This window comes from Dysidea avara, chromosome 7 (assembly GCF_963678975.1).
Source record: "Dysidea avara chromosome 7, odDysAvar1.4, whole genome shotgun sequence".
Classification (NCBI taxonomy): Eukaryota; Metazoa; Porifera; class Demospongiae; order Dictyoceratida; family Dysideidae; genus Dysidea; species Dysidea avara.
The window spans coordinates 16,865,014-17,153,371 of record NC_089278.1 but is presented as its reverse complement, the minus strand read 5'-3'; the positions used below and the strand labels follow the sequence as shown (position 1 = coordinate 17,153,371).

Below are 288,358 nucleotides of genomic sequence, written 5' to 3'. Positions count from 1 at the left end.
TTAATATTATGTATGTAGTAGTGTATGCATGCTTGTAATAATGGTTACTGTATGTTGTGCGTCAGTTAGAATAAGATTAGTCATGTGATTGTCCATGCCGTATTCTACATAGTATCAGAAGTGTTGAATCTACAGCCCCCAGTGCCGTTTTCGTTCTCAAGAAGTGAAGAATGGTCGAAGTGGAAACGGCGGTTTGAACAATACCGTCAGGCATCCGGGCTAGTGGAAAATGATGAATGGCTACAAGTTAGCACTCTGTTGTACTGCCTAGGAGAAGAGGCTGGAGAGATCTTGGACACCACCCATATCTCCCCACAAGATAGAGCGAAATACCACAAGGTTATTGACGAATTTGATCAATATATCAAAGCGAAAGAGAGCGTTCATGTTAACTGGCTCCCTAGATGAAAACTGCCAGTAATACCACAAGCTCTGGCTAAGTTACCACATGATAACTGCTGGGGATGCAGTACAGATGCACAGGTGCAACAAGAAATAAAATTTCTCAACACAGTGGAGTTTGTTGATGCAGTGCAGAACATGAGCAATAGCTGGGTATCATTGGTGACAAAGTGACAACATTTAAGGTTGACACTGGAGCCGAAGTTACTGTGATATCAGAAGCAACATGGAACAACCTGGATCAAAGTGAGCCTTTACAACACCCAAAGGTGTCACTCTGCTGCCCAGATCACTCTCAGTTGAAAGTTATGGGTATGTTACCCTAACTATTGCCTACAAGGAAGTTTATACTACTCAACCAGTTTACATTGTGAAGAACTTGAAGAACAATCTGCTAGGGTTTCCAGCTATAAAGGCATTGAAGTTATTGTCCCACATAGAATCTGTTGATAAAAACATCCTTTCAGAGTACCCATCATTATTCTCAGGTTTGGGCACATTTACACAGGAATACAAAATCCAACTGAAACAAGATGCACAACCATTTGATTTAAGTACCCCTAGAAACATTCCTCTTGCTTTAAGGCCAAAAGAACAGATGGAATCGAAGCAAATGGAAGACCTTGGAATAATATCTCGGGTGACAGAACCCACACCATGGTGTGCAGCGATGGTAGTTGTGCCAATGGCTTCAGGGGCAGTGCGAATTTGTGTAGACATGAAACCACTGAATGAGAATGTCCTACGAGAGGTACACCCAATGCCAAAAGTTGACACCACTCTTACCCAGCTAACAGGTGCAGCAATGTTTAGTAAACTTGACGCAAATAGTGGATTTTAGCAAATCCCATTAGCTGAAGAATCTAGACTACTGACCACATTTGTCACACAATATGGACGATTTTGCTTCAACAAATTACCATTTGGTATATCAAGTGCACCCGAAGTTTTTCAGCATCAGATGAATGCTATCCTATCTGGCCTCCCTGATGTACTATGCCACATAGATGATATCCTGGTGTTAGGAACTACCCCAGCAGAACATGACAGTACGCTTAAGGCAGTGTTTGAATGAATAAAATCTACTGGAATTACTTAAAATCCTGATAAGTGTCAATTTTCCCAAACACGGATCACCTTTCTGGGTCATGTCATTGATCACCGTGGTATTTCACCAGACCCACAGAAGACATCAGCCATTCTAGCAATGAAATCACCATCCTCAGTAACAGAACTACGGAGATTTATGGGAATGGTAAACCAAATGTCAAAATTCTCACCTAACATAGCCCACATTTCCAAGCCATTGAGAGAGCTATTAAGTACCAAGAATTTATGGATATGGGAAGTCTCTCAAGCAGTCATTCAAGAAACTCAAAGAAGAAATATCCTCACTTACAGTGCTAGTACTGTATGATTCTGCAGCAAAAACTGAAGTTAGTGCAGACGCATCTACGTATGGCCTGGGAGCTGTTCTCCTCAGCAACAACAAGAGTCACAAGACCGATGGCGTCCTATTGCTTTTGCCTCATGTGCTCTAAGTGAGACAGAACTTCGGTATGCCCAAATTGAGAAGGAGGCTTTATCACTGGCATGGGCCTTGGAGAAATTCTCAGAGTATACTCTTGGAAACATGTTCAGTTAGAAAGCGACCACAAACCACTCATAATGCTTTTAGGCCAAAAGAGCCTGGATCTCCTACCCCCTCGGGTGCTACGATTTAGACTTTGTCTAATGAGATTTCACTACACAATTTGTCACGTTCCAGAGAAGTCTTTGTACACAGCAGCTACTCTGTCCAGAACACCCCTCCAAGAACACTCACAGTTGGATAGTGTTAGCTCCATGGAAACAGAGCAGTTTGTGGAAACCATCAGAGCAGTGTTACCAGCAAGTGCAGAACATTTAGAAAGATATGCACAAGTCCAAACAAGTAATAGAATTTGCTCAAAGTTAATTGAATTCTGTAAATCCGGATGGCCTACTAGAAACCAACTTAGCAGAGAACTTAAAGATTATTGGAGATTTCGAGGCAACCTTACTCTTTACAACTCTCTGCTGTTGTACCAAGCACATACTGTTGTACCTGCCAGCATGAGACAGGAGACCCTTGAGAAAATCCACCATGGTCATCAGGGCATACAACAATGTAGACTGAGAGTTGCTTCTTCTGTTTGGTGGCCAGGAATCACAAGCGCAATAGAACAACTTGTACAGTCATGCCCTACCTGCCAGAAACTGATAACACCACCTAAAGAACCTTTACTGATCACACCTTTGCCAAGTCATCCATGGGAACGGGTTGCTGCAGACCTTTTTGAGTTAAAGGGTTCCAACTATTTGCTTGTTGCAGATTACTGCTCTAGATTCACTGAAGTGCAGAAATTAACCACCACTACTTCCTCCAACATTGCAACACACTTGAAAGCCATTTTTGCAAGATTTGGAATATTGGCTACTTTAGTCACAGATAATGGTCCCCAGTTTGATTCAAAAGAAATGAAAGAATTTGCACAAGCATACGACTTTCACCATGTAACAACAAGTCCTTACTACCCTCAGGCCAATGGTCTTGCAGAAAGGATGGTAAAAACTGTGAAGAAGTTATTGGAATATTCAGCAGATGCCTACAAAGTTTACTCAGTTACAGGGCAACACCTCTACCTTGGTGTGGACTTAGCCCAGCCGAGCTGCTGATGGGGAGGAAGATAAGGACAGATGTTCCCCAAGTTAATAGTAGTTTTGTACCAAATTGGAAACACCTTGAGAACTTTAGAACATTAGATAAAAAGTAAAAACAATCACAAAAGACCAACTATGATCAACATCATCGAGTCAGAACATCATCGAGTCAAAACTCTCCCCCTTCTACCAGCAGATCAGCCAGTTTGGGTAGACACTAGAGGACAGCAAACTTCAGGACAAGTGTCACGCAGCTGGCACACCACGTTCATATATTGTTGAAACACCATCTGGAGAGCTCCGAAGAAACAGAGCACACTTACACGTCCGAACTAACTCACAACCTTTAACAGAAGAGCCTAGAGAACCTACTCCGGCAGCCACCACTTCCTCAAGACCTGTTACACGCTCACAAACAGGTACAGCCATTCATCCCCCTGAATGTTTACGATATTAAAGAGCTGAAGAGGGAGATGTGACATGAGCTATAAACAGAGTTGGGGTCGTTACACTAAAAATGTAACTAGTTACATATTACTTGTTACTTTTACGCGATGTAGCGCGCTACAGTTACATATTACTTACTGAAAAATGTAACGAGTTACATATTACTCGCTACTCTGAGGGCTGTAACTAGTAATAATACTACATATTACATTTGTTCGTTACAAACTATAAAGTAAGTCCAACCTTCTAAATACAAGCTGCCAGCCTACAACTACAAGTGACACGAGCGAGACACGTGTTTCTCTGGTGTAGTTCAGCCACAAATACGTACTTTGTTGTTGTATCTTGGCCTCAAGGGCACTCCTTATACACTACCATTCTTTGTCCATGCGTATAATGCTATCTCCGGTCTTGTCTGGACCCAAAATGCAATCAATCACGTGCCTGGGTACAATACGTCTTAAAAGGAAGTAACGCATTACATTCGTTACAATTTTCGGATGTAATATCCGCTACATATTACTCGCTACTTTGTCATGTAACGCGTTATATTACTCGTTGCTGTAAAAGTAATATTATCACATAACGTGTTACATTTGTAATGCGTTACCCCCAACTCTGGCTATAAACAGATTTGTTAATATTATGTATGTAGTAGTGTATGCGTGCTTGTAACAATGGTTACTGTATGTTGTACATCAGTTAGAATAAGATCAGTCACGTGATTGTCCACGCTGTATTCTACAATTAATGTTATTGCAATATATTAAGTAGTTACTAAATGCCTCTGTTCTATTACAGTGGTTTACTGTTCTATTAGAGTGTCTTGATCTTTTCTTACAAGCACTGACCAAGGGACCATATGGCTCCTCTGACCCATTTACACTGCCTATAACATTTGCTTTTCTGGATTGGTACACAACATGGGCACTCATATATAAATAGGAATATTAAAGTTCATGTAAGAGAGAAGTTGCCTACAAAGAGACCCAAATTAGAATATGCATCTACTGTATGGTCACCATGGAAAAATTATCTTATCCGTGATATCGAAGAAGTACAGCGTCACTCAGCTCATTATGCTTGCAATGACTATAACTAAAGTATTCCAAAAAAATAGGAATTTATAACTAAAGTAGGGACCATAGCACATCGATAAAAAGTACTGAAACAAGCTGGAGTAGTACATGATACTAAATCACAGTAAAACAATAAGAAGTGTTATATCCCTACTGTGCTCCAAGATACCATAATGGAAATGCACAGTAGGGATATAATTGTTTTACTGTGGTTTAATATTGTGCATTACTCCAGCTTGTTTCAGTACTTTTTATCGATGTGCTATGGTCTTTACTCTAGTTATAAATTCTAAATTTTTTGGAATACTTGTTTGTTAACTTTTTTTTGTAAATAATTTTATTATGATTGGTGATGCATACTGCATTTGAAATGGCGCCGCATGCCCCAGCTATATCATCTAAAAAGTGAAGTATCCATTACACTTCGTTGTCAGCTATGTTCAACCTGTTAGACAGTAGTACGAATCAAGAGCTGTTCGAAAAGCATCTCTGCAACCCACGCATACCAAAAGAAAGGGTTGGTACCGCGTGCCCCAGTTATCAAGACACATGGTAGTGTGTCGTGCGGCCCAAGAAGCCGGCGCACCACACTGTGAGTATATTAACAGGAAGAAAGAAAACAAAATTGTTACACCTATGTAGCTCTGTGATCCCTACTTCGATTAGAACCAAATTTGCTAGAGAAATGCCGGCCAGTTAGGGGTGTCCACATACCAAATTTGAAGACAATTTCTCTAGCCATTTCCGAGATACGAGCAAACAAAATTTCGTTTTAATTTCTTCTTTTTTTCCTCTTTTTCATTTCACACTTTGAAAAATCCGCCATAAAACACGAATGTGTGCTCCAATCGGGATGAAATTTGGCACACTTAAAGGGCTCATTAAGGCGGATCTCAGTACCAACTTTGGTAGGAATCCCATGAACATTCAAGGAGTTATGATCGATTATTTGCGTAAAATAAGGTCGAAGGTCTGTCACGCCCACAGGGTAAACCAATTGAAGGAATGAGCTGAAAATTGCTATGTAGGTGGAGTAGCCATCGTAGGAGTGCCTTTTTGTGGTTTGAAAAGAATCGAGATAAAGACCATCGAGATATGACACAAAACCCAACCTGTGTCACAATTATGCAATCGATTATTTTATGAAAAAAAAAACTATTAGTTTTTACGCCTACCAGGCAAACCGCTTAGAGCAATGAGCTGAAAATCGGTGTGTAACTGGAATAATCATCATAGAAAGTCCTTGGAGTAGTACAGAAGAATCGGATTACTAACCACTGAGTTATGATTCGAAAGTCAACTACGTGTAGCAAATGCGAGATCGAGATACTCTAATAGAACAGTCACCCTAATAGAGCATTCGGCTACGTTTATAACTTACTCCATTAAAGAATTATTTTACATTACAAGTTATTCTGTAGGGAGTTCAGCTACAGTTAATCTTATAGACAATTCAGCTAGAAACAAGTCGCCCTGTAGAGAGATCAGCTAGAAAAAGTCACCATGTAGAGGGTTCAGCTACAAAGAACCACCCTATAGAGAGTTCAGCTGCAAACAAATCACCCTGTAGAGAGTTCAGCTATGATCAGATCACCCTGTAGAGAGTTTAGCTACAAATAATTCACCCTGTAAAGAGATCAGCTAGAAAAAAGAATTTACCTTGTAGAGAATTCAGCTACAAAGAAACCATCACGTAGAGAGTTCAGCTGCAAACAAATCACCCTGTAGAGAGTTCAGCTAGAAGAAGTCACCTTGTAGAGAGTTCAGCTACAAAGAAACCACCATGCAAAAGACTTCAGCTGCAAACAAATCATCCTGTAGAGAATTCAGCTACAAATAAATCGCCCTGTAGAGAAATCAGTTAGAAACAACTCACCCTGTAGTCAGATCAGCTAGAAGAAGTTACCTTGTAGAGAGTTCAGTTGCAAACAAATCACCCTGTAGAGAGTTCAACTACAAACAGACAACCCTGCAGAGAGTTCAGCTAGAGTCAAGTCACCCTCTAGAGAGAATCCTGTAAAGAGTTCATCTACGTACAAGCAAACCACCCTGTAGAGAGTTCATCTACATTTCAAGTCTCCCAGTAGAGAGATCAGCTGCAAAAAAGTTATCCTGTGGGCATGTAATAAATATCTAATCCAAAACAGCCAAGCTGTAAAAAAAGGGTGCGGCCCTAAAAAAGGCTATGGTGAAAAAAGATGTGAAATCCAAGGTGGCGGCCAAGAAATGGCTGTGATGGTAAAAATTTTAATAACGACAATTCAGGTTAATTTTGGTGCCGCTTGGTCTCGGCACAAAATTCACCTGAATTGTCATTATTAAAATTTTTACCACAGTCATTTCTTGGCCGCCACCTTGGATTTCACATCTTTTTTTCACCATAGCCTTTTTGAGGGCCGCACCCTTTTTTTACAGCTTGGCTGTTTTGGATTAGATTTCACTTCTTTTTGTATTTGTATACCCCAAAGCCAGCCTACGGCTAGCTTTGGGGATTTTTTAACCTATCTTTTTTTCTTTGCCCTGTAGAGAGGTCTCTTCATAGCTGAACTTTCTACTGGGTGATTTGTTTGCAGCTGAACTCTCTACAAGATGGTTTCTTTGTAGCTGAACTCTCTACAAGGTAACTTCTTCTAGCTGATCTCTCTACAGGGCGATCTGTTTGTAGCTGAATTGTCTATAGGGTGATTTGTCTGCAGCTGAACTCTCTACATGGTGGTTTCTTTGTAACGGAACTCTGTACAAGGTGACTTCTTCTAGCTGATCTCTCTACAGGGTGAATTGTTTGTAGCTGAACTCTCTACAAGGTAACTTCTTCTAGCTGATCTCTCTACAGGGTGATTTGTTTGTAGCTGAACTGTCTAAGGGTGATTTGCTTGTAGCTGAACTCTCTACATGATAGTTTCTTAGTAGCTGAATTCTCTACAAGGTAACTTCTTCTAGTTGATGTCTCTACAGGGTAATTTGTTTGTAGCTGAACTCTCTACAGGTGATTTGTTTGCAGCTGAACTCTCTACATGATAGTTTCTTAGTAGCTGAATTCTCTACAAGGTAACTTCTTCTAGTTGATGTCTCTACAGGGTAATTTGTTTGTAGCTGAACTCTCTACAGGTGATTTGTTTGCAGCTGAACTCTCTACATGATAGTTTCTTTGTAGCTGAACTCTCTACATGGTAGCTTCTTCTAGCTGATGTCTCTACAGGGTCACTAGTTGTAGCTGAACTCTCTACATGGTGGTTTCTTTGTAAATGAACTCTATACAAGGTGACTTCTTCTAGCTGATCTTTCTACAGGGTGACTTGTTTGTAGCTGAACTCTCTACAGGTGATTTGTTTGCAGCTGAACTCTCTACATGGTGGTTTCTTTGTAACTGAATTCTCTACAAGGTGACTTCTTCTAGCTGATCTCTCTATAGGGTGATTTGTTTGTAGCTAAACTCTCCACAAGGTAATTTCTTCTAGCTGATCTCTGTACAGAGTGAATTGTCTGTAGCTTAACTCTCTACAAGGTAACTTCTTCTAGTTGATGTCTCTACAGGGTGATTTGTTTGTAGCTGAACTCTCTACAGGTGATTTGTTTGCAGCTGAACTCTCTACATGATAGTTTCTTAGTAGCTGAACTCTCTACAAGGTAACTTCTTCTTGCTGATGTCTCTACAGGGTCACTAGTTGTAGTTGAACCCTCTACATAATGGTTTCTTTGTAGCTGAACTCTCAACATGGTAACTTCTTCTAGCTAATGTCTCTACAGGGTCACTAGTTGTAATTGAACTCTCTACATAGTGGTTTCTTTGTAGCTGAACTCTCAACATGGTAACTTCTTCTAGCTAATGTCTATACAGGGTCACTAGTTGTAATGTAGCTGAACTCTCTACAGGTGATTTGTTTGTAGCTCAACTCTCTACATGATAGTTTCTTAGTAGCTGAACTCTCTACAAGGTGACTTCTTCTAGTTGAACTACATAGTTGAACTCTCTACGAGGGAACTTCTTCTAGCTTATCTCTCTACAGGGTGAATTGTTTGTAGCTGAACTCTCTACAGGGCGATTTGCTTGTAACTGATTTCTATACGGGTTACTTGTTTCTAGCTGATCTCTTGAATTCTTTTCAGGGTGACTGCTCTATTAGGATGACTGCTCTATTAGAGTATCTCGATCTCGCACTTTCTACACCAAGTTGGATTTAGTTCCGTGGCTTTAAGTCTGATTCTTCTACACCATTGAAGAGCCTTTCTAAGATGATTACTCCATCTGTACAGCGAATTCAAAGCATTACCCCAAGCAGTTTTTCTGGTAGGCGTAGCAAGTAGTCGTTTTTTATTAGCTAATCTCGATTGCATAATTGTTAGATGCTGTTGGTTTTTTTGTTGTATCTTCCTGGTTTTTAGCTCGATTTCTTTCAAATCACAAAAGGTTTGAGGTTCAATAGTTAACCTATTCTCCCACCGATTTTCAGCTTCTTCCCATACGCGGTTTACCCTGTAGGCAAGGCAACATATTGGTGTTATTTTTTGTGAATAATCGCTCATAACTCTTTGCCTGTTCATCGTATTCCAGCCAAAGTTGGTACCGAGATGCGCTTTTGTACTCCCCATTCTGTGTGCCAAATTTCAAGGCAATCAGATATGGCGTTCGCGTTTTATAGCAGTTTTTGTAAGTGTGCGAAAAGAGGAAGAAAAATAATAATAATAAGAAAAAAAACCAAGAAACTAATCCAATTTTGAAGTTGCATATCTCGGGAACGCTTGAAGTGATTTCACTCAAATTTTGAATGTGGAGTACTGAAGTTGGAGGGAGTGTCCACAGCAAAAATCGTCTTGTTTCATGAAGGCAGCACAGACCTACGGAGGTGCGAAAATTGCGTTTTCGTTCTTCCTGTCAATATACTCACGGGTGTTGCGCGCCGTCTTGGGCCGCACGACACACTACCGTGTGTCTTGATATGTATTATATATATAATTTGTACATTTACTGATAAAATCAGAATTAGTCAAAGTATTTATAAAATCTGCGTCATCTTTTCTTCTTCCTGTGGTAAAGAAAAAAAGATAGGTTAAAAAGCCCTAAAGCCGGCCATAGGCCGGCTTTGGGGTATACAAATACAAAAAGAAGTAAAATCTAATCCAAAACAGCCAAGCTTTAAAAAAAGGAGTGCAGCCCTCAAAAAGGCTATGGTGAAAAAAGATGTGAAATCCAAGGTGGCGGCCAAGAAATTACTGTGATGGTAGCTTAATGGTAAAAAATTTAATAATGACATTTCAGGTGAATTTTGTGCCAAGACCAGGTGGCACCAAATTAACATGAATTGTCGTTATTAAAATTTTTATCATTAATCTACAATCACTGCCATTTCTTGGCCGCCACCTTGGATTTCACTTCTTTTTTCACTATAGCCTTTTTTGAGGGCTGCACTCCTTTTTTTACAGCTTGGCTGGTTTGGATTAGATATCGATTATCGTCTCAGTCGTCTGAAAAGTGAAGTATCTATTATGCTTCGTTGTTGGCTATGTTCAACCCGTTACACATCAAAAACTGTTTTAAATACACCTCTGCAATCGAAGCAGCCACTATGAAAAATATGGACGATTTTTGTTACGAAGGGAAGCCATCATGTGCTACCACCAAATCGACACTTTTCGTTGTCAGCAAAGCTGAATGAAACGGAGGACACTGGTAAGTCCATGAAGAATGCATTGTATGTACTGTGGTATGCCAAAAGGCACTTCTCGGGCTGAAGCGATGTCGAACAGTGAAAAAATCAAGTCCGTAACCTTAGCCGTTATCGAGTTACGCTTGTCTGAAGGCATCAGTCAGTCAGTCAGGCCGTCAGTAGAAAATTCCGTTGAATAAAACATTTTTAAAATTCCGTAGCAACTTGTTGAAAGCGTTTCGGGTCGATCTGAAAGCTTGTTTGGGTTTAGTTTTACTTAACCAATACTTCCTCATCGTCGTCTGGGAAAATTTAGGCTGTTATTTGGGTGATGTTAGTTCGTGGGCCACGTCTACTCCTTTGTGGTCCTTACTATCGTAGTGTATGATACCTCTAGTGTAACCAAAATGATTGATGTACTCAAATGGGGAACCTTAGAAGATTGGCATGTTAAAGCTAGTTTACTTATGTTCTATAAAGTCTTTCACAACTTGGCAAGAATCCCATTTAACCAGTATGTTCAAATGTCTACTGTAACCACTACAAGCACAATAATTCTTACAAGTTGATACCAATATCCTATAGGAAAAATTCTACCAAACATTCATTTTTGTCAAGAACTGTCCTTGTGTGGAATCAACTTCTTGAAGAAATTGTGAAAAGTAATTCAACTGACTCCTTTAAGCATAAATTAGATATCTTTAAATCATTGTAATTGTGCTTCTCTTCCTGTGCACAGCTTTCACTGAGTGAAATTTGCACAGTATTGGTAAATAATAATAAATAATAATCGATAGAAAATGAGTGAAATGATGTTAAAGGTAAAAAAGTTCTGGTAGGGAAGATTAATGAGGCGCTGTCAAGTAATTTTACTGCTCATGTATTGCAGGTGTAGATGTAGTTATCAGTTATAACAACTTAATTTTTACTTCAGTGAGAATACTTGATCAGTTTCTGAAATTCTTATATAACAATGCTCATTGTACATAGTCAGTTATCTCTAGACATAATTTATTCAACATTGTTGATGCAGTTAAGGTCTGTGTATAATATTTCCTTAGCAATCTACATAGCTAGTTAAGTATAGTGCAAGGGCAACATGGGAAAATAAGAAGGCTGGGAACCCCTAAAACAGTTTGTAACTATTGGTATACTGTATTATCAATTTCTCACCAGCTTGTGGCCTTAGTATTGTTGATCCACTGATATTATACATCCATACTCCAGGTATTGCTACATTACTATCAGTAACAATGTTACTAATAGCTGGTGTATGTGATCCAGGAAGAGTCAGAAAGTTGATGTTATCTCCAGCATTGAACCCCACTTGGGTATATGATATATCATTTGTATCATGTCTGAGCCATTTTATCTCTCCATCGGCATATAACAATATTGTAAATGAATTTGTACCATCTGTAACTAGTACACACTGAAAAGTGTTGGTCTGTTGAATAAAAACATACATGGTATGGTGTTAGGTTTGTGAATAAGCATTATAAACTTATGTATAAAATACATGCAAAGAGCTTATGAAAAGACTCTAGTGAGAATGTACATAGCATTGAGTACATGTAGGTAAATTATACACTGTAGGAACTCTGTACTTAGAACATTAACAAACACACATGTACATGTACACATGTTGACAACATCTCTTTAATGTGGTTTAATGAGATGCGTCATGTCATTCTTACATGGTGCTGCAAGCAGTTGCTTCTTGATTAAACAAGATATCAGTTTAATTTTAACACACTGATTGACTCCATGGCGTTGGTGCCACTTTTGCAGATACTATTTCATTTTGAAAGTGGGACAAATTGATTTACACAAAAACATGTCATAGACAACGATGAGATGGTAGTGGTCAATAGACAAATTTCATAATAAGGCTATAATATAATAATAACTGTTACCCCTAGCGACCTGAATTTTGAATAAAATGTAGGTGACAGTATCTAAAATAACTTCTCCAAATTTTAAAAGAATAGCAGATATTATGTGTCATAAGATATGACATCTTGAGGTTTGTAGTTTTTCCATACATATCCATGTGAGGGGGCAACAGTTGCTCCTTCTGGGTAATCACTTAATTGAGGGATTTCAACATATGCAAAAACCAAAACTTCAAACAATTAATCTCAATTTTTACAGAACTTGTAGGTGCGAATGTCAACAATAACCTCTCCAAGTTTTAAATGGATAGTGTATATAGATCACAAGATGATACTTTTTAATTCCATGGTTTATGTGATTTCCCAGAAGGGGCAACTGTTGCCCCTCATTGACAATGTATGGGAAAATTACAATTTCAAAATGTGATATCTCATGACTTATATATGCTATATCCTTTTAAAACTTGGAAAGATGACTTTAGACATTGACACCTACAAATAATGTAAAATTTAGGTTGCTAGGGGCAATGGTTAATTTTTTGATTATTATGAAATTTGTCTATTAAGCAGTATTATTGACATGGGTCCTGGGTAGGTACAAGGTCAAAGTGAAAGTGTACTTTTATTTCCATGCCTAGCTGCAAACCTTAAAGCTACAAGTGTGCTGCATTTCCATACAGTGGAACCTCCCTTAATTAACACCACATGGTGGTTTTGATATATAACTGCACATAGTATCACATTCTAAGTGATCTGTAACTTCAGTCAAGCGTTTTAGTAGCTCCTAAGCCTATCCTGTAGTGGCCACGCCCTTAAGTGAATGGGAACAGGGATAACTGGTCTCTTGCGCACTATTGCACAGTTAGATGATGCAATTGCATACTTTCTGAATGTCGATAACAAGCATTGTAGACGATTCTTCAAAGTGATAATCGCACTACTAATGAAGAGAAACAGTAAGGAGAAGGATTATATAGGTTGGAGTAGCGTGTTGCTACTTTTTATGCCTCGAAACAGTGACCTCATGTCTGTATCCACATGCGCACTTGCTCAAATGCTGGAAAACTAGACTTAGTGATCATCACTTCACCTGTAAACAGGTTAGTGATGATTATTGTGTTATTATAAACAATCCTAGCCTGTAAAGTAGTGAAATTTCATGTTTGGTTTCACTCAGGCTGATTTTTGCACTTTGAAGTTATACAATGGCTTTGTGGTTGCTCTTGTGTAAACAGCAACTCGATAAATCGAATTCCTTGTTCTATAGCGAGTAAATTGATAGATAGTTTTATAGGATTACATGGTATGGTGTGTAAGTTATAGCATTTTAGAAGCAGTAAATTGGAGGCCTCTACAAATTTGAGGTTAAACAAACTCCCCAAAATAAGGACACAATAGAAAAGCCTCTATAAAAAGGACAAAGATTTTGGTTCCAACAGGTCTGACTCCATATATTTTAATCTCTGAGAGAGGAAAATCTCTGTATTACAGCAAATATAGCAGACGTTTTATTTATGGATAACATTTCACTTATATAAACATTGTTTATTATCACATGAACTCAGGGGCGTAGCTACACCTGGGCCTACACAGGCACAGGCAATCATTGCTGGTGCCTGGGTAGCAAGCCTGATGATAATGGCGCCCGCCTGAGCGCGCCCATAATTAATACACACTAAAAATATGCACTTGCATCAAAAAATCACATATACTTGAGTTTGCCAAGATTCCTCCATCAATTTAGTAAATTTCTATGTAACGCTTAGCATCACATGATAATTTTTTAAAAAGATTTGAGCGCGGGTCGAGAGTAAGAGATCTATGGTAAAACATGTACTGCAATTTGGTGAAACCACTCAGCGGACAACAGTACTGGATATAAAGTAATTGTTTTATTAAACGTCTAATGGTATAGACTGATGAAAGACGGACAGAATCCAATTCTCAGTCGGTTGTGGTGCCCGTCCTTACTGGAGGCAGGACTAAGGAGGATCCGCAGCATTGTTTATTCAAGCTTTCTCAATGTTGTTATTGTATGCTAAAAATGTTCAGTGTGTGCAAGTAGAGAAGACAGAAGAGTGAAAAAGGAGTTGATGCTGGAGTTGTCACTGATGAAGCAATAGAAGCATTATGCCAATAAAGCGCTGTATCAGGCAGACGGAAGAGTGAAAAAAGAGTCCGATATTGGAGCTGAAGGCTAAGTTTGTCCATCATTGTTTATTTTTAGCTTTAATATTATTCATGCAGTAGTATCTTAGTCTAATAAACTGCACAAACAGCAGTGTATCATAGCAGCTAGCTAGGTACATGTATTATGCACTTTTAAACAGTTTTTCGAAAGCAAATGGGTAATAAAGAGTCCACAGAGATGGACTTGCATTTCTTGCTAAATAGTTTGCATGGGGACAGCTAGACCTTGTGCCCAGGCAATCCAGAAAGCTAGCTACGTCCCTGCATGAACTCACCTCTACAGGTTGACATGCTTGTAGCTGAACTCTACAGGATGACTGAATGTTCTAAAGGGTTGCTGAACTCTCTACAGCATGATTATTTTGTTTGCAGCTGAATTCTCTATAAGGTAACTTGTTTGTAGCTGAACTCTCTACACGGTGACTGAACTCTCTAAAGGATGTTTTTTGTAGCTGAACTCTCTACAGGGTGACTTATTTGCAGCTGAACACTCTACAGGGTGACTTGTTAGCTGAACTCTCTACTAGGTGTCTTGTTTGCAACTGAACTCTTCTTGTTTGTACCTGAACTCTCTACAGGGTGACATGTTTGTAGCTGTAAGCTCAGCAACAGTAGCACAATAGAAGCTTAATGATGAACACAAAACAACACAAGGTAACACTTACAATCTACGTCATTAGGGGAAGCAATAATTAAGATACAACAACTATGCGTGAGTAATGCTATTATTTACCTCCCCCCTTTAAACACCAATACAGATCAAGTTGTTGTGCATGAAAATGAATGTATGTATTGTCAATAACCATAATAGTCAACAGGTCTTACGACTCTTCTGCTCCTAGTAGTAACTGGTTGTCCAGACTGAGGAGCTGATGGTGGCTCATCACAAGTGGCAGGAGCTGGATTTTCATCACAGTGGTATTGAAACAATGGTGGACTCCATTGTCCTTCAGGTTTTGAGCATTCAGTTCTTGGGTCTGATCTCAGAAGTGGTCTAACTATTCACATGAACCACCCGTTCATTCTTATTTTTACATCCAGGGGTCCCTTCCACTCTTTCACTATCCAGGGTCCAGTCCAACGTGGGTCCAGCTTTCCCTTAGTGAGATTATCCAGTAGTACCTCCTGTGCAACTTGTGATCTCAAGGGTCCATTACCACGATAACTCTGCTGTCTGCTAGCCATCTCCACAGTGTTAGCTTTAATTAGTTCTATTAATTCCAATAGTTATCACTGTAAATGAGAACAGTAGTCTGATGGGTCCAAGTGTGACAATTTTATCATGTCAGATGTTGGGATGTTCAGTGGTGGTGGATTAGATCCGAATAAGATCGCATATGGGGAGAGACTTGTTGTGGTATGTTTGGTTGTTCTGTAAAAGTAACAGAGAAGTTAGAGATGTTCTTCCCAGTCTTCCTCTTTCTCAACCAGACCACGCAGCAGATTCAATACGGATCTGTTCATCCGTTCCACTAGTCCATCACCCATGGGATGATATGGTGTAGTGTGAGTCTTTGTCACTCCAAATGCTTTGCAAAGTTCACTAAGCATCTGGCTCTCAAAGTGTCTGCCCTGATCAGAGTGCAGCCTTTGTGGGGGTCTGACCAGTGTGAATACTTGGTTTTTTAAGGCCTATCTTGACTGCCGTTTGATCAGATAAAGGTATGGCAAAAGGCCACTTAGAAAAGTAATCCTACACGATGAGCATGCACTGGTTGTTGTAATATGTGACCGGATTTGCGAAAAGGTACCTTTTCCACACATTTGACATACCAACAAACGAAATGATGTAACACTTGACTCCTTACACTGATTAACTTGCTGTTAGTATCAAATTGTAGCCAGATACTGTAGCCACATTCAGTGAAAATTGTAAGCATGTTTATGCCATGATCAAAATGTTATGAAGCTTTAAAGTTCAAAAAATGGGTCAAATTTTGTGTGTGAAAAAGGTACCTTTTCGCAAATCCGGTCACATATGACATAATATATGTGTGTATTACTGTGTAGCTATGTAATCAGATAGGTTGTCTCTGTAAATTACCACATAATGTAGTTAAGGTTTTGAATTAGTTTTGTAATTGTATTCACATGCTTCTAGAAGTTTCTGGACCTGTACAGAACTTTTCTGTGGTTTTGTAGGTATAAAAGCAGTTGTAACTTTTAATACTTTAGAGTAGAATTGAGTAGCTGTACACTGTGTGACACTGTTTATTGAGTTGCTGATTAAAAGCTATTTTGTAGTCAATTGTCAGGTTAATTTACAAATCTGCTAACAGGTTATGGGCCCAGACACCTGGAGTTGTTAACTGATCTGACATTGGAAGAGCGAAGTGGTTAAACTTTTATAGCAACTGAGTATTGTAGCTATTTAAGTGTTTGAGCTTTAAGTAATCGACAGGAGTTACTGGCATACGTAACTGGTTTAATTTCATTGGTATCGAGTGCTGTATCAGCTGTTAAATAAGCTGGAAATGGCAGGATCAGCGATAGATGAAAAGTGGTCAATTGAGAAACTTGACAGCTCAAACTGGACTACATGGAAATTTCAAATGCGTCACTTGCTACTCGCGAAGGGGCTCTGGGGGCATGTGGATGGTACTGAGGTACTAGCTGAGGATGCAAATGCTCAGGCACAGGCTGAATTTCGTAAAAAATCTCAGAGGGCATTTTCCACAATAGTTTTAGCTGTCAGTACGTCACAGCTGTACCTGATCACATCATGTGAGCAACCTAAAGATGCGTGGGATGTTTTGAAAAAGCATTTCGAGCGAGATACCCTAGCAAATAAACTGTTTTTGAAGAAGCGATACTTTCGAACTGAAATGAAGGAGGGTACCTCGATGGAATCCCACCTGAAGCATATGAAAGAGCTTACTGACAAGCTGGCAGCAATTGATGCTCCCATTACTGAGGAAGATCAGGTAGTTACCTTGTTAGGTAGTTTGCCCCAGAGCTATTCTACTCTCGTAACAGCCCTTGAAGCTTGAGTAGACGACATCAAGTTAGATTTCGTCCAGCAGGCATTAATACACGAAGAGCTGAAGATGAAAGGGCAGAACAACAGTGAAGAGCAGGGTGACTCTGCATTAATCGGTAAATTCAAGAAGACAGTCAAGCCACAGAATTTGAGGTGCTACCACTGTGGACAAGCAGGACACTTTCGTCGAGACTGTCCCAAAAGAAAGCAGAGAAACAACTCAGAGCACAAAGCAAAAACTGTAGTTGGGGAACCTCCTGAAGTCAAACTTGATGACCATCCACACGAAAGTGCGTTCGCTACATGTACATCAGCTGGTTCAAAGGGATTACCTCAGGTAGACAAGTGGCTGGTAGATTCAGGTGCCTCTAGTCACATGACATCAAATAAGAAGACACTGGCTAACTTTCGTGAATTTAAGAAACCTGAAAAAGTTGGCCTAGGAGATGGCCACACAGTTGATGCAATTGGAATGGGAAATGCCTATATTAGAATGCAGCTAGCAAAAGGTGAATCCAAAGAGTTTGTGATCCACAAAGTGTTATATGTTCCAAATCTTGCGTGCAACCTCTTTTCAGTGAGAGCAGCAGCATCAAAGGGCAAGTCAGTGAAGTTTATTGATGACAAATGCTGGATTTACAATAGAGCTGGGGATGTTTGTGGCATGGGCTCGCTGGTAGACAAATTGTATCATCTTGATTGCGAACTGGTTCCTTCAGAGAGTGTGTCAGTGGCATTTGAGAAAAGTCGTGTGATTGATTTATGGCATCAGAGATTAGGACACCCTGGAAAACAACGCCTTTCACTGACTGTGAACAAGCAACTTGTGAGTGGTATTAATGTTTCAAAAATGGAAGAGTTATCTTTTTGTGAAGGGTGTGTCGTAGGAAAAATACACCGTCAATCTTTTCAGCCAGTGGGAGAAATTAGATCAACTGAGAAATTACAATTGGTACACAGTGATGTGTGTGGTCCCATGTCCACAGATTCCATTGGGGGAAGAAAGTATTTTGTCACCTTTACTGATGACTACTCACGTTGTTGTTCTGTGTATTTCATAAAACACAAGTATGAAGTGTTTGAAAAGTTCAAAGAGTTTGAAACAGCTACCACTACTAGCAGTGGTCAGAGAATCAGAAGGCTACGAACTGACAATGGTGGTGAATACGTTTCAAAAGAGTTTGAGAATTATTTGAAATCAAGAGAAATTTTTCATGAGTTTACTGTCCCTCATTCACCTGAACAAAATGGGGTAGCGGAAAGAATGAATCGCACCCTAGTAGAGTCTGCTCGTAGTATGCTGTCACATGCAGGGCTTCCCAACAGTTTCTGGGCAGAAGCAATAGCCACAGCTGCATACATCAGAAACCGCATGCCAACAGCAGCAATCAGAGAAGATAAAACACCTTATGAAAAGTGGTATGGAAGAAAGCCAGATGTAAGTAATTTGAGGGTATTTGGGTGTATGGCTTATGCTCACATACCTGAATCACAGAGAAAAAAACTTGACAAGAAATCAGAGAAGCTGCGATTTGTTGGGTATAGCATACAGTCTAAGGGATACAGACTCTTTGATGAAAATCAGAAGGTGATTGTAAGACGAGATGTGGTCTTTAACGAGACAGATTTTGGTCAAGCTGAAGAGAAGCTTACTGACAAGTTTGATGTAGATGTTAGCCAAGGAGAAGCTAACACACCTGTAGTAGAACAGCAGCAGCGTCCACAGCGACAGAGAAGACCTCCTGTTAGGTATGGTCAAGACGAATATGCAGACACAGTGATGCATGAGTTTGTTCATCATGCATACAATGTCAACCAGGTTCAAGAGCCAAAATCATTAGAGGAGGCTTTAGCTACAGAACATGCCAATCAGTGGAGAGCTGCTGCAGATTCTGAGTTTGAATCACTAATGAAGAATGAGACATGGAAACTTGTGGAACTACCAAGTGACCGTAAACCAATTGGTTGTAAATGGGTATTCAAGGTCAAATACTGTAGTGATGGCAAAATTGAACGTTTCAAGGCACGTCTGGTAGCAAAAGGCTATGCTCAAAAGTATGGTATTGACTATGATGAAACATTTTCTCCTGTTGTCAGATTTTCCTCAATCAGAGCATTGTTAGCCTATGCAGTACAGAATGACCTGCTGATCCATCAAATGGACGTAGTTACAGCATTTTTGAATGGAAACCTTGAAGAAGAAATATACATGGAGCAACCTGATGGTGGAAAGAAAAATCTCGTGTGTAAGCTGCAAAAGTCCTTGTATGGGCTCAAGCAATCGCCTAGGTGCTGGAACACAGCATTTCAAGAATATATGGAAGTAATTCAGTTCAAACAAAGTACGGCAGATCCTTGTATCTATGTCAAGATGACTGATGCAATTGCCATTCTTGCTGTTTATGTGGATGATCTGATTGTAATGGCCAGTACATTAGAAGAAATGCAGCAGATCAAAAAAACCCTGAAGTCACGTTTTCAGATGAAAGATTTGGGTAAATTACATTACTGTCTGGGAATAAGTATTGAGCAGGATGAAGAAAGGAAATGTTTGTGGATACACCAAAAGCAGTACATTCTGAATATGCTGGAGAAGTATTCACTCTCCAATGCAAAGGTTGTCTCTACTCCTGCAGATGTTAGTGTTCAACTTAAGAAAGATGATGGTGTCAGCAACAAAGTTGATTCAGTTACCTACCAATCAATCATTGGAAGTTTGCTGTATGCTGCGATAGCAACTCGCCCAGACATAGCTCAAGCAGTGGGAGTAGTGGCAAAGTTTAGTTCCTCACCAAATCAATCCCACTTAACAGCTGCCAAGAGAATATTGCGATACCTTAAAGGAACTTTGAATTTAGCAATTATTAGATATCAAAAATTAGAAGATGAAGAATTGATTGGTTATACAGATGCAGATTGGGCAGGAGACTTGGACGATCGTCATTCTACAACTGGTAATATTTTCATGATGGGAGGAGGTCCAGTTAGTTGGTTGAGCAAAAAACAAGCAATTGTAGCATTATCTACATCTGAAGCTGAATATGTTGCTCTTAGTTTTGCCACCCAGGAAGTTGTATGGCTGAGGAAATTATTGATTACTGATCTCAAGTCTACTTCACAAAAACCAACCGTTTTGATGGAAGACAATCAGGGTGCCATCTCAATTGCCAAGAATCCTGTTGCACATGCTCGAACTAAGCACATTGATATTCGTTATCACTATATCCGTGAAGCTGTACAAAATGGAACTATTAACTTGTGCTTTTGTCCATCTGAGAACATGATAGCAGATCTGTTAACAAAACCATTACCAAGAGGACGTTTTACAATGTTACGTGATGCTATGGGACTAACTGAACTTTTAAGTATGTAACCTGTCGATTAAGTGGGAGTGTTGTAATATGACATAATACATGTGTGTATTACTGTGTAGCTATGTAATCAGACAGGTTGTCTCTGTAAATTACCACATAATGTAGTTAAGGTTTTGAATTAGTTTTGTAATTGTATTCACTTGCTTCTAGAAGTTTCTGGACCTGTACAGAACTTTTCTGTGGTTTTGTAGGTATAAAAGCAGTTGTAACTTTTAATACTTTAGAGTAGAATTGAGTAGCTGTACACTGTGTGACACTGTTTATTGAGTTGCTGATTAAAAGCTATTTTGTAGTCAATTGTCAGGTTAATTTGCGAATCTGCTAACACTGGTTCCCTTGGATGTCAACTGCTACCAGTTCCCATGGTTTGCTTGCTACCACTGGCTGTAGTAGGGCTGGATGGATACTTGCTGCTTTGGTGCGTTGACATGTGACACAACAGTTACGGTGGTTGTGTATGTCCTTTCCCATTCCCACCCAGTAGGCTGCTTCGGAGAGTCATGCCATTGTTCTATCAGCTCCTTGGTGTCCTGCCTGATCATGGGAATTCTTCAAGAGTTGCAGGAGTAGCTTTTCTTCTTGCATGGTTGGTGTCTTCACTTTACGGTACAGTACAGCATCGTGGAGGGTCAGCTGGGACCAGATCTGGTAATATCTTTTGAGAGGGAATTTTCTCTAGTTGTTGGTAAGTGATGATGTCTTTTTAGATGTTATCTGCTGAAGAACTGTATCAAGCACTGAGTCTGACTTCTGAATTGCTGCAATCGTTGTGTTGTCCAGTTCATTGCTAATAGCTACCACAGAGACTGGTTTGTGGGAAAGTGCATCAGCATGTTGATTATGGGATCCCTGATGGTATGCAATCGAAAAATCAAATCCTCATAACTGCAGGGCCCACCTTTCCAACTTCTGGGAGCATGCATGACTAGGTCAGTTCAACTGTAGCCACTCTAAAGGCTTGTGGTCAGTTTCAATGACAAAGTGTGCACCCACAAGATAGTAGTGTCATAGCTTGTGAGTTGTCCAGACGATGCCCAGACACTCCTTCTCAGTTGTAGAGTAGCTTCATTCTGCTTTGGTTAGTGTTCAGTTAACATATTCAATCACTGTGCCCCTGGAAGTGGAAAGGACTGCACCTAGGCCAGTGTCTGATGCATCAGTGATGAGCACAAAAGTGTCATGATGCTAGGGATAGTCAAATATGGGTGGGCTAACTAATGCATGCTTTAGTGTGTCAAAGGCTTGTTGGCGTGTGGCCTCGCACTTAAACTGGACATTTTTGCCTGTGAGCTCAATGAGGGGACCAGCTGTGTGTGCAAAATTTGGCACAAAGCGATGATAGAAATTTACCAGGCCTAGGAATGATCGAAGATCCTTGGTGGTCTTTGGGACAGGCCAAGTTGAGATAGCCTTAGTCTTCTCCGGGGAAGGAGCTACTCCCTCAACTGAGTACTCAAAGCCTCAATGGGTAGTATTGCTTTTCCCAAAGGAGCATTTAGAGCCATGGAGAGTAAAGCATGCAGCTGACAACTGACTAAGTATGGTCCCTGATGTGTGCACTCATGTCATCAGAAAAGATGATGCAGTCATCTACATAGTCATCGATACAGTCCTTGCAGTTCTGCAGAATACTGTCAAGGCCTCTCTGGTAGGTCTGTGTTGTACTCATTACATCCGTTACACCAAAAGGCATTCTGGTAAACTCCTAGAATCCATAGCCTGGCCCAGGGCAGAATGCAGTATTCTCCATTGATTATGAACGCATGAGAAACTGCCAATAGGCACTACAGAGGTCAAGTTTGGCGAATACCTTTTTGCCAGCTAACTTCTGTTGGGGGCCTTCAGCACAGGGAACTGGGTAAGAATCTTTCTTGGTGACACTGTTTAACTTTACATAGTCCACACATATCCTGATTTTCCCAGAAGGCTTATCAGCATAGTGGAATGGGATTGGGTGGGGTGGGATTTTAATAGGTGGTGCATCACTTTTGTCAATGACATGTTGTGTGGTGTTTGTGTGATCTAGCATTAGTGAAAACAGGAACTTGAACTCTTCTAGCAACAGGTGTGAGGGCTGAGTGTGCATCAATGGGCATGTCTAACGCGAATGAGCTGTTGTGTTGGGGACTGCCTGGGGACAATCATCATCCATAGTGATAGTGTGGAGCGGATGGGATATAGCTTGTGTAGGAAACAGCTGCAAGACCTCCTCTGGGTTTTGAGCTCTATGAAACGTACATTGTTCAAAGTCCAGCACATAGCCATGGCTCATTAAGAAATCACAGCCAAGAAGTACTGGTGTAGATAAGTGGTCAACTACCACAAACATGTGTCTGGCTGAAAACTTTCCCAAGCAAACTGTCACTGTGGCTACTCCACAAGGTGTGATGTCTCTACCGTCAGCATTGACTAATCTCATTGTGTGTGTGGGTGAAATAAGCATGTGATAAATATGTGCTCTTGAGATAACTGAACATGATGCTCCAGAATCAAGCAGCATTAGGAGTTGTTAAGTAGAGATGTACCAATTCAACTTTTCTGAGCTTTACTGATACTGATCCAATCTAGGAAATTTACTATCGATCTGCCAATATTGTACCGATCTGAAATCAGTTATCATATATGATGATCTTTATTTTATTTTTTATTTATTTATTAATGCTTTACAGCACAAGTGCTGAAGGTCTGTAGGACACCTGGTCCTACAGCCTGCTCAAAGACTTTATCTTGTACAGGTAGTTCTTATAGCATTTTATAATCTCAGACTAAGCTAATTGGTCAATTGTTAGCTGAATGATGATCGCAGCATTGTTACTGGAGCCAATACCAATGGTGGCATGGCCTCAATTATACCACCCAGACAATCAGCAATGACAGCACCCACAAATATTTTAATGCATGCTCCTCCAAAGACTTACCTGGAATGGGTTGTAGCAGAGACTCTAATAGTTTTGTGTATTTGATATGGTGTAGCACTATTCACTGTTTTTATGCCAAGGACCTCTGGTAAGTTCAAGGGTAAGTTTCAATATTTAAAACAGCTAACTCATGCATATTTATATGGCTTCTCATAGTTTCAATGGAAAAATGGCACTATACTTTAGCTTATTTCATAAATGTAGCAGAGAAATAATAGAAGAAGTCTAAGAAATGGTGATTAGAAAGATTGGTATCATGAATCAGTCGCTTCAACAGAAAATCGGTTCTAACTTCTAAATTGTCGAGATTGGCACCAATCCGATACTAGATCGGTACATCTCTGTTGTTAAGTGTGCCATGTGCATGTGCCACCCTGTTTGTGTACTTGTAGTATGTAAGTGTGGAAACTAGGCTTGAGCCAATTATGCTTTGAAAATTGCCTATTATGCTTTTGAGCAGTGCTTAAAATCCTGCCTATTATGCTCAAAATTATGTTCTCAAAATCAAGATTATGCTTGATTTATTAGAGTATATCTGCAATTCCTGACTGCTATGTTAGAGTAAGTGACTGCTCTATTAGAGTATCTCGATCTTATTTCTATAAAGTGTGAATAATCAGTGATTATACAACCAAGTACTAAGAATAATACGAAACGCGGTTAAAATTACGACATAAATAAATAAATAATTAATGTTTGAGAAAACTACAAGGCCTAGAGACATAAACTAACCGGGGATCAATTCGCCTGTGAACGAAGGCACAAATGTATAATCATTGCGCCCGTTCATGCCGATGACTTGACCATATGTGTAATTATATATAATGCCCAGTACCACACCCTTGCAGAGGCCACTTTACAAGTAAACAAAAAAATTACAAGTAAGTTTTTATGTTTGTAATGTCTCAAGTCTCCATGCCAGCTGCCAGTCACATAAAAAATAATAATAATATGTAATTAATTAACAATACAAGAAAACATTAAAACACATGCCACGCTCTTTACAATATAATTTGTGTTGGTGTCAGGCAATTCAATACATGCTTAATCTTTTTTTTCCTTCACCTGGCCTAGGTTCTGGCTGGCTTGGCTGTCTTCCTTTATCTGGTTAATCTGGCTTGCATACTCCTACAGTATTGTGTAGCTATCTCCTGCAATTTTTGTATACATAATTATAGTGTATCACCCGTCACTGTGCCATTGCTACACCACCAATGAACCTTATTTAGCTCTAGTTGAGTAAAAATAATAACACTGAAAGGTTTTTTGATATGAAATGCAGTAGTAATGTGCAGTGTATTCATGTTGTGTAGTATTTTTGGAACGTGCATTGCACGTTTTAATTAAAATTCTTGAAAGTCATCCTATTATGCTGGTATAATGCTTCATGCTTTTGCTAGCCTATTATGCTCGAAATTATGCCGGCATAATTGGCGCAAGCCTAGTGGAAACAGTATGTGCATTTATGTTTGTGCATGGTGCATCAACGTTGAAACCGGGTCACTACGGATGACCCACTGACCCGGATTAATTAAAGCCGAGGCGTGCGATAAGAGCTGTTTCGGTTAGTCTCGAGCGAGCGAGCGAGACTACGTTTTGAGCGTTCGATTCGTGTTGAGTAAATATTGCAACTTCAGCCTAGCTGTAGGTTGAAGACAAAAAAAAAAAAAAAAGGTCATCACCTACTGACAATAGCTACCCCTCACCATAGATACCCTCAGTTTCGTGCTACATACTGCACTTACTAATAAATGGGCGTAGCTGAGCGTATATTGGTAAGGCGATAAGTGGGCGTGGCTCACGAAAGAGCTACGCGATAGCGTTTATAAGTTTCCACGTCGTCAAACGAACAATTTCGTTTCTCACGTGATCCAATCCGGATCAGACTCGTATAATTTGTAAACCGGGTTGGACCCGGATGACCCAGAGAAAATGTGACCCGGATGACCCGACCTGGTTTCAACGCTGTGGTGCATGCATAGTTGTGTGAGCACTCACCAGCCTCCGGGGGTACCCCCTGCCTGTGGAATTCAGGCATCACATTGTCCATTTCCCTAATTCCAGCAGTCTTTGGCCACATGACCAGTCCTCCCACAATTAAAGCACTCAATCATCCTCTGTGAATGAAAGTTCCTAGCTAGGTGGCCAGGTTGACCACAACTGAAGCAGCGTCTCACTGTTTGGGATGCCGCTGAGGGCAGACAATTGTTCTGTCATCTGTAATAATGACTGTTCCAGTTGGTCACTCTCAAGTTCACAGGATGGGATTGCTGTATATCAGCTGAAGCTCTCGTGCCTTGGCAATGGTGGCTGAGTAGTTTCCCTGAGGTTGGAGCTTCAGTTGAAAGGATACGACATCCGGAAGTGAGTTTATGAGGTGGAAACGTAGCTCTGTTTTTCGGGTGGCAACTGGAAGCCTTGGTCGAGAAATTTCTCAAAGTCCCTGGCTAGCTCATTGATACTTTCTGCCCCTTCATGAAGACGCCTCTGGGACAGCTGCTCTCAGGCGGCCAAGTGGCGCTTGTCTGTGGCTGGTCCAGGATAGCTTTCTTCAGCTTTGCCATATACTACACCCACCAGGAATTGGAAACTGGCCGCTGTTTATGACACATCTATCCGCACCTCCGTTGACACCTTTCTACACGAAATAAATCTATGCTCTGCCAAGTTATCTTCCCACTGCCGATACTGTAGTCACAATAACGAAGCAGTAACAGTAAAAGAAACTTCTAAGGAAGCACTAAGTGGTTGCGAACAACGTAATTCCTGCGCGTTAAAACAACTGAAACAGTAATTAGCTATGCTGTTGACACGTGTAGTGACTTTTTTAAAATAGATTTTTTTGTTTTCAAGACTTTAGTTGAGTTTCAAATTGTGCTGGTTCGATTAACTGATGTTTTATCTATCAGGAAATGAAATGATAACTTCCACAGACCATCGATTCGTTACGCTTGAGCTAGCAAAAATTTCTAATCCCTGTGGGTGTAGCTAGAATCTATGGCTTTGCGTACGTGTCCTTGTCTTCATCGCCGAGAGATTCATAAATTGCATCGTTGGAAGGCATAGCAGTTGTTTGGCAACGTCCCACTCATTGGCAGCGGCAGAGTTCAAATTGCCTAAACCACGATCTTGCGTCATCATGCTGTAAAGGTTCAGGTAGACAAATACTATTCGCCATGTCCCGGGTTTCGGCACCAATGTAAGCTCAGCAACAGCAGCACAATAGAAGCTAATGATGACCACAAAACAACATGAGGTAACACTTACAATCTACGTCATCAGGGGGAGTAATAATCAACATACAACAACTATGCGCATGCATGACTCAATGCTATTACATAGCTAAACTCTCCACAGACTCCTTCATGGTATAGCAGGCACAGTGGCAGGCATGCCTGGCTGGTGATGACATCAATGAGGGGAAGGAGTGACAAAGTGCAGTTATTAGCCTATAGCTAGCTATAAGGGTACATCAAACCAACACTCCTACCTTGGTGTTATATTGGACAACAAACTATCATGGTCTCCACATATTAGTAATGTAGCTGCTAAGGCCAATAGAACATTAAACTTCTTGAAACGCAATCTGAATTGCTGCTCATCTAACATCAAAGCAACAGCCTACCTTACGATAGTACGACCGTCAATGGAATATTATTATTATTATTGTTAATTAGCAAAGCCCACTAGGGGCAACACGCTAATGAGCATTACAATCACATATTATATTACTTACAGCGTTCTTAAATGTTTCAAGATCTATTGTGTCGATATTAGGAATTTGAAGGGAGTTCCATTGAATAATTGTCCGAGGGAGGAAGGAGTATTTGTACACATCAACTCTTGTTTGCAATTGAGTTAGCTTGAAAGGATGTTGAGCACGGGTGGAGGACACTGGTGTTGGTGACGGTAAGCAATGATCAGGTATTGCTAGTAAGTTCCTGACAATCTTGAATAGGAAGGTGAGTCTAGCAATTGTTCTTCTGTTTTGAAGTGTAGGCCATTCAAGACTGGTTAACATGTCTGTGATGCTATCATGGTTTTGGTTAGATCTGTGCCAGGGTTTGTTCAAAACGAAACGAGCAGCGCGGTGTTGAATCATTTCTAGTTTACTAATACTAGTGTGATGATAGGGGTCCCAGATGGTTGAGCAGTATTCTAATGATGGTAAGAGCAATTGTTTGTAGACGTGTTCTTTAATTTCTGATGGTGCATTGTGGAGATTTCTTTTTAAGAATCCAAGGAGTCGATTTGCCTTGTTACAGATGTAATTGATGTGAGGATCCCATGATAATTTGTGGTGGAGACGGATTCCAAGGTAATTGTGTTCTAATACTGTAGCCAGTGGAATGTCGGACATTTTGTATGTGAAAGTACTCTTGTTATGGTGTGTTGTTATCTGTAAAATTTTACATTTGGAGATGTTGAATTCCATCATCCAGTCAGTTGCCCATCTTGTCAGTGAGTTTAAATCATCTTGAAGTATTTTATGGTCTTGTGGTGTTTTAATGGTTTTGTAAATAAGGATATCATCTGCAAAAAGACGGATCTCACTTTGGATGTTGGCAATGATGTCATTGATATAAATCAAGAATAGAACTGGTCCAAGAACAGACCCTTGGGGAACACCAGATGTTACATCACAAGTGGATGATTTAGAACCTTCTACTATAACTTGCTGTGTGCGACCATGAAGAAAGGATTCAAGCCAGTGTAATACATTCCCTCTTATTCCATAGTGCCTTAGTTTGTAGAGGAGTCTTGAGTGAGATACTTTATCAAAAGCTTTAGAAAAATCTAGTATTGCAGCATCAACTTGTAAATTTGTGTATATTTGTTTGGCAATGTCGTTGATGGTGATAAATAATTGTGACTCACAAGAGTGCTTAGACCTAAATCCGAACTGTCTGTCAGAAAGAATATTTTGATCTTCCAGATGCTTCATTATTTGACTTACTACAATGTGTTCCATTGATTTGCATATTACTGATGTTATGAGATGGGGTGATAGTTTTTTGGGTCAGATTTTTGGCCTTTCTTGAATATTGGACTGACATAGGCATGTTTCCATTGGGATGGTACAGTTCCAGTTTCTAGCGATTGTTTAAATATGTGAGTAAGCATAGGAGAAATTTCAGCTGCTGTTGTCTTTAGTACAAGTGGATGTATGGAGTCTGGACCAGGAGATTTTGATGGATCACAGTTGGTTAGAATGTTGTAAACTCCTTGTTCAGTGATTTCAAATGCTGGTAGAGATGGATGTAATGAAGCACCTTTGTCAGGAATGGTACTGCTGTCGTCATCAGTTGTGAATACAGATTTGAAATGATCATTTAAAACAGTTGCCTTTTCAATTGGGTGTATTAAAGCATTGCCATTTTCGGGATGTATAAATGTACCAATGCCATTGTTATCTTGCTTACGGGTTTTCAGGTAGTGCCAAAGAGATTTTCTGTTGTGTGATGATGATACAAGATTTGTCACATATGTTTTGTGCTGGTGTTTAAGTTTAAAGTTTACCTCTTTCTGCAGCAATTTGTATTTGGACCAATCAGTGTCACGATGATAGCGCCTGGCTCGATTATACAGTCTTTGCTTCTTTCGGATTAGCCGTTTCAAAGTGTTTGTAATAACTCTCGTCTCTTACTCAAAGACACCAGCATACAACACACAACACGTGTTCATCTGACTCATCAAAATTACAATCACGTGAGACACATTCATCTATGTATGTTTACAAACTGCGTGTGTGTTACAATAACAATTATAAGAGTATGCCTACTAATGTTACAAGTCTAATCATATTACACTTGCCCCTCCCAGAATATGCTTGTCCACAAGCATCATGGTTTATATCTCTCCGGTGGTTGTCGGTGTCTTTGAGGGTAGCATGGTACTGGAACTTCATCATCATCAGCTGCTGGTACAGTTACATGTTCAATTCCTGGTGGGGACCAATCATCTCTAGTGCCAGCATCAGCTTCATCCTCCCTCTTAGCAGAGGTGTTGGTGTTTTTCAGGCCTGGAACACAACGATGTCGCAGTCTGTTAGTATGGACAACTTTAGTACGTTTACCATCATGAATCTCTATACTTACAGGGCTTTTTACAGATTTTACAATCCATTCCCCTTCCCATCTGGGATCCAATTTGCCTGCAGTTGGTACAGAAAGCCAAACAGGCTGTCCTTGTTTAAAGTATGGTAAACTTGTATGCTGATCATAAAATGACTTTTGGCTAGCTGCTGCCTGTGTGATGTTGACATGAACAAAATCCTGTAACTCTGCTAATCTAGCTTGGAGTATAGCAGGATATGACAGAGAGTCATAGGAATGCTGGCTAAGCCCTTGGAAGTTAGGGGGATCCTTGCCATACAGTAGCATGTAGGGAGAGATGCCTGTACTGCTGTGACGTGATGTTCGGTATGCATACAACACAAGTGGTAAATGTGCTTCCCAATCACTTTGAGAAGTAACATAAGCGCGTAAAAGCTGTAACAACGTCCGGTTAAAACGTTCAACCATACCGTCCCCTTGTGGGTGGTATGGGGTGGTATGCGACTTACGAACACCAAATGCATGCAGCACTTGATTAAAAATAGTGCTTTCAAAATTGCGGCCTTGATCTGAATGTATAATCTGCGGTGGGCCATATGTGCAGAAAAAATTAATCAGAGCTGTTGTGATACGACTAGCCGTTTGGTCAGGGAGGGGTACAGCATCGACCCACTTGGTAAAATAGTCCTGTAGTACCAACAAATAACGATTATTGTTGGTTGACAACGGAACTTGTAGTATGTCGACAGCAACCATCTGCCAAGGCTGACCGATTGGAACATTCTGTAGTGGGGCACGCTGTGGCATGCTGACCTTGGATTGTTGGCACGTTAGACAATTTCTACAGTACTGGTCAACATCCTTGGCCATATTAACCCAGTAAGCTACCTTACGCAACTTCTGCAATGTTTTCTCCACCCCTTGATGGCCTGCTGTAGGAACATCATGACTGAGACGTAGTGCGTCGTGCTGGGCAGACGGGGGAAGAACAGGTACAGTAATAACTGGTTCCAGTGGCCCAGGGGAGTACTTACGGTACAGTGTACCATCTGTGATTAACAATTGCTTCCACAGTTGTTTAAATCTACGAAGTGGAGGTTGGTTCCATTTCTTATCAGATGGAATACCTGACGACTCTGAGAGCGTGTGGTATACCTGAGATACGGTGGGGTCCTTTAGTTGGGCATCTTGTAAGTGAGATAGTGAATCAGATGGCATGGAAATAGTTACAGCACATCGATTTGGTGACAAGCGTGACAACGCATCAGCATTGGTGTTAACTGATCCTTTCCGGTACACTATCTTAAAACTAAACTCTTGCATTGCTAAAGCCCAACGACACAGCATGCCTTCCATCTTTTGCTCTGAGAGCCATTGTAGGGGAGCATGGTCTGTGTAGAGTCGGAATGATCTACCCAGAAGATAGTGGCGATACTGTTTCAAAGCAAAAACAATGGCAAGGCATTCACGCTGTATTACACTATAGTTACGCTCAGCTGATGTCAGAGTGCGACTAGCATAAGCAATGACATGCCCACCTTGCTCTAAAATTGCACCCAAACCCACTGCACTAGCATCTGTCTGCAGGACAAACTCATCAGCATTAGGACCAAAACGAGGGTAAGCAAGAACAGGGGCTTGTACTAACTGCGTTTTTAAGGCTGTGAAAGCTTTGTTGCATGCTTCATCCCATGAGAATGGAATATTATTCTGAGTAAGTGAGTACAGCGGTGCTGCAATGTTAGAAAAATTGAGTATGTAGCGCCTATAATATGACGCCAGTCCCAGAAATTGGCGAACTTCCGTTGGATTAGTAGGAGATGGCCAGTCAGTAATGTCTTGGATTTTACTGGGATCAGGAGACATACCCTTGGCTGAAAACACATGCCCTAAATAACGCACACTAGGCAAGCCAATATGGCACTTGGCACCTCTAAGTGTCAATCCTGCATCTCTAATCCGTTGGAACACCATCTTTAAATGTTGGGCATGTGTAGCTACACTATCTGAATGGATCAAGATGTCATCTAAATAGATGGTGACAAACGGTAGCCCACTTAAGGTCTTGTCCATTAGCCGCTGGAATGAACTGGGAGCACCAGTCAAACCAAAGGGCATCCTACAAAACTCATATAGTCCCACACCAGGGCCTGGACAGAATGCTGTTTTTTCTCTATCCGCTGGGTTAACTGGTACTTGCCAGTAACCACTATGTAGGTCAAGCGTTGTAAAGATGGTAGACCCTACAAGCCTGTCTTGTACTTCATCTAGTAGTGGTAATGGATATGAGTCCTTGGTGGTTCGTTTATTAAGTTCTCTATAATCAACACATATCCGTATCTGGCCTGACTTTTTTGGCACAAACACTGCCGGGACCATCCAAGGGCTCTTGCTACGTGTGATGATACCTTGCTCTAGCATTGTCTCAATTTGTTGAGTTACTTCAACCCGGTATTGTGCTGGGATTCGTCTAGGTGGCACCCTTACTGGGTTGCCTGAAGTGGATATGAAGTGATATGCATCATCAGTCCTGCCTGGAGTGGTACAAAAGACTCCTTTAAACTGCTCTACAATGCATTCTAACTGGACATCATTACACTTCGGGGTATCAAACTCTAAAGGGCCCTTATAGTCAGGTATAGCACACTCATCTACAAGGTCAGTACCTGATTCATTTTGAGACTGAATCATACATAGGGAAGCTTGGTTCACATGCACTTCTTCATAAATAGGGATGACTTTGGCCAATGCAACATTATCTACTGGCATGTTTGTATTGGGAAAACCTCTACTAACAGCAAGTGGTGTACAAGTAAAGTCTAGAACCAACCCATTTTGTTGCAAAAAGTCAATTCCTAAAATTACTGGTGTAACCAAGCTTTCAACCACAACAAAATTATGCAGTATAGTAAACTCACTCAGCTGTACAGATGTCCTTATGTGTCGGAGTATTGGTAGTTGATCTCCAGAAGCTGTCACAAGGTGTATTGACTTAGCCTGTGGAGCTTCAATCACATTCTTCATGTTAGACAATAAGTCACACCACACTAGTGATACTGAAGATCCTGAATCGAGCATAATATCCACTGCAACACCACCCAGTACTCCCTTAACTATGGTAGCTTGGCATTTAACTACGGCAACAGTTACAGTCATTACATCAGCAGTGGGGCTTATGGGTGGGGACGCCTGCTGCCCTGTGCAGACGCCCCCTGCCCGTTTCCCTGATACCAACAGTTTCTTGCCAGGTGACCTGGTTGGCCACAAGAAAAACATAAACGGTTTTGCTGAGCTGGACAATCACGCTGAACATGACCTGGTTGGCCACAAATAAAACATCTTGGTCTCCTCCTTTGTTGTTGATAGCCACCTTGACGCGTTGACAAGGAAGCCATCTGTTCCGTCAGCAGTGCCACTTGGTCTCTTAATTTCTGCACCTCTGTCTGCTCCTCAGCAACATCTCTGACAGTGGAGACTGCCTGTGAATCAACCGTCATCAGCAACCTAGCACGAGTGACTGCCCCTTCAAGCGTCTTAACTTCTCCTGACGCTCGTAACTGCTTGGTTATCAGCTCCGGCAAACCAGCAACAAACTGATGTAACAATAAGGCGTCCTTTGCTTCCTTATTCATACCAGGGATAGCCATTTCGAGCAACTTCTTGAGATCATGAACAAATACAGGGATCGCTTCGCCAGGCCTCAACTTTCTTCGATGGAACTCATCCAGCGATACGAATCCCACGGGCATCATTGCGTTCTGTATTTCTTTCTTAGCAACCGTGTAATCTTTCTGTTGGTCCGCTGTAAGTTCGAGCCAAATGGCCAGTGCTTCCCCCTCCAACAACGTCGGTAACTTGATCGCTTGGTCTTCTTCCTTCCACCCATTCGTAGTCGCGCATATCTCAAACCTTTGGAACCAGTCCTTGACATCTCCGCTGGAAAAAGGCTTGGGTAGACTGATGTGACGCTCAACCATCCTCTGCTACCAGTGTAATAACTCTCGTCTCTTACTCAAAGACACCAGCATACAACACACAACACGTGTTCATCTGACTCATCAAAATTACAATCACGTGAGACACATTCATCTATGTATGTTTACAAACTGCGTGTGTGTTACAATAACAATTATAAGAGTATGCCTACTAATGTTACAAGTCTAATCATATTACATGTTAGACATCCATGGTAAGTGAGTTCTAGTACTTGATGTTTTGGTGGGAGTGTGGTCTTCAATAATTTGCTGAAGATTCTGCATAAAAAAGGTCCAGTTTTCTTCCAAGCTTGGAGATGACATGCGATTTAATTCAAAATAGGTATGAGAAAGGTTGCATAGTTTTTCTCTGATTGTGTCCCAATCTGCCAATTTGTAAAGGTAGATTGTTCGGGAAGGTTTCTTCGAAATATGATAGGGAATTTGAATGGTTGCTAATACTGCATCATGATCACTTAACCCTGGTGCTGGAGTCATCTGGGACCCATACCACCATAACAATATTCAACACAGCGGCGGAGCAAGTAGTTGATGTGAGGGGGGGCTGGGCTGACCCACACTTATTTCTATAGTTTGGTAAGGTGAGACCAAAAAAAAAAAGGTCACAACCAACTGACAAGAGCTTTCCACCTCACCAGCTACCATTTCTAGCTGCTAAACTACATAAAAATCCTTACATAGCCCGCTACACACTGACTACTTTATTAGAGTGACTGTTCTATTAGAGTATCTCGATCTTTATCACGGTTTTCAGCCGGCCCACTCCAAGATCATTCTGAGGGGGGGCTTCAGCCCCCTAGCCCCCCCCTTTCCGCCGCCTATGATTCAACAGCTAGAGAAAGTACAGCGTAGGGCAGCTAGATGGGTCCTAAATGATTTCAATCGATTCAGCTCAGTCACAGCTATGTTACAGCATCTTTCTTGGCCAAGCCTTCAGCTGAGACGTAAAATATCCAGATTACAAGCACTTTTTTAAAATTATACATCAAGATTATTCACTGTCAATTCCTCCTCATTTTATTTCAATGATAAGGTCCACCAGACTATATCACCCACATCGTTTTATTCTACCAAACTCATCCACCTATTCATACCAACAGAGCTTTTTCTCCAGATCAATTAAGGATTGGACCATCTTCCATCATTGAGAGCAACAATATTGACTCTTTTTCAGCGGAACTGCAAACATTGTATGAACTCAATAACTGTAATCTTTGTAGCTACGTTAGGGTCCGCAATCCGAAAAATCAACTTTTACAAATCGAACCCCCTACCATTGTGGGATGTTCATTGTGGTATCCCATTGCTAGATCCACCATGAAACCGGAGGCACGATTGTTGTCTTCACAGAAATATCGATTTTAGTATTTCGTGAGATACAAAAATAATTGTTTAAATTTCGTGCTCCACACAAAGAACAGGATAGAACTTGCTGCTTAGCTAGATATTATCTAGAGTTAATGTAGTTAAAAAGTACGCACAGTGATAAGCAAATGATTCACTGGGTTCCCGGTGTCACAGTGATATATGTTTCCCCGGGTAACGTGTTTCCCGCACACATACAGGGCCGGAGCCCACGGTCCGGCCGGTCCGGCATTGGCCGGACCACTTTTCAGCTACTTGAATTTGCAAAAAGATCGAGATACTCTAATAGAGCAGTCATCACATTATACTCTAATACAACAGTCATCGTGATAATAGAGCATTCAGTATACAATATCATACTCTTATTACACTGGTTCAGTCTGGTTGATCTAAGCCATTATGTCCATTTTAATTGTCTTCACATTACTTTCCAGTGAGCCATCTGCATAGAATTGCACAATAGGCTATTGATAATGCATGTTATGCATTATCAATTACAATCAAAATTGCTTCTGTATCTCAAAAGAACTAAACTGACTTTGTATAATGAAAGTAAAATTAGCTACTAGCTAATAGCAAGAGTGCTAATAGTGCTAACTCTTGCTAATAGCTATATTAAATTGAATTAATTGGTATACAGTAGCTCAAAATTACCTGGATACATTCTTGATGTTAAAAAGCAGAAAGGGACCGTGTATGTAAAATAGCTTCCAGATGCCATTTCAGAGCATGTATTTTCAAAAATTTTCCCAGGGAGCATGCCCCAGACTTCCTTAGCTTAGCATGTTAATGCATGCTGTAGCTAGCACCACAAAAAAATTACAGTAGCTAATCTGATTTAAATTTCAAATCAATAAAATGTAGTGTGCATGACTATGACCTCCATTGCAGTCCATGAATGGCCTGACCACTCAAAATCTCTGAGCTCCGGCCCTGCACACATATCCCTAGGGATCCGTGTTTCCCCGCACACATATCGCTAGGGATCCGTGTTTCCCACCAAAAGCTGTCAGTGATATGTGTTTCCCGTAGCGATTTTTAAAATATTTCACCGCACACATATCCCTAGGGATTCGTGTTTCCCCGCATATATATCACCAGGGATCCGTGTTTCCCACTAAGATATAGCCATCGTGCAGTAACTCCAAGGTCCTATGGCTAGTTGCAAACAGTACGCGATCCAACCATTCAGTAGATATATTACTGTATCTAGCTAATAGACACCCATGCATATGCTATATTTAATTAATTAATTAATTTATTTATTTAATGCTTTATGGTGAAAAGTGACACCAAAGGTCTGATGGTAACTTGCACCATCAGCCTGCCTAAATACAAAATTATCTACAATTATACAATGTTATGTTGATTAATTATAAATGTTTGAAGTTTGTGACTGGAGGTCTGGATTGATGACAGGTTCTGCAAGGACAAAGGAAGTGAAAGGTACAGGTGTTGCTCTCGTCAAAATTCGTTAGAAAGTGATTCCATAAGAATGATTTAAGCTTAGATTTGAGAGTAGAATATGATGTGTTTATATCCATTATCGGCATGGCATTCCACAAAGATGGTAACCGATGGAAATAAGAATGTCGAGCTGTGTTGTTAAGGTGTTGAGGTATCAAGAGTTTATTGCTTGCTCCAGCCCTAGTAGTAGAAGAGTTGAAACTGATAAAGTTGTTGATGTTGAACTGGTAGGTTGGTGACTTTAGTGACTTGATAGCAAACAGTATGTCCTGCAGTTCAAATATGTATATGAGGGGAAGGAGTTTCAGGTTAATTAGACGATCTTTGTAGCAGCTGGTGTAGTCATTAAGGATGTGTTTAGTGGCTCGGCGTTGGATTCTCTCAAGGTTAACAATGTCTTTCATCAAATGTGGTCGCCAGATCTGAGTACAGTAAAGTAATTGCGATCTTACCAAGGATACGTACAATCTAACCAAGGTAGTAGGTGAATGATTGCAGACAAATGTCCGTCGAATTAGACCAAGTGTTCTGTAAGCACGGGCAATGATGGTTTTATGATGTTTCTCCCAGCTCAGATCTTCAGATAGTATCACGCCAAGATCCTTGTGAGAATCTACATGAGGTATAATGGAATCAGACATTGAGTATGTTGTGTGGAATTTGCGTTTGAATGATAAGTGAATAAATTTCTTTATATTGAAATTTAAGTCATTGTCCTGTGACCAGGCGAAAAGAGCAGTAATGTTATCTTGAAGGTATTCCTTGTCAGAAACCGATTTAATGTGATTAAAACATTTGGCATCGTCTGCAAACTTTAGAAGCTGGCATTGATGGATATATGCAGACATATCATTGATATATACTAGAAACAATAACGGACCGAGGATGCTCCCCTGTGGAACACCTGAAACTACTGGTAACAAGTCAGAGTAGACATTATTAATAGAGACTCTTTGATAACGGTTAGTCAGGTAGATCTTGAACCAGGACCATAATGGGCCTGTTATTCCAATTGACCATAGCTTTTGAAGTAAAATCGCGTGTGATACTGTGTCAAAGGCCTTGCTGATGTCAAGGTAGATAACATCAGTTTGCAAAGAAGTGTTAGTGATGAAGTCAGTTAGAATTAACATCTGTTGAAGTGACTAGCTATATAGCTACTATATAAGCTAATACAATAATTATACTAGCTAGCTATACTAATAATCAGAACTATAGTCATTTAAAATAAACTTTGTTGCTCTTCTCTGGACCTGCTCAATAAGTGTGATGTCCTTGACAGGGGCGGATCTAGGATTTATAAAGGGGGGGCTAACTCAAGGTACTAATCTCTTGGGTAGAGGTGTGCAAAGCACACTTCCCAGCAAAAGCATACTGGAACTAGAGGGGCCTGGGGGCATGTCCCCCCCCCCCCAGGAAATTTTGAAAATAGATGCTAAAATACTGCAATTTGGAGACATTCCCACATAAAATTCATAATATTTTCTGCCTGTAGATTATATATACTGCCTTTAGATTATAGGTATGGCTCTCTGAAGCATTATGCTAATGGAAAAGTTTGGGTAGGTACAGACAACCAAGTACATGATGCACCTCTCTCACAATTGCACAACACTGAATAGGTGCATGTTAGAATAATAATGTTGAAAGTGGAAAATTTTGAAATTTGAACAATACAAGATAGAATCTGGGAGCATTATTTGTTAATACCTGTGTGTCAGCTATTTTGTAATTAGTGATGACTTTTGCATTAATATAAGTGGAAACTCTTTTTTGGATTAAAGGACATATTATATCTCGTACTCCACAAAGTTGCTGAGTCTAAATCATTTTGAAACAGTGAAATATCTCCAGGACTACAAACAGTATTATAAATCTTGGTGTCGTCAATGAATAGTAAAGTTTTACTGATGGTAACACAAGATGGTAAATCATTCATGTAAACGCCTCATCCTATTGTACAAGATAGTTAATCATTTATTATTGGTCCCAAATCACTGTCAGCCATCATTAAATCAAACTGCTACCAGAGCCCATCATGATCAGAAATTTAATCATATACAATCTTCAGTAAACACGTATCTCTATTCATTCCTACCCAGAACTATTCCCCATTGGAACGATCTATGTATCCCAAATCTATCTACCATTGATCTTGAAACATTTAAACAATCAACTACTCCTACTTTATAACTGTAACTTAGTACTTATTGTATTTATTGTAACTTAGCACTCACTGTAATTTAGTACTCATTGCAATTCTAGCACTTATTGTAACTTACCATGCACTTACTGTAATTTAGCACTAGTTGTAACCTAGCACCTATTGTAACTTAGTACTAATCATTATTATAACTTAAATTATAGGGACTTATGTTATTGTAACTTAAACTAGGCACTTATGTGTACGTACCTTGTACATTAGCGTAAAAACCCTGTTGGGTGTTTGCTAATCAATAAATAAATAAATAAATAAATAATAATGAAGAGTAGGGGTCCCAAAATACTCCCTTGGGGAACCCCAGATAGAACCGGCAAGGTGGTAGATAATGACTGACTGCATGCCAAAGCTGTAGCTACATTGATTAGTTATACATAGCTGCAATCACATGATTTACTCTATATAGCTAGAGATAGTATTTTATTGTATATACATGTATATACTTGTAGCTACTGTTTTATTAAACTGATGCTATAGCTACATAGCCAAATCACAGCACAGTTTAGCAGTTATAGTTGAATGCCAGTGAATGGCTTGATTTCCTCCATCAACATGTATAATTATAGTATTAGTTGTATAGGTATGGCTAGCTATGATTATTAAAAGTGCATGCGCGCCTATATGCTATAACACTACGTACGTTGCACATGACTTTATAAAGGGGAAACATATTACCCGGGGAAACACATCACTGTGACTTGTAGGTCGCTAGTGAGTTAATGATATGTGTGCGGGGAAACACGGATCCCTAGGGATATGTGTGCGGGAAACACGTTACCCGGGGAAACATATATCACTGTGACACCGGCACAGGGTTGCTTTCTCTCAAAAAGCAGAAAACGAAACACAGATTTTCGAATTCAAACTGCCCTACCAGCCAAGACAAGAAAAGCCAACTCTTCCTCATAGTGATGTGATAAGGTTGGATGCGTAGTCTGTCTATGCTGTTAGTCTGGAAAGGATCTGAGACTTCTCACCATCTGGGTGAAGAACGTCAAAATTTTCGTGCGTCATTTCAAGAGATTCTCTCAATGGTACCAAAGTGCTTTCCAGTACTTCTGATGTCACACTGGTAACTTAATTTTGTTTAGAATGATGATAAATGATGGATCAAAACGTTTGGTAGTAGTAGTAGTTGGTGTTTCTGTAATTTCATATGATGCAGTATACCAGCAGCTCACCAGGAGCTCCACCCAGCTCGAATCAAAAATGAAAGATTTTGTGTTTTTTTCGGTTTGTTTTTGGATGTTTTGCAGCATAATGGTGATGTAGGGTGATCTAGTGAAGATTTGAAGCTGCTGTGGAGCGTGAGAGGTGAAGTCAAATTTGGACGATTTTGCTGCCTCCCTTGATGCATAGCTTAGAACGAGGCGTGGAAGCCGTGGATGAAATAATAATTGACAACCGCTGCTACCAAACGTTCAGGGACATCTTTTGCCATAGTTTTAGTTTATAATTGATGATTGTTGTGGCTGCAGAAGCGCTGGAAATGGCTAGAAAGCGCGACACAATTCTTTGATGCTGCAGAAAATTTTGACGCTCGTCACCCAGATGGTGAGAAGTCTCAGATCTTTTCCAAACTAACAGCATAGACAGACTATGCACCCAACCATATCGAAATACTATGAGGAAGAGTTGGCTTCTCTTGCCCTGGGTGATAGGGCAGTTTGAATTCGAAACTTCGTATTTCTTTGTCTGTTTTTTTCAAAGAAAGCAACCCTGTGTCGGGCACCCGGCAAATCATTTACTTATTTCTGTGCGTACTTTTCAACTACAACAACTCTGGATACGATTTGGCTAAGTAGCAAGTTTCATCCGGTCCTTTGTGTGGAGCATGAAATTAAAAAAAAATTTTTTTGCATCTTGCGAGATACTGAAAACAATATTTCTGTGAAGACAACAATCGTGCCCCCGGTTTCATGGTGGATCAAGCAATGGGATACTACAATGAACATCCCACAATGGTAGGGGGATTGATTTGTAGAAGTTGATTTTTCGGATTGCGGACCCTAACTACGTAGCTAAATTCATTTTATGATTGCTTTTTTTTCCTGAGCATATCAGCTGTGCTGTCTGCTCAGTAACAATAATAATAATAATATTATAAGACATCCAGTTCTGCCCAAGCGCAACGTCGCACTCGCAACTTTGCTCGAGATTTTAAAACTCACTAAGGGGCGTGGAAACTGTTTCGCTCGCAATTCCCATGAGCAAAACAGCTGCCACGCTATCTCGCGAGCGAAACAGTTGTCATGCCCATTAATTAGCGATTTAAAAAAATCTCGAGCAAAGTAGCGCGTGCAATCGAGTGCGACATTGCGCTTGGGCAGTACCATATCACAAGTTAAGGTGGACACAATACTTATACTTATAGTGTTATATCAGCCTGAAAAGCTCTGACTTAGAATGGAGAAGGCTCTATAGTGCACTCGTGGTTAGTGTTTTAGTGTCACCACGCATGGCATACTACAGTATTTGCCATACATGTGTGCCACGCAGAATTGCTGTGTAGCAAGCACCATGTGGCTATGTGGCACATGTTGCATGGCTGCATGTTACATGTGGGGCTCACATGGAAATGTGAAGTTATAAGTGGATTGTACTGTATGGGCCTCATAAAAGTTTCTACATCAATTGAAAATTTTGATTAGCTATTATAATTTGGCCTGAGTCAAATAGCTATGCTCAAAAGTTTGCTTTCAGGAATTTCCCAAAATTTTCACCCAGTTTGCTCTTTAGTGTTCCCATTATGCTTGCATTATGCTCCTAGGTTAGCAATATTTCTAACAATTATCTCAGAACATTTTAATCAGTGAATGCTCTATTTATAGTATTTCACTACGAAGTGATTTTTCTATTAGGGAGTATTGATCTAAGGAGCTATGTACAATGCATTTGAGTCAGGGGCGGTGGAGCAGGCCAAAGAGTGAGGGGGGCCAGGCCAGCTGTAAGTTGAAGGCCAAAAAAAAAATAGGTCACAGCCTGCTGACAATGCTCTCCACCAGTTATATCTCCTTATTGATAACTACACATACGTAACTAAGTAACTTGCTACACTGCTTCTCTGAATACTATGACTGCTCTATTAGACTATCCAGATCCTGACTGTTCTATTAGAGTATCTCGATCTTTTCTTGCAAACAGTGTCCCATAAAAGTGGGGGTGGGGGGGGCATGGCCCCCCTGACCCCCCCGTCTCCACCGCCTATGATTTGAGTGCTCTATTGTAATTTGCAGTTTCCACTGACTGCTCTATTTGGGAGAATCAATCTATTTTCATGGACTTAAGCTCCATAGTTTGAAATATCTACCTAATATACTAGTATTATGTTGGCATACCACTCCAGCCTACTATGTTTTTTATTATGCTGGTATATTTGATGCAGACCTAATTATAATCAAGAGTTCATAATAAATACATATATATTATGAACTCTTGTTATAATGAATTTCTACTACCAGTAAACCACTGACTCTTGCCAAGCCAGGTCCTACACAAGGCCTGAAACCGCCATTTGAGCACTCCACACCACCCAGAAAAGACGTGTGTAAAAACCAGCCTCGTGTAGTTTGAGTAGTGCTGAGGGTCAAAACTTGTAGTACGATAGTGTAGCTATCCACTGGTGGTGTTAGTTTGATTTTGCCTGATGTGCGATTTGGATCGGTTCTGTGAAATCTGGTCACATATTAGAAATTCATATACAAAGACATGTGACAAATTTGATAGTATGTACTTATACATGGTCCTTGCCAACTGCAGGCTAACACAGTTTTGTAGCTGGAAAGCATCAGTGGGCATACAGTTGGACAGCCTTATAATGTTGGCCAGACGTGTTCTCTGCTGATTTTGCTACATATCAGCCACTAAGGAGCCAGCACAGCCCTGTAATCTGGTGTCTGGACTCCAATCGTGGTCTGCCTCCATTTTGAGGTCTATCTTTTGCCCTCCCCGCCACCCCCCAACCTCCACCCCTTTGTGAGCACTCGTGATACTACTTCGCTCGTCCAACTGCTCAGATTTTCTATCTTATTTGGCGGGAAACTGTACAAGCAGCTACAAGTACTGGAAGTGGCTTGAAAGGTAACAGATTGATGCATCTTTTGTGTAAATTTCATACGCGTGCTTGCTATCCTTGGAGAGTTATGCTGGCTTCAATTCTTTAAAACCGTTTATCTCGGAACTTCTAATGTGCGATTTGGATCGTTTTTCCAAAATCCAGTCACATATGTAGTTATACACTCTTATTTTTTTATCAGTGACTCTCAAGCATATATACATGTGCATGCACATCAGACTAATCACTGTAATATTATTTGTTACATAGGAGTACATATTACCTGATCAAATTGCTGGCTGGAATATCCAACCTGGTCCCAAGTAACGATGAATAAATGAGTGGCAGTGAAGCTTGTGATTGAAAAGAAGTTTTGTACATCAGCATTTGCTCTACTGAGGAGAGAAGAACTAGTAGTCTCACGATACCATATCCTTCCTTCCTGAGATGGTGTGGTATCTATGTCAGCCCAGAATGGTGCTACTAATGGAATGGTTCCACCAAATGGAGTTGGGTCAGAAGAGTAGGGTCCTGTTGGTGTTCCAAAACTGATAGCTCCATCAGTGTTCACCTATAAAGTACATTTGCAACTTTTATTATAGGAAGTACATAGTCTAAGGCAAGGAATTATGTGAGACATTAATTTGATTTCATGGGAACTTTTGTGTCTACAAGTTTGAATATCACAAGTACACAGAAAAATTTGGAATTTTCAACTAGAGTAGGGACCATAGCACATTGATAAAAAGTACTGAAACAAGCTGGAGTAGTGCACGATATTAAATCACAGTATCAAACAATAAAAAGTGTTATACAGTATATATCTACTAGTCCAGTAGATTTAGCTGAAAAAAGGGGTGAACCTGGAAAAATTCGAAGAAAGCTGGTTTTGATATCATTAGAAAGCAAATTGTTCATAGAATAACATATCCAAAATCCTCTAAAATCCACCTTGGGGAAATTTTCTTATGGCCAATTTAGTATTGAGGCATATGTGACTGGATTCGGGAAAGTGGATCTTCCACACATATCCAATTTACCAACTTTGACAACTCATACCTTCAGATTGGAAAACGGTATTAACTTGAAATTTGATCAGTAGTTAACACCAGAATCACGTATTAGTTGGAGAAACTTTCAGGCTGATATTCAACTTGAACACTAGGTTGTGGTTTCTCAATCGGATGCATTTGCAAACACATTTTTGCAAATCTGGTCATTTGTGACCAACAAAAATGTGTTATTCTTAAAATATTTTCTTATAAGAAACAATTTCCTTAGCACTTCTGCAACTCTCTCCCCCACATTTTGCGACACACTAATAATCCATGTTTGCAACAAGAGCATAATATTGCTACCACATGGATTTGCAGTGGAAAGCTTGCATTTATATTGTACAATATATAAGATCTCTTGGACCGGTCCCATGTCTATCATCATCGGTTGCAGCCTTAATCCTTCTAGTTTCCAGCCCCATATTAAGTTCCTTCCAATGAATAACTTGTGGCATCAGCTAAAACCATTGATCCTTGAAACTCTATCCAACTGCAAGGGTCAGCACACTTTCACAGCTTGCATGTGTATTATTTCTGATGCCACCATTTCCATGTACTTTGTTTTGTATACCTGAGACTCCTTAATGAATCAGACTGATTCCCATCAAACTCCATCTTTTTTCAACATGTGCAATTGTTGCATTATACGATCTATCATTAACTTTTCAATCGTTTGCACATCATTTAATTGCTGATTAGGCCGACTTTACCCTGTTCAAATGTTGCAAATATTGTATCACAGCCACCCTAGGCATGTGAAAAGAGGACCTATGTATGTGCCCAATAATGTCATCATTTTTCCAAAACTTCAAATGTTTTACAACCTCTGAATGAAAAGAGATATGTACTTGTCATGTTCTGCTTCCAGCGTGCACCAGTAGCACAAGAACTTCATTGTTGTCATCAGCTACAACATTCACTCTACTTCCTTCAATTGCAAAATTGAAGTGTGCATTGGACCATCAGTATGTCAGAATCTCCATGTGTGCAATCAGTGTGTAGGGCTGTCAGCATCCCCAGGTATGTTAATGTATGTGCAGGTGCAGATATTCAGTCAAGTGAATCTATGGAAGCATACAAAAGTCAGGAAGTTTTCTGCAAATGAAAAGAGCAAACATCAATTGATTGTCCAATATCTGAGAGATGATGGCCAGGTTGTGCATCAGAGTAATTTGAATGCTGACACACTGATTGTTCAATGTGCACTTCAATTTGCAATTGAAGGAAGTAAAGTGTGTTGTAGCTGATGACACTGATGTTCTTGTCCTCCTGCATGGTGCACCAGAACATAGCAAGTATATATTTTTCTTTCAGAGGTTGGGAAAAATTTGAGCATTGGAAAATCGATGACATTATTGGGCACATAGGTCCTATTGTAATGTCATAATTACATCTTCTCTTTTCGCATGCTTGCATGGAGTGGTTGTGATACAACATCTGCAACATTTGAACTGGGTAAAGTAGGCCTAATCAAGAAGAAAATGATGTGTAAATGATTGCAAGAGCAGCACACTTTCACAACTTGCACGAGCATCTACAAGTTATTCATTAGAAGGAACTTAATGACTAACTTGATCCATTCACTGTTAAAAATAGGGTGTAATCCAATCACCTTTGGGGGAGTTCTAACTGCTGTGTAAATTAAACTCCTTTGAAGGGAGTTGTAGTACTCCCCAGGGGTGCTCTAGGAGCAACTAAAAGGTGTTACAAGGGCATTGCAACACTCCCTAAGGGTGTTCTAGGAATAGCTATAAAGGTGTCACGGTACACTTTAAAGATGTTCTAGTGCTCTCCATGGTGGCATTTTGTTGAAAAGAAATGTAGGCTTGCTATAGCATTCCAGTAACCTTCATGTTGATTTCAATTTATACTCAATGACTACCAACAACAAAGCACATTAGCAGTACGCAATAATATATTTGCAACACCTTATACTTACCACATAGTTGTTTCCAAGACACTCTTATAGAAGTTAGCAAACTGTACTTATAACCTAATTTTCAATAGAAGCATCCAATTGTGGGTTTCAATATACCTAGGTGTAGGCAAACACCCTTACAGTGGCTTAGCTATTATTGGGGAGTAAAATGACATTTGTGGTGTTCAACAACACCCCAAGTGTTACAATACTCCCGTAGGGTGTTGTAAATACCATGGGTGTACATGAACACCTTTACGATGGGTGTACCTGTAACACCTCGTTTTAACAGTGTTACCATAATTATTATATAGGAAAAACTAGAAGGATCAAGGCTGTAAACAACTGATGATGACAGACATGGGACTAGCACCAGAGATCTTACTTAAATTTGTACAATATAAATGCAAGCTTTCTACTGCAAATCCATGTGGTAGCAACATTATGCTCTCATCGTAATCTTGGATTAAAGTATGTTGCAGCATGTGGCAGTTACAGGGGAGAGAGTTGCAGAAGTGACATCGAAACTGCATGTTTACAATAATTTTGACAAATATAGTTGTTCAGAAGTTACATGATAAGTACCTTTTTATTTCTATTACCAGTCTAATTTTTATTTCATACAGCTAATATTATTTGCAATGAATTTCTTATGAGACAGTATTAAGAATAATAATGCATTTTTGTTAGTCACAAATTACCAGATTTGCAAAAATGGGTCTACCAAATTTATTGAATTAAGAAACCACAACTTAGTGTACAAGGTGAATATCACCCTGAAATGTTCTCCAACTAATAAGTGATGCTGGTGCTCACTACTAGGGCCCAAACGAACTTGGATTATCAGGGTTCGAACATTCATCAACTAAAGTTCATGAATCTTTCGAACTTTTAAATGGAGCTGGTTCCTGTTCACAAATTATAAACCACAGCATATTAAATGCTAAATGCATGTCTCAAAAGTTTGTAATGCACACATGCAGTTGTACTGACTCAACAGTTTTACTGAGAAAACTTGAAATTGAATACCACAAGTAAAAATACTTGTGATTACTAGGTTTTAAATACATTTTACTACTGCTATACAGTTGATACAAGTGACTGGCACCTCATAGAAACCTTAAAACCTCATAGAGGCATGGCTTGTGACCACCACTAAACCATCAACACATAACTTAATTAAATGCCAAATACCATATGTCTAGCTTCCCCCACATCATTATGGAAAGCAGCAAGGTGGATGGCTTAACTGTATCACTATCTAATTAGTAGCTATAGTTCGAACTGTTCTACCCACATTTGAATGTTCATTCGTTCGAACAAACCTTCGAATTCACCTAAGTTCGTTTGGGCCCTACTCACTACTGATTAAATTTCAAGCCAATACCATTTTCCAATCTGCAGTTATGAGTTGTCAAAGTTGGTAAATTGGTTATGTGTAGAAGGTCCACTTTCCTGAATCCAGTCACATATGCCTCAATACTAAATTAGCCATAAAAAGTTTCCCCAACGTGGATTTTAGAGGATTTTGGATATGTTATTCTACAAAACATATTAATTTTGCTTTCTAATGATACCAAAATCAGCTTTCTTCAAATTTTTTCCGGGTCCAACCTTAATAGAGGATATGCACTGCCGAATACATTCTAATGAACACGTGATTTTTTCATACGTCATGACGGTGAACGGAATGCGAATCGATTCATTACATGGACGGTAGATCAGTTACGAGCAATTCTTACTAAGTGACATATCCTTCTGCCTAAGAAGTAGTACATCCGGCGAGAAGAAGCTTGCCCGTGGCTTTAGTGGCGAGTTCCAGTTCGAACATTCATTCACTGCCCATACTTTTATATGAGTTTTTCGTCACCTTGTGGTAATCGTTCACGACAACAGAAAGCCTGCTTGTAGCTTAAAAGGCGAGTTATACTTCGAGCCGCATTCGCTACCCAGTACTTTTATATGGAATTTTCGTAAATCTTCGATAGTCGTTCACCATCTACTTTTTTTGGAAGAGCCGCGCCGCTGATCATTTTTCGTTCGAATAATATAGCATGCATATCCTCTATTCTACTGGACTATACTGTGTGAAACAAGCTGGAGTAGTGCACGATATTAAATCACAGTAAAACAATAAGAAGTATATATCTCTACTGTGCATTTCCATTATGGTATCTTGAGCACAGTAGGGATATAACACTTCTTATTGTTTTACTGTGATTTAATATTGTGCACTACTCCAGCTTGTTTCACACAGTAGGGATGTAACACTTATTATTATTACTAGCATTGGTACCTGCCCTACGTGCAGGACCATCTCCACATTAAACATTTAATGCCAGGAAGAGGGACCAAGCATTAAACACCAGCACTGCTAATGTAGCTATGTAGGGTACATGGTGATGTCACATTTTTTAAAGAGCATGAGGTTTCCTTATGTTATTAATGATGCAAAACACTAAAGCCTTTGGTTTTTGACAGGAATGTAGTTTAATTATTCAATGCGTCTTCCCTACCAGTGACTTCAACATGCTGTATAGAACAAACGAAACCTTTGCTGCTTTACATGACAACAAATGCAGCAATAATTATTGGGAACCAAGTATAAATATCAGTGTCCTATATTTGCTGTGTAGCATGCATGTCGATAGTGCTTTAAAGTACATGATCCTTATGCAGTACATAATATAGTAAAATAATGAGCATGCAGGTCTAATTAGTTAAACTGCATGTGAGCTAAGGCAATTGTATACAGTATACCCTACATTACATACAGGTTGTGTACACATGGTACAGTTTCAGTTTCTACATTATGATGTTTACCTTGCCGACTGTCACAAAGAGAAATGAACTTGGGCATAATTTAAAGCCAACACAATTTGCAGTTATAGTTACTGCATGGCAAGCAAAGATTCAGAACTTGTCCTATGCTATGCACTTTCAGTTCTGATGTTGCAGTGACACATATACCTCTTGCCATACAAAAACCCAGTGTTGAAACACCTGCAGTGTAATTGACCATTAAGGTAATGTACGAATCTTTAGAGCGAAAGCATGTAAGCAGGATTATAGTGAAACAGTTGTGCCAGGTCAGATGCAGTTCCTTGATGTAAACTATGGATCTACATCGTTCCAGTATTATCATTTTTCAGATGCACAGTAGTGTTTTAGTGTCCAATCATGCAAGCTGCCTATTTACTACAGCAGTATTGAGGTAAATCTGAATAAACAGTTTTGCATGTCAGTGCACACCTATGTGCTTAAAACAAAGATGTAGATATTCTGGATACTGGTGAAAGAAGCTTTTGCCTACTCAAATACAACACACTGGACCAACATACAGATGGACAAACATGTTGGCAATTTGCCTGCCCTATCCCAAAAGTGCTATAAGAGTCCCTATGATGTGAGGCAGTTAAGTGCCAGTGTTGAAAAACTGAGCATAAGAGTTTGTAGACGAAGACTTCAGATAGAACAAAAAGGTGCATCAAAAAGATCCCAACAGCGAAAAAAAAAAGTTATGACCTATTGAACCCTGGCTGGTTATAATAACTTGGGGTTAAGGGAGGTGCACAAATAGCCACAGTTGTTTATCAGTGGTTTTGACAGGAATGTAGCTCAACTTTTCAGTGATCCTTCCCTACACCAGTGCCTTCATCGCCCTATAAAGAGCGAACAAAAGTACGTATTAATTAGCTACAACAACACTCGAGTTGCCAGATGATGGGCGTTTAATTTCGCTAAAGTCCCGCCTCCATACGTGCTTTGCATGCCAAGATACGATGAGCTAAAAGTCGTGTTTTAAAAAGGTGTTCACAAAAAGGTACTGAGTAGAAAGAAAAAATCTGTCAACACGTGGATTCGAACCCATGAACTCTTACACGCTAGTCAGGCGTTCTACCACTTGAACAGTATGTGCTGTGGCTTTCAAAGGAATGTTGCTCAAGTTTTCTCTACACCTTGGCCTTCTACGCGCTGTAGAGAACGAACCGAAGCACGCGTGAACTCGTGATAACAATCTTAGAGTAGGCGGATGATGAGCGATTCATTATCAGCGAAGACTGTGTCGATTCACGCCAAGTCTGGTGAGTAAGCAGCGTGACCGTCAGACAGACAGACAGACAGACGGTCAGACAGACAGACGGTCAGACAGACAGACAGCTTTTCAGCTTTATATATATAGATTATATTGTGTACTATTATAGGGTCCGCAATGCGAAAAATCGATATCCTCCAATCAACTACCTAACTATTGTCATGTGCTAGGCTAAGTGTAACTTGAATAACACCAGCGTGGCAGCCAAGTTTGTTACTTTCTTCTGGCAGAAAACGATACAAATGTCTTAAAATCACGTGATTTTTCGCTGCAGCATTTCGTAGGGTTCTTCGTATGCCACGATATTCACTCTCAACATTATTCAAGTAGTCTATCATCAACTCAAAGTATTGGTGGTTTAATTTTATTGGTCAATTTCTGGTGGAAGCACGATCTGTGCAGCTTTTTGACGACAGACAAAATGTTTCTTCCTCTGGAGCACAGGACAAGCAGAGCAGCAACTGCGCCGTGGGTCAGCAATGACCAGTACTAGGTAAAGTACCTGCATGCGGAGTATGGTTATAATTGAAGCTTGTTAGCCATCTGGCTGAGCCATCTATATGCTGAATATCGGCCAAAATTATGCGATTTTTGCGAACAAATACCAGAATGGTTGATACATCAGTGAGACAGTCTCCAACAGCAAGGATACGAAGCTTATAAACACCTAACAATACGGTTATCTCGCCCAGTAAACGCATAGAGCAGTCCAATGCATGAAATCAGGCACTCACGTGATTGATATTCAAATCTCCGAAAATACAACTATAATCTATTCCAATGACCTTAAAATCACTTGGAATCAAGTGACAATCAGTTTGTATGCGTTAGGTTCAGCATCTCGACTAGCCCAGCAGTCTAAGACTTTTCCTACGATACCATCATAGTACAAAACACACCTGCACTGGCCCAGACCACGTCTGAGTGAACAATTAACACAAATATTTACAAAAGGAGCACATTGCATGGTTCCTATTCAGAAATGAAAGCGATTTCATGGGTATTTCCGCAATTTTGCCTACCTAAACTTTTCCATTAACAAAATGCTTCAGAGAGCCATACCTATAATCTAAAGGCAGTATATAAAATATCTACAGGCGGAAAATATTATGAATTTTATGTGGAAATGTCTCCAAATTGCAGTATTTTAGTATCTATTTTTCAAAATTTCCTGGGGGGCATGCAATTTTCGACCAGAGTAGAGACCATAGCACATCAATAAAAGTACTGAAACAAGCTGGAGTAGTGCATGCATGTTATTAAATCACAGTAAAACAATAAGAAGTGTTATATCTCTACTGTGCTTTTTTATTATGGCACCTTGAGCACAGTAGGGATATAACACTTCTTATTGTTATTTTTGTGTACTTGTTATTATATAATATAGCCCATGCAAGTGGTCTGACAGGACATTAAATTCAGGTATTACTATGCACAGAAGAAATTTATATTACAAATTGGAAGCAAAAGTAATCCAGATGCTGCATAGAGAAATTGACAAATTTAAAGCAATATTGCAAAAATACTAGAATTACATAAAAATCTCCTGTATTTAACCACAATCGGTGACTGTTTATGGAACTCTGTTTGCTTTTAAAAGTCTTATTTCTGTTACTAAAAACTTTCATCCAAATGACCTAGCTATACAACCTTCACTAGCTATCTCACTAATTGCAGCTCCTATGCACTGAACTATTTTCTGCTTAGGTACAGGTATCTTTAATTCAAGTACGCTTATAAATTTCACTATGTGTGTGTGTACGTGTGCATATGTGTGTGTGCATGTATGTGTGTGCGTGTGTGCGTGTGCGTGCATGCGTGTGTGTGTGTGTGTGTGACCGACTCAGCAAAAACTTTTACACATTCCTCGAATACCATTTTCTGTTCTATAGTAACAAAGGAGTGAACAGCCAAAGTTACAGCCTTTTATGACAAATAGTCTTGGAGCTTTATGTAGCACTAGACAGTTGGAACAGTATTATAAATTCAATTTGTATTGCAACAACATGGCAAATAAATTACAGGTGTTTATTTAATTGATCACAACTCACAACTAAAACAAGCTATAAAGATGGGACTTCGCTCGATCTGTTCACCATAAAATGGCAAATCTATCATTTTCCCTGTACTTAAGAAGAAAGCCATTCCAACAAAGAAAACAGTAACAGTAAACTTTATTTCTACTGCATTGCAAATAATCGCCTATAACTCATGTGTCTTTAGCTGTACAGATATAAACAAAAATTTTCTTACTCTCCATGAACAAGCAAATCTGATGGCATAGATTAGCTTTGTTTCAGTGCACTACTAAAGTGCATAAATAGTTTATGTAGCAGAGTTACAGACCCCTTATGAGGATACAGGGCATAGCATGTACATGTGATGCTGCCCATATAGAATCACATACACATAACATTATACAGTACTTAATTTCACAACAATTTACTCAAGATTTCAAAAGAAACTGATATCGGAATTTCAACAAGATTTCAAAGAGACTGCATGAGAGCTCAAGGCAGCTGCAGACCCTCCATTCCAGTGTTCATGGAAAGTGTGCAACATGTAGTGACCACATGGTTTGTTTGCCACCCCATCCGGCATACAAGACTAAGCAAGATAATCGGATAGTTAGTTCCCTTGTTTAGATTCTAAGGCTTGGGACCTTTGTTGAGCGTGGTGGGGTAGTTCATGGTAAACAGAACCACCCAGAGAGTAGGGCCTGGGCAGGAGTCAGCTTGTTTGGGACCCCAGTCAGTGTTGAAACAGTGTAATTTTGTTGAGCCTCATTTTTGCCCATATTGTACGGGCCCCAACTTCCTACTCTGCCCCGTACTGGGCAGTCCTGATGGTTAACCTTTATTTGCATTCAGGTTGTTTATGTACCACAATATGATGACGAGTTGGTTGCAAAGTTGGTACATGTACTTGGTTCAAGGTTTGTATATTTTACTGTGCTTTGTGCTTGCTAGCTGGAATTATTTTCTGCAGTTGCCAATGGTCTGGGATCTATAAGATGCATTGTTGCATATACAATAATGTGTAACTATCTACTATTTGTTTTAATGTCAGGAGCTCATTGAGTCCGAAGGACGAGGACTCGATGATTTCCTGGTTAATATTATATACTGTGATTACTGTGCCAATGCAACACTACTGGCACATACCAGTGGCCTCTAGTTATAACAGAGTTTATTGTGATCATTCATGAATGTTATCCATCTCTTTACTGTAATTGTACCATTCCATGCACTGTAAAGGTATTATTACTACTACACAGTGTTGGGCAAGTTACTTTTAAAAGTAACTAGTTACATATTACATATTACTTGCAACTGAACTATTTAGTTACAGTTACATATTACCCATAAAATAAAGTATTAAACTATAATAATATTACATATTATATTACTTTGTGTCCACAGCCTTAAGCTGTCACGTGTGAAACTACCACCTTATCACGTGACATGATGTTGGGCAATGTACAAATCTTGGTTATAAGTAAGAAGCTGGTGAATAAGCTTCATTCAGTAGGCTTCAATACTTCGTTGTGGCTAGGCATTACTCAGTGGATTACGAACGAGATTAGTAATTTCGTTACTTGTAGTAATAATATTACGTAATATTAGACTCGTTACAGTAACTATATTATTTAGGTAACGCGTTACATCAGTAAGTAAAGTAACTTGAGTTATGTTATCTGTTTTTATAGCGTATTTCGTTATATTACTTAGGTACCGCAAAAGTAATAATATTACGTAACGCGTTACATAAGTAACGCGTTACTCCCAACACTGCTATTACATTACAAGGGGTAGCAGGGGCGTACGAAGATATTTAACTTATGGGTGCCCAGTGTTAAAGCTGAGGACCAAAAAAAAGGTCGCAATTGTACGTGACTGCTTTTTATTATTATTTTTATTTATTATTGCTTTATGGTATAAACACACCAAAGGTCTGTTGGTAACATGTACCAACAGCCGCGAAAGTACATTACATTACATTACTTATTTACCTACTTACTTACTTACTTATATACACACATACATACAGATTCTACAAGTAGTTCAGGTTTGAGGTGGGTGGACGTGACTGGTGGCATCTTGAGCAAGGACAGAGATAGTGTAATGAGCAATTGTTGTTATCTTCAAAGTTAGTTATAAAATGATCCCAGAGAAAAGTTTTTAGTTTTGATTTTAGCAGAGGAAACGGTAGATCCAAGTTAAGAATAGGCATGGCATTCCAGAGAGTTGGTAATCTATGGAAATAAGAATGTCTAAATACGTTATTTAAATGATGAGGGATGATCAATTTGTTGCTGGTGCCGGATCTAGTATTAGCTGAGCTGAAGTTGATATGATCATGAATATTGAACTGTTTAGTTTGTACCTTGATTGATTTGATTGCAAATAATATATCTTGTAACTCGAACAGGTACATCAGAGGAAGGATCCTTAGTTTTACTAGACGGGTTTTGTAACTACTGGTGTAATCATTTAATAGATACTTAGTGGCACGGCGCTGGATTTGCACAAGAGTTAAAATGTCTTTCATCAGGTGTGGACGCCATAGTTGGGTGCAATAGAGCAGCTGAGATCGAACCATTGAAACATATAATGTGACCAATGTAGAAGTAGAATGGGTAGAAGCAATAGTACGACGTATTAGTCCCAATACCTTGTATGCACGAGCAGAGATTGATTTGTAGTGTTTGTCCCAACTTAGATTCTCAGATAATATGAGCCCTAAGTCCTTGTGTGAGTCATTATGTGGTATAGTAATATCCGAAATGGTGTAGGTGGTTTCTAACGTGCATTTAAATGATAAATGTACAAATTTTGTTAGATTAAAATTCAGATCTGTCTCTCTGGACCAAGTAAATAAAGCGATGATATCTTCTTGCAGAGCGTTGTAGTCAGATATAGTACAGATGTGCATGAAACACTTGGTATCATCGGCAAATTTTAGGAGTTGGCTTTGGTGTATATATGATGTCATGTCATTTATATAAATTAGAAATAGCACGGGGCCAAGTATGCTGCCCTGGGGCACACCTGAGAGAACTGGCAGTAAATCGGAGTAACAGTTGTTGATGCAAACACGTTGATATCGATCAGTCAGATATCCCCAGAATCAAGCCCAGAGTGTACCAGTTATTCCAGCAGACCAAAGCTTGTTGAGCAAGATGGCATGAGATACGGTATCGAAGGCTTTACTGATATCGAAGTACACCACATCAGTTTGTGAGGGGCTGTTAATTATGTAGTCTAGGAAACTTAGCATTTGTTGTAAGGTTGAACAGTTTTTAGTGAAACCAAACTGAGAACAACTAATATATTTACTAATGTGAGTGATAATTTTGTTGTAGATTAGTCTTTCAAGAACTTTAGATGTGTTGGATAGGAGCGAGATGGGACGATAATTTCTTACAGAACAATGGTCGCCAGCTTTGAAGATGGGTATTACTTTGTGAATTTTCCAGCTAGAAGGTAAGGTGGCATGACGTAGTGACATGGAAAACAGATGATGTAGTGGCTCACACAGAGGTCCAGCACAGCTGTGAAGTACTTTAGGAGCAATTCTGTCAATGCCGCAAGATTTCTCAACATCTAATGAAATGAGAGCTTCGAAAACATCAGTGACAGTAATAGTTATGGAGTTTAAGGATTCATGTGTGGCTGGGTAATTGTCATGGTTTGCTGGTGAAGATGAATTGTGAAAAACAGAGTGGAAATATTGATTAAACAAATTGGCCTTGCTGGAGTCAGTGCTAGCAGATGAAGAGTCAAAGTTCATGATAGGAGGATTAGTATTAGACTTAGTGATAGATTTTAGATATTTAAATATTTTGTTGTTAGTTGGGGCAAAATTGTTTATGAGGTGAAATTCATAGTTCTGTTTGGCTGCTTTTATTTTGTCTTGAAGAGAATTCTCAAGGGAGTCAATGATATGGGTAATGTGATATGTTGGGTGCCGCTTATTTCTACGTCGAAGAGTTCTGAGACGTTTGATGCAGTGCCTTATTTCTGAATTGAACCATATGGGGTGTCGGTCTGAATGAACTTTATTTACAGGAATGAACAGTTCCATGGCTGTAATTATCTGATATTCAACAATGTGCCATATATACTCAACGTCATCACTTGAATAGCATGATGTAAAGTCAGAGCAACATAGGTAGTCATGTAAACCTTGGTAGTCACCTTTGGAATAACCAAATGTAAAGTAAGTGGTTGGCTTAGAAGACATTGTAGTACTTGTAGACAGTGAAAAGGTAATGTTGAAGTGATCTGATGGTAGTAGTGGAGTTGAATGGACTTGTAAATTGGAAATATTGTCATCTAAATTAGTAAGAACCAGGTCTAGTATGTTGCCATGATTATGGGTAGGTATGTCGATGAGCTGACTTAAACCAGTCTGGAAAACCAGATCACAAAACTGATTGGAAGGAAGAGAATGACTTGACAATGAGTCCCAGTCTATGTCTGGAAAGTTAAAATCACCAAGAATGATTAATTGATCAGAAGCATTAGATAAATTTGAAAGAAAATCGAACAGGGTTTCATAATAAGTAGCAGTACTGTTGGGAGGTACGTAAACTGTGCAAACGGTGACAGGATTAGGTAGATTCAGTATGACACATACGGCTTCCAAGTTTACAGGTGAAGTTAATTTCTGGGAGGAGATTTTGTCGTTGACTGCAATGAGGACCCCACCACCACGAGATTGACGATCATGACGAAACAGGGTATAATTGGAGGGTAGGATTTCATTATCAAATATGCTATTGGAAAGCCAAGTTTCTGTTAAGCCAATTATATCAAACCATTTAGAGTAAACTACAGATTGGAATTTCTGGAGTTTATTTACTATACTTCTTGAATTGGTATAGAAAAAAGAGAGTCATTGAGAGGTAGTAGGTGTGACAACTTCCATTGTAGAATTACTATTAGAAGTGTTTGATGCTTCAGATCTAGATTTAGGTACAAAGGTTGAATCAACTAGTTCACCATGTATTTGGTTTTTAACGTAAATTTTAGTACCACGAATTTTAATGTGTTTTTTATCAGTTCCTGAACTAATCAGGCTCCAACGTTCCTTTAATAGTAGTTGCTCTCTCAGCTTTTCTTCTTTGCTCATATCCGGTTTGACTTGTGTGCCTTCGGGGATTTTGGATCTATTGTAAAGGATAGTATTTACATCAAAAGCACGAGATAATTTCACAAGTAGAGGTGTTGGCTTTGTTCTAGTTGAATCGAACTTTCCCAGTCGGAAGCAGTCTCTAATAGACTGTTCAGTGATGTCATTATTTGCTTCCTTCAAAATGTGGACACAACAATCGATATCTGACTTAGTGCGGGCACTCCTAGGAGTGCCAGTGGGATTCTCTTTGATGCCATAAACCACGACATTGAATTTGCGATCTATGGGATTGTCAGGCACAGCTACATGTTTGTTGTTTGGTGAAGGAGTAGACTGTGATTTGCTGGTAGAAGATTCTGAAGTGATCAGTTGTGGCTCTGGAATGATATGTTGAGTGATACCAACAATTTCCTTGGGTTGGGGACTTTCAGCTTTCAAGTCTGTGACTTCTTTTTTGAGGCTATCAATGGCGGATGTAAGCTCATGTAGTTGCTGCTCTTGAATGGCTAGGCGACAGTGGGGACAGTAGAATGGATCATCTCCATCTTGGTAGACTTTATAAAGTGTTTGTGAGAGACCGGCACACTGCCTGTGAATCCAGGCGTTGCAAGTACTTTCACAGTATATGGCCTCTTGTCCTTCTGCATCTTTTGTGGCATCTATGATAGGGTCCGAACAGATTGGACAGATCGTTGCATCAGAATCACCAGGTGAGTTTGGCGGTGGTCGCTTCCTCTTAGAACGTGGGGTTGTTGTCATTTTGCCGCCTCAATCTAAATAAAGAACACCATGAAGAAAAAACGAACCTGAAATCACAGTGACTAACCTTAGGTGGTACCGTTATTAATAACATGCCACGATACAACAGCGTCTCAACGTAGTGGCGCAGAACACGAGAGGAAACAGTCCTGAGCAAAAACAGCATAAACGTTTCCCACAATCGAAAGTTTCATGCATTTATTAGTGTTTGCGAAGTTTTTGATTGTGGGACTGGTATGGCATGGCCTCGTCGAGTTCTCAAGTCGACAGAAATGAAGTGGACATTGTTTTCGGTGCTTTAAATGCGAAGCTACAAACCAAGAACTTGTCTAGTGGCTCTAGCCGCTGTATTTCTTTTGACGGAAAGATTTCCACACCTTGTGAATTCGATGGTAAATCATCATCTAGAAACTGGAAATCTTCGATTCGCTGCTGTGGAAAACCGTTGTTAAGTTCTATTGAAATGTGTGAGACTTCTGATGGCAAGAAACGTTGTCGATTTGTCACTGCTAATTCCGAGGCTACTTCACAGCTCCCCTCACAGCTGCAGCTCCCCTCCCCTCACAGCTCACCTCACAGCTCCCCTCCCCTCACAGCTCACCTCACAGCTCCCCTCCCCTCACAGCTCCCCTCCCCCTCCCCTGCAGCTCCCCTCACAGCTGCAGCTCCCCTCCCCTCCCCTCACAGCTCCCCTCCCCTCCCCTCACAGCTCCCCTCCCCTCACAGCTCCCCTCACAGCTACAGCTCCCCTCCCCTCACAGCTCCCCTCACAGCGACCTCACAGCTGCAGGTCGCTGAGGCCCATATGTAAGATAATTTGTTTTTGTTTATTATGTACTGTTTTATCTAACAGTCCTGCCGTCCACTTCACAGCTCCCTGGCGGGAACTCTTCTCAATTGTTGATTTCTTCCTCTGCCCCAGTATCCGCTGGAGAAAGCTCGCCTAATCTACCAAGCTTACCTGATTTTCCACGTGCTTCAGATGCAATATTCACTTGGGGTTCCATGGACTCACAAAGTTTCTGTCATGCTTTGGAAGCAACCTATCAAGAAGTTGTTCATTAGAGAAGTAACTGTTTTAAAATTCCTAATGGAAATGTCATCAAAAACTTTGTATTAGAGCTTGCTAGATTGTTTCGTACTGCTGGAGAAAGGTCTGCCCTAGAAGGTATTGCTTTAAAGGCAGCCTTTACTTGGTTCTTCAGAAGCCTTCTCGATCTTCAAAGAATAAAGATCATATCTCGTGTATTGAAAGACGTTTGAAGTTGTGGTTGGATGGCAATCTGAATGATTTAGTACTAGAGGGGTGAGCTATTCAACAAAGACTCAGTAATAAACAGCCATGTTCCAATTGTTCTGATCCAGATGGTAGATTAGCTTACTCTTTTGCCAAGCTTATGTTTAATGGAAAAACCAAGCATGCCTTGGACATACTTTCTGGACAGGGAAAGGGTAGGCTACTCCACTTGTCTGAAGTTATTGACGCTAAAGAAAACACAACAGTACGCGAGATGTGCTTGAAAATAAACACCCTTCTGCTGCTCCACTTTACCCTGAATGTTTGGATACTAATACTGATTCCGCTTTGGTATATCACCCAGTTATTTTTGAAGCCTTGGATGGTTCTGTAATTCGTGCAGCCGCTCTTCGTACCTCAGGATCTGCAGGACCTTCTGGTCTGGATGCTTATGGCTGGAGATGTTTGTGTTCATCCTTCAAATCTTCCTCTGCTGAACTCTGCTGTTCCATTGCTATTTTAGCTCGTCATCTGTGTACATCATTTGTCGATCCTGAAATTGTTTTGCCACTTGTGTCGTGTAGACTTATTGCTTTGGATAAAAATCCTGGTGTCCGCCCTATTGGTGTAGGAGAGGTAGTTAGACGTATTATTGCCAAGGCTGTTCTGTCAATTATTGGATCTGATATTCAGCGTGCTGCTGGTCCTCTACAGCTTTGTGCTGGCCAAACTTGTGGTGTTGAAGCTGCAATCCATTCCATGAGGTCCATTTTTGATGATGAGAAATCTGAAGGTTTTTTACTTGTTGATGCCGGTAATGCTTTTAATTCATTTAACAGGGCAGTAGCATTGCAAAACATCCAGTATACATGCCCTGCTTTTTTGACCATTCTAATCAACACATATCGTTTTCCAGCACCATTATATGTTGATGGTGATGTTATTTATTCCAATGAAGGGACTACTCAAGGGAACCCCATTGCTATGCCTTTTTACGCCTTGTCTACAATACCTCTTATTCGTAGATTACCTAACAATGTTACTCAGGCATGGTATGCAGATGATGCAAGTGCTTGTGGTAAAGTTTCACATCTGCATATGTAGTGGGACCAGCTTTCATTACTTGGACCACATTTTGGCTATTTTCCTAATGCATCTAAGACTTGGCTTGTTGTCAAAGAACAGTACCTGGAACATGCTCAATTGCTTTTTGCCAATACTTGTGTCAATGTAACCACAGGCGGACGGCCTCATCTCGGGGCTGCTATTGGATCTACTGCTTTTGTTGCACAGTATGTTTCTAATAAAATCACCACTTGGATTAGTGAATTAAAGTTGTTATCATCTTTTGCCATCGCCCAGCCCCATGCGGCTTACTCTGCCTTTACACATGGACTAGTCAGTAAATGGTTATTCATTGCTCGTACTATACCTAATGTTGATGATCTTTTTCACCCACTTGAGGATTGTATTAGACACACAGGGGCGGATCTAGAATTTATAAAAGGGGGGGGCTAACTCAAGGTACTAATCTCTAGGGTAGAGGTGTACAAAGCACATGCTTTGCATGCTGGAACTAGGGGGGTCTGGGGGCATGCCCCCCAGGAAAATTTTGAAAAATAGATGCTAAAATACTGCAATTTGAAGACGTTTCTACGTAAAATTCATAATATTTTCGGCCTGTAGATATTTTATATACTGCCTTTAGATTATAGGTATGGCTCTCTGAAGCATTTTGCTAATGGAAAAGTTTGGGTAGGTACAGACAACCAAGTACATGATGCACCCCTCTCACAATTGCACAACACTGAATAGGTGCATGTTAGAATAATAATGTTGAAAGTTGAAAATTTTGAAATTTGAACAATACAACATTGAATCTGAGAGCATTTTCAATGGAAATTGTGTACCTGAATTAAGCATTGCCATACATATTAACTACACAAGTAGATGAATGAAGCCCTTTAAACAAACCAATGCACTTCATTGTATGTATAGGTGCAGGCAGATTTGGAAAAATTCCATAACAGAACCAACTACATGTTTCCAGTGAATGTTCTATTAGAGTAGTTAGCTGACTGCTCTATTAGAGTATCTCGATCTTGTACACCTCCAATGCTGATTCGGGTCCTTGTTGCATAAACTTTAGCATAAATCCACTGATAATACCTTGGAAAGATGTTTATAAGGTGGTTTTATGAGTATTTGTATTATTAGTGATCATATAATTATGCTAAGACAAAATTTCATTATATTACTCAGCGTATTGATCAAGTAAAGCTTAATATGAAGGGGGGGCTTCAGCCCCCAAAGCCCACTCCCCCCCCTGGATCCGCCCCTGACACAGCTTCATTCCTGCAGTAACTGGCCATCTACCACCCAGTGATTTAGATAGAGACTTTTTGGCTCTTCCCACTAGGATTGGTGGCATGGGTTGGGTATTATCAACCCTATCAGAATGTGTGCTTTTGAGTTTACCGCCTCTAACAAAGTTACCAAGCCTCTGCAATCCCTTCCGTTATCTCAAACCAGCACTTTCTCAAGTGATATTCGTGGTGAACAACTTTTAATAAAAAAATTAAATATATCATGGGTATTGCATGAAATTTTCCATGACAACTTCTAACAAAGCATCTTTACTAGAAGGGGCTACAACTAGTCTAAAGAGATCAATTGAACTAGCTTCTGAAAAGGGAGCTTCAAATTGGTTATCTATTCTGCCTTTGCAGGAGCACAATTTTTCTCTTCACAAAACTGCCTTCCACGACGCTGTTGCGCTCAGATATGGATGAGATCCTGCCAGGCTTCCTCAACATTGCGCCTGTGGAACTAAGCTCACGTTTGAATATTCCTTTACTTGTCCCAAGGTTGACTTCCCTTCAATCCGTCACAACGAGATCCGTGACTTAACAGCAACCTTACTTACTGAGGTCTGCCATGAGGTGGATGTTGAACCTATTACTGGTGAGCAGTTCACCTTAGCCTCATCAAACATCGAAGATGGTGCTCGACTAGATATTTCAGCCAATGGTTTTTGGGGTGGCCGTTGTGAGAAAACTTACATTGATGTTAAAGTCTTTAACCCACACGCTCCTAGTAATTGTACCACCAGTGCCAGTGCCATTTAGCTACAGAAAACATAAATTGTGTAAGAAGCGTTCATACGAAGCTCGCATACGTGAAGTTGAACAGAGTTCCTTTACTCCTTTAATCTTTTCAGCCACAGAAGGAATGGCTAACGAAGCAACCATGTTTTACAGACGCCTTGTTTCCTTGCTATCAGATAAATGGGATTCAAATTATGCTGCTGTAATGGGGTGTATCCGGTGCTGCTTTTCTTTTTCACTTCTGAGGTCAGCAATTAGATGTCCGAGGGGTTCTAGATCCTCAAAGGGCTCCTTTGGCCACTCTTTAGGATCAGCACCAATTGACCTCATTCAAGTAGAGTCAAGACTCCCATTAATTAAGCAGTAACTCTTTTTTGCAATTTTTCCTCCTTTCTTTGTACATTTAACTTGTTGTTTCTTGTTTACTATAGAGTACGTACTGGTATTATGGGACAGCAGGGGTTATGGGACACCTTGACGAATCACCACGATTTTTGCATCAATTACCCTCCATGATGAAGTAAACATACCATGTAAATATGGGCTAAATTAAGTTGCAGTACATATGATTTATCGCAAAATTTAGCCTAACTGCAATCAGTTAAATTCTGAACGCTGCACATTTTCGCACTACTATGTACACTAATACTAGCTAGCTCCATTTTCTGCTAGAATGAGTACTCTAAGAACCTTCAGATGTGAGAAATGCCAAAATTTTACCTGTTTGGTTGGTTAAAATTCACCTCACTAACCTCTGTTGGTAGCATAGCTTGCAGAATAAAGGGGGCGTGGCTTAAAACTTTTCCAATGTTCAACATCATAAGTGAGTTGAAACTGATATTAGAATATGTTTCACTCATGAATTGATGCAGTAAAACGTTTTTAAAGTCAAGTGTTTCATAATTGTTGTAAGTGTCCCATAATTGGTTAATTGACTGTATTTTGTTTATTCAGCATTTCTTGCTGGTAGACCATGATTTTGAAAAATTTACTACACCAATAAATAGAGCAATAGTGACTGTAACTACATTCCAAGTTTCAATGCTTTGGGTGATTTACTTTTGTTTTTACGAAGTGTTGAATGCAGGTGTCTCATAACCCATCCAAAGTCCCATAATTGGGTCATTGACCATGCCATGCTCTATTGTCTACTTTGCTGCTCTAAACAATAATTATTATGATTAAATACCACCCAAAGATATTAGGGTAGATACACTACACGCACCAAAAATTTGGAGGTCAACAACTATTTCCTTCCGTAATAGCATGTGGTTGCATTTTGGTGTCTCATATATGCAGCATCTACTCTACACTATAAAAAAGTATATATATAAAATATTTTTTAAATTTATTACAGCCATTGACTGCTCTATTAGAGTATCTCGATCTTTTCAGTAATATATAGTACAGTGTGCTGACACCCATTAGTTATGCAACTGGAAATATTTATGGGTGCCCAAGCACCCATGGCACCCATGGCATCCATGCTTCCTACGCCCTTGAGTAACCACAATCAATAGTCTTGTAGAACCATCTGCGACCGGGATCAAAGTTTTTTGATCGCAGAACATATACCGTGATAGCTTGATTTCGCCTGAAAATGAGTCTTGATAATCAATACGTATTTTCGTAAATTCTCACTTTGTTTTCAAGCTAGATTAATCACTATACTTTCTATCACATCTTGATTGCTTGATTCAGTGCAAATTTAACTCCTGATTGCTTGGTTTCATTTTGATCCCAGTCGCAGATGGTTATACAAGGCTATTCGTAGTGACTACGCTGTTAAAAATGAAGAGTATATATTTATTTATTTATTTGATTTAATGTACAAAGAACTCAATCATGAGTGTGTAAATGTACATCTGTGTATAATTTAGTCTGAAAGTTATCAACATTTTCAACAGCAACAAGTAACCACCACTCTGAAGAGTTCCCAGTGTAGAGAAGATTTAACACCCCTGACTCTGAAGAGAATAACTATTGCTCTGAAGAGTAAGTGACACTACCTGCAGAGCATGTGTTACTCCTTCAGAGTAATGGTTACTTTCCAGGGGTGTTAAATCCTCCCTATTATGGGAACTCTTTAAGAGTTATGGCTACTCTTCATTTTAACGCTGTACCCCTTGCATTACTATTATTTACAACATCGGCCGACTGCTGCCCACAATTCCATCAAGCCCGAATCGCAATAAATGCGAAGCGTACTATTGTAGAGTAACGCTTATTATTATTATTGTTACTGAGCAGACAGCACAGCTGATATGCTCAGGAAAAAAAAAACAATCATAAAATGAATTTAGCTACGTAGTTACAAAGATTACAGTTATTGAGTTCCATACAATGTTTGCAGTTCCGCTGAAAAAGAGTCAATATTGTTGCTTTCAATGATGGAAGATGGTAAGTTGTTCCAATCCTTAATTGATCTGGAGAAAAAGCTCTGTTGGTATGAATAGGTGGATGAGTTTGGTAGAATAAAACGATGTGGGTGATATAGTCTGGTGGATCTTGTCATTGAAATAAAATGAGGAGGAATTGACAGTGAATAATCTTGATGTATAATTTTAAAAAGTGACTGACTTATTTATTTATTTTCCAAAAATGTGCAGCCTCAGTTTGAGGATTAACGCACATATGAAACATGCATACAAAATGTTTTACAATATGATTGATTATGGGATTACTGATTGGTAGGGGAAAGCAATAATAATTTCAGTTGGTACTTAAAATTTTGTAATGATTGTTGTTGGATTAGGTCAGGTGGGAGTGAATTCCACAGTCTAATTGATCTAGGGAGAATGAATTACTGTACTGATTGGTCCTTGCATAGATATGATGAAGTCTTTGATCATGTCCTCTGGTGTTAGAAGTGACAGGGATTAAATCAACTGGGGATATATCAATGAGATTGTGAACAATTTTGTAGAGGAGGGTGATACTAGATACTTGTCTGCGGTGTTCTAAGCTGGGAATGTTAAGGTCAATGAGCATGTTAGTTACGCTGCTGAAATGCGAGAAGTCAGCCATAATGAATCTGGCAGATTGCCTCTGTACTCGTTCAAGCCTATCAATGTCTCTTCTTATGTGAGGGGACCAGACAGGATTGGCGTATTCTAAGATTGGTCTTATCATGGCATTATAGCATTTCAATTTGATTTGAGTTGGGCAGGACTTAAGATTTCTCTGTAGGAATGCTTTGACTGATAGAGCTTTGGATGTGATGTTAGTAATGTGTGTGGACCAAGACAAGTCATTGGTGATTGTAACTCCTAAATATTTAGTAGATGAAACTTCTTGGATAGAGATGTCATTAATGGTGTAGTTGTATGTGATCGGATTGTGTTTACGAGTGATTCTCATGAATACACTTTTATCAGGATTAAAAAACATACCAGATCTAGTGCCCCATTGTGATAAGGAGTTGAGATCATTTTGAAGTGATAAACAGTCGGATGTAGAGTGAATAACAGTATAAAGTATGGTATCGTCAGCATACAGACCAATGTTGGCATTGATTGATAATGGGAGGTCATTAATATAACATAAAAATAATAGAGGGGCTAAGATTGTTCCTTGGGGGACACCCGAGTTAACTGCATGTGACTCACTGGTTGAACCGTCAAGAGTTACTTGTTGATGCCTACCGATGAGGAAGTTTTGTAGCCATGTTAGTAGTTCCCCTCTAATACCATAGTAGGATAATTTGTTACATAAACGGTGATGGGGGACTTTATCAAATGCCTTAGATAAATCTAGAAAAATGATGTCAATTTGAAATTCAGAGTCAAGAGATTTAGAAATGTTGTTTACGGTAGTAATAAGTTGTGATTCACATGATCTTCTAAGTCGGAAACCATGTTGTTAGTCGCAGAGGATATTTATTGATTCTAGGTGAGAGAAGAGATGAGTGTGAATAAGGCGCTCCATGATCTTGCAGCTGATACTGGTTAGCGATATTGGTCTGTAATTGGATGCAAGTGTTTTGTCTCCTTTTTCGAATACAGGTACAATATTAGCACTTTTCCAGTCCATGGGAAGTTCTCCTTGATGAAGTGATGAATTGATGATCAGAGTTAGTACTGGAGCAATTTCTTGAGAGGCTAATTGTAATAAGTGTGATGGGATTTTGTCTGGTCCTGGTGCTTTATGAACATCCAAAGTTGTTAGGAGCTGGGAGACATCAGCATAAGTAATGGAAATAGGTTGTATATCAAGATAAGGGCTTTCATCTGGTGTGAGAGTACACTGGGTGTCTTCGGTGGTAAACACTGAGCTAAAATAATCGTTGAGGATATTAGCTTTGTGGGTGGAATCAGTGATGGTATGACCATTATGTGACAGTGGGGGTATTCCAACGTGATCCAATTTTTGCTTTTTGATATATGACCATAGTTTTTTTGAATTAGCTGTGGAACTAGAGTCAATGAGCTTCAAAAAGTAGTCATTATAGGCTTGACGGCATTCTTTTTGAGCTAAATTTTTGAGAGTTTTATAATATTGCCAGGCGGCAGGTGAGCGTGTTCGGCGGTACTGAGCATAAGCTCGCTTCTTTTGTCTACAAATTCTTTTAATGTAGGTGGTGATCCATGGTCGGTTTGATGCCTTGTTCGAAGATAACTTGCTAGGAACCAAAGTGTCCAGACAGAAGTGACAAGCAGATTTAAAGTCAGTCCACAACTGGTTGATTGGTATGTCAGTGGTGTTGGAATGCAGATATTCATTGCTAAAGTCATAAAAGAAGTTTCTTATTAAGCTAGAGTCTGCTCTATTCCACAGGTAAATTTTTCTTCTTGGTTGTTTTTGCACAAAGATACTAATGTTGGATTCAGTCAGTACAGCTTCGTGGTCAGAAATGCCAGCTATAGGTGTACAATAATTAATTAAAGAGGGTCTATTGGTTAAAAAGATATCTAGTGTGTTGCTTAATCTGGTTGGGAAGTCAACAGTCTGAGTGAGTCCAAAAGTATTCACAAAATCCAAAAATGTGCTATTTACTGATAGAGGGTAGTTGGAACCAATTATATCCAGTTTATATCAGGGAGGTTGAAGTCGCCGGCAATCCAGATGATATCATTCGGAGAGGATAAGATAATGCTTTCAAGTGTACTGCATATGGCTTCTATATAGTCAATAGATCGGTTTGGAGGCCTATAGACACAGCAAGCGATTAGTGATTGTGTGTTAGATAACTTTATTTTACAGGTGATTACTTCCTGGGTGCCAGAGTAAGGAATTTCGTGTGAGACTATGGTGTTATGACAGGCTATGAAGACACCACCATAACCATCCTCTCTATCACGTCGATATATATTGAAATTGGGAGGGAATACTTCGGCATTGTGTACAGAAGGAGATAACCATGATTCACAACCAAAGATTAAGTCAGGATGAATTTGATTTACAAGGACAGCAAATAGATCTTTCTTGGGGTAAATACTTTGACAATTAATCGTGAGACACTTCAGGGAATTAGCCTTATGATTACATGATGCTGTTTGATGAGGTAGTCATTGAGAGGAAGACTGGTGCTCCATAGAATCAGGAGCAGTACTATTGGTAGGAGTACTTGTCGGTAGGTTGCTAGAGGATTGAATGTATTTGAAATCGATAACTTTACCATGTAGGAGCTTGTTGACAAAGATTTGACTGTTGCGAATTTTTATGGCCTTGCGATCTACTCCCTGTTGGATCAGGTTCCAGCGTTCATGCAGCAATATTGCTTCAGTCTTCCTTTCTTCTGGAGTCATATCACTTTTAATTACAATAGGGTGTTTAACTTTGTCTCTGCTAGATAGAACAGTGTTTGTATCAAGTACACGTAAAAATTTAACTAGTAATGGTCTTGGACGGTTATTAGACGTAGAAAATTTACCCAGTCGGTGAATATCATTGATTGAAGAGTCACGTATGCTGGAGTCAATAGTTGTAAGAACAGGAAGGACTTTTTCTAGTTCAAGTTTGGATCTATTAGCTCTTGGTGTTCTAGGAGGACACTCATCTATGCCGTAAATGACAACGTTAAGGTTTCGATCAGTGGGTCTGGCTTTCATATTGGATAAATTTGCAGGTTGGACTCTGGCTTCTGGTGGATTGTTACATGTGTTAATTGTAGTCTGCTCTGAGGCAGTCTGTTGCATTGTAGATGTTATATTAGCAGAAGATTGTAGTAAGGTGATTGTTTCCGTCAGTGAACTGAATAATGCTGGCATTTAGATCTTTGATAATATTGGCTAATTTACATATTTCTCTATTTTGACTTGCCAACATACATTGAGAGCATAAATACTGCACATCAGACTCACCTAACTTGTCGAAAGCTGAGCGGGTGACGCCTGCACATTTCCTGTGAATCCACCCTTGGCAGTCACCCTCGCAGAAAACAGCTTCGTCGCCCTCACAGTTCTCACTAGGTTCTAGGATCGGTTCATCACATACAATACAGTCAGCTTCACTGTTTTTGACGTTTTACGTTTTCCTTTTGGGCGGGGAGGTTCCCGGTGCTTGTAATCTGGATATTTTATACGTCTCAGCTGAAGGCTTGGCCAAGAAAGATGCTGTAACATAGCTGTGACTGAGCTGAATCGATTGAAATCATTTAGGACCCATCTAGCTGCTCTACGCTGTACTTTCTCTAGCTGTTGAATATTGTTATGGTGGTATGGGTCCCAGATGACTGCAGCGTATTCCATTGACGGCCGTACTATCGTAAGGTAGGCTGTTGCTTTGATGTTAGACGAGCAGCAACTCAGATTGCGTTTCAAGAAGTTTAATATTCTATTGGCCTTAGCAGCTATAATACTAATATGTGGAGACTATGATAGTTTGTTGTCCAATATAACACCAAGGTAGGAGTGTTGGTTTTATGTACCCAAGTTGTGGCTGTTTAGCTTGTAGTTGAAAATGATTGGTGATAATGATCTGGTAAACCGCATAATAGTACATTTGGTTACATTGAATCTTAATTGCCACTTAGTTGCCCATTCGTGTAGTTGATCAAGATCATGCTGAAGTTGAATGGCATCCTCCTTGGTGGTGATAATTCTGTAAAGTAAACAGTCATCAGCAAATAACCGTAGTGGCAAATTTACATGTTCTGTTAAATCATTAATGTATAGAAGAAACATCAAAGGGCCGAGGACCGTCCCTTGAGGGACTCCTGAGTGAACAGCTATCGAGTCAGAAAAAGTACCGTCCAAAGCTACTTGCTGTGACCTTCTGGTCAGCCAAGTATTGACCCACTGACAGATGTGATCGTTGATACCATAGTGTCTTAATTTAACAAATAGTCTTTGATGTGGGACACTATCAAACGCTTTAGCAAAGCCAAGGAGAATGACATCGGTTTGTTTCTGTTGGTCTAGAGCACGCTTACCGGATACCTATACCAAATTTTGATGGTCTATGGTGCATAATTTTGAAGTTATTTAGCAAGAAAGGAGACCGTGTGGCTAGTCCTCCGTATTACACTAATCCAGGGGCGTAGCCAGCCAATATTTGATGGTTGGGCATAACATCAACTTAACTATACACACAAGAAACACGCTCACTTTCACGTGACACTTTATCAAAGAAAAATATGAAAAGTGTATGCACACAAGGCCTACAGCTACCTATGCTATAGTGTAAACAAATGTTGCTTGTATGTGCAATGCTTTTCAAGAAAACGCCACATAGCCCCAAATGAAGGCCGGGGGCACTAATTTATGAACTATAATGAGTCAATAGATAATCACAAATATCAGCATGCCAAGAAAGCTTCGTCCCAGACTTATAGCAAGCGAGTATGTAAGTGCAATATATGTACAAAATTAATTAATATTAAGTAAGTAAGTAAAAGAGTCAATTGAAGTAGCGTTAACTATTTCAGTTGGTAATTTGTTCCATAATGCAATGGTGGCTGGGAAAAAGCTAAACTTGTATGGATCAATCCGTGTAAAGGGTACAGTAAGTTTGTAATCATGGCCTCTAGTAATTCCTGGATTGTAGTGATATAGTTAGGTAGTTTTAAGTCTATTATATGGTGGGTAATCTTATACATCATTTGTAATCTGAGAGTATCTCTACGGCTGTGCAGGCTGTTCCATCTTAGTGTATTTATCATCTCAGTAACACTACTCGTATATCGGTAATCGCCATTTACAAATCTTGCTGCTCGTCGTTGTACCGATTCCAGTTTATCGATGTTACATTTAGCATTGGGGGCCCAGGAACAAGCAGCATATTCTAAAATTGGTCGAACATACATCAGATAAGCATCAGATTTCATTTCACATTTACATGATTGAAGACAAGTTCCTCTTTAAGAAAGCTAGAGCACTGTTTGCTTTTTTACACACCGAGTCAATATGCTTGTTAAAATTTAGCTTGGAATCGATGACAATTCCCAAATATTTAGCTTCATTTACATTTTCAAGAATGTGCCTTTACTGTTATCTAGAAGATAGAAGAGTACATTTTCCCGTTTTCTTTCATCAGCAGTAAGTTAGGCTATATGGTATTTTCCTTATTATTTATTATTTTTATTATTTATTATTAACACTTTACAGTGACCAGCACTGAAGGTCTACAGCAACATGTGCTGCAGCCTTAGGATTACCTAACCTAATTTCAAGGACTTAGACTTAATGACTAGTCCAAAAAATACGCTTGACAAAAAATACGCTTATCAAAAAATACGCTTATCAAAAAAATACACTTAACAAAAAATACGCTTATCAAATAATACGCTTATCAAAAAATACGCTTGACAAGTCCACTGAAACGAAATCTTTTGCTGCCAGCACCATCCGCAATGAATCCTACTGACGATTATCACCAACTGTAACTTAGAGGTACATGCAGTACCACGCTTCGACTCCATTTTAAATTTCGAATTTAAACCGCGCCAAGGAGCGTGGCACGTGCGTCTACATGAAGTGTAATTATAGGGACTTTTCAAGGGATTTCCGCGCAATGGATCACGTGATACACCATCTATCTCGATCCCTTCTTCGAAGTCAATGGTTCAACATGAGGTACACGTTTACGCTTTACAGTATTAAAGTAGGGTTGTTTTGTGTGCTGCTGTGAATCCTCGCGTGAATCTTAAGCTACTTGTGATGGTTGGGCAATAGTTTGTGATGGTTGGACAAGAAACTGTGATGGTTGGGCAAATTCCCGCCCATGCCCACCCTTGACTACGCCATTGCAGTAATCACGCAATGGCCGGCAGCTGAATTTACCAGAGTTCTGACAAGCTAATGGTTTTAAGGCGTGAATAATGTTAGTTGGATCAATAACAGTTGCTGGGCGGTCTGACAGAGCTTGTTCTATTAGTCCACTGAGACGCTTCGCTGTGGTCCGTATGGATTTCCGAATTTGTTCGCGCTTTACAACAAACATGCTGTCCAATTAACTTTGTACTGCTTCCCTTAATCGGTTCAGCGCCACCTTAAAACGTGTATCATATATCGCTTCCTAATAGCTTTCGATGAATTAGAAACAATCGGTTAGTTTATAATTGGCTAGCCAGACTGACTCATACTCCATGCAAAACTCTGTTATAATGCCGTGGTATGGCTGTTATTGTTATTGTTATTATCTACTTTACCAGTTAGGCACTGGAGAGTGTACACAGAAGGCAGAAGTATGATCCCCAACCTGGGTGCTTGGGGATCATGTGCACGCTCATTGGGTTCCCGGGTAATGGAACAGTCCGGTAATGTAGGACCACCCAATTTTGATTCAGAAGGTTGCCATTGATGTTCAACGTGGCAATGCTGCTTCTGTAATGGCAACAATACCATCATCCCAGGACTGGGCAGAGTTTGCCTCTCTACCCACTGTTTAAGTGTTTATTATTATTATCTTTCATAACTAGACATTGGGTGGCCTGCAGTTCGAATCCTGGGGTAGGAGGGATTTTTTCCTTTCTTTGGCCCTTTTCTGTTTCACCTTATTGTTAGCTAGGTTAAGTAATCATTTAAAGTCTCCATTTCTTGTTAGGTTAAGTAATCCAAAGGCTGCAGCACATGTTACGGTCAGACCTTCAGTGCTGGTCACTGTAAAGTACTACTACTACTAATAATAATAATAACAACAACAACTGTAAAAAAAAAGAGCCTGAAACGTACCATAGCTGGATATCCACCCAGGTAGGGTCCACAATCCGAAAAATCTACTTTTACAAATCGATCCCCCTACCATTGTGGGATGTTCATTGTAGTATCCCATTGCTAGCGAGATCCACCATGAAACCGGAGGCATGAATGTTGTCTTCACAGAAATATTGATTTTAGTTATCGTGAGATGCGAAAATTATTTTTAAAATTTCGTGCTCCACACAAAGAACATGCAGGATAAAACTTGCTACTTAGCTAGATATTATCTAGAGTTATTGTAGTTAAAAATTACGCACAATAATAAGCAAATGATTTGCTGGGTTCCCGGCCAGTACAGGGTTGCTTTCTTTCAAAAAGCAGAAAACGAGACATGAAATTTTGAATTCAAACTACCCTACCAGCCAAGACAAGAAAAGTCAACTCTTCCTCATTGTGATTGGATGCAGTCTTTTTTTTTTTTTTGGAGAGTACAATAATAATTTATATCAATAATACTAGAAAAGGTCTTCACGATGCATAGTCTGTCTATGCTGTTAGTCTGGAAAGGATCTACGATTTTTCACCATCTGCACTACCAGATACAGTGCATGAAATTTCCATGAAGATAACCATGAAATACCCATGAAAATATCTATGGTTTATCCCATGAATTTTAACATTTCATGGGTACTGCACCCATGAAATCTCTGCAATGCGATGAAATCACCATGCATAATCTGACCAATAGATGTATTTCATGGCCCATGAAACAACCCATGGTATAACATGAATCAACTTTCATGGTACATTTTATAGGGGAGATTTAACATTTCATGGAAAAATCATAGACGTTTCATGGCATACTTCTCAGGTAGTGAGCTGGGTGACAAGTGTCAAAATTTTCATGCGTCATTTCAAGGGATTCTCTCAATGGTGCCAATGTCCTTTCCAGTACTTCTGATGCCACACTAGTCACTTAATTTTGTTTAGAATGATGATAAATGATGATTCAAAACATTTGGTAGTAGTAGCAGTTGGTGTTTCTTTGATTTCATACAATGCAGTAAAGGGGTTTGGGCAAGGAGGCTACTATTTTCTACAACAGTCTGGCAGATCTATTATCACAGAAATACAATACCTCTTACAACCAGACACTCTCCTGGATGTGCTGTGCTTTATCATTTTCACTATTATGTTCTGCTGTACTGGCCATTGGTGGGAGCTGAAAGCTGCAGTCAACAGAGCTTCCTGCATGCTGTCTCCACTGAACTGCATTTAGTGGAGAGCCGTATTCTTATTGATTAGAACAATTGTGATTTTGTTTTTATGTGTTATTAAAACATGTTCTATTATTGGATCCCAGATGGCTGAGCAGTATTCTAATGATGGTAAGAGCAATTGTTTGTAGACGTGTTCTTTAATTTCTGATGGTGCATTGTGGAGATTTCTTTTTAAGAATCCAAGGAGTCGATTTGCCTTGTTACAGATGTAATTGATGTGAGGATCCCATGATAGTTTGTGGTGGAGACGGATTCCAAGGTAATTGTGTTCTAATACTGTAGCCAGTGGAATGTTGGACGTTTTGTATGTGAAAGTACTCTTGTTATGGTGTGTTGTTATATGTAAAATGTTACATTTGGAGATATTGAATTCCATCATCCAGTCAGTTGCCCATCTTGTTTGTGAGTTTAAATCATCTTGAAGTATTTTATGGTCTTGTGGTATTTTAATGGTTTTGCAAATAAGAATATCATCTGCAAAAAGACGGATCTCACTTTGGATGTTGGCAATGATGTCATTGATATAAATCAAGAATAGAACTGGTCCAAGAACAGACCCTTGGGGAACACCAGATGTTACAACACAAATAAATGATTAAGAACCTTCTACTATAACTTGTTGTGTGCGACCATGAAGAAAGGATTCAAGCCAGTGTAATACATTCCCTCTTATTCCATGGTGCCTTAGTTTGTAGAGGAGTCTTAAGTGAGATACTTTATCAAAAGCTTTAGAAAAATCTAGTATTGCAGCATCGACTTGTAAATTTGTGTCTATTTGTTTGGCAATGTCGTTGATGGTGATAAATAATTGTGACTCACAAGAATGCTTATACCTAAATCCGAACTGTCCGTCAGAAAGAATATTTTGATCTTCCAGATGTTTCATTATTTGATTTACTATGATGTGTTCCATTGATTTACATATTACTGATATTAATGAGATGGGGTGATAGTTTTACTGATAGTTTTGGCAATGTCGTTGATGCATATTACTGATATTAATGAGCTAGGGTTGGCCCGGCTTGGCCGGGACGCTCGCTTCGCTCGCTCCAACCCTAGCTCGCCTCGAACTCACCCAAAAACTTACCTTCATACAACTAGTGTGTTTGATACTAGAGTTATAGGTTACACTTCCCAACAAACGACCGGCTAAATAAATATTTGCACCGTGACCGGTGACCGGCTAAATATCCACTTCGTAAAGTTATAGCTGCACATAGCTACAAGCCTACATACGTGATACAAAACATTAGCTACATGATCGAAGCTTTAGCTATATAGCTACAACAGTTCTCTAAGCTAGCTATCAAGCAAACAAGGGCCCAACAGAGAATGCTAGTAGAGTAGAGGCTGGTATTATGGGACAGGGGGTAATATGGGTCACATAGCTTAAAACAATTGTAGTGGGTTAAATCCTGCAGATTCAGGAGTAAAGAGATAGTACCCAGGGGCGGATCTAGGATTTATAAAAGGGGGGGGCTACCTCAAGGTCTAATCTCTTGGGTAGAGGTGTGCAAAGCACACTTCCCAGCATGCAAAGCATGCTGGAACTAGGGGGGTCTGGGGGCATGCTCCCCCAGGAAAATTTTGAAAAATAGTTGCTAAAATACTGCAATTTGGAGACATTTCCACATAAAATTCATAATATTTTCTGTAGATATTTTATATACTGCCTTTAGATTATAGGTATGGCTCTCTGAAGCATTTTGCTCATGGAATAGCTTGGGTAGGTACAGACAACCAAGTACATGATGCACCCCTCTCACAATTGCGCAACACTGAATAGGTGCATGCTAGAATAATAATGTTGAAAGTGGAAAATTTTGAAATTTGAACAATACAAGATTGAATCTGAGAGCATTTTCAATGGAAATGGTGTACCTGAATTAAGTATTGCCATACATATTAACTACACAAGTAGATGAATGAAGCCCTTTAAACAGACCAATGCACTGCATTGTATGTATAGGTGCAGGCAGATTTGGAAAAATTCCATAACAGAACCAATTACATGTTTCCAGTGAATGTTCTATTAGAGTAGTTAGCTGACTGCTCTATTAGAGTATCTCGATCTTGTACACCTCCAATGCTGATCCAGGTCCTTGTTGCATAAACTTTAGCATAAATCCACTGATAATACCTTGGGAAGATGCTTATAAGGTGGTTTTATGAGTATTTGTATTATTAGTGATCATATAATTATGCTAAGACAAAATTTCATTATAATACTCGGCATATTGATCAAGTAAAGCCTAAATATGAAGGGGGGGGCTTCAGCCCCCAAAGCCCCCCCCCCCCCCCCCCCCTGGATCCGCCCCTGGTACCTATTCAGATCATCACAAATAGTGATTATAAGTCAACCACAATACTAATTAGGGAATAATATAGCTCCTAAAATTTGCTATATCATAATGGAGGACTGTCAATGATTGTCTTTGTACCACTCACTATGCAGTAAAGAGTACGAAGATGTGAAGTGCATGTACTAAGTCAACTAATCTACTTTGACTGTCTACAGTGTCCCTGCTACCTCTTACATATGAAATTTACCATGATCAAATACGAAATAGTCAACTTGCAAGCACAGCGTCTCATAATACCCCCATATGTCTCATAATACACACCCCCACCAGTGTTCCAGAAAAATGATTAAACAGACCACCAAAATTAATGGTATGAAAATTTTGAAAGTTTAGGATAATATAGTTTATGAGCATACCTTTCCCTATTAATATTGTGAAATACCAGGGTTACAGTTTAAGGTAATAGCAATGCTTTGAAGTTAAGTGTCTCATAACTACCACCACTACTCTATACATTACAGAAAAATATACACTGTAAATGCCGAAATATTAAGGCAGGTTATATAGAGCCGGCACCGGTTACACTGTTTTGCCGGCTATTTTGCCGGCAGTGGAGGGTATAATACTTAGAATGTTATGTGCATTAAAAAAAACTTGCACAAAAAACCTAAGAAATCGAAAAAGAAAAGTTGTCTAAGCGGGGTCTCGAACCCGGGCATCCGTACTCATAAGCAATGTTTGTAACGATTATACCACCGGTGCTGCAGCTCCTCATATCCTTTAGTTTCTACCTTATAAACATCCGACTGAAGTGATTTCTATATAATTATAACAAGAGTGAAGAAGAAACCGAAGCTGAACCTTAGCCTACCCCTAACGCTAAGGAACTACTTTTCGCATCCCCTAAAGTTGAATGCTCGGGGCAACCTACTAGACGCGTGCCCTAAAGTTGAATGCTCGGGGAAACCCACTAGACGCGTGCCCTAAAGTCGAATGCTCGGGGCATATTGGACGCGTACCAACTCTAGCTCGCCTAGACACAACTGGTTTGTTTGATAGTCCAGCAAATGATGGACTTGTGCCGGTAAAATAGCCGATCACGTTCGTAACCGGTGCCGGTACTATATCCACTTTGAAATATTAATGTCATACAAAATTGCCACAGGAGTCATACAAAATGGCCTACAGTGTAGTACGTGCATGTAGCTAGTTAATCCTTTAAAATTTTCAGTGTACCATAACCTCTGCATGGTAGCAACGTATTTGATCAGTGCACCAAGAAGCTAAAAGCCATGCTTTAAATGTGCAGCTGTAATGTCCCAACTTACATAAAATACTGATTGCTGCTGGTTGAAGAAATGATACACTCCTTGCACGTTGATAGCTGGTGAAGTGGTGGTATCTCCTTTAGGAACTTGTCTGCTAAACTCTATAGTTCCATTACCAAATGGATAAAACTGGTTTAATGGTATACACAGAGAGATCTTAAGGATGCTTAATGCAATCCAAATAGATGTCTTCATTGCTACATATACAGATTGTATATAACTGATCCAGATTTTGTACTTTTTATCTGTATAGCTAGTGTTGCAGCCATACAGTGTAGTAACATTGCATACATTCTTGGTCAACGTATAAGGATAATCATAAGAAGCACTAGAGGCATGTATATATGCACTTAGATATCTGGTACGTAACTTTAGCTATATATACACACAAGTTTTATCAACACTATACTTGTATATGATAAATTTCTACCGCATACTAATGTGTACCATTGAGCATCAGATTATAGAAACTGAAAGTAGTACCACTGAAACATGAAAATGGCTATATAGCTATGTATATAGCTTGCTATACCAATGAAAATCATGCATCCAGCAGGCACTGCATGACATCAACAGGTAGCAATTTAAAGTTGTTTTACTCATGAGCTGAAATAGTGGAGTTACTCACTTGGAGTTACTACAAAGAATGTCAGTGGTCAGTGTAGTTAGACTTTTGGTGTTGGTATAGGGCGTATAGCTAGTACACGCCTTCTCATCAACAGGGCCGCCCAGAGAAATTAAGGGGCCCAGGGCAAAGAGGTAAAGTGGGGCCCTTCACCCAAGTTGTAAGGTGAAGACCAAAAAAAAAAAAGGTCACAACCTGCTGGTAATGACATTAACTACCCATCACCAACCATATCTCCTTATCTATAAGCTTGCTACACTCCTCCTCTGAAGAATACTGTGACTGCTCTATTAGAGTATTTAGATCTGACTGCTCTATTAGAGTATATCGATCTTTTAAACAGGTATTCAGGGGGCCCTTCATGGGGCCTTCCTGGGGCCCCTTTCAGGCTGGGGCCCGGGGCAAAATGCCCCAGTTGCCCCCCCCCCTGTGGGCGGCCCTGCTCATCAACTCCACCCATGCAATTATACATGCACACAATATACAAGTCCATCTTACTCTTTATACATTTATCAAGGCACACGGTAGCGTGTCGTTCTGCCCAAGAAGCCAGCGCACCACATCGTGAGTATAAAAACGCGCCTTTGTAGCTCCGTGATCCCTCATCCGATTGGAACCAGTTTCACTGCAGAGGTGTCCGCCAGGTAGACCACCCACATACCAAATTAGAAAGAAATCGCCTTGACCTTTTCCGAGATATGATATTACCAGACATTTAGTACATTTTTTGGTCGTGTGCATTAGTGTAGGCAACCTTTGTAAAATATTCAAATAATACAATCACTTTTGAATGCAATACTTTTAAAGCAATGCATATGTTGGAATAAATGTCTAATGATTGAAACCAACACATTCCAAAGGGCTTGAAGCCAGTTAGTCCCTAACCACAATATTATCTTAAACTAACCTCAAAATTTTCTTCCACTTAGTACACTTCAAAGCCATACTGTGTATGTAGGTGCGTGCATGGTTTAATCATGGCACATTTATACCTACAGTTTTAACCACATCAAAGGGATACTTGAAATAACTGTTTGTGTGCTTTAACTTTCTCAGTTAAGGAACATTCTGTCTGTTTGTTTCTTTGTTTCTTTTTTCCAATTTCTGTTGTAATTTACAAGTACATGTTCCTTTATAGCCTGCAGCTCGTCTATACAAAACCATTCATCAGGAAGCCACAAGTCACCTACTAGGTCTAAACTGACGATTGTTTATAATGACCTGCAGTTCGATTCCTGGAGTTGGAGGGATTTTTTTCCTTACTTTGGCCCCTTTTCTGTTACACCTTTTCAGCTTTAAGTCACTAAGTCTAAGTCCTTGAAATTAGGTTAGGTAATCCTAAGGCTGCAGCACATGTTGCTGCAGACCTTCAGTGCTGGTCACTGTAAAGCATTAATACAATAATACAATAATACAATAATACAATGTGCATGCATGTGTGCGTGTTATTGCATTTTTAAATTAATTGAGTTGATTTGACTATAATGTAGTCTGTATCACAACACGTACGCCATAAGTGTCTTGTCCAGTAGAAGCTGGTCTATAACATCATACTTCAGTCATTTTGCTTTGTTATTATCGCTAGCGTAGCTAGTCAAGCAATCACACCAACAATTAAAGATAGGTTGTACAAAGCAATGGTTAAGCCAATTATAGAGTATGCAGCTGCTGTCTGGGCACCTCATACTAAGAGGGATATTGATATGATTGAGAGAACACAACGACAAGCAGCTAGATTTGTGACCAGCAACTACTCCCGTTACGCTAGTGTCACGCAAATGCTTACAAACCTTAATTGGCCTACACTTGCACGATGCAGAGATGAACTGAAAGCCATAATGATGTTTAAAATAAGTAACCACCTTGTTGCCATCCCAGTAAATCTGTTTCTGACACCCATATCCACTGTACATAGTACCAGAGGTCGTAATATGTACCACATAGACGGCTATTAAACAAACTAAAGCACTATGGAATTACTGGTAACCATGTTAAATGGATAGAGCAATGGCTGACTAAAAGAAACCAACAAGTAATTCTAGAAAATCATGTGTCAAGTAAACTACCCGTAAAGTCTGGAGTTCCACGAGGAACCGTATTGGGACCTCTCATGTTTTTGATGTACATTAATGAGATTGATGAAAATATTTCCTCAACTGTTCGGCTATTTGCTGATGATTGTATTATGTATAGGATAATTGATTCCTTAGAAGATTCATTGTGCCTTCAAAGAGACCTCAGTACCATTCTTAACTGGACTAAAATGTGGCAGATGCAATTGAACATTGACAAATGTGTAGTATTAAGGTGTACAAGATCAACATCTTCCATTAATTATGACTATAATTTAAATGACGAAACTCTTCAAGTAACAGAACAACATCGATACCTGGGACTTATTTTTCATGAAAGCATGCAATGGTCGCATCATATTCAAGCTATGTGCATTAAAGCAAACAGATCCTTAAATTTTCTTCGGCACAACTTAAGTAAATGTAGTAGTAATGTCAAGCAAAATGCCTACATTACATAAGACCATTGTTAGAGTATGCAGCTTGTGTCTGGGACCCTTATCATGAATACTTAATATATGACATAGAAAAATCCAACGACGTGCTGTAAGATGGGTCCTTTCTGATTTTAGTTGGTACAGTAGTGTGACAGATATGTTGAACTTCCTTGAATGGCCAACCCTACAAGAGAGAAGACACATTAATAGGTTAAGCCAATTTCACAAAATTGTTCATCAGCTTACTCCTTCCATACAGCTACCATCTTATTTCTTACCAACTCAGTATCCAACTAGACAGCTTCATCAACATCGATTTATCATCCCAGTCAGTTCCACTGTATCATATCAGAAAAGTTTCTTTCCGAATACTTTAAGAGAATGGAACACTTTACCTAACAACTTTATTGAAGAGCAATCCACAGAAATTTTTACCAACCACCTTTAGGGATCTGCAATACATATCGATACGGAAATATATCGATACAGCAAATAAGTATCATGATACGATACTGTACTTAGAAAATATCGATATATCGAAGTTTTCGAACAGAACAGTCCGTGATTGCTATATTACTGTAACAGTGATCTAGATACTCTCTATTTTAATACCTGTGCTATAAAATGGAACGTTGCGAGAAGCCATACAAATACGCATGTATAAGTGCTGCTGTTATAAAATATTCTTACCCGGGTCTTATAAAAGCAGTAGATGTTACACTTTAAGTATAAAGAACTGTACCACTAAGCAGTAAACAAATCCGCTATATACTAGTCATCTAGACAACTCATCAAAATGCGGAGTAATCCGGACAGCCTTTGTGGGAGCATGTGTTAAAATGTTTGTGGTAGCTAATTGTCTGGGTAGTGTAATAGAGGTAGGTATCCAGGTAGAGATGTGCTTTTTAACAGCAATTCTGTTTTCCATACTAAAAATCATATCAGAACACACTATAGCTATTTGTCACATCAGTATATTAAATTTTTCTTTTTAATTGAGTATATATGTAATGCTGTTTTTGTTCTTTTGTTTTTTGTTACCCTTGCCATGCCCACTTGTGGAGCTTATATTGCCCTATTTGTGGTAGCATGTGTCCGAGGATATAATTATACTGTTACTGTATTTTTCATCAATAAAACTGATGGTTTTCTCTCTCTGTAGTTTATCAGCATTCACTGAATAAAGACATTTGTATGCTTATTAGCTAATATGCCAGTCATAACTAGCCAAGACAACTTCATTATAGTATTGTGATACAGTATCGTATCGAACAGCTTATTGATGGTGATACGTGATACACAAAATGCATTGTATCGCAGAACACTAACCACAACAGGTAAAAATCAACATAGTGTTGCACTATATCATAAAGGAGACCTCCAGTCAATTAGAAATGATCTTGTAACCTTTAGTAATAATTTTCTGAACAGTGATCCTCAATCTAGATCTGTCGATCAACTATGGCAGGAATTCAAGGAGGCAGTTGACAAAGCAGTTATTGATCATGTTCCACACAAAGTTAACAACTCGCGTAATAGACTACCATGGGTAAATAGGCAAATTAAAGCAGACATGAAAGTACGAAAGCGATTATACAACAAAGCTAAAAGAAGTAGGTTGTAACATGATTGGGATGCTTACCGTAAAATGAAGAACTCCATAAACACTAGATTGAAAGAAGCACATAACAACTACTATAAATGACTGTTTGATAACTCCTTTAGTGGCAACCAACGACAATTTTGGAAATACATCAGAGCTAAGCGTCAAGACAAACCTGATATACCTGCACTATTTGTAGACGATCAACCAATTCATAGTGCAAAGGATAAAGCTAATGCTTTGAATAGTCACTTTAAATCAGTTTTTACAGAAGAAAACTTGTCAACAATACCAACTATGGATAATCATACTGATGTACCCAACATGCCTGATATATCTATTTCTCAAGCTGGAATATACCAATTACTTACATCACTTGATGAACACAAGGCCAGTGGACCAGACCGTATATCACCTTGCATCTTAAAGCACTGTGCAGATGAAATAACACCAATACTACATATAATTTTTACTCAATCTCTATCTACAAGTCTTACCAAATGACTGGCTAAAAGCTAATGTATGTCCTGTACATAACAAGGGTAGTCGTAGTAATGTTGCTAATTATCGTCCTATTTCATTAACCTCCATTTGTGCTAAAGTCATGGAGCATATCATATATCACTCAATCATGAGCCACCTAAATCAGAACAACATATTAATTGAAAATCAGCATGGATTCAGAGCAAACCATTCATGTGTAACTCAACTCATCACACTAACTGAAGATATATCCTTTGCTTTAGATCACCAAAAAACAAATAGACATCATCCTATTAGACTTTTCCAAAGCATTTGACACAGTGCCACACCAGCGACTACTGATTAAATTAAGGTTCTATGGAATTAGTGGTAATAGTTATAATTGGATCCAAACTTGGCTTACTCACCGTTCCCAGTGTGTTGTGTTAGATAGTGAATCCTCGAGTCCAGTACCAGTGCTTTCTGGAGTACCACAAGGCACAGTGCTCGGACCATTAATGTTTCTGTTGTACATTAATGACATTACTAAAGATATCAACTCACCACTCCGCTTGTTTGCTGATGATTGCCTACTTTACAGAGTTATTAACAGTGCAGAAGACGCCAACATGCTTCAAGAAGACCTGAATAGGTTATCAGAATGGGCAAACACCTGGCAACTTAGATTCAATGTTAGTAAATGTACTGTCGTACGTTGTACAAGATCTTTGACATCATTCAATCACGTCTATACCCTCAATAATTGTATCTTAAGTCTATCTGATCAACATACTTACTTGGGAGTAATCCTTAATACATCACTATCTTGGTCACCACACATTTCTAGTATTGTTACTAAAGCATCTAAAACACTTAATTTTCTGAAACGCAATTTAAACAAATGCTCAAAACAAGTTAAAGAATCTGCTTATCTAACAATGGTCAGGCCACAACTGGAATATGCATCTGACGTCTGGGACCCTCACCAAACTGGAGATATTGCAGAGCTAGAAAAAGTACAACGAAGAGCAGCACGTTGGGTAATGAATGATTATGGTAGACTTAGTTCTGTCTCCTCAATGTTAAATCAGCTATCATGGCCAACTCTCCAGACTCGCCGCAAATTATCTCGACTACAAACATTACACAAAGTTTTTTAACAACAGATATCACTTACAATTCCTCCATACTACCTACCAACATCACGATCCACGAGACAGTACCATCCACTGCACTACATCTTACCACATGTATCTACCACAGCACACCAAAATAGTTATTTTTCAAAAACAATTAATGATTGGAACTCTTTACCAGTAGATCTTATTGAAGTTGCAGATGCTGACATTTTTAGAACCGGACTACAATCATTATTGTAATTGTGTTGCATGTATTTGGGCAAATCTGAGCACACCGGCAGGGCTGACTGCTCAGTAATAATAATAATCATAATAATCACCTTGTCATCACACAATAAATAGTTTTATGTATGCATGTATGTGTTAAATGTTTTTTTTTGTTGTTTGTAATTATCTGGGTCAATTATCAGCTATGCTGTCTCGACCCAGTATATAATCATAATCATAATCATAATCATAATCATAATCATAATCATAATATGAGATTTATGCAACCAATGACACGGATTGATTCTTATATGTTAGGGTCCGCAACGTGAAAAATGAAATTGCAAGAAACGAATCCCCGACTATCGTAGTATGTTACCCTTAGTGCCACATCACTAATACTACCCTTGGTTTGGAACTGAGTTCCCTTGTTGGAGCAACACGCGGATTTTAATTTATCACGTGATTGATTTTTATTCCATGCGCTCCAAGGAAGACGTCCAAAGCTCCCAGATTCTGAGTGTGATATCAAGTGTTGTTGGCCTACCAAACCATGCATAGAAGTGAGTAAAACTTTGCTTGTGTTTTTCAAGGAGACTGATTTTCTGCGGATGTGTCGAGAAATTTTTTCGTTCGATGTGCTCTACCAGCCAAGAGAAGAGAAGCCAATCTTATCACATAAGATAGTAATGAAGTTGGATGTATAAGTATTCTACACACCAAGTTTGAAAGAGCTGCGACCTTTCTAACCATCTGGCTGGCAGAGATGAAATTTTCCGTGCAATAATCTTCAATGATTTTGGTGGGTTGCTTCCTTCCTACTGTTACAAACTGTCTTCCTAGGAGCGATAAATCAGGGGAAGATCCAGAAGAACATCTGAGGTTTCTAAGAAGTGGTGAAATCCTTGACTTTTAAAGTTAAAAGGTCATTGGAAGCTAGATTGATTTCTAAACTTGAAGCATACGGTGTGCGTGGAAACTTGTCCCTGTGGTTATCCAATTTTCTCACAAATCGTTTTCAGAGAGTAGTGGTTAATGGGCTCAGTCAGATTGGGTTGATGTTCAGAGTGGAGTACCTCAAGGTTCAGTCTTGGTTCCCTTGTTATTTATACTGTATGTCAACGATGTGCCTGACCTCATTGAGAGTAATTTGAAGATGTTTGCAGATGACACCAAGATATACTCGGTCATTAAATCTTTTCATGACAGCCTTAAACTACAACATGATATCAACAAGTTAATGCAATGGTCAAGTGTTTGGTTGCTTAGATTTAACGCAGCCAAATGCAAAGTATTATTATTATTAATTAGCAAAGCCCACCAGGGGCAACACGCTAATGTGCATTACAAATCACAAATTGTTTAGCTTATCTATAATGTTCTTAAAAGTGTCAAGGTTAATTGTGTTAATGTTGTCAATTTTCAAGTTATTCCAATCAATAATTGTTCTTGGCAGAAAAGAATACTTATATAAATTAATTCTGGATTGCAGCTGTGCAAATTTGAGGGGATTATTGGCACGAGTATATGATACAGGGGTTGGCTGGGGTAAACAGTGGTTTGGTAGCACCAGTAAGTTTCTTACAATCTTGAATAATAATATAAGTCTAGCATTCCTTCTCCTACTTTTTAAACTTGGCCATTGAAGGTAATTAAGCATATCTGTAATACTGTGTTGTTGACTGGATCTGTGCCATGGTTTATTAAGAACAAATCTTGCAGCTCGGTGTTGGATCATTTCTAATTTGCTAACTGTTGTTTGGTGATAAGGATCCCAGATGGCTGAGCAGTATTCAATAGAAGGTAACAATAATTGTTTGTATAAGTGTTCTTTGATTTGTATTGGGGCATTATATAAATTCCTTTTCAGAAATCCAAGAAGACGGTTTGCCTTTCCACAAATATAGTTAACATGAGGTTCCCATGATAGTGTATGATGGAGGCGGATACCAAGATAGGTGTGCTCTGATACAATATTCAATGGAATATTAGACATTTTATATGTAAAAGTGCTTTTACTGTGGTGGGTTGTAAATTGTAAAATATTGCATTTGGGAATGTTAAATTCCATCAGCCAGTTGCTAGCCCATTGTGTTAAGGAATCTAAGTCATTTTGCAGTATTCTGTGATCGTTGAGCGTAGCTATAGTTTTAAAGAGTAGAATGTCGTCAGCAAATAATCTAATTTCACTCTTGATGTTTGTTACAATATCGTTAATGTAAATCAGGAACAACACACGGAACCTTGTGGAACACCAGATGTAACTTGACATGTAGAAGATCTAGAGCCTTCTAAGTAATGCAGATTGGTAACTCTCTTCCTGCATCATACACCATGTACGATGGCACTACAAATGTATCTACTGACCTAGAACTAGTCAACGAGGAGAAGGACCTTGGAGTGTGGTGCACAAGTGATCTCAAGCCATCTCTACACTGCCAAAAAGCTGCAGTCAAGGCTACACAGGTTCTTGGGCTTATTAGGCGATCTTTTAAAATTGACTCTACTAATATGTTTATATTTCTGTAGCTATAAGATGTATGTTCGACCGCATTTGGAATATTGTGTGCAATCTTGGAGTCCGTACTTGGCCAGAGACATCGACACCCTTGAAAAGGTTCAGAGACGTGCAACTAAACACCTTCGCGGATTAGCCCACTTGAATTATGAAAGCCGTCTTGAAATTCTGGATCTCTATTCTCTGTATTGCAGACGTCAAAGGGGTGATATGATTGAAACATATAAGATACTTAAACGACATTATGACTTAGACCCATCTACATTTTTTACTTTATATACTGCTACCACCAGGGGCCATTCTCTTAAGCTTTTTAAAGAAAGATCAAGATTACTTGTTAGGCAGAACTTTTTTACAAATAGAATAGTCAATCTATGGAACTTCTTACCTGACTTTATCATTTCAGCACCAACAGTTGCAACCTTCAAGCTGCGCTTGGATAATTTTTGGAAGCAATCTAGATATGGGCACCTTCAAAGGCCTGCGGCCTAGCCTGGCAAGTTAGCTTGCCTTGGCATCTACAAGCCCATTAAATAATAATAATAATAATACTCTAATAGAACATTCAGTATTCTATTCGAAAACAACAGAAAGGTAGAGAAGATACAACGAAGGGCTACTCGTCTCATCCCACAACTTCAAGACAAATCTTACTCAGAGAGGTTGACACAACTAGATTTGCCATCTTTTCATTATAGACGTTTGGGAAGTGATCTAATATTTCTTTTCAAAATTCTTAACAATTATTTCACCACCGATTTTACTGATATATATACGTACTCAAGATCTATTACCAGGGGGCATCAATTCAAATTGTTTAAGGAACGCTCAAGACTATTATGTAGATCTAATTACTTTATCAATAGAATCACCAACAATTGGAATAGTTTGCCTAATTATGTTGTAAATAGTTCTTCGATTAACACTTTTAAATCATTATTAGATAGTCATTTAATTGATTCAAGATTTATTTTTGTATAAGTTATTTAATTGATTCAAGAGTTATTTTTGTATAATTACTGCATTGATCGGGTATGCAGGCTGTGCCTTTACCCGTATTTAATCATAATCATAATCATAATCATAATCGAACAACCATGTTGTCACTACATTTACCATCTGCTTTTGGTTGTGTCAATTGAACAGCTGTATAGATTGCTTGGAAAGTGTGCATTTTATGGACATTTAAATCTTGAGATTTTAAGATGCAAGCAATGCAGATGCTGGAGAGTCTAATAGTATTTGAAATCCATTCATTTGCTATGAAGTAATCATTTTGTATCAGCTAGAGCACTCTATTGCAGGACCAGCTCAGGTAACCTCACATTTTACATACTTGGTTTTCTAACAATAATAATTATGTATCTTGTGCAACTGCCTAAACAAATAACAACTCAGTAATGTAGGATTAGCCATAATACCCTAATGCTGCTGTGTATATGGCCTATGAGTTTGTGAAATTATTGATTCATGACTAAGATAGAGGTAAAGCTTCAACAGTTTTATCTGTCAATGTGATCGGTCTATTAGAGTAGTCTATTACTTTATAGGTGTAGTAGACCAATAGATTACACACGTTTTTACAGTGTCGTTTATCATGTTTTGCACAGGTAGTGAAAATAGGGCAGGGAACTACAAAGTCATGGTCCCCCAGTTTTGGCGGTCAATTCTTGTAGCAAAAGATCAATGTGCTCTTAATCATTCTAATAGAGCAATCACAACTGTTAGTAGCTGCTTAATTTTTAAAGTGAAAATGGCCACCCAAAGTACTGTCTCAGAGCCCTGGGGCATGCATCCAGATGGAATTACATTCAATTGCAAGTACTTGATAATTAAATGTAAGGAGATGTGCATGGTTGAATAATTCCTTGAACACGTTAGTACATTTTTATTGTCCAAAGAATGCATTTAACCTGTTGTATTGATTTCTGCTTGTCACAGGTCCATATACATTTGACTGCTGTGTGGAATGACACCCGTTCAAAATAACAAACTTATCTTAAAAATACTCATCAATCTGCAATGTTATCTGCTTTAATAAAGCCAAATTTCTGTTCATCTAGATCTATTAATTTTGCATCTCTGCCTATGTCATTGTTTCCCTTACCATATCAATGATTGTTTGTTCCATTGATTGTTGAATGCACGCAGCTATAAGAAGCTGTCATCAAAGTTAATAAATGCATGGCTAGAGCAGACTAAAAGCATTACAAATCATTTGGGGTTCAATTCAGCTAACTAGTTTGTAAAGAAGTAATTGGCTATAAGCTTGCACAATATTTTGAATATTGATGGATAAGAAACTGATGGTTGAGTTTATGTGACCTGATTTATTTAAGCATAATATGGTCATGTACATGTATAATTTGTTTATTGTCTGCCATGGTATTGTACTGTAAACTATATCTAATCAAAAACAGCCAAGCTGTAAAAAAAGGTGCGGCCCCCAAAAAGGCCATGGTGAAAAAAGATGTGAAATCCAAGGTGGCGGCCAAGAAATGGCTGTGATGGTAGGTTAATGGTTACATTTTAATAACGACAATTCAGGTGAATTTGGTGCCAAGACCAAGCGGCACAAAATTCACCTGAATTGTCGTTATTAAAATGTAACCATTAACCTACCATCACAGCCATTTCTTGGCCGCCACCTTGGACTTCACATCTTTTTTCACCATGGCCTTTTTGGGGGCCGCACCTTTTTTTACAGCTTGGCTGTTTTTGATTAGATATCACTTCTTTTTGTATTTGTATACTGCAAAGCCGGCCTATGGCTGGCTTTGGGGCTTTTTTAACCCATGTGTTTTTTTCTTTACCACAGGAAGAAGAAAAGAACTTAAAGAAGATTTTTAATGCTTCAATTGTTTTTGATTTTATTAGTAATTATACAAATTATATACATATGTTTATTACATGCCCATTATTCCCCACAGGATATTTTTTTGCAGTTGATCTCTCTACTGGGTGACTTGAAATGTAGCTGAACTATATACAGGATGGTTTCTTTGTAGTTGAACTCTCTACAAGGTGACCTCTTCTAGCTGGTCTCTCTACAGGGTGATTTGTTTCTAGCTGAACTCTCTACAGGTGATTTGTTTGCAGCTAAACTCTCTACATGGTGGTTTGTTTGTAGCAGAACCCTCTACATGATGGTTTCTTTGTAGCTGAACTCTCCATAAGGTGACTTCGTCTAGCTGAACTCTCTACAGGGTGATTTTTTTGTAGCTGAACTCTCTACAGGGTGATTTGTTTGCAGCTGAACTCTCTACATGATGGTTCCTTTGTAGCTGAACTCTCTACAAGGTGACTTTGTCCAGCTGATCTCTCTACGGGGTGATTTGTTTCTAGCTGAACTCTCTGCAGGTGATTTGTTTGCAGCTAAACTCTCTACATGGTGGTTTCTTTGTAGCAGAACTCTCTACATGATGGTTTCTTTGTAGCTGAACTCTCCATAAGGTGACTTCGTCTAGCTGAACTCTCTACAGGGTGATTTTTTTGTAGCTGAACTCTCTACAGGGTGATTTGTTTGCAGCTGAACTCTCTACATGATGGTTCCTTTGTAGCTGAACTCTCTACAAGGTGACTTTGTCCAGCTGATCTCTCTACGGGGTGATTTGTTTCTAGCTGAACTCTCTGCAGGTGATTTGTTTGCAGCTGAACTCTCTACATGATGGTTCCTTTGTAGCTGAACTCTCTACAAGGTGACTTTGTCCAGCTGATCTCTCTACGGGGTGATTTGTTTCTAGCTGAACTCTCTGCAGGTGATTTGTTTGCAGCTAAACTCTCTACATGGTGGTTTCTTTGTAGCTGAACTCCCTACATGATGGTTTCTTTGTAGCTGAACTCTCTACAAGGTAACTTCTTCTCTACAGGGTGATTTGTTGTAGTTGAATTCTCTACAAGGTGGTTTGTTTGAGGCTGAACTCTCTACATGGCGGTTTCTTTGTAGCTGAACTCTCTACAGAGTGATTTGTTTGCAGCTGAACTCTCTACATAATGGTTTCTTTGTAACTGAACACTCTACAAGGTGACTTCTTCTAGCTGATCTTTCTACAGGGTGAATTGTTGTAGCTGAACTATCTACAAGGTAACTTCTTCTAGCTGATCTCTCTACAGGGTGATTTGTTTGTAACCGAACTCTCTGCATGATGGTTTCTTTGTAGCTGAACTCTCTACAAGGTGACTTCTTCTAGCTGATCCCTCTACAGGGGGATTTACTTGTAGCTGAACTCTCTACAAGTGATTTATTTGCAGCTGAACTCTTTATGTGGTGGTTTCTTTGTAGCTGAACTCTCTACAAGGTGACCTCTTCTAGCTGATCTCTCTACAGGGTGATTTGTTTCTAGCTGAACTCTCTACAGGTGATTTTTTGCAGCTAAGCACTCTACATGGTGGTTTCTTTGTAGCTGAACTCTGTACATGATGGTTTCTTTGTAGCTGAACTCTTTACAAGGTGACTTCTTCTAGCTGAACTCTCTATGGGGTAATTTCTTTGTAGCTGAACTCTCTATATGATGGTTTCTTTGTAACTGAACTCTCTACAAGGAAACTTCTTCTAGCTGATCTTTCTACTGGGTGATTTGTTTGCAGCTGAAATCTCTACATGGTGGTTTCTTTGTTGCTGAACTCTCTACAAGGTGAATTCTTCTACCTGATCTCTCTACAGGGTAATTTGTTTGTAACTGAACTCTGTACAAGTGCGTTTTTGTGGGTGATCTCACTGCAGGTTGATTTGTTTGCAGCTGAACTCACTAAAGGGTGATTTTGCTTGTAGCTGAACTCCTTGCATTGTGTCTAGTTTCTAGCTGATCTCTCTACAGTGTGATTTGTTTGTAGCTGATCTCTCTACAAGTTGATTTGTGTGTAGCTGATCTCTCTGCAGGTTGATTAATTTGTAGCCGATCTCTCTACAAGGTAATTTGTTTGTAACTGAACTGTCTATAAGGTGATTTATTTGTAGCTGATCTCTCTTTTTACAGGTTGATTTGTTTTAGCTGAACTCTCTACAGGGTGATTTACTTGTAGCTAAACCCCTTACATTGTGTCTAGTTTCTAGCTGATCTCTCTACAGGGTGATTTGTGTGTGGCTGATCTTTCTACAGGTTGATTTGTTTGTAGCCAATCTCTCTACAAGGTAATTTGTTTGTAGCTGAACTCTGTACAAGGTGCTTTTTTGTAGGTGATCTCACTGCAGGTTGATTGTTTTGTAGCTGAACTCACTAAAGGGTGATTTGCTTGTAGCTGAACGCCTTACATTGTGTCTAGTTTCTAGCTGATCTCTCTACAGGGTGATTTGTTTGTAGCTAATCTCTCTACAAGTTGATTTGAGTGTAGCTGATCTCTCTGCAGGTTGATTAATTTGTAGCCGATCTCTCTACAAGGTAATTTGTTTGTAGCTGAACTCTCTATAAGGTGATTCGTTTGCAGCTGAACTCTCTACATGGTGGTTTCTTTGTTGCTGAACTCTCTACAGGGTGTTTTGCTTGTAGCTGAACTCTCTACAGGGTGATTTGTTTCTAGCTGATCTCTCTACAGGGTGATTTTTGTAGCTGACCTCTCTTCAGGGTGATTTTTTTCTAGCTGATTGCTCTACAGGTTGATTTGTTTGTAGATGAACTCTCTACAGGGTAATTTGCTTGTAGCTGAACTCCTTACTTTGTGTCTAGTTTGTAGCTGATCTCTCTACAGGGTGATTTGTTTGTAGCTGATCTCTATACAAGTTGATTTGTGTGTAGCTGATCTCTCTGCAGGGTGATTTGTTTGTAGTCAATCTCTCTACAAGGTAATTTGTTTGTAGCTGAGCTATCTATATGGTGATTTGTATGTAGCTGATCTCTCTGCAGATTGATTTGTTTTAGCTGAACTCTCTACAGGGTGATTCGTTTCTAGCTTATCTCTCTACAGGTTGATTTGTGTGTAACTGATCTCTCTACAAGCTGATTTGTTTGTAGCTGATCACTCTGCAGGTTGATTTGTTTCTAGATGATCTCTCTACAGGTTGATTTGTTTGTAGCTGAGCTCTCTGCAAAGTGTTTTGTTTGTAGTTGATCTCTCTACAAGGTGATTTTTTGTAACTGACCTCTCTTCAGGGTGATTTGTTTCTAGCTGATATCTCTACAGGGTGATTTTTTGTAGCTGACCTCTCTTCAGGGTGATTTGTTTCTAGCTGATCGCTCTACAGGTTGGTTTGTTTGTAGCTGAACTCTCTACAGGGTGATTTGCTTGTAGCTGAACTCCTTACATTGTGTCTAGTTTGTAACTGATCTCTCTACAGGGTGATTTGTTTGTAGCTGATCTCTATACAAGTTGAATTGTGTGTAGCTGATCTCTCTGCAGGTTGATTTGTTTGTAGCCGATCTCTCTACAAGGTAATTTGTTTGTAGCTGAACTATCTAAAAGGTGATTTGTTTGTAGCTGATCTCTCTGCAGGTTGATTTGTTTTAGCTGAACTCTCTACAGGGTGATTTACTTGTAGCTAAACCCCTTACATTGTGTCTAGTTTCTAGCTGATCTCTCTACAGGGTGATTTGTGTGTGGCTGATCTTTCTACAGGTTGATTTGTTTGTAGCCAATCTCTCTACAAGGTAATTTGTTTGTAGCTGAACTCTGTACAAGGTGCTTTTTTGTAGGTGATCTCACTGCAGGTTGATTGTTTTGTAGCTGAACTCACTAAAGGGTGATTTGCTTGTAGCTGAATGCCTTACATTGTGTCTAGTTTCTAGCTGATCTCTCTACAGGGTGATTTGTTTGTAGCTGATCTCTATACAAGTTGAATTGTGTGTAGCTAATCTCTCTGCAGGTTGATTTGTTTGTAGCCGATCTCTCTACAAGGTAATTTGTTTGTAGCTGAACTATCTAAAAGGTGATTTGTTTGTAGCTGATCTCTCTGCAGGTTGATTTGTTTTAGCTGAACTCTCTACAGGGTGATTTATTTGTAGCTGAACTCCTTACATTGTGTGTAGTTTGTAGCTGATGTCTCTACAGGGTGATTTTTTGTAGCTGAACTCTCTACAGGGTGATTTGTTTCTAGCTTATCTCTCTACAGGTAGATTTGTTCATTGCTGATCGCTCTAAAGGTTGATTTGTTGCAGCTGAACACCCTGCAAAGTGTTTTGTTTGTAGCTGATCACTCTAAAGGGTAATTTGTTTGTAGCTGAACTCTCTCCACAGTGACTTGTGTGTAGCTGAATTCTGTGTAACTGAATTCTCTAGAGAGTGACTTAATTGTAGCTGAATTCTCTACACAGTGCATGACTTGTTTATAGCTGAACTTTCTTCAGTGTGACTTGTAATGTTCTGAATCTCTATAGTGATATATTTGCATAACTCTCCACATGGTGACTGTCTTCTTGCTGAACTGTCTATAAGATTAACTGTTTGCAGCTGAACTCCCTACAGAATAACTTGTGATGTAATAAAATTCTATAATGGAATAAATAAATTAGCCGAATGCTCTATTAGGGTGACTGTTCTATTAGAGTATCTCGATCTCGCATTTGCTACACGGAGTTGGCTTTCGAATCATAACTCAGTGGTTTGTAATCCGATTCTTCTGTACTACTGCAAGGACTTTCTATGAAGATTATTCCAGCTATACACCGATTTTCAGCTCATTGCTCTAAGCGGTTTGCCTAGTAGGCGTGAAAACTAATACTTTTTTATTCATAAAAATCGATCGCGTAATTGTGACACAGGTTGGGTTTTGTGTCATATCTCCGTGGTCTTTATCTCGATTCCTTTCAAACCACCAAAAGGCACTCCTACGATGGTTACTCCATCTACATAGCAATTTTCAACTCATTCCATGAAGCGGTTTACCCTGTAGGCGTGACAACAAATCGATCTTGTTTTACGCGAATAATCGGTCATAACTCCTGAACCATTCATCGGATTTGTACCAAATTTGATGCTAGGATTCGCCTTTGGACTCCCTTTCTGTGTGCTAAATTTCAAGGCGATCGGAGTACGCGTTTGCTTGTTATAGCAATTTTTGCAAGTGTGCGAAAAGACGAAGAAGAAGAAGAAGAAAAAAAACGAAACTTTGGCAGCTTGTATCTCGGAAATGGCTTGAGCGATTTCCTTCAAATTTGGAATGTAGACTCCCTTGGCTGGCGGGCAACTGTGTAGCAAATTTGGTTCCAATCAGATAAGTGATCACTGAGATACAAATGTGTGAAAATGACGTTTTCGTTCTTCCTGTAAATATACTCACGGGTGTGGCGCGCCAGCTTCTTGGGCCACACGACACACTACCGTGTGTCTTGATGTGCGTAATGTAATAGACTAATCACACAGTTTGTTCTTGAAGTGACCTAGCATGCGGGTAGGTTAATATATGGTACGCCTCACTATATAGCCCAATAGGATGTTGGAAATGGATGCAGGAGCTGGAATAAGAAATGAAAGACCTGGCGGTTTGTCTACTTCTTGAGTACAATACAACTACTGATGAAGGAATCATTGCAGTGATAAACATGCTTACTTATGCTAAATTTAGTATGTGCTTATTGTTCTACACTTGAAAGTTGTTAACACAACTTTATGGTAAAACGGTCTATTCCTCAGGGGTGGCAGAGAAGGGGCTGTAGCTCCTGTGAAAAAAATTATGGGGGCTTAGCCTCCCTAAAATTATCTGTAACTGTGATGGAGAGCTTAGCCCAATAGCATCAATACTTTGAGATACTCTAATAGAGCAGTCACGGTATTCTTAGAGGAGCAGTGTAGCAAGCTACGTATGTAGTTATAAATAAGGAGATATAGTCTAGTTGGTGGAGGGCAACTATTGCCAGCAAGTAGTGACCTTTTTTTGGTCTTCAACTTACAGCTAGACCATGGCATCATCAATCTAGACCCCAACCCCCCCTAAATAAAGGTGTCTTGTCTGCCCTTGCTATTCCTGCATTAAAATCATACTGCCAATCATTCCATGAATTATCATTAGATTGACAGCTGTCATGGACGATTCAGTTTTGGTAACTACTTTCCAAAGTAATGTGAGTGAGATGATGAGTGTGTAACATAGAAATGCAACACATAGAAATGCAACACTTAGAGTGTTCTGGTCCTAGCATGAGATCAACTACATGGTAGGGGTCTGGGATTCCATCCTAGAAGACTTGTGCTTTAACACTTTGATTGAGAGTACTAATGACAAAATGGAAATTGTAATGCTATAAATTAATACTGTGCAACTTTTTAAAGGAGCTACATACCACATTGTTTCAAATCAAACTATATAGCTAGATGTACTCCTACAAATTATAACTAAGTGCGTTTGGATAAAAATGTAACTACACATGTCAACAATTAGTAAAAGCTATAGCAGCAATTTTAACATGTGTATTGCAGGATGTCTGGGATGCCATCCCTGGAAGACTACTTGTACAAAAATCACCCAACCACACTGCATGAGGATGTCAAAGTGTACAATATGCACCTCAAACATTGCAGATTATACATAGTTGTGCTCTTCAGTGTGATTTGAAGCCATAGCCTTTGCCCTAAACATTGAAAAAGTTGCTAGCTAGCTAGATTATGCAGGATTATTGACATACATACATACACAAAGCCTTTGATCTGTATCTATATTGTTTATACAATAATATTATAATGACTGTGCAACTTTTATTAACTAAGCAACTTGTCTACAGCTGTTCAATTGACACAACCAAGATATCAAATGTAGTGACTACATGGTTGTTCTAATAGAGTGAATGTTCTATTAGAGTAATAGCTTGCAATGGCCTTTTAACTTTAAAAGTCAAGGATTTTACCACTTCTTAGCAACCTCAGATATTCTTCTGGATCTTCCCCTGATTTAACGCTCCTAGGAAGACAGTTTGTAACAGTAGGAAGGAGGCAACCCACCAAAATCATTGAAGATCATTGCACGGAAAATTTCATCTCTGCCAGCCAGATGGTTAGAAATGTCGCAGCTCTTTCAAACTCGGTGTGTAGAATACTTATACATCCAACTTCATTACCATCTTATGTGATAGGATTGGCTTCTCTTCTCTTGGCTAGTAGAGCGCCTCGAACGAAAATATTTCTCTACCCATCAGCAGAAAATCAGCCTATGTGGAAAACACGGGCACACTTTTACTCACTTCTATGCATGGTTTGGTAGGCCAACAACACTTGAAATCACACTCAGAATCTGGGAGCTCTGGGCGTCATCTTTGGAGCGCACGAAATAAAGATCAATCACGTGGTCTATTAAAATCCGCGTGTCTATTCAACAAGGGAACGCAGTTTCAAACCAAGGGTGGTATTAGTGATGGGGCACTAAGGGTAACATACTACGATAGTCGGGGATTTGTTTCTTGCAACTTCATATTTCACGTTGCGGAAGTGTTGAAACCATCATGATAAATCGGGGGGTCCGCCACTTTCTCGAAGGGCGTACGAGATTTCGAAATCACAGTGATTTCTCTGAAATCAATGATTTCATTAGTGATTTCATGATTTCAATTGTGATTTCGTGATTTCAATTTTGATTTTGTGATTTCCGTGATTTCACCATTGTTGACTCTCATGGAGCTAGAATAGGTCCAGAAACTTCGTCATCAGTAAACTGGATGGTAAAAGTTATATCTTCACTAGAGTCTAGTTCGTAAGCAAAGATGCTGGGGCCAAAGCCGTCTGGCTGAGATGATTCCAGGCACCAGTAGCGGTGATGGTTTGTGGTTGTGGTCGTACGGTAGTGCTGATGATTAACAGGCAAGCTAACAGTGTAAAGAGGCTGTCGAAAAATGAATAGAAGCCGTCCCAGAACTTCGTGCATAAGTTATATTCTAACAATTAAGGGTAAAAAAATAATAGGCGTGGATCAAGGAATGCCGCACTGGCCTAGTTATAGCTAGCCGCCGGAATTTTTATGAGGCAATCCACGACTTATCTGCAGCCTATCAATACCATTATCCTCTTAGCCACACAATGTTCAACTAGACACCATTACCCTTACCACTTCATCCAGGTACTTAGCTACATGAACCGGCATTCCTTCTTTCCAAGAGCTGTCATCGACTGGAATAATTTGCCAACTTCAGTGATTGAGTCAGAAAGCATTATCATATAGCTCCTACATACTTGTGCTGTAAAGTAAAAATGGTATAGGCAATGTTAGGCATTGTCGAGTATCGTCTTTACCGGTAGATATAATAAAGCAGTAGAGTAAGCTACCTTTTCTCGGACAACCTCTATAGTCGGACGCAATAACTCAACGATTCTTGTACACAAGCTTTTATGTTTCGTACTGTGGAAACTTTAGGCTATGCCCAGCCTGTTACTGTAATATAAGGATACTGGATATAAGCATCACTGAACTACAACAAAACTGATTGGCTGTCCGAAAATATCTATACTCGGAAAATTCGATATATTCTCGGATGGGGAGTACTACCCCTTTACAATTAACATTATAAACTTACTACTACTTCCCCTTGGTTCATCTATCCTTGGGTTACTACTATACCACAATCGATTTATTTTCGCACAATGCACGGAAAGTTATCAACGTAATACGTGACCGTGTATTCTCGGACATGAGTTCACCTTGATGCGCATGCGTTATTTTTAAATTCTTTAGCGCGGGAAGTTATTTGTTACAATAGATACAATTTATCTTCTTTGTTATCTATTTTTGTGATTACTGACAGACTAGGAGGCGTAAGGTGAGCCTTATGCGAGATATTTGTATACGTTACGTGCAAGTGTGTACACTTACCAGACTGTTTTGGTGGCCTGAATGTGATCTATAATATCATATGGATATGTTAAACATGCGTCTCTTACTTAGGGTGGTTGCCAATTGATTTATAATGTCGCAGTGCACAATCCCTCCTCTTAATCAACGGGTGTTTCGTTCTGGTCACAGTTCAAACAAGTTGCTACACCAAGGAACATTACAAAGACCTTTAAAATTTAAACAGTGGTGTACTGAGTCTATGGACAAAGCCATCAATGCTGTACTCAATGAAGGTATGAGCATAAGACGTGCAGCTGAGCATTATGGAGTTCCAAAGTCAACTTTGGGAGACAGGATTAGTGGAAGAGTGCTGCCAGGTTCCACTAGTGGACCAAGTCGTATACTCAATGATGAAGAAGAAGAGGAGTTAGTCATTTTTCTACGTCGCTGTGCCTCTGTTGGTTTCTCCAAATCTCGGAAAGAGCTTTTGGCACTTGTTCAAGCAATTGCAGAACAAAAAGGAACTCAGCACTTGGTAACTGAAGGATGGTGGAATTCCTTTATTAAGAGGCATCCTGATGTTACACTCAGAGCTCCAGTGCCTTTGTCCCAAGCAAGAGCAAGGGCTACTGATGAAGAAGTAATGGATCATTACTTTGATCTACTGGAAGCCACATTCCAACAGTATAATTTGCTGGGAAAACCAGGACAAATTTTTAATTTAGATGAAAGTGGGTTTCCTTTGAATCCAAAACCACCAAAGGGTGTGTTTGATAAGGGGATAAAAAATCCGACTGCATATTGCACTGGAGACAAAGCACAGATCACTGTATTAGCTTGTGTGAATGCTATAGGGAATAGCCTACCACCAATGGTAATATTTGATCGACAAACATTTCCTATTGAGCTAGCCACTGGAGAAATTCCTGGTACAATCTATGGATTTTCTCAGAGTGGATGGATTGACCAAGATTTATTTGACAAATGGTTTGACAACCATTTTTTGCATTATGCACCCGCTGCAAGACCTATTCTCTTACTCATGGATGGCCATTCTTCCCATTACCACCCTGGAACAATACGTAAAGCAGCTGAAAACAAAGTTGTTCTTTTTGTATTGCCTCCTAACACAACTCACCTCACACAACCTCTAGACAAAGGATGTTTTGGACCATTGAAAGCAAAATGGTCAGAAGTGTGTCATGGTTATATGGCCAAAAACCCAGGAAAAGTTGTAAATCGATTTGTCTTTTGTCAATTACTTCATGAAGCCTGGACAGGTGCTATGACATCCTTGAATATTAAGGCTGGCTTTAGAACCACAGGGATATATCCCCTTGACAGAAATGCTGTTGCTGTTAAAGTTAGAAAGCCTATTGCAGCTACTGATATTTCAAAAACTGGTTTGCCCTTCATTCCTTTGTGTAGCCCATTACCTCAGGCAAAGGGTTTAGAGGTTTCCACTAAGCTACCTGCATTCACTCAAGAACAATTGCAAAGATTCGAGAAGAGATTTGAAGCTGAGAGTGAGCCAGATGAGGAGTACAAGCGATGGATGGATTTATATCACCCACAAACCAGCAGAAAGCCACCTATAGAGTCCAATACTGCACCCTCACTTGTTTCATTCTCCATTCCAGCTTCAACCAGTGTTTTACAAAAGCAGTTATCAGAAGCAGCTTCTACATCTTTACCAAAAACAAGGCCTAAAATTAAAGCTGCTGCATATGGCCGAGTCCTGACCAGTGCTGAAAATCTAAAGATTATTGAAGAACAGCAAAAGGAGAAAGAGTTGAAAAAGAATCAAAAGCAGAAAGGAAAGAAATCACCTAATGAAGACATCGCAATGGACACATGTACAGCTAGCAGCAAGACACCAAATTTGCTAGGTATGAAATATGCATAATTAATGTTATTATACAGTAGTTCATACATGACGACTAATTAGCTTGCCTGTGTAATTATGCTGTGATGCATGTGCTTGCGGCCCAATTAATGATATAAGTTTATAATTATATATACATACAGTGAACCTCAGATATCCGAACCCCTTGGGACCAGGGGTGGTCCATAAGTCTGAAAAGTCCATATCTTTGAAACTGTATATAAATAACCTTAAAGGACATTTTTAAAATGTCAGTATTATCAACTACCCTAATAGAACAGTCGCTACTCTAATAGAGCAGTCATTTCCACACTTCGGTTAACCGAGAATCTGGATAAGTGGGGTCCAGATAACTGAGGTTTCACTGTAGTTACATAGTTGCTATATATACTGTACTGTGCATATTTTCTGTATACTGTACAATGTTGTTGCTTGCATAGCTACATGATGGTTATTTTGCACTTTAATTAATTCTCAGAAGCTGGTCAATCACCATCCTTCTCCAGTGAAGAACTTAAGAAGTTTAAAAGAAGATACGAAAATGGTTTTGACCTACAACATGATGAACGCTACAACCTTTGGTTGAAGCATTTCCTTAGTTCAAGCACAGTTGGAGTTGTAGCAGGTTAGTGCACCAGTATGATTTTAATAATGTTGTGACATTTTACATCATGTAGGTGGAAGTAAGAAGGTTGAAAAATCTTGTAAGCTATCAAAGTGTGATCATCCACGATCAACCACTTGGGTACAATGTGAGAGGTGCAAAGAGTGGAAACACTGCATCTGTGCTGGAGTAAAGCATACTCTAGCTAAAAAGCTCAAGTTTTCATACATCTGTACTGGTTGTAACTAGCTATCTGTGTAGCTACTGAGCTTTATGTATATCAGTAACTATCTATCTTGGTTTTATAGACACTTTTTACTTTAAAACACTTTTTATTATCACTTTATTACTTATAACTACCTATCAAACCTATTTTCAAGCTTTATGCAGTTACTTTTCAAGTGTCCGATAATATACCCTCCGTGTACTTCGTTGTCATTTCCGTTACATTACTACAAAATTATTTTGGTTTTAATATAAGTTTAGCTGGAGGGCAAGACTATAACATGGCACTAACAGCAGAAGTCTGCTATTCCATTAGCAGGATTGTGGATGATTGTCCGAGAATAGGTCAAATCGTCCGATGATAGATAATTTCGGATGGTCACTTTAGATGGCTCTCATTCCGTGATAATGAAACAAATAAGGATAAATTTTCAAGGTCTGTAGGGACTTGGCCCAATAAGTGTGTAACACAAAAGGGATCGAAATTGGGTGGGTAGTTTAAGAGAACGAGCGTCCGAGAATAGAGGTTGTCCGAGAATAGATAGCTTACTCTACTGTTGTTATCTTGTGTATTTTTTCCTTGGAGCATTACTCACGTCCCCTTGGCACATCGGCATGCCCAGCAATAATAATAATAAAAGTAGCTGATGGTGATACATGTGATTAATTAAGTATATTGGAATTGGTTACTATTACATGGTTGCGTGTCATCAGTGGGTCCACATGATTTCAGTTACACTTTTATCACTGAGTTATGATGAATTTAAAACAGTATCTTTGGTAGGAGATAGACTTGGACTCAATCAGTAATGATTAGGTAATGAAAAAAGTGTAAAATTATTTACAAAAATAGATAACAAACAAGTACACAGAAAAGTTAAGCACAAAAGAATACAAAGACTAGCAAATTACAAACTACCACACTAATTACAATAAACTAAACTACTTACAAGCTACACCTACTTAACTACATTATAAAACCTAAACAAAATCTATAATGTCCTCCGAGCATAGTGTCGAGGACCATTTTGGCATTGTATTTCCATAAAGTCACTGATTAGGTAATCAGTGTTCTCCGTAAAATTTGTGTGCTATGCACTGTTAGCTCCAATGCATCCTGCATTATCATTTCTTCAGATAATATAATGCAAACCAGTATGATGCATTGCCAGCAATGAACATACCTGCAAAATTTAGCAGAACTTATAAACCTTATCTGATCAATATGTGATGTATTTAATCTGCATGAAGCTGACTTATATGCAGAAAGATAGCTACTTGTATGTATTACCTACCAGTTTTATAATACACAATAGATTAAATCACACCTGAAAGTTGACATAAACAATATCTCTGCTAACATCAGTAACGTGCACATCCCTTCCTTCACAATGGTATTGAAAACTGGAATGGCTCTCTGTTAACAACCCTGATCTCATTTCATATTGACTAACAACCACAGTGGCAGGAAACACCTAAGTACACAGTCAACTGATCTGGATACATCCATGGTCTTCATTGTGTATGCCAGGATTGTTTTATATGAAATGTTTGCTTGCGAGTTATGTAAAGATGTTTAGTGGGTCAGCTGAACAAGCAGAATCATATTATGTGAGCTAATCTTTGAAAAGTTACACCTAGTAGCTAGTTACTAACCAGTACTGACATACATATTTTCTAGACAAGCTGCATAATTATTTGTCCCGAAGCTAATGCTGGGAACTACTTTCTTTGCAAAAGTGTGCTTATAGTTTGCAGCCCTTCTACATGGTTTACCCGTTTCATCATTAACCCATGCAGTCACTATGATGTACCGTCACTTGTGGCTGCGAGTAGAGCCTAAATTGCTAGTTAAAACTGAATAAGATTCCGAGATGGATTCTCAGATCACTCGTGTGGCTCCAGCATAGATTTTAGAGGCGCTTACGCGCCTCTAAAATCTATGGCTCCAGTGATGGAAGCTTTTGACTCTGCTTTTGACCATTAGTGGACTCAGCTTGGGCTGTAAAATTCTAGAGATTGGCAGCCGAACCAGTGCCAGATCAAGTGATTCGGGCCTTAAATCACTTCTGTTATGTTCCAATTAATAATATCGCGTAATTCAATGTGTCCGTAATTTACGGAAATATACGGAGTTTTACGATTTTCGTTTTCAAAAGTGTGATTTCTGATTTCTTTTGAGTGTGTGATTTCATGATTTCAAATGTGATTTCTGACGAAGCGTACGAGATTTCAAGAGTGTCGGACCCCTCGTGATAAATGAGACATGTATAGAGTAGTGGTGGTAGTTATGAGACACTTAACTTCAAAGCATTGCTATTACCTTAAACTGTAACCCTGGTATTTCACAATACAAATAGGGAAAGGTAAGCCCATAAACTATATTATCCTAAAATTTCAAAAATTTTCATCACATTTGGTGGTCTGTTTAATCATTTTTCTGGAACACTGTAGGTGTGTGTATTATGAGACATATGGGGGTATTATGAGACGCTGTGCTTGCAAGTTGACTATTTCGTATTTGATTATGGTAAATTTCATATGTAAAAGGTAGCAGGGACACTGTAGACAGTCAAAGTAGATTAGTTGACTTAGTACATGCACTTCACATCTTCGTATTCTTTACTGCATAGTGAGTGGTACAAAGACAATCATTGACAGTCCTCCATTATGATATAACAAATTTTAGGAGCTATATTATTCCCTAATTAGTATTGTGGTTGACTTATAATCACTATCTGTGATGATCTGAATAGGTACTATCTCTTTACTCCTGAATCTGCAGGATTTAACCCACTACACTTGTTTTAAGCTATGTGACCCATATTACCCCCTGTCCCATAATACCAGCCTCTACTCTATCCCTATATATGTACTCCTTTTTCCCTTCGGCAATCAAAATCTGGAATGATCTACCCCAAAATGTGATTGACTCCAATGATATTGATCAGTTCAATCAAAAACTAGCAATTATTTAATTTGTATACTTGTATGTTGTGACCTGTGGACTATACTCTAATAGAGGTCTGCACAGTATTACCAATAATAATAATAATAATAATAATAATAATTTTTGGTCCAAATTTACACCAGATTTAACCTCAGATGGGTAAATTCTCAAAAAATCTTCTATGGGGGCATGCCCTCAGATCCTCTAGATGAGAGCATGCTAAAGCATGCTCTAGGTTTTGCACTGTGTACGTGCTCAAAACTCCTTAGTTTAAAACAACACCCATCATAATTTGCTGATTTTATTACAAGCATTTTTCTAGCTCGATGTAAGTGATCTTAATATAACCTGAAAAGTAGACTATCTCATTTGGCGCCAGTTTCAGCTAGCTACTACTTTCGTAGCTTACTTGCGGGAGAAAACAGAACACCTATAATTAGTTGGATTGAGCTTTCTAAGTAACCTTGTAGAGAGTTCAGCTACAAAGAAACCCTTCTGTAAAGAGCTCAGCTGCAAACAAATCACCTATACAGAACTCAGCTACAAACAAATCACCCTGTAGAGAGATCAGCTAGAAGAAGTTATCTTGTAGATAGTTCAGCTACAAAAAAATCACCCTGTAGAGAGATCAGCTAGAAGAAGTTACCTTGTAGAGAGTTCAGCTACAAAGAAACCATCATTTAGAGAGTTCAGCTACAAACAAATCTCCCTGTAGAGAGATCAGCTAGAAGAAGTTACCTTGTAGAGAGTTCAGCTACAAACAAATCACCCTGTAGAAAGATCAGCTAGAAAAAGTCACCTTGTAGAAAGTTCAGTTACAAAGAAACCACCATGTAGAGAGTTCAGCTACAAAGAAACCATTCTGTAAAGAGCTCAGCTGCAAACAAATCACCTATACAGAATTCAGCTACAAACAAATCACCCTGAGAGAGCTCAGCTAGAAGAAGTTACCTTGTAGAGAGTTCAGTTACAAAGAAACCGCCATGTAGAGAGCTGAGCTATAAACTAGTGACCTGGTAGAGACATCAGCTAGAAAAGTTACCTTGTAGAGAGTTCAGCTACAAAGAAACCATTCTGTAAAGAGCTCAGCTGCAAACAAATCACCTGTACAGAATTCAGCTACAAACAAATCACCCTGTAGAGAGATCAGCTAGAAGAAGTTACCTTGTAGATAGTTCAGCTACAAGCAAATCTCCCTGTAGAGAGATCAGCTAGAAGAAATTACCTTGTAGAGAGTTCAGCTACAAAGAAACCACCATGTAGAGAGTTCAGCTGCAAAGAAATCACCCTGTAGAAAATTCAGCCACAAATAAATTGCCCTGTAGAAGGATCAGTTAGAAGAAGTTACCTTGTAGAGAGTTCAGCTACAAAGAAATCACCATGTAGAGAGTTCAGTTGCAAAGAAATCACCCTGTAGAAAATTCAGCCACAAACAAATTGCCCTGTAGAAAGATCAGTTAGAAGAAGTTACCTTGTAGAGAGTTCAGCTACAAAGAAACCACCATTTAGAGAGTTCAGCTGCAAAGAAATCACCCTGTAGAAAATTCAGCCACAAACAAATTGCCCTGTAGAAAGATCAGTTAGAAGAAGTTACCTTGTAGAGAGTTCAGCTACAAAGAAACTACCATGTAGAGAGTTCAGCTGCAAAGAAATCACCCTGTAGAAAATTCAGCCACAAACAAATTGCCCTGTAGAAAGATCAGTTAGAAGAAGTTACCTTGTAGAGAGTTCAGCTACAAAGAAACCATTCTGTAAAGAGCTCAGCTGCAAACAAATCACCTGTACAGAATTCAGCTACAGACAAATCACTCTGTAGAGAGATCAGCTAGAAGAAGCTACCTTGTAGAGAGTTCAGCTACAAAGAAACCACCATGTAGAGAGTTCAGCTGCAAAGAAGCCACCATGTAGAGAGTTCAGCTGCAAAGAAATCACCCTGCATAAAATTCTGCCACAAACAAATTGCCCTGTAGAAGGATCAGTTAGAAGAAGTTACCTTGTAGAGAATTCAGCTACAAAGAAACCATTCTGTAAAGAGCTCAGCTGCAAACAAATCACCATGTATAGAATTCAGCTACAAACAAATCACCCTGTAGAGAGATCAGCTAGAAGAAGTTACCTTGTAGATCGTTCAGCTACAAACAATTCACCCTGTAGAGAGAGCATCTAGAAGAAGTCACCTTGTAGAGTGTTCAGTTACAAAGAAACCACCATGGAGATTTCTGTAATCAATATATGTATTATATATATATATATATATGTATAATTTGTACATTTACTGATAAGTACATCTACTTCATCTTTTCTTCTTCCTGTGGTAAAGAAAAAAGATAGGTTAAAAAAGTCCCAAAGCCGGCCATAGGCCGGCTTTGGGGTATACAAATATAAAAAGAAATCAAATCTAATCCCAAACAGCCAAGCTGTAAAAAAACAGTGCGGCCCTCAAGAAGGCTATGGTAAAAAAAGATGTGAAATCCAAGGTGGCGGCCAAGAAATGGCTGTGATGGTAGGTTAATGGTAAAAATTTTAATAACGACAATTCAGGTGAATTTTTGTGCCGCTTGGTCATGGCACAAAATTCACCTGAATTGTCGTTATTAAAATTTTTACCATTAACCTACCATCACAGCCATTTCTTGGCCGCCACCTTGGATTTCATATCTTTTTTCACCATAGCCTTTTTGAGGGCCGCACACTTTTTTTACAGCTTGGCTGTTTTGGATTGGATATTATTACCCGCTCGAAAAAAGCTGCCCAAAACAGGGCAAATTTTGGGTATCAGAAATGTATACACCCACTCAGTGATAGCTAGTAAATAGATGAATAATTGGTGCAAATTTTGTTTGCATAGCTGTAGGCACTGGGAAGTTATTACACAATGATTACTTTAAATCGCCATATCTCCTAATCAAACTTTGTGCATCGAAGCCTTGTTTTGTCAAATTCAATCATATTTATAGCACAAGACATGACAAAACTCCAGAGATTGAAACACAAGAAGCTGGTAGAGGAACTTAAGAAAAGAAAACAACACGGTGAAGTGAACCTAATTATCATCAAAAATGGCACAATTATGAAAAGACAGCCTAGACAACAGCCGGAAATTTTATCTGAACCATTCCCACCAATAAAACAGCGTAGTCTGACTGATCTTGCTGATCAGTGTATCTAATATAGAAAGTGTTAAAGTTCAATTAGATTTACCCTTGTCTCCCATTGATTCTAATCTAACAACTGACAGTAATCATAATCCTCACTACACCAATTGTATGTAACTTCAGAAATGTCTCACCCACTCTTAACACAAGCAATAATAATGATAACATTGCATTGACAATTGCTGTTATAAACTGCCAAAGTATTCATGCAAAAAAACCACTCTTTGATAACTTTGTTTCTGTCTACAAACCTGATATTATTGTAGGAACAGAATCTTGGTTCAGTTGGTTGAGGTCAGACATACAGAACAGTGAAAATGTTTTGCGATGATTACCAAGTATTTAGACGTGATAGAAGTGATGGCCGGTCTTGGAGGTGTCTTTCTAGCCTGCAATAAAATTTACTCATGGAAAGAAACTACCCTTGTGAACTTATAGCTTCTGAACTGGAATTATCTCGAAGTGAGTCTTTAATAGTAGTATCAGTGTATAGAGCACCTAACACAGACTTAAGATACCTAGAATTAATGTGTCACTGCTTAAATGACTTAACCGATAAAAATCCTAATACTGTGATATGGTTTGCTGGAGATGTGAATCTTCCAAACATCAACTAGTCAAATTGTTCAGTGTCGGGGAACAACTATCCTTCTTCTTACTGTAATATCATCCTTGACATGTTTTGTGATGCTGGTTTGACTCAGTTGGTTGATTTCCCTACAAACACCCTTGACATTTTTGCCACTAACCAACCAAATTTAGTTAACAAATGTATACCTCTGCCAGGAATAAGTGACCATGACGTAGTTTATATTGAATCATCTGTCTATATGCCTCCAGCTAAAAGGAAACAATTGTTGAGGTCAAAAGTCAACATGAATGATCTGAAAGATTTGATTAATAACTTTACTAGGACATTTCTAAGCAAGTATTCACCAGGTTCATCAATAGAACAGATGTGGGAAGAGTTTAAAGCTATTTGTTTGGAATGTGTTAACTTAATACCATCCAGGTTAATTACTAATAGATATAACAAGCCCTGGATAACAGCAAACAGCAAACAATATATTAGAAAGAAGAAGCGATTGTATAACCGTGCTCGCACGTCTGGCTCTACCGAAGACTGGAATGCTTACCGTACAGCTAAAAGGGCAGCCCAATGTGAATGTTGAAAAGCACATAATAATTATTTAACAAGCTTGATAAATCCACAATCAAATCATCCAAATAAAAAAAACTATTTTCATACATCAAAAGTCAGCAAAAAGACTGTAATGGAACTCCTACCTTGGAGGTAAACAGTTAAGTTGTTACTAATAATTTGGCAAAGGCTGAAGAGTTAAACAAGTATGTTAGTTCTATCTTTACCAGAGAAGACAATAATTGCCCACCTATTGCTGATGCCAATTTTTCCTCTGAATTAAGAAGCCTGAACATTTCTGTCGAAGGAGTTGAGTACCTCCTTTCTAACATAGAACCACACAAATCTAGTGGACCAGACCAGATCCCTGGTAGACTCTTAAAGCTAATGTCAAGTGAAATTGCCCCATCACTTTCTCTAATTTACCAAGCTTCCCTTGAACAGAGTGTCCTTCCACAAGACTGGAAAAATGCCCTCGTGGTACCAATCTTTAAGAAGGGAAGTCATGCTCACCCCTCTAACTACAGACCAATTTCCTTAACATGTAAGATACTCGAACATATAATTTCCACCGGTATTTATCAACATCTAGAAGAAAATCTTATTATATGCTGACAGCAACATGGCTTCCGTAAGCAGCGCTTAATAAACCCAACTGATATCAACTGTACACGACTTTGCGACTACTTTGAATAATGGTGGAGAGATACATGCAATTCTGCTGGACTTGTCAAAGACTTTCGACACCGTTCCTCACAATAAGTTATCTCATAAACTGTCCTCATATGGTATATGTGGCCAATTGTTAAATTGGATCAATGCCTTTTTAACTGATAGAAAGCAGCAAGTTGTACTAAATGGAGAAACCAGTCAACCACAATCAGTAATATCAGGAGTCCCACAGGGTTCTGTCCTGGGACCGCTACTCTTTTTGTGCTACATTAATGATATCCCAACAGTAGTTAAATCTAAGATCAAGTTATATGCTGATGATGCTTTATTATACAGGTATATTAATTCAGAGGAAGACATTACTATTTTACAACAAGTCATTATCTCAGTGGGCCAAGAAATGGCAAATGAACTTTAATCCAAGCAAATGCGAGTGTTTAAGAATATCAAACAAGTCTAACTTACCCAACCTTGCATATCACATAGACTATACTAATATCCAACAAGTTAAACATACTAAATACCTCGGAGTCACCATAGACCAAAAACTGAACTGTCATGAACACATCAACAACGTTGTCAAGAAGGGAAATTCTGTGATTGGTTTTTTGCAACGAAACTTAACAAACTGTCCAATTGCTGTAAAATCATCATGCTATCAAACTTATTTACGACCAGTTTTAGGGTATGCATCAGTGGTATGGTCACCACATTACCAGACAGACACCGACAGACTAGAGATGGTGCAAAGATGATCAGTAAGATTTGTTTTAAATAAGAAAGACAGATACGCTAGTGTGACTAAAGTGATGGAATCTTTGGGATGGCCTAGTTTGCAAAGCAGAAGAACAATGCAAAACTGATAATGTTTTACAAAATAATTAATGATATTGTTGATGTTGACATTGATGACAATATATTAGTACCAGTAACATGTCACTATACACGTGGTCACCTCATGAAGCTGTGCTCAAGAGTGGACACATACAAATATTCATATATGCCATCATCGATTAAACTTTGGAATACCTAGCCAGGAGATGTTATCAATCAAAACTCAGTGGAAAATTTTCAAGCCAACTTGCACACACACACATGCACACACTTGAAATTAACTGACAACAAATAATGTTAATATACATTCACACACAATCATAATTGTGATTCAGATATGTACGATTATACTCCACTTATGGAGGTATGTACATTAAATCTATATTATTATTATTATTATTATTTATTTATTATTACTGTGAAAACTTCGCAAGCGAAGACTATACACAGGGAGGAAAAACACGTATACATTCCAAATTAATATTGTTCAATAGAGTTAATTTCTTTGGGTAAATTGTTCCACATCCTACAGGCATTAGGTCCAAGTAAATACTGGTATGTGTCAGTTCTTGCAAATGGAACTGGAATATTATTTGCGTGTGCTCTTGTTGTGATGGTAGATTCTGCTGTTGTGGTGTTAAACGAGGTGATGTCAATAAGTGGGATACATGTTAAATTGTGGATGATCTTAAAAAGGAGGCACAAATGAGAGTTATGTCTACGAGTTTCAAGTTGTTGCCAACCAAGTTAGTGGATCATAGTTGATACACTATACTATGCTAGGCCATTTGTTTCAAAATGTTTATTTGATTCAATTATTTGGTATATTTAGTGAATTATTTGGTATATTCAATAAATTATTTGGTATATTCAATGAATTATTTGGTAGCTGTGTGCAGTGAATTATTTGGTAACAGTAGCGGATCTTGAAATTTTCAGAGAGGGGTAACCGGTTTCAGATTTCACTCAACTTCAGCCTAGCTGTAAGTCAAAGACCAAAAAAAAGTCACAACCTGCTCTTGATGCTCTTGAACGCCGTATTTGTTATTTCAAAGGCAAAAGTTGAAGTTTCGCCAGTAGAAAGTCCTATAACACACTATGTATAACTCGTGGTGATTTTATCACCCACACGACAAGTCGTCAATAAATTTGGGCGTGCGCTATTCTCAGAGGGGTTTCAGCTGAAACTATTGCAACCCCCCTGTAACCGCCACTGTAGTATGTGCAATGAATTATTTGGTATGTGCATTATGTGCATTGTGCAATGAATTATTCAATAAATTATTTGGTATGTACAATGGGTATGCGCAATGAATTATTTGGCCCGTTTGTACAACAAATTATTTAATATGTTAAATAAATTAGTTTGGTATATTAAATGAATTATTTGATATATTCAATTTTATAGTGTTTTATTTTTACATAATAATAATAGACCTATGTGGTATCGTTATCACAACCAGTAGCTATGTTAGACAGGCTGATCACGAGAGTCGCGAGAGCAGAGCTTTCTGTTAGTTGCTTTAAGTTTAAGATGATGGATGGTGGGCAAGCTGAGGTGAGGTTTTGTATGTAAGCGTACATGGGTGGCGTAATCTGTTCACCACTCCCCGATTTACGGCAGCTAGGAGCCTAGGTCGGATGAATTAACTTACCGTTACTGGCGTTGTCACCCATGATGTTGAGTGCCGAGTGCATGCACGTGTACGGTCTCATGGTCTAGGATTGATGAATAACATGTCTGGGGTGATTATGTCGGGTGCAAAATTCGCTGCCTGTCACAGCCATCCAGCTCACACGGCTATACCTGTGCACGGGAACCCGGCGGCTAGATTATTTCTGAGGTAGCTAGCTAGGTGGCTATAGCCAAAACAATATTATTATACCATGTCAATCAAAGAATTTGATATTTACAAGGTTTTCAGGTAGCTAATCCATTAAAAAATGAAAGTGGTTACTGAACCTATTTTCCCGTCTAGTGGTTTCCCCGAGCATAGTAGCATTAGCGTTAGGGTTAGGCTTGGGTTCAGCTTTGGTTTCTTCTTCACCTTTAGGTTACGTTCTTCTTATTCTATACAGTGGCGGATCTAGAGATTTTCAGAGGGGGTTTCAGATTCCACTCAACTTCAGCCTAGCTGAAAGTTGAAGACCATAAAAAAGAAAAGAAAAGAAAAGAAAAAAGGTCACAACCTGTTATTGAATGCCATAATTGCGATTTCAAAGGCAAAAGTATGGAGTTATGCCAGTAGAAAGTCCTTCTATAACACACAATGTATGACTCGTGGCGATTTTACCACCCACACGATAAGTCGTCAATAAAGTTGGGGCGCACGCTATTTTCAGAGGGGATTTCAGCTGAAACCATTGCAACCCCCCTGTATTCGCCACTGCTATATAGTGAGACTAGCTACTACGTAAGTAACATTTATAAGGTAGAAAAGTAGGGGTAGTTATCGGAGAAGCGTGATAGCTCAGGTTCTAAAGGCAGGAGCAACTCGTCGGGATCACCACGTTGACGACTGATAGAATTAAAGCACGTGACATACACTAGAGTACAAGCACACATACGCACGTATTCTAACTAAAGTACATTACTTAATTATATCTAATCCAAAACAGCCAAGCTGTAAAAAAAGTGTACGGCCCTCAAAAAGGCTATGGTGAAAAAAGATGTGAAATCCAAGGTGGCGGCCAAGAAATGGCTATGATGGTAGGCTAATGGTAAATATTTTAATAACGACAATTCAGGTGAATTATTGTGCCGCTTGGTCTTGGCACCAAATTCACCTGAATTGTTGTTATTAAAATTTTTACCATTAACCTACCATCACAGTCATTTCTTGGCCACCACCTTGGATTTCACATCTTTTTTCACCATAGCCTTTTTGAGGGCCGCACACTTTTTTACAGCTTGGCTGTTTTGGATTAGATTTCACTTCTTTTTGTATTTTTATACCCCAAAGCCGGCCTATGGCCAGCTTTGGGGCTTTTTAAACCTATCTTTTTTTTCTTTTCCACAGGAAGAAGAAAAGATGAAGCAGATGAATACTTTAAATATTTCTGATTGTATCAATAAATGTACAAATTATATATATAATACATATATTTATTACAGAACTCTACATGGTGGTTTCTTTGTAACTGAACACTCTGCAAGGTGACTTCTTCTAACTGCTCTCTCTACAGGGTGAATTGTTTGTAGCTGAACGATCTACAAGGTAACTTCTTCTAGCTGATCTCTCTACAGGGTGATTTGTTTGTAGCTGAACTATCTACAAGGTAACTTCTTTTAGCTGATCTCTCTACAGGATCACTGTTTCTAGCTGATCTCTCTACAGGGTAAATTGTTTCTAGCTGAACTCTCTACAGGGTGATTTGTTTGTAGCTGAACTCTCTACAAGGTAACTTCTTTTAGCTGATCACTCTACAGGATCACTTGTTTGTAGCTGAATTCTGTACAGGTGATTTGTTTGCAGCTGAACTCTCAACATGATGGTTTCTTTGTAGTTGAACTCTCTACAAGGTAACTTCTTCTAGCTGATCTCTCTACAGAGTGATTTGTTTGTAGCTGAATTCTTTACAGGGTGATTTGTTTGCAGCTGAACTCTCTACATGATGGTTTCTTTGTAGTTGAACTCTCTACAAGGTAACTTCTTCTAGCTGATCTCTCTACAGGGTGATTTGTTTGTAGCTGAATTCTTTACAGGGTGATTTGTTTGCAGCTGAACTCTCTACATGGTGGTTTCATTGTAGTTGAACTCTCTACAAGGTAACTTCTTCTAGCTGATCTCTGTAATTTGTTTGTAGCTGAACTCTCTACAGGTGATTTGTTCATGGCTAAACTCTCTACATGATGGTTTCTTTGTAGCTGAACTCTCTACAAGGTAACTTCTTCTAGGTGATCTCTCTACAGGGCGATTTGTTTGTAGCTGAATTTTTTACAGGGTGATTTGTTTGCAGCTGAACTCTCTACATGGTGGTTTCTTTGTAGCTGAACTATCTACAAGGTAACTTCTTCTAGCTGAGCTCTCTACAGGGTGATTTGTTTGTAGCTGAATTCTGTTTAGGTGATTTGTTTGCAGCTGAGTTCTTTACAGAATGGTTTCTTTGTAACTGAACTCTCTACAAGGTAACTTCTTCTAACTGAGCTCTGTACAGGGCGAATTGTTTGAGCTGGACTATCTACAAGGTAATTTCTTCTAGCTGATCTCTCTACAAGATGATTTATTTGTAGCTGAATTCTGTACAGGTGATTTGTTTGCAGCTGAGCTCTTTACAGAATGGTTTCTTTGTAGCTGAATTGTCTACAAGGTAACTTCTTCTAGCTGATCTTTCTACAGGGTGATTTATTTGTAGCTGAACTATCTACAAGGTAACTTCTTCTAGCTGATCTTTCTACAGGGTGATTTGTTTGTAGCTGAACTATCTACAAGGTAACTTCTTCTAGCTGATCTTTCTACAGGGTGATTTGTTTGTAGCTGAATTCTGTACAGGTGATTTGTTTGCAGCTGAGCTCTTTACAGAATGGTTTCTTTGTAGCTGAATTGTCTACAAGGTAACTTCTTCTAGCTGATCTTTCTACAGGGTGATTTATTTGTAGCTGAACTATCTACAAGGTAACTTCTTCTAGCTGATCTTTCTACAGGGTGATTTGTTTGTAGCTGAATTCTGTACAGGTGATTTGTTTGCAGCTGAGCTCTTTACAGAATGGTTTCTTTGTAGCTGAATTGTCTACAAGGTAACTTCTTCTAGCTGATCTTTCTACAGGGTGATTTATTTGTAGCTGAACTATCTACAAGGTAACTTCTTCTAGCTGATCTCTCTACAGGATGATTTATTTGTAGCTGAATTCTGTACAGGTGATTTGTTTGCAGCTAAGCTCTTTACAGAATGGTTTCTTTGTAGCTGAATTGTCTACAAGGTAACTTCTTCTAGCTGATCTTTCTACAGGGTGATTTATTTGTAGCTGAACTATCTACAAGGTAACTTCTTCTAGCTGATCTTTCTACAGGGTGATTTGTTTGTAGCTGAACTCTCTTCAAGGTGACTTCTTCTAGCTGATCTTTCTACAGGGTGATTTGTTTGTAGCTGAACTATCTACAAGGTAACTTCTTCTAGCTGATCTTTCTACAGGGTGATTTGTTTGTAGCTGAATTCTGTATAGGTGATTTATTTGCAGCTGAGCGCTTTACAGAATGGTTTCTTTGTAGCTGAATTTTCTACAAGGTAACTTCTTCTAGCTGATGTCTCTACAGGGTCACTAGTTTGTAGCTGAACTCTCTACAAGGTAACTTCTTCTAGCTGATCTTTCTACAGGGTGATTTGTTTGTAGCTGAACTCTCTACAAGAAAACTTCTTCTAACTGATCTCTGAACAGGGTGAATTGTTTGTAGCTGAACTCTCTACAAGGTAACTTCTACTAGCTGATGTCTCTACAAGGTCACTAGTTTGTAGCTGAACTCTCTACATGGTGGTTTCTTTGTAACTGAACTCTCTACAAGGTGACTTCTTCTAGTTGATCTTTCTACAGGGTGATTTGTTTGTAGCTGAACTATCTATAAGGTAACTTCTTCTAGCTGATCTCTCTACAGGGTGATTTGTTTGTAGCTGAATTCTGTATAGGTGATTTATTTGCAGCTGAGCGCTTTACAGAATGGTTTCTTAGTAGCTGAATTTTCTACAAGGTAACTTCTTCTAGCTGATGTCTCTACAGGGTCACTAGTTTGTAGCTGAACTCTCTACAAGGTAACTTCTTCTAGCTGATCTTTCTACAGGGTGATTTGTTTGTAGCTGAACTCTCTACAAGAAAACTTCTTCTAACTGATCTCTGAACAGGGTGAATTGTTTGTAGCTGAACTCTCTACAAGGTAACTTCTACTAGCTGATGTCTCTACAAGGTCACTAGTTTGTAGCTGAACTCTCTACATGGTGGTTTCTTTGTAACTGAACTCTCTACAAGGTGACTTCTTCTAGTTGATCTTTCTACAGGGTGATTTGTTTGTAGCTGAACTATCTATAAGGTAACTTCTTCTAGCTGATCTTTCTACAGGGTGATTTGTTTGTAACTGAATTCTGTATAGGTGATTTGTTTGCAGCTGAGCTCTTTACAGAATGGTTTCTTTGTAGCTGAATTTTCTTCTTGTAACTGATGTCTCTACAGGGTCACTAGTTTGTAGCTGAATTCTCTACATGGTGATTTCTTTGTAACTGAACTCTCTACAAGTTAACTTCTTCTAGCTGGTCTTTCTACAGGGTGATTTGTTTGTAGCTGAACTCTCTACAAGGAAACTTCTTCTAACTGATCTCTGAACAGGGTGAATTGTTTGTAGCTGAACTCTCTACAAGGTAACTTCTACTAGCTGATGTCTCTACAAGGTCACTAGTTTACAGCTGAACTCTCTACATGATGGTTTCTTTGTAGTTGAACTCTCTACAAGGTGACTTCTTCTAGCTGATCTTTCTACAGGGTGATTAGTTTGTAGCTGAATTTTTTACAGGGTGATTTGTTTGCAGCTGAACTCTCTAAATGGTGATTTCTTTGTGGCTGAACTCTCTACAAGGTGACTTCGTCTAGTTGATCTTTCTACAGGGTGATTTGTTTGTAGCTGAACTATCTACAAGGTAACTTCTTCTAGCTGATCTCTCTACAGGGTGATTTGTTTGTAGCTGAATTCTGTATAGGTGATTTGTTTGCAGCTGAGCTCTTTACAAAATGGTTTCTTTGTAGCTGAATTTTCTACAAGGTAACTTCTTCTAGCTGATGTCTCTACAGGATCACTAATTTGTAGCTGAATTCTCTACATGGTGGTTTATTTGTAACTAAACTGTCTACAAGGTAACTTCTTCTAGCTGATCTTTCTACAGGGTGATTTGTTTGTAGCTGAACTCTCTACAAGAAAACTTCTTCTAACTGATCTCTGAACAGGGTGAATTGTTTGTAGCAGAACTCTCTACAAGGTAACTTCTACTAGCTGATGTCTCTACAAGGTCACTAGGTTGTAGCTGAACTCTCTACATGGTGGTTTCTTTGTAACTGAATTCTCTACAAGGTTACTTCTTCTAGCTGATCTTTCTACAGGGTGATTTGTTTTTAGCTGAGGAAACTTCTTCTAGCTGATCTCTCTACAGGGAGATTTGTTTGTAGCTGAACTCTCTATAGGTGATTTGTTTGCAACTGAACTCTCTACATGATGGTTTCTTTGTTGCTGAACTCTCTACACGGTTGTTTCTTTGTAGCTGAACTCTACAAGGTGATTTCTTCTAGCTGATCTTTCTACAGGGTGGATTGTTTGTAGCTGATCTCTCTACAGGGTGACTTGTTTGTAGCTGATCTCTATACAGGTTACTTGTTTCTAGCTGATCTCTTGAATTTTCTTCAGGGTGACTGCTCTATTAGGGTGACTGCTCTATTAGAGTATCTTGATCTTGCTACACCAAGTTGGATTTCGTGTTATAACTCCGTGGCTTTAAGTCTGATTCTTCTTCACCATTGAAGAGCCTTTCTAAGATGATTACTCCATCTGTATAGTGATTTTCAAAGCATTACCACAAGCGGTTTTTCTGGTAGGCGTGACAAGTAGTCGTTTTTTATTAGCTAATCTTGATTGCGTAATTGTTACACACTGTTGGTTTTTTCGTTGTATCTTCCTGGTTTTTAGCTCGATTTCTTTCAAACCACAATAGGTTTTAGGTTCCATAGTTAACCTATTCACCCACCGATTTTCAGCTTCTTCCCATACGCGGTTTACCCTGTAGGTGTGACAACATATTGGTGTTATTTTTCGCTCATAATCGCTCATAACTCTTTGTCTGTTCATCGTATTCCAGCGAAAGTTGGTATCGAGATGCGCCTTTATACCCCCTTCAGGGGCGGATCTAGGATTTATAAAAGGGGGGGGGGCTAACTCAAGGTACTAATCTCTTGGGTAGAGGTGTACAAAGCACACTTCCCAGCATGCGAAGCATGCTGGAACTAGGGGGGTCTGGGGGCATGCCCCCCCAGGAAAATTTTGAAAAATAGATGCTAAAATACTGCAATTTAGAGACATTTCCACATAAAATTCATACCTGTAGATATTTTATATACTGCCTTTAGATTATAGGTATGGCTCTCTGAAGCATTTTGCTAATGGAAAAGTTTGGGTAGGTACAGACAACCAAGTACATGATGTACAATTGCACAACACTGAATAGGTGCATGTTAGAATAAGAATGTTGAAAGTGGAAAATTTTGAAACTTGAACAATACAAGATTGAATCTGAGAGCATTTTCTATGAAAATTGTGTACCTGAATTAAGTATTGCCATACATATTAACTACACAAGTATAGATGCATGAATGAAGCCCTTTAAACAGACCAATGCACTTCATTGTATGTATAAGTGTAGGCAGATTTGGAAAAATTCCATAACAGAACCAACTACATGTTTCCAGTGAATGTTCTATTAGAGTAGTTAGCTGACTGCTCTATTAGAGTATCTCGATCTTGTACACCTCCAATGCTGATCCGGGTCCTTGTTGCATAAACTTTAGCATAAATCCGCTGATAATACCTTGGAAAGATGTTTATAAGGTGGTTTTATGAGTATTTGTATTATTAGTGATCATATAATTATGCTAAGACAAAATTTCATTATAATACTCAGCACATTGATCAAGTAAAGCCTAAATATGAAGGGGGGGCTTCAGCCCCCAAAGCCCCCCCCCCCCCCCCCCCCCCTGGATCCGCCCCTGCCCTTCTGTGTGCCAAATTTCAAGGCAATCGGATATGGCATTCGCGTTTTATAGCAGTTTTTGTAAGTGTGCGACAAGAGGAAGAAAAATAAGAAGAACCTATTTGAAGTCGAATATCTCGGGAACGCTTGGAGCGATTTCGCTCAAATTTGGAATGTGGAGTACTGAAGTTGGAGGGCATGTCCACAGCAAACATCGTCTTGTTTCATCAAGGAAGCACAGAGCTACGGAGGTGCGAAAATTGCATTTTCTTTCGTCCTGTCAATATACTCACTGGTGTTGCGCGCCGGCTTCTTGGGCCGCACGACACACTACCGTGTGTCTCTTGATTCTAAATATAGTTCACAGTTGTAGACACCCTCCGGGGGCGGGCCAAGTACACGATTCCACTCCTTCATCTTCTGGATTGCCTTAGAAGCAGCTGCTCTTACTGAACGTGTACGAACTGTGTTAGTGTCAGCTGTCTTCTGCGTATCTTCATTGGCTACATTGTCGGTTGATAGTTCAACATCTTCTGGAGCAGTGGGGTCATTGTGCTTCTCATCCTGTACTTCTAATGGGTACAACTTGGCAACCGGTCTAGTTGTTGTGTGAGTGCTTGTCCTGATGTGTGCAGCCCTAACTTGATCATCATTTCCCTTGATGAGATCTTCAACTATGGCTAGTCTCCACTGTAGCCTTGGTTTGTTGTCTTCATGTACAGTCACTACATCTCCTTTGTTTATCATTTGCCTGCTCTGCCTAGTCATCTTGTAGAATTCTCGTAATGAAGTTAGGTACTCTTTCTTCCATCGTGAAGAGAAATGTCCAATCAATTGTGAGAGTTTGTCAACACTTTTCCTGAAGTCCATACCATCAACATAACTTGGGTTATTGATTTCCTCTTGATCTTTGAGGGGATGAAGAACTTGCTGTATTCTTCTACCATAAAGTAGGTGGGACGGTGTTAATGGTTGAGGATCTTGCAAGTCGGAATTCACATAAGTGAGTGGCCTATCATTTAACATGCTCTCGATTTCTACAATGACTGTCTGTAGTTGTTGGAGGGAAATGAATGTTTGGCCAAGTGTCTTCCTGATAGCTTGTTTTGTCAATCCTATTAAACGTTCCCAAAAACCCCCATACCAGGGAGCTCGTTTTGGAGTCAACTCCTTGACGTCCCATGGTTTCCTTGATGTCATTTGACTCCAACATTGTCTTCAATTCCTCAGCAGCAGCGAGGTAAGTGGAGGCGTTATCAGATAGGATAATAGATGGAAGTGATCTTCGACTGGAAAACCTTCCGAAAGCTAATAGAAAGGTTTTGGTGGATAGATCTGTGATGATCTCCAAGTGGATTGCTCTTGTACTCGCACAAGTGAAAAGACAGAATAATGTAAGCTTTGCACTCACCAATAGGCTCCTTAACATGAAGTGTCCCAGTAAAATTCACCCCTGTTACAGCAAATGGTGTGGCTGATCCAACACGGGTCTTGGGGAGTGGTGGTAAATCAGGAGTCCTGTAAGGTTTCCCCATTGCTCTGGCACATGCAACACATCTCAAAATACTTCTGACCCACTGTCTAATGGTGGGGATCCAATAAACCTGTCATATTGCCATCATAGTAATAGCTGTTCCACCATGGTGCAGCTTCTTATGTGTTTCTTGAATGATCATGGTTGTTAACAGATGTCTAGGGGGTAGCAAGTGGGGAAATTTGGTGCACTGGTCCAAGGAGCATTATAGATCCTTCCACCACATCTGATCAGGTTGTCTTGATCCAAGTACAAACGAAGTTGCCTCACTAGATTGGGACATGAACCCTGTTTCTTTAGTAACTATGCAAGCTCAGTTGAATAGCTGGTGGACTGACTGCTAGAGATCCAAAGTTTCCTGGCACAGTTCAGTTCTGTTGCAGTCAGTGGACCATTAAGCAGTGGTTGCTGTTTACGTGAATTGTGAATGTATCTAAGTACATATGCTGTGACAGCTACCAATTTACCAACGGAACTATAACGTGTAATGTTGACAACATTATGAATACCTGCTACATTTCCATCACTGTCCTGTGTTGTTGAGGGTGTGTTCTCACAGTCATCATCATCTTCTACCAATTGTAGTAGAGCATTAGTTGGTACCCATTGTGGCCAGTCTTCTCTGGATAGCAGCCATGGGGGCCGTGTAATCATAACTCTGATGAAAAAAGCTGTTGGGTGGAGATTCCCCTAGTCAGAAGATCGGCAGGGTATTCACCAGATGATATAAAGGACCATGAATTAGCTGGGAATGCTCCAATAATCTCTGTGACACGGTGTGAAATGAATGGCTTGGATGATTGTGTGACTTGTATATCCAGTGGAGAACAATTTGGCTGTCTGTCCACATGTGAATATGGCTAGAGGAATCATCAGGTTGAAGATGAATGGCTGATTTGATAAATTGCATGAGCCTTGTAGCCATAACAGCTGCCATCAATTCTAATCTGGGGAGGGTGACAGTTTTGATTGGAGCAACATGACACTTTGACATGACTAGTGAAACCTCTTGGTTTTGGCAAATATACACAACAGCATCGTATGCCTTAGTGCTGGAATCTGAAAAGGCATATAGATGGCAAGTAGATGTGACTGGTGTAGAGAGGTAAGTTCTTGGAATGGTAAACTGTGGTAGTTTCATTACGTCGGGAAGAATACTGAGCCAAGCATCTGTGATCTCTTTGGAGAGAGGTTCGTCCCATGTAAACTTGGTCTGCCAGATCTCTTGAAGCAGAATTTTGGCTCTTACAGACACAGGTGTCACAAAGCCCAAGGGATCAAATATCTGTGATGAGGTTGTAGGACATCCCTCTTTGTGACAAAGGTGTTAGCTGGTGAGAGTAACCTTGGAGCAAGTGATAATGTGTCAGTGGTAGTGTTCCATCTGAATCCCAGTAGTCCTATAGTTGGGTTAGGACCATCTGTTTTGTCCCTTGCTGTGATTGTTCGGAGACAGCGGCTATTGGATGACCACAAACGGAGATTAAAGTTGGCCTGGCTCATAAGTTCTCGAGACTGTTTGTAATAGACTTGTAACTCATCCTCTGTATTGCTGCCAGACAACATGTTGTCAACATACATGTTTTACTTCATATTTTCTGTGACTGGGGAGGAACTTTTACTTAGATGTAAGTCAAGCACTGCTGCGAGCATAAAAGGTGAACTAGATGATCCAAACGGAACAACTGTAAAGCGGTAGGTAACAAATTCGTCTGTAGAGTTCTCTGATCTAAGTGTCCATAAAAATCTGGTAAAATTCCTGTCATCAGGATGCAGCTTTACATGCAGGAATGCCTTTTCGATGTCTATGGCAAGAGCAAAGGTATGACAATGAAAACGTATCAGTATGGCACATAAGTTGTTTAGAAATGGAGGTTCAGCAATTAAACAATCATTGAGACTAGCTGACTTACCATTGCCACGACAGCTACAGTCATAAACAATACGAATGGGCGTTGTGGCAGAGTCCTTCTTGACTGCACGATGGGGTAGATAATGAGTATTTTCAGTGGTGTCATTGTCATTAACTCTTTCAATAAAACCTCTCTTCTCTTGGTCCTTGATAATGTTGTCATATATGTTTAGGAGATCCGGTGTTTGCTTAAGTTTCTGCAGTAATGCAGTTGTTCGTTTCTTACAAATTGTGGATGTTTGAGGGTAAAAGGGTTTGTCCTCTTTCCAAGGAAATCTTGCTACGTACATGCCCTGAGGTGTCTGTGTGATTGAAGATTGCTGATAAGTGCGAAGAAAGGTAGAATCCACAGTTTGTTTGGCGGCATCTGTACCAACAGATTCAATGGACCAGAACTTCTCAAGATTGGGCTCTTCAGGCATTACTGTGGAAGCCATCTGTAGTAAAATAGAAGTGGCTGTCTGTGAGAGTGAGTATGGCAGTGGCCCCGATAAGAGATAGCCTAGTTTAGACTTCTGAGCTGTGGGACCATCTCCTCTGATGATGGTGTCTTGGACAAATTCCCAGTAATAGTCAGTCCCAATCAAGATTGATATAGTGAAATTCTTATCAGAGCTACCAGATGAGCTAACTTGAGTCCACTCAAATGTGGTATAGTGCTAACAGACACAGGGGCGTAGCCAGGATTTTTTGAAGGGGGGTTCCAGCAACAGCATTGAGTTACCAGAAGCAGGGGTCTGGGGGCACAGCCTCCAGCCGCTGAGAGACTTTCAATATTTTAATGAATCAAATCTCAGCAAATTGCTATATTTTATGCAAAAAGTACATTAATTATGATGCATATAAGTCCCCCGCGATGAAGGTAGTACTAGATAAAGCCACCTAGTGGAAACAGACAGCATAACACATATATAGAGACACATAGTAATCTGTAAGTGATAGTTATCTCACTGTGGTATAAGAGCCATGAATCTACTGATACAAATTGAATGACTTACAATCAAAACAATATAACTATACAAATATTCTTAGCATGAATTCATTTTGCATAACACAAGTGATAAATTACTGGAGCTCTATATCTTTAAACACTGCACACCAAAGCTATAGTAGGATAAGGTCATGCTAAGTTTTGCATTTAATGTTAGAATGTCTGAAAAACTTCATATGGACATGGATATATTTACATACATGTTCTATTAGAGTATACCTGACTGCTCTATTAGAGTATATACCTGACTGCTCTATTAGAGTATATCGATCTTTTTAACAAGTTTTGAAGAGGCCTAGGGCTCATGTTACCTCTGTAAATCCTTCCCTGAGATATGAATGCAAGCTCTATCAATTGTTGTGCTGTGCTATATTACTCACTCATGTTGTCCTGCCACATTAAATGGTGTGTTAGGATCCTGCTTGCAGAAGTCTAAATTTTACAGGGGGTTCCTGAACCTCCCGGAACCCCCTCCCTACGCCCCTGAGACATGGGGACAGCATTCTGGATGGGTGCAGCAACTGTTGGTACAATGAGTACCGATATAGAAATCAGTTCTCCGGTGATAGTTTCAATCTCCGCAGTCGTAACTCTGAGCTTCTGGTGTAATCTGGACGTGCTGCCAAATGATGCCAATGAAATATCTGTTGTACTAGTGAATGATATGCCTAATTCTTTAACCAACTCTGTAGATATAAAGGAACGTTGAGCTTCTTCATCAAAAAGAATATTTTCCTTTGTCTTGTTGTTCCCAGCAATAATAGGAGCAACTGCGGTTTTAAGTAGGCAAGTAGTTGCTGACTGTGGTGTTGTAGAAGGAGATATCAGTGTAAGAAACCCTGTAACATCTGTTGAAGAGTTGGGTGCTGGTGGCTTATCAGCTGTCTTGTCATGAGTAGGTCCTCAGGGTTGTGCTTCACTGTTACACAAGGTGGTGTGGTGTTTCTTCTTGCATTTCTTGCACCGAAATCTTGACTGGCACTGTGATATTTTGTGATGTGCCAAACTGTTAAAGCACAGGTCTTCCCTCTTGACAATCTCGAGCCGCTATTCCTGTCACAGCACCACAATATTGAAGAAGTGTGATAGCTCAGGTTCTAAAGGCAGGAGCGACTCGTCAGGATCACCACGTTGACGACTGATAGAATTTAAAGCATAGTAGTTCTGAATGGTGTAACTAGTGAGCAGTGTGAAGTTACCTCTGGCGTACCGCATGGTACAGTACTTGGCCCTTTACTATTTACTTGTTTTATTAACGACCTACCAGCTCTAGTGAACTCTCAGATACGACTCTACGCAGATGATATACTTATTTTTAGACCGATTTATTCAAATGAAGACACTTTAGTATTGCAGAGAGACCTTGATGCCATAGTGAGGTGGAGTGAAGACTGGCAAATGTTTTTCAACCTTAGCAAATGTGTACACCTCAAGATCACTAACAGGATATTAACAACTAACTCAACATATTTTCTGAAACAACATCAAATTTGTAGATCTACCAGTGCCACTTACCTGGGAGTAACAATAGATGAACACCTGAAATGGACAAACCATATCCAACATGTTACCTGTAAAGCAAACTCAGCCAATGCCTTTTTGCGACGTAATATTAGCTCTTGCACTCAACAAACTAAGAAGCTGTGTTATCTAGCAATGGTACGTCCTATCTTAGAGTATGCATCAACTGTCTGGTCTCCATACACTAACAGTAGCATCTACAAGTTAGAAATGGTCCAACGAAGAGCTGCAAGGTTTATTACAAACAATTATTCACCCTGGGCTAGTGTAACTGAGATACTAGATCACCTGAATCTACCAACTCTTGAACAGCGACGGAACGATTTGAAGCTAATTATGATGTATAAAATGGTGCATAGACAAGTTCACATCGATAATGGAACCTATTTAATCCCAACAGCAAGCCAAACACGAGGTCACGATCAACGATTTTTGCAGCCACACTCCAGAATTGATTCTTACCTTTACTCTTTTTACCCCTCTACAATTAAATTATGGAATAACCTATCTAGCAGTACTGTGGAATCACCTACCTTAAAACACATTTAAACAATGTATTAATTATAGCTAAGTATAATCACTACAATTTATTCTTAATTTAATCTGTTGTACTATATACTCCATATGGAGGTTTCTGTACAGTAAACAAATAATAATAACACTAGAGTACAAGCACACATACGCACGTGTTCTAACTAAAGCACATTACGTAATCATATTCTAAATATAGTTCACAGTAGGGCTGGGCGGTATTGAAATTTTACTATCACGATATATCATAAGAAAAATATCACGATATTACTAATTATCACGATATTTTCATATTTTGACAGATGCTCTACTATGAAACTATAAACCTACCTACACAAGTGATAAAACCTGCAGCAACATGAATGGATGTGCAAATTTACATGTACATGGCATGTACCATTCATTGAAGTATACATGGAGATATATAGACATTAGGTAGACCTACAATTAAGCATGGAGAGGATGTGTCATATACACCCAAGTGCATGAGATAAATTCAGGAGTTCTGCAGATTCCCATACATGACTAAAAGACTGCTAACTGTAACAATAAAAGCTCATACTCAGTTTTGCATCACCCAAGCACATTTTATTATAATGCTGCAATGTGTAGAAATATTCTTTCCTTAATAAAAATCTAAATAATAGAATCCTTTTAGTATATAGCTACTTTCATATTTGCATGAATGCTCTATTAGAGTTACTTGACTGCTCTATTAGAGTATATAGGTGACTGCTCTATTAGAGTATTTTGATCTTTCCTGGAGCTAAAACAGCAGCACCATGTTAGCTAATTCGAATATTATTGGATAACACCGCGGTAATCACGATATCGTGATAATATCGTTTCTAAGAATTTTTGACGATACTGGTATCGTTACATCAGAATATCGCGGTTTTACGATATAACCGAGATACCGCCCACCCCTACATTGCGGAATTAATTTTTGTACTTAGATGAGGGGTGTATACTGTGATTTGGGACCTAGAGAGGTGTAATCTATGTATAAATAGGTTGACAACAATTTCAGGGTGTTCTTTAAGTTCCACAGTATTCTAGCTAGGTTAGCAAAGTATTCGGTTCTGCCAGACTAGTACAAAGTGTCAAGTATTTGAACCTGGTAATTACACAGTAAATATACAGGACAATTCAATTTATTTCCTTGCATACAGAATGTTGGGAGATTGCTGAAGAGCCTGGACTCATATGATATCAAAGAGGCTGACATATGTACCAGATTAGTATATAGTGTAACCTGGTAATTGCACTGTTGAATGCGCCATCTCCATTATTATCAGTAGCTTTCAAGTTGGTAACAAGTCGCACTCACAGAGAAGTTCCCAAGTTGTAGCTACAGAAACAGATCGAGGTAGTGGGCAAGGCAAACACTGGGTGGAAGTCCTAGTTATAAAGTAGCTCACCAGCCACTGTAAGACTCATCTTCATTGGTTCTTTCAAGTTAGTAACAAGTCTCACTTTACTGCCACCTACAATTGGTGAGCCCAGCAGGTACTAGTCTTCTCCTGTCTTGGAAGAATACTTGACTTGGTACAAGCGACGAACCCCACTTCTTCTGCTGCTTTGCAGCTTTGGTACCATGCCAATTGGAGAGCATTAACTTTATAGGTATGTATTATAAATATTACATTACAGAGGCACCTGGGATTGGACTACTCAAAACCATTAAAAAAATGGATTTAATTGATTTATTTATCTTTAAATTTATTATTGCTTTACAATACCAGATGCAAGATTACAGAATTAAAATAGCTATGTACAAAAATAGTGTGGTGGTGTTGAGGGTCAGATGGCAACATGTGTCAACTGCCCAAACTAATTACTTATAACACTAGTACTGAACTACTGTACATGTAGACAACATACAAAGGCACTTACTTAGCAGCATAATTGTGGTTCAAAGTGTAACTTCTTCCACAAACAATAACTTTAAAAAGTACTGCCTAGGCATAATATCCATCATAATATGTGACTGGGCCTGCGAAAATAGGGCATGTGGGCACATAAAAATTGCCTACTTTTTCAAAGTGTGATGTGTCATAACTTTGTATTCCACGCCTCTGTAGCCATGAAATTTTCAGCACTTATTAAACATTTAGTTGGCTTTACAATACAAGTTACAGAATGAAAATATTCTATCCCAGTACTGAGATACGTATGACATGTTATGTGATGGAGTGTAGTTTGTGCCCACATGCCCTATTTTTGCAGGCCCGGTCACAATTATGAATGCACTGTGAGAGTCTAAAAGAAGCATGACAATTGTAGGGAAGGAGATCTAGTTGGCATCTTCACGAAAAATCTGCCAAAATTCTAGTTACTGCTTATACTAGCACTTTGCAACATAAATAAAGGACTTATCGCAATCATTGGGCGAGCCTGAGAAATATATATATATACATACCACTACATAAATATTATAATTTTAAGGTAATAGGTTAAAAACATGAGGAGTTATGATTAGTCAAACTTGGAAAGGCTTATATATAATATAAGACTCCTTTTTTGCAGATCTGGTCACATATATACAGCTTCCAATACTGCAATGGTTTGTAGAGGTTCCATCAAAGTTTTTGTTAGTGTATACTTGTTTGAATAATTTGTATACATAAATGATGAAGTACAAAAAAAGGGAATCAAAATTGATAAATATATACTTATCTACAGCTACAACAATACTGTCATAAATGACCAAACACACAGCAAAGCAAAATAATTACAAACTTCTTTCTTCTTGCTTGAAAGAATAACCTTTGTATTCATTGGACTGGGCTTCTAGAAATCCATCAACACCATCAACTGTAAACATGCAAATGATACGCACTCACCTGTATCATTTTGCAGCTCATTGCTCATCACAACAAGTGGGTTTAGGTACTCATTACAAATGACACCTTCAGCCATAGATGAAAATTCATCACTACTTTTGCCATTACCTAATTTGTATAAAATTAGTCAATATACACTGTAACTGCAAAATGTGTAACATAATGTCAAAGTATTGTCATTCACACCAAATGCAAGCATTGAGAACATGAAGGGATTTGACCAGTGTAATCAAATTGATTATATCCCTTGCAAAATGTTTGTCTATATTCCTTTCCTCTGCCATTCAAGTCCTATAGCTAGCTTCTAAGGGAGTCATTTAGTACTATGTGATATTGGTCTAAATCACCTGACTACCTTAGGGAGCAAGAAATTTCCTCTTTCCTAATACAGTAATTGACATGCTGATTGGTGTGGCAACACCCCGAGTGGTGTGCACTCGGCATATTCTAGCAGTGCACACCCCGGGGTGCAATCATCACTCAATGGCGGATCCAGGATGGGGCATTTGGGGCAAATTCCCCCCCCCCCCCCTCCTCACCTTGAGGAACCATACTTCTGAGTAAAATACTAAACTTTATGTCAGACCAAGATCAGCTTATAAATTCACGAAAATATGCACATTTTACTACTAGCATTTATTACAAATTCACCTGAAACCAAAGCGAATCAAAGTCTAACTAAGGCCATACCTATTTGATGTTATGTTGCGAGGGCCCGACCGACTGCATTTTTCTTCAAATGAAAATCACGTGTGCGGATCACGTGTACTTAATTAAAGACAACACATCATCAGCACCCTCGTGATATAGTCAAAAAGGGACCATTGAAGATCGTCCAATGCTCTAAAATTGTAGAATACGATGGGAAAGCTCTTTTGGAGATATCTGATGTTACTAGAAGAGTATGAAACCTAGATTTTTAACTGTGTATGTACTATTAGGGACCCATACCACCTAAAAGACATAAATAAAATAGAAATGATACAACATAGAGCAGCTAGATTTGTCCTGAATCGACCATGGAGAAGGAATATGCGAGATAGTATAACTGAAATGCTAACATCATTAGAATGGCCACCACTCCAATTAAGGAGAAAATGTGCAAGATTAACTCTTTTATACAAGATTATCCACAACCTAACCGAAATACCTAACAGCTACTTACCAACATTATCACCTGTCACCATTACAAGATCTAATCATGAACAAAAATTCCTACACTATCATACATCAATAGACCAACTATAAATACTCATTTTTTCCAAGAACAATACCAGAATGGAATGGATTACCACAAGACATCATCAACCAACAAACTATTGACAGCTTCAAACAATTATTATACAATCACTTTTGATTTTAATGTACATTAGCACTTATGCCCCAGGCGGGCTCTGCTAATTAAACAATATAATAATAATAATATTATTAGTCTCGCGTAGCCAGGCCGCTTTTTTCCGTATATTGGGTGGGGAAAAAAGGGTCTGGTGCAACTCCAATAGCTGTTTACTTCTGAGCCATCCCCACATTGCAGGGACGCTAATTGAATAACAAAGGAGGTGCCATGACATCAGTAAACTATGAAGTATTCCTACACTCCTGCTCCGGTTGTAAGTCTTGTTACACGATGAGGATTAACTTTCAAGACGCTATAAAAGAGACATCGGAGCAAATCAAGATTCGTTTAAAGGATAAACAGATCTCTAGTTAACTTACTGACGTCATGGCACCTCCTTTGTGACCAATGTTATTCAATTAGCGTCCCCGGAATGTGGGGATGGCTCAGAAGTAAACAGCTATTGGAGTTGCACCAGACCCTTTTTTCCCCACCCAATATACGGAAAAAAGCGGTCTGGCCACGCGAGACTATACTATTATAGCTACATTCATTATTGCATTTTGTATGCTTGTGTTTAAAATTTTTATCATTTTCATTTCAAACCGACCTACCTACCCAAATTTAAAGGAATTTTGCCCGCACAACATAAGATCAAATAGGTATGGCCTAATTATGAAATTGTCACCCGGCACCTTTGTGCGTACTAAGCGCCTCTAAAAACAATTATCATGTTGCTGTTGTTTAAGACATTCAGAGCCTTGAAACAGCTTTTAAGACTTCACAACCATCTACAAAGGCCAAAATAGTAAAAATCAATGGTGAGATACTACTAAGAAGTGTATTATTTGCTGCTTCAAAAATGCATCAACTAACAAGAGAATCTTGGTCTCCCCAACCACCTACAACTCGGCCTGTTTGTGCCCCTCCCCTTGCCTGGTCCTGGATCCGCCCCTGTCACTTACCATGTATTTAATATGCATGCATACAAAATACACATGACTATATAATATTTTCCTAGCTATACACACCACCCTTCCACTGCACCTAGCTCTATGTATCACCTACTTTTGCCCTAATTCTAACCACAATAACATTTTCCACAAAGCCATAAAGTGTACACAACAACACCAAAAAAACAAGCACTCATGCAAATACCACATAACATTGCACAACTGCCATAAAATATACATAACAGCACAAAACACAAACAACATTCATACAGATATCTATACACAAGTACTTTGGGGAAGGGCAACTGAGGAAATTGCTGGAATAACTTTCGATAACTTTTGCACAAGCCACGCATGCAGATAAGCATTGTGGATATGGCACAATTCATAACTGGATTTACAGTTGACCATGAAGCAAATAGGTCTTCCAATCAGTACAAGATTGCAGCAATGCACCCTATATGTATAGCAACACTACACTGTTAAAAATGGGGTGTTCCAGTACACCCTAATGGGGGAGTTCTATATGCACTTACACCTTTAGGGTGTATTATTGTATGCTTCTGAGGTGTTTAGTAAAATGGGTGTTCATGGAAGCACAAATGGGGTGTTAGGTTACACCCGGGTGCTAATTGTTGTGATAATATGTGACATGACAGTAAATACTAAGTAAAAGTGAAGTATACTTACCTTTTGGCACTTATTGCAGTTTTATGTGACAAAACTTGTAAATAAGTATCTAAAACCCACAATCGAAGTGATGCTTGGTGGTTAGGTTTTAAATACAAATTGAAAACCATACATAGAGTAAGAAAACAATTCAAGTAAGTGTGTTATGTATGTGTTACAATGTTATTACTGTAGAGTTATAGTGCCATACACAAACATACATGTTCATACTTGATACAGGCAGGTCCTATTGCACCATAGGTGAATCTATTGTAATTCATTTCTTTTAAAAATAATGAAACACCCATGGGTGTTTTATTCACACCATTAAAGGGTGTAAGTGAAACACCTACTGAGGGTCTTGATTGTAACAGCACTTATAACACCCTGAGGGGTGTTCATGGAAGAACCCATTTTTAACAGTGTACATGATAGTAGCAACCAATGAATAATCATATTAATTAAATTTAGTGTAATTGATTTGGTTTGGCCATGCACAGATAATTAGCACTTCATTCATCTGCTCTCGGTCCTCAGTTGCCATTTAACTATATATGTTTCAATATCAGTAATTGGACACTCAACAACCAAACAAACAATGTAACTAAGTAATACATACAAAAGGTTCAATCTTTATACGTGGACAACCATAGAAAGTGCATACAACAATATATATACTGGCACATATACTTAATGCATGGTTTCAGGTGGGAGGGAGGGAAAAAAGTTTTCTGTCCATGAAGACGCCATGCACTATGGTATGATCTTGTGAACTTAAACCTGTCAAGCCAGTTTATTATATGTGACTGGATTTGCAAAAAGGTACCTTTTCTACACATCAAGACACACGTTAGTGTGTCGTGCGGCCCAAGAAGCCGGCGCGTAACACCCGTGAGTATATTGACAGGAAGAAAGAAAACGCAACTTTCGCACCTCCGTAGCTCTGTGCTGCCTTGATGAAACAAGACGATTTTTGCTGTGGACACTCCCTCCACCTACAGTACTCCACATTCCAAATTTGAGCGACATCGCTTCAAGCTTTCCCGAGATATGCGACTTCAAACATTGGCTTAGTTTCTTCGTTTTTTTTTCTTCTTATTTTTTCTTCCTCTTTTCGCACACTTACAAAAACTGCTATAAAACGCGAACGCTATATCCGATTGCCTTGAAAGTTGGCACACAGAAGGGGGGTATAAAGGCACATCTCTGTACCAACTTTGGCTAGGATACGATAAACAGGAAAAGAGTTATGAGCGATTATGAGCGAAAAATAACACCAATATGTTGTCACGCCTACAGGGTAAACCGCGTATGGGAAGAAGCTGAAACTCGGTGGGTGAATAGGTTAACTATTGAACCTAAAAACTTTTGTGGTTTGAAAGAAATCGAGCTAAAAACCAGGAAGATACAACGAAAAAACCAACAGTGTGTAACAATTACGCAATCGAGATTAGCTAATAAAAAACGACTGCTTGCCACGCCTACTAGATAAACCGCTAGGGCGAATGCTTTGAAAATCGCTGTATAGACGGGTTTAGCGGGAAGGCGTGGTCACCCTACGTCACGTAAAAAATCACGTGAATTATCGATCCGCCATTTTTGTAGGGCAAAAGCTCTGAAAGGTTCTGTGAAAAGCAGTGGAGTTATAGATGGCTAGTAGCAGGCAGAAGTTGTCTACTTATTTTGTGTCGCTTAAATATTCAGAAAGAAAGCGCTATTTAGAAAAATTGGAGATTAATGGTCATGAACTTGATGACCCGTTTGCTATAGATGAGGAGCAGTGGTCCGAGGATTTGACCAAGTGGCCAGAATTGGAGTTTGGTAACTTATACACTTATCTAATCAAAAGCAAGGGGGTGTACACGCAGGAGAACTTAGATGCTTACAAATCCTTAGAAGCATACAACTATTATTACAACCAACATGTACGAACTGTTTATCACTATGATGCAGGACAGGGATGGAGTGTACTAAAAGCAAAGGTAAACTCCAGTCAGAATTCAGCAGACAATCCTCATGAGGCATGGATAATAGTAAAAACTCAAACAGGATATGTTCGGAATGGGCACTGCAAATGTAAAGCTGGGTAAGTTGTTCAACATGTAGCAACTGTGTAGTTTGATTAAATAATCATCACAGGCTTGGAGAAGTTTGCAGTCATGTAGCTGCCATCTTATTCAAAATGGAGGCTGCTAACCGGTTGGGATATACAAGACCATCCAGAACGTCTTTACCATGCGAATGGAACCGGAATTTCAAAACTAGTGTAAGTTTAGCCATCTATTTTATTGAATTTCTTTTTCATTTACAGTGTTGTTTTGTTATACCAAATGTAGGTTACCCCTAAAGAAATTCAGTGTATAAATTTCACTAAGCCAATTTATAAAAGAGGACTAGGGGGTACAGAGGATTCAGAAGTTCCAGCAGTGAAGAGGAGAGCAGAGAGTGGTCCACATGAAGCCCCTGTGATTTTTTCTGATAAGCTGTACACTGAATTGTTTGACTTAATACCGGGTGCTTGTTTGTTTACTATAATTGAACCTGCATCTCAAAGTGATGACATGGAACTGGGATCACAGCAAGATCAATGTTGTGAAGGACGTACTTCAGAGCATAATGAGCAGCAACAAGGTGGGAAAGTTGAGGAGCATACAGGAGAGCAAAATAATCAGCATGACAGGATACAAGACAGAGAAGAGGATGACCAGCAATTTACAGGTGGAAATGAGGAACAACGCAGAGGACAGGATACGGACCTACAAGATGGGGAGAACATAGAAGATTCTACACTACTACAGTCATCAGATTTTTGCTCTCTTCAATGTGAGGAATCACTGCTACCGTTACCATTACCGGAATATTTTAAGGAAGCTTCCCACACTATTAATGAGATAGACACCCTTAGTACTGCTGAACAGTTATTTTACTCTTTAGTTCTATCTGAAGATGACTGTTCAAGAATTGAATCTTGTACCCGAGACCAAAGAAATTCTGATGAGTGGTATCGGCAGAGACAAGGCAGGTTAACTGCATCAGACTTCCATAAAATTTATGCGATGCAAAAGCAGACTAACCCTACTACTGTTGTGAGGCGGCTACTCTCTAAACCAAATATTAGCCATATACCTGCTATACGATGGGGAGTTGATCATGAAGATTTAGCCAGGCAAGACTATATTAAGGAGATGTCAACTGCACACATTAACTTTAAATGTGTAAATGCTGGGCTCATGGTAAACCATCTGTACCCTCACTTAGGTGCCAGTCCAGATGGGTTTGTCCAATGTGATTGCTGTCCGGGGAAGGGATTACTGGAAATTAAATTCCCATTTACAGCCAAAGATTCACATCCTAATGATCTTAGAGGAAAACCGCGATCGTGTTTAGGAGTAAATGGTGTCATAACTTCCCATGCATATTATACACAAATTCAAGGCCAGCTTGTCATTGCAGATAGGCAATATTGTGACTTGGTAGTATGGACTACTCAAGGAATTACAATGGAAAGGGTTTTACCGGATGTTAATTTCACTGAGAAGCTACTTACAAAGCTAACTACTTTCTATGTTAACAACATAATACAGGAATTGGTAACTGAGCATCCATTGGAGGATACTATCATAGCAAATTCACCCCCTAGTACTGAATCACCACTGTACTGTTTTTGCCAAAAGGAAGAATCTGGCAAGATGATTATGTGTGAAGGCAGTCACTGTCCATACACTTGGTTCCACTTTCCATGTGTAGGGATTAAACGTACACCAAAAGGATCATGGTTTTGTTCTGACTGTAAAAATAGTTAGGTCATTGTGCAAATGTGATATGGATGTCATGTTGTGTATGTAATAATATTATGTGCTTTAAATATTTGCTCACAAAATAAGTGTACAGTATACTTAGCTTAAAGGGTACAAAGTGCAATATGTAATTATACTAATGGTGGTTGTAGATTGCATAGTGCAGCAACTACTACTAAAATCTTGTCAATAGTAGCATAGTCTTCCTCCTGAGATATCTTTAATAGTGAGATGGGAAAGACGTTTTGTAAAATCTTGTAACATTTCATTCGTCCAATGGCTCTTTCCACATGAATTCTTACATTGGATAGCTTTCGAGACGTTTCTACTTCCCTTTGGGACAATTGTGGCTTTCCCTTAGTGAATGCTGGGATGGCAAGTGAAGCTCCTCTTAGTCCTAAATCCTCTGCAATATCAAACCCTCTGTCAGCAAGAACCAAATCACCATGGACAATTTTATCAAGAAATCCAAATTTAGAAGTGATCATTTTATCCGATACACGTCCACCCCAACATTTTGAGATGAATATAATAGCTCCTGTTAGACTCACGGCAACAAAAAATTTTGCCGTGTTGTGACTTTTGTAACTAGAATAAGTTTCACTTCTAGCTGACAGGGAACTTGCTCTCTCTATAAATATCTCTGAGCAGTCAATTATGCAGGTTGCTCTTGGATAAAGTGGCTTGAAGCAGCTTGGTAAAGTTTTCCTTATCATTTGCCGATCAGGCCATACTATTAGCTGGCGTAATTCCCGTGCCATTATATCAATCCATTCATGAAAAATTTGTGACACTCTTCCTGTAGAAATGCCAAATCTGTATGACAATTCCTTATTGGGGACTGCTGTTCTCAATTTTGTCAAAACCAATAACAAATTGTCCTTGCTTGACAGATTTCCATGATTAGAGTTGATTTTTTTAAATGCTGAAGTTAACAGGTTTGATAGAGATTCGAACAATGCATATGATGACAGCCCTGTAAAGTAATGCATTTGCTCATCATCATTCATCAGCTTTGCGGCTGGAGAAAGTGTAGCTTCCTTCAAACTAGCCTGTAATTGTGAAATAAAGTTTTCTTGCAATGTAATGGTTTGCATCTGGGTCTGTAGAGCAGAACTAACACTTGTTTCAACATGCTGCTGTTTTGCATTAAGAAGAAAACTTAGATTTGCTATTAACTCCTGCTGTGACAAAATAGTTTGCTCCATACCTTCCAGTTTTTGCAGGAGCTCATTGTTACCTTCACATTCAATACCATTTTGGTCACCATCACTCACTGCCTGTTCACAAACTTGTGCAGAACTGTTAGGATCATGATTTTCTATCTCACTTTCTTCTTCTCTTGCAGAATTCATTTCCATTGGCTGGTCAGTCTGTTCAGTTACCAGAGGCACAGAAGCAGTCTTTCGCTTAGCACCAACACCCTTCTGTCGCTTTGCAGCATACTGACGCTCACGTCGCTGCATTAATCGTTTACAACGAGATAAATTTCTACTAATAGTAGCTGTTGCTTTTCCAGAATAGACAAAAACAGAAGGGACAAAATCTGGATCATTTCTTAGCTTCACTGGCTTTCCTATGTGATAGAAAAAATTCAGACTAATAGAAGTTTTAACAAATTGCTGTTGCTGTGTGCAAAAAAAACACTAAAGTTACCTGATATGAAGTGAGTTCCACAAAGCCTCGAATGTTTATTCGGCTCCCAAAACTTTCTCTTCAGTGCTCGAGTCCACAAATGTCTTCTTTCAGCATCCTTCGGGAACCTGAACATCTTAATACCATACTTTTTGCTTGCTCGCTTTGTACAGCCAATGGCACTGCAACTGGACGGCATTCTCGACACTAACAACCTTCACCGTCTTGCCCTACAAAAATGGCGGATCAATAATTCACGTGATTTTTTACGTGACGTAAGGTGACCACGCCTTCCCGCTAAGCCCGTCTATAGAAGGAGTAATCATCTTAGAAAGGCTCTTCAATGGTGTAGAAGAATCAGACTTAAAGCCACGGAGTTATAACACGAAATCCAACTTGGTGCAGCAAGTGCGAGATCGAGATACTCTAATAGAGCAGTCATCCTAATAGAGCAGTCACCCTGAAGAGAATTCAAGAGATCAGCTAGAAACAAGTAACCTGTATAGAGATCAGCTAGAAACAAGTCACCCTGTAGAGAGATCAGCTACAAACAATTCACCCTGTAGAGAGATCAGCTACAAAGAAACCATCATGTAGAGAGTTCAGCTGCAAACAAAACACCTGTAGAGAGTTCAGCTACAAACAAATCTCCCTGTAGAGAGATCAGCTAGAAGAAGTTTCCTTGTAGAGAGTTCAGCTACAAACAAATCTCCCTGTAGAGAGATCAGCTAGAAGAAGTCACCTTGCAGAGAGTTCAGTTACAAAGAAACCATCATGTAGAAAGTTCAGCTACAAACTAGTGACCTTGTAGAGACATCAGCTAAAAGAAGTTACCTTATAGAGAGTTCAGCTACAGAGAAACTATCATGTAGAGAGTTCAGCCTCAAACAAATCACCTGTAGAGAGTTCAGCTACAAACAAATCTCCCTGTAGAGACATCAGCTAAAAGAAGTTATCTTATAGAGAGTTCAGCTACAGAGAAACTATCATGTAGAGGGTTCAGCTGCAAGCAAAACACCTGTAGAGAGTTCAGCTACAAACAAATCTCTCTGTAGAGAGATCAGCTAGAAGAAGTTTCCTTGTAGAGAGTTCAGCTACAAACAAATCACCCTGTAGAAAGATCAGCTAGAAGAAGTCACCTTGTAGAGAGTTCAGTTACAAAGAAACCACCATATAGAGAGTTCAGCTACAAACTAGTGACCTCGTAGAGACATCAGTTACCTTGTAGAGAGTTCTGCTACAAAGAAACCATCATATAGAGAGTTCAGCTGCAAACAAATCACCTGTAGAGAATTCAGCTACAAACAAGTCTCCCTGTAGAGAGATCAGCTAGAAGAAGATTCCTTGTAGAGAGTTCAGCTACAAACAAATCACCCTGTAGAAAGATCAGCTAGAAGAAGTCACCTTGTAGAGAGTTCAGTTACAAAGAAACCACCATATAGAGAGTAAAGCTACAAACTAGTGATCTTGTAGAGACATCAGTTACCTTGTAGAGAGTTCTGCTACAAAGACACCATCATGTAGAGAGTTCAGCTGCAAGCAAATCACCTGTAGAGAATTCAGCTACAAACAAGTCTCCCTGTAGAGAGATCAGCTAGAAGAAGTTTCCTTGTAGAGAGTTCAGCTACAAACAAATCACCCTGTAGAAAGATCAGCTAGACGAAGTTACCTTGTGGAGAGTTCAGTTACAAAGAAATCATCATGTAGAGAGTTCAGCTGCAAACAAATCACCTGTAGAGAGTTCAGCTACAAACAAATCTCCCTGTAGAGAGACCAGCTAGATGAAGTTACCTTGTAGAGAGTTCAGCTACAAAGAAACCATCATGTAGAGAGTTCAGCTGCAAACAAATCACCTGTAGAGAGTTCAGCTACAAAGAAACCATCATGTAGAGAGTTCAGCTACAAACAAATCTCCCTGTAGAGAGATCAGCTAGAAGAAGTTACCTTGTAGAGAGATCAGTTACAAAGAAACCATCATGTAGAGAGTTCAGCTACAAACTAGTGACCTTGTAGAGACATCAGCTAAAATAAATTACCTTGTACAGAGTTCAGCTACAAAGAACCATCATGTAGAGAGTTCAGCTGCAAACAAATCACCTGTAGAGAGTTCAGCTACAAACAAATCACCCTGCAGAAAGATCAGCTAGAAGGAGTCACCTTGTAGAGAGTTCAGTTACAAAGAAACCATCATGTAGAGAGTTCAGCTACAAACTAGTGACCTTGTAGAGACATCAGCTACAAAGGAACCATCATGTAGAGAGTTCAGCTGCAAACAAAACACCTGTAGAGAGTTCAGCTACAAACAAATCTCCCTGTAGAGAGATCAGCTAGAAGAAGATTCCTTGTAGAGAGTTCAGCTACAAACAAATCACCCTGCAGAAAGATCAGCTAGAAGGAGTCACCTTGTAGAGAGTTCAGTTACAAAGAAACCATCATGTAGAGAGTTCAGCTACAAACTAGTGATCTTGCAGAGACATCAGCTAAAATAAATTACCTTGTACAGTGTTCAGCTACAAAGAACCATCATGTAGAGAGTTCAGCTGCAAACAAATCACCTGTAGAGAGTTCAGCTACAAACAAATCTCCCTGTAGAGAGAACAGCTAGAAGAAGTTAACTTGTAGAGAGTTCGGCTACAAAGAAACCATCATTTAGAGAGTTCAGCTTCAAACAAATCACCTTGTAGAGAGTTCAGCTACAAACAAATCTCTCTGTAGAGAGATCAGCTAGAAGAAGTTACCTTGTAGAGAGTTCAGCTACAAACAAATCACCCTGTAGAAAGATTAGCTAGAAGAAGTCACCTTGTAGAAAGTTCAGTTACAAAGAAACCACCATGTAGAGAGTTCAGCTACAAACTAGTGACCTCGTAGAGACATCAGCTAGAAAAGTTACCTTGTAGAGAATTCAGCTACAAAGAAACCATTCTGTAAAGAGCTCAGCTGCAAACAAATCACCTGTACAGAATTCAGCTACAAACAAATCACCCTGTAGAGAGGTCAGCTAGAAGAAATTACCTTGCAGATAGTTCAGCTACAAAGAAACCACCATGTAGAAAGTTCAGCTGCAAAGAAATCACCCTGTAGAAAATTCAGCCACAAACAAATTGCCCTGTAGAAAGATCAGTTAGAAGAAGTTACCTTGTAGAGAGTTCAGCTACAAAGAAACCATTCTGTAAAGAGCTCAGCTGCAAACAAATCACCTGTACAGAATTCAGCTACAAACAAATCACCCTGTAGAGAGATCAGCTAGAAGAAGTTACCTTGTAGATCGTTCAGCTACAAACAATTCACCCTGTAGAGAGAGCATCTAGAAGAAGTCACCTTGTAGAGTGTTCAGTTACAAAGAAACCACCATGGAGATTTCTGTAATCAATATATGTATTATATATATAATTTGTACATTTACTGATAAAATATTTAAAGTACATCTACTTCATCTTTTCTTCTTCCTGTGGTAAAAAAAAAGATAGGTTAAAAAAGTCCCATAGGCCGGCTTTGGGGTATACAAATACAAAAAGAAATGAAATCTAATCCAAAACAGCCAAGCTGTAAAAACAGTGTGCGGCCCTCAAAAAGGCTATGGTGAAAAAAGATGTGAAATCCAAAGGTGGCGGCCAAGAAATGGCTGTGATGGTAGGTTAATGGTAAAAATTTTAATAACGACAATTCAGGTGAATTTTTGTGCCGCTTGGTCTTGGCACAAAATTCACCTGAATTGTCATTATTAAAAATTTTACCATTAACCTACCATCACAGCCATTTCTTGGCCGCCACCTTTGGATTTCACATCTTTTTTCACCATAGCCTTTTTGAGGGCCGCACACTTTTTTTACAGCTTGGCTGTTTTGGATTAGATTTTATATACCAGCAAACAAAATGATGTAATACTTGAGTCCTTATACTGGTTAACTTGCTTTTAGTATCAAAATGCAGCCAGATACTATAGCTACACCCATGGTAAATTTCAGGCAAATATATACCATGATTAAAAAGTTATGAAGTTTCAAAGTTCAAAAAATGGGTCAAAATTTGTGTGTGAAAAAGGTACCTTTTCGCAAATCCGGTCACATATAGTGAATCATTATGACATCATCACGTTTCACATATCCTACAGCATGGGTTCATGTTTTACGTGAAACAAGTGCATTGATTTCAGTTCGTGGTGCTAGCACTGGGCTACTTTGCTAATGTAGAATGCTGCTCTAGTAGACTTTGCAGTTATCTCATGGATTCTGTGTTGCTGAATTTAACTTACTTTACCTGAAAGGCTAGTTTATCACTAAAGGATACTGGCTTCATTTACTGTGGTATGGTACATAGGTTTGCACTGTATCTATTCTACGCCCACACCAAGGCATGTTAATTTCAATTTATTCCATTGCAATAAATTACATTTTTGACCTTTTATAATTATAGAGAGATAGGACAATATGTTTGACAAGTGCATAGCAAAATGTTTACATTTGCCAATTTTCTCTTCACTTATCTCTGGTAGTTGCTGAATTGGTACAATTGCATGATTGTTACCTACAACATTGTCATCACTGGGTGATAATCATCTCATTAGTGCTTGATAATGCTAAAGGATACAAGACATAAAGACAAAGATTAGTATTATGGAGTATACATGTTATATACAGTACATACATATATTCAAATCTTAACAAGTAGTCAAGTGTACTCTGACTTACACACTATATTCTGATGGGCAAGACCACAAATAATCAGAGTAAGTTATCATATTTTAATTGTGGTAAATTTGCATAGTTTATGTTTGACATTTGTCAGACTTATTTTTACCACATTTATGGTATATAATTTCCTTCTTTTTAATCAGGCATGTCACTACAGTCAACCTCAAGCCAATGGTGGGAATATGCCTGGTCCCCTTAAATTATTTTCCAAAAAAAAAAGCATGTGTGTGTATGTTTGTATATTCACTCTGTACCCATCAGTGTTGAAACCGGGTCGGGAAACGAAATTGTTCGTTTGACGACGTGGAACTTATAAACGCTATCGCGTAGCTCTTTCGTGAGCCACGCCCACTTACCGCGTTACCAACAACGGCTCAACCACGCCCATTTATTAGTAACTGCAGTATGTAGCACGAAACTGAGGGTATCTATGGTGAGGGGTAGCTATTGTCAGTAGGCGGTGACCTTTTTTTTTTGGTCTTCAACCTAGAAGTTGCAATTCCTAAGTGGAACCCCCCTTTATAAAAGTCTGGATCCGCCCCTGTTTACTCAACACGAATTCAACGCTCAAAACGTAGTCTCGCTCGCTCGCTCGAGACTAGCCGGAACATAGCTCTTATCGCACGCCTCGGCTTTAATTAATCCGGGTCAATCCGGGTCAAATCCGGGTCAGTGGGTCATCCGGGTCAGCAGTAGTGACCCGGTTTCAACGCTGGTACCCATGTGAGCAAAATGTTTTATAGAATCAGTATTACAGGTTAAAGTGGAGTGTTCCATATTTATGCAATCATCTAGATCCTATTATACCTTCTGATGTGCACTGAAGTAGGGTCTGGGTGACAAGACTAGAGCAGCCCCGAGGCTTTCTTTAGCAAATTCATGTAAGAAAACATGATAGACAGATTATAAAACAGTTGAGAAGATACTCTTGTGTGTAATGTGGTATACAATGGCTTTTTTCAAGTTACACTTCTTTAGCTGGTAGTACATAGCAACATAAATAACAAATTGCAAATGACTTATGAATTATTAAATACAGTCATTGCAATATTTATAAATCAAAACAATAGCTATCTGCTGTTCTAAGTGTGAGAGATTTTCATATAATTATGATGAATCCCGTAGCTACATACATGTCATTAATAAGTTCTCTACTAATGTTGTGTTCATGACAATAATGGTTTAAACAGACTGAAACACTATTGCCCTCATTGTCATTACCAGAGGTACTCTGATGGACACCAAACCTGTAAAATTTCATGTATAATACACAAGCATTGTGTGTCAGCTTTATTACTATACTGCCAATACACTATATTAATGTACTATTATTTTGCTAATAAACTTTTAAAGTACTGTTTGATTTTATCATTGCAAGAACTCATATAGTGCATAAGTGTTGTGCAATGTCATAAAAAAATTAGTAAACGATTCAACAGTTCCTATTCCTATGATTGCAGCTGACGAATTGCTCCATTTTAGAATGGTGAAGTGTCTGGAAAGAAGCTGTGTTTGTAAGTACTAATTCTTGAAAATCTATGTTCATGACCTCTAGTGCTGGTATTGTATGTTATATAGCTTCATAAATGTAGCTCAACTAAGTTGTGTAGGATCTTAAATAGCATTGTTAACTTCAATATGTTCTTTCTGTGATGTAGTGTTTTCCATTTCAAATTGTATTACATAGCAGTAACACTACTATAGGTTGAAAAGTTTGACATGCCAAATCTGGCTGCCAAATGTTGGATAACTTCAATTTTGTTGATGTTTCTCTGGGTGTAGGGAGCCCATGCCATCACAGTATATTCTAGGATAGTCTTACATAGGATTGATAGGCATCTGTATAAAGTACTATTAGCTTTTTACAAATAATGTTGATGTGTTTATTAAATGATAGTAGACAGGTACCTGCAAGCACTTGTACTAGTGCCTACTTAGTGAACAATATTCTTCATGAAACATACTTATAATTACTTATGTGCTTGATAATAGGCTAAACTGCTAAACTTACTGGTAAGTATGGAATTATTCTTCCTAGTTGTATTAAAACTTGTACTCAAAGTACCCACTTTACTCTGTATATTGAACATATGAAAGAACAAGAGATTTGATTTGTTTAACTCACAATTGCAGCGGATGACTTGGATGCATCTTGTTTTTTACATTTCTTAACAAATTTGAAGAACTATAAATATATGGAACAAAGAGATAGAGATATTAATGCTGTGTTACATTGTGATGCACTACATGTTTATTCTAAAGTATATAACATACAGTTAATGCTAGTGGAAGCAAAAATATCACTAGATTGTACAAAATCAATGGTACCTCAACTCAAATATACATTCATACTAAAATTACAAACTGGTCCATAATTACAATGATTATACCCCACCTTAGATTTTTAAAATCATTCAAGAACCTGTAGCTGCTTTCTACAGTAGCATGTTGCATAAAACTATTTATTCCATGGTCACTTTTGGCATAGTGGTCAACAATTTCAGGAAATCAGAAACAATATTGACACCTAGGTCCACCACTAACATCTATTGACATTACAAAAAAGCCTCAGTGTTATTTCCTTATGTTCGATCCTGGCCTCCTGTTTGTAAATGATTTTTACAGTAGAGCTGAGCGATAATGCAACTATCATAATCATGACTGATAGTAGCTTTTATCCCCATACAAAATCAGCTTGGCTGTACAATAAGGGTACATCCACAAAAGTAACTGTCAATGAAAGAGCTGATATCTGGTGAAGCCAAGAATAAATGTCAACTAACTATATTTTACAAAAACCTAACATTGGTACTTTACCATTGACTTGTGTAGTCTTGTTGCATTCCTAATTAATTCCTTTTAAATTCTAATTGGGTAAGCAATTTGGCTGCCTTTTTCAATAGTCAGTGTAGAGAAAAAAAATACAACCAAGCCAATTAAAGAAAAAGGAATTAGTTAGGAATGCAGCAAGACTGCACAAGTGAATGGTAAAGGACCAATGTTAGAATTCTGTAAAATATAATTAGTTGTATTATTGGCTGCACCAAATATCAGTTGTTACCAGCCACTTTTACTTTCGTGGATGCACCATTTTTTATAGCCAGGCTGTTTTTGCATGGGAAAATCACTCATTTTGTGAGCATCAGATACTACCAATGAGGTAAGGTAGCTTATAATTATAATGTTACAGGTCAAACTTTATTACTTGTGTAATAACAGTAAGCATTCCAATTAATGGTGAAAGTGCTTGGTAGGCATGAGGTTATTATTCTCCCATTATTCTTTTGAGCAGTGCTTAAGAAACACCCATTATTCCTAAACTTATGCTATAGCCAATGATAATAGTTTATTGCTGTGTATTAGACAATTTACACTGATGCTTCAGCTTCAAATATTTTTCTATTCTTTTAGCTGGTTCCTATTTGATTTCAATGTGACTGTTTTATTAGAGAAGTAATACTGTGTGACTGTCATATTGGAATTTCTGACTATTCAATTAGAGAGTGTCTCAATTTTTTTAAACAGAATTCTGTAATCTGCTTATTTTTCCACTGTTAAAGCTTTATAATCACCTCAAAATGTTAGCTGATTCCCACACATACGTATTATCCCCAAAATTACGCTGGCATAATCCCAGTGCTTGGATAGGCTATAGTGCTGTATGTCATAGGTTTCCAAAAGTTGTTTTCTAGTATAGCTATATCATCGAGTCAATCAAGGCTGCTGCTTTGGTAAAAGAAAGACAATGAGCTTAAATGAAGATAATTAGTACAATAAAGATCAAGATACTCTATTAAAGCAGTCATTCATGCCTTATAGCAGTCATTCATGCCTTTTTGCCTACCCATGCTATTATTTGATTTGATCAACATACTACATGCTTATATAGCAGCTACAATTTACAGATGATGAACAGACACTGGGCTCATTTAAATGCTGGATCAAAGACTCTTATAGGAAATAAATACTGATGCTTGTATACAAATAAATACATTACATATATTAGACATTTATACAACTGACTCTACACACTGAGCATGCTGTGGAATTTACCATCAAACTATTGGAGAAAACAGGAGTACAGAGTTTTCATTTCTACATAAATTATTTTACTGTGAAAATATCTGACTACTAACCCATTTACCATGTTAACTTGGAGCCATTAGTTATTCCATGTAAGTTTGCAATTTAATGATGTGCTGAGTTAGCATATTCAGGTGATAGGTGATAAACAACTAAAGGTGTTTGTAACAATAAGACCATTTGCACTAATAAGTAGAAACAAACCATTACTTCATACTTGTTTACAAAATTGTCATGCATTGCCAGAGATACTTGTGTTCAGAAAAATACAAGAATCAAAGGGAAACAGAAAGGTACAGTATAAATAATTTAGATACTTTAAAAATATACCACAAAAAATTACAATGAATTACAATGCATGTTATCTCACCACTATTACATATTTACGTACCTGCTCATTTCTGATGACATAGAATAACATGATCAGTACTCCCTATTAATAAGATGTCCACACACTGTCCTTATGATATAGCTATTACCTGAAGGGAATTTAGTATTGTAAATATCCATGCAAACACTATAGTGTCTTCATTCACAGCCAGTAGTCCAAATACCCAAGTAGTGGTAGCAATAGTATAGTTGCCTTGACTAATGTTCTGTATATTAGATGAATTTCAATGATAAAGTAGCGTAAGCAATCAATTATCGACACGCTTATTACCACAGGACGTACCTTCGTGTTCAGTCGTCCTTTACGCATCCTTTTCGGCAGGATTATTTGACCTGACATCGTCTTCAAGTATCCCAAATCTGCTGTCCATCATCGCCTTCCTTGAGCAGTAATGGCTAAATAATGTCTCAGCCAAAATAATCAGTTACCAACACCTTGTCTTGATTAACGGAAGCTCATAAGGCTTACGTTTCAGTTACCGGAACCTGGTATTGCAACGGCTATTATGCTTTACCCGAATCCGCAAAAAAATCTGAAAAAATCCCACATAATTTTAAAGTTATAACCGACATTCAAACAAAAATTTGAGCCTGGGCATTACGTAACACACGAGTTATGATTTTTTTTTAAAATACGCATGCAAAAAATGGTTATTAAATGACTTAGTAAATCAATATAATCTGTGTTAAACAAGTCAGTTGGATGATCTACAGTGAGCAATGTGGACAGAAGAGCTCTCTGCCATATTTATCATACAGAATATCGTTCATACAAACTTCATGTAGCCACCTGTTGCAAGCACATTGTACCCAATCTTTGACTTCATCATCACCTTGAAATGGTTCAAAACACACACAGCATGTGTTATGACTTTCATTTGTCGCAATATCAGAGGAGCTCTCAGACACTGAAAGGGTAGAGGAGGCTGCTTCATCAGCAGCACTTACTCTTGGAAACTTTGCTGCAAGTGGAGGTGGTTCATTCTCACTGTTCCTTTTTTTACCTCGCTGTTGACTGATTCGTCCTGTAACATTCCTCTCTGCCTTCTTAGCAGCTGCTAGGGCCTTCTTTTCTGCAACCAGTGCTTTCTTTTCTGCAGCCAAAATCTTCTTTTTTCTCTGTTCTTCTTCTTTAGCCTTTTCCCTTTGTTCTCTTTCTATTTTCTTCCTTTTTTTTCCTCCTCTTGCTGCTTTCGTTTCTCTTCACGCTCTTTAAGGATAGAAACACACTTTTCACTTGTCAAGACCCTAGCTCCTGAAATTCTTACAGCAGTCTCTGTTTTCTGTGGCTTAGCATCTGCACTAAATACTTTGATATATACCTCAAGTTGTGAGATTGGTCTCCAGTGGCGTTTTTGTCATCTCTCTCTACTACAGTGTTCTCTGTTCTGTCTGCTATTAACGTAGCTCTTAGCTCACTCTCTACTTCAGTGTTCTCTGTTTCATCTGCTGTTAACGTGGCTCTTAAATCACCTTCTCCTCCATTGTTCTCTGTTACATCTGCTGATACCGTGGCTCTTATTTCACCTTCTCCTCTATTGTTCTCTGTTACATCTGCTGATGGTGTGGCTCTTATTTCACCTTCTCCTCCATTGTTTTCTGTTTCATCTGCTGATAATGTGGCTCTTGGTACACTTTCAACTTCATTGTTCTCTGATTTGTCTGCTGTCAACTCAGGGTCACCGACAGCAACTGGAGAAGCTACAGGGATATCACAAAAGGCATCTGCTAAATTCATAGCATCTGTCTCACCATTACCATTGTATATGTCAGCAAATGTCTCTGAGTGGTTTACTTTCAGCCATTCAATATATTCTTTATCATGTAAATTGTACCCTCCTCCAAGCCTTCGCTGGTAATGTGACAGTGTTTCTGGTGATATGCTGGATAAGGTACCAATGTGTTGCTGAATTTCTCCATTGCTAGTGTGATCACTTGTTGCTACAGTATTCACCTGTTGCAGGCTAGCCTCAGGATTAACAACAATCAATGGCATTCGGGTTAAACTGATACACACCACATTTTCGAAACCCAGAGCATGTCGTGGCTGGATTCATTGTCTTACCCCAGGCTTCATTGAGCAACCCTGAAAATCGGTATTTTGTTATAGCCAGACTAGGATTTGACTGAGTAAAATGATGGCATACCTGCTGCCAATTCTGCTTGAGTGATTTGAAAACACTCGCATCTAGGGGCTGGCTTTCATGCGTGGTGTGTGGTGGCAAGCTATTCCTTAGCATATTCTATTAGTTATGGTTGATAGTGGGAACTATGCCCATCCAGAAGCAAGAGAATGGGTTGAACACCAACAGCATGAATAAGGAAATGCTCTACAAGCCAGCTTCGGAAAAGTTCTGAATCCACCCTACTTTTAGTGCTTAATCCATACGTAGTCCCAACCACTTCATCTTTCCTCCATTCCATGTTTAGTCGCTCCACGTCAAATATCACAAAAGGTGGAATGCATTGACCACTAGCACTGACACACGCAATCACAGTGATTTGACTTTTATTTCCACTGGTTCTGTATCTCACTTTCTTTTGTCCTCGTTTGGCAACTACTTTAGGAGCATGACCATCTAAGGCTATGCCTGTTTCATCAACATTGTAAATTCTTCCTGGTGAATTGAGCAGTCCATTTTCTGTGAGCACATCCTTCAACAAGGAAAAATGATCAGTTATAACTTCACTGTTCAAGCAGTTCATTCTCACATTGGCTGTGGGATCGCCTTTACGGTATAATAGATGCGGCTGCCGTTGCAAAAACCTTTGAAACCATCCATGTGATACTTCTGGTGTATTCTTCTTCCCTTTGTCAACAGCTACACTCCCTGCAAATGGCTGCAATGTACCGTATTTCTTTTCTGGTCTTTCCATACCCAGCCTGTGCTACCTCCACCAAAAAGTTTGCAAACTCGCCCTCTTCAACTGCTGACAGCAATGGCTTGGGCCCTGGTTTGTCACCATGGCTTACTTTCCCTGAAATTCTGTCATACAAAGTGGATTTTGGGACACCATGCTTCTTAGCAGCTCGTAAAATAGGGGTGTTCTCATCAGTCACTGCCTTCATTGCAGCCTCCATATCCTTGTCTGTCCATTGTTTACGCTTTTTACCACAAATCTCAGTGTTGACAGCTGGAGGTGCTGATTTCGTTCATGGCAATACCAGAAATTTGAGGTCATGGGCCTACTGATTAAAAATTAAATTGACATAGTGTTGGATTGGCAATACATCTCAAATAGCGGTGTACAATGTCCGCTCTGTAGTGAAGGTAATGAAATATGTATAAATAGAGGCTAAATGACCCATTTGGTAGGATTGAAGTCCGTCTACATGTGGCAATTAATACAGACTATGGTTCAGTAGGCCCAAATGTATGGGTTTAACATACAATAAACTCACCCTACGAAGTCGGTTGAATCTGTATGTATTAAACCAATCATTTTCACCTTATTATTAACGCGTAGGCTAAAACCTTCGCTAAATACAGCCATCTACTTGTGGTTCCAGGCCGTCCCATAAATGTCCAGCGATGCTCCAACAAATTAGAAACTGCTTCAGTCTTGACGTATTGCCTACGTCATTCGTCATTAATAGGCAAATCCAGCACTGACCTTACTTAGAAAGCTCAATCCAACTAATTATAGGTGTTCTGTTTTCTCCAGCAAGTAAACTACGAAAGTAGTAGCTAGCTGAAACTGGCGCCAAATGAGATAGTCTAAGGTAAATGAGGGTAATTCCGGACACTCTAGTAAAATCGCTCTAACACTGCACTCACAACGAATTAAGACAAACTCTAGGCATCGTTTTAAAGCCTATCTCATGGTGCATCTGCAGTACAAATTTCGTTTCGATACAATCTACTGTTGAGGAGTTATGAGCCGAAATTTAACATCATGTAAAAATGCAACATGCGGCTAATTCCGGACACTTCGAACAACAAGCAAGTAGCGCCTTCCACAGCAGGGGCGGATCCAGGGGGGGGGGGGGGCTTTGGGGGCTGAAGCCCCCCCCTTCACTTTTAGGCTCTACTTGATCAATATGCTTAGTATTATAATGAAATTTTGTCTTAGCATAATTATATGATCACTAATAATACAAATACTCATAAAACCACCTTATAAACATCTTTCCAAGGTATTATCAGTGGATTTATGCTAAAGTTTATGCAACAAAGATCCGGATCAGTATTGGAGGTGTACAAGGTCGAGATACTCTAATAGAGCAGTCAGCTAACTACTCTAATAAAACATTCACTGGAAGCATATAGTTACTTCTGTTATGGATTTTTTCCAAATCTGCCTGCACCTATACATACACTGAAGTGCAGTGGTCTGTTTAAAGGGCTTCATTCATCTACTTGTGTAGTTAATATGTATGGCAATACTTAATTCAGGTACACAATTTCCATTGAAAAGGCTCTCAGATTCAATCTTATATTGTTCAAATTTCAAAATTTTCCACTTTCAGCATTAATATTCTAACATGCACCTATTCAGTGTTGTGCAATTGTGAGAGGGTGCATCATGTACTTGGTTGTCTGTACCTACCCAAACTTTTCCATTAACAAAATGCTTCAGAGAGCCATACCTATAATCTAAAGGCAGTATATAAAATATCTACAGGCAGAAAATATTATGAATTTTATGTGGAAATGTCTCCAAATTGCAGTATTTTAGCATCTATTTTTCAAAAATTTCCTGGGGGGGCATGCCCCCAGACCCCCCTAGTTCCAGCATGCTTCGCATGCTGGGAAGCTTTGCACACCTCTACCCAAGAGATTAGTACCTTGAGTTAGCCCCCCCCTTTTATAAATCCTAGATCCGCCCCTGCACAGGTTATACCAATCCTCTTTGAAGTATGGAGACTAAAGTGCCACTCATCTGCAGCTTATAAATCAAGTGGAAAGTTCATACCCTTTGGGAGAAAGCAGCAGTGCGTGTTTAAAAATTTTATGTAATTCGACAAAATTAATATTTCCTTTGTATTTCAACCGAGCAGCTGCTGAAAAATCGACTGCCACTCCGCCTGTGCTGCATGGATTCTTATGATTTTTAGTATGCAATTAGCCGAGAGTATGATCTTCATGTAAACATTTCAAAATAGAAAATATGAGCTTGGGCTGCCTGGTTAGATAAACATTTTCCAAGTTTTTGAACAAAACTACGCATGATTGCGCTACAAATACGTGACAATCTTCAAGGTGGAATAACGGATTCGCTTCAATTATGGTTTGTAGATAGGCCATAGGACACTGCATTAGCATACCAAATTATAGGCTCAGGGATTCTACCATTGTTGAGAACGATCCAAGTGTCCGGAATTAGCCGCTGTCCGGAATTACCCGCACTTACCTTACTTTTCAGGGTATATTAAAATCACGTACATCGAACCCTAGAAAATGCTTGTAATAAAATCAGCAGATTATGATGGGTGTTGTTTTAAACTAAGGAGTTTTGAGCATGCACGTGCACGGTGCAAAACCTAGAGCATGCTTTAGCATGCTCTCGTCTAGGGGGGTCTGAAGGCATGCCCCCACAGAAGATTTTTTGAGAATTTACCCATCTAAGGTTAAATCTGGTGTAAATTTGGGCCAAAAATTGCTCGACTAGTTATGCTAGCGATAATAACAAAGCAAAACGACTGAAGTATGATGTGATAGACCAGCTTCCTACAAGACAAGACACTTATGGATGGCATACGCGTTGTAATACAGACTACATTATAGTCAATCAACTCAATTAATTTAAAAATGCAATAACACGCACACATGCATGCACATTATAAACAATCATCAGTTTAGTCGGTGACTTGTGGCTTCCGGATGAATGGTTTTGTATAGACGAGCTGCAAGCTATAAAGGAACATGTACTTGTAAATTACAACAGAAATTGAAAAAAACAAACAAAGAAACAAACAGTTAATATCTCACACAATGTTCCTTAACTGAGAAAGTTAAAGCACACAAACAGTTATTTCGAGTATCCCTTTGATGTGGTTAACACTCTAATTTATGAGGTGTGAATGTGCCATGATTAAACCATGCACACACAGACACACAGACACACACACAGACGCACACACACACTACATACACAGTATGGCTTTGAAGTGTACTAAGTGGAAGCAAATTTTGAGGTTAGTGCAAGATAATATTGTGGTTAGGGACTAAATGGCTTCAAACCCTTTGGAATGTGTTGGTTTCAATCATTAGACATTTATTCCAACATATGCATAGCTTTAAAAACATCTCATTCAAAAGTGATTGTATTATATGAATATTTTACACAGGTTATCTACACTAATGCATACGACCAAAATATGTACTAAATTTCTGGTATTGGTCAGACCTTCAGTGCCGGGTGTCCGGAATTAGCCGCATGTAGTATTTTAACGCGCTGTTAAATTTCCGCTCATAACTCCTCAGCAGTTGATTGTATTGAAGCGAAATTTGTACTGCAGATGTACCATAAGATAGGCTTTAAAAAGATTCCAAGAGTTTGTGCTAACTCGTTGTGAGTGTGCTGTTAGAGCGATTTTATCAAAGAGCGTCCGGAATTACCCTCATTTACCTTATATCCCTGCTGGCTATAGTGGTGAAGCGGCAGCGTGGTGGACAATTCCTACAATGGCAGTGATCAAAAACAGCTCTAGATGAGTAAGTATTAGACTAAAATGATAACTTGTACGATAGGTTTAGCCGTATTAGCTAAATTGTTTATTGTGTATTGTGGCCTGCAAATGATTCAACTTTGATGTTGCTGTGTAGGCACCAGCCTATTATGCTGGCATAATTTTGAACATAATAGGTGCTTGAAAGCATCAAGCATAATGCTAGTATAATAGGCAAAATAATTGTCATACTGTACGCAAAAATGCATGCCACAGAAAAAGGTTGACTTACAATAATAGAACAGTTGATGCCACTGATATGGCATTAAGTAGTTATCTGACACCACTGTTAGTATAGTTTACAATGCAGCCAAATTCCAAGTACTTTTTACATTTAACCAGTTGTTCATAAGCCAAAGCTTATCATTATCCATAGAAAGTAACAAAACATTGGAATTGTGGCAAAAATTTTGAGCGTAATCATTAGCATAATAGGCAAAATTTTTGAGCACTGCAGCATAGCATAATAGGCAAAATTAAAAAGCATAATAGGCTGGTGTCTATTGCTGTGTACCAAGAGTTCATAATATATATATTATGAACTCTTGTGTGTACGTATTACATATTTTATAACCTGTTATCTCAGCTTATGGCGGATGACAAGTGGACACAGTTCATCAGCCATCAATGGTAAGAGTATGCATCGTCTGCTCTTATGATTTTGTATATTATCTCTTCAGAGGTACAGTTTCTTGTTGGAACTCTTAGTTCTACAGGTTGTCAGTGTACAACATCTGCAGTGTTAGTTTCCTTCAATGGCAGCTGCTTCCTCTAAAGAATCTGGTAACGACTATATGTGGACAGTTTTGTTCTTTTTTCACAGAGTTGTTCAACCTCATCTTCTAATTACTTGCAGCTGTAAGTCCATTAAGCCTGACTGTGTTTCTATTCATTTTCTTTTCAATAGGGTAGGAATTACAGGCTTAGTCTCAGTTCTAGGAGATTCTTCTTATTGCTAACATCTGTAAGTAAGTACACTGAGGGTGTACAGTATACAATTTATATTTACCTTCATTTAGGTTTGTGGAAACTGGTCTCATTTCTTCTGGGAACCGGTCTCATTTCTTTATGTTTTCCTCTACTTTTTATCAACAGCTGACGGCTGCTACCTCATGTACGTCTGGCACTGTAAATGAGTTGAGTGCTTTCAAGAACTTGTTCCATCTTGTTTGTCCTTATTTCACTAACCATGCTCGTATTGCTAACAAAAGTTCGTCCACTGAGTGTATGCAAATATTATATTTAGTCTTGTTTCAATTGTACTTAGTGATTACAAGATTCTTGGACTTGGTTGTCAGTGTACCAGATGCTTCTTGTGAGCTTACGTAACAGACATAAAAATGGCCACATGGTAGGAGTATTTTTGCGTGTTTTGGGCATGGGCGAATGTCAGATGAAGATTTTTGAATGGTTATATATCAGCCGAGAGCGAATATATCAAACTCTAATTAGCAGGTATGCTGATACATTAGCCAAAAGAATAGGGATTTAACATAAATCAATACTTGAATGTACTTATTTTAACACTTTATAATCATACCTGCTAGTTATAGCTTGATATTCATTGTTCTTGGCTGAGATATGACCGTTCAAAAATCTTTGTCTGATATTATCCCAACAAAGTCACATACTACGTAAGTGGCCGTTTTATGTCTGGTTAGACTCACTGATAAGTGTTAAGTACACCAAGTAATCCAGAATATGAATTATATTTGCCTCCATTTAGGGTTGTGAAACCTGGTGTTATCAGACTTGTCTTAGTTCTACATGGATTGTCAGTCTCAGACTCGGTCTTAGGTTTACAAGATTGTTACAAACTGTAAGTATGATGATTGTTCAGTATACGCATTATATTTACCATCTTTAATAGAGTTGTGGGACCTAGTCGCTGTTCTACATGGCAATACTAGGTTTCCACACAAGGTCTCAGTTTTATGAGATTCTTATTGTTACAAACTGTAAGTCCAACAATTGTCCAGAATGCACATTATATTTACATCTTTGTATTAGATGACTAACAGATTGTCATAGAGTGTTCTACATGGTGATGAACATGGTGATAATACAGGTAATTAGTAATGGAACTTGTGAATTGTATTTACTGTCTTACCTGCTGCAGTTGGATAAAGACTGATAAATGACAAAATTGATCATGATTTGATACTGTCATGGCCAAGGAGACATTGATTTTACTAGCTGTATCTATTGTGGTTTTAACATATTTAGGCTTGAGCCAATTATGCTTTGAAAATTGCCTATTATGCTTTTGAGCAGTGCTCAAAAATCCAGCCTATTATGCTCAAAATTATGTTCTCAAAATCAAGATTATGCTTGAAAGCTGATTGTTTTATTAGAGTACATCTGCATTCCTGACTATTAGAGTAAGAGACTGCTCTATTAGAGTATCTTGATCTTACTTCCATAAAGTGTGAATATTCAGTCAAGAAATAGTAAAAATAATAACACTGCAAGGTTTTTGATATGAAATGCAGTAATAATTTGCAGTGTGTTCATGTTGTGCAGTATTTGTGGTGCGCGCATTGCGCATTTTAATTAAAATACTTTAAAATCGTCCTATTATGCTGGCATAATGCTTGATGCTTTTGCTAGCCTATTATGCTCGAAATTATGTCGGCATAATTGGCGCAAGCCTAAACATATTTACAGAATTAAATTAATTACAAATATAATTATAGAAATTATTTAATTAAGGTAGCCACAGATTATAGGAAAGTAAAAAAAGTACAGTAGCATAGTAGCCAATATATGGTTGAAATAGGCTTATTATAGTCTGATAATACACTGCACTATACTAGTGATTTAATCTCTAATATATGGCTGTCTTAAATGTATTCAATAAGCTTGTTATAGTAAAGTCCTATAATCTAATAATATACACTGTACTATTTCATTCTAATACTAACATAATAAGACTGTTATAGACCTTATTATTCTGAGCTTTTTTCACAGTGATTGTTTGTCACAAGGCTTTTAATTAATAAAATTAATCTACGACTGTGTTTCACCATGCTTGTTAATTCTTTTAGCAGTCACAGCATGCTTGCACTGAAACGGACTCTATGAGTACTGACTATAGTCCCTGAAATTGCCTGAATATGTTTTTGGGCAGAAATTGGATATGGACATAAAAAGAAGCCAATGGCCTATTATCTTAGTTAATTAATATTGTAATTGTCCTTGTCCATTAATAAATAGTCAACCCTCAAACTGCATACCTACTATATACTCTTGTGCATGAAACATTGTTGTCTGTTTTGTTTGTACATATATAGCTATTGAGCGTTTTTAAATGTAATTGTATTCATACTATTGTGTTTTGTTTTGTACCTTGTGTAATTATCCTTTGTCTTTGCAATGTGTCTGCCTTTGGGTTTTTGTAATGTATGTTGAGGCAAGTTCAAGTAGGCTTTACCTTTTGGTGCCACCCTGTCATGTTGACATATCAGATAAAGTCTTTTATTGAAATCTAAAGTGTAATTTATTACTGAATGTCATGCTTGGAAAAATGTGTAGAATACAGTACACATGCTCCCAGGTGCTAAAGTTTACTAGCACCATTGCAGATATCAGATTCAATTTCATGGAGCATGAGATATTAGTCATGCGTGCATGAGATATTGTCATGTGACCGGATCTGCGAAAAGAGGTCTTATGGCCTTTCCAATTGCATGTAGCTACCTGGCAACTCTGATCATGACTTGTGCATGAATACAAATACAAGCTTGAAAATTGGTCACATTGTACCCTAACATACCACTATAATCTTAAGGTGATAGGTTGGAGACATGAGGAGGTATGATAAGTCAAATTCGAAAAGGCTATAATAGGACCCATTTGACAGATCAGGTCATACACAGTTTCCAATCCTGCAAATAGTTTGTAGAGTTTCCATCAAAGTGTAATTGTTTGTACTAGATGAATAAAAAATTGGAAATTTTAAAATGGGAATAGGGATCGCTGAAAAAAGCCACGAAACAAGAAGGGATCGCTGGGGTGGTAATGTAAACCACAAATCCCTATTTTGACTTACTTCAAAATGACAGAGCATAACTAAAGATTTATGACAGAGAGTCAAAATAGGGATTCGTGGTTTACATTACCACCCCAGCGATCCCTTCTTGTTTCGTGGCTTTTTTCAGCGATCCCTATTCCCATTTTAAAATTTCCAATTTTTTATTCATCTAGTTTGTGTACTTTTTATTAATCCAGTAATGGATTATGAAGAAGATTGTTGTGAATACTGTAATTTTGCATTCTGCATAGTAACACCGTCAACATTTCAGTACACACATGAAGCTGATCAAATTGCAATGTGCATACAGACTGAGAGTCTCCTAATATGAGCTACAATTTACATTACTCCATGGTGCCTTTAATAGCTTTCAAATTCAGTGCAAGGATTGTTGTTATACACTTGACTGCATTATTAGAGTATTTACATGACTGCTCTATTAGAGTATTTAATCTGGACAACCCGCCCACGTACAATAATCACGGAGCGAAACAAACCACCTTTCAACAAAGTCATCAACCCAGATTAAGCTTCCTGGCCTATACTGAGTTTAATAAAGACAGATTCTATTAGCCACAAGCAGCGCACACCAAAAAACTGAACTTTCAGCGCGATCTCATATGGCTTCTCATGCGTAATGGCGTTTCGGAAAGAAGAAACGGCCCGGTTTGGGCTGTTTCCATCCGAAAACGAAATAAAAAATATATAGGTCATGGACACGCACAATATCCATTCAGCAGGCCTTGCTGCTTTTTATCCCAGGATTCTCCTTTTAAACTTCGCTGTACGTGTAGAATAATCAGGCTGTGCCTAGAGTCACGGCAATCACGTGAATTAAAAAAAACTTAGACAAAAAACCAAAGAAAACGAAAAAAAAAGTTTGGCTAAAGTGAGGATCGAGCCAGGGATGTCCCATGCTCTAGCCCAGCGCTCTACCACTGTATCACTGTAGTGCCAGCTACCCTGCTCCCTTAGTTTGTACCTTATATATGTCATTCACGAAGAAGTCTATATAAATAACACCAGTAAAGAAGAAACTAAGCCTGAACCCTAACCCTAAAGTACAAGACGCATTCCCTAAAGTTGAATGCTCAGGGCATACTACTAGGCGCATGCCCTAAAGTCGAATACTCGGGGAATACTAGACTTGTGCCAACCCTAGCTCGCCTCAAACTCAACAAAAACTTACCTTTATACAACTAGTGTGTGAATTCTGGGTGACTGCACCGTGACTTTTGCAGCAAAATGTCCAGTTACGGTGCTGTGACTCCAGGCACAGCAATAATAATAATATGAACAAACGGGCATAGCTATTTCAGTTTTGTCTGAAATACACATACTGTTTCCTTTTCCCTTGATACTTACTAGAGGACCTATACTCATTGCAAAGAACCACCAGAGGGTTGTTTTGAGTTGAAGGATGCTTTTCAAGGTGGTTTTTAGGTGTGTGTTCTATTAGGAATTTTTGCAAAAAACATGGGCGATCCCTATTATGAACCCACTATCGTGGTTCATGATAATTTGTATATGTAATGATGAAGTACAAAAGACCATCAAAAGAAATCAAATATTAAATACAATAGCTAAATGTGTACTAATCTGCAACTACAACAATACTGTCATAAATGATCAAACACATAGCAAAGTAAAATAATTACAAACTGCTTTCTTCTTGCTTAAAAGAATGGGCTTCGCATTCATTGGACTGGGCTTCTGGAAACGCACACCATTCCATCAATTCTAAATATGCAAATGATATGCACTCACCTGTACCATTTTGCAGTTCATTGCTCATCATAGTAAGTGGGTTCAGGTACTCATTACAAATGACATCTTCAGCCATGGATGAAAATTCATCACTACTTTTGCCACTGGCTATTTTGTATAAAATTTACCAATATACATTGTAACTACAAAATGAAACTGTCACAAAATATCAAAGTATTCTGATACACACCCAATGCAAACATTGAAAACAAGAAGGGATTTAACTAGTGTGATAAATTGATATATATATGTGACCAAATTTTGGAAAATCACCCATATGGGCGTGCCTGAAATAATTAGAATTTTCATGTTTAGTGAGTTGCTATTAAGAGCAGGACACAGTTTTAAAATATTTCAAAAAATTTGTGGTAATTCAAGGCATTGATAATGGCTTACAATCATCAACAAGTAGATTTGCACTATAAAGTTTGTTATTTGATCAATAAATATTTTAGGTGTCAAATGCACCCATATGGTTGATTTTCCAAAATTCGGTCACACATATATCAAACAGTACGATAGTACTGTTTAAGTAGGGATCGGGGTGGATTTGGCGCGCGCCTCAAATTTCGATCCCTCAAAAATCATCCTAGAAATATCTCACACAGCAAATAAACCTTTTAGTAAAGAGTCTTCAAGTTTCTAACTTTATTTCTAGCGTTATATATCAGGAAACGACTAGAAAAGTGCTGGAATTTTATTTCTAAAAAATCGCTAAAACAGAAATTTTCGTCTGCCTGCCAGCCTGCCTGCCTGCCTGACCACATTCGCAAGGCTACAGGCCAAACGAAGCAGCGAAGGATCACCATTCTTTGCCACAATATTTAACTCACTGCTGGGATGTGCCTTTTCGGGTTCCAACGAGTGTCTGCCTTCTGCGCTTTGCCTTTCCTTTTATCTTCAATTACGGATCGTCTTCTTCTTTTCCAGTCACGGAGGCGTTAATAATTCGTATCGACACTTTCCTTAGAGCAGCCGTATTCGGACGCCACAAAACTAATAACGGATTCCGTACTGTAAGGGCAAGTAGATGCCTGTATAGCAACACTTGCAAAGCGATCAAACAGCCTAGTGAAGTAAGAACACACTGCCACGCCCTTATCAATCAGAGCGCGCGCTCGTACTTAACGATCTGTTGACATCGCCCATTATTAATGGTCCAGCTGTAACTAATTGTAGAAAACAGGAGATAGAAACCCTGCATGCCTTTCAATTTAGTAATTGAGTAGCTTGCATAAAGCAAGCAGCAAGATCGAGATACTCTAATAGAGCAGTCAGTGCCAAAGATCAATAATAGCTATATACCTATACCAAAAAAAGTTAACAAACTAGTGAATTTAAAAATTGTTAATTTAGAAATGGAAGTAGGGATCAAGCGATAAAAACTACTGAAACAAGTGATTTGAATGATGGCAACTATTACAACATAGCTTTGTGGGGAAATCCCTACTTTGGCATTGAACATATATGGTGACGTGGTGAGATGCCAATGTAAGGATTTCCCCACAAAGCTATGTTGTAATAGTTGCCATCATTCAAATCACTTGTTTCAGTAGTTTTTATCGCTTGATCCCTACTTCCATTTCTAAATTAACAATTTTTAAATTCACTAGTATATATATATATACCTTGTGATAGGACACAATGTTTATCTACATTCTTTTAGTGCTAAGTGATAGTGCTAACTTCCGTAGGGAGTAACAATGCCTAATCCGGTGATTTAGACCATCCCCCCATATATAGAGATAAGACAACACTTTTGACAAGTGCACAACAAATACTTACATATTATGTCAATTTTCTCTTCATTTATCTCTGATAGCTGCTGAATGGGTACAACTGCATGACCGTTAGCCACAACACTATCATCACTGGTGATCCTATTAGTGCTTGATAATGCTAAAAGACATACATGAATACTGTGGAGTACACACACATCAAGACACACAGTAATGTGTTGTGTGGCCAAGAAAGCCATGGCGCTACACTGTGAGTACATTGACAGGAAGAAAGAAAACAGCTTTTTCATGCATGCATAACTCCATGGCCCCTTCTCCAAAGCACACCATTTTTAGATTATAGTTGTCTGCTAGATAGGGTAGGCCACACAGCAAATTTGATTAAATTTGCAGCAGTGATTTGTGAGACATGGATGTTCAAAGTTTTGTTTTAATTTCTTCTTTTTTTCCTTGTACCTTACATGGGCTACGGGGGCTTCAATTTCTTTTTGCACACTTTGCAAAAATTGCTATAAAACCTAAGTGTGTATTTCGATTGCCTCAATCTTTGGCACAAATGGAGAGTGTATAAAGGTGAATTCATGTACCAAGTTTGCAGTGAATCTGATGAATATCCAAGGAGTTATGAACATTTACCAGGGGCAGCTCCAGGGGGGTTTCTGAGGTTCCAGAAACCAGTCAAGTGTATTCAAGTAATTATGCATTGATTTGCAAGGACACAGATCGAGATACTCTAATAGGGCAGTCAATTACCATAATAAAGCAGTCACAGTATTAGTGTAGCAAGCTATGTAGCTATAAATAAGGATTTTTATGTACTTTATCAGTGATATTAATATATACACTGTTAAAAATAGGGTGTAATCCAATCACCTTTAGAGGAGTTCTAACTGCTGTTTAAATTAAATTCCTTTGAAGGGAGTTGTAGTACTCCCCAGGGGTGCTCTAGGAGCAACTAAAAGGTGTTACAAAGGCGTTACAATACTCCCTAAGGGTGTTCTAGGAATAGCTATAAAGGCGTCACAGTACACTTTAAAGGTGTTCTAGTGCTCTCCATGGTGGCATTTTGTTGAAAAGAAATGTAGGCTTGCTATAACATTCCAGTAACCTTCATGTTGATTTCAATTTATACGCAATGATTAACAACAACAAACCACATTAGCAGTACACAATTATATTTTTGCAACACTTTTATACTTATCACATGGTTGTTTCCAAGTCACTCTTATAGAAGTTAACAAAATGTATTTATAACCTAATTTTTAATAGAAGCATCCGATTGTGGGTTTCAATATACCAAGGTGTAGGCAAACACCCTTACAGTGGCTTAGCTATTATGGGGAATAAAATGACATTTGTGGTGTTCAATAACACCCCTAGTGCTACAGTACTCCCTTAGGGTGTTGTAAATACTATGGGTGTACATGAACACCTTTACGATGTGTGCACCTGTAACACCTCATTTTAACAGTGTAGTTAGTGGAGGGCAGTTATTCAGCAGGCAGTCACCTTTTTTTGGTCTTCACCTAAAGTCTAGCTATGCTCCTGATCAGAAACCAGTCACCAACAATCCTGGAGCCGCCTATGTTTATTCATGTTAAAAATATCAAACTTCTGAACTTCTGTCACGGCTACAGGGCAAACCAACTATGGGAATAACTTGAATATTGGTGTGTACATAGGCTAATCATCGTAGCAGTACCTTTTGATGGTTTGAAAATCAATAGAGTTACAGCTACAAAGTTATAAGCAAAAACCAAACAAGTGTAAAATCTCAGGATCAAGATATGAAGGCCCCACAGAGTACAAAAGGTACACAAAAATGTCGAAAAAACCTACCAGAGTTCGAACCAGGGACCTCCATACCTAACATCCCCATCCTTAACCACTGAACCACTGCTATCTTGGCTCAGTTAATTTCTACATTATACATTAAAATTCTACTTATATAAATGTTAGTAATTTCACAGATCTACCAATATAAGTATTAGATTATTTTATTTTATGTATGTTCTATTAGAAGTCCTCAAAAACGTGCACTCTATTAGAGTATTACAATAATATTAGATGTAATACAATACATTTAGAAGTCTGTCTACGCACAATAGTCATCGTTGTGTCTGTATAGAAATGAAACCCCAAAGTCAACCATTGGCTGGTTTTCGGCCTTATAAAAGTACAAAAAGAAGTGAAATCCACACAAAAACAGCCAAGCTGTAAAAAATGGTACAGCCTTAAAAGCCTGAGTGAAAAAAGTTGTGAAATCAAGGTGGCATCCAAGAAATGGCTGCAATGATGTTAATGCTAATAAAGCCATTATTGTTAAAATTTATTAGCATTAACATCATTGCACCATTTCTTATATTATGCACACAAACAGCCAAGCTGTGAAAAAAATGGTGCAATCTTAAAAACCCTGAGTGAAAAAAGTTGTAAAATCAAAGGTGGTGTCCATAGTAGAACGTCTAAGTGATAGAGTCATTCACTTTTTGATAAAGCATCAAACTTGGTAAAGTATTTGCTTTATTCATAGTTTTCATACAATTTTATATTATATAGGATGCCATTAAAATTACAAATCATATCAAGGGGAAATACAAATGCATGTAGAAGCCACAAAAAGTGTTCAATAGTAAATATACTGAAATATTTAGCATCTTAATAGAAGACAAGCAAGGGATGGTCAGATTCAAAACTAGGTGTCCATCCTGGTCATCAGGTTGCAATATTAAGAAGTGTAGAGAGATATGTTATAATTATGAAGACATAGATGTACAGCATATTATTTCTATTGGATTGTGCCTGTACTTTTACACTGAAATATTGGCACCTTTAGAAGAGTAACCAAAATAGTTCACATTTTGGAAGAGATTTTGATTGGATCTGTAATATCGAAATAAATTTATGGTGCGCAAGTCAATTTTTAATGCTCGTTTATAGCTTCCCGACTAGTTAGAAATGGCTTTAAAATGTAGTTTAAAGGTTTTCAAAATGCCCTAAGCTAATGATTTACCATATCTCAAATCATATACTTAACTTCCACAGAAATTTGGTGCCTTATCATAAAGTGAACGATTTTTGCAAAATTTAGTCACCTAGTCACTCTACTAATACAGGACATACGTATACTCAAGAGTTCATAATATATACCATAGAGTCTGGTTGTTAAGTGCATGTATATGTTAAGCGCATATTACCTGTTAAGCGCCATTTCTATAGCGCTAAAGTTCTCGAAGTACAAAGCAAAACACATAGCTTTACTATACTTACCAAGCAAAGTGGTCTTCTGTAGTATGCTCCACATGAAGGATTCAGTGCACAAAAACTGGACTCAAAATATCGGCACATGTAATGACTACAATTCACACCACCCCAAGAGAGTGAATTCATAATAATCATGACAAGGTTTATATATTAGGTGCATGCGCTTATCATTATGTTAATCGTAATATTATTTTGCGAACTTTTATTAGGCTTATGCACCTACCAACCAGATTCTATGGTATATATACTGAAGAGACTATCAATTACATTGTACAAGTTATGATGGAGCGACAAGGTGTTGTGGTTTGTGACATATGTGCAGCCATAAAAGTACAAGAATTGTTAGCATTTTTGCCACACTTGTAATCCTCAGAAAAGCTGTATTTGCAAATTACCTGGCAAGAAATGCCCATTGTTGGGGTAGTTACTTGGTAAAAGTAACTAGTTACTTATTACTATTACTTGCAACAAAAAGTATTTAATTACAGTTACTCATAGTAGTGGTGGATATAAGGGGTTGGGGGGGTCAAGAGGGCTCTCAACCCCCCTCCAAAATTTTTAGTATACCAAGATCAAGATACTCTAATAGAGCAGTCACTCTAATAAAGCAGTCACAGTGCTATGTAAGGATTTTATCAGCGATAAATGCAAGTTGGTGGGGTGGGCAGCTATTGTCAGTAGGAAGCAGGCTGTGACCTTTTTTTTGGTCTCACCTTACCAAACCAGACAATGTAGTGCCATTTTATTTTGATCTCCTCTTTCCAAAAGTCTGGATCCGCCCCTGCATAAAGTAAAGAGTATTACATACATTATTCTGCATGCACAGTCTTAAGTTGTCATGCGTGCAAGTACCACCTTATCATGTGACATGATCACGCTGTTGGACAATGTGTAAACCTTAGTTATAATTTTATTAAAGAGAAGTAACTGGTCAGTAAGCTTCACTCATTAATTCAAGGTGGGCTTCATTACGATTAGTAACAAGATTAATAACTTCATTACTTGTAGTATTACAGGGACGGATCCAGAGTCTGGAAAGAGGGGGGGCACCTTGCTGAAAAAAGTTGAAGAGCAAAAAAAAAAAAAAAAAAAAGGTCACAACAATAATAGCTAGTTATCCTTTACCAAATATATTATATCACGTATGCTATGTAAAATAAAATCCTATTTATAGCTTCATAAGTAAGCTGCACTGCCTCATGAACATTGTGACTGTTTTATTAGAGTAATTGACTGCTCTATTAGAGTATCTCGATCTTGTATGCAATTTCTTGAATGGGGGGGGGGGGGGGGGGTGGGCATTTGCCCCAAATGCCCCATCCTGGATCCGCCATTGTATTAATAGTCAAGTTGTTACAGTAACTTTATTATTTAGGTAACGCATTCCATTTGTAAGTAAAGTAACTTGAGTTATATTACTAGTTTTTTTATAACGTATTAGTTTTCATAAAAGGTATTACTGTAATATTACTTAAACCACAGATAATTGAAATACTCAAATTTTATTGGCTACTTACAAGTGTCTAATCTTGTAGACCCCTTGTTCATGTCTCAGTAGATCCATAGATAATAGACACCCCTACCATGGGGTGTCTATTATCTATGGTAGATCCCTGTCTCTGGGGTGACACATGCACAGATATGGCAATTACGTGCCTGTAACTTTGGGCATTTAACTGGATAGCAACTTCTGTTACAAGTTACAGGAAGGTGTATTGGGCTTGTTTCTACAAATTTCTCATGTCACAAGCAGCTGTGAAGGTACAACAACGAGCAGTAGTCTAAATTAGTTAGACATCGAAACGCAGAGTTCCATGGAATTTAGAAACCCTCAGGCCCTGTAGAAGTGCCCTCGCTTCTCTCATCCGCCACAACACAGGGCCTTTTGGGTTTCTAAATTTCATAGAATCCTGTGTTTCAATTATGTAATGCATTACCCCATTATTTAGATCATATTGGTAATAAACTTTTTAAGTGCTGTGTGAGTAGTAGACAGGTAAATCTGCAAGCACTAGTAGTACTAGTGTCTACTTAGTAAGCAATTCCCTTAGTTACTAATGGGTTTGATAATAGGTTAAACTTACTTGTAAGTAAGGTATTATTCTTCCCAGCTTTATTAACACTTGTACTCAAAGTACCCAGTTTGTTCTGTACATTGAACATATAAAGGTACAAAAGAACTGATTTGTTTGACTCACAGTTGCAGCAGAGAACTTGGATGCATCTTGTTTTTGACATTTCTTAACAAATTTCAAGAACTATATAAATAAATGGAATGAAGAGATGCAGACATTAATGCTATATTACATTGTGATGTACTACATGTTTATTCTAAATTATATAATACACTGCTAATGCTACTATAGTGGAAGCAAAAATATCACTAGATTGTACAAAATCAATGGTACAAGGGCGGTGGAGCAGGCCAAAGAGTGAGGGGCCATGCCAGCTGCAAGCTGAAGACCAAAAAAAGGTAACTACTTGCTGCCTCCACCAACTATATCTCCTTATTTATAACTACACATACATAGCTAAGTAACTTGCTGCACTGCTTCTATGAATACTGTGACTGCTCTATTAGAGTATCTTGATCTTTCTTGCAAACATTGTCCCATAAAAGTGGCATGGCCCCCCATATCCACCTCCTATACAATGGTACCCTCAACTCAAATATACATGCATATGTACTATAAATACAAACTGATTCATAATTATAATCATTAGCGATTTTTAGCCTTTAAAACAGTCAAGAACCTGTGTTATGCTTGTTGCAGTAGCATGTTACATAAAACCTATGAATTCCATTATTTCATGCACTTATACAGTAACCTTTGGCTAGGGATGTGGAAATTATGTCAGCATAATTTGGGCATAATAGGTATGTGTGGAAATCAGGAATTATGCTAGAGATTATAAAGCTTTAGCAGTGGGGAAAATCTGCAGATTGCACAATTCCGTTAACAAAGATACTCTAATTGAACAGTCAGAAATTCTAATAGAACAGTCACACAATATTACTACTCTAATGAAACAGTCACATAAAAATGAAATATTTGAATATAGCAACCAGCTAAAAGAATAGAAAGATATCTGAAGCTGAAATATATCAATGTTATAGCAATAAAATGACATTTTGGTCATAGAAGATGGCATAATTTGATAATGATGAGCATTTCTTAAGAGGCATAAAAAGGTGATTTTTGGAGCACTCCTCAAAAGCATAATGCTCATTTTTTGGAGCATAATAGCTTCATTCCCACCTTTGGCATAATGGTCAACCATTTCAGCAGAATAGAAAACAATATTGATACCTAGCTTCACCTGTTAACATGTTTTGAAGGTCATTACAAAAAAGCCTCTGTGTTACTTCCTTATAATCAATCCTGTCCTCCTCTTTGTAAAATGAGTTATACAAAGATGAGTTTTACAAAGTGTGTGTGTAGAGCTGAGAAATAGTATAAGTATCATAATCACGATTGATACTCAACCTCCCATACACAACACATGAATAATCAAATTATACAATACATATCTGCTTTTCTAACACTCTACTTATAATTGTGTTATCTCTATAATTATTTTATTTGTTATCCATGCTCTGCCAGTTTTTTCCTCAACTTTAACACTATCTATATGTTTGCTTTGTTATCTATTTTATTTACTAAGTCAGGTATGCATAATTTATCACTATAGTAGTACATCATTATCATGATTGTCATTAACTATCACAATAATTGATTATCACTCAGCTTTAAAAGTGTGTTGACTTGGAGCATTAGATCATATTGAGTATAAGAGAACTGCTCTATCACAGGAACATAGCATAGATATTAGAGTCAAGGTTTCCTTGGCTCAATTATCTATGAACACAGTAACATAATACAGTGAAACCTGTCTAATCCGGTCATCCTTGGGCCAGATTTTTTCTGGCCTTAATAGACAGGTGGCTTCATTACAATTCACCTGTCTTAACTGGTCATCTAGATTTGCAATGAATTTGGCAAGTCAGTTTAAACATATTAAATGCATACAGTACAATTGGTAATGCTGATGCTTAGCTATGTCAGTATATACAGCACCTAACAAGCTGCAAAATATTTAGTTATTGTAGTTTGCTCTACGTTCAGCTGCATCTTTGCACTTTGTAAAGATGTTACGACTTTCCCCATAGTCTCAGCAATTTCTTCTTCACCACTTTGAGATAAATATAGCAGTAGATCATTTAGCTTTTTTGTGTGTACTAATGGAACTCTTCTCTGGCTCAGGCTCATCATCTTCACTGCTGATTTCCACATCAGATGGCTCATCATTTTCAACACTTTCACAAGCTATAGCACGTAGCTGTTCCCTCCAATTACTGGCTTCACCATCTATGCCATATAACTGACAAGTGCAGAGGTCATCATCTGCATTTAGGTGTGCATGTTGAATCAATCTACAATCTGTTTTACAAGGCCATCAAGACTTTCTTGTATATCAGCAAATGGATCTCCTGGAGGCTGATCTTCTGTACCATCAAGGTTTATGCCACAGGTCTTAAAACACTGACATATGGTTTCAGGCTTTACTCTATCCCAGGCTTCTTTAATCCATCAAATTGCTGACAAAACATTAACAGACTTCACAATTTCAGAAGCACTAAGACTGCTACCATCAATTTGTGACAGGACATGGTTTAAAAGTAACTTCCTGTAATGACATTTAAAGTTTTTAATTATGCCAGCATCCAATGGCTGCAGCTTTGATGTTGTATTTATGGGTAAAAATACTACTTTAATGTTAGAGAATTTTTTTGCAAAGCTGGGTCATGAGAAAACACATTATCAATCAACAATAGAATTTTTCTGCCAGTTCTCAGTAGTCATCTGTTCAATGTTGCAAGAAGAGTTGTCATTATTTCATTATTCATCCAAGCTTTGGCGTTCGAATAATATGGAACACCATGTGGCTTTTTGAGATTTCTTATGCCTTTAAAACATCTAGGTTCAGCAGCTTTTCCAATTACAATAGGTGACTCTTTATCACCAGTAGCATTGGCAAAAAATGCTACAGTAAGACGCTCCTTTGATCTCTTTCCACCTCTACATTCCTTTCTCTTCTCAGCTAATGTTTTATCAGGGAGTGCCCTGTAAAAGCAGCCTCTTCATTCCAGACATCCTCCAATTTATAGCCCTGGACCAAAGCTTCGAGTCTTTCAAACCAGCCATCTATAGTTTATTGTTGAACATCAGCTGCTTCACCACTGACAGTTAGCTGCTTTAAACCATAATGGTTTTTGAAACTTTGTAGCCAACCATTTGACGCTTCAAACTCTGGCTGGTGAAGCTTATCATCGATTAAACGAGCTTCAGCTTGTAGCATAGGCCCACTTACTGGGACACTCCTTTGCCTTACCAAACAATACCACTGATACACTGCATCATTTACCGATTGAAATGCAGCCTTTCGTTTGCGTTTCCTTGTTAATGGCTCTCCTTTTATCTCAAATTCAAGCACAATCCTCTCTTTGTTCTTTAGAATTTGTTGGACCTGAGTTCAACCGCATTTGAATACTCCAGCAATAGCACAAGTGCTGTCTTGAGGATGTTTTTTATGGTACTCAATTACATTATAATGCTCTTTTAGTGACAGTTCATTTCTTGATGATTTTGATGCCATAGCAGCTGTTCATCAGCCAGAAACCTCAACTTCAATTTGTGATTATATACGTGTTTGGCAAGTTTAAAACCGGTTTAACCTGTTACGCAAATGAATACATCATTTATTGTGAGGGCTGATATCTGGAGGGGTATAACATCAGGCATGGCAGGTAGTCACATCGATGCTTTTGAATTAACATTGTATATCTGAGGACACCATGTCTATAAAGAAGTATGGACTCCTTATGTCGGTGAAGAGTTGTCCGTCAAGAAAGAAACTGGAAACCTGTACGATGCATTTGCTGTGGCTGTGGAAAAAGAAGGGGATGTTGTTGGACATTTGCCCCAAAGTATAAGCAGGAATGTAAGCTACTTCATAAGTCACAGTGGGAACAATGCTACTTGTACTGTCACTGGTCCATGACTGAATCGTGGAGTGGGGCTTGGAGTTGAAGTACATTGTACATATAGGTTTACTGGACAGAAATTGTTTGTTAAAAGACTTAAAGAATTGTTGTATAATAAAAAGTGATGACTGTTATATGAGACGATAAATGTACAAGTGTTTAAGGTAATGGAAATTACAAGTCTGACCGTAGCCTGCATTAGGCAGGTGGCCGCTTTACAGCTACATAATATGAGAACTTTGTATGATAGGTATTTGGGGACTTTTATGCTGGCTGCAATAGGAAGGTGACCAGATTATTCAGGTGCCAGATTAGACAGGTTTCACTGTAATATTGTTTGGTCCAGTAAGTATAAAGTACCAGATCTACTGAACATGCAGTATAGCTACCAATTAGTCAATCACAGCAGCATCTGTAAGGATGCTGCTGTAATAAAAAAGAAAGATGATGAGCTTAAATGAAGAGAATTAGTGCAATAAAAATCAAGATACTCTATTATAGCAGTCATGCATGCCTCACCTACTAACCTTGGCTACACCCGTGTTATTATTTTGTTTGATCAACATGCATGCTTTTAACATGAACAGACACTGGAATTGTTAAAATGCTGGACCCAACAACACACTTACAAATAAATGCTCATACTTTTTATTTGCATTAGACATTTATACAATCAACTCTGCACACATGCTGTGGAATTTACCATTAAACTATTGGAGAAAACAAGAGTACAGAATTTTTCATTCCTATATAAATTGTTTTGTCATGAAGATGCATGACTACTAACCCACTCATCATGTAACTTGAAGCCATTTGTTACTCCATGTAAGTGGCATGTTTGCAATTTAATGATGCACTGAGTTGGCATATTCAGTGATTAACAGCTAGAGGCAATTATAACAATAAGACCATGACAAAATGTAGCACTAATAAGTAGAAACAAACCATCACTCCATAGTAGGCTTGAGCCTATTATGCTCAAAATATTACCTATTATTTTTTCCAGAATTTCCCAACATTTTCACCTATTATTCTTTTTTTATTCTTGTGTCTAGCCTATTATTCCAAAATAATTCTCATTTAGGTTCTATAGCTAGTCATGATCTGACTGCTTTATTAGAGTATTTGAGCGTTCTATTAGAGTATATCGATCTTTTAATGGCTTTCAGCTCCTTTTCAGCCAGCACTCGTATAATTACGTCAGCTATATATCACTCTTAGTAGCTTAACTCTTTCTTCTAGCTAATCAAGGATAGACATGCCCTTTAATTCCACCGATTATTCCCGTGGACATCCAATAATTCTAAAATTATGCCTTTAATCATCCTATTATTCCGGAATTATTCTCACGAAATTGGTGACCTATTATTCTCAAAATTATGCCGGCATAATAGGCGCAAGCCTACTCCATAGTTACTTGTTTATAAAATTGTCATACATTGACAGAGATACTTGTGTTGATGCAGAAAAATACACGGATCAAAGGGAACACAAAAGGTAATAATTTAGATAAAATATAACACAAAATGTACCACAAAAGATTACAATGCTTACTATCTCACCACTATCACATATTTACATACCTGCTCATTTCTGATGACATAGAATAACATGATCAGTACTCCCTATTAATAAGATGTCCACATACTGCCTTATGGTAAATGATGTAACTATTACCTGAAGTGAATTCAGTATTGTAAATATCCATGCAAATACTATAGTGTCTTCATTCACAGCTAGTAGTCCAAATACCCAAGTTAGGCCAAGTAGTGGTAGCAGTAGTATAGTTGCCTTGACTAATGTTCTGTATAATTTCCAATGATTAAGTATATCAAAAAATCAACTAAAACAGTGATCAGATTTTACACAAATCACACATCAGGCAAAATCAAACTAACACCACCAGTAAAGGCATATGCAGGAATTTTGAACAGAGGTTTCCACTACAGCTAAGTGACTGTTATATTAGAGTAGTTTATAAATTATTGCCTGACTGCTTTAACAGAGATTATCTCAATCTTTTCACCAAAATTACAATGCTGCTATCATATTATTTAACTAAGATAAAAGTTTAAAATGTGTCCTGTTCCATGATAGATTCCAGATTCTGGAAACTTGAAGTTTCAATATCTTAATGTTTTAAGTAATGTGTAAAATCCAAAGGGGTTTCCTGAAACCCCTTTGGGTATGCCCCTGACCAGTGGATAGTTACACTACCATACTATCGGTTTTGACCCTCAGCATTACTCAAACTACTCCAGGCTGGTTTTAAGATATGTTTTTTTCTTTTCTGGGTGGTGTGGCAAGCTCAGATAGTGGTTTATGACCTTGTGAAGGACCTGGCTTAACAAGAAACAGTGATGTACTGGTGGACGGTCTGATACAGTTGGCCAAATGATTTCTGTGTTGATTTTGCTGCATACCAGCCACTAACAAGCCAGCACAGCCCTGTAGTCTCATGTCTGGACTTCAATCATGGTCTGCTTCTATCTCTTGCCCACCCCTCCACCCTCTACCCCTTTGTGAGCACTTGATACTACTTCACTTGTCCAATTGCTCAGATTTTTCATTTTACTTGGAGGGAAACTCTATGAGCAGCTACAAGTACTGGAAGTGATCTGAAAGGAAATAAATTGCTTGTGTAAATTTCATATGCACGCCTGCTATCCTTGGCAGGTTAAAATGACTTGAATCCATTTATCTCAAAACTTCTAATGTGAATCCAGTCACAAATACTCTCATGCATACCTTTTACATAGTAGAACTACATTATAATGATGTATTTTTAATATTCTTCCTGAAATTGAACTCTTTAATCAGAAAAAACCTACCAGAGGTCGCTTAAATAGATTCAAGCAACCATTTACAAGAGTCAACTTGTTTAAATATTTCTTGTACACAGATGCAAATAAATTGTGGAAAATTACTGGATAAGTGTACAACATTACAAAACCTTTAAAGATCTAATTAACAATTAATATTATTTGCATGCATAGCACACTTATACATATACATTTACACTCGCTTGCTGAGTTCTGTACATTATATTAATTAGCTGAGGTGAAGTACCCAGAGTGCTGTATTAGTCTCAACATAACTACCATTGTACATTAATTGATGTGTGCATGCAGTTGCAAGTAACTGTATTAACAATATACACTACTTCAAAGGTGCTATCTTTATTGCTAATACAGTTTGATGTGCAGTTACAAATTAGTTGACACTTACTTTGTAATTTCATATGTAGATGTGTTTGTAGCTTTTACTGAACTCCTTTTACTTGAAAAAATTCTGTAGAGTGATACAATTAAACAGAGCGTGTTGATCTGTGTGCAACCAATTATTACGTAAAACTGATTGATTTTATTTCTGTCTTACCAATATGATTACTAGCATTGGAGCAATAAATGCCCAAATAGCACCCTTTTCTTCAGATATCCAACACCTATAAGTGTATTAACATGTATGCAACATACTGTTATTAAAGCACCCTAAGGGTAGCTACATACCAATCATCAGTCCCATACTGTTCATGTGATACAACAGAAGATATAATAACAATGGGAAGAGGTAAACCTGTATACATTATACCAAAGTGAACATCACAGTATCTGATTTGTTGATACTTACCCCAACCAAGTAGCATAAAGAATTTCCTGGTTTTAAATATTCCATTGTACAAGACAAAATTTAGCCAAATGAACAGCATTACTCCTTCACACAGCATCCAACTAAATGTTGCCATGAAAAAATAATGAAGTAAGATGGATACAATGAGACAGCTAGCCTACAAGGTAAACAAGCACATGATAGTTGCATTGAATTGCTACATAATTTTCTTACTCTGTATTCCACAGCAGTCTCAATTCCACTGACAAAAATTATGAGACCCACCAACAGTGCAATGGAGAGATTGAGATGAATGAAATCTGGTACCTTATTGAAAACTTTCTTGCTACAATAACAATATCATTATTAAAGTGTACATGTATCTTATTATATAGCAAACTTACTGTAGCACAATCAACACTATTACGGTGAATGTCAGACAGGCAATAGAGATTCCACATCCAACATAGCTAACAATGGAGAGTGCTTCAGACTGAACCTGTGTATAAATCCATAGTATAGAATATAACCACTGTTCTACTTAGTCTAAGCCATTATATCTATGTTAATTGACTATCCTTAAATCACTCAAAAGTATCTGCATGGCACTGCATTGGGCTAATAATATTGATCATGCATGTCATGCATGCATCCCAATGGTTTCTGTATCGCAAAGAACTAAGCTTTCACTGAAGTGAAATTACATATGAAACTAAAACTGTACTACAAAATTACCAGGATATATACTTGATGTTAACAAAAAGGAGAAAGAGGCTTTGCAAGTAAAATAGCTTCCAGATGCCATTTCAGAGCATCTATTTTCAAAAATTTTCCTGGGGGAGCATGCCCCCAGATCCCCCTAGCTAGGCATGCTGTGTGTGCTTAGCATATGCAGTTGAGTATCACATGAAAGCAGATAATCTAAAATCACATATGATCAATAAAAAGTAGTGTGCATAACTATGACCTCCATTGCAGTTCATGGATGGCCGGACCACTCAAAATCTCTGGGCTCCGGCTCTGTTTTATATTGCCATGTAAGGTACTTAAGAGAAATCTCCTCTTTTGATACAGGATGATTCAAATGTGAGCTAAAAATTTGTTGTGACCCTGCATGGTCAAGACAACTACTGCTAGTGCATCTACTTTGGAGTTGAAAATTGGTCAATAAAATTTCTAGAGTAACCCCTGAATGACCCTGATGTAACACAATGTAATATGCTTTCTGCACCAAGTGAGAACGTCAGTAAGTGAGAACGTCAGTAGTTCAGTATTTAACAATAATATAAACCATTTTTTTATGTCCTGGTTGTTATTAAATTTGATAGCTGCATGCATCATGTGCATTTGCAAGGTGCACGCTGTAATTCATTTAAGCCCTACAACTTACACTTCCTCCTGTTGCATCCACCAGAACAGCAAAACTGGTCAAATGTGAAGAGGTACACTGAACAAAACTCTTGTTACTTCCTATCTGTTGTATGCCTTCTTCAGAAAATTGACCACCTTGACTTCTATTGCTGAAGAGAATAAAATTAGCTGCTAAACAATACTTCTACAGCACTTTTACTTACCGTGAAAAATCAAAAAAGGCACAACGAAGATTGAAGTGAGGTTGATCTTCATCCTACATATGTACAGTTGTATTAAAAATCCTGACTAATTTTGAACACCCCACATATTATTAAACATCAACCATAAGTTAATATCAAGACACACGGTAGTGTGTCATGTGGTCAAGAAAGCCAGTGTGTCACACTGTGAGCATATTTACAGGAAGGAAGAAAATGTGATTTTCATGCATACGTAGCTCTGTGCTCCCTCGGAATCATTTTGTACAGCAAATTCCCTCCATATTCAGCACCCCACATACCAAATTTGAACAAGATTGCTAAATGCAATCGTGAAATACAAGCCCTGCTTAATTTCTTTGTTTTGTTTTAGGTGACCTCCCTTTTTTTAAACCAGGCGCACACCCACGGCCGGCCAAATGAAGGCTGGCTATGGGTGCATGCCTGGTTTACTGAAATTGTTTTTCGTAAAAGTGTGTATATGTGTGTGTACCTATCTATGTGCCCACATTTGTCCGTACGCAGCCACGCAAGCAAAACCATTAAGTAATGGTAAAAGCAGCCAAAGCATACAATAAAAACTGATTAAACTTCCATACATGTAAACTTTGCTCTGGGGTGGTTTCATCTCAGCGGTCTGAAATACGGGTGTGGCAACTCTCTTAAGACTTTGTGATGACCTTTCGTTTGGGTTCTACCAACTGAAAATAACAGTGCAGGCCTTGTCATAGATCATAGCAACATAATTATGAAAATTTTATGAATTACTAAATCCAAAATTACAATAACTTAATTAATTGATTGATGCAAAACCAAAAACCTATGGCTAAAATAATAAAATAGTAATACATAGTTGGTTAATTCCAGATAAGTTAGCTAGCTGCATGGTACCTGGTTTCTAGAACATCAACTTGTTTTCTGTGATCCCTAATAAAACTTAAAATTCTTAATTTTTTCCTTATACTTGTACTATTAGAAATCCTCGAAAAAAATGTGTGCTCTATTAGAGTATTACAAAAGTGATCACAAAAATTCTACAAAATGGCTATTGTAACCATTCCATAAAATCAGAGCCAATATTATAGCTATTTTGGTATCGATTGGTATTGGTAGTACATGTACACTATGATTATGGCCCACTGCCCCACTTGCACCAATCATCATCATCATAATCATCACTAGTGTTTTAAAAAAATCGTTAATTTAAAAATGAAGTAGGGATCTATGCAGTAAAAAGTAGTGAAACAAGAGATGAATGATGGTGTTACAGCATAGCTCAGTGGGAAGTCCCTACTTTGGCAATGAACAATAGCTAATGTGCCAAAGTAGGGACTTTCCCACTGAGCTATGCTGTAACACCATCATTCATCTCTTGTTTCACTACTTTTTATTGCATAGATCTCTACTTCATTTTTAATTAACAATATTTTAAAACACTAGTTTGGTTTTTTGTTGTGGCACAGCTAGCTGTAATTTGTATCTAATCCAAAACAGCCAAGCTGTAAAAAAAGTTTGCGGCCCTCAGAAAGGTTATGGTGAAAAAAGATGTGAAATCCAAGGTGGCGGCCAAGAAATGGCTGTGATGGTAGGTTAATGGTAAAAATTTTAATAATGACAATTCAGGTAAATTTTGTGAAGCGGCACAAAAATTCACCTGAATTGTCGTTATTAAAATTTTTACCATTAACCTACCATCACAGCCATTTCTTGGCCGCCACCTTGGATTTCACATCTTTTTTCACCATAACCTTTCTGAGGGCCGCACACTTTTTTTACAGCTTGGCTGTTTTGGATTAGATTTCATTTCTTTTTGTATTTGTATACCCCAAAGCCGGCCTATGGCCAGCTTTGGGACTTTTTTAACCTATGTTTTTTTTCTTTACTACAGGAAGAAGAAAAGATGAAGTAGATATACTTTAAATATCTTATCAGTAAATGTACAAATTATATATATAATACATATGTGACCGGATTTGCGAAAAGGGGTCTTCCACACACATCCAATCTGCCAACTTTGACAATTTATAACTTCAGATTGGAAAGAGCTATTGCCTTGAAATTTGGGCAGTGGTGATTTCTTAGCAGCTGAACTCTCTACATGATGGTTTCTTTGTAGCTGAACTCTCTACAAGGTAATTTCTTCTAGCTGATCTCTCTACAGGGAGATTATTTTGTAGCTGAACTATCTACAAGGTAACTTCTTCTAGCTGATCTCTCTACAGGGTGATTTGTTCGTAGCTGAATTCTGTACAGGTGATTTGTTTGCAGCTGAGCTCTTTACAAAATGGTTTCTTTGTAGCTGAACTCTCTACAAGGTAACTTTTCTAGCTGATGTCTCTACAAGGTGACTAGTTTGTAGCTGAATTTTCTACATGGTGGTTTCTTTGTAACTGAACTTTCTACAAGGTGACTTCTTCTAGCTGATCTTTCAATAGGGTGATTTGTTTGTAGCTTCACTCTCTACAAGGTAACTTCTTCTAGCTGATCTCTCTACAGGGAGATTTGTTTGTAGCTGAAATCTCTACAGGTGATTTGTTTGTAGCTGAATTCTGTACAGGTGATTTGTTTGCAGCTGAGCTCTTTACAGAATGGTTTCTTTGTAGCTGAACTCTCTAAAAAGTAACTTCTTCTAACTGATCTTTCTACAGGGCAATTTGTTTCTGGCAGAATTTTCTACAGGGTGATTTCTTTGCAGCTGAACTCTCTACATGATGGTTTCTTTGTAGCTGAACTCTCTACAAGGTAATTTCTTCTAGCTGATCTCTCTACAGGGAGATTTGTTTGTAGCTGAAATCTCTACAGGTGATTTGTTTGTAGCTGAATTCTGTACAGGTGATTTGTTTGCAGCTGAGCTCTTTACAGAATGGTTTCTTTGTAGCTGAACTCTCTAAAAAGTAACTTCTTCTAACTGATCTTTCTACAGGGCAATTTGTTTCTGGCAGAATTTTCTACAGGGTGATTTCTTTGCAGCTGAACTCTCTACAGGGAGATTTGTTTGTAGCTGAACTATCTACCAAGTAACTTCTTCTAGCTGATCTCTCTACAGGATGATTTGTTCGTAACTGAATTCTGTACAGGTAATTTGTTTGCAGCTGAGCTCTTTATAGAATGGTTTCTTTGTAGCTGAACTCTCTACAAGGTAACTTTTCTAGCTGATGTCTCTACAAGGTGACTAGTTTGTAGCTGAACTCTCTACATGGTGGTTTCTTTGTAACTGAACTTTCTACAAGGTGACTTCTTCTAGCTGATCTTTCAATAGGATGATTTGTTTGTAGCTTCACTCTCTACAAGGTAACTTCTTCTAGCTGATCTCTCTACAGGGAGATTTGTTTGTAGCTGAACTTTCTAAATGATGGTTTCTTTGTAGCTGAACTCTCTACAAGTTAACTTCTTCTAGCTGATCTCTCTGCAGGGTGATTTGTTTGTAGCTGAATTCTGTACAGGTGATTTGTTTGCAGCTGAGCTCTATACAGAATGGTTTCTTTGTAGCTGAACTCTCTACAAGGTAACTTCTTCTAACTGATCTTTCTACAGGGCAATTTGTTTCTGGCAGAATTTTCTACAGGGTGATTTCTTTGCAGCTGAACTCTCTACATGGTGGTTTCTTTGTAGCTGAACTCTCTACAAGGTAACTTCTTCTAGCTGATCTCTCTACAGGGAGATTTGTTTGTAGCTGAACTATCTACAAGGTAACTTCTTCTAGCTGATCTCTCTACAGCGTGATTTGTTCGTAGCTGAATTCTGTACAGGTGATTTGTTTGCAGCTGAGCTCTTTACGGAATGGTTTCTTTGTAGCTGAACTCTCTACAAGGTAACTTCTTCTAACTGATCTTTCTACAGGGCAATTTGTTCGTGGCAGAATTTTATACAGGGTGATTTCTTTGCAGATGAACTCTCTACATGGTGGTTTCTTTGTAGCTGAACTCTCTACAAGGTAACTTCTTCTAGCTGATCTCTCTACAGGGTGATTTCTTTGTAGCTGAACTCTCTACAAGGTAACTTCTTCTAGCTGATCTCTCTACAGGGAGATTTGTTTGTAGCTGAACTCTCTACAGGTGATTTGTTTGAAGCTGAACTCTCTAAATGATGGTTTCTTTGTAGCTGAACTCTTTGCAAGTTAACTTCTTCTAGCTGATCTCTCTACATGGTGATTTGTTTGTAGCTGAATTCTGTATAGGTGATTTGTTTGCAGCTGAGCTCTTTAAATAATGGTTTCTTTGTAGCTGAACTCTCTCAAGGTAACTTCTTCTAGCTGATGTCTTTACTGGGTCACTAGTTTGTAGCTGAATTCTCTACATGGTGGTTTCTTTGTAACTGAACTCTCTACAAGGTAACTTTTTCTAGCTCATCTTTCTACAGGGTGATTTATTTGTAGCTGAATTCTGTACAGGTGGTTTGTTTGCAGCTGCGCTCTTTAAAGAATGGTTTCTTTGTAGCTGAACTCTCTACAAGGTAACTTCTTCTAGCTGATGTCTCTACAAGGTCACTAGTTTGTAGCTGAGCTCTCTACATGGTGGTTTTTTTGTAACTGAACTCTCTACAAGGTGACCTCTTCTAGCTGATCTTTCTACAGTGTGATTTGTTTGAAGCTGAACTCTCTACAAGATAACTTCTTCTAGCTGATCTCTCTACAGGGAGATTTGTTTGTAGGTGAACTCTCTACATGATGGTTTCTTTGTAGCTGAACTCTCTACAAGGTAACTTCTTCTAGCTAATCTCTCTACAGGGAGATTTGTTTGTAGCTGAACTCTCTACATGATGGTTTCTTTGTAGCTGAACTCTCTGCAAGGTAACTTCTTCTATTGATCTCTCCACAGGACGATTTGTTTGCAGCTGAACTCTACATGGTGGTTTCTTTGTAGCTGAACTCTACAAGGTGATTTTTTCTAGCTGAACTATCTCTTTCCATAGTTGCATGAACTCCCTACAAGGTAACTTCTTCTAGCTGATCTCTCTACAGGGTGACTTGTGTGTAGCTGATCTCTATACAGGTTTCTTATTTCTAGCTGATCTCTTGAATTCTCTTCAGGGTGACTGCTCTATTAGGATGACTGCTCTATTAGAGTATCTCGATCTCGCACTTGCTGCACCAAGTTGGATTTCGTGTTATAATTCCGTGGCTTTAAGTCTGATTCTTCTACACCATTGATGAGACTTTCTAAGATGATTACTCCATCTGTACAACGATTTTCAAGGCATTACCCCAAGCGGTTTATCTAGTAGGCGTGGCAAACAGTCGTTTTTATTAGCTGATCTCGATTGCGTAATTGTTACACACTGTTGGTTTTTTCGTTGTATCTTCCTGGTTTTTAGCTCGATTTCTTTCAAACCACAAAAGGTTTGAGGTTCAATAGTTAACCTATTCACCCACCGATTTTCAGCTTCTTCGCATACGCGGTTTACCCTGTAGGCGTGACAACATATTGGTGTTATTTTTCGGGAATAATCGCTCATAACTCTTTGCCTGTTTATCATATTCCAGTCAAAGTTGGTACCGAGATGCGCCTTTATATCCCCCTTCTGTGTGCCAAATTTCAAGGCAATCGGATATGGCGTTCGAGTTTTATAGCAGTTTTTGTAAGTGTGCGACAAGAAAAAGAAAAATAAGAAGAAAAAAACGAAGAAACTGAGCCAATTTTTGAAGTCGCATATCTCGGGAACGCGCGAAGCGATTTCGCTCAAATTTGGAATGTGGAGTGCTGCAGTTGGAGGGCATGTCCACAGCAAAAATCGTCTTGTTTCATCAAGGAAGCACAGAGCTACGGAGGTGCGAAAATTGCGTTTTCTTTCTTCCTGTCAATATACTCACGGGTGTTACGCGCCGGCTTCTTGGGCCGCACGACACACTACCGTGTGTCTTGATTAGTCCACTCGTATTTTCCACATCTGTAGGTACGGTAAAGGAAGATACCATTATTTGTAAACATCTTGCCCATTTGCTCAGTGAGAAGTGGAGTTCCCCATGTTCTGTGGTTATGGGCTGGCTTCGCTGTAGTTTGGGGCTCTCCTTGCTGCACTCTTCAATAATGTGTATCAGGGGATCACATTCTAGATCCAAGCATCCCTGTGTGTGCTTCCAGCTGTCAACCTTGCTATTGCTGAGGGGCACCTGTCTTCTTTAGAACAATAAGGTAATAGCTATACTGATTTTATATTGTGCTTGCTTCTTTTTCTTATAAAAATAGCTATGTCCACCAGAACAATGTAACTTGTAACTGTTCTATCATGCATGACTGTTGTATTAGAGTATATCTCGAGTCAGCCAAGGGGTGTGCAGCTAGCTAGACCAATAAGGAGTAAGATTATCTTGTTTACTGTTAAGTAAATAGTAAGAGGTGGGGTCTCCATACTCTATCACTATTAGTCCACCTCGATCTTTATTTGTGGGCGTGGTCACAAGCCTATTGCAAGTGGGATTCCAATCATCAAGTTGCAGATATAGTAGTGCCAGGACTGAAGCGCTTCTGAAATTCACCTCTGAAATAATTCTGTGGCATCTAAATATGCTGTTGAAAGAAAGTGTTGATATGGAAAATTAATGTCTCAATATGGTTTCATTGGATGAAGAAGAAGACAAGCAACCTGAATGAAGATAAAAGAAAAGACAAGGTCTACACTCATTGAAACCCCAAAAGGCACATACCACCGGTGAGTTTGTTATTGTGGCATAAAATGGTGACCGTGCGCTGCTTCGTTTGGCTTCTAGCCTTGTGACTGTGGTCAGTGAGGCAGTGAGACTAAAATTTGAGTTTTGGCGATTTTTTTAAAATTCTATATCCGGCTACCTGTAAGTGTTTTGTTATATATTATGTATTATATGGACTAATACTATTCCATAAAGGTGATTTTCGTTGCATAAAATGTCTCTAGGATGATTTCTGAAGGAGGAATTTTGGGCGGCGAGTGAAATTTTTTGTGCGATCCCTACTTAAATGGTACTACCATACCGTTTGATAATAATTATTCTAGCTGCAAAACTGGTGACAACTTGACTGGAAATTGTATTCTAGCATAAAAGGTGCATTATTTGCTTTGTTAAAAGTTGAGCAACTGCAACTTTTTGTGCTCTCAGGGCATTGCTGAAAAGCCTTCTTTGGCTGATGCTATTTTCCCTGATAAATAACATTAAAAACTTATCACATTTCACATGAAAAATTGAGATACTCTAATAGAACAATCACTGCAAAATAATAGTCCTAATAGACAAATGGTACAATCTAACTTGGAAGGAATTTACTTTGTTATAAAATACTAGTGCAAATAAATACAGGTACTATAATACAACATTTATATAGCTATAGCCATAAACAATTAAGTACAAAATTATAGAGCAATTATTAGTATAATTATTGGTTAGCTATTGTATCCTTTGGCTTTGATATCAGATCGGTAGGTATTTTTCTGTATTGGTAGAGCACTACTTTATCTTATATGATCGTCATTATGTCTGTAGATAAACAATAATTTGTGCGAAAGCAAACCAGTTTATGGGATATTTAAAATACAAAAATAAGTAAAATGCATGCAAAACAGCCAAGCTGTATAAAAGGGCCCAGCCAAAAAATCCTGGGTGAAAAAGTTATGAAATCAAAGGTGGTGGCCATGAAATAGCTGCAATAATGTTAATGATAATAACAAAAAAATGAATAATGGCTTTGTGCATTATTAAAATTTATCATCATCAAAATCATTATAGCCATTCATGGCTGTCTGCTTTGATTTCACAATGTTTTCACCTAGGCTTTTAAAAGCTGCACCCTTTTATACAGCTTGGCTGTTTTTGCATGGATTGTGTGTAGCAGGCATATTTTTTCACAACATGCACATAATGCTATGTAGCAAATACAGTGGAACCTGTGTTAATGGTCACCTGGATTGAGCGGTCACCTCTTCATGGTTACGAGGTCCCAAATAGCTACTTTCCAATACAAATGTATGCATCGTGGTCTGTATTAAGCAGTTACCTGTCTAACATGTATAATGGCCAACCAAGAATTCACCTATGAATTACTGTATACATAGCTTCAACTGTCATATAGCGGTTGCTGCCTTATAAAGAAGATTTGGTGGCTTGTTCAGCCAATAATCTGTCACCATGATTGGCATTATTTAAATAAACTCACAATTATCACACTGCCTGCCTTTCAATAAATACTATATAATCTGTCTTGCTTCATTGTTTAAAAGTTCATTCACAACAACATGCAACAAGCTCACCTTGCCTTTTCTGTACTGATAATTATTAGTAAAACAATTAGCGCAAGCCCCTAAATGATAGTTACTTATCTATAATGGTCATAGCCACTAACATCCTGTTGACTGCCTTATGCAGGTTTTTCTCTCTATAATAGCCACCTGTATATAAAGGCCAACACTTCCTGGTCTGAAGACTACAATTATACACAGGTTCCACTGTACTTAGCTAATTATACACACAACAGTGCATATCTGTAAACTCATAAAAACATACTGTTTCGATAGTGAATAATATTGATACTGTTTCATTGCTCAGATTTACTCTCTCTCTAGATATCTGACTCACTAACACTGGACTTTCAATCCTTGTTCTAGGAATGTCAATTAAGTAACACATATCACAATATGTATAGAGAGATACCATACCCAGGATCAGTTGGTAGGTGTGAATTTCTGATCACACCATTCACTATGGCAATTCTCCTTCCTGTAATAAACTTTGGAACATTTGAAACACATGTAGTCAATAATGTAACCTTCATTTCTTATTTGGTTAAGAATTTCAGCAGTTGGTATTTCAATCATGGGTATTGTTCCATTAAATGTATTGCTATCAGATGTATTGGAAAATGAAGGAAAACTAAATGTCTCTGTACTACGCAGTTTTTCTTCTGTAGGAACTTGGATGTCAAGTACTGTACAAGAAATACATGCATATATGTATATACAACAATGATCAAACTTTGTAATATTTTAAATGGATACATGGGATTGTCATCTATCTTTTACATAATTATTAGATCTACTTTCTAAAGAGGGCCTAGCATATGCACATCAGACATGAGCAACATTCTGTGGTAATAACCTGGAGATAATATTAGTACTAAAAACTGGATAAGAATGACACCCTGGTCACTGCATTGGGTCTAGAAGCTACATTCTCACTAATCTGAAGTTTAAGGATCCAAACACTTGATGACAAAAATCAATATAAGAATACCAAACAAAAGTAGAACGATGCCTGTTTAATGAGCAACTGGACAGAGTATTGTATTAAAGTGAACTGGTTTAATAATGCAAACAAATTTTCAAACCAAATAGACCTCTTTAGTTGAATGTTTTGAGGACAGATCTGTTCAGATCAGTATATACTGCAGTTAGATCAGTAATAATCACATAGGAACACATAGTCAACTTACATACATTACTTCCTATCAAAGTCAATTGTATTGATTCATTACCACTAGTGTTTAAGGTGATGCCAAACAAATTACCAACTCTTTCTACAGTCATCTGTAATCCTTCACTGGCTGTTGTGCCACCATCCTGTGTGTGGAGTGATTTGTTTATGTTCCAGCTTACTTTTCTTTCAATTTGTATGCACACATGCAATGCAATGCACACTTGTATATGCATATGCACATACTATCCAAATGATAATAGTGATTGTGTGTACAAGACACATTTAGCAAAGGTGGTTACAAATGTATGTGATATTAAACACCTGTTATATGGTAGCAAAAGTATAGCTGGCAATGTTTAATTTGGAGATCAATGAAACATGAGGCAAAGCCAACTGTTGTGTTAACCATAAATCCTTGTTATGAGTGTTTTAGTTCATGCACCTGAGTAAACAGTGCCTTATAGGCTTGTGCAAATTATGCAGGCATAATTTTGAGCATAATAGGTTAGCAAAAGTATCAAGCATTTATGCCAGTATGATAGGATGATATTCAAGATTTTTAATTGAATGTGCAATGCGCATGCCAAAAATACCACAAAACATGGCCTTAATGCTGCATTTCATAATGCAATGTTATCTTTAAAAATTGTTTCTTGGCTGATTATTCACACTTCACGAAAATAAGATCAAGATACTCTAATAGAGCAGTCACTTACTCTAATACAGCAGCCAGGAAAGGCTGATAGCTATCCTCTAATAAAACAGCCAACTGCATATTCTTGATTTTGAAAGCATAAGTTTGAGCATAATAGGCTGGATTTTTTAGCACTGCTCAAAAGCATAATAGGCTATTTCAAAGCATCATTGGCTCAAGCCTAGTGCCTTAATTTCATCCTGTGATGGTTCAAAGTATTGGCCTCATGAACTAGAATAATTATATTCATATTTCAGTTACATCATTGGTACATGCCTGTAATAATGGTATGCATGTTCATAATTCACACCATAATCATGTAGTACTCTTATGGCAGCTCTTTATATATATCTATATCTGATTATAGTAGTTTGTGTTACTGTATAACATGCTTGACCAATCAATCCACAAACCTGGCTTTCCATCTGCTGAAATGATATGTCATTCCTTCCATCAAGTATATTATCCAATATACCAAAAATGTTCTATAATACATTATGGTATTATTGAGTGATACAGAGACAATATAGAGACAATATCATCAACTATGATATCTATGCAGTTATTAAAAAGTACAACAGAAAATTAACATGATGTAGATGACTTGATAGTATTGGTCTACCAAAAGTTACAGTAGTTAGCATATATGCAACATAGAATCACTCATATACCATATTTAAAATAAGCCTATGATGTACTTAGAATAAACCTGTCACACGTGCCCATTATGGTGATTTCTATTGACTGCTACAGTTACTACCACCAGCCTGTCAATTTGTTCTGATGTGATCACTGCTAGTTTATAAAATGGTAGAAGTTTATTTAATCAGTTGGCTGACAATCTTTATGGGCCAACACTATTATACTAATAAATCAGGAATCTAGTCAAAGCCAAAGCTTATTTTCTCTGCAAAATTTGTTGCTTATGGTAAAGCTCCAGTTTTCCTGAGCCACACTATCAAATAAAATTAACAGTTTACACTACTTCTTTTACTGTGCTTATTAAACCCTATTGATAAAGATGCATCAATTTTTACGGAATGATTTTAGAATAATAGGAAGACAAAAGCTGGACCAATAACTATAGTTACATTGAATTTGGTGTATCTATATATAAATTCTGTGATGTTTCAGTAGTTCCCTGGGATAATATCAGCTAAAAAGCTGTCTATCCCAGTACCAAATCAATCAATCAAAAGCAGAGAGCAAAATGCATCTGTAGTTGAAGTAAATATGACATATTAGCACAATGATGGAGCCAAAGTACAACCGTATGTGTAATTCCATGCTTCCTTTAGAATTTTGCAAAGAATCATCATTGAAGATTGAAATACTCTAATAATGCAGTCATTTACTTGCATTTACCCTAATAGAACAGTCACCATAAAAGCATAACAGATTATTAGACCTGCATGTGCTATGTTCATAGGTGGTAGAAATGAGATGGCAGCAGGCCATGGCCTATAAGCAATGCTTGTAACAAATTAAAGAATGAAAATTCTAAGGGCATACTAGAGCAGTCACATTTTATAACTGTTGAAAACTGTAAGTAGTTACGTACTTACTTTATCTGTGCTATCAAAATAAAAAGAGTCTAAAATACTATCTTTGGGTTTTCCTTTCCATTAATATCACCCAAAAGCCAGCTTTTACTCCAGCTTGGCAGGATTAGGTAGGCATAATCAAACCCAACAATGTCTTCAGAGCAACCCCAAATCCTTCCAACAAGTTCCTATGGCATTATAAAACAATTCTATTTACCTAAATGTTTTTACTAACTGACTAACTAACTAACTGATGCTTTCAGCCAAGCATAACTTTAATATGGGTAATGCTACAGGCTTGATTTGTCACTATTTGATGTCACTTTGTCTTGAGATGTGTCTTTTTGCCAACCACAGCAGCTACAGTGCATGCATCATGCATGGACTTACCATTGTCTTCTTTTATGTCCCTCCACTGCTGGTGTTGATACACCGTAACACATGTTGGTTTCAATGCAGATGCTGCCATCACAAAAATTGTCCATAATTTCTGCAGTCAGTAGAGTGATTGCAGAGGCAACCCTCATACTGTTCTTCATTTGTAATGCTGTATAAAGGATAGAAATTGATGGTTGGGACTCGCATTTAGTCGTAATAACTGTATTGACTGAGAGGCACTTCTCATACTGTTCCGTTTTTGTAATGATGGAAAAAGAGTGGAAAAAAGCTGAAAACAAAGTAGAATGGCCACATTGCTTTTCAGTAATTGATAGTGGGGCACACATTCAATTACTCAATTGATATTTATAGTGTGTCTGGTATATTTTCATTTGATGTGGTATGTATTAGTTCACCAGTCATAATAATGTTACAAAATGATATACAAACTAGTGTAAGGAAAAATCAGAATTTTTACATTTTAGTAGGGATCATAGAAATAAAAAGCAGCAGAGATATTTATCTCCACAACAACCATTTTTGGTTAGCCATATTGTTGTGTAGATTTGTACACAGCATGCTGAGATGTGCCTATGGAAAGGGTTGAGACTAACTAAATCACATGTTCCACACACAAATAATGGACAAAACCAAGGAGGATGGACATCATATTGGGTTAGTGTTAACATATATAATGTACAAGCTAACCTGTAAAGCATTTCAAAATAAATATCACTGTACAATGCTCAATAGAGATGCACAACAATATGGCCAACATACGGAATAATTATGGCATCAATTTTAGCTACTATGGAGATACAGTATCTCGATGAAATAAGTGAGGCCACCTACACCAGCAGCTATACGTACTTTAATTCAGTCGTGGCTACCTTATGGACAGGCTGCATATGATTGAAGTACAAATTAAATGTGCACTAGTAAATAGCTGAAGGCGAATTTGTTTTACTGATTTTTATTTCTATGATCCCTACTCGAAGACAATTTTCCTTATACTTGTTGTATGATAGAGTATCATACAATATGGTAGCAGTGTACTGGTATGGTATGGGTCATGAAGGTTTGCATTTTTCCTGCCTAAAATTATCCAGCCTCACATTTCCATTATGGTGACTTGGCAGTACTAATAATGCCTTCAGTGTGACCTGAAAATTTTCCACAAAATTTAATTTTTACATGGAATTTTTGCTGACTGACTAACTAATTGTGACAAGCATAACTCTGATGCTAGCATGTTTTGTCGTGCAATCATAATCTTGTGTATAACTATGCAGTATTGCAGAAGTTCATTAAAATGTAATGACGAAAATGTTTTCAAAAAGTTAACAAACGTGTGTACAAACATGTGTAAGTGGAAGCTAGTAAGACAATGAACAAGGGAGATAATCATCGGAAATGCCTACTTTAGCCAATATAGTAGCAATAAACTAGCATGGCTATTATAGGGACCAAATGTTCACTTCAGGTGGTGATCTTCCTTGTTAAATGATACCTGTATACTAGCTTGTAAAATTCCTGATTTTCTTTACCTTTGTTACTTTACACATTCTATAAACAAACAACTCTTATGTATATTGACACATGAACTCAACTCTTCAAATACAGAAAAGAAACCAGTTAAACCCTACATGCATTCATAGGACATCTACGTATCAATTCTTTGGCTTGATAACTATATAGCATTGTACTCATGATGATATACATATAGCTATACACATTAAAAATCTTAACTTTTAATCAACTTTACCTCAGCTATTGTCATAGCTGTCAGCTGGTCAATCTCATCACCAGATATCTCTGTTATCCTGCCAGGTATAAATAATAACTTCCATACTGACCAAAATGGCTTGATAACTATGCATTTTGGTATAGTCTTACAAAATTTGTACTTAAATATATGTAAATCTGTTCAAGAAATGACTGATCATGTGATACTGTTAATGGCTATTAAAAGTAATAGTTACATCATGTACCTGAGTGATTTTCCTGATATGTACACCCAAGCTCGAGGACCGTCAGGCCTGAGAGCATGGGTGCACATATCAGGCAAATCACGAGGGCATGTGATACAACTGATATGTACCATGCCAATGCAGGCTAAGAGCCTGCAGGTGTTAGCCTGTGGGCGATTAATCACCCAAACCAATCCTAGACCGACCACTGAATTCATTATATAGACCAACTTGTGAAATTTGATTATGGGACAGCAACAACTAACGTTGTGATTACGTTTGTTAACATGAATGGGGAAGTCCTAACAGTATCACGTAAACTTTTAATTAAACGATTTTACAAGTATTTTAAAGCCACTGCATCGTTTTACAGACCGTTTACTACATTTAATAAATATCTATAGGGGTAAGCTTTGCTATAGAGTGTTTATCTCGTGTTACTCGAAAGGTGGGCATGTCCGTATTCGAAAATGCGGCGAACCACTTAGGAATATGCTATAGCACTAGTTCTCACCTTAAGCTCAACTCATAGGATGGCAAGGGTGACAAATTGCTTCCATCTGAGTGCTGTAGGATGCAAAATCAAAAGCATGGTTTTCATCACGTGACCAATAATAAATTCCCACAATCGATTTCGGCTTGAGTTTTTATAAAGAATTTGGCAGTACTGCTCTTGTAACACTTGGACGGCTTCCAATACTGCCATGGTACATATCAAATGTACCAGCCAGCCATGGTTTAACTTACCTGTACCATGGCCAGACAGGGTTTATAAGATATGTACCCTGAAATTAGCTTTTGAAGTTAGGTGGCTTCATGGTACATATGGCATTATTAACTTTACAGCATTTACGTAGTAGCTGTTACCACACAGTCTTACAAATTTTTTTCCTCTAAATTTGCACTCTTACTATTTTATTTTGCAAGTATATAATAGCAAAATATCAAAGGCCACCAGCCAATTTTTATAGAACACAATCTAGTAGAATGTCCCATGCATTAAAGTAATACATCTGACTGCTTTATTATAGACTAAATACATTGGTACATAGACATAACCCATTACCTAATCAATACAGAGGTTTGATGTACAGTAGTAGGCAGATAAGCTACCTATCTATGAAAGTGTGATACCATAAAGGCAGGCCTTTCAATGATTTTTGAAAGAAGTCTTCAGCCTTGTATACACATGATGGAACAGTGAAACATTGTTTAAAAGCCACTTTTTGTTTTAATAAGACCACATTAGTGGCCACATCAAGTGTACATAGACAAGGTGTATTTCGTGATGTCATTAAATAATTTGTTGGTGAGGCCACAAATATTTTAGTTGATGGTGTTTTACATTTTGTACAGGTATACATGTAAAAAAAACAAGCTAAAATTAAGAAGAATTTTACATGTCTTTATCCACAGATGTACACTAACTATAGATATCCATACCCCATACACAATACAATAAAAGCATACGTAAGAATGGTATCAAGTGCTTCAGCTGAGGAAGAAATATCATTTGGTAGTATAGGCTGTGTAGTGGTTGTAACTTCATCAAGTTCAGTTGTAACATCTACTACATCTTCTGGCATAAACATCACCGTCATATCTCTGTTTTCTGCAGTAAATATATTATTCACAAGACTACTTAGTTCTTCAACTCTCATCATCAGTCTTATTTGTTCTATTGTTTGACATTGTGACACATTAGGGGATGCCCACTGATCATCGCCATCACATCTTCTGCTAGCCAGACCTGCAAAATGAAGCATACACTGTAATGTATAAAGATTACACAACTTCTAATTCAGTGGCGGATCTGGGTGGGTTCTGTGTTTTGACTGAAACCACCCTTTTGAATTTAGCTCAGTGGCAGTCTAACTTGCTTTATTAATGCTTTATTCAAGATATTATTTATATACAGAAACAATTGGAATTTTCAACTAGAGGAGGGACCATGGCACATCCATAAACAGTATTGGAACAAGCTGGAGTAGTGCACGACATTAAAAAAACAATAAGAAGTGTTATATCTCTACTGTGCTCAAGGGACCATAGCACATTGATAAAAAGTACTGAAACAAGTTGGAGTAGTCCATGATATTAAATCACAGTAAAACAATAAGAAGTGTTATATCCCTACTGTGCTCAAGATACCATAACGGAAATGCACAGTAGGGATATAACATGTACTGTGATTTAATATCGTGCACTATTCCAGCTTGTTTCAGTACTTTTTATTGATGTGCTATGGTCCCTACTCCGATTGAAAATTCTAAATTTTTTGTGTACTTGTTTGTTAACTTTTTTTGTAAATAATTATTATAACTGGTGAACCCACGTATACCGCATCTGAAATGGCACCACACATCCCAGTTATATCAATTTTCGTCTGAAAAGTGGAGTATCCATTATGCTTCATTGTTGACTATGTTCAACCTGTTATTATTATTATTATCATGTATTATTGGTCAAAAAGAAGACAGAGTCTTATAAAACCAATCTCAATTAAATCATACAAATGAAAAACGTTGATTATACAAAAAATGATCTAAATTAGTCTTAAAACTTAGTACATTGGGAGAAGTGGCAATTTCATAGGGTAAGGAATTCCAGTTATTAATTATTCTCTGTGAAAAGGCAAAGCGTCATGTTGAAGTCTTATTAAATTTCTTATAAATCTTAAATCCATTAGATCTAGTACTGTAACTGGTGTTCATTGTAAAAAAATATTCTTTATCTACTAATACTGCTCCATTCAAATTTTATACGTCATAATTAAGTCCATATGATTTCGACGGTAAGATAAACTAGGTAAATTGAGGCTTTGTAGTCTGTCAGAATAGGGTAAGTTTGAAGGGTAGGTATCAGCTTTGTGGCTCTTCTTTGAATATTTTCCAGCTCACGGATGTTTCCTAAATGATGAGGATTCCATATGGTAGAGGCATAGTTACACAGCATTTCAAATCAAGAACTGTTCAAAAAGCACCTCTGCAATGCACGCATACCAAAAAAAATGGTGCCGTGTGCCCCAGTTATATCAATAAGTATCATCATCTGAAAAGTGAAGTATTCATTACACTTCGTTGTCAGCTATGTTCAACCTGTTACACAGCAGTACGAATCAAGAACTGTTCGAAAAGCACCTCTGCAATCAAAATAACCACTGTGAAAAATATGGACAATTTCCATTACAAAGGGAAACCATCATATGCTACTGCCAAATCGACACCTTTTGCTGTCAGCAAATATGAATGGAACACAAAGGAGGATACTGGTAAGTCCATGAAGAATGCATTGTATGTACTGCGGTATGCCAAAAGGCACCTCTCGGGCCAAAGTAACGTCGAACAGTGAAAAATTCAAGCCTGTAGCCTTAGCCGTTATCAAGTTATGCTTGTCTGAAGGCATCAGTCAGTCAGTCAGGCAGTCAGTCAGTCAGTAGAAAATTCCATTAAATAATTTTAAAAAATTCCGTAGCAACTTGTTGAAAGCGTTTCGGGTCCATCTGAAAATGTGTTTGCTTAGTTTTACCTAACCAATACTGCCTCACCATCATCAGGGAAACTTGAGGCTGGCTTTTGGGTTATGTTATTTCATGGGCCACGCCAACTCCTTTGTGGTGCCTACTATACAATACTATCGTACTGTATGATGTATCATAGCAAAACACTACATACCACTGCATGCAAGTACATTGAACTAACATCCATTATAGCTATTAAACCATCAGCAGCACTTCATACTTTTCATCTCCCACTGTATCAAAAACAATCCAAAATACTATAATAGAGCAGTCAAGTAACTACTCTATTAGAGTGATCAAAGAGCTATGGCTTAGTCACAATTTTTGCCCTACAGTTAGTGTTAATTTCATGGTTTAAAGTGTTGAATTTACTGGATTGTTAACTAAAAGTAGCTATAGCCTAAATTCCAACCTCAGAGTTTCTAAATTTCAGGAGGCATGCCTGCACCCTTTTTATACAGCTTGGCTGTTTTTGTATGGATATTAATTTTCAGAAACCTCCTTTAAAAAATCCTATATCTGCCACTGTTATTAGTTACTTATACCTTGCACTTCACTGCCTCCGGGACATTTTTGAATAGCTGTTTCATCAACACTGATTGCTGGCCATGTTATGTTCCAGATATCATCTTGTTCAAATTGACACCCAATGAAGTCTACATAGGTAGTATAAAATATTGTGTGACTATCAGATACGTATGAATTTGACTCCCTGTATTTATGAGATTTAGCCTTCCCACAGGTCCCTAATGGAGGATAGTACTTGTAGACACATACAGATACATGTTTGTATGATTGTACTTAATTTTTGCATCCAAGTATAATAGTGTACATGGTTTTCCATTAGTACTATGTATGCATTATACAGTATATACCATGCAAATCATATGAATTGAAACTCACTGAATTTGTATATAGAAGACAAGTGGTATGGGTTAATAATTTCACTGGTACATACTGTACTCAGGATTTATTTTATTTATTAAGGCTTTACAGCACAAGTGCTGAAGGTCTGTAGGACACCTGGTCCTACAGCCTGTTTAAAGTTGTTACATAAAGTTTGAAAAGGTGGAAAATTCCATGACTGGACCTAGGCAGCCTCAAACCAGCAGCCATCCCCGATTAATGCTAGAATAAATAAACTTTTAGCATAAGCTATAAGTTACACAACTTTCCTTTCCCTGAAACATGGTGCATAATTTGGTTTTATTATTTTAATTCTTATGTGTTTCTCATCTTCTATTTAGGTGTTATCACTGTTTAACTAAATGATTGTACCTACACTATAAAAATTAGTGATAGTGATGTATTTTAACCCTTAAACGCACATGAAACTTTTAAGGAATTAGTTCTGAATGCACACAGAACATCTATGGAATGCATGTTTACACAAAACAAACTTATATGGTGAGGTAAGACAGCTTTACCTAAATCTATTAACCTAAACCATATATCAATAAAAAGCTTATTCATTGGTCTACTTGGGGAAGGCTAAATAACCACTGTAACAACAATGGCTTACTTGTTATAAAGCAAAGAAGATCGATGTCTTACTTTATTGCAATGCCACATTCTTCGCTTCAATCGTAGTTTCGATTGTGGTTTAGTCACGTGAGTTATATATGGCCTGATTCGCCATTGAATGGCCATTCGAATAGTACTTGTTTGAAGCAAATCGGACAAACTGTCAAGGAGTTATGCATCATTTTCTAAAGGTATGTAATATACTTTTTGTGGTTAGTTGTTGAAAATTATTTTCACGGCGATTTTTGGTTTTATGCTTTGGTCGTAGGGTAAACCCCTAGGTATCTTTTTAATCCTTATTACATCACGAGTAGAATGGCACAAGTTACAAAGCCATATGGTAAACGCTTCAAAAGTTACAGCGCTTTGTTCACAACCATGCGTAAAAGCCTATATATAGGCTTATGCGTTTTCAAGACCATGCGTAATCTGCCTATATATAGGCTTATGCGCGTTTAAGGGTTAAGCTGATTTGCTGTGAATATATAGAGTGGATAATCAATTGCTATTAGGCACTATGTTCTATCATACTAAATGATTCATATGAAGTTGATATCTAAAAATTTGGGCTCAAAGTTGCATTGATGCATCCATCATACATACTTGTATCTACTGTTTTCATACAAACTTCGCTTCTTTGCTTTCCTTCACTGTCAACGCTGTACACATCTGAACAAACATCCTGATACATAAGAAATTATGAAATGAAGTAATTTAGTTATATTTTACAAACTTGTATACAGGATGGTTCATCACAATCCAGACCAACATCAGGAAATCCATCACTGTCTGAGTCTAGTCCACAGACACTTCCATCACCAACAAAAGTGGGACTATTACACTATATAATAAATATGACTAATTAACCTTATTTTTCAAGTGATTTAGTTGTAACTTACCACACAACTACTAGAATCACACAAACATGGAGCATCACTAGGTCCAGCACACACTGTTATCACTTTATCATCATTAGTGACATTGATATCACAAGAGCAACTTACTGTTAACAAAATAAAAGAGTGTAAAAATTTAATAGATGCTACAAGTAAACTACAAATGTGATATGGCTGAGTTACTGTATACAATAGGAGTAGCCAGACAAATACAAATGTGATCAAAGTTTTACAAAACTGATCCAAATTGCACATCAGGCAAATTCAAACTACACCACCAGTGGGTACACTACCATACTATTGGTTTTAAGTCTCAGCATTACTATCCAAAGCTGGCTTTTTAAAACCCACTTTTATGGGTGGTGTGGCAAGCTCGAATGGTGATTTCTGGCCTTGGTAATGACCTGGCTTGACAAGAACCAGTGGTACACTGGTATATGGTCGGCCAAGCATTTTCTGTGTTGATCCTGTTGCATATCAGCCACTAAGGAGCAAGTACAACCCTGTAACCTCATGCCTGTACTTTGATCATGGTCCCCCTTCATTTTGAAGTCTATCTCCACCCTCCTCCCCTTTTTGAGCACTCATGATACTACTTTGCTCATCCAACTCATCAGATTTTCTATCTTCTTTGGTGGAAAACTGCACAAGGAGCTACAAATGCTGGGAATGCTCTGAAAGGTAATAAATTCAGGGGTGTATTTAGGGGGGAGGGGGGTTCCAGAAACCACTTCTGAAATTTAACTTGTGTCCAGCAGCAGAGACATCAGACTATATCTTACATAGTTTAGCAGCACAAATATACAGAATAAATGGGATCAGAGCAGGGTAGCAATGGGAAACTTACATTTATCCCTCAAATATGGATAGAGAGTATGTATTGAAAAACTTTTACAAAACTCTAATAGAGCAGTCAAAACTTTTTAAATAGAACAGAATACAATTTAAAATGGGTATTAAAGAATAATGTAAGACAATACGTTAACTTGAATTTAGTAGCTACCTACATCTTGAGGTTTTCATATCAATTGGAAAATTTCAATAAGCATTTTGATCACTGTAATATCTGTATAGCCATAAACCATAATTGACATTAATGACTTAAAGGAACTAAACATATACTGAAATAGTCCATGAAATCATAAATTTGATGTTCAAAATCTAGACCCCCTGCACTTAAGCTGATTACCAAATCTTGAAACCCCCTAGATATGCTGCTGAAATTGATGCATCTCTGGTATAAATTTCATATGCAAACACTGTGATTACAATAGGTAATGCATATTGAAAAGTAAGCCTTTGAAAGTTTGGGTGAAGAAAGTTGTGAAATCAAAGGTGGTGACCATGAAATGACTGCAATGATGTTAATGATAATAAATTTGAATAATGCACAAGAGCCATTAATAAAATTTATTATCATTAGCATCATTGCAGCCATTTCATGGCTGCCATCTTATTTTTTTTCACCCAGGCTTTTTGAAGGCCGCACCCTTTTTATAATACAGCTTGGCTGTGTTTTTTGCATGGATTTTACTTCTTTTTGTATTTTAAACATATACCCCAAAGCCAATTATAAACTGGCTTTGAGGTTTGTTTTTACGCAAATCATTGTTCTTATTATTTACAGGTACAATGACAATGATATAAGACAAATTGCCAATACAGAAAATTACCTACCGATCCAATACCAAAACCAAAGGATCTATGTTAATACTGATAATTGCTCTGTATAAGGCATTTAAGGATGTAATTGGTGGGATAGTACACACACACACACAACACACACACAATTTGTACCTAGCTTAATGTTTATAATGATGTTTACCAAAATTTTCTTTTATTTATTTTGCTCCTAGTATTGGATAATTTGATGGAAGAGTTACTAACAACACTTACATGATGGATGTTGTAGAATACGTACAAACTCTGTATTTTCTTTTATTTATTTTGCTCCTAGTATTGGATAATTTGATGAAAGAGTTACTAACAACACTTACATGATGGATGTTGTAGAATACATACAAACTCTGTAGCCATGGTTACATGGGGTAAACATTTACCCTGTACACAATCCTATAAGTTCAAAATAGGCCAAAAGTAGCAAAATGTATAGTTTGACTACTTTCACACAAGAAATACAAAATTATAATATTTTTGCTTACATTCTGGCTGAACTATCATTATTTGAAATCCTTCACTTGTTACATTAGAGCTATTTGATAAGGAGCTATTTCCCTTCAGCACATTCTGAATGTCTTCAATAAGGTTATTGCTAACTGAATTTTGAAGGTTAAATGACAATACAAAGCTCACAAATGTTGCTCCTGAATTAGAAGTGTAAGTTGAAGTTCTGTTCATAGCATTAGTAACATCCAAACTAAGATCATTCTCAAGTCTCATCAGTACCTACACAAGTTAAATATTTCCATATAGTTGACAAAATGTTATACTCACATTATCAGTAATGATATCTATTGACGTCATCATGTCAGTATTGTTCACAGTTATAGTAAAGTAAACTATCACAACTGGTTTGGATCCTATGGACATGGTGCAGTTTCTTAGATCAACTGGTGACCAACTTCCATCACTCCTACACTGTCGACCAATATTAACACCAGAACGAAAACTGGGATGAAGTTGTGAACATGACTGAGTAACTAGTGAATCCTGTTTACTGTTAGGCCAGAACAGAGCTCCAGAGAAGTCATTATCACATGCTATCAAGATATTATACATATAAAAAGTGACACTGTGTACCTGTTATGCTGATTCAAGTGCAACTGCAAAATACTTAAGCTATGATGGGTAGACTATCGAATTTTAACTTAGTGCCTTAAGTGGCTTGTCATGCAGGTGTGACAAACGATCTATCACTTTCAATACAAAACTAGATTGCGAGCTTGCTTCCAATACTTGGTTTTCACATTATAACTTCATGGCTGTTACTTTCAAGCCACAAAGGTTTGGGTTACGATGGTTAACGTATCTGTATATTGAGTTTTTAATTCACCTATGCAGTTTGTCCGGTAGGCATAGCAAAAAATCTGGTTTTCTATGTGGATAATCATAAATAACTCCACAATTGTTAAAGCCAAACTTGGTACTAGATTTGCCTTTGAACCCTTCCTACATGTGCCAAATTTTAAAGCAGTTGAATAATGTGTCAGCTAATTTCCCATTTACATGAAATAACAGTTTTGTAAGTGTATCGAAAGGAAAAGACCCAATTTTTGATGATTTTTATCTCAGGAATGCGGTTATATGAAATACTAAAGGCAAGTAGCATTTTCTAGGTAGCATGGAGCCATACGTACTGTACATGTGAAAAATTGTGTTTTTGTGTCTCCTGTTAATAACACACTGGTGTAGTACACCAGCTTCTTGGACTGCACAACACAAAATATGTATTCACCTGGTATGACTGTTACAGTGATGTTTTGTTCAGCTGTTAGTTCACCTACTGTAGCACTACATGTGTACACTCCACTTTGAGTAGGTAGAGTATTTTTAATTATTAGGTTGTGGTTGAGAACCTGTGGAGAAAATGTTGTATCTTCTGCTACAATGTTTGTTCCATTGTGTAACCAAGTCAAGCCAACTTCCATTATGGATGGTGAACATGATATAGTAACTGACGCTCCCTCCAGTATTGTAACTGATGTGAATGATCTTGTGACAGTTAGGTCTGTAATAATATCGCAGACATATAATTTTTAAAAGACATAGATGGCATAATTAGTATATTTACATAATAGTTATACCACGGCTACGACCCGAGGGGTTAGGGTGTATATATCAGCAAAATCCCGATGCAGTTGTGGTATAAGTGATATGTATCACTAAGGGCACACTCACCTGATAGGTGAAAGAACTACAGAGCACTCACCACATTTCTTTTATACACTAGCATCTGATGATCAATTGTGGTTTCAATACTGTGGGTAAATAGCTCTTAGAATGTTATTCCTACGTAATTATGTTTCAACACACGCCAGGAACTTTTGATTGTGGGATTGCTTTTTGGGGTGTAAAGGATCTATGGTTTTTTATACTACATTGAACCTTCACTATTGTGACAGTAAGTTAATACATTACGTTAAGTACTTAGGACTAGAAGCTACTCACCTAGTTGTCATATTCTTCTTATTTCGTGGTCTGCTTAATGGTTGACATGCCCCCCACACAGTGGGTAGAAATACGCATTGCCCAAGTAATCGTTTCATAGTTACAGATCATTCATCTTTTAGTTACTATCAAATAATCTACCGTATAGCGGGAAATTTTCGAAAGGTTAAATATTTGAAAATAACAATGTGTTTTCAAAAATATTTTTTCGAAAATAGTACATCCCGGCTTTGAAATGACAATCAAAGAAAGTATGGTTAGGTATATATATGAATGATTTTTGCAAGTGCAGGCATGCATAGTTTCTACTAATATCAGTTAGCTATAGGCCTAATGTATTAGTCTATAGCTAGGCACTGGGGCACACACAAGTAACTAGCCATGTAGCTATAGCTATAGATACCATGTGTACGCATATGAGTGAGCACGAATGACACCACGAGTCTTGAAGCCTATAAGAGCTCGAGAGACCAGAAATTACTAGGAAAGACTATAATTATCAGCAAACATCTATATGGGCTGAAAAACGCCATGTACTTAGCTATGGCTCAATCCGCAGCTCGATCTGCAGGCCTCTGAGGCGAAGTCCGCCAAGCAACATGGTTCAACCTACGAATTAAGGAAGACTCTAGGGTAGCTAGACGAGATTCTATCAAAGTTAGATCGGACGTTTATCTAACTATACTGAACAATCAAAGCAGCTATGTATGTGATGAACGCAACCATGCACTATTAGTTTCCTCCGTGAATTAATTATCTACTGTGCGGCGTGGTAAATAGGCATTGTTTCGAAAATATTTTTTCGAATTTCCAATCAAGCACTCTTTTTCGAAAATTTAACGTTTCGAAAATTTCCCGCTATACGGTAAACTTAGCAACTACACTGAGCCTTGCCTAATGTATAAACTAAAATCCACAATAAAATGTTCCATGTAGCTCAATAAAGCAAGTCAAAGCATTTCGTATCTTTGAACTAGTTGGGAATCAAAGTCATGAGCAAACCACATTCCCAAGATATTACCCAGGTAATATCTAGATATTTCCTGGTGAATAGATGAGTTAAACCCCAAGCGGCCCCTTTGAATGCCCATGCTAAAGTGTTATATAAAGTAATAATCAATACAAAACAATAATATTATCAAGAGTTCATAATACAATATTATGAACTCTTGATATTATTAATCACTCGAATTTTAATTGGCTATAGAAACCCTTATGTAAAGTACTAATCGAAAACAGCCAAGTTATGAAATAGGGTACAGCTTTACAAATTAATAGACATTATACATCATTGCAAGCTACCATCTTTGATACAGCATCACATCCTTTCTATTTTTGAAAAGCTGCACACCTTTTTCACAGCTTGCTTGTTTTGAATTATGTATCATTTCTTTTTGTATATGCAAGCACCAAAGCCTTCGGGGATGGCTTTTGTCTATCCTTTTATTTTCTCTGTAGGTATACAGAAGAACTACATAGATTTTAAGTGACATTTTTACTTTTAAATATAATATTTTTTCATATTATTTTGTAGGCTATAGTTGTAACACACCCATGAGGTCTGTATCTGATTTTTAAACACAACACCCAAGGGCCGCAGGCCCAAGGATGGAGCTGATCAAATACAAACCGAATGGGTGCATTTCACTGTGTTATAACTGATTTGTGGTATAGAGCATGTGCAGATGAAAGGTGCCCATTTGTAACACAGAGGGAACAAAAAGGCAAGGATAATATTGGCTACCGCTGAGTGCTGTGTACAAGAACGGTTTTACTCACTATTTAGCTACTGTCTTGATGGTAAGTTAATTCATTACTAGCTAGTTTATTCATTGGTAGCACGTTTCCCAATGCACAAGAGCGAGGTGCCATATCGATGGCTAATCACTCCAACCATTGTACTACTTCTCATCATCTAGACAGGTGTAGCTGAAGTGTCTGATATTCATTGTTGAGTGGTGCAATGCTATAATAGTCTAGGTTAGCTTAATTTATTGGCAAATGAGCGTGTGGTATACATATACAGTACCAACTTAGCCCAGCAGTTGTACTGCTTCCCATTCATTCAAACAACTGCAGTGCTGTGTATTCATTTATTCTAGAGTGATTCATCTTGATGCATAACAAAATTCATTGCCTTGTATTGTGACTTCCTGTGTTGGTCTGGTGTTTGGTTTCATTTAATGTCTTTGAACTAATTAGTGGCCAGACTGTGTGGCTGCTTAGCCATGTTACAATTATTTGTAACTAGAAACTAGTTTACAACTGATTTGTAACACTGGCGATATCTTTTGATCTGCCCATACACCACACTACAATTTCATGTTGTTGAATTAGGGGTGGATCCAGGATCTAGCAAGGGGAGGAGCACAAACAGGCTAAGTTGTAGGTGGTTGGGGAGAGCAGATTTTCTTGTATTTTTGGTAGCAAATAATCACCTCTTAGTATTGTCTTACTTCTTATTTTTGTAATTAAGCCTCCGTGAAGTCTTAAGGCCAGGCAAACTCAATTACGTGTTTCTCATCCACAAAAATTTAGATTTCCTTGTGGGTGGGAGGCCATTTTTACTATAAAGGTTAGCTAAAGCCTTTAAGAACTAGTTCTTATGTTTTACCACTGTTTCTGAGGTACATGTGACATTTGCTGTGCTGTAAAATGATAGCCAGCCTTCTTAGCATCAAGATACGTGTGCATGTGATTGATAGCAGCAATAATGAAATTAGAGGTGGTGGGGTAAAAAGGGATGCGGGTAGGGATAAGAAACAATTAATGAAGTTTGCCTGGCCTAAAGGCTAGAACGTCTTCTTCCTTTGCTCACAGGGCTCCAATAAAAATCAGTATTTGGTTACTGAGTAGACCCCTGTTTAAAAATTACAACACGATAATATATTATTTTTAGAGGCGCTTAGTATGCACAAAAGTGCTGGTTGACAGTTTGACAGCTGCTTTGATTTTCGTTTTAGATGAGTTTGCAGTAAATGGTAGTAATATGTACATATTTCTGCAAGCTATAAATAAATATTTATTGTGGACTAACAAGGTTTAGTATTTTAGTCAAAGAAGTATGGCTCCTCCACAAAGGGGGAAGGGAAGGGGAGGGGCATTTGGGGCTAAATGGCCCCAAATTCCCTATCCTGGATCCGCCATTGACATATAACAAAACCTGATAACTTGTTTGGACTACACTCGAGGGATAAATAACAAGTCAAACTCTCAAATATAGAAAAACGGGGTGGGAGGATTTGCCCCAAATGCCCATCCTGGATCCGCCACTGTGAATTCTGTACATTTTTTACTTGTCAATGACTGTTCTATTAGAGAATCTTGTTTCACAAATGGTTTGCACTACAATGGTTATCCTATCTGTAAACTGATTTAAATCTTGTTCCTATAAGTGGTTTTCCTGCAGGCATGATAAAATATCACACTTATAATTTTTGAAAATTGCTCACACCTTAGCACTCCGTATCTCTACATAAATTGGAAAATAAAATGCACTAAGTTATTCTCTATATCCTCTCTAAATTTGAAGAGAATCCAATACAGTTTGCATGAATTACAGTGATTTTTGTAAGTGTTGCAAGAAAAGAAAAATACGAAGGAAATAAGATGAACACATATCTTGAAGATAGCTTGACTGATTTAACCCAAATTTTGCATGAAAGATGCCCATCCTGAGGAATTTCACAATAAAATAGGTTACTTCTGTTTACCCATTACACCGAGTGCATGAAAAACATGTTTTCTTGGTTCATGTATATATATATCTAATCCAAAACAGCCAAGCTGTAAAAAAAAGAGTGCGGCCCTCAGAAAGGCTATGGTGAAAAAAGATGTGAAATCCAAGGTGGCGGCCAAGAAATGGCTGTGATGGTAGGTTAATGGTAAAATTTTAATAACGACAATTCAGGTGAATTTGGCGCTGCTTGGTCTTGGCACAAAATTTACCTGAATTGTCGTTATTAAAATTTTTACCATTAACCTACCATAACAGCCATTTCTTGGCCGCCACTTTGGATTTCACATCTTTTTTCACCATAGCCTTTCTCAGGGCCACACTCTTTTTTTACAGCTTGGCTCTTTTGGATTAGATTTCACTTCTTTTTGTATTTGTATACCCTGTAGAGAGATCAGCTAGAAGAAGTCACCTTTTAGAGAGTTCAGCTATAAAGAAACCATCATGTAGAGAGTTCAGCTGCAAACAAATTACCTGTAGAGAGATCAGCTAGAAACAAGTCACCCTGTAGAGAGTTCAGCTAGAAGAAGTCACATTGTAGAGAGTTCAGCTACAAAGAAACTACCATGTAGAGAGTTCAGCTGCAAACAAATCACCCGGTTTTTTTAACCTATCTTTTTTCTTTACCACAGGAAGAAGAGAAAGATGAAGAAGTTTTTAAATACTTTAACTAATTCTAATTTTATCAGTAAATGTACAAATTATATATATAATCCATACATTTATTACATGTTAATTATTCCCTACAGATAACTTGTTTGCAACTCTCTACAGGGTGATTTGTTTGTAGCTGAACTCCCTACAAGGTAACTTCTTCTAGCTGATCTTTCTACAGGGTGTTTTGTTTGTAGCTGAGTTCTCTACAGGGTGATTTGTTTGCAGCTGAACTCTCTACATGGTAGTTTCTTTGTAGCTGAACTCTCTACAATGTGACTTCTTCTAGCTGAACTCTCTACAGGGTGACTTGTTTCTAGCTGATCTCTCTACAGGTAATTTGTTTGCAGCTGAACTCTCTACATGATGGTTTCTTTATAGCTGAACTCTCTAAAAGGTGACTTCTTCTAGCTGATCTCTCTACAGGGTGATTTGTTTGTAGCTGAACTATCTACAGGTGATTTATTTGCAGCTGAACTCTCTACATGGTCGTTTCTTTATAGCTGAACTCTCTACAAGGTAACTTCTTCTAGCTGATCTCTCTACAGGGTGATTTGTTTGTAGCTGAACTCTCTACAGGTGATTTGTTTGTAGCTGAACTCTTGAACTTTCTACAGGCCAGTGGCGTAGCCAAGGGGGGGAAAGGGGAGGCATTTGCCCCCCCCGTCACTAAGTGATGTTTTTTAAAACTTACGTCACAAGCTTTCCAGTAACTGACACGCATCCCAAATTACTGTTTGTGCACTACTACGTGAGTGCACACAACATTCAAGTCGTTTGTGAATGGTGATAATAATACAATGATTTCTTGCGCATTACAAGCAATTAATAAAACGATGCGCTAAAAATAAGGTATTCTCAAATCCCCAGGGGTTCCCCATTTAGACACTAGGCCTTCACCGAACGAAAATATTAGACACAATTCTATATTTAGCCTACACTACTCATGTGATAGTGCATTTTTTCGAATCTAAAGACAGATGACCTGCTCAAAGTGACTTCGCAAGAGTCGCAACTCAAGTCGCAACTCAGAAATGACAAGTGATATGCAATGATGCTACAAACCTACGAGGTGATACTAGTCTGGCATGCCACTACTAGTTTAATTTTTTTCACTTTGTTAGCCAGTCAGATGATCCGTCACAAGCTTACAAATTCTGCTAACAGGAAAGGTATAGAGTTGGGATTTCATGCCAATACATGGCGTTTGAATTTCGCCAGCTGAAGTGAGTGAGCTCGTCATAGCTACTATGCCAGTGTGCTAGGACTACAGTACAGACTGTGGCTGACGTAAGTAACTGTGACACATTGTATTTGTACTAAAATATTCACAATATAGTTCTACTGGATTGTGGGCAAATTTGTTGGAGTACAGTTGTGGCATGTGCGATGATGCTTGACGAAAATATTTCCATTGATAAGTGATAATTGGTAGCAATCAGTAATGAAATAGTTATGTAGCTAGAATATAAGCTGTAATAATACAACACCGTATGTTGACTAGCCCATCATTGGGTCATTAGCCTTTTATGCAATTACGAACAATGCCGAGTGTTTTGTGGGGGATGCCCCCCCACCACCGTCTGGCTAGCTACGCCCCTGCTACTGGCTGATTTGTTTGCAGCTGAACTCTCTCTACAGGTGATTTGTTTGTAGCTGAACTCTCTACAGGTGATTTGTTTGTAGCTGAACTCTCTACAAGGTGATACTTCTAGCTGATCTCTCTACAGGATAACTTGTTTCTAACCGAACTCTCTACAAGGTGATCTGTTCATAGCTGAACTTTCTACTGGGTGATTTGTTTGCAGCTGAACTCTCTACATGGTGGTTTATTTGTAGCTGAACTCTCTACAAGGTAACTTCTTCTAGCTGATCTTTTTACAGGGCATATTTGTTTGTAGCTGAGTTCTCTACAGGGTGATTTGTTTGCAGCTGAACTCTCTACATGGTGGTTTCTTTATAGTTGAACTCTCTACAAGGTGACCTCTTCTAGCTGATCTCTCTACAGGGTGATTTGTTTGTAGCTGAACTCTCTACAGGTGATTTGTTTGTAGCTGAACTCTCTACAGTTGATTTGTTTGTAGCTGAACTCTCTACAAGGTGATATTTCTAGCTGATCTCTCTACAGGATAACTTGTTTCTAACCGAACTCTCTACAAGGTGATCTGTTCATAGCTGAACTTTCTAATGGGTGATTTGTTTGCAGCTGAACTCTCTACATGGTGGTTTATTTGTAGCTGAACTCTCTACAAGGTAACTTCTTCTAGCTGATCTTTTTACAGGGCATATTTGTTTGTAGCTGAGTTCTCTACAGGGTGATTTGTTTGCAGCTGAACTCTCTACATGGTAGTTTCTTTATAGCTGAACTCTCTACAATGTGACGTCATCTAGCTGAACTCTCTACAGAGTGACTTGTTTCTAGCTGAACTCTCTACAGTGTGATTTGTTTGTAGCTGAACTCTCTACATGCTGGTTTCTTTATAGCTGAACTCTCTACAAGGTAACTTCTTCTAGCTGATCTCTCTACAGGGTGATTTGTTTGTAGCTGAACTCTCCACAGGTGATTTGTTTGCAGCTGAACTCTCTACATGGTGGTTTCTTTATAGCTGAACTCTCTACAAGGTGACTTCTTCTAGCTGATCTCTCTACAGGGTGATTTGTTTGTAGCTGAACTCTCTACAGGTGATTTGTTTGTAATTGAACTCTCTACAAGGTGATACTTCTAGCTGATCTCTCTACAGGATAACTTGTTTCTAACTGCATTCTCTACAGGGTGATCTATTCATAGCTGAACTTTCTACTGGGTGATTTGTTTGCAGCTGAACTCTCTACATGGTGGTCTCTTTGTAGCTGAACTCTCTACAGGGTAACTTCTTCTAGCTGATCTTTCTACATGGTGATTTGTTTGTAGCTGAATTCTCTACAGGATGATTTATTTGCAGCTGAACTCTCTACAAGGTAACTTCTTCTAGCTGAACTATCTACAGAGTGATAGATTTTTTTGCAGCTGAACTCTCTACATGATGGTTTTTTTGTAGCTGAACTCTCTACAAGGTGATTTCTTCTAGCTGATCTCTCTACAGGGTGATTTGTTTGCAGCTGAACTCTCTACATGGTGGTTTCTTTGTAACTGAACTCTCTACAGGGTGATTTGTTTGTAGCTGAACTCTCTACAGGGTGATCTGTTCGTAGCTGAACTCTCTACAGGGTGATTTGTTCGCAGCTGAACTCTCTACATGATGGTTTCTTTGTAGCTGAACTCTCTACAAGGTGACTTCTTCTAGCTGATCTCTCTACAGGGTGACTTGGTTCTAGATGAACTCTCTACAGGGTGACTTGCATGTAGCTGAATTGTCTATCAGATTAACGGTTTGTAGCTGAATTCCGTACAAACTATCTTGCAATGTAATATAATTCTATAATGGAATAAGTTATAAACGTAGCTGAATGCTCTATTAGGGTGACTGTTCTGTTAGAGTATCTCGATCTCGCATTTGCTACACGTAGTTGCGAATCATAACTCAGTGGTTTGTAATCCGATTCTTCTGTACTACTGCCAGGACTTTTTATGATGATTATTCCAGCTACACACTGATTTTCAGCTCATTGCTCTAAGCGGCTTGCCTGGTAGACGTGAAAACTAATAGTTTTTTATTCATAAAAATCGATCGCGTAATTTTGACACAGGTTGGGTTTTGTGTCATATCTCCATGGTCTTTATCCCAATTCCTTTCAAACCACAAAAAGGCACTCCTACGATGGTTATTCCATCTACATATCAATTTTCAACTCATTTCTCCAAGGGGTTTACCCTGTAGGCATGGCAGACCTTCGACCTTATTTTAAGCACATAATCGGTCATAACTCCGTGAATGTTCATCGGATTCCTACCAAAGTTGGTACTGAGATCTGCCGTAATGAGCCCTTCAAGTGTGTCAAATTTCAGCCCTATCCAAGTACGCATTCGTGTTTTATGGCGGATTTTGCGAAGTGTGCGAAATGAAGAAGAAAAAAACGAAGAAATTAAAACGAAATTTTTGTTCGCTCGTATCTCGGAAATGGCTGGATCGATTTTCTTCAAATTTGGTGTGTAGACTCCCATAACTGGCCGGCACGTCTAGAAAATTTGGTTCCAATCGGATAAGGGATCACAGAGCTACATAGGTGTGAAAATTGCGTTTTCTTTCTTCCTGTTAATATACTCTCGGTGTGGCGCGCCAGCTTCTTGGGCCGCACGACACACGCTTGTCTGTTGCGCACCTGAACGCATTGGCTTTCCTTGGCTGTGTGACGCACTGTTGTGTGTCTCTAGGATTGTCAAACATTTTATTGGAACCTTTACATTGTACATGGCTACATTCTACCAAACCACATAGGAATGGTAATTGTATATGACAAAAGGACTTATACCTTGTCACAATACAATATACATAGTTACATGCGTTTGTATGTGTGTGTGTGTGTGTGTGTGTGTGTGTGTGTGTGTGTGTGTGTGTGTGTGTGTGTGTGTGTGTGTGTGTGTGTGTGTGTGTGTGTGTGTGTGTGTGTGTGTGTGTGTGAGTGTGTAGTGTGTGAGTGTGTGTGTATTGTTTTATTATTATGTTTGCTGTCAAATTTTATTGCTTTATGTTTCACCGGTTATTTTGGAAATCTTTAATAGTAAGTGTAGCATGCAAAGTAAATATCAGATACAGATGCTTACCAATAAGTGTTTGTACTTCAAATGAGTGTGATCCATTGGTTTCAAATATCAGTACAAAGCATGTATATGTGCCCTCGTCATCCTTAAACAGAGGGGTAAAGTGAAAACTTCTACTGTATGTGTTATCACTAAATGTCATTTGGCTGACAGTCACTCTGCTAGTATTCACTATTAAATCTCCTCCAGGTCCCATCCAACTGATGTTTACTAAACTGGGCTCCACTCCATCAACTGTTTCAACTATACACTGGACAAGTAGGGGATCACCAACCATAGCTCCTTGTACTGTACCACTTGGTGATGTGGTGATGGTGGGAGGAGGAACTACATATATGTGGTAGGACAATTATCATATCAATTGTAATGTAGTACCATGCCAGGATCGAAACTAGATCTGTAGGTACATCCCTGGATGAATGACTGACCCGGACAACCACTGTATAACAGACTAAGCCCATTTATATTAAAATTGCAGGTTCACTTGTATGCATCAACTATTGATACATGGGTATGACTCTACACAAACATATAGATGGGAACAGTGGGATTCAATTGCTGGATATTCTATGAAGTGAACTATATTATTTTGACCAGACAAAATGTGACCCAAGTAAGCCAAATAATTTGGATGACCCTATCTAGTTTCAATCCTGTACCATGCACATGCGTGCAGTATATTATTCATTACTCACCAGTTACATCCAGTGTGATGCTGTTGTTAGTTGTCACTGTTGTATTAGAATTGATCACCACCTCACACTGGTATACTTTATCATCATCAGATGTTGTTAGTAGTGATATAGTATAAGTGTCTGTGTACACTGCAGTACTGCTTGTCATTGAGCTAATATTAACTCCTTCCACTCTCTCTAGTTCTGTACTATCACTACTCCACACAATGTCCACTCTACTGGTGATACCTCTCACAGTAGTCACATTACATTCCAAAGTTAATGGCTGGCTAACTGTCTGATTGTTGGAGGCAATAATAGTTACACTGGGTGTTGGAACTATAAAAACAATATTACCAATAATATATACAAACAAAACAGCCAAACTGCAGACAAAGGGTGCAGCCTTCAGTGAAAAAGTTGTGAAATTAAAGATAGTGGCCAAGAAATGGTTGCAATTATGTTAATGTTAATAATGGCTATGTGCATTATTAGCATTAACATCATTGCAGCCATTTCTTGGCTGCCACCATTCACAACTTTTTTCAACCAGACTATTGAAGGCTGCAATTTTTTCATAGCTTGGATGTTTTTGTGTGGATTTCATATCTTTTTTGTACTCCTTTCTTCTTAACTACAGACCCAATGATGATTATTGAAGACAGGAGTTATAATTGTATTGTTTTATTTGACTTTTGGTGATATCATTGTAATATTCTAATAGAATGTACATATTTTGAAGAATTCTAATAAACAATCTAGAATTTCCATAAACTTTCACTATTAAGTACATTTTAGCATTTATAAAATTGAATTAACTGAGGTGAACAGCTGTGGATCAGTGGTTAAGGATTTGGGTGTTCAGCTTGGAGGTCTCTGGTTTAGACTCTGGTAAGTTTTTCGACATTTTCAAGCACTTTTATCTGAGGTGACTGTTCTATTACAGTATCTCAGCTCCAAAATTTACAGTTGTTTGGTTTTTGCTTTGTAATTCTATAGCTGCTACTTCTAACCATCGAAAGGCATTTCTATGATGGCTAGCCTATATACTATACGCACCAAATTCCATGAACAGTTTACCCTGTAACCATGACAGAGGTTCGATCTTTTTTACACGAATAAACATTTGTAGCATTATAGAAACTTATCAGATTCCTTGCAAACTTCATGTGTATTCATATGCTCTTTATCTGTACCAAATTTCAAGGTAATCAAATTATAGTTTTGTGCTTTATAACAAGTTTTGCAAAGTGTGTGAAAAGAATAATCTAGGTTCCATAGACTAAGAAGAAAACATTAAAGCTTTAGCCACCTATTATCTCACAAATGGCTCAAGCAGATTTCATCAAATTTGGAGTGTGGCCTACCCTACCTAGTACACAGCTATAACGCAAAAATAGTGTGCTTTGGAGAAGGGAAAATGGAGCTATGCATGTGTAAAAATCGTGATATCTTTTTCCTGTTAATATACACGTTGTGTGATGCACTAACTTTCTTGGCCACACAACACACTACCGTTTGTTATGATGTTCTTAGCATTTAACATAATAATACACCCATGTAAAAATGGCTGGCTATCCAAAAAGAGTAATTCAGTGAAGTAATATAGCTGATGATGATACAAAAGCTGATATTGGCATGGCAAAGAATACAACTAATAAAGATTTAACATCACTGACTTGTGCAGTCTTGGTGCATTCCCATTTAACTCTAATTGGTTAGTAATTTACATCACCTTTTATTGCTGAGCACCTTAATGTTAGGCAAGCAATCTTCTTTGAAATTTCTGTATATTTATTTATTTGTGTATTTGTCTGCAACGGAAGTACATGACGTAAGGTGTTGTGCAATGAAGTGAATGATGAAATGCAGCAAAGGTTGTTGTGGAATCTGTTGTGCAATTCAATATGTGATGGGTCTTTGGAGCCTTGGATACTGTGTGTGGATAACTCAGAACACCACACCATGGCTGGAGAGCAGCCAGTGACATTTGTGATGGTCGGTGGTGACCACAAGACTTTACCTCAAACAAACTTTGAGGTTACAATGCCAGCCTCTTGTGCTTCACAGTGCAAAATAATTTATAACCTGATATTCAATGTTACCTTTGACTTGCGGGATGCATGAAACTTCATTGCAATACATGTAGCTTAAAGCCCTTGTCACCTGCTTTCCTGCTGTACTTAACTAGAATTGGTGTGTACATTATGTTAGACATTATTACACCACTTTTGGCACTGGCTCCATGCTGTGTACATACATAGCTCAAACTAGAAAGATTCTGATCAGGCTGTGAGCATAATTGTGATAAGTGTGGTAAAGCATACAGAGTAAACATTGGATAGTGCCATGAGTCAGTTTTGTTAAAGTTCTCACTGACACAACAAGCCAATTTCAACAATCTTTTAAATTGTCCATGCTCACATGCTCACATCATGATCATCCCATCAATTCACCTGTAGAAATAAGTACATACATGCAACCTACTTTATTTTCAAAACATGTGAGGCATATCACCTAGTCTGCAGTGACTATTGAAAAGATAGCCAAAGTAAAACTACTATCTAATGAAAGTAAATAGGAATTAATTAGAAACACATCAAGATTGCGATAAAGTCTAATGATAAATCATTTTATAAAACTTTGAGATCAAATGGAAAATGTACTTTATTTTTCATAAATCAAAATACTTGTGTAGGGTCCGCAATCCAAAAAATCAACTTTTACAAATCGATCGTGGGATGTTCATTGTACTATCCCATTGCTAGATCCACCATGAAACCGGAGACATGATTGTTGTCTTCACAGAAACATTGATTTTAGTATTTCTCAAGATGCAAAATTTATTTTTTAAATTACGTGCTCCACACAAAAGACCGGATAAAACATGCTACTTAGCTAGAGTTATTGTAATTTAAAAAGTATGTACAGTAATAAGCAAATGATTCACTGGGTTCCTGGCACAGGGTTGTTTTCTTTAAAAAATCAGGAAACGAAACAAATTTTCGAATACAAACTTCCCTATCGCTTCCTCATAGTGATGTGATAAGGTTGGATGGAAAGGATCTGAGACTTCTCACCATCTGGGTGAAGAGCGTCAAAATTTTCATGAGTCATTCCAAGGGATTCTCTCAATGGTTCAAAAGTTCTTTCCAGTACTTCTGATGCCACACTGGTCACCTAATTTTGTTTAGAATGATGATAAATGATGGTCCAAAACGTTTGGGTAGTAGTAGCAGTTGGTGTTTCTGTGATTTCATATGATGCAGTATACCAGCAGCTCACCAGGAGCTCCACCCAGCTAAAATCGAAAATGAAAAATTCGTGCTTTTTTTGGTTTGTTTTGGGATATTTTGCAGCATAATGGTGATGTAGGGTGATCTAGTAAAGATTTGAAGCTGCTGTGGAGTGTGAGAGGTGAAGTCAAATTTGGACGATTTAGCTGCCTCCCGTGGTGCATAGCTTAGAGCCAGGCGTGGAAGCTGTGGATGAAACAATAATTGACAACCACTGCTACCAAACATCCAGGGACATCTTTTGAATAGTTTTAGTCAATAATTAATGATTGTTGTGGCTTCAGAAGTGCTGGAAATGGCTAGAAAGTGCGACACAATTCTTTGATGCTGCAGAAAATTTTGACACTCGTCACCCAGATGGTGAGAAGTCTCAGATCTTTTCCAAAACTAACAGCATAGACAGACTATGCACCCAACCATATTGAAACACTATGAGGAAGAGTTGACTTCTCTTGCCCTGGGTAGCAGGGTAGTTTGAAATCGAAAGTTCGTATTTCTTTGCCTGTTTTTTCAATGAAAGCTACCCTGTGCCAGGCACCCAACAAATTGTTTGCTTATTACTGTGCGTAATTTTTAACTACAACAACTCTAGATATGAGTAGAAACCTTTATTCAGTTCTTTGTGTTGAGCACGAAATTTTAAAAATAAGTTTTGTGTCTTGCGAGATACTAAAAACAATATTTTTGTCAAGACAACAATTGTGCCTCTGGTTTTATGGTGGATCTAGCAGTGGGATACCACAATGAACATTCTACAATGATAGGGGGATTGATTTGTAAAAGTTGATTTTTTGGGTTGCGGACCCTAACTTGTGTGAAGCTGAGAAACTAGCAAACATCTGGAATAGTTTATGAAGACATGCCAGAGTACAATAAGCTAGCTAGCTAACTTATGGAGCTGCCATGTTAGTGCTTGTCATGTACTGGGATAGGAAACTTCCATAAATATTCTAAAACCTTGTCTTCCTCATGCTATATGAATAATAAAGTAATCAGCGCATGGCCTTTATGCTAATAAAACAATTGACTTTGCCTCATGCTTTATTAGTATCCAAATTTCTCAGTACTGATTTGAATCATGCTTAATAAGTATAGATACAAGAATTTGTTGCCTCTAATATTGAGTTGAAAACATTAGTGCTTGCTTATAACCATTGCTGCATGTGTATAACTCACTATAGTACTCAGGTTTATTTTTTGTGGCATGCACATTTTATTTTCTTAGACATGTGACTCACTACTGTGAGTCTTGATTACAGATTAATAAGTGTATATACGTATACGTAACACTTTCACACCTCAGATCAAAGGAGCCGCCCAGACTACATTTCATATGTACTAGCCGAGATACATCTGAATGTAGACCAGGCTACAAGTGGGCAGCAATTATATAGATGTTAAGGTTAAAATTGACTTGGATTTCACCATGAAAACCACTCAGATAGAAACCATTTTGTTATCTTCGCTATCCTACAAATTGAAAAACTTTGGGCTAAGGTGAAAACTAGTGCTAAAGTTTATTCACCAATTGTATCCACAAGTATCCGAATATGGACCACATCCCCATCATGAAGTTACCACTTTGCATGAAGTAACCACTCTATAAGCAAGCTTACCTATCTAGGCCTTTAGTAAACCAGGGCTGTAGCCAGACTTTTTATCTGGGTAGGTTGTTTTAGAAAAAAAGGGGACCATTTATATTGTATGATTCAGATTATATTATAGTGTGTGCACCTAGCATGCTTCCATGCTGAAACTAGGAGGCCTGGGGCATGCTCCCCAGGACATTTTGTGAAAATAGATACTAAAAGGTTGAATTTAGTAGCATTTCAGTCAATAAAAGTGACAATATTTTTAGGAAAGCTCAAGACTAGCTACATGGATGACATCTGGAAAAACATCTCTACTGCTACTGTAAAGTGCATTGCATTTAATACAAGCACTGAATGAGCTACTCAGAGCACTTAATTTAGCTTCTTATTAGTGGTAATTAGTAAACTGTAGCTAATGTACTTTTGCTACTGAAAATTTGGACTTGTATACTAAAATTGTGGATCTTTTTGGTAAAATTGTGGACCTTTTTACTGAAATTGTGGACCTTTTTTCCAAGAGGCGGTTCTTCAGAACCCTCCAAAACCTCCTAGTTACAGGCCTGTAAACTCCATAATTATTCCATAAATGATTCAATAGCACTGATTAAAACATTAAACTTGCATAACCAAAATTCTCTGTGATATCTCTAGGATTTGTCCATTGATCGTAACAACATAACCAGAAAGTACTAGCTGTTGAACCATAATCAAAACTTTTAGACATCCATATATAATATATCCAGTGGTTGCACTTGGGTGATTGATCACCCTATGCAGGCCATCAGCTTGATATGGATGGGAAGTGTTACATATTAGTTGTAACACAGGGCATTCAGGAATTGCCTGATATGTATTCCCATGTTACAACTATTACATTTAGTAAACCTTAACATATGTATATATTATATACACATACCAGCTAGTGTTTGAATTTCAAGTGAAGATGACTCATTAGTTTCAAGTATCCTTACAAAACACAAGTACACTTCTGCATCATCCTCAAACAGGGAGGTAAAGATCAGACTTCTATTATAAGTGTTATCACTGGATGTGATTTGGCTGACAGTCACTCTGCTAGTATTCATTATTAAATTTCCTCCAGGTCCCATCCAACTGATGTTTACTAAATTGGGCTCCACTCCATCAACTGTATCAACTATACACTGGACAAGTAGGGGATCACCAACCATAGCTCCTTCTACTGTGCCACTTGGTGACGTAGTGATTGTAGGAAGAGGAACTGTGTGTGCAATACAATAATAGTTCCAACACAAGCACAAGTGTGTTGCCTGTTATCACATACTCACCACATGTTAAACACCTTCTGCATTTGAATTAAACCTTTAAGGACCTTTTTTAACAACTTAAAAAAATTAGTGGCATTAAGATGATTGCTTTAAAGGTAGTATGTCACATAGCTATATGCTTCTTGCTGCAGTTAATGTAATAAAATGAATTTGTTTTGCCTACATGTTTCACTGGGATTCAGCATCAAATTCACCCATAGATGGCAGAAAGTGTTTGGGGGGGGGGGACTGAGGCCCCCTTGCTCTGCTGAAGTGAAGTCTCAATGAAATTATCCTTATTGTAGTGGGCTGAAAGATTGATATACTAAAAGCCTTTCAGTAAATAAAATAATAAAATACCCTAATAGAGCAATCAAATCGCTTTATAAAAACGTGTTCCTAAAAGTATTGAAAAAACACAAAAAATGCTCACAGCAGGAATGATCACTTACTTTGAGAGCTGGTGTCTTACCACTGTACCAAGGTGTCTAAGGGCTGTTTATATTGTTTATAAATGCTATGCTATGTTCATTAACCCTGTAGTCAACAGCTAAAAGCTTTGCCAAAAGAGGTTTTTTATTAACAGCAAATAGCCTTTTTAAAATACTTTTGACTTTAAAAAGTTGGTGTTTTAGTTTTAAATACTTCAAATTGTACCTATAAATCAATTCTTTAACTTTAAGACATCGTGAAAGATAAAATGGTGACAGCTTCTGGGGGTCACAGCCTCCCAGACCCCTCTGCTACCAGAGATTCTATACTCTGCCCTCCTCCCCCCTTCCCCAACACCAACTACTTCCTCTGCTACTGAATTTACCTGAGTCATTATTAAAATTTTTGCCATTAACCTACCATCACCGCCACCACCTTGGATTTTACATATTTTTCACACTGACTTTTTGAGGGCTGCACCCTTTTTTACAGCTTGGCTATTTGGATTAGATATCTTTTTTTTTGCAATTACATACCCCAAAGCCAGCCCATAGCGTTTTCTTTGTAATTGTCATATTCTTTGCTCTGCAGGAATGAGGAACACTGCAGATTTTTACTAGTGATGCTTATGTATACTTTGTTTATAATTAAAATTATCATCACTTGAACTTACAGGTTTGGAGTATGGAAAAGCTGGAACAACCCAGAACAATGTTATTTTTTGTGACTGGAATCACGTAGCATGCTACAGATTATAAAGACTCCATGGTGGAATGAACAAAATTTGTCTGATAATATACTCTTTTATCCTTACTTGTAGCAAATCTGCGGGGTACACGATAAATCCACAGGAAAGTTAGCGTTAATTGGGATGCAAGTAACCATACGTGCATCCTAACACAACCTAGATATCTCAGCTACACTCCATCCCCTTAACTAACTGTGATTTAAAAATCTTTGAAAGACAATGCAGCTTCTAGCTAGTACTGTGCCAACTCATCACAATTCATTAATTTGTACTGAAGTAGCTATGACTCAAATAAATTTGGTCGCTGATCAATTTAGTTAGTGATTGTCTTGTAGCAAATGTCTTGAGATTGCAGTGATTGTGTACTTAGATAAAGTTATGGCTGAGAAAGATCGTTCTAATAACTTTAATTATGCATATCCCAATTAATGTTCACTCTCATATTTATTCGTGTTTCACAACTCTTTATTTCTATGATTCCTAATCAAACTTCAAACTTAGCCTACACCTGGTGGACATTTAATTCCTAATTTAGTTAATATACTAGTGGAGATTTGATCCCCTAATTCAATCTATAAAACTGAATTATAGATTAAATGTCTACTAGTATATCTTCAGGTGTAGACGACCTCCCTTGTTTCACAACTTTTTATTTCTATGATCCCTAATCAAATTTTAAACTTTAATTATTCTTTCATACTTGTAAAACCGATTCATTAAATATTTAATTAAAATGTGGTTATTCAACTAGAAAGTTTAATAATGGGCAACTCCAAATATTTTGATAACTGGTTTCCAGTTCAGATTTTTTATGGTGTCAAAGCATAGTTACATTGCATAACTATGTAGAAAGAAAAGTATTCCACACTTGCATGCAATCTAGCAGGTGGTGGGCATGCCTCCAGAAAGTTACAGAGTGATTTCAGCAGTCTGTTACATTTGTATGTGCTCGTGTATTGGGGACACTGCTTTATTAGAGGGACTGTTCTATTAGAGTATCTCAGTCATGCTGGACAGTTTCTGGAAACCTTAGAAACACCCCTGATGGTAGAAATAATTTCAATATTGTAGGTGTCCCTAAAAGGTTCCTACAGTAAATAATCTGGAATTAAAAACCTGAAATCTGTGACAAAGGTATTTGTCCATAACATTATCAGTATTGTAAGTGTTACTCACCAGTTACATCCAGTGTGGTGCTATTGTTAGTTGTCACTGTTGTGTTAGAATTGATCACCACCTCACACTGGTATACTTTATCATCATCAGATGTTGTTAGTAGTGATATAGTATAAGTGTCTGTGTACACTGCAGTACTGCTTGTCATTGAGCTAATATTAACTCCTTCCACTCTCTCTAGTTCTGTACCATCACTACTCCACACAATGTCCACTCTACTGGTGATGCCTCTCACAGTAGTCACATTACATTCCAGAGGTAATGGCAGACCAACTATCTGACTACTGGGGGCAGTCTCTGTCACAACAGGAATGGGAACTGTAAAAAAAAATGTTAATTCATAATTTTCCTTTAGCTCTGAATAATTTATCAAATGCATTTTCCCATAAAGACACAATAAATGATCAATTATAACACACACACGCATGCACGCACGCACGCACACACGCACGCACGCACGCACACACAAGGTTTGTACATGTGAACATGGCATCTAAGGGCTATTAACCAAATGTTTCCTATACAGCTGTTTTGTGGTATAGTGTGTGCATGGATCAAAGGTGGTTATTTGTAGTGCAGAGGAAGTTATAAAACTAGTTTGTGATCTTGGGATTCACAATTGTTCAACAGGAACATATCCAGGATGTTTCCAAGGTGGTTTCCAGGTTTGCTAGTGAGTATATAATAGATGCTAATGACTCAACCCCCAGCCACTGACACAATTTAAAATGCTTTAGATTGGCCTCATGAATATAGTATGTTCGTGTTGAGCTGAATCCTCAAAAACATTTAATAACTCATGGATGCAATTACACACGATCTTGAAATTTGGCTCATTTGCAGTACTACTTGATCCGCTAAAAATATTTCAAAATCTTGTTGTTCAAATGTTTGACATAATATTTACGGCTAATCAAAATTTTCACAATACATTTCCTATGGAGAAGCCATATAAGTACAATGTCCATTAGAGCCCTTTCCCGAACTTGTAATGGAGCCAAACCATACTTGTCTGTTGTTGACACCTTTGCTGTTACCAATAATCATCTGGTTGGCAGAAATGTTAACTCTGTTGAGAAAAAATCCACTTTTAATTTTTAGCTGTTTTTCAGGGTTCAGCTCAACGTGAACATACTATAGTATAAACTATTTTCAACATAATATATTATGCTTAGTTAGTGCTAAATGTCATTATGGTTTATGGTTGATCAGTGATCCAAATACATTTCCAAATTATCTAATTGAAATTAAAAACTATATACTAAGTATCTCTAAATTTCAGATTAGTCTTACATTTACATTATTCCATTTTGATGTCATATTCTGTTATGAATGTTTTATTAGAGTAGTTTTGACTGCTTTATTAGAGTATCTCCATCTTCAAAAAGTTTTTCAATACAAAACCTAGTTATTCTTTAAGGAACCAATGTAAGTTTCCTATTACAGTGTAGCGATATCTTACCCTGCCATGTTCCCATTTAGTAACTAAGATAGTCTGGTGTCCCCCCACAAGCTAAAAAGTTTCCAGAACACCAGGGAACAACCTAAATATGCGCCTGTTCAATGTATTCATTGATGCCAAATCGCTATCTATGCTAGTTTGGGCAAAATACTGTGGTATTTTGTGGTAGCACAATGTGATTACAAATTATAATGGATATTGTAGCAGTCAGGGAGCAGTTTAACTTTTACTATTTAATATTGTAATCGTTGCTAGGTTAGGTAATCCTAAGGCTGCAGCACATGTACCCTCAGTGCTGGTCACTGTAAAGCATCAATAATAATGTAACTATTGTCATATTCACCACTTTGCAGTGGCTACTCCTATGGTTATGTGGTGTATGGATACTTTTGATTAGGCTTGAGTCTATTATGCATTTGAATTTACCCATTTTGCTTTTTGCAAAATTAGTCTATTATGTTCATTTTTATGCTCTTCCTTTTCTTACTAAGCCTCAAATTTTAAGTTAAAACAGCCATACGAAACCATAATTGACACATAAATCACAAATTTTCTTTGGTAGCTATCCAAAAAATCTGCTATTCAAACTTCTATAAAACTTTAAATTAGCAATTATCACAACAGTTGCATTGTTTATTTTACCTTTGATAGAGATTGGTATGCAATAGATTGAATAGGCAATTTTATTGTAATTTCTATCTCTGTAGAGGAGCTTCTCCAAAATAATGCTCAAATAATGCCTATTATGCTAGCATTATGCTTGATGCTTTTGCCTACCTAAACTATGCTGGCATAACAGACTCAAGCCTACTTTTGATGACTTTTCACTACACTATACTACAGATTATTTTATTTTACTAACAGACACACAATGTATTATGTACTAGAATTTACATACGTACTAGATGCCATTATTTACACCTCTGCCAATAATATATTAATTCTTACCAACAAGTGGTTGTAGTTCAACGTTGCTTAATCCATTGGTTTCAAGTATTAATACACTACATGTATATTTTACTGCATCATCCTCAAACAATTTGGTAAAGATCAGACTTCTATTATAAGTGCTATCACTGGATGAGATTTGACTGACAGTCACTCTGCTAGTATTCACTATTAAATCTCCTCCAGGTCCCATCCAACTGATGTTTACTAAACTGGGCTCCACTCCATCAACTGTATCAACTATACACTGAACAAGTAGAGGATCACCAACCATAGCTCCTTGTACTGTACCACTTGGTGATGTGGTGACGGTGGGAGGAGGAACTGTACATATGCAAGAATTAGTATGATTGCCATATTCAGTGTAGATGCATATTTAGTGTAAGTGTGCAAGAAGACTAGATATGCAATTACAATGTACGATTATATATATCCCTCCATTTCTACTTACCCGTAAATATTGAGCTAAATTATGAATAATAACTATCATTTTATTTGCAAATCAAAAAGAGTTATCACTAGTACTCCATAGTTGTTCATTACTCACCAGTCACATCTAGTGTTACGCTATTGTTAGTTGTCACTGTTGTGTTAGAATTGATCACCACCTCACACTGGTATACTTTATCATCATCAGATGTTGTTAGTAATGATATAGTATAAGTGTCTGTGTACACTGCAGTACTGCTTGTCATTGAGCTAATATTAACTCCTTCCATTCTCTCTAGTTCTGCACCATCACTACTCCACACAATGTCCACTCTACTGGTGATACCTCTCACAGTAGTCACATTACATTCCAGAGGTAATGGCTGACCAACTATCTGATTAATGGGAGCAGTAACAGTTACAGTAGGAGTGGGAACTGTAAGAATAATATCATTAATTCATAGCTCTGAATAATTTATTGCATGCATTTTTCTCCATAAATTCAGACACAGATAAAAGTTAACACACACAGACACACACGACTGGTTTTGACATGGTATCCAAGGGGAGATTGGAAACAACATAAATTGAAAACTGAAACTTTAAATAAATGGAAACTGAAAAACTGAAATTAGTCAAAACATAAATTGTCACTAATAGAATTTTTTACAAGACCATCTCATTATTTTAAATTTGGTATAGCCAAATACAGCTTATCACATAAAGAAATACATATGATAAGATTACTATAAAACTGTTTTGTTTTCTGAAACTACCACACTATAATCTTCCTTTACCCATCTAAAATGATTATCGTGTCATTGGGTTTTACTACATGGCTATATTTAATACTGAAATGCTGTTTAGATATAATTCTACAGTTACATACATGTAGCCAGTTATGTTGTATAAAGCTTGACTAATGTCTATAGCATACGTATATACATACGTACATACCAGCTAGTATTTGGATTTCAAATGAAGATGACTCATTAGTTTCAAGTATCATCACAAAACACATGTACACTCCTGCATCATCCTCAAACAAGGAGGTAAAGTGAAGACTTCTATTATAAGTGTTATCACTGGATGTGATTTGACTGACAGCCACTCTGCTAGTATTCACTATTAAATCTCCTCCAGGTCCCACCCAACTGGCATTTACTAAACTGGATTCCACTCCATCAACTGTATCAACTATACACTGGACAAGTAGTGGATCACCAACCATAGCTCCTTGTACTGTACCACTTGGTGATGTGGTGATGGTGGGAGGAGGAACTGTATGAATGATAAAAATTGATACAAAAATTCCAACACAAGCAAAAAGTGCTTTTCCTGATAATATACATCACCAAATGTTGAACACTGTCTAGGATAATGTGAACAAACATTATAAGACTATGCTGAGAAACTTAACATGCATGCAGCATGAAAATATAAACTTTCAAAATCATATTTAGTAACTGGCACATAGAGTGAATTATTTTGCTACAACAGCGTATGTGGCATACTTACTATCTTATGTATGCAGTGCTCCTAGAGGCATGTATTTTAACCTGGACGATACTGTTAATACCCCTTGTACATCTTGAACCCCAGCTGGTGCACAACTTGTTAACCCATAATGTAAACACCTGTGATTCAATCACACTTGGGTGGAAAACCTGTATAAAATAGCAGGGTTGTAGAGATTGCTTTATTGTACTTTAGGTTCTCCAAAATATGAAAAGCTTTAAATGACTTCATTTAATGAACATTTTATTCATGTATGTAGCTGCCTAGGTTGGTCTGTAATTTTCTTTTATCATTTATAATTTATGAATTCACACTGTGCCCCAAAAGCTGCTTTTACAAAGTTAATTTACTAATATGATTATCAGTATTGTAAGTGGTATATACTAACCAGTCACATCCAGTGTGATACTATTGTTAGTTGTCACTATTGTGTTAAAATTGATCACCACCTCACACTGGTATACTTTATCATCATCAGATGTTGTTAGTAGTGATATAGTATAAGTGTCTGTGTACACTGCAGTACTGCTTGTCATTGAGCTAATATTAACTCCTTCCACTCTCTCTAGTTCTGTACCATCACTACTCCACACAATGTCCACTCTACTGGTGATGCCTCTCACAGTAGTCACATTACATTGCAGAGGTAATGGCTTACCAACTGTCTGATTACTGGGGGTAGTAACAGTTACACTGGGTGTGGGAACTATAAAAATAATATTATTAATTCATAAATCTGAATAAGTTATCACATGCATTTTTCACTGTAAAGACATAAATTAAAGTTGTAACATGCACAAGAGGTTTATATCTGGTTTGTGAACATGATGCCCAGCCAAAGGGTGGAATGTTTAATTACAATCAAATGCTCATGTTATATCTGTTTTGTGGTATAGCATGCATGTGTGTGTGTGAATCAAAGGTACTTGATTGTAGCAGAGAGAAAGTTATAAAGACTAGGGTAGTTCTTGAGCTTGGAATTCATACTAATAATTATATCTAATCCAAAACAGCCAAGCTGTAAAAAAAAGAGTGCGGCCCTCAAAAAGGCTATGGTGAAAAAAGATGTGAAATCCAAGGTGGCGGCCAAGGAATGGCTGTGATGGTAGGTTAATGGTAAAAATTTTAATACCAACAATTCAGGTGAATTTTGGTGCCGCTTGGTCTTGGCACAAATTCACCTGAATTGTTGTTATTATTTTTACCATTAACCTACCATCACAGCCATTTCTTGGCCGCCACCTTGGATTTCACATCTTTTTTCACCATAGCCTTTTTGAGGGCCGCACTCTTTTTTTTACAGCTTGGCTGTTTTGGATTAGATTTCACTTCTTTTTGTATTTGTATACCCCAAAGCTGGCCTATGGCCGGCTTTGAGGTTTTTTTAACCTATCTTTTTTTTCTTTACCACAGGAAGAAGAAAAAGATGAAACAAATGTTGAATGCTTTAAATATTTCTGTAAATGTACATTTTATATATGTAATGCATATTTATTACAGAACTCTCCATGGTGATTTCTTTGTAACTGAACACTTTACAAGGTAACTTCTTCTAGCTGATCTCTCTACAGGGTGAATTGTTTGTAGCTGAACGATCTACAAGGTAATTTCTTCTAGCTGATCTCTCTACAGAGTGATTTGTTTGTAGCTGAACTCTCTACAAGGAAACCTCTTCTAACTGAGCTCTGTACAGGGTGAATTGTTTGTAGCTGAACTATCTACAAGGTAACTTCTTCTAACTGATCTCTCTACAGGGCAATTTGTTTGTAGCTGAACTCTCTACATGGTGGTTTCTTTGTAGCTGAACTCTACAAGGTGATTTCTTCTAGCTGAGCTATCTCTTTCCGTAGTTGAACTCCCTACAAGGTAACTTCTTCTAGCTGAACTCTCTACAGGGTGAATTGTTTGTAGCTGAACTCTCCACAGGGTGATTTGTTTGTAACTGATCTCTATACAGGTTACTTGTTTCTAGCTGATCTCTTGAATTCTCTTCAGTGTGACTGCTCTATTAGGATGACTGCTCTATTAGAGTATCTCGATCTCGCACTTGCTACACCAAGTTGGATTTCGTGTTATAACTCCGTGGCTTTAAGTCTGATTCTTCTACACCATTGAAGAGCCTTTCTAAGATGAATACTCTATCTGTGCAGCGAATTTCAAAGCATTACCCAAAGCGGTTTATCTGGTAGGCGTGGCAAGTAGTCGTTTTTTTACTAGCTAATCTCGGTTGCGTAATTGTTACACACTGTTGGTTTTTTTCGTTGCATCTTCCTGGTTTTTAGCTCGATTTCTTTCAAACCACAAAAGGTTTTAGGTTCAATAGTTAACCTATTCACCCACCGATTTTCAGCTTCTTCCCATACGCGGTTTACCCTATAGGCGTGACAACATATTGGTGTTATTTTTCGTCAATAATTGCTCATAACTCTTTGCCTGGTTATGGTATTCCAGCCACATTTGGAACCGAGATGCGCCTTCATACCCCCCTTCTGTGTGCCAAATGTCAAGGCAATCAGATAAGGCGTTCGCGTTTTATAGCAGTTTTTGTAAGTGTGCGAAAAGAGGAAGAAAATTAAGAAGAAAAAAAAACGAAGAAACTAAGCCAATTTGTGAAGTCGCATATCTCGGGAGCGCCTGAAGCGATTTCGCTCAAATTTGGAATGCGGAGTACTGAAGTTGGAGGGAGTCTCCACAGCAAAAATCTTCTTGTTTCATCAAGGCAGTACAGAGCTACAGAGGTGCGAAAATTGCATTTTCTTTCTTCCTGTCAATATACTCACGGGTGTTGTGCGCCGGCTTCTTGGGCCGTGTGTCTTGATCCCTTGCTTCTAATATTATGAACTCTTGATAACAAGAGTTCATAATATTAAACACTCAGTATGCCATGGACAAACACACTGCCACAAGTTCACCATATATTAATGCCTCTGTTGGTTAATTGGTGTTGAATGCGACTCTACCTGGTAGAAAAGAACTGTTGATGCGTGTTGAATATGGTAAAGCCATTATTTTAAAGAACAAAGTAAGGTGCTTATACTCTACTAATGGCAGTGAATTTGTGGAATACATCATGTCAGTTAGATACTCTCCCTTACTACATAATAATTATTATGAACTGTTGCTTCTAAGTAGATTTTTGCACCTAACATATGCAATAAGAAAAATTAAATCATTCTTGCAACCCAAATTTAGTGGACTATCTATTGTGGCAGGAAAAAAAATCTAATAACACTATTACAATGTGGCTTTACTATAATCATGGCTCTAACAATTACCTCACTAACTCTGCCTTAATCATAATTAACAGGTATGCAGTCTATAGTCATCCTTGTATATGTACATTGGTATAATTATTAAATATATGTACATGTCTGATATGGGAGTCAACAGCTTTAAATAACTGAAGATGGTGTGATCATTTTAGCCAAACTTTAAAGTTAACCAAATGTGAAATGTGTGTGTTTTGTGCTGGCAAGAGTTTCTGAGGAAGTACACTTTAACCTGGCACATGCCAGCACACTCTTGTTAACTTTGAGTTGTATCTCTCATCAGTACAAGCGCTGATCAGCACTCATAATTCTCTACCACATCGTGAACACTTGGACTACTTCTTGGGCTTAGCTACCTTTAAGTCTTATGTGCATAATTGTAAAGTTATTACTACAGTAAATATTAAATGTGACTGGGCCTGCGAAAATAGGGCATGTGGACACATGATATTTGCTTACTTTTTCAAAGTTTCATCACTCATAACGTTTTGTACCATTATGCTATGGCAATGCAGTTTTCATCTCTTAATATTTATTTAATTGGCTTTATATTGCAAGTTACAGAATACAAATATTCTATTCGAATACTGAGATATGATCTGTAACATGATGGGGTGTAGTTTGTACCCGCATGCCCTGTTTTCGCAGGCCCAGTCACAAATGTTCTGTTAGCAGATTTGGGTAAACTAGTCTTATTACCTGTGACAGCAATGATTTCTCACCACAGGCATTATATAGCTATATATCATTGCACTATTAGATGATTTTACTGTCAATATCAACTGGTCTACTTTGACTGAATGCTATTTCACTACTGCGTACTGTTTGTGCAGATCTGTTTTGAAACAAAATTGGTTTGAGATTTTATCCCCTACAAATTGGCCTAATATTGCACTCTGAACAGTTAAAGTTGGTTTTTCAAGTTATGGTTCTGGACCTAGTTAAACTGCAGCTGGATATTGTGGATAACATAAGATAGTCACAATACCAGAGGTGCATATAATTATGTAGATTAAAGTGACATTAATATACCTTGTGTACACACAGTGTCAGTACCACTCCAGCTTCCATCAATCTGACATGTCCTATTGGTACTACCACTTAGCTCATAGCCATCATCACATGTGAAGGTACAAGTGTCTCCAAGACTAGGTTGTCCATCATTTCCCAGTGAACAATCAATAACTCCATTATCAGGAGCAGTAAGTGGTTGACATGCTGTGAGTAGACAACAAAGAATGTATGAAAGGTGTGATGTAGTTTGAAGGTACAATGGTCAAGTATCTGTTGCTTATTCAGTATTGTACTTGACCTAATATTTACTGTACTTGGCATGATCTGAAATGTGCACAGATTTAATTGCCAATATTTGGTTAGATAATGTGCATTGCAACCAACCACTGCTTGGGTACAAGACTTATTATAACAGTTATGTATGTCACTGATAAAAGAGATGTCAACTGGCACATCCTCTTGTTAATGTCTGTCAAAATTCTGATTGACCATCAGTACGGTTTGAAGAAAGATAATGGTATGTGTATTTAGAAGTTTATTAATGCAAAGATCATTAACTTCGTTTACAGTACTTGGTATGCAATTCAAATATTGAGAATAGCAGCAGAAATTAAACTTGTGTCACCAGTGCAAAGAATCAGTGCAGATACCTAAATTCATTCTTACATAAGGTCACATTGTGTAAATTTGAGGCCATGTGTGTTGTATCTATATACTATTATCAACCATCATTAATAGTGTAAGCAGAAAGATGGTACATAAGTCTTCTCCAAATGCTCTCCTAACATCAACAGGTTTGAAAAAAGTAATAGCTGTTGATTAAGCCCATTTGTGCTGCAAGTATTGGAAAGAATTAGTTGCAGTTATTTACTTAAATTGTTCACTCCAATGAATTTGTACAGGAACAAGTGTTTCATGCTTGCACACCTCAATTGCCCATATTTAATGTATGGGATATTTTGAAGCCTCGTAACTTGCTTGTATAAACAGTTCTGGTGTTTCGAGGGTTTCACAGTCTACTAAATGTTTGTATTATGGAAGAACAATGGATCAGGTAAAAGCAACTAACTAAAGATGAATAAAACATCATTATGAATTAATAAAATCTCCTGGCAGATATGGTTAATCTTATGCATTATAAGATAACACTTGAACTTGTTAAATATTATTGTAAGTCAGTCATGCACATACATAAATACAGTAGGACCTTCATTATCCGAACTTCGATTATCCGAACCCTCGATTATCCGAAAAGTAGTGGTGACTGTTCTATTAGAGTATTTTGTCAACAGGTGTATGTTCTATTAGAGTATTTTGTCAAAGATGTATGTCCTATTAGAATAGTTCAACAGAGCTCTGTATATAAATCAATGGACTTCATTTATCACTTATCTGAACACTTTTGTGATTCAGCTGACACGCAGGTGTTCGAATAAGGAGGTCCTACTGTAGCTAAATAACAAAATTTATAAAGTGTGATATCTGGTAACAAAGTCAACTAGATTGGTACTAATAAATTGTAGCTAATCACCGCGCAGTATGCCTCTGAACAGCCTCTAACAGATGTGAACCTGTTAGAGGCTGTTCAGAGATGTGCTGCACAGTGGGTTTGTGGCAGTCGCTGGAACCAAACTGCGCACTCTTGGTCTATTCCTCATGATGTGTGCTATAGAAAGCTGTGTTTACCATCCTTATCTGCCAAGTGGGACTATTTGTCTGTGTGCTCTTCAAGACATTCAACATGCTGGTTCTATTAAGTTTTCAAACTATTGTACATACAACACTATGCCTATGCGTAGCCATTGTCTTACCCTCATACCCCCACCATCATCAATCAATGCTAGATGATATTATTATTGTGTCCGTGTTTGTTTTGTGTGGAACAAAGTACCAATCAGTATTCTGGGAATTGAGAGCTGTTCTGTTTTTTGCCACTCTATTTACAAACACTTTTGTTGCAATTTTTAAATGTAATTTATTGTTGTTGATTTGTTGTTTTGTAGATGTAATTATAATTGTTGTTGATTTGTTTTGTTTTGTAAGTGTTATTTTGTGTGTGTTTTGTTTAGTTGTTGTATGTGTTTTGTACTAGGACAGTAACTTGTACAGGCTTGCCTTTTGTGCTGTTCCTTCCCTCGTGGTAAATTGATAATAAATAAATAAATAAATACACCTTAGGACATTAAAATATTGAAAGCTGTAACATCTTTAAAGTACAGTATATAATCCATAGCAGTTAGAATAGTGCAGTAGAATAATTGGTTCTACTTCCATTTCTAGTACTGTATGTATATCATTCTAACCCTTCCTCTGGAATTGTTTGTATCAGGAGTTATTAACCCTTGTTTATACTTATAACGCTAGCTTGAATTACTACTATTTATAGACTAACTTTCTTCTTTGCATATCGTCTGAGTAAAGTTTTCTGTTAACTCCATAACAGTATCCATATCAAACTCATCTGTGAAGAACACAAGTGATGGGTCACTAGCAATGGCATTCAGTTCATCAATGTTAGCACCACCCAATCCTGCAGCATAAACCTGATAGATACCAGCTGCATGAAGAGCATCAGCAGCAGCTATAGTAGCTTTTTGACTATTAGATATTCCATCAGTCACAACAATAGCAATTTGGGTACGACCATTTCTCACTCCCATTGTACCATCTTGTGCACTGGATAACAGAAGCTGTAAAGCAGCTGCTGTGTTAGTTTCTCCAGTGGGGTATGGTATACCAGGATTGATAGCAGGTAAAAGAGTTGCTTTACTGGTGTGTTGCTGTAGATTGAATTCGATAGATGCACTACCACTAAACACTATCACTCCAACTAAGCTATCTTGTGGACCAATGGTCAGAGTATTAGATACACTTTCAGCAAATTCTCTTATCAACTGGAATCTAGTTGCTGTAATGCTTCCAGAGCCATCCAGTACAAAAACCAAATCAATACCAGAATTTTCACAACCTGTAAAAATAGAGTCTGTATTATATAAATTTTAATAGAAAGTCACTTATCAAGACAAGTGAAATGATAGATGACATTGGCTAACATATTAATAGGTAATTAGGTTGGTTTGAAGCAATTCTGTAAAAATACCTGAAAGTTATGAGAAGTAGTTATAAGCAATCAGAGACCTATACTGTATTTAGTGGAATATGCAGTCTATCATTTCAATCATTCATCACAACAGTCATTATCATCTAATGATTCATTTTATATAATAAACTAGTGTGAATAAGGTCACTATTAAAGAATGACAGATAGCACACTAATGATGAAGGTCTAGGTCCTATACGCATGCAGCCAAATCCAAGGTTAACTTGATCTTATTTACATTCAGGTAGTGTGCATAACACAAAAGACAAAGAAATGGCTATCAAACACAAAGCACAAATTTTCTGTCTTAGATCACAAATTCCTGGCAATAACAATTGTATATTACACAAGTAGGATATCATTGTTGTCTTCGATAAATAAGCACATACACTACTGCATCAACTTCAATATTTAAATAGCTGAATGGGATAACTTCCATACACTGATGGAATTTAACTACAACATACTTATAGAAGATTTTTAATACTTCATTTATTTTTGATTTTATACAAGTTATATACATATATTTATTACATGCCCATTATTCCCCACAGGATATTTTTTAGCAGCTGATCTCTCTACTGGGTGACTTAAAATATAGCTGAACTATATACAGGATGGTTTCTTTGTAGCTGAACTTTCTACAAGATAAATTCTTCTAGCTGATTTCTCTACAGGGTGATTTGTTTCTAGCTGAACTCTCTACAGGTGATTTGTTTGCAGCTAAACTTCTACATCCATGGTGGTTTCTTTGTAGCTGAACTCTCTACATGATGGTTTCTTTGTAGCTGAACTCTCTACAAGGTGATTTGTTTGCAGCTGAACCCTCTACATGATGGTTTCTTTGTAGCTGGACTCTCTACAAGGTAACCTCTTATAGTTGATCTCTCTACAGGGTGATCTTTTTGTAGCTGAACGCTCTACAGGGTGATTTGTTTGCAGCTGAACTCTCTACATGATGGTTTCTTTGTAGCTGAACTCTCTACAAGGTGACCTCTTCTAGCTGATCTCTCTACAGGGTGATCTTTTTATAGCTGAACGCTCTACAGGGTGATTTGTTTGCAGCTAAACTCTCTACATAGTGCTTTCTTTGTAGCTGAACTCTCTACATAACGGTTTCTTTGTAGCTGAACTCTCTACAAGGTGACCTCTTCTAACTGATTTCTCTACAGGGTGATTTGTTTCTAGCTGAACTCTCTACAGGTTATTTGTTTGCAGCTAAACTCTCTACATCCATGGTGGTTTCTTTGTAACTGAACTCTCTACATGATGGTTTCTTTGTAGCTGAACTCTCTACAAAGTGACTTCTTCTAGCTGAACTCTCTACAGGGTGATTTCTTTGTAGCTGAACTCTCTACATGATGGTTTCTTTGTAGCTGAACTCTCTACAAGGTAACTTCTTCTAGCTGATCCCTCTACAGGGCGATTTGTTTGTTGTTGAATTCTCTACACGGTAATTTGTTTGAGGCTGAACTCTCTACATGGCAGTTTCTTTGTAGCTGAACTCTCTACAAGGTGACTTTTTCTAGCTGAACTCTATACAGAGTAATTTGTTTGCAGCTGAACTCTCTACATGATGGTTTCTTTGTAGCTGAACTCTCTATAAGGTGACCTCTTCTATAGCTGAACTCTTTACATGGTGTCTAGTTTCTAGCTGATCTCTCTATAGGGTGATTTGTTTGCAGCTCAAATCTCTACAGGGTGATTTGCTTGTAGCTGAACTCCTTACATTGTGTCTAGTTTCTAGCTGATCTCCACAGTGTGATTTGCTTGTAGCTGATCTCTCTACAAGTTGATTTTTGCGTAGCTGATCTCTCTGCAGGTTGATTCGTTTGTAACTGATCTATCTACAGGGCAATTTGTTTGTAGCTGAACTCTATATAAGGTGATTTGATCTCTCTGCAGGTTGATTTGTTTGTAGCTGAACTCTCTAAAGGGTGATTTGCTTGTAGCTGAACTCCTTACATTGTGTCTAGTCTCTAGCTGATCTCTCTACAGGGTGATTTGTTTGTAGCTGATCTCTCTGCAGGTTGATTTATTTGTAGCTGAAGTCTCTACAGGGTGATTTGTTTCTAGTTGATCTCTCTACAGGGTGATTTTTTGTAGCTGACCTCTCTTCAGGGTGATTTGTTTCTAGCTGATCGCTCTAGAGGTTGATTTGTTTGTAACTGATCTCTCTACAGGGCAATTTGTTTGTAGCTGAACTCTCTATAATGTGATTTGATCTCTCTGCAGGTTGATTTGTTTGTAGCTGAACTCTCTAAAGGGTGATTTGCTTGTAGCTGAACTCCTTACATTGTGTCTACTCTCTAGCTGATCTCTCTACAGGGTGATTTGTTTGTAGCTGATCTCTCTGCAGGTTGATTTATTTGTAGCTGAAGTCTCTACAGGGTGATTTGTTTCTAGCTGATCTCTCTACAGGGTGATATTTTGTAGCTGATCTCTCTGCAAGTTGATTTGTTTGTAGTCGATCTCTCTACAGGGTAATCTGTTTGTAGCTGAACTGTCTATAAGGTGATTTGTTTGTAGCTGATCTCTCTGCAGGTTGATTTGTTTTAGCTGAACTCTCTACAGGGTGATTTGTTTGTAGCTGATCTCTCTGCAGGTTGATTTGTTTGTAGCTGAAGTCTCTACAGGGTGATTTGTTTCTAGCTGATCTCTCTACAGGGTGATTTTTTGTAGATGACCTCTCTTCAGGGTGATTTGTTTCTAGCTGATCGCTCTACAGGTTGATTTGTTTGTAGCTGAAATCTCAACAGGGTGTATTGCTTGTAGCTGAACTCCTTACATTGTGTCTAGTTCCTAGATGATCTCTCTACAGGGTGATTTGTTTGTAGTTGATCTCTCTGCACATTGATTTGTTTGTAGCTGAACTCTCTACAGGGTGATTTGTTTCTAGCTGATCTCTCTACAAGTTGATTTGTGTGTAGCTGATCTCTCTGCAAGTTGATTTGTTTGTAGTCGATCTCTCTACAGGGTAATTTGTTTGTAGCTGAACTGTCTATAAGGTGATATGTTTGTAGCTGATTTCTCTGCAGGTTGATTTGTTTTAGCTGAACTCTCTACAGGGTGATTTGTTTCTAGCTGATCTCTCTACAAGTTGATCTGTGTGTAGCTGATCTCTCTGCAAGTTGATTTGTTTGTAGTCGATCTCTCTACAGGGTAATTTGTTTGTAGCTGAACTGTCTATAAGGTGATATGTTTGTAGCTGATCTCTCTGCAGGTTGATTTGTTTTAGCTGAACTCTCTACAGGGTGATTTGTTTCTAGCTTATCTCTCTACAGGTTGATTTGTGTGTAACTGATCTCTCTACAAGCTGATTTGTTTGTAGCTGATCTCTCTGCAGGTTGATTTGTTTCTAGCTGATCTCTCTACAAGTTGATTTGTTTGTTGCTGATCACTCTAAAGATTGATTTGTTTGTAGCTGAACTCTCTGCAAAGCGTTTTGTTTGTAGCTGATCTCTCTACAGGATAATTTGTTTGTAGCTGAACTCTCTGCACAGTGATTTGTGTGTAGCTGAATTCTCTAGAGAGTGATTTAATTGTAGGTGAACTCTCTACAGGGTGCATGACTTGTTTATAGCTGAACTCTCTACAAGTTGATTTGTTTGTTGCTGATCACTCTAAAGATTGATTTGTTTGTAGCTGAACTCTCTGCAAAGTGTTTTGTTTGTAGCTGATCTCTCTACAGGATAATTTGTTTATAGCTGAACTCTCTGCACAGTGATTTGTGTGTAGCTGAATTCTCTAGAGAGTGATTTAATTGTAGGTGAACTCTCTACAGGGTGCATGACTTGTTTATAGCTGAACTCTCTTCTGTGTGACTTGTAATGTTCTGAATCTCTAGAGTGATATAATTGTAGCTTAATTCTCCACAGGGTGACTTGCTTCTTGCTGAACTGTCTATAAGATTAACTGTTTGCAGCTGAAGTCCCTACAGAATAACTTGTAATGTAATAGAATTCTATAATGGAGTAAATAAATTAGCTGAATGCTCTATTAGGGTGACTGTTCTATTAGAGTATCTCGATCGCGCATTTGCTACACAGAGTTGGCTTTCGAATCATAACTCAGTGGTTTGTAATCCAATTCTTCTATACTACTGCAAGGACTTTCTATGAAGATTATTCCAGCTATACACCGATTTTCAGCTCATTGCTCTTAGCGGTTTGCCTAGTAGGCGTAAAAACTAATACTTTTTTATTACTAAAAATCGATCGCGTAATTGTGACACAGGTTGGTTTTTGTGTCATATCTCCGTGGTCTTAATCTCGATTCCTTTCAAACCACCAAAAGGCACTCCTGCGATGGTTACTCCATCTACATAGCAATGTTCAGCTCATTCCATGAAGCGGTTTACCCTGTAGGCGTGACAACAAATCGATCTTGTTTTACGCGAATAATCGGTCATAACGCCTGAACCATTCATCGGATTTGCACAAAATGTGATGCTAGGATGCGCCTCTGGACTCCCTTTCTGTGTGCCAAATTTCAAGGCGATTGGAGCACGCGTTTGCGTTTTATAGCAATGTTTGCAAGTGTGCGAAAAGACGAAGAAGAAGAAAAAAAAAACGAGAAAAAAACAACCAAACTTTGGCCGCTCATATCTCGGAAATGGCTTGAGTGATTTCCTTCAAATTTGGAATGTAGACTCCCCTAGCTGGCGGGCAACTCTGCAGCAAATTTGGTTTCAATCGGATAAGCTATCACCAAGATACGAAAGTGTGAAAAGCACGTTTTCTTTCTTCTTGTCAATATACTCACGGTGTGGCGCGCCGGCTTCTTGGGCCGCACGACACACTATCGTGTGTCTTGATACACTTGACTGCTCTTTTTGAGTGTATTATGATGACTCCGCTGAAAATCCTGTACACCCATTCATTTACATACATGTAACAGATACAACAAACACAACAAAAGCTAATTATATAAATGCAAACAAGAGTTGGAGAGGAGAGAAAGAAAACGCAATTTTTACACCTATGTAGCTCTGTGATCCCTTATCCGATTGGAACCAAATTTGCTACAGACGTGCCAGCCAGTTATGGGAGTCTACATACCAAATTGGAAAAAAATCGGTCTAGCCATTTCCGAGATACAAGCGAACAAAGTTTTGTTTTAATTTCTTCGTTTTTTTTTCTTCTTCTACTTCTTCATTTCGCACACTTCTCAAAATCCGCCATAAAACACAAATGCGTGCTCCAATCGGGCTGAAATTTGGCACCATTGAAGGGCTCATTAAGGCGGATCTCAGTACCAACTTTGGTAGGAATCCGATGGACATTCAGAGAGTTATGATCGATTATTCGTGTAAAATAAGGTCGAACGTCTGTCACGCCCACAGGGTAAACCCCTTGAAGGAATGAGTTAAAAATTGCTATGTAGATGGAGTACCCATTGTAGGAGTGCCTTTATGTGGTTTGAAAAGAATCGAGATAAAGACTATGGAGATATGACACAAAACCCAACCGGTGTCACAATTACGCAATCGATTTTTTTATGAATAAAAAAACTGTTAGTTTTCACACCTACCAGGCAAACCGCTTAGAGCAATGAGCTGAAAATCGGTGTGTAGCTGGAATAATCATCATAGAAAGTCCTTGCAGTAGTACAGAAGAATCGGATTACAAACCACTGAGCCATGATTCGAAAGCCAACTACATGTTGCAAATGCGAGATTGAGATACTCTAATAGACCAGTCACCCTAATAGAGCATTCGGCTACGTTTATAACTTACTCCATTAAAGAATTATATTACATTACAAGTTATTCTATAGGGAATTCAGCTACAACCAGTTAATCTGATAGACAATTCAGCTACAGGCAAGTAACCCTGTAGAGATTTCACCTAGAAACAAATCACCCTGTAGAGAGATCAGCTAGAAGAAGTCACCTTGTAGAGAGTTCAGTTACAAAGAAACTTTGCACCATGTAGAGAGTTCAGCTGCAAACAAATCACCCTGTAGAGAGATCAGCTAGAAGAAATCACCTTGTAGAGGTTTCAGCTACAAAGAAACCATCATGTAGAGAGTTCAGCTGAAAAAAATCACCGTGGAGAGAGTTCAGCTACAAAAAGATCACCCTGTAGAGAGTTCAGCTAGAAGAATTCACCCTATAGAGAGTTCAGCTGCAAATAAATCACCCTGTAGAGAATTCAGCTACAAACAAACCGCCCTGTAGAAAGATCAGCTAGAAGAAGTTACCTTGTAGAGAGTTCAGTTACAAATAAACCATCATGTAGGGAGTTCAGCTGCAAAGAAATCACCCTGTAGAGCGTTTAAATCACCCTGCAGAGAGTTCGGCTGCAAACAGTTCACCCTGTAGAGAGATCAGCTAGAAGAAGTTACCTTGTAGAGCGTCCAGCTACAAAGAAACCATCATGTAGAGAGGTCAGCTGCAAACAAATCACTCTGTAGAGAGATCATCTACAAAAAGATCACCCTGTAGAGAGTTCAGCTAGAAGAAGTCACCTTGTAGAGAGTTCAGCTACAAAGAAACCACCATGTAGAGAGTTCAGTTGCAAACAAATCATCCTGTAGAGAAATCAGCTACAAACAAATTGCTCTGTAGAAAGATTAGCTAGAAGAAGTTACCTTGTAGAGAGTTCAGCTACAAAGAAACTATCATGTAGAGAGATCAGCTACAAACAATTCACCCTGTAGAGAGTTCAGCAAGTAGAAGTCACCTTGTAGAGAGTTCAGCTACAAAGAATCCATCATGTAAAGAGTTCAGCTGCAAGCAAATCACCGTGTAGTGAGTTTCAGCTGCGAAAAGATCACTCTGTAGAGAGTTCAGCTAGAAGAAGTCACCTTGTAGAGAGCTCAGCTACAAGAAATCACCATGTAGAGAGTTCAGCTGCAACCAAATTACCTTGTGGAGAATTCAGCTACAAACAAATCGCCCTGTAGAAAGATCAGCTAGAAGAAGTTCCCTTTTAGAGAATTCAGCTATGAAGAAACCATCATGTAGAGAGTTCAGCTACAAACAAGTCACTCTGTATAGAGATCAGCTAGAAGAAGTTACCTTGTAGAGAGTTCAGCTACAAACAATTCACCCTGTACAGAGATTAGTTTGAAGATTGAAGAAGTTCTTTGTAGAGAGTTCAGCTACAAACAAATCACCCTGCAGAAAGATCAGCTAGAAGAAGTCACCTTGTAGAGAGTTCAGCTACAAACAATTCACCCTGTACAGAGATCAGTTTGAAGAAGTTCTTTGTAGAGAGTTCAGCTACAAACAAATCACCTATAGAGAGTTCAGCTACAAACAATTCACCCTGTACAGAGATCAGCTAGAAGAAGTTACCTTGTAGAGAGTTCAGCTGCAAACAAATCACCTATAGAGAGTTCAGCTACAAATAAATCTCCCTGTAGAGAGATCAGCTAGAAGAAGTTACCTTGTGGAGAGTTCAGTTACAAAAAAACCACCATGTAGAGAGTTCAGCTACAAACAAATCACCTGTAGAGAGTTCAGCTACAAACAAATCACCCTGTATAGAGAGATCAGCTAGAAGAAGTTACCTTGTAGAGAGTTCAGCTACAAACAATTCACCCTGTACAGAGATCAGATAGAAGAAATTACGTTGTGGAGAGTTCAGCTACAAAGAAACTATCATGTAGAGAGTTCAGCTGCAAACAAATCACCTGTAGAGAGTTCAGCTATAAACAAATCACCCTATACAGAGATCAGCTAAAGAAGTTACCTTGTAGAGAGCTCAGCTACAAACAAATCACCCTGTACAGAGATCAGCTAAAGAAGTTACCTTGTAGAGAGTTCAGCTGCAAAGAAACCATCATGTAGAGAGTTCAACTATAAACAAATCACCTTGTAGAAAGATCAGCTAGAAGAAGTCACCTTGTAGAGAGTTCAGTTACAAAGAAATCACCATGTAGAGAGTTCAGCTACAAACTAGTGCCCCTGTAGAGACATCAGTTAGAAGAAGTTACTTTGTAGATAGTTCAGCTACAAAGAAACCATCATGTAGAGAGTTCAACTACAAACAAGTGACCCTGTAGAGACATCAGTTAGAAGAAGTTACCTTGTAGATAGTTCAGCTGCAAAGAAACCATCATGTAGAGAGTTCAGCTACAGTACAAACAAATCCTGTAGAAATATCAGCTAGAAGAAGCCACCTTGTAGAGAGTTCAGTTGCAAAGAAACCACCATGTAGAGAGTTCAGCTGACCCTGTAGAGACATCAACTAGAAGAAGTTACTTTGTAGAGAGTTCAGCTACAAAGAAACCATCATGAGAGAGTTCAACTACAAACAAGTGACCCTGTAGAGACATCAGCTAGAAGAAGTTACCTTGTAGAGAGTTCAGCTGCGAAGAAACCATCATGTAGAGAATTCAGCTACAAACAAATCACCCTGTAGAAATATCAGTTAGAAGAAGTTACCTTGTAGACAGTTCAGCTGCGAAGAAACCATCATGTAGAGAATTCAGCTACAAACAAATCACCCTGTAGAAATATCAGTTAGAAGAAGTCACTTTGTAGAGTGTTCAGTTATAAAGAAACCACCGTGTAGAGTGTTCTGTAATAAATATATGCATTATAATTTGTACATTTACTGATAAAATCAGAAACATTTAAAGTATTTAACATCTGCTTCATCTTTTCTTCTTCCTGTGGTAAAGAAAAGAAAATCCCCAAAGCCGGCATATGGCCAGCTTTGGGGTATACAAACACAAAAAGAAGTGAAATCTAATCAAAAACAGCTAAGCTGTAAAAAAAGGTGCGGCCCCAAAAAGGCCATGATGAAAAAAGATGTGAAATGGTGGCGGCCAAGAAATGGCTGTGATGGTAGGTTAATGGTAAAAATTTTAATAACGACAATTCAGGTGAATTTTGTGCCAAGACCAAGCGGCACCAAATTCACCCGAATTGTCGTTATTAAAAGTTTTACCATTAACTTACCATCACAGCCATTTCTTGGCCACCACCTTGGATTTCGCATCTTTTTTCACCATGGCCTTTTTGGGGCCGCACCTTGTTCAAGAGCTTAGCTGTTTTTGATTTAGATAGAATATATTACAAATCACAAAGTTTTACAGAGAAATCCCTTTAAATCACTCAAAATCATTTGTGACTGAATTTTGGAAAAACGTTCCAAATCGCACATTAGAAGTTTTGAGATAAACTGTTATAAAGAATTCAAGTCAGCATAACTCGCCAAGGATAGCAAACATGCGCATGAAATTTGTACAAGAGATACATCTACAGGTATCTAATATCTTTCAGACCACTTCCAGTACTTGTAGCTGTTTGTAGAGTTTCCCACCAAATAAGATAGATACACTGAGCAGTTGGATGAGTGAAGTACTGTAATTTGCTTTTTTGTTTGCAAGAAAATTTCTTACACAAATTTTTTTGGGGTAAGATCAAACAACTCTAATAGAGCAGTCATTCGTTGTAAATCATAGGAAAATATTTTACACAAATATTTTTAACACTAAAATTTTTTTACACAAAAGAAAACGAATTATGGTAGTATCACAAGTGCTCACAATGAGGAAGAGGGTGGGGGGTGGCAGGGTGGGCAAGAGATAGACTTCAAAATGGAGGCAGACCACGATTGAAATCCAGACATGAGATTACAGTGCTGTGCTGGCTTCTTAGTGGCTGATACACAGAAAAATCCACAGAAAAATTGTTCGGCCAACATTATCAGACCATCCACCAGTAAACCACTGATTCTTGCTAAGCCAGGCCCTTCACAAGGCCTGAAACTGCCATTTGAGCTCTCCACACCACCCAGAAATGATGTCTGTTTCAACCAGCCTCAACTAGTTTGAGTAGTACTAAAAGTCAAAACTAGTAGTACGATAGTGTAGCTATCCACTGGTGGTGCTAGTTTGATTTTGCCTGGTGTCTGATTTGGAACGATTTTGTAAAATCTGGTTACATTTGTAGTAGCTTTGCATTGTGTGTTAGACACTCTAATCTCCACTATTATTAATTCTTGAGGTAAATCTAATACAGCTGTATATATTTCCAAATTACTACTTGTAGGATTGGTCCAGTCATTTATCCTCCTAGTACCAAAATTGTCAAACAATCAGCAGAGGGCTTGAATGGTTTAACCTTTTAGATTTCATGCTATACAAGACTGCTTTACTTGAGTACCTCCATTTTGAAAGGTGTAAGACTATGCACCTTGTTGAACAAAAGGACTCCTACCTCTCTGCTATGAATATATGCAGAAATACATTTTGACACTCGGTCATCCTCGTCATGAAACATGATACATTTCAGTATGGCAAACAAACCACCCCATACAGAGTTTAACTACAACAAGGATAAAGTGCACCTGGACTATTCACACTCACCTTAACTAGTACCAAGTGACATGTTAAAATGTATAACCAAAGCTGCCATGTTAGTGTGTTTTATGTACTGGGTTTCAATCCACTAGAATGTTCAATAAATAATTTCACCTTGCTCATGCTATCTGAATAATAAAGCACTTGGTACTTGGCCTCAATGCAAATAAAGCACCAAACTTTGCCTCGTGCTTTATTAGCATCTCAGCTACATGTATATATTATCCAAATAGCATTTGCGACAATGCTTCAACACACACACACACACACACACACACACACACACACACACACACACACACACACACACACACACACACACACACACACACAAAGCATCATTTCAAGGTTGTATATCCATCAAATAAAGCATGGTTGAGTGACCAGTGTAGCATAAGGCAAACCCGAGTCTTGAGATGTTTCCATGAATTATATAATTTGTACAACCAAGTAAACAATGTTTTAGCTAAGTGTTACATTAAGCTTTTCGTTTGTCTTATTTGGAGAGCTCATCTTGACTTCTCAACCTGCTTCAGTTTTCATATGTAAGCAAAACCTTTCCTGTCTGTTGTGGGCAACAACATGGGTGGGGATGCAGGAATATTGATGACTGGTTTTGACACTTCTGCTGTATCTATACTCACAGCTGGAGTCTGTGTATATGATCCTCAAGGAACATTTTTTTTAAATTTTGTGGTTGGATCTTTTAGCAATTTCAGCTTTTCAAATTTTGAAAACTAACATACTTTAGCACCTGTTTAAGAACCTATTGGCATAGAAATAAATGTAATCTACTTGCCAAAGTCCCCCCTCTCCCCCCCAACCTACGCTTTGTCATGCTATGATACTGTACTAGCAGAAGCAAGCACAAGCACCATGAAAACTCTGAATGAAGCAGTGTATGAAGTTTTAAGCTCATAATGATAGATATAAGATGACATTGGGGGCATGACGTTTGCGAATAGACAAGTTTTCAGAATTTGTAAGCTCTGGGATAGAATTTTAGACTATTTTCACCATGTAGATTAAGCAGATACTGTACTTACCTTTTTAAAGAAATATAAAAGTGACTGTTCTATCAGAGTGGTTGAGTACTCAACAGTCATCTTGATATTTTCTACAAGCATTGACAAACATATGGGTTGAGATACTTTAATAGAGCAGTTATACAGTCTAATAAAACTGTCAAGAGCAATGTCATTGTAAAACAATCATTTAACTGTTAAAAGTCAATGTATAACTATCAGTGTGTTGCATTCAATTTCTTACCAGCTTGTGGCTTTAATATCGCTGATCCACTGATCTTGTATATCCATACTCCAGGTATTGCTACATTACTATCAGTGACAGTGTTACCAATAACTGGTGTACGTGATCCAGGAAGAGTTAGAAAGTTGATGTTATCTCCAGCATTGAACCCCACCTGGGCATATGATGTATCACTTGTATCATGTCTGAGCCATCCTATCTCTCCATCAGCATATAACAATATTGCAAAAGTGTCTGTATTATTTGTAACTAGGACACATTGAAAAGTGTTGGTCTGTGGAAAGAAAATAAATATATGTGTTCTAGTCTGGGAAAACCGGTCTCAACACTTATTTGATAGCATCGAGAAATGCCAGTTTTAAGTTTAACGTATTGTGGCTCGCCAATGGTTGAAGTTATGTGTTACTAACATGTTTTACACCAATTCCTTGCCTTCCAGAGTATCCACTGTACAAGTACTGTAGCTAACAGCTAAGTACTTGTAGCTAGCTGTTAGCTACAGTAAGACGTTGACTGTATCAGGTGAGCTCCAATAGGGGTGGTGGGAAGGCTTGGGGCCAAGATCATGTTGCTTAAAAAAGAAAGGGGAGTGCATAGGGATGAGTTAGGACTATTCAGGTCTCAAAACTAGCTAAAATGGAAGGAAATGTACAGCATAGGTCTCTTTTCAATACCACAGAGCTGTACAGCCACATTATTGTATACAGCCATCTCCAGGTTGGCCTGAGCTCCATTAGGATATTCCAATTTCCGGTCCCCCACCCGCATCAAAATATAAAATCATTTGATTAGTCTTTACACATGCGGATACTCTATTAAATCCCCATTGTGCTTACTGGAACCAGCTGCATTGCTTATTGACTTATTTACCACACCCTGGTAACTATTGTTGTAATAAACTTGTGTGTGGTTTGTATGGCTATGTGGCTTTAAAAAATAGTATTGCAAAAGCCATTCAGTTTGTATTTTGTGATAGTCAAGTAGCTGTATCCAGTAGTTTTAATATAATAATGATGTAATGATGAAATCCATCTGTCACATGCTCCTTTCAGAATGAGCAGCCAGTATATCAATTAAGGCCTCATATGGCTTGCCACTGGGCTTGGAAAAAGCAGCCTACCATGGCAGGGAACAGTAGGAATTGGCTTTTGTCTGTTTTCATCAGTCCATCGTTAGACATCTAATGAAACAATCCAGTATGCTGAGCAGTTTCATCAAATTGACTGTTCAAATTTAAAAATGTGATCATTCGATGTTGGGCATTATATAGAAGTTTACTAATTGACAAAGGAATCTTGGTAAATTCGAGTATAGATGATCAGCAACTGCTTGAAATTATCACATGAAGATGCTTCAAAAAGAGAGAAGTTATGTGGTTTAGTTTGTATTAATGGTGGGTGCCTGGTTTACACCAACAATGATTTCCTGGGCCTGTGCCCGGGCAGGCCTGGCTGTTGCTACTACCTTGCTGGCAAACCAAAATTCGCATTTTAAAAGTTCAATATCCAGCCATCTGTAAGTGTTTTCTTGTTTTTAACGCTGTATTTTATGTTGAATAGGGTAAGACTATTCCATAAAGCTGATTTTTGCGATGTATCATACTGCTATGATGGTTTTTGCCACATGGCTCTCATCACTTTAGAGAGAACCCTACTAAAGAGTACTACTATACTGTTGGATATATTGTATTAAATCAACTATATGGGCATAAAAACCAATAATAGAAGTTGCTGCATTCATCAGGCTAACAACTTCCAACCCTATTTGACTGTTCTAGTAGAGTACATTGATCCTTTTTTTGGCATGTTTCATGCCATAATAATTTTGTCAATTTTTCTGGATCCTTCAGGTTGACAATTTTATGGGTGCTAGTCTTGCTATCATGCAGTCAAAAAATATGAAAATCGCTCAAGCAAGGTACACACACAGCCACTCCTGCAGTTTCTTGCAGATTACCAGTCTTGCCCTAGGAGGAATTGTCAGTGCTGACTCCCCAGGCACATAAGTGGTGCACAGATTTTCTAGTCAACTGGGTAGGCATGACTGTTTATATGGTGAACACTTGCTTTTGCATTTATCTCCGTGTGCGTGCATGTGTGTATGTGTTTGTGTGCATTGGTCAATCTCATCTCCCATTTGGATACTACTGAATCTTAACAAAATAAATGAAATGCACACACATAACTTAAATCTTCTACATCATTCATGATAATGTTAAAGATGTATGTATGGCATGTATATACATGGATATGGAACTTTAACAGCTATCTCAGTACTCTCAGTAAGTTATGTATCCATTACCAGTGGTGTTGTATGATTTCAATTCTCAAACTGGAACCAGTAGTGGAACTACATGTATACTGTTTTGATGAAACTACTTCCTACAAGCTGTACATTTGCAACTTGTATTGGAATCATATGAAATTCTTGCATTTCGTATTAGGAACTAGAATTGAAATGTAATATTAGAGGTATGTAAATGCATAGGTTATCATTCTGCAGTGAAAGCTCTCCCAATCCAATGTTTGCTGGATCAGTGAAATTGTTGGACCTTTGTAACCTGATGCTGTGGAGATTATGCAATAGATTACAGATCATATAGCATTGTTAGCATTAAAATTTGCAAGAAGTCCAGACATTTTTATATAAAGTTCATGTTTTAAGAGCTGCAATCACAAAATGGTAGAGATCAAAAACAACATCATTTTAGGTCTATTATAATTATTTTGTATGAGTTCATGGAGTATAGGGTCAGATTACAGAGGTTGTTTTCAATACAAAACAATTAGAACATGACAACTGATTGGATTAGAGTAGTGCTGAGAACAACAGGGATGTAGCCAGGATTTTCGTGAAGGGGGGTTTGGATTTTAAGTGGAATGTCTTTAGGGGAAGGCCTGGGTGCTTCCCCTAGACCACATTTGAATGAAAATGATGCGTACACAAAATGTACCCTTAGGCAGTAACATTAAAAGGTACTATTTGTGCATCTAACTAGCTAACTACACACTGCTGTTTATGCAGCTTATAGAAAATATAAACCTATTGTAGTATGAACCAATCTTCACTTCCAGACAACACACTGACAGCCAACTTAGCACACAGGAACCCTCCACACTCGAGTCCCTTAGTTGGCAATACTTTCTTCCATGAATACACTATTCTCGGCCGGTCCTCCTGTTGATGGTCAGTAACTTCAGACTTGGCTTGTAGTCAAATATATTCGAGACATCACGTGCCCACAACATGTGACAAATTAACAAACTATTCATTGGGTAAATATACATCAGTTTGTGCTAACCTGACACATGACCACTCAAGCAACTACTAACTTGTAATATATCTCAACCAACCAACGGTCCCTCGCCATTTCCACAATGCATCACATGCACAATTGATCACTTGATGTAATAGCTCAGCATTAATATGATGTGATCCTCAAGAGTAGTACAGAGGAGCGCCAGTGTGCAAGTAGCTACCAGAGAGCTCCAGGGCTGTAAGATTTGGTGTGATATTTAATTTTGAAAAAATTCTACTGCTGGAAGTAGGGTTCGTCCAAACCATCCGAATCCCCCTGGCCACACCCTTGAACAAGAGTATGTCATTGGTTCCAATGAATACTGGAGATAACTTGTTGTGCTCATCTTGTTCTGGAATGGCGACTCTCCTGATATGTAGTAGTGGATGAAATTAGAACAATGTATTGCTGGGGATGGTACTGTTTAGTATTTCACAATGATGAAAAATCGTAAGTAGGAATATTAAATGAGTGGCCAATGTGTAGGGTTTAAATCATTAATTTTGGGCTTGATTCTAATGCACTGACATAGCAAAGTTGAATATTTTAAGCTATTCTATAATATTGCATCTGATTGATATTTTGATTAGAAATTACAAATGCATCCTCATATTTATTTATTTATGAAGGCTTTACAGCACAAGTGCTGAAGGTACGTACCTCACATCAGTTGAAAAATTAGAATAGCTAATATAATGAATTTATACTAACTGCCTGCTTGATTCAGCTACTGATGTTTTCCAGCTATGTACAAAACTGTGTTAGCCTGCAGTTGGCAAGGATCATATATAGTACATAACAGATTTGTCATATGTCTTTGTATGAATTTCTCATTCTTGTCCTTTTATCTGCGATCCTCATGCATATATACATATCTAATCCAAAACAGCCAAGCTGTAAAAAAAGTGTGCGGCCCTCAAAAAGGCTATGGTGAAAAAAGATGTGAAATCCAAGGTTGCGGCCAAGAAATGGCTGTGATGGTAGGTTAATGGTAAAAATTTTAATAACGATAATTCAGGTGAATTTGGTGCCGCTTGGTCAATTGGCACAAAATTCACCTGAATTGTCATTATTAAAATTTTTACCATTAACCTACCATCACAGCCATTTCTTGGCTGCAACCTTGGATTTCACATCCTTTTTCACCATAGCCTTTTTGAGGGCCGCACACTTTTTTTACAGCTTGGCTGTTTTGGATTAGATTTCACTTCTTTTTGTATTTGTATACCCCAAAGCCGGCCTATGGCCTGCTTTGGGACTTTTTTAACCTATCTTTTTTCTTTACCACAGGAAGAAGAAAAGATGAAGCAGATGTACCTTAAATATTTATCAGTTAATGTACAAATTATATATATAATACATATATTTATTACAGAACTGTCCATGGTGGTTTCTTTGTAACTAAACACTCTTCAAGGTAACTTCTTCTAGCTGTTCTCTCTACAGGGTGATTTATTTGTAGCTGGATTTTGTACAGGTGATTTTTTTGCTGCTGAGCTCTTTACATAATGGTTTCTTTGTAGCTGAACTCTCTACAAGGTAATTTCTTCTAGCTGAACTCTCTACATGGTGGTTTCTTTGTAGCTGAACTCTCTACAAGATAACTTCTTCTAACTGATCTTTCTACAGGGCAATTTGTTTGTGGCAGAATTTTCTACAGGGTGATTTCTTTGCAGCTGAACTCTCTACATGGTGGTTTCTTTTTACTGTAGCTGAACTCTCTACAAGGTAATTTCTTCTAGCTGATCTCTCTACATGGTGATTTGTTTGTAGCTGAATTCTATACAGGTGATTTGTTTGCAGCTGAGCTCTTTACAGAATGGTTTCTTTGTAGCTAAATTCTCTACAAGGTAACTTCTTCTAACTGAACTCTCTACAGGGAGATTGGTTTGCAGCTGAACTTTCTTCATGATGGTTTCTTTGTAGCTGAACTCTCTACAAGGTAACTTCTTCTAGCTGAACTCTCTACATGGTGGTTTCTTTGTAGCTGAACTCTCTACAAGGTGACTTCTTCTAGCTGATCTTTTTACAGGGTGATTTGTTTGTAGCTGATTTTTCTACAGGGTGATTTGTTTGCAGCTGAACTCTCTATATGGTGGTTTCTTTGTAGCTGAACTCTCTACAAGGTGACTTCTTCTAGCTGATCTCTCTACAGAGTGATTTGTTTGTAGCTGAACTCTCTTCATGAAGGTTTCTTTGTAGCTGAACGCTTTACAAGGTAACTTCTTCTAACTGAACTCTCTACAGGGAGATTTGTTTGCAGCTGAACTCTCTTCATGATGGTTTCTTTGTAGCTGAACTCTCTACAAGGTAACTTCTTCTAGCTGAACTCCCTACATGGTGGTTTCTTTGTAGCTGAACTCTCTACAGGTGATATGTTTGCAGCCGAACTCTCCACATGATGGTTTCTTTAAATTTGTAGCTGAACTCTCTACAAGGTAACTTCTTCTAGCTGATCTCTCTACAGGGTGATTTGTTTGTAGCTGAACTATCTACAAGATAATTTCTTCTAGCTGATCTCTCTACAGGGTGATTTGTTTGTAGCTGAATTCTGTACAGGTGATTTGTTTGCAGCTGAGCTCTTTACAGAATGCTTTCTTTGTAGCTGAACTCTCTACAAGGTAACTTCTTCTAACTAAACTCTCTACAGGGAGATTTGTTTGCAGCTGAACTCTCTTCATGATGGTTTCTTTGTAGCTGAACTCTCTACAAGGTGACTTCTTCTAGCTGATCTTTCTACAGGGTGATTTGTTTGTAGCTGAATTCTGTACAGGTGATTTGTTTGCAGCTGAGCTCTTTACAGAATGGTTTCTTTGTAGCTGAGCTCTCTATAAGGTAGTTTCTTCTAGCTGATGTCTCCACAAGGTCACTAGTTTGTAGCTGAACTTTCTACATGGTGGTTTCTTTGTAACTGAACTCTCTACAAGGTAACTTCTTCTAGCTGATCTTTCTACAGGGTGATTTGTTTGTGGCTGAACTCTCTACAAGGAAACTTCTTCTAGCTGATATCTCTACAGGGAGATTGGTTTGTAGCTGAACTCTCTAAAGGTGATTTGTTTGCAGCTGAACTCTCCACATGATGGTTTCTTTGTAGCTGAACTCTCTACAAGGTAACTTCTTCTAGCTGATCTCTCTACAGGGTGATTTGTTTGTAGCTCAATTCTGTACAGGTGATTTGTTTGTAGCTGAGCTCTTTAAAGAATGGTTTCTATGTAGCTGAACTCTTTACAAGGTAATTTCTTCTAGCTGATGTCTTTACAGGGTCACTAGTTTGTAAATGAATTCTCTACATGGTGGTTTCTTTGTAACTGAACTCTCTACAAGGAAACTTCTCCTAGCTGATCTCTCTACAGGGAGATTTCTTTGTAGGTGAACTCTCTACAGGTGATTTGTTTGCAGCTGAACTCTCTACATGATGGTTTCTTTGTAGCTGAACTCTCTACAAGTTAACTTCTTCTAGCTGATCTCTCTCTACAGGGTGATTTGTTTGTAGCTAAACTCTCTACATTGTGGTTTCTTTGTAGCTGAACTCTACAAGGTGATTTCTTCTAGCTGAATTATATCTTTCTATAGTTGCATGAATTCCCTACAAGGTAACTTCTTCTAGCTGATCTCTCTACAGGGTGAATTGTTTGTGGCTGATCTGTCTCTAGGGTGACTTGTTTGTAGCTGATCTCTATACAGGTTACTTGTTTCTAGCTGATCTCTTGAATTCTCTTCGGATGACTGCTCTATTAGGATGACTGCTCTATTAGGTTGACTGCTCTATTAGAGTATCTCGATTTCGCACTTGCTACACCAAGTTGGATTTCGTGTTATAACTCCGTGGCTTTAAGTCTGATTCTTCTACACCATTGAAGAGCCTTTCTAAGATGATTACTCCATCTGTACAACGATTTTCAAAGCATTACCCTAAGCGGTTTATCTGGTAGGCGTGGCAAGCAGTCGTTTTTTTTTATTAGCTAACCTCGATTGCGTAATTGTTACACACGGTTGGTTTTTTCGTTGTATCTTCCTGTTTTTTAGCTCGATTTCTTTCAAACCACAAAAGGTTTGAGGTTCAATAGTTAACCTATTCACCCACCGATTTTCAGCTTCTTCCCATACGCGGTTTACCCTGCAGGCGTGACAACATATTGGTGTTATTTTTCGTGAATAATCGCTCATAACTCTTTGCCTGTTTATCGTATTCCAGCCAAAGTTGGTACAGAGATGCGCCTTTATACCCCCCTGCTGTGTGCCAAATTTCAAGGCGATCGAATATGGCGTTCGCGTTTTATAGCAGTTTTTGTAAGTGTGCGAAAAGAGGAAGAAAAATAATAAGAAAAAAAACGAAGAAACTAAGCCAATTTTTGAAGTCGCATATCTCGGGAACGCTTGAAGCGATTTAGCTCAAATTTGGAATGTGGAGTGCTTAAGGTGGAGGGAGTGTCCACAGCAAATATCGTCTTATTTCATCAAGGCAGCATAGAGCTACGGAGGTTCGAAAATTGCGTTTTCTTTCTTCCTGTCAATATACTCACGGGTGTTACGCGCCGGCTTCTTGGGCCGCACGACACACTACCGTGTGTCTTGATACATACACTGCATACACTCAGACTAATATTATATGTTATAGGATTACATACTACCTGATCAAATTGTTGGCTGGAATATCCAACCTGGTCCCAAGTAACGATGAACAAATGAGTTGCAGTGAAGTTTGTGACTGAGAAGAAGTTTTGTACATCAACACTTGCTCTGCTGAGAAGTAAAGAAATAGTACTCTCACGATACCATATTTTTCCTCCCTGAGAAGGTGTGGTGTCTATGTTAGCCCAGAATGGTGCTATTAATGGTATGCCTCCACCAAATGGAGTTGGGTCAGAAGAGTAGGATCCTGTTGCTGTTCCAAAACTGATAGCTCCATCAGTGTTAACCTATAAAGCACATTTGTAATTTCTGTTACAGGATATACTTACTCTAAGGAAAGAATTTATGTGAAACATTAATTTGTTTTCATGGGAAACAAGTGTGGATATTGTATATAGCCCATACAAGTAATTTAACAGGAATTAAATTCTGGTATATACACATAGCTGCATGCATGTACCATCCCTTTTCAAGTAAAAGAAACTTATATTACAAATTGGAAGCAAAAGTAATTCAGAAAATTTCACATGTTATATAGAGATTAACTGATACAAAAAAACTAAAGTTAAAAATCACTACCTGTATTTCAACAAAATCGGCAGCTGCTTATTGAACTCTATTCCAATGGTGTCATTAGATTGCTATTAAAAGTTGTATCAAGTCTTATTTCTGGAAATGTTTTACTTTAAATTTTCACCCAAATGACCCAGCTATACAAATTTTATTAGTTATCTCACTGATCTCAGCTCATCTGCACTACCCTATTTTCTGCTTAGTTACAGGTAATTCAAGTACACTTAGCTATATTAACTGTAAATTCCACAACATATATATGTATATGTATTATATAGGTGATACACTTAAGTATAAGCCTCAGGTGAATTCAATGAAGGACTTTTTAAATTTACTGGACAAATATGTATGTAGACGATGTCTGATGCATCCGGGGGACCAACTCAAAATGATACAATCACAATACATACATCTACAATGTTACCATCCACTATTAAATTATGGAACACTTTGCCAGAAGATGTGGTCAATCAGCCATCTATAAACTGTTTTAAGGACATTTTGTTAAATTACTTTGATTTTGTTTTGTATCTGTGTGTTATCTCCTTGATGGAGTCCTACACAGTAATAAATAAATAATAATTAAAAAAAAATGTTATTTGCTATAAAATTTGTCAATCAAGATTTGGGTTTTTGGGTTAATTGTTAGCAGACTTGATATAAACAGGGGTAGAGTGTTGCTTTCAATCACATCATTAGGTAAATCATTCCAATCTCGGATTGTTCTTGGAAAGAAACTATATACTTCTGTAGTAGTAAAATTAGTGATAGGGATAATGATTAGTAGAGAGGGTGGTACAGACAAGTTGATTGTTAGGTTCTGGTAAAGTATGACAGTATCTGTGCTGCTGCTGTAAGATGGTAAATTAATTTTATAGAACATGTGTAGTCTTGATATGTGTGATATAGTCTTCATATGTGTGGTGTAGTAATCATAAATAACTAAGGGAAAACTGTATATATCAGCAAATACCATATAATTTGTTAATTAGTATCATAGATTGGTAGTAACTTCTGTGTAGTTAAAATAGCTACTGGATCTAAACTACGTATCTATTACAAGTACAAGGAAAAATTAGGAACTTTTAAGTTTAATTAGGTATCATAGAAATAAGAAAGTAACTTTCTTTAACCAGTTCAAGTAAAACACTTACAAATTGGAAGCAAAAGTAATTCAGAATTTCACATGTTATATAGAGATTTTACAGATTACTGATATGTAAAAAGTTTTTTAAAATCATTATCTGTACTTCAACAAAATTGGTGGTTGCTTATGGAGCTCTATTCATTGTGTTGCTATTGAAAGTTGTATCAAGTATTATTTCTGGAAATATTTTACTATAAATTTTCACCCAAATGCCGGACCCAGCTAGACAAATTTCATTAATCTCAGCTCCTCTGCACCACACTATTTTCTGCTTAGTTACAGGTAGCTAATTCAGGTACACTTATTATTAACTGTAAATTTCACTAGTTTGTCTTCTATCATCTTCATTGCATCTGTAAATAAGAAGAACAATGATTTGTGTAAAAACAACCCTCTAAGCCAGTTTATGGTTGGCTTTGGGTATAGGCCATTTAAAATACAAAAAGAAGTGAAATCCACACAAAAACAACCAAGCTGTATAAAAGAGTGCGGCCTTCAAAACACCTGAGTGAAAAAAGGTTGTGAATCAAAGATGGCGGCAATTGAATGGCTGCAATGATGTGGATAACAATAAATTTTACCTGCAATGATGTGGATAATAATAAATTTTATTTAAAATATATGCAATGATGTGGATAATAATAAATTTTATTTAAAATTTATTATTATCCACATCATTGCAGCCATTTCATGGCCCCACCATGCAAAAACAGCCAAGCTGTATAAAAGGGTGCGGCCTTCAAAACACCTGAGTGAAAAAGTTGTGAAATCAAAGGTGGCAGCCATGGAATGGCTGCAATGATGTGGATAATAATAAATTTTATTTAAAATTTATTATTATCCACATCAAATTAGGAATAGGGACATAAAGTTACCTCCATTTACCTTATATATCCCAGTATAGTGATAATACTTCACTAGATTAATAGTACAGTGAAAACCAGTCATTGTAGGGACAATATTTTCTGACCTAGAATATTATGGAGGTGGCTGCATTATGCAGCCACTTTGTACACAATTAGCACATGTGGGATTTTTACAATGGCAAGGTGAGGTTTTAGTGTTTTAAACCGTACTTTAAAGGTCTATGAAGCCAGAAGTATATAAGTGCAGAAGGCACATATAACTATGCAAAATTGATATAGTGCAACATTGCCTTACTTGGAACAACACAAATCTACAGGTCACCTGTTGGTGGTTGTGGTCATAGGCGGATCTAGGAGACACTGTCAGGGGGGGCCAAGGGGGGGCAAGAAGTTTTAGTGCACAACAGTGTTTATTCTACTATGAGCTATGGGGAAATTCTAGAACACAAGTTAATGAAGTTATATTCATTTGCATAACCTTATTCAGCATATAGCTGGATGAACCATGGACATACAGTTTGTAAAATGGCTGTAGTTGGAAAAATTTTAAAAAATCAGACCTCCCAGGTTTGAATTTCAGAGCATTTTTGATAACACTTAGCTAAAAAAGTTATGCTTTGCAATGCATACAAACATTGGTTAGCCTATCTGAGATAACCTGTTTGATGGTAAAGTGTGTACCAAATCAAAATAAGGAGTAGCTGGCATTGTTACGATTTATAAAATTTGTAATTTGATGATATCAGAATTGCGACTGTTCTATTAGAGTATAGTGACTGCTCTATTAGAGTATCTCGATCTTTGTACAAAAATTCAAATTTATTTGCCCCACTTTCTTTACGGTGTACAGTTTAATTATACATGTTAACTTCATTTATAAGTGTTGTCTTCTATTTGCCCATTAGCTTTCTATACTTCTAAATACAGTGTGAATGCATGATTCTAGTTTCTGGTATACATATAGTACTGTAGGTCCAAGGGGGGCCAGAGAAGGGCCAGGGGGGGGGCACAGCACCCCTTGGCCCCCCCTCAGATCCGCCTATGGTTGTGGTAAGATGTATGATTAACTGGCTATAGAGATGGATTTAGCGTGCGACAACGTGTGAGACAGTGAGTGCTGGCAGCAAGGTTGTTAACCAATCTGTTACAGTGGTTCTGATAGATCTTGTGTGACAACAAGATGTCACGTGTGATAATTCTAGTTTGAACTTCAAAAATAAATTGATTTGATTGGACGAAATCTTGTACATGCAATTTCACTTGTTTCTGTTGCCACGTAAGGTCTCTTACAACCGCTGTAGAGTGCCAAAGGCGCTTATAAGCCCTATGGATCAGAGATAGGACATTTCATGCAAGTTGGCTGGAAGCCCAAAGTATAACCTTTGGTGCTTGTAAGCTCCTGATGAAGCAAATAATGAAGTCATTATCCAAAGGATATCCGGAGAAATATTTTTCAGGATATTGGTTTCAGCTCTACTGTATAGTAGTCAAGCTTAAGACAAAAATAACACCATTCACTTACAGCATTTCAGCGGTTTAGTGGTGACCACAACACTGCCTGAGTAATTGTGGTGGGGTTTCAGACTACAAGAAGCCCTGGAATACATTCAACACATGAAATTTCAAATATCTAATGCCTGGATTCCATCCTAAATCTTACACAGTGGAACCTGCCTTGGTGGCCACTTGCATAGAAGGCCACCTCTCTAAGAAGGCCAACTTTTTAATTCTCCTGTGAGACATCTATATGGTTAAATCAGTGCCTTGCAAAAGCAGCTATCTGTTAATTAAGCCAAGAAATCTTGGTCCAAAAGTAACCATCTTAGGCAGATTCCACTGCACCTACTTAGCTGATTTACTACATGGTAGCCATGCATATCAGTATACTGCCTAGCAGTGACACTTTTATGTTACAATGCATCTAATCAAGTCACCTTATCTAAACACAATCCCTGAATGTGATGTTTTGAGTAGCGTAATTTGCCACCTGCTCAATAAGGTTGGCCGTGAAGTGACCAGAGTAAGGTTTCAGTGTATATTGTTGACCATTAATATTGTTCGCCATTGTTAGCCATACATATTTATATGTATTTTTACTTATTCATGACTTTTCCTCTTCAGGTTTACTGATGGGCACTATGCCACTTTGTTGACTATTCCATGCATAATGTGGTGAATTGGAATCCTAAAAGGTATGTAGCATTTCTTGTATGCACATGTTGTAATGTGTCCACATATCTTAGAAATAAATTCTCCTTTATAAATTCGTCTGTTTGCTAATGTGTGGCCAGGATAAATGATTTAACATACTTGTAACACTACTGTATCGGGAGTAGTCATTCATCACAAATCGTGCCATATTACACTGTATCCTCTCTATTTGATAGATCTGAACTTGTTGAAAAGGATACCAAACTGGTGCGGCATATTCAAGAATTGGTCTAATAAAAGATTTATAAGTTAGACTTGATTGTTGTGGGGCAATGGTATATATTCCACTTTAGGAATGTTTTGCAGGCTGAGTTGGCTTTGGAGCTAATTTCATTAACGTGGTCCTTCCAAGTGAAATGGCTGTCAATAATGATCCCTATAGGTATTTGGCTGAAGTAACTTGTTTTAACTGTTGGCTATAGATACTGTAGTTATATTTATTATTATTATTATTACTAGGACCGCGTCACATACAACCAAGTACATACACCAACGTGACAGCCCCCCGGTGAGGCTATTAGGTGGTGAATGCATTATCCCCAAATCAACTCAATATGTCACAGTAGTGACAGATATAACACAAATAGTGGCATCGTAACTAAAGGCCACCAGTAGCTAAGTGCCAGTACATCATTGGTGTGGTATAAATGGCACAGTGATGTGTACAAAGTATATGCATACAAAACATACAGGAGAGAACTATACATTATTGCAGTATTGTATGCAGCAATACATTATAGGCAACATCACCATGCAGATAAAAATTATTAGCCAATATACAGCAATGCATATCAACATCAACTAGAGCTAAGTAAGGTTCATCAGTGATGTAGCAATGGCACAGTGATGGGTGACACACTATAGTTATGCATACACAACTTTCAGGAGATAGCTACACAATGCTGTAGGCGTATGCAAGCCAGATGAACCAGATAAAGGAAGACAGCCAAGCCACTAGAGCCTAGTAGCTACGCCAGGTGAAGGCAAAAAAGATTAAGCACGTATTGAATTGCCTGACACCAACACAAAGAAAGTTCGCCATGCCAGCTGCACAAGACAAACTTGTTTACTTGTATTTTATATGTAACTGTAAGCTTATTGTAAAGAGCGCGGCATATAGTGTCAGTTTAATGTTTTCTTGTATTGTTTATTTACGTGAATGAATCCACTGGCAGCTGGCATGGAGACTTGAGATGTTACAAACATAAAAACTTACTTGTAATCTTCTTGTTTACACCAGTGGCTTCTGGCTCTCATGCACGGGCATCATTAATCTTCTTCGCGCAATATGTAAGGGTGTGGTACTGGGCGTTATATAGAATTACACGTATGGTCAAGTCATCAGCACAAACAGGAGCGACGATTATACGTTTGTGCCTTCATTCACAGGCGAATCTATCCCCGGTTAGTTCATGTCTCTAGGCCTCGTAGTTTTCTCAAACATTAATTATTAATTATTTAATTATTTATTTATTTATTTATTTATGACGTAATTTTAACCGCGTTTCGTATTATTCTTAGTACTTGGTTGTATAATTATTGGGGGTACAGGTAAGAAGGCAAAGCCTGTAAATACCTGATCTAAACACAATCAGACTACTACAAAAATAATTATACATCATATTGGTAATCATAATGAAATCTATCAAGGTGTGTCTTAAACAAATTGGTTGAATTAACATTAACTGAATCATGTGAGGGAGTCCATTCCAATCATTCTAGGAAAGTTTTCTTGTTAGTTATGAGTAAGTGTACACATTTAGTGGGATTAAATTTCATTGACCACAGTGTTTTTATGTGCTATGTGTCATTCTTTAAATTCTTAAGCCACGCCCTTAGAGAGCAAATTACGTGGGGGTGACTACATTCAAACTAGAACATATGTAACAATCTCAACGAAACTTTTAGAAGTTAGACACATTGCCCTACATGCCAAGTGAGTATTATGGAAAACAACAATATGGCTTTTGTATTTGGCCTCTAGGTCTTCTTTTGGGGCTGAAACTAAGACTGACAAATGTAGCTACTCCTTCTTGTGTCCTTGCATCAACTGTAATAAGCACCCAAGAACTCCTAACTTTGACTTTCTTTTATAGCAACAACCAATGTAATTTGCAATTGTACTTAGCTAATTATGTAATTACTCTGTTACTTGTAACTCCTGGCCACTGATACAGGATACCAGTGGACCTGTAAAGCTTTTAAATAAATAAAATAAACTGTAGGGTAAGGATGCCACATGATGATGAGGTGACTGAGAAAATATTGAAGCGGATGGCAGGGGCCGCCGGTTTTTAGCATTCTGGAAGCCCTAGGCAAAGCTAAAGTTAGAAGTCCCGCTAACAGTCAAAGTATTGCTCATTTGTAGGCCTTTAGTTTATAAGCTTTTCAGTCAGTGTGCAAAACCTGGACTGCACGGCTCTCTGTAGCAGGCTAGCTATACATGTATGTATGGCTGCTCTTTATTATAATCCTAGAAGTACTTGTGTAACTTATTATAATATACAGATATCTTTCCAGCTCTATAGCACTGTATGGAAATCTTCCAGTTCTTCAGTTAGCTGATCTTGAGACCTTTACGATCGAAGAACCATGCAGTGCTACCCCTTAGTCTCACCCACTCAATCATCTTTATCATGAACAATACTTTACTGTAATCTTAGTGCCAATTTCCATCCAGTGTAGCTACTATACGAGCTACTATAGAACCACTCAGTTTTACCAAATCAGAGGCACGAAATGAAGGATGCGCCAAAGCAGCGCCGTCAAGGAGCAGAAAATGGCGAACAGCCAACCACAGCTAATATGCTGTACACCTTTTCCTAAGCAATGTAGCTACAATTCACATGCATTGGCCGCAATACAAACAGACACTAAAAGAAATCCATGTCTCTCCTATACTCGAAATCGTCACAGCCTTGGTCACAGCACTGACCTCCATATGAAGTATAATTTAGATAATTATTTGATAGCACAATAATTGTATGATCTTATCGTATTGTACATCTGTGTATAACCTTCGCTGAGCGAAGTTTCACAGTAATGGTAAATAATAATAATAATTAGCTTTTAAGTACTTAGCTACTATCACGTGAATCAGCTCTGCACGTGAGTAGAACAATAGAGAATTTTCCTGCATGCTTTTGTTATTTATTTATTTAGGCTTTATGGTGTAAAAACACCAAAGGTCTGTTGGTAGCAACCAACAGCCACAAAATACATACAATTAATACTAACTACTTAAGTAATTACCAGTGTTACATAGTTAAGATTATAAGTGGTTAAAATTGGTATGTAGTTGGAGGTTTAGTTTGGTGACATCTGGAGCGTGGACATAAGTAGTGTAGAGTGCAGTTGTTATTCTCATCAAAGTTTCTCAGGAAATGATCCCACAGAATGGCACAGATATGATTTTAGACTTTTTAGTTTAGATTTCAACAAACAAACTGACATGTTTAAGTCTAGAATTGGTATGGCATTCCACAGGGATGGTAAACAATGAAAATAAGAATGTCGTGATAACAAGAGTTTGTTACTGGAGCCTAATCTATGACAGTGTAAGTGCTTGTTCTGTAATAGAAGGCTATTCATAGCCTGGGAGTACCTAGAACTGTCCACTAGTGTATGGCTGCATAGGAAATGTGAATGCAATTGGCTGTATGAATAGCTAGCGTTTTGTAAAGAATTTTTTTTTTATAAAAAACTCTAACACAGCAGTAAAACAATTCTATTGTACAGAATCTATATGCTCAAACAGTGGGCAGAGAGGCAAACTCTGTCCAATCCTGTGATGATGGAATTGTTGTCATTACAGAAGCAGCATTGCCACGTTGAACATCAATAGCAACCTTCTGAATTAAAAATTGAGTAGCCCTATTATCACCAGACTGTTCCATTACTCAGGAACCTATCTGCCTCACTAATGAGCATGCACATGATCCCCAAGCATCTAGGGTCTCAACACATAGAGGAGAGAAGTGAAATGATCGAATCAGAGAAGAATACTTTCTGAACTTAGCTGACTCTGCAGAGTTTGCCAGCCGACTGGCACCACTTGCAGCAGTAGATAAATTAGATGGGGCCAGGGTGTCTGAACAGGTTAAGTCCCAGAGCAAGGATAAGCCCGTGACCAAGGAATCAAAGACATACCATCTGGCCTCTTACCATCTGGCCCCTTACCATCATTACGACATACACTGACTGACTCCAAAACAGCAGGTACACCTCCAGACACCAGAGCACAACGAATAGTTTCATTCACTGCAGCATGCCGAGGAATACGACCTCCACTACACCCTCGACTACGCCTGCAAGATAAACCATGAGTTCCAAAAACATCAACTTTATGGCTGCCACAAACACACATATGCTCGACAATGATGGGAACACCAAGACGTAGACCAAGAGCAATCCTCAAAGACTTAGTACCCAAGGAAGATACAGGAAGAGCACCAAGCCACGCACCAGACTCTGAGGAGGAAACTGACAATAGGCGAACCTTTGTTTTAGCATCACGAAAGGCAGAGTCCAAAACAGATGAAAAATGGTGTTCGTAAAGCAGTCCATCCCAACCATGTTGAAGATGTCTGCGGTCTTCAGGGCCCGGGGCATAGGATAGCTACTCAGCAGACCATTGGTCAAGAGCCTCGTGGAGAAGAGAAGATTCAAAAGATAAGCCGGAAGGAGTCAAGATGGAAGAAACTAGTTCGGAGGTACTAGTATGAAGGGAAGAAATATAACTGGGCAGACTTAAATCAATTGCACTACAGGATTCCCAAACCTCCTTTAGCAGCAGGGAGAATAGACTGTGCCCACGCAGAAGAACTGATGCTTATGTTGGTAACAGTCTGGAGGGAAGTGCAGATTAACTCATCAAACTTCTCTAAAAGTCCAGAAACCCTCCAGGATGGAGAAGTGTGCAGGAGATAAAGGAGTTTGGGGATGGCAAAACAATGACGCAGCAGATAAAAGGCATCATGAACAAATAAAGTCTACAGACGTCAAATAAGTGTCTGAATACAGCCAAGCTTGGATCCAAAATTGAAGGTAGTGCATCAAGAGTAATAGGAGAACCCAACAAAGACACCTCTAAAGAATCAAGGAGATGGACACCAGGTGCAATAGATTGTAGTTCGTCAACAAAGGGAGTAGAAGATGCACCTGCAATGTATGCTTCACATTTGGAAAGGTTCAAGGAGAGTCCCAGGGAAGAAGATTGTTCCAGAATAGTTGTAAAATCTGCTAAAACAGACTGTGGTGAACCGCCAGGAGTACCATCAAGATACCAAACATTAAATGTCGATACAAGCTCACTAGCCAAGAAATGGATGACTAGATTGAAAGGGACTGGACCCAAGGGGTCACCTTGCTGCACACCAGTAGCAGATGGAATGATGGAGTTTTGTTATAAATGTACATGCAATCTGTAAGCCTGAGGCCCCTTTTTTGGTGCTCAGAGGCCCCCTCGGCCCAGGCACGCTGCCTACTCCACCTAAGGTTAAGGCCGGCTCTGCTGCCACCAGGGCAATTAATGTTCGGAATGCCTGCCACAAAGGAACCACAGGGCATGCACCTATGCGCTAACCACATGCGATTAAAATAAAAAAAGAACGAAAACCTCCCCTTTGATGTCAGCTATCTCGATCTAGAAACAGTCGATATGGATTTGTTTCACTGTAGTCTTGTAGAGATAACGTGAATGAAGGGTGAAATACAGGCACGCCAAATTATACAACATTCTCTGGCGGTATGTGAGGGAAAGCTCCCTTTGTCTGATTGAACTGTTTATGTGTGCATTTTAATAACAAAAAAAAAATTAGATTAATTTTTTTAAATTCTCCTGTGTACGGTGTAGCTATACTATGGTCGTTGCATACTGATCCATGCATGTAGCTACTGGCAAATGAAGGTTGCTACGAATATCAGTAGCTGTAGTAACGAAAAATTGCGTCACTAGAGCTAAATGGCTAGTAACTCTGTAACTGACAACGTCTATATAGTTAGCACAATATTCTAGTTGTATAGCTAGCTCAGGCAGTAGGCTATAGCTATGATGATTCTACCAGTCCCTACTAGCTAGCTATCATACATGCATAGTAGCTATATATTAGCTATAGTATATACCAAGAGTATATGATGGGGAGGGAGAGTGTCGAACTGCGCTATAGGCTGTGAAATACAGCAAAGTAAATCAGCTAAATACCTGGGAGTAGTGATAGACGAACACCTAACTTGGAAGGAACATGTCAATGACATCTGTAGTAAAGCCATCAAAGCAAAAGCCTTCTTACAATGCAATTAGAGTTGTTTTAGTACAGCAGATTCATTTTAGTTTAGTTCTAGTACCCATAGTCCACTGCAGTTTTAGTTCTAGTACCCCAGTTCTTTAGTTAGTTTTAGTTCTAGTATCCCGATTCCACCATAGTTTCAGTTAGTATTAGTTCTGGTACCCCATATTTCTGTAATTTTAGTTAGTATTAGTTTCATTTTAGTTAGTGTTAGTTCTAGTATTAGAATCTTCACACATACTAACCTTGGTAGCAACCCCTAGACTTACAGAAACTTTAGATATGGTGTTGTGATAGATTCTTCAATTTTATTTCCCATTTTATATCGATGAGGCAAATTGTACCGAGTATCCAATTCTTAACGCATGAAATTCTCTGTTATCTACTAAATTCAGTGGTACATTCTTAGCACGTAGGATGAAATGTATAATAGCTTTATGTTTATTGCTGTTAGAGTTGTACAATTTAGATCCTAAACTATGTATTGGCAAGGAGGACTGTTTCAACTGGCTAGAAGAACCTCTCCTTTCTTTTCCTTTGTCTTTTAATTTCAGCTGCTTCAAAATGTTTATAAGCATCAGTATGGCATGTCTTCAAATGCTTCCTCAAGTTTGTAGAATATTGTCCTTTAAATTCTTTATATACCACAATAGTACTTCTCACAGTACACACACTTTTGTCCTTGATCTTATCGTACCTGAAGTAGTTCCACACTCCACTTGACTTAGGCCTTCCACCTGGTTCAGCACAACTTCCATTTGCCATTGTGCACAAATGAACAAAAGCTCTAATAGAACTGTGCTTAAATATCTAGTGTTGCACCGATATGCATTTTTTCAAATTTACCGATACCGATTATTTTCCTATTCCTGTAACCGATATGCCGATATTTACCGATATTTTTCCATTCTTCAGAACAGGGGAGGAGGAGCAGAAAATCACCTGAAGTTTATGTGTATAAACTGCATTTGTGATGATATGTAATCAATGTAATTAATCGCATGGGCGGCTGACTTTTACAATGTTTTCTAGTTTTGCTACTATCTCCTTTCATGGAAAAGGAAGCCAAGTAGTTATAAAAAAGCTAATCCAGCTTATCAAACAATGTTTTTAGTGGGACTACAGACTCTTTGTGAACAGTTATCAACTAATTGCGTGGGCGGCCGATAAATATACACAGCCCTCTATAGCCTTGCAACCATACTTGTGGAAACAAACAAGCCAAAACAGTTACAAAACAGTTGCAGCAAACCACGCACCACTTTCTTTACTTTCACCTGTTCATTGCCGTCAATTTAACGATTGATTGTGGGTTTCGGTTAATCGGCAAATTATTTCTGCTTTGTGGCCGATACCGATACTTGTAAAATTAGCTAATATCGGTTGTTACCGATAATTCAACCGATTATCGGTGCAACACTATAAATATCCTAAATTAGCAAAATTAATGTTGAACAACAATGTTTTATGGTATATAGTAATTGCAGGCATCACCATCTGGTGTTAAGGTTACGGGTTAGGCGCTTAATACTAGGTTATTATTTTTCGATGCACGATAATGGTTGGTGCAATATTGGCACGAAACTCGAGTAGATGTTAGTGAGAAGGTTGTTAACTTTAAAGCGTTGTATAGCCACGTGATAATAGCGGAGGAATCATACAAAGTGAGTGTTAATAATTTACTGTCAAGCGTAAAATTAAGTCCCGCAATGTGGTTGAACCAGCGTTTAGCGCTACTGCTTAATGTGGTTATTATTCATCAAAAATAGCAGCTGTCAGCCAATTAGCACTAAATTTTTATGGCAGTGTCAATGGGTGGTTATATTATCTAGGTCCTGTGTGGAGGCTTTGTGGGATAACTGACTAGAGGCTGGTTAGTTATCGTATCTTTCAAGGATAATGGCGATTAGTTCTACTATGGAAATACCACGAGTGCACTACAGTGCTGTTACACTCGAATAACAACTCAATTCGTTCGTGAGGACCTAGAAATCACTAAGTAATAGCTTATTAATGCTGAATATCATGGTCTGGCTTCCCATGAAACCTGTTTTTTGATGAATAGCAACTCAACAGTTTCGCTGTTTAGTGCCTGCATTTCTGTACAAGCGCATCCCTTGTTGAGTGTATCGCTGCTTATGGTATTTCTTGTACGTTAATATACCATGTTATTTTAGTGTGTTCTTCTGTGCAAAACGGTTAAAACAGAACTATAAGCAAAGCGCCAACAAAATTATTTAATGGGTAACCCGTAACCTTAAGTGGTTATAGTTTACAATACCCTTTTATGTAGAATTGCTTGAGAAACCTTTTAGTTAGTTCTAGTTCTTGAACTACAGTTTTAAAGGTTTTAGTTTAGTTTTAGTTTTAGAACTAAAATGGACCACAATTTTAGTTAGAACTAGAATTAAATTGCTGTACTAAAACTAGATTTAGTTCTAGTTCCTAAGAACTAAAACAACACTAAACGCAATCTCTTCTGGTGTCCAACAACAGTGAAATCTAATTGTTACACATCCTTAGTGAGACCTATATTAGAGTATGCTGCTACAGTGTGGTCCCCACACCTTCAATATCAGAAACACCGCATTGAAAAGGTTCAGCACAGTGCTGCTCGCTTTGTTAAAAATGACTTCTCCTATCACAGTAGTGTAACTACCATGTTCAAACATCTTAAGTGGCCACTACTCGAACACCGAAGAAATTTCTTAAAATTGATAATGTTTTACAAAATATTACATGGTCTTGTTGACATTTCATTTACACTTATACCCCTTTCAACACCTACCCGTGGACACAACCAGCGTTTCGTCACCCCTTTTGCTAGAACTGATACAGATTTAAATTCTTTCCTACCCTCTGCTATCAATTTGTGGAATTCTCTACATATGAAGAAGTTTTGCTCAAAAATGGAACTTTCAGGCCAGCTGCCATGACTAATTAGGTGATTTGTCCAATCAAGATCAAAGCAATTAAGCAGCTGTAATTGATTTAACTTGCTATATTTCATTTATTAAAGGCTTTACTGTTGCTGATTTTTCATTTTGTAGGTTTTGGGACATCTCTACTACACTGAGCGTCAAAGATTGGCTATTCTTCCATAGTGCCAGTTCATGACAGATGTATTAGTGTACTAGAACTTTTGCACACATACAGTGTTTCATTAATAAAATAGTTTTAAAGCACTGGATTAAGTGTGGGAAGTTATTTATAGTTAAAGATTGGCTGTGCGTTGCTTGTCAAACCTAACTTGACGAACTCCGTGCCAAAACACAGCTTTAATCTCGCTCCGAATTGCCCGCATATTTTACCTCCGACTTTAGCATCGTTTTGACGAGATATACTTTACGCTGGAAGTGCTCACTATGGCTTGTTAGAAACGCTCAAGAATAGGCTACCAGAATCTAGCAGCGAATCCTGAAAAATCCAAACATGTCACGAGATATGATTGAATCTATAAGAATAGTGAAAATGCCCCATAGGAAATGTATTGAAACCAATTGTGTTCCTGTATTGTCAAAATGACGAGCGGGTTTTTTGTGTACCGAGCTTCATTTAGTATCATTCTGTTCACCATGAGTTGCTCTTTCTCATGCTACTTGGGAATCTGAAATACGTATTTGGAGTGAAAAGATACGTGAGTATAAAGTGTCTGTACAATAGAATTTATCCACTTTATAGTGAACAAATCGGTGAGGCTGGAGCAAAAACGTAGCATGCCTGATTCATTAGTTGATTTAAACCAATTTAAAGATGATTTGTCTTATACCTCTTCCCAACAGACTGATTTTATGTATGATCTGTGTGTTTATACTCTTTCTGTGAGTTCTACACAGTAACTAACAATAACAATAACAAAAAATGAGCCCGTAAAGTAACCCACATACCTTCGTTTCTTCTCGTAAACCTGACTGCTGTTGATTCAGTGTTCAGATTAAACACCTTAAATGTTTTAACAAGTGGTCGGACCGTCCGTATGGAATCGCAATGGCTGAAATTCCATCTAGACATGTCACTTTAACTAGTAGAACTGTCGAGGCAAGGCATGGGATGGCGACCATGATGAAATCGAAATCTTGACTCATGATGAAACCTCGATGTTTGTTTTCCAGGTTAGCTGCTTGTCTCTCTATGGCGAGTTCCTCTGCGTGATGTGCCAGACTTTTCTCGAGTACACCATTCTTTCACTAGTCACACGTACAAAGTTCGCCCACTACGCTTATAATTAGTCACCAATCAACACAAATCACCGAGTCGTTTGAATGATGCTATAGGACTTTACGGGTTCATTTTTCACAGGGTAGAGCGTAGTTCGACACTCTCCCTCCCCATTGTATACACGTATAGCCACTTTAAATTTGTCACGTGCATTTGTATCGTAGCCGATCGTATAACAATGGTCGTATTTGCTATAAAACTATATGTCAATGTTAATTATAAGCAAATGCGCAGCTGAAGTGTTCAACTTACATAAACTACTGGTTGCTGCTGGTTGAAGAAATGATATACCCCTTGCACATTGATAGGTGGTGAAGTGGTACTGTCTCCTTTAGGAACTTGACTGCTGGCCTCTTTAGTTCCATTACCAAATGGATAAAACTGGTTTAATGGTATACACAGAGAGATCTTAATTAGTCTTAATAATATGATAATCCAAATAGATGTCCTCATTGCTTCATACACACATATAGCTGATCCATGTAGTTCTGTACTTTTTATCTGTAGCTATAGTGTTGCAACCATACAGTGTAGTAGCAATATACATTCTTGGTCAACAGGATTGTAGATAAGAGTAGTCTAGACTTTGGTATCTGTGTGTCTATAAGTAGCTACAGTAAGTTTTATCAATATTGTACTTAACTACAAATCTTGTTTCCTGAAAAAATTAAGTATCCAAGTACAACAGTCAGCCAGGGTGAGCAGTGAGCACTACTATATACCAGAGACATGCCGGTGAAGAGACCAAGGTCTCCCAATGGTACGCCTGAAAAGGCTTCAGAAAAGTTCGTTAAAGTTGTATATGTTTGTGAAATGTAGTGAATTAGTTTCTGAAGATTGCAACTGTATTTGTTGTGTCTAGAATGGGAACATAGTTCATGTGCTAACATTACTGAAACTGACCTAACAACACTTGATGAATACTAAAATGTGACCGGATTTAGCAAAATCAACCATATGGGTGCAAAAGCCAAAAGTGAGATAACACCAGCATGAAGTTACTGCACTATCAGGCTAACAATTTCCATATCAAACTCGCCTTCAATTTGTCAGGCCTGCTTTTGGTAGACTGTTCTCTGGCGGCCTGTATAACCACACCAGACATCTGTACAGGTCTGTGAACAACAAGGAAGTGCTTTGGGGGGTTCATACACTCTGGACAGATGATCAGGGAGCTGAATGTGTGATGTATGTCTGTTTTGTGAGATTTCCTGCCTCTGACGGGCTGCTGCTTTCAGTTACCAATCTCATCCATTTTGTAGTCTATCTCTTTCCCGCCCCGCCCCCCACCCCACCCCCCCCCCCCCCCCCCCACCCTCCAACCCTTTTTTGAGGACTCGTGATACAGCAACATTGGTGAAAAAATCTATCTAAAATGGTAGGAAACTCTACAGGGATTACCTTGGCCACTAGCTGCTCTTAAAGGTTGTGAATTGCTCCATCGTTGCTGAAAAATCCAAACATGTAGCTGCCAAGGCTGGTGAGTAACAAAGCTTTAAATTATTAAAATACATTTTTCTCTGAATCAACAATGCACCCATAAGGGTGATTTTCCAAAATCCAGTCACAAATGTTGCCTTTTTTGTAGTCATTGCTTGCCCCAGGTTACAGAAGCCTTAATTATCTCTTTGCCAGATCTATTCTAAGCTGGATGATGGACTTGAAAAATGATTCCAATCAATGGAGAATGCGTTTAAAACAGTTTAACAATCTTACCTCAAGAAGTGATGAATTGAAAGTCCGGGTAAGTGATGTAGGCACCATTATCTGGCCAAATACAACCACCTACTCCAGATGAGCTTAGAAATGCAGTGTCATCCGGTATTAATGAGGAAAAAGAAAAACAAAAAACGTAGATTGAATCTTACACAGCGAAACTCACTAATAGTTACGAGTTGACACGATTTCCGTACTTGAAACCTGCCATTTCTCGAGACGAGCTAGACGTACGGATACGAAATAAATTTCGTGATACATTGGATACGCCAATCGTATAAGAATCCGTAACTATTACGGTTTGACACGATAATAAAATGGCCGAGACGACTTTGTCTTCACAAAGCCTAGCTAGGAGTCAAGCGAAATAGAAAGCGACAGTTTTGTGATCACTGCCACAAAGAAGTGTCCAAGTCTACGTATTATCGGCACAAGTTAATGCATACAGAAGACTCGGATCTCGAGGAGGACGCAAGTAGGGAACTTCTGGAATTCCCCGAAAATGGAAACGAAGAGGACTTTGTTGAGATATCTAACGTGAGTTATGTGTGAGCGTGAGTTATGTGTGAGCGTGAAATTGGTTGTAGAAAGAAAATTGGAGAGGGATGACACGAAATAAGCGCCATCAAAGAAAATTTATACAACTTGAGTTGTTTGAACCGCTAAAACAGCCAGCTGTACAGTCCAACCAGCTCAGAAATTGGCTAGTCCTAGAGAGTGGAATCAGAAATCCCAGTGGTCAATTCTTCGAGCATTTTGATTAATTAACACAATGACCCATTACAATACTCGAGGTAAGAAGTCAGCACACATAATTTCTACATATCACTACTTCATATACAGGTATGGATGCCAACCGTGGCATACCTCAGGATCCAGGTCGGACCATTCAATCACGGACTCCACAAGGCCGAGGTAAGCAGTCAGCACACATGATTTCTACATATCACTACTTCATATACAGGTATGGATGCCAACCGTGGCACACCTCAGGATCCAGGTCAGACCAGTCAATCACGGATTCCACAAGGCCGAGGTAAGAAGTCAGCACACATAATTTCTACACAATATTATCACTACTTATATCTAGGTATGGATGCCAACCGTGGCACACCTCAGGGACCAGATCACAGCTTTCAATCACAGACTCCACAAGGCCGAGGTAAGAAGTCAGCACATGTAATTTCTACATATCACTACTTTATATACAGGTATGGATGCCAACTGTGACACACTTCAGGATCCAGGTCAGACCATTCAATCACAGACTCCACAAGGCCGAGGTAAGAAGTCAGCACACATAATTTCTACACAATATTATCACTACTTATATCTAGGTATGGATGCCAACCGTGGCACACCTCAGGGACCAGATCACAGCTTTCAATCACAGACTCCACAAGGCCGAGGTAAGAAGTCAGCACATGTAATTTCTACATATCACTACTTTATATACAGGTATGGATGCCAACTGTGACACACTTCAGGATCCAGGTCAGACCATTCAATCACAGACTCCACAAGGCCGAGGTAAGAAGTCAGCACACATAATTTCTACACAATATTATCACTACTTATATCTAGGTATGGATGCCAACCGTGGCACACCTCAGGGACCAGATCACAGCTTTCAATCACAGACTCCACAAGGCCGAGGTGAGAAGTCGCAGACTTAATTTCTGCATATCACTACTTCTCCAATAGATATGGATGCCAACCGTGGCACACCTTGAAGATTAGAGCAACAAATTACTTCAAGGACTCGAGGTGAGAAGGCAACAGGCCAAATTTATTCTGTGTGTTACTTGGGTACCACTAGGTGTGGATAATAGGAACAGTCATTTGGTTGGATTCTATGCGAGATCTAGACAAGAGCAGCATAGTGAACCTGTGATCTCAGAAATTGAGGGGAAACTTGACCAGATGGCTGCTATGATGCAAAGTCAGCAGGAAGCACTATCAAAGTTTGCCATGGACAATCAGGCTTTGAGGATGACCGTAGAAGCCTTAAAAGAAGTTGTCAATGAGAGAAGAGATAACAAACTTACAGTCTGCCGGTCAGGAAGGTACCACACCAGACGAAGCACTTGCTAGCTCTAATGATGAACGTCTCGATACCAATTTGAGTGTAAGTACTACAGTATTCATTAACAGTTAATATTAGAGAAGCTTTTATGTAAGTGCTTAAGTATTAGTTGCTGCATCTTACTTGATTGCATTGCCATGTGCAGGTGGATTAATAAACTTTCATTTGTTTATTTACCTTGTGTTGGATTGATACTTCTGCAACCGTTATCATGGCTAACTGATCATATTTGTAGGGAGATGTTAAGAAGCTATATGAAGAATTCGATGCTGATTTTGATTTAGAAGAAAGGTACGAAATAGCAAATGACAACAAATATTGATGTAATTAAACCAGGCACACACCCACAGCCAGCCGAAGGCCGGCTGTGGGCGCGCGCCTGGTTTACTGAACTTGTTTCCCGAAAAACGTGTGTGTGTGCCTATGTATGTTTGTCTGTACACACCCACGTGAGCAAACCATTAGCTCAGTGGTAAAAACAGCTTATCCACAACAAGTTAAGGCTAAACAAAGCCTTTAGTGAACCACCGCACTGGTGAGCTTTGGCTTGAAGGTGGTTTCTTTTCCAAGGTTTAAAACTGGCACAGTGACTCTCCACAGGCTTCGAGATTGGCTTTCCTAGTGGGCTGTTCAGGTGTTCTATAACTGAAAAATGCCGTAGTAGGCCTCATAGGCTCCCAGTAGATGCGTATCTCGCCGTTCTAAAAGTGGGCGTGACCCGTACTTACGCAAACGAAAATGAAGAGCAGCCCGGTGGCTTTAGGGTTTGAGAGATTATATTCGTAGAAGACAGTGTACACTAATAAATTGGGGCAGGTAATGTTGAGTGATAGCTGGTATTAGCTAGTACAGCAAAGAGAACTTAAATTTTAGTGGCAAATTATGGTGAAGTGCATTTGAAATAGTGCTGAAATAACTATTCGATAATTTGCTACTAGCATTATTTGATTCGTTAAAGACTGCCCTTCAAATCGCTGAGCATTGTTCTATTGTTGTCTTGTGTTTGTGATTATATGAGGTGAAGAGCATATAAAGCCAGATCGGATTCGGTAGATTTCAAATTTCACTTTTCTGCAACTCTGCTATTGCATTTTGCCGTATTCTGTGTTTTCAATAATTATTCTACTTAATCATCTTCCTCAACTGTTAGTCATCCATCTCTAAGCAAATAAAAAAAAATATGAAGGTTAAATCCTGCTTTAGCTTTCACCTGTTAATAGAAAGGTGTCTGCAATAAATTAGGGCTATTAACTTAGAGCGATAGCTGATATTAGCTAGTACAGCAGAAAGAACTGAAGTTTTTGTACCTAACTGCACTTTAAGCACCACGTGACGTGGAGCATTTATTAGAATACACATGGAGTGTGTGTGTGTTGTGTGTGTTGTGTGTGTGTGTGCCAATAGTTTAAAAAGAGCCCCGGTAACAAGGTATTAGTTTGTTTGCATAACTACTGTAAGTTATTTGCTACTAGAAACTTATTTAATGATGGTTGAAAATGTAGGAAATGTGGTAAGTCTTCACTCCTTAGTATGTATTGCCAATATGGATCTGGTACCGATACCAGTAATATAGGCAGTGATACTACGTAATGTCAGTATTGGTACTTTTCTACTTTAGAGTGATTCTATTTCAAGATCGTCCTGAGAATTGCTGAGCATAGTTTTAGTGTTGTCTCATCTTCGCCTTGTAGGGATATTCAAAGTTTTGCTTATTCTGTAATTCTGCCGTTCCATTATTCCATATTTTGCCTTTTCTCACTTAATTGTTCATTGTCAAGTGACTCAAGTCGTCTTTTCATTGCACTTGAGAACTGCAGAATTTTGGCTCAAATATTTCAAAAGAAATTTACAGTGACCAGCACTGAAGTTTTAAAATAAATCATCTTCCTCTATAATTCAAGGTTGTTTTAAGTAAATTCTGCATCGTGATTTTCTGAATGATTGGGGTTATAATTATGATTGACCAGCCAACATTTTGGCTGCATTGAAGTAAGAGCAATGTCACCAGGTGATATTTGTACCTTCATGAGACTACACCTAATTGAGACTACGGTACGCATAGTATGCTTTAAAGTTTCGTCGCTAATGAGGTACTTAGACCCTTTATTTACATATTACTAAATTGGTCAGCTTTTAGCAACTCCTGCTGTATATACTTTAAAAATTGATGGAACATGTACATATAGTTTTTTTGTTTAAAATCTGGGATTTGCAAGGCATACTGGTATATATTGTTTGAGTCATGTAACGTAGTACACATTACATATTTTATTTACATATATAGATGTTGGTTATTAATATTAGAGGCAGTTCATCGTTACTACGAATCCCGTAGACGAAAGCTAGTTACTGATGTGAGGCCTGACAGGGTGGCTATTAAAGAAGCCAATGACAGGAACACCAAAGTGAGGAGCAGGCAGAAAGCGGTTAGTTTTCTTTGGGTGCATCAATAAATTTCAATATTCTGGAAACAGTTGTATGATCGTCGCAAGAAGCTATGCGCGACGAAAGAAGAAAAGAAAAGATGGAGAGAAATCATACCAGCCTATATGACTGAAGAGAGTTATGACGGTGAAGGCTCTTACAGAACACATTCACCATCGTGGCGATCTACTGGTTAGTTACATTACATGAATGGTATTTCTTACAACAAGGCTGATTTTATGGTCTCCCTGATAGAACTAGAAGACTTTATTCAAGAGCTGGATCAAAGGTGGACAGTGAAAAGTGTATTGAAGAAGCCCAGAGTAGTGTCTACTCCACTAGTGTGTGAGGCCCCGAGGGGAGCTCCAGCTTGGGCAGTGAGAGCACGGTCAATAAGTCCTACTGTGTGTTAACTTATAATTAGTATAGTGTAACAGATGATACATTTTAGGTAACAACTGCTTATCATGATGCACCACAAAATGGTCACCAGTTGCAATCCTCCTATACTGAAGTGGAACAGGTGTGTACGCAGCTAAGCTGTATCATTTGTGATTTTATTTTGACCACTACAGGTTGAAGATCCAGCTGTTGCTAGTGGTGGTACAGGTCATGATCAGATGCACGCAGCTTATGATTCTGAGGTATGTACTACGTATGACATAGCAAATACCTCTTCTGATGGCTATTATCTATTTTCAGAGCCTCACACACTATCCTCTGCCGCAAGATGATTATTCAGATGTATGTGTGTACAGTATAAAAGTTCATATGTTTAGTTTAGCTGCACATTGCAAAGGGCTATTCACCTTCACCGTACTATGCTCGCAACATACAGCCTCCACAAGACCAGTACTATCTTCAGGTAAATTAACCTACAAAATCTTCCGTGTGATGTACCTTAACTGGTTGTATTACAGTTCAGTCAACGACCAGATAACAATGATCATTGCATTAACGTAAGTGTCAAAGTGTTGATTAGGCTTACATTTACATATTATTGATTTTGTAGCACTATGAAGAATCATTGCCATCACAGCAGGTGAGTTGTTTGTGTATAATTTGTCATTACTGTAAATAATAAGCATTGCATACTGAATATTGGGTTATTTCAATGGGATTGCTTTATACACTACCATCATGTTAACGTTTGAGAAGAAAGTTTGTTGATTGATACTTTGGCAATACAACAGCAAATCTAGGGCGTTTTGCTTGAAATGTTAAGATTGAGTTTGTGTGGTAAAAGCTTGGCTACATCCATACATTATTGATATGTGACCAAAAGCACAGCTAGTTTTGCAATTTTCTGAAACTTTTTATAATAACTTCTTGGTTATATATAGAGAAAAACCGATGGCCTGGGATGTCCAAAGTTTTAGCCTTAGTTTTAGAAAACAGCATTAGAGTGAAATAATGAATTTGTACATGTCTACAGTATGTGAAAAATAAGCCACAGAAGGTAATGTTGTGTAATCCATCATAACTCATGAAGGAATTGAAGCAAGCCGCTAGGACTTGGCTCCTTTCTTCCTTATGAAATTGAACACCGAGTAAGGTGTAGTGGCTGGGCGTCCTGCATGGTATTGGAAACCTTACAACTATGAAGGCAGTTGATAGCCCACAAATATGCATCATAAGTTGGCCTATGGGACGTGCCTTGTACAAGTGTAGCCACAACCGTGTTGTTAATCCTTATTGTAGTACCTTTGTAACCATTTTCCACTTATGCTAGCGGTTTGGCAGTAGCTTGAAAGAAACATCCAGCCCGCTATTTGAGACATTGTACAAAATTATATGTATATGCTAAATTATTTATTTTTCCTTAGGGTCAGTATGCTACACCTCCAAATCTTGTAAGTAAATTTTTTGCTGTTGAAATAAGTGGTTATTTGGTGCATATTTCTAGGTACACCAAGTTGATTTGGCTGATCCGGTGGTTGCCATATTTGAAGATTCAGACTAACATTTTATTTCATTTAATGCACGGAAAATGTAATATCTAGTATACGGAAAATTTAATATACCTATACGGAAAATGGCTAGTTTTACGGGATCTAGTTTTACTGGGACGAAGTTCAGCATGCTTTGATACTACCACGACGGTGTTGCTGGGTGTTAATAGAGGACTGCTGATACGGCAAAGGATGCTTTGATACTACCGCGACGGAGGTACTGGGTGTTGATAGAGAGCTACTGTTACGGTGCCAGACAGAATTCCGTCTCCAAGAAATGGTCCCACGACGAAGCAAGACGACTGATGATACGAAATCTGATACGAACGCTGTATCCACTCGTAACCAATCCACGACGGTATGTTATACGTACAAGGACAAGGTCGTCATAGACTACCAGTTTCGCTGTGTTATAGTTCATAACATGGTAGAATCTAGTGCAGATCAGGCAGAAACTCGCAAGGAGTAAGATATAGTTAATATTCAGGATATACTAGGCTCCCAGCTTGCATGAACTTCAACTCTACATTTCTATAATGCTATTAGACTAGGGAGAAAAGGTGGCCTCAAACCGAGACTCCTGAGGATTACTGTTGTGGCTCTCTCCAGACATTTTAAACTCAGGATTTTTCCAAGTGAATATAGAATATTTCATAAAAGAGAGAGCAGATGGTTTTGGAGGTGTATTTATAGCATGTCGAAATGGTATCACCTATAATGATATTCATATAGACTCACCTACTGAAGAGAGAAGAACCATCAGTATTATTGATGACACAAACAATTACAATCAAATGTCCTCGGACACATGCTACCACAAAAATAGGGCATAAAAAGCCCCACAGGTGGGCATGGCAAGGAGTACAATTAACAAAAAAAAACACACACAATTAATAATGAAAAATGTCTTGCCAACATAATGTTCAAAAGTCCACACACCATTCTTGGCAGCTCTTCGCCATAAATATTCTCCTAGAAGAGGATATTGAAATTGCCGCTGCTAAATCAAAGATTCTCTTACATTGAGATTTTAACATAGTGAAATTATTTTGAATGAAGTTCACACAGTTCCGAAAAGAAGATAATGAACTTGGCAGATAGTGACCCAATACACTCATCTAAATTGTGTCATAAAAGTTAACAATGCCAAGGCGATCTAGCTCAGACAAAAGTAGTTGATATTCTTCCTTTTTAAGTTTACGTTCTCTTGCAAGTTCAAGGTGACGGACAGAGTCCAGGGGACAAGTAAGCTCCAATAAGGCTACTGAATTACTTTCTTTATTGTGAATCACAATATCAGGGCGATACGGCGTAATGAGAAGAGCGGGGGGTATTGTTTCCTGAGGGGAATCACTTGCTCGCCTTCCAGGTAGGTCAGCATAAACGATGCACTGATCAGTCAAAACTTTAGAAAGCTCAGTGAACAAACAGTCCAGAACTTGGTTATGCCTATATGTATAGCAACCCTGTGTCAATGCACTGGGGCAGCCGCCCAAAATATGCGCAGTGGTTGGTTGAGTACCGCCACACAGTATGCACTTTGCGATAGTTACATGCAAACTTAAATTAGATAAACACGGGCTCGCTCCTCTTGCCAACATTCTCATTAACACTTACCGGAAAGACATCCCCCTGTTCATTGATGGTCGCCATATACTTTCTTCTGAGGGAACCACACAAGGCGATCCTTTAGCCATGGCTATGTACTCCATCAGCGTTACACCATTAATTGCCTCACTGCAGGATCCCCATGTGGCACAAGTCTGGTTTGCCGATGATGCGACGGCTGGGGGCACTCTGCGGGGCCTGCATGACTGGTGGTGTAAGCTCAAGGACCTTGGCTTCATGTATGGGTATTTTCCTAATGCTGCGAAGACATGGTTGATTGTTAAACCAGAACGTTTAGATGAAGCCAAACAACAGTTTGCTGGCACAGGAGTGAGCATCACTGTAGGGGGCAAACGTCATCTTGGAGCTGCTCTTGGTTCCCGCGCCTTTACTGAGGCATACATTACTGAGAAAGTCGAGTCATGGTCCCGTTGTGTTCGCCGGCTGGTTAATATTGCAAAAACTCACCCTCATGCTGCGTATGCTGCATTTACGCATGGCTTGTGTAGGTCTAGCAAGTGGACCTATTTTGTGCGTACCATCCCAGCAATCTCCTCCCTTCTCGAACCACTGGAAGACATCATCTCTCTTCAACTTTTTCCCGCACTGACTGGGAGATCTATTAGTGATGTGGAGAGGGCTCTTTTTTCCTTACCTGTTAGACCATAGATATTAGAGTACTCTAATATCTATGGTTAGACTGGGTGGTCTTGGTATCTGTGATCCCAAATCTCATTCTGATGCTGAGTTTGATTCTTCTGTGTAGATTACTTCTGCGCTTGTTGCTTTGATTGTTCAGCAGGAGCTAACATTTAGCATTGACACCTTGGAGGCCCAATGCTCGGCTAAGTGTGAAGTTGTGCGAATGAAGCATCGAGCGCATGATGAGGTCGCTGCCACTTTGTGTCAATCATTACCAGTTGGTCTGCAGAGGATTGTGGCACTGTCTAGCGAGAAAGGGGCCTCCTTTTGGCTTTCCGCTTTGCCTGTAGAGGAGCATGGTTTTGCTCTGCATAAGGGTGCCTTCCGTGATGCTCTCTGCTTACGCTATGGGTGGTTCCCATCTGGATTGCCAAGCCAGTGTGTTTGTGGTCAAGGATTCTCTGTGGACCACTCCATGAACTGCCCTACAGGTGGCTACCCCACCCTTCGGCACAACGAACTTGGGGATTTTACTGCTGCCATCCTGTCAAAAGTCTGTACTGATGTGTGTGTTGAGCCCCCTTTACAGTCTCTCTCTGGTGAAACACTCACATACGCTACTGCAAATCGTGAGGATGGAGCACGATTGGATGTTTCAGCTGTTGGGTTCTGGGGTGATCACCACCAACGGGCTTTCTTTGATGTTAAGGTGTCTAATCCAACTGCTTCGTCATACCGTGCTACACCAGTGGCTTCATTGTATCGGAGATTTGAAAAGGAGAAACGTAGGAAATATGAGCAGAGGATTAGGGAGGTTGAGATGGGTTCATTTACCCCATTAGTCTTTTCAACGTTTGGTGGAATCAGTGGATGTACCAGCATCTTTTACAAACGTCTAGCCTACTTACTGTCCCTGAAGAGAGAAGTTCCCTACAGCAGCGTGATGTCTTGGCTACGTTGTCGCATCAGCTTCTCGTTGCTCCGCTCAGCGATTGCGTGCCTTAGGGGGGCGCGCTCCCACAGTGGTTGTCCCATCAGCCATAGGGCACTTGACCTTGTACTATCAGAGGGTCGGATGCCTTCCCCCTAATTATTTAAATTGCTCCCTTTAATCTCAGTCCAATTTTTGTCTAGCACTTCAACATCTAGTGCTAGGGGTGGTGGCAAGGGGTGCTGGTTACCCCGGGAAAAAAAAAAAAAAATTTGCCCCAAATGCCCCATCCTGGATCCGCCATTGGGTACATCTTTTTTTAGTGGTGTCCGGAAACCCCAGCCACATAAAATTTTGACAATTTCTCAAACTGCAAATTTAAACTGCTCTTTCTCCTAGTACCCTATACTTCACCACCCACAATTTATACCACCGATAGCCTAGCTCATTAGCTTCAATTCGGCACTAAGCATTTTAAAAATTCGTTTTTCTTTGAGGAGGAATGAACAAATTTCTAATACGTGTGCAAACTTTGTCCGGAAACGCCCGCCCCTACCTTAGTGTAGGCTAAATATAGAATTGTGTCTAATATTTTCGTTCGCCTGAAAGCATAGTCTACACGGGGGAACCCTGGGGATTAGAGCATACCTTATTTTTAGCGCATCGTTTTATTAATTGATTGTAACGCGCAAGAAATCATCGTATTATTATTATCACCGTTCACAAACGAGTTGAATGTTGTGTGCACTCGCGTAGTAGCGCACAAACAGTAATTTGGGATGCGTGTCAGTTACTGGAAAGCTTGTGACGGAAGTTTAAAAAAACATCACTTAGTGACGAGGGGGCAAATGCCTCCCCTTGCCCCTCTTGGCTACGCCACTGCATATAAGTAAGTTTTGTGTTGTTTTGTAATCTTTTCAAGCCATGCAATGTATGCAGAATACTTTAAAACTTTTAAAAACGTACTGTCGGGTGGAAGGTAGTCACTGGTGCTTACTTTAAAGTGCGTAGTTACTTCGCTCGGGTTAGCGATTTTCAGTATAATTATAAAAAACCTATTTTTCCAAAATTTAAAAATCGGGCTGGAATGCCTACCACAGGGTTAAAAAAAAAAAAAAAAAAAAAAAAAAAAAAAAAAGGGTAAACGCCTTGGAGGAATCAGTTGAAAATTGCTATGTGGATGGAGTAACCATCGTAGGAGTGCCTTTTTGTGGTTTGAAAGGAATCGAGATAAAGACCATGGAGATATGACACAAAACCCAACCTGTGTCACAATTACGCAATCGATTTTTATGAATAAAAAACTATTAGTTTTCACGCCTACCAGGTAAACCGCTTAGAGCAATGAGCTGAAAATCAGTATGTAGCTGGAATAATCATCATAGAAAGTCCTTGCAGTAGTAAAGAAGAATCGGATTACAAACCACTGAGTTATGATTCGAAAGGCAACTACGTGCTGGTCACTGTAAAGCATTAATACAATACAATATAATACAATACGTGTAGCAAATGCGAGATCGAGATACTCTAATAGAACAGTCACCCTAATAGAACATTCAGCTACGCTTATAACTTACTCCATTATAGAATTATATTACATTGCAGGTTATTCTGTAGGGAATTCAGCTACAACCAGTTAATCTGATAGACAATTCAGCTACAGGCAAGTCACCCTGTCGAGAGTTTACCTAGAAACAAATCACCCTGTAGAGAGATCAGCTAGAAGAAGTCACCTTGTAGAGAGTTCAGTTACAAAGAAACTATGCACCATGTAGAGAGTTCAGCTGCAAACAAATCATCCTGTAGACAGATCAGCTAGAAGAAGTCACCTTGTAGAGAATTCAGTTACAAAGAAACTATGCACCATGTAGAGAGTTCAGCTGCAAACAAAATCATCCTGTAGAGAGATCAGCTACAAGAAGTCACCCTGTAGAGAGTTCAGCTACAAAGAAACCATCATGTAGAGAGTTCAGCTGCAAAAAAATCACCGTGGAGAGAGTTCAGCTACGAAAAGATCACCCTGTAGAGAGTTCAGCTAGAAGAATTCACCTTATAGAGAGTTCAGCTGCAAATAAATCACCCTGTAGAGAATTCAGCTACAAACAAACCGTCCTGTAGAAAGATCAGCTAGAAGAAGTTACCTTGTAGAGAGTTCAGTTACAAAGAAACCATCATGTAGAGAGTTCAGCTGCAAAGAAATCACCCTGTAGAGAGTTCAGCTATGAATAAATCACCCTGTAGAGAGTTCAGCTGCAAACAATGCATCCTGTAACAGGGGCGGATCTAGAATTTCAGGAGGAGAGGTGCTAAAATAATGGTTGGTTGGCTAAGATATACAACAACTGGTTAATACCACTAGCTATTGTGTGCGAAGCATCTATCTAGGGGGGTCTGGGCAGAGCATGCTCTATCTAGGGGGGTCTGGGGGCATGCCCCCACAGAAAATTTTGTAAATTTAGCCAATTCAGTATTAAAATTTAGCAATATGTTTGACTGAAAAATGATGCCACTTTGTTTAAGTGATTCACAATGCTTGTAAAGCATTGTGAGTCACCTAAGTGAAATAATGATGAAATGACATCATTATTCCAGAATAGTTGTAATAGCTACTAGCTGTCACATAAAGGCACAGCCAGTAACTGAAAATATATTCTTTACATAAAGAACAGGAAGGAGAAGGATGCAGCTACACATGATCAATACTTGCCATTAATTTTGTGTTTGAAATACCTTAATTTAGCGGTACATTAATTAATTTATTTAGCAATTTTAGAGTTAGGTTTTTTTTTACAAATTAATAAAATCTGTATGGTAAATCCATCAATATATAAGATCACTAAATTTAGTGCATTGCTTGGCTTAAGGTAATACTGGTGTGCTTTACAGTCTCATGGCTCAAACTATAATGTCCAAACAATAATAATGAAGAGAGGGCTTGAGAGGGCAAGTATACACTCACCATGCAGTTTATAGAGAGTGCATACGTAGAATTTTCCAGCTAGGGGATCTGGGGTGATGCTCCCTCTGAAAAATTTTGGAATATAGCTATCACAAGATTGAATCTGGAAGCTATTTTTAACCAAATACTCTATTGTACTGAAAGATTGTGGGGTACAAGATGGATGAGTTCAGTTGTAAGCAATTTTAGGAAAACAGAACTACACTTTCAAATGCTATTGGATTATAAGGCAATACATAATAGTGTATTGTCAAAGACATACACAAGATTGGATCTTAAGCTTACTGTAGAGATTTAAAATGCACACAAAAGTAACTTCAACTTTGCAGTGTATATATATAGCCACAGACTGTTTTGTTACTATTTCATTCTGATTTTTACATCTATATGGCCTCATCACCATATTAATTTTTTACAACCGGAGTCCAAAGTCACTTACATATACAACTAGTTTTTGACCACAACTAACCCCCTTATAGCATGACAGCATAAATGCTGTGGTATCATTTGAGTTTATAAAGTTGAGCTTCAAGGGGTTTGGGAGTGAAAACCCTGTATGTCATTAAAATTTTATTAGCTTCAATTGATGCTAGATTCAGATAAAATGCAGCATGGAACTTTGGTACTGATAAAGCAAAAACAAACAGTTCTCAGATACTACAGCCTTGTTAACTGTATACATGCTAAGAAATTAACTGTTTTACTTAAGCATGTCAACCCAAGCATCAATGTAGCAACAACTGAAAATACCCACTATTATATTAAACTATTTGACAGAAGTTGTTCTCAGAAAGTGATTAGTATATGGCAGGATGTTAGGAGCAATGGTAAGATAGCAGTGCACAAGAAAAGAAAACACACTAGCAACTTCTTGAAAAAAACCATTATGGTGGATGTTCTATTAGAGTGATTGACTGTTCTATTAGAGTATTTCGATTTTTAGCAGCTTTTAGGTTAAGTCTCACACCAAAAGTATAATTTGAACTCTCTTAGTAATTCTAAGTAAAGATTAGCCATTCTCCCTTCTCTTTCCATCTTTTCATTGCCCATGTATACGTACGTATAAGATGCAATTGCATCTGTACTGCAACTTCTAGAAGCTTTCTAGCTTGCACATGGTAAAATTTTGGAGGGGGTGCTTCAGCACCCCAAGCAGGGGCGGAGGAAGTAGTTGATATGAGGGGGGGCTGGGCTGACCAGACTTATGGAAATGATCTACATTGTCTCTGGTTTGGTAGCTAAGGTGAGACCAAAAAAAAAAAAAAAAAGATCACAGCCAACTGAGAATAGCTACCCACCTCACCAGCTACGCATTTATAGCTGATAAACTACATAAAATCCCTATATAGCTCACTACACACTGCTCTAATACTGTGACTGCTTATTAGAGTGACTGCTCTATTAAGTATCTCGATCTTCATCGCGGTTTTCAGCCACACTCCAAGAATAATAATTTTGCGTGATATCATTCTGAGGGGGGGCTAAGCCCCCCTCAGCAGACCGATGGGGGCTTTAGCCCCCTAGCCCCCCTCTTTCCGCCGCCTATGACTCCAAGCACCCCTTCTAAATCCACCCTTGAAATATATATATATAAATATAAATACTAGGCTTATTTGTATTGCATTATATACTATATGTCTCACCTTCACCCTTTTTCGAATTTATAAATGCTATCATAGGGAAACACTATCTCGCCCAATACCTCCCTGTACAAAATCCCCACACTAACACGGCCATTTTGTTTTGTGACGTCAGAAAACGTCATTACGGATATCATCCATATGATTGATTATGGGATTACTGATTGGTAGGGGAAAGTAGGGGTGGGCGGTATCTCGGTTATATAGTCAAACCGCGATATTCTGATGAAACGATACCAGTATCGTCAAAAATTCTTGGAAACGATATTAAGAATACCGCGGTGTTGATTCGTATTAACTACTGTAAACATGATCCAGGGATCCAGGTAAGGATCTAGATACATACAGAGGGGGATATTAAAATATTATAGATTGAGATACTCTAATAGAGCAGTCACCAATACTCTAATAGAGCAGTCAAGTGCACTCTAATAGAGTATTCATACGAATATGAAGTAGTTACTAACAGATTTGTCATTGTGATAAGGGACTTATAATATTTCTACACATTGTAGCATTATATAAAATGTGGTGATGCAAAACTGAGTATGAGCTTCTATTGCTACAGTCAGCAGTTTTTAGGGAATCTGTAGAACTCCTGAATTTATGTCATGTACTTGGATATGCAAGATACATCCTTGCTACACTCAATTGTTTGTAGCTAAATCGAAGTCTTCCTGATGTCTGTATCTCAATGCATAGTTCAATGAATGGTGTATTATGTTATTTTGTACATCTATTCATGCTGCTGTATTCAGTGTATTGCCACTTGTGTAGGCAGGTGTAGTATAGAGCACCTGTCAAAATTTGAAAGAAATGTTATGACAATCAAGACACACGGTAGTGTGTCGTGCGGCCCAAGAAGCTGGCGCGCCACACCGTGAGTATATTTACAGGAAGAAAGTAAACGCGATTTTCACACCTTTGTAGCTCCGTGATTCCTTATCCGATTGAAACCAAAGTTGCTGCAGATGTGCCTGCTAGGTAGGGGAGTCCACATTCCTAATTTGAAGAAAATCGCTCCATCCATTTCCGAGATACGAGCGGCCAAAGTTTGGGTTTTTTTTTCTTCTTCTACTTCTTTTCGCACACTTTGCAAAATCTGCCATAAAACGCGAATGCGTGCTCCAATCGGGCTGAAATTTGGTATACTTAAAGGGCTCATTAAGGCGAATCTCAGTACCAAGATTGGTAGGGATCCGATGAACATTCACAGAGTTATGACCAATTATTTGCGTAAAATAAGGTCGAAGGTCTGTCACGCCCACAGGGTAAACCGCTTGAAGGAATGAGCTGAAAATTGCTATGTAGATGGAGTAACTATCGTAGGGGTGCCTTTTTGTGGTTTGAAAGGAATCCAGTTAAAGGCCATGGATAGGGTCCGCAATCCGAAAAATCAACTTTTACAAATCAACCCCCCTACCATTGTGGGATGTTCATTGTAGTATCCCATTGCTTGATCCACCATGAAACCGGAGGCACGATTGTTGTCTTCACAGAAATATCATTTTCAGTATCTCACAAGATGCAAGATTTATTTTTAAAATTTCGTGCTCCACACAAAGGACCGGATGAAACTTGCTACTTAGCCAAATCGTATCCAGAGTTGTTGTAGTTGAAAAGTACGCACAGAAATAAGTAAATGATTTGCTGGGTGCCCGGCACAGGGTTGATTTCTTTGAAAAAACAGACAAAGAAATACGAAGTTTCGAATTCAAACTGCCCTACCACCCAGGGCAAGAGAAGCCAACTCTTCCTCATAGTGTTTCGATACGGTTGGGTGCATAGTCTGTCTATGCTGTTAGTTTGGAAAAGATCTGAGACTTCTCACCATCTGGGTGACTAGCGTCAAAATTTTCTGCAGCATCAAAGAATTGTGTCGCGCTTTCTAGCCATTTCCAGCGCTTCTGCAGCCACAACAATCATCAATTATAGACTAAAACTATGGCAAAAGATGTCCCTGAACGTTTGGTAATAGCGGTTGTCAATCATTGTTTCATCCACAGCTTCCACGCCTCGCTCTAAGCTATGCATCAAGGGAGGCAGCAAAATCGTCCAAATTCGACTTCACCTCTCACGCTCCACAGCAGCTTCGAATCTTCACTAGATCACCCTACATCACTATCATACTGTAAAACAAACCGAAACAAACCGAAAAATGCACAAAATCTTTCATTTTTGATTCAAGCTGGGTGGAGCTCCTGGTGAGCTGCTGGTATACCACATCATATGAAATCATAGAAATACCAACTACTACTACTACCAAACGTTTTGAATCATCTTTTATCATCATTCTGAACAAAATTAAGTGACCAGTGTGGTATCAGAAGTACTGGAAAGCACTTTGGTACCATTGAGAGAATCCCTTGAAATGACGCACGAAAATTTTGACCTTCTTCACCCAGATGGTGAAAAGTCTCAGATCCTTTCCAGACTAACAGCATAGACAGACTATGCATCCAACCTTATCACATCACTATGAGGAAGAGTTGGCTTTTCTTGTCTTGGCTGGTAGGGCACTTTGAATTTGAAAATTCGTGTTTTGTTTTCTGCTTTTTGAGAGAAAGCAACCTTGTGCCGGTAACCCAGTGAATTGTTTACTTATTACTGAGCGTACTTTTTAACTACATTACCTCTAGATAATACCTATCTAAGTAGCAAGTTCTATCCTGTTCTTTGTGTAGAGCACGAAATTTAAAAAATAATTTTTGCATCTCACGAAATACTAAAATCGATAGTTCTGTGAAGACACCAATCGTGCCTCCGGTTTCATGGTGGATCTAGCAATGGGATACTACAATGAACATCCCACAATGGTAGGGGGATTGATTTGTGAAAGTTGATTTCTCGGATTGCGGACCCTACCATGGAGATATGACACAAAATCCAACCTGTGTCACAATTACGCGATCGATTTTTATGAATAAAAAACTATTAGTTTTCACGCCTACCAGGCAAACCGCTTAGAGCAGTGAGCTGAAAATCGGTGTGTAGCTGGAATAATTATCGTAGAGATTCCTTGCAGTAGTACAGAAGAATCGGATTACAAACCACTGAGTTATGATTCCAAAGCCAACTACGTGTAGCATATGCGAGATCGAGATACTCTAATAGAACAGTCACCCTAATAGAGCATTCAGCTATGTATATAACTTACTCCATTACAGAATTATATGACATTGCAAGCTATTCTGTAAGGAGTTCAGCTACAAACAGTTAATCTTATAGACAATTCAGCTACAAGCAAGTCACCCTGTAGAGAGTTCAGTTACAATTATGTTGCTGTAGAGATTCAGAACATTATAAGTCACACTGAAGAGAATTCAGCTATAAACAAGTCACCTTGTAGAGACAACAAGTCACTCTGTAGAGACTTCAGCTACAAACAAGTCGCTGCGTAAAGGGTTCAGCTACAAAATAGCTACCCAGTAGAGAGTTCATCTAGATCAGCTACAAACAAGTTACTTTATGCAATGTTCAGCTACAAGTAAGTAACTCTGTAGAGACTTCAGCTACAAACAAGTCACTCTACAGTACATACAAGTCACTGTGTAGCTGGAGAGTTCAGCAACCAATTAAAAAAACCACTCTGTAAAGAGTTCAGCTATACAAACATGTTATAACTCTATAGAGAAGGTTATAACTCTATAGAGAGATCAGCTAGAAACAATTAGTCATCCAGTAGAGAGATCAGCTACAAGACATCACCTTATAGAGAGTTTAGTTACAAAGGAACCACCATGTAGAGAGTTCAACTGCAAACATATCACCCTGTAGAGAGTGCAGCTATGAATAGATCACCCTATAGAGAGTTCAGCTAGAAAAAGTCATCCTGTAGAGAGATCAGCTAGAAGGATCACCTTGTAGAGAGTTCAACTATAAACAAATCACCCTGCAGATATTTTAGCTACAAACAAGTCACCCTATAGAGAGATCAGCTAGAAGAAGCTACCTTGTACAGAGCTCAGCTACAAAGAAACCATCATATAAAGATTTCAGCTGCAAACAAATCACCCTGTAGAAAGTTCAGCTATGAACAGATCACCCTGTAGAGAGATCAGCTAGAAGAAATCACCTTGTAGAGAGTTCAGCTGCAAACAAATCATCTGTAGATAGTTCAGCCAGAAACAAGTTCACCCTGTAGAGAGATCAACTAGAAACAAGTCACCCCATAGAGAGAGCAGCTACAAAGAAACCATCCTGTAGAGAGTTCAATTACAAACAGATAACCCTATAGAGAGTTCAGCTACAAACAATTTACCTTGTAGAGAGAGCAGCTAGAAGATGTTACCTTGTAGATAGTTCAGCTACAATCAAATCACCCTGTAGAAAGATCAGCTAGAAGAAGTCACCTTGTAGAGAGTTCAGCTACAAACAAACCACCATGTAGAGAGTTCAGCTAGAAGAAGTTACCTTGTAGAGAGTTCAGCTACAAAGAAACCATTCTGTAAAGAGCTCAGCTGTAAACAAATCACATGTATAGAATTCAGCTACAAACAAATCACCCTGTAGAAAGATCAGCTAGAAGGAGTCACCTTGTAGAGAGTTCATTCACAAAGAAACCACCATGTAGAGAATTCAGCTACAAACAAACCACCATGTAGAGAGTTCAGCTAGAAGAAGTTACCTTGTAGAGAGTTCAGCTACCAAGAAACCATTCTGTAAAGAGCTCAGCTGCAAACAAATCACCTATATACAGAATTCAGCTACAAACATATCACCCTGTAGAGAGATCAGTTAGAAGAAGTTACCTTGTAGAGAGTTCAGCTGCAAAGAAACCATCATGTAGAGAATTCAGCTGCAAACAAATCACCTGTAGAGAGTTCAGCTACAAACAAATCTCCCAGTACAGAGATCAGCTAGAAGAAGTTACCTTGTAGAGAGTTCAGCTACAAAGAAACCATTCTGTAAAGAGCTCAGCTGCAAACAAATCACCTGTACAGAATTCAGCTACAAATAAATCACCCTGTAGAGAGATCAACTAGAAGAAGTTACCTTGTAGAGAGTTCAGCTGCAAAGAAACCATCATGTAGAGAATTCAGCTGCAAACAAATCACCTGTAGAGAGTTCAGCTACAAACAAATCTCCCAGTACAGAGATCAGCTAGAAGAAGTTACCTTGTAGAGAGTTCAGCTACAAAGAAACCATTCTGTAAAGAGCTCAGCTGCAAACAAATCACCTGTACAGAATTCAGCTACAAACAAATCTCCCTGTAGAGAGATCAGCTAGAAGAAGTTACCTTGTAGATAGTTCAGCTACAAACAAATCTCCCAGTACAGAGATCAGCTAGAAGAAGTTACCTTGTAGAGAGTTCAGCTACAAAGAAACCATTCTGTAAAGAGCTCAGCTGCAAACAAATCACCTGTACAGAATTCAGCTACAAACAAATCACCATGTAGAGAGATCAGCTAGAAGAAGTTACCTTGTAGATAGTTCAGCTGCAAACAAATCACCCTATAGAGAATTTACTGATAAAATTAGAAATAGTTAAAGTATTTAAAATCTTCTTCATCTTTTTCTTCTTCCTGTGTGGTAAAGAAAAAAGATATGTTAAAAAGCCCCAAAGCTGGCCTTGGGGTATACAAAAATACAAAAAGAAGTGAAATCTAATCCAAAACAGCTGAGCTGTAAAAAAGAGTGCGGCCCTCAAAAAGTCTATGGTGAAAAAAGATGTGACACCCTCAAAAAGGCTATGGTGAAAAAAGATGTGACATCTTTTTTCACCATAGCTTTTTTGAGGGCCGCACTCTTTTTTTACAGTTCGGCTGTTTTGGATTAGATTGATATGTACATATATGTAAAAATATAGATATCAGTGTTCACTTCGTAACTGCATTAGGGCCATGAATTGTAGCTATAGCCACCATAAAAAGCAAACATTTGAATGAAATATAGTTATTTAGCTACCAATTGTTTACTGCCAGTACACAACAGTGTCATACATAGCTATCAGTGCAATATACCAGCTACACACAGCTGTACAATAAAAATGTGGATGGAACACAGACTAGCCTGGATCATGCAGGCACCACTATGCAAGCGGCTATTAACCCATCATATTATATGCTATACACAATTAATAATGTGTTTTATAGCTAACCTGGCATCCAAACTATTAAAGTGGCTTATCACACTCTACAGTGATCTAATTGTTGCTATAACAACTATTATGTGATATCAGTATGTATTTCTCTATGGAGAAGTCATATAGTAGTTACATTGGCAAGGTCGAACTCATTATCCTTGGATTGGAGGGACCCAGGATTGCATGTGTGGAGAAAACCCAAATCACTGAAGAACTTAGATTTATGAAGATAGTTAGCTAGCTATGTTAAGGCCATCCGTTCAAATTGGTTGTGCATGGTGAGGTGTTAATCTCATAATGAACTAATGGAAATGGACCTGCCCACATGCAAATATCCCTGGATAGCTATTGAGGTACAGGATGGGGAACAGAGAATTTATTTATAGTGGCCTAACAACACCATTGCATTTTAACTGATGACTGGTATAGATGCTATACCACATCCACACAGACTTAAGTTAACTCTATATATATGTATGGCTATACACCCACATGAGTACTGTATACAAGCAAGATCCATATAGCTAGGCATTGACAAGGTTTTTATTAAAGATGCTAGGGTAAGTTGTTCAGCAAATGAACCTGCATTGCTGAGCAATAGCTTGTCATAAAGACAAACTTACATTGGTGGAAACTTTAAAAGGTGCTGGGAAAGATGTATAAACCTAATTATGTGTGGGCTGAAAACAAAATGGTCATCAAGTAGTGCCAGTAAAGTACATTTATGGTATATCATTTGGAGTGCACTGTAAGTTAACTTTTGCATGTGTAAAATTTTAGTAGGGTCTAACGTTAACAGTCAATTACCAAACTGCATGGCGTGCATGAGCTATAGCTTGAGCCAAACTTCGTGTGGTCCAAATTCCTGTTAATGCATTAGCCAAAGTGTGGTTGTGAACATGCATCTTAGACATTAGTGGTAACTGTCATCACTAACTGGTCTAAGAAGACTACTCAAATTGCACACATGCAAAAGTTAACTTACAGTGGAATTTACTAATTCATTTAACAAGTCTGTACATATTGAATGCCAAACATAATTAAATTAAAATAGGAAAACTACGTAAGTGCATTTCACTCCATATTCAAGAGTGTGATATACCATAAATCTACTAACCTGGGGCTACTTGGTGGACATTTTGTTTTCAGCCCACACATAATTAGATTTGGTGGGCATCCCTTCTAATATTTGTGTGCCAAAAATGGTGCTTTTATCCATACTGTAACAATAATTTTTCACTAAGATCATCACAAGGCATGGACATTTTAATATGCCTACTGATAGTCCAAGTAATGCTTTTCAGTTTTGTGAGTTGACATTGTCTTATCACATTTGACCTCATTAGATACATCTAAATCAGCTGGACCAGATGGTTTTCAGCCTGTTTCCTTGAGGAAATAGCTACTGAAATTGCTGAACCTCTTACAGCACTTTATAATGAATCTCTTCGAACTGGTATAATTCTACTAGAATGGAAATGTTCTCACATCACACCTGTTCATAAGGGGGGCTCATGTGATGACCCATCAAACTTCCAGCCAATTGCTGTTGTCTCGGTGATTGCAGAGATCTTAGAAAAGTTGGTTGCTGATCAGTTGTCTGCTCATTTGCAATCTAATTATATATTACATCCACAGTCCCACACCAAGGTGCATACCAGCATGGAAAATCAACATATTATGACATTCTATTGGTTGCATGGACTCAATCACTTCAAGTTTGGATAAGGGTGACTCACTGTATGCTACATTCTTGGACCTGCGTAAAGTGTATGATTCACTTGATCAGAGTATTCTATTGGAAAGACCCTGACTTGTCCTGTTCTGTATTGAAATGGTTTAAAGATTATCTTACAGCAAGGCATGAAATACAACAATTAGTTCTCACCCTGGAAAAGGGGGTGTTCCTCAAGGCAGTGGCTTAGGGCCCTTGCTATTTCTAATTTATATATACACTTCCTTCTGTGATTGACAATGGCGTGTTGTTGATTTGTTGCAATATGCAGATGACACCACAGCAATTTGTCCTGGTAGAACCCAGTGTAAGCTACTTATAAACTTAATCGTCAATTGTAATCAACTTAATCGTGGTAGATCATATTGAATGCAACTTAATGTCATGAAATCCTGTGTTATGTGGTTCAGCACCACTCGGTGTAAAAACTCACAGCCCTTTCCAGATATTAAATTTGAAAACATCACTAACAAACAGAAATATCAAATATCTTGGGTTAGTATTTAATAGTTAGTTAAGATGATGTGAACGAGTTGTGAATATATGTAAGAAGATGTTGTATCAAGACACACGATAGTGTGTCGTGCGGCCCAAGAAGCCGTCGCGCCACACCGTGAGTATATTGACAGGAAGAAAGAAAACGTCATTTTCACACTTTTGTATCTTGGTGATACATTATCCGATTGAAACCAAATTTGCTGCAGAGTTGCCCGCCAACTAGGGGAGTCTACATTCCAAAGTTGAAGGAAATCACTCAGGCCACTTCCGAGATACGAGTGGCCAAAGTTTCGTTTTTTTTCTTGGTTTTTTTTTCTTCTTCGTCTTTTCGCACACTTGCAAAAATTGCTATAAAACGCAAACGCGTACTCCGATCGCCTTGAAATTTGGCACACCGAAGGGGAGTCCAAAGGCGAATCCTAGCATCACATTTGGTGCAAATCCGATGAATGGTTTGGGAGTTATGACCGATTATTCGCGTAAAACAAGATCGATTTGTTGTCACGCCTACAGGGTAAACCACTTCATGGAATGAGTTGAAAATTGCTATGTAGATGGAGTAACCATCGTAGGAGTGCCTTTTGGTGGTTTGAAAGGAATCGAGATAAAGACCACGGAGATATGACACAAAAACCAACCTGTGTCACAATTACGCGATCGATTTTTAGGAATAAAAAGTATTAGTTTTCACGCCTACTAGGCAAACCGCTTAGAGCAATGAGCTGAAAATCGCTGTATAGCTGAATAATCTTCATTGAAAGTCCTTGCAGTAGTATAGAAGAATTGGATTACAAACCACTGAGTTATGATTCGAAAGCCAACTCCGTGTAGCAAATGCGAGATCGAGATACTCTAATAGAACAGTCACCCTAATAGAGCATTCAGCTAATTTATTTACTCCATTATAGAATTCTATTACATTACAAGTTATTCTGTAGGGACTTCAGCCGCTAACAGTTATCTTATAGACAGTTCAGCAAGAAGCAAGTCACGCTGTGGAGAGTTAAGCTACAAATATATCACTGTAGAGATTCAGAACATTACAAGTCACACTGAAGAAAGTTCAGCTATAAACAAGTCATGCACCCTGTAGAGAATTCAGCTACAATTAAGTCACTCTCTAGAGAATTCAGCTACACAGAATTCAGCTACACACAAGTCACTGTGGAGAGAGTTCAGCTACAAACAAATTACCCTGTAGAGAGATCAGCTACAAACAAAACACTTGGCAGAGTGTTCAGCTACAACAAATCAACCTTTAGAGCGATCAGCAATGAACAAAATCAACACAAATCTACCTGTAGAGAGAAACAAATCACCCTGTAGAGAGTTCAGCTACAACAAATTACCCTGTAGAGACATCAGCTAGAAACTAGACACAATGTAAGGAGTTTAGCTACAAGCAATCACCTTGTAGAGAGTTCAGCTAAAACAAATCAACCTGCAGAGAGATCAGCTACAAACAAATCACCTTATAGACAGTTCAGTTACAAACAAATTACCTTGTAGAGAGATCGGCTACAAACAAATCAACCTGTAGAGAGATCAGCTACACACAATTCAACTTGTAGAGAGATCAGCTAGAAACAAATCACCCTGTAGAGA

General features: G+C 38.3%; 9 protein-coding genes and 1 long non-coding RNA gene across 13 annotated transcripts; 4 read left to right on the top strand and 6 right to left on the bottom strand.

Moving 5' to 3' along the window:
- Positions 1-29,503: 29,503 nt before the first annotated feature.
- Positions 29,504-33,835, bottom strand: LOC136262077 (uncharacterized). The gene is made up of 2 exons (XM_066056219.1): positions 32,587-33,835; positions 29,504-29,634 (listed from the first exon to the last, which is right to left on the bottom strand). Exon 1 carries the CDS (start codon positions 33,643-33,645, stop codon positions 32,842-32,844), a length of 804 nt encoding a protein of 267 aa, XP_065912291.1. The 5' UTR covers positions 33,646-33,835; the 3' UTR covers positions 29,504-29,634; positions 32,587-32,841.
- A 2,566-nt stretch (positions 33,836-36,401) lies between these two features.
- LOC136261073 (uncharacterized) lies at positions 36,402-44,372 on the bottom strand. The gene is made up of 3 exons (XM_066055038.1): positions 44,334-44,372; positions 43,054-43,341; positions 36,402-37,628 (listed from the first exon to the last, which is right to left on the bottom strand). Exons 1-3 carry the CDS (start codon positions 44,370-44,372, stop codon positions 36,402-36,404), a joined length of 1,554 nt encoding a protein of 517 aa, XP_065911110.1.
- A 21,627-nt stretch (positions 44,373-65,999) lies between these two features.
- Positions 66,000-68,538, top strand: LOC136262302 (uncharacterized). Its single transcript, XR_010704176.1, has 4 exons — positions 66,000-66,028; positions 66,087-66,747; positions 66,796-66,858; positions 67,285-68,538. It is a non-coding gene; the product is annotated as an uncharacterized lncRNA (long non-coding RNA).
- Positions 68,539-97,486: 28,948 nt separating this feature from the next.
- On the top strand, positions 97,487-100,662 carry LOC136261258 (uncharacterized). Its single transcript, XM_066055228.1, has 4 exons — positions 97,487-97,804; positions 97,930-99,707; positions 100,182-100,328; positions 100,381-100,662. The coding sequence occupies exons 2-4, from the start codon at positions 97,952-97,954 to the stop codon at positions 100,554-100,556; spliced, it is 2,079 nt and encodes a 692-aa protein (XP_065911300.1). The 5' UTR covers positions 97,487-97,804; positions 97,930-97,951; the 3' UTR covers positions 100,557-100,662.
- Positions 100,663-118,329: 17,667 nt separating this feature from the next.
- LOC136261070 (uncharacterized) lies at positions 118,330-119,534 on the bottom strand. The gene is made up of 3 exons (XM_066055037.1): positions 119,411-119,534; positions 119,144-119,307; positions 118,330-119,049 (listed from the first exon to the last, which is right to left on the bottom strand). The coding sequence occupies exons 1-3, from the start codon at positions 119,532-119,534 to the stop codon at positions 118,330-118,332; spliced, it is 1,008 nt and encodes a 335-aa protein (XP_065911109.1).
- A 393-nt stretch (positions 119,535-119,927) lies between these two features.
- On the bottom strand, positions 119,928-121,867 carry LOC136261069 (uncharacterized). The gene is made up of 3 exons (XM_066055036.1): positions 121,447-121,867; positions 120,001-120,105; positions 119,928-119,941 (listed from the first exon to the last, which is right to left on the bottom strand). The coding sequence occupies exons 1-3, from the start codon at positions 121,865-121,867 to the stop codon at positions 119,928-119,930; spliced, it is 540 nt and encodes a 179-aa protein (XP_065911108.1).
- A 12,353-nt stretch (positions 121,868-134,220) lies between these two features.
- LOC136261068 (uncharacterized) lies at positions 134,221-135,555 on the bottom strand. The gene has a single exon (XM_066055035.1). It carries the CDS (start codon positions 135,553-135,555, stop codon positions 134,221-134,223), a length of 1,335 nt encoding a protein of 444 aa, XP_065911107.1.
- Positions 135,556-157,106: 21,551 nt separating this feature from the next.
- On the bottom strand, positions 157,107-263,175 carry LOC136259841 (uncharacterized). Its single transcript, XM_066053390.1, has 42 exons — positions 262,730-263,175; positions 247,175-247,462; positions 239,246-239,519; positions 226,949-227,524; positions 224,575-224,760; positions 220,662-220,979; positions 219,713-220,036; positions 218,874-219,191; positions 218,327-218,650; positions 215,917-216,234; positions 213,191-213,514; positions 207,408-207,725; positions 206,716-207,039; positions 196,911-197,183; positions 195,950-196,215; positions 195,658-195,901; positions 193,499-193,602; positions 193,333-193,440; positions 193,203-193,281; positions 191,621-191,731; positions 189,026-189,305; positions 187,351-187,408; positions 184,077-184,148; positions 182,986-183,112; positions 182,323-182,481; positions 182,213-182,273; positions 182,061-182,157; positions 173,594-173,646; positions 173,410-173,539; positions 172,424-172,518; positions 172,254-172,365; positions 172,041-172,197; positions 171,920-171,986; positions 171,789-171,855; positions 171,639-171,736; positions 170,088-170,214; positions 169,994-170,035; positions 164,563-164,622; positions 164,449-164,512; positions 159,147-159,260; positions 157,362-157,469; positions 157,107-157,307 (listed from the first exon to the last, which is right to left on the bottom strand). The coding sequence occupies exons 1-42, from the start codon at positions 262,928-262,930 to the stop codon at positions 157,249-157,251; spliced, it is 7,485 nt and encodes a 2,494-aa protein (XP_065909462.1). The 5' UTR covers positions 262,931-263,175; the 3' UTR covers positions 157,107-157,248.
- A 1,157-nt stretch (positions 263,176-264,332) lies between these two features.
- Positions 264,333-265,953, top strand: LOC136259843 (accumulation-associated protein-like). The gene is made up of 10 exons (XM_066053396.1): positions 264,333-264,730; positions 264,781-264,987; positions 265,037-265,108; positions 265,158-265,229; positions 265,284-265,355; positions 265,406-265,476; positions 265,531-265,602; positions 265,653-265,723; positions 265,778-265,849; positions 265,898-265,953. The coding sequence occupies exons 2-8, from the start codon at positions 264,966-264,968 to the stop codon at positions 265,668-265,670; spliced, it is 399 nt and encodes a 132-aa protein (XP_065909468.1). The 5' UTR covers positions 264,333-264,730; positions 264,781-264,965; the 3' UTR covers positions 265,671-265,723; positions 265,778-265,849; positions 265,898-265,953.
- A 71-nt stretch (positions 265,954-266,024) lies between these two features.
- LOC136259842 (uncharacterized) lies at positions 266,025-270,739 on the top strand. Of its 4 annotated transcripts, none has more exons than XM_066053393.1 (13): positions 266,025-266,321; positions 266,515-266,570; positions 268,564-268,705; positions 268,754-268,895; positions 268,959-269,080; positions 269,155-269,226; positions 269,279-269,347; positions 269,406-269,447; positions 269,503-269,568; positions 269,624-269,662; positions 269,716-269,745; positions 270,530-270,556; positions 270,610-270,739. In XM_066053393.1, the coding sequence occupies exons 1-13, from the start codon at positions 266,217-266,219 to the stop codon at positions 270,664-270,666; spliced, it is 969 nt and encodes a 322-aa protein (XP_065909465.1). In that variant the 5' UTR covers positions 266,025-266,216; the 3' UTR covers positions 270,667-270,739. The 4 variants fall into 4 exon arrangements, with proteins under 4 accessions (XP_065909465.1, XP_065909467.1, XP_065909464.1 ...); XM_066053392.1 differs by having other exon boundaries at positions 266,029-266,325; positions 266,519-266,570; positions 268,959-269,107; XM_066053391.1 differs by having other exon boundaries at positions 266,030-266,321; positions 268,959-269,107.
- Positions 270,740-288,358: the final 17,619 nt, after the last annotated feature.

Bases quoted from the DNA above. Each gene is read 5' to 3' on its own strand.
- LOC136262077 (XM_066056219.1), bottom strand. From the start codon at position 33,645: ATGGTTGAGCGTCACATCAGTCTACCCAAGCCTTTTTCCAGCGGAGAT.
- LOC136259842 (XM_066053392.1), top strand. From the start codon at position 266,217: ATGAGAGAAGAGATAACAAACTTACAGTCTGCCGGTCAGGAAGGTACC. The intron at 268,706-268,753 runs GTTAGTTTTCTT...TTCTGGAAACAG, and splicing joins TGAGGAGCAGGCAGAAAGCG to TTGTATGATCGTCGCAAGAA. The intron at 269,746-270,529 runs GTGAGTTGTTTG...ATTTTTCCTTAG, and splicing joins AATCATTGCCATCACAGCAG to GGTCAGTATGCTACACCTCC.
- LOC136259841 (XM_066053390.1), bottom strand. From the start codon at position 262,930: ATGAGGACATCTATTTGGATTATCATATTATTAAGACTAATTAAGATC. The intron at 196,216-196,910 runs GTGAATACATAT...ATATCTTGATAG, and splicing joins CACTGTAACAGTCATACCAG to CATGTGATAATGACTTCTCT. The intron at 171,856-171,919 runs GTATGTAGCTAC...ATACACTTATAG, and splicing joins CAGTATGGGACTGATGATTG to GTGTTGGATATCTGAAGAAA.
- LOC136261258 (XM_066055228.1), top strand. From the start codon at position 97,952: ATGTCGCAGTGCACAATCCCTCCTCTTAATCAACGGGTGTTTCGTTCT. The intron at 99,708-100,181 runs GTATGAAATATG...ATTAATTCTCAG, and splicing joins CAAGACACCAAATTTGCTAG to AAGCTGGTCAATCACCATCC. The intron at 100,329-100,380 runs GTTAGTGCACCA...TACATCATGTAG, and splicing joins CACAGTTGGAGTTGTAGCAG to GTGGAAGTAAGAAGGTTGAA.
- LOC136259843 (XM_066053396.1), top strand. From the start codon at position 264,966: ATGACCCATTACAATACTCGAG. The intron at 265,109-265,157 runs GTAAGCAGTCAG...CTTCATATACAG, and splicing joins ACGGACTCCACAAGGCCGAG to GTATGGATGCCAACCGTGGC. The intron at 265,356-265,405 runs GTAAGAAGTCAG...TTTATATACAGG, and splicing joins ACAGACTCCACAAGGCCGAG to TATGGATGCCAACTGTGACA.
- LOC136261068 (XM_066055035.1), bottom strand. From the start codon at position 135,555: ATGCAGCGACGTGAGCGTCAGTATGCTGCAAAGCGACAGAAGGGTGTT.
- LOC136261070 (XM_066055037.1), bottom strand. From the start codon at position 119,534: ATGGGGAAACCTTACAGGACTCCTGATTTACCACCACTCCCCAAGACC. The intron at 119,308-119,410 runs GTGAGTGCAAAG...CCTTTCTATTAG, and splicing joins TCATGTTAAGGAGCCTATTG to CTTTCGGAAGGTTTTCCAGT. The intron at 119,050-119,143 runs GTATGGGGGTTT...CAACAACTACAG, and splicing joins ACTCCAAAACGAGCTCCCTG to ACAGTCATTGTAGAAATCGA.
- LOC136261073 (XM_066055038.1), bottom strand. From the start codon at position 44,372: ATGGTGGCATCAGAAATAATACACATGCAAGCTGTGAAA. The intron at 43,342-44,333 runs GTGTGCTGACCC...TGTACTTTATAG, and splicing joins TACACATGCAAGCTGTGAAA to GTGAACACTGATGGAGCTAT. The intron at 37,629-43,053 runs GTAATATGTACT...TCACTTCAACAG, and splicing joins CCAGCCAGCAATTTGATCAG to ATGTTAATTCTAACTGACTT.
- LOC136261069 (XM_066055036.1), bottom strand. From the start codon at position 121,867: ATGCCTGAAGAGCCCAATCTTGAGAAGTTCTGGTCCATTGAATCTGTT. The intron at 120,106-121,446 runs GTAAGTCAGCTA...TACAATTGGTAG, and splicing joins CTGTAGCTGTCGTGGCAATG to AAGATGATGATGACTGTGAG.